The sequence below is a fragment of the Ricinus communis genome, chromosome 7 (assembly GCF_019578655.1).
Source record: "Ricinus communis isolate WT05 ecotype wild-type chromosome 7, ASM1957865v1, whole genome shotgun sequence".
NCBI classification, from domain to species: Eukaryota; Viridiplantae; Streptophyta; class Magnoliopsida; order Malpighiales; family Euphorbiaceae; genus Ricinus; species Ricinus communis.
The window spans coordinates 25,584,017-25,864,152 of record NC_063262.1 but is presented as its reverse complement, the minus strand read 5'-3'; the positions used below and the strand labels follow the sequence as shown (position 1 = coordinate 25,864,152).

The window sequence follows — 280,136 nt, the reverse complement described above, 5'->3', positions numbered from 1 at the left end:
GTATTTCAATTCCTTGGTTAGTCAAATCAGACAACTAAATTTCTGTTTTAGCAAATCTTATATTATGTATTATATTGCCTATCAAAGAGAGTATTACGGTAAAGCTAAGGTGCAGTTAACCTTCTAAATTTTAAAGTAATTCAATTACACCTGTAAAGTTTGGAAAAGAACAATTATATTTTAGAATTAATTTCATTTATTTTACCATTTCCTACGTTCTTAGGGTCATTTCCGACAGGCTTTTACATCATATTTATTATTCATTATAAGAAGTATACTTAAAAATTAAGACTTCAGTACTTTTAACAAGTGAACGGTAACAAACAAACAAAAAACCACTAAAAGAAGAAAAAAATAACACACAAAACACAGCAATTGCCAAACAAATGCATGGACCCTTAAAGACAAGAAGCTGTTCTGAACCCAGTAACAAGTCATTATCTTTGTGCATTATTATTTTGTCTGCATTTCATAAACTTTTGGCCTATTATGGAAATGACATCATGGAGTGCGAAAGCAAATTATGGTGCATCTGTTACAGATATAGATATCGTCTCAAGATTCTCACAATTTATGTCCTTATTGTTTTCCAGTTCGCAATATATGGAGCCACGTCTAGGCTCTCCATGGAACGATGCCAATACTACCTTTTCTTCTTCTTCTTTTTCTTTCTTTCTTTTCTTTGGTCCAACTGCTAAGATGCTTACAGCAGTACAACAAAATACCAAGAAAATTGTACAGTCAAACACAGGTTAAACCAGATAGTAGCCCTAATAAGAACTCTGCTATTTCTTTTGAGCATATATTTGCAGTATCTAACACATGCAGCAAATTCTGTTTAACTCGGAAACAACTATCCCAACATCTACAGTAATAAGTAATACATTAGTCATTCTTAGGGAAGTTATAGTTTGGTACTTGCTAAGTATTTTCTCATCTTTTTGCTAATTTCACTTTTTTTTCCTGAAGTCCAGAGAAAAAATTTATATGTTTTTCTGTAGTATAGAATACATTAATAGCCAATTGCACACAATGATAAATTAAAGATAGTGATTACAAAGAAAAACATGTACCAAAACCTCGACATGCTGTTAAAGAACAAAAAGAAATTGATCTTATATTTTGTAAAGATTGAATAATATTGTAATGGATCATCGATCTATAATCGGTGAGTTGGATATACAGTAAATGATTTTTTATTAGCATTTTATTGATTTGTGTACTTGTGGTTTTTTTTATTTGGGTATTTTAGTGATTCATTTATTGGTAGTTACTGTAGTAGATCTTTATTGGAATTTATTGATTTGTGCAATTCAATTTTTCTTGGTATTTTAATAAATTAATTTGTTGGCAGATTTTTTTTTGACAAATTATTATAATTGTAGTAAAATTAAAAAAAAGTTTGTAACAATATTTATCTTATTGTACCAAAAGTATGATATATATTGAATTGGTGCCGAACTTGAATTGTTTTCCTTTCAGCACTACACGTCAGTAAATATGGAGATAAGTTATGTTAGAGGGACTCAATTACATAAAAAGCTTGAAATTAACAATTAAATTATCTTAAAATTTATTTTAGAGGTATATATACTCCTCGATCCAAATATTAAGAGTCAGAATCAGTTACATTTAATAATTTCTCAACAAATTTGTTAAATTAACAAACATTAATTTTATTTTGTTGTTGGATATGCAGATTTACATCCTTATTAGAAATTTGAGTATTACTTTTACGTTTTAAATGTTTAATTTGCTTGGAATGTTTATAAATTGGAAATCTAGTGGACTATTTAGAAAGACATAAAAACGTCCCCTTTCGACACATCAAATCTGAGTGAGAGAGAGAGAGAGAGAGAGAGCTCCAAAACTCGACCGAGTGAAAATGGAGAAAGCAGCAAATGCCAGTAAAGCTCATGCTGTTATCCTTCCATATCCTTCTCAAGGGCATATAAACCCTATGCTACAGTTTGCTAAACGTTTGGTCTCTAAAGGAGTCAAGGCCACACTAGCAAATACTAAAGCCATTAACAAGTCCATGCATTCAGACCCAAGTTGCCTAATCGATATCGAAACAATATCTGATGGCTTTGATGAAGGTGGCAGTGCGCAGGCAAAGAGCACAGAGGTTTACTTATCAACTTTAAAAGTTGTGGGTGCAAAATCATTAGCAAATGTAATCAAGAGATTTAAGGATTCTGATTGTCCTGTTACTGCAATTATTTACGATGGGTTCTTGCCATGGGCACTTGATGTAGCTAAGCAGTTCGGAATTTTAGCTGTGGCGTTTCTTACTCAAGCTTGTGCTGTTAATAACGCTTACTACCATGTTCAAAGGGGTCTCCTTCGAGTGCCAGGATCTAGTCCAACTGTTTCTCTTCCTGGACTGCCTCTGCTTCAAGTTTCGGAGTTACCATCCTTTATATCAGATTATGTATCATACCCAGGCTTCAGGAATTTGTTGGTGGACCAATTCAGAAACATTGATGGTGCAGATTGGGTTCTTTGCAACACGTTCTACAGATTAGAGGAAGAGGTATTTAACAGTTTACTTTACCAGTTTTTTCTTTAATTTTTGAAGAGAAATGGTACCAAAGACACCGATTGTACTTCAATTTAATCACTAATTCCAGTTCAAACCCAGAAAAAATAAAATCATTCAAAACTCAACTTATTGAATTATATTTTGTGAGTCACAGCAGGGATTTGATCCTTATTTAAACGCATTTGATACTAGAATTTTTTTTTAATTACACCGTTACTGTGGGTATTTCTTATTAGGTGGTGGATTGGATGGCTAAAAAATGGAGATTGAGGACTGTAGGACCTACTCTTCCATCTAAATACTTGGATAAGAGACTTGAATATGACAAAGATTATGGCATCAATCTTTTTAAGCCAGATTCTGGCACGTGCCTGAATTGGCTTAAAACTAAGCCTAGCAGGTCAGTTGTGTACGTATCCTTTGGAAGCGTGGCAGAACTTGGAACGGAGCAAATGGAAGAGCTTGCTTTGGGATTGAAAGGAAGTAACTGCTACTTCTTATGGGTTGTCAGGACATCAGGATGGTCCAAGCTGCCTGAAAACTTCATAGAAGAGACATATGGAAAGGGTTTGGCGGTCTCATGGTGCCCACAGTTGGAGGTTTTAGCAAATGAGGCAATAGGGTGCTTTGTTACACATTGCGGATTCAATTCTGTTCTTGAAGCATTGAGCTTGGGAGTTCCCATTGTGGCAATGCCTCAATGGGCAGACCAACCGACAAATGCCAAGTATGTTGAGGATGTCTGGAAAGTGGGAATTCGAGCTCGGCCTAATGAAAAAGGTATTGTGAGAAGAGAAACGGTGGAGCTTTGTATTAGAGAAGTAATGGAGGGACAGAAAGGAAAAGAGATCAAGGAGAACGCTAACAAATGGAAGAACTTAGCTAAAGAGGCAATTGATGAAAGTGGAACTTCGGACAAGAACATTGATGAACTCGTTGCCAAAATAAGTAGTTCGTAATCCGTTGTATCAAATGAGTTTGCGGATGCCATGCTTGCAACATCATGTTCATTGTTTCTAGTGAGATTTGAGATTTATGTAAGATATTTCATATTTTTAAATCTCACTCAAGGTATGTTATGATAAAAATAATGAAAAAGAAAAAAAAAAGCCTTCTTTTGTAGCTCATTCAACATTCAAAAGTACCAAAATGAAATAAATAATTTGTTTCTTCTCGCATTAATTATCTCAGTAACAAGATTGTATGTTTCAACTGCACGTCAAGAAGTTCTGCAACCTAATATATACAGGTATTTCTGAAGCACTGTCCGGTGCTAGCTTTTATCCTCCACTCTCTAACTAAAAGCCGGTCTAAAAAGTCTATACAAGAGCGCGGCTGTGCGAAATGCACAACAAAAAGGGGGCCAGTCATCCTCTAACAGGGTATGAAATCCTCCCTTCTACGCGCCAGGAAAGATGAGGCTCTGCGAGTTTGAAGTTCGACCGTAGGGTAAGTAAGAACGAGCGAGCACCAATCGATATAGACCTGTTTTCTTTATCAGCATTGGATATTGTTCACTGTATGCATCTTTAGTATTTCAGCCTAGAGGGCTTGCTAGCTTGACACGATCTTTAGTTTTTCAATTCTCTTGTGAGCACCAATACATGTCTAACTGGATTGGCAAGGGCAGTTTAAGATTTCGCTTCTCAAACCTCTCTTTTATCTCTTGTGAAATCAATTTTCGTAAAGTAAAATCTTAAGTGAATCTGCAAAATTTTCTTCTCCCAGACATCTAACATCTAGTAAACATAATTATGGTAAAAATAAATAAAAATAAAGAACAACAACAAAAAGACAAATAGCTTCTCTGACCCTCCACTGGATCATTATTTTTGTGCATCATTATGTTGTCTGAATTGCCAAATAAAAGCATGGACCCGCAAGACAAATAATGTTCTCTCAGCCCTCTATTGGATCATTATCATGTTGTCTGAATTTCATCAACTTTTTTGCTTCTTATGCAATAATGCAAATGACGTCATGGAATGCGAAAGCAAATTGTGGTGCTTCTGTTAGAGATTTAGACAATGTCTCAAAATTCTCACAATTCTTGTCCTTATTGTTTTTCAGTTCGCAATATGCGGAGCCACGTCTAGGCTCTCCATGAAACAGTGGCAATAAAAGGGTACCCTCCTATTGAGTTCTATATTATCCTAATGCCTATTATTTATGGAAATTTTTATCCATATATCTTCACCTATTTAAAGATTGAAATTTTTTAAAAAAATTTAAATAATTAAATATATCAATTATTTTGTTAAATATAAAAAAATTATAATTATCTCGACCTATTTCAAATCCTATTCAGACTATAAATACTATTCAAATTTATCCAAATTTCATTTATATTTTATACATATAAATTTAATGATATTTAACCAAGCAACAGTATCAATTTAAGATATTAAATAAACTGCAAAATCTAAATTCTATGCGGACATGTATATATCTAATTATATATTTTAAAAAGAATTTATTATGATTGGATATTTAAACCTACACAATTTATTATTCTTCCTTAATATTCTACTATTGCTACTTTTATCCATTCCAAACCCCTTTAAAATTACTCGTATATTCCTCATATACTCCAACCCTTTTTATCAACTACTTTTCTTAGAAAATTGAAAAAAATATTTTAATATTACAACATACTAATATAAATACATTGTAATTACTTGAAATTTGAACACATAAGATATTGTTCGACTTCATTAGTTCATAATTTTATCTTTTTAGTGGATTCAAGAACTTCTAAAAAGGTTAATAAGTTTGACAATTGTTTAAACTTGATTTGTTTAACTTTAAAGTTCTTTGAACTCTTAAAATCAAACTACTAAAAAGCATCTAATGTAATTAGTTTCAACCTCCATATATATACTATCAGTCATTTTCTATCCCATTTCGATATGTAATTTAATTCATTTATGTATTTTTGCATCCAGAGGCTTTCCATTCTAAAAGCTGACTAGAACTAACTCCTTATCAAAGCATCTTGTCTTTTCTCTATTCTCGTCGGATTGGTTTTCTAGGCCATATGTTGTCACATACCCACCAATCTTCATATGCTTTTCTCTACTTTAATGCCAATTGTAATGATTTAGAACCAAATTACATAAATTATTATCAATTTTAGCCTCTAGTCTCGTAATTTTGTTCCTTTAATGAATGCAATAGCTTTTAAGAAAGTCACTCAATGAGAATTTCTTTAAACTCAAAACAGTTAAATTTGGACTTTCTATAACTCCTAAGCCAAATTATCAAGTTGCATCTCATATGATTGATTCCAACTTTTTATATATTGCACTATTAGTCATTTTCTATCTCATTTCAATTTGCAAGTCAATTTATTTATACACCCACATACTTTAGAATTTTATCGTCCTAGAAATCTGCCAATAATTGCTCCTAGCACTTGCCCTTGCACTAGTATCCGCTCCTGCTCTCATCAAATTGCTTCTCTAAGACCGAATATCACATACATACCACATAAAAACACACAAATAACTCATAAATCAAAATCTATTTTAAATAAGTTATAATAAAAGAAATTAAAAACTAGAAATTTAGAAATTTATAGTAATGATATGAGCACAGTTTATTTTTATATAAGAGTTCGAATAGTGAGGTATTTGAGTATGTCTGCTCCTGTACGTCATGAAAGTTCAAATTTTTTGTACCTCTATCTACTGCCTTGAAGCATTCTACTTGTTGTCATCCTTATGCCTAGACATCGACCGAATCGAATTTAGCACCAACTATTTATACATGGAGCACGGGAATGGAAATGGCAAGAAGGGGAAACATGCAAATGATACGGAGTAAGAAATTAGAAACAAAAAATGTAGTTAGGAATGTATATATTAACTATTTATAAATATCATTTATGTAAATATAGTTTACATCCGTAAATATTAAATAATAATTAAGTATTTAAGAACAGACAAAAATAAATATTTTAATAAATAATTACTACTATTTTCTTATAAAATAATAGCTTTTTATTCCTGGCTTGATATTGTGTTTTGTTCAAGATTTGATGAGTTTTATATTTCTGTTTTGACCTTCCTTTTATTTTTATTTTCCTTAATGTTCAAAAAATGAATTTCCAATTGTAAAAAATAATCCCAAATCTTTTGGGGACTTTAGTCAGAATTTCTATTCTCAAAATATCTTCAAAACGCCGGAACATAGTCTAAATGGATTTTTGAGTTTAGTAGGAATTTTATGCATAATAGGCCGCTATAACTAGAGAATTTTATATAAAAGATTAAGTATTTTATGTACATAGATAATAAATTAAACTCGACCTTTAGAAATATTACTAAAACAATATGAATAACGAAAGTAAAGATCCACAATATATACAAAAAATTGCACAAATATGTATTAACAAGTCTATTTTAACTTTTTAAAGCATATAAATTAGTCTTAATATTTATAAAATTGAAAATAAATTTTAAAATAAAATTAAAATAGTCCAAGTGTGATATAATAAAGTAGCTAAAAATTGCTCATAATAATATATTAACTTATATAAATTACAATCTTGATTAATTTTAGTTTAGTTTTCAATTTGATTACCATTTATAAATATAAATTTTTAAATTTAGTCTAAATTTTTAATTCAACTAAAATTTTCTGAAAGAAATCATATGATCCAACACCGACACTCCACTCTATCAAATATTGAATATCTAAGAACTGAGGAGCATAAGATCGAAAAGAAAATACTTTATATTAAAGGTTAAGATATTTTGCAATAATGACAGTACCACTGACTATATTTATATAAATACAATATTTAAATTTTTTTCGTTTCACGCTAATGCTTAGTTAGTCATGACCTATTAGTTACTAATTAAGATTTTAATATTAAATTTTTTTTATTAAATTAACACAATTAGAAGATGCATTTAGTTTTCTTGTTGTAAAAATGCAATTAAATTTTATAATATACAATAGTTTATAAGTAGAATAAAAGCTGTAATAATAAGACAACTTTATTTTATCTAATTTGAAAGATTTTATTAAATTATTATAGAATATATTTATTTAATATTTATTATTTTTATTGTAGTTCTTACTAATAGTAATAGCTTCATTTAAATTCATAGTTATAATAATAACAATAATAATAAATGAACCAGATTATGAGTTTGTTCACGACCTTTATAAACGAATCTTTGTTCACGACCCAATAAACAAGCAACTTCACAAGCTAAGAAATTAAATTTTGTATACTCAAACTCAACTTGTTTAAATTAATGAACAATCTTGAACGAATTTTTTGTCGATATGAATTCCAAATAACTCGCAAGACCATTTATAATGCTAATTGCGAGTGTTTATTACTTAAGGCGGGCAAGGGATAACATCTGTGATCCGAGGCAAAAGTTCTGATTAAGAGAGTGTTTTGAAGGAAAACTCTGCAGAGTGACATCCACACTGCAAAGTAAGGAAAACCTTTCTTAAATTTTGTATCTAAAGTTAGACCTCTAGTTGTCGATAAATCGAAACCTAAATCTACTTATCCATTAAATGTACGTAATTCTTGAAATTAATACATACTAACATAGATATTGAACTTTTCACTCTTTTTTACAAAGGAAAGAGAGAGAGAGAGATGTTGGGTCTTAAGTTCCCGACTTTAACTTCAAGTATTACAAAATAAATATTCAATCACCAGTTAATAATAGGAGCAAGGGAAAAAAAAGAAAGCAAACCTTCTCTTGTGCATATCATGGCTATCTAATGCTAAGAGTGATGGAGAAAACATTGGGTTTTTGAGGAGCAAGAAATGAACTTAAAGATAACTTGTTTCTTGGACATTAAGAACACTTAATGGGAAAGAAATACTTGGTCTTCTGGAGATGTCTATTAAATGGTACACCCTGCATGATATTTATAACATACAGGACACTATGAGATGCAAATGCAATGGCCACAGTCCAACTAAGACATATTAGCACATCATCATTACCGTCCACAGTTACTGTTTCTGCTTCTAAACTGCTCGAAATTCCATTCAATAAAAACTTATTCAAGTTTATTTAGTATATCAAAATAGTTGAGCTCAAACTTATTAGTAATGGGCTCTCCTTAAAGATTGCGAGTATCATTTATAAGCTCGAGATCTAGCTCCTTTTTAAGGACGTTATCATGAGCTCTAGCACATATGCACGAAATAAAATAGCAACTCAACCAAAGCCATGCAGATATTGAAGTTTCATATAAGTAAGCTTCTAGGTAGCCATTATGGCAGATTTTGGATCCAACACGAGGTTTAGAAAAATATCAACTACCACAGAAAAATGCTAATTTTTGTGAAAAATCAGTTATGGAATTATGAACATTTACAAGAGAGTACACATAGAAATATATAACATATGTGTAATTAAGAAATAGAAGTCGACTGTCACTACATAAATAAAAGAACTTGACTAGAATAACAAAATAAATAAAAAGTTTTATTAAGAGTTAAATGTTTCAGATAATAAGATATGTAATTGAAGAATAAAATCGGATTGTATCTGCAGAAATCTCAAAGATAAAACCAAAAGAAAGTTTGTTATGGTTGCGTAATGCATGTGCATAATAAATAAAATTAATATATATTTATGATCCTTATTTTATATAATAATTTGAGGCAGTAACTCATTTGATAAAGTACTTTTTAAAAAACAAAATTTTAAACATTTTAAACTACGTCTGAAATATTTATAAATTTAATTTTTGTTATTAGTTAATTTACTTGTTTTGTTTTATTATAATCAATGTTCACTTGCTTGTTGTCTTGTAAATATAAGTTATGCTAAATTTATGCTTGTTGAATTTTAGTTATTTAGTTAGTTTTATCCTTTAATTTTTATTTTAATCTAATAGACATTTGAACTTATTTTTTATAATATCTTAATACTTTTTAACATGTGTCTTCAACTAATACATCTATATATATTATATAAAGGTATTTAAATATTACTAAAAAATAAAATTCAGTTGTCTGTTAGGTTAAATCAGAAATTAAAGTGTTCAACTGACTTATCGATACAAGTTTAGTGGCATAAATATATATTTAGCCTATAAATTATTTTATTTATAGTTTAAGTAGTGAGAATTAAATAGTAAAATCAGTATAAAGATATAAAAATGGATAAATCCAAAAAAAAAAAGTTGATTAGGTGTTAATAAGAGAATAACAAATATGTAATTAAGAAGTAAAAGTCGTTGTTCACTATATAAATAAAAGAACTTGACTAGAATAACAAAACAAAAAGAAAGCTTGTTAGGAGTTGAATTTGTTGGATAATAAAATATGTATTTGAAAAATAAAACCGGTTGAAGCTACAGAAATCTCAAGATAAAACCAAAAGACAGTTTGTTAGGGATTGAATTTATGAGATAATAAAATATATAATCCATTAATGAGGAAATGGGTCGCTGTTAGTACTAATATTATGCTATGCACACCTCTCTAACCTCAAATTACATCCCTACCAGATTGTATTCTCGCAGTATTGGGAGGAGTTGTGTTGTGATTGCCATGGCAGATAATTGGTAGGGAATGGTAGAAGGCGGTAGCATGGATACCATGGCGTTTGACAAGGTGGAATCTGTGGTAGTAAGCTCTGATACCATCATAAAAACTCTGAATTTTGAGTAATTCTTACACACTTTGTATTCAGTGATATACATATAGAACAAGACAACACAAATTGTTTGCAACAGAGAATATCCCATCTACATTTTAAAGACTAGATACTAATCTAAACATTCAAAATCAGATGCACTTAGAGCTTATATTTCGATGGAGGATACGGGGTTACAGTTATGAGGGGGCCATGCAAATCATCTTGCTAGCCTTATTCCAATTTTGAGCCTAAGGGGCCATTCCATAGGCTGCTTACTCTCATCTACAGTATGTAAATTATCATAAAGGGTTCCGTTTGGCATATACGTATAACCCAAAAGCCTTTCCTTATGAGCCATGCAGAAGCCTAAAGAGGAACGAGGTTACGATGTTTCACACTCCCCAAAGTAGCCATGTCAGATAGAAATTCTTTTTCAGAGTGCTGTGAATCCTGCAATCTCTTAACCATTAGCGGCGTGCCATCCAAGAGTCTTGCTTTATACATAGTCCCTGTTCTTCCAGAACCAGTTATATTCTCTTTGTTGAAGCAGCCTTCATAAGATCACTCAATTTAATTTTAGAAATTGATTTCTCAAACATAGAAACCTGGGACAGCAAAAATCTTCTCAAACATAGAAACCTGGAACACCAAAAATCTTCTTCATCAATCCTAGAAGAATAAATCAATTTCTAAACACAGTAATTAGTTCATTCGATCACTTGTTTTTATTGGCACACACGACATGAAAGGACTTAATAATCCAAATATGCTGAATTCAGGACTTCTTTTTTTGTAATTCAAAAGCTCATCTTTGTCCTATTTGATATGTTTTGCACAAATTCAGTGGGCAGAACGACCCTTTGTCTAAAAATAAAAGGCTTTATTGTTTCTTCCTTTCCTTTCTTTTCTTTCTTATAAGCAAAAGTAAGACATGCATGCACCTGAAAGGAACACATAATCAGAAAGAGGATTAGTGTGTGTATATATATAAATGCCGGTTGTCTTGTAACCATAAATTATTAGGTTAATGGTTTTGAGCGGTGCAAATTAAATAGTAAAATCGGTGAAATAAAAAATTTAAGATAAATCCAAAAAAAAATTCGTTAGGTGTTAATAAGATAATAACACATACATAATTAATATATAATTAAGAAGTAAAAGTCGATTGTCACTATATAAATAAAAGAACTTTACTAGATTTTTCTAAAAAAAAAGAAGTTTGTTGGGAGTTGAATTTGTGAGACAGTAACATATGTATTTGAAAAATAAAATCTGATTGAAGCTACAGAAGATTTTCAAGGTAAAACTAAAAAGAAAGTTTGTTAGACATTGAATGAAATGTGTCGTTGTTAGTACTAATTTATGGTATACAAACCAGATTGTATCCTCGCAGTATTGGGAGGAGTTTTGTTGTGTCTGCCATGGCAGATAATTTGTATACATAGAAATTGTTTGCAACAGAAAACAGCTCATGAGATACTAATCTAAACATTCAAAATCAGATATCCTTGATTTGTGGCTATTATCTTATCACTATCACTAGTAAGGGATACTCTTGAAAGTTATACAACAATAGAGTCGTTCATTTTTAAAAAGAATTTTATTATACAACTATAATTTTTTTTTTAGAAAAAATATGGATAATAAATTAATAAAGATTAATAATTACATCTTGATATAAAATATAAATATATATTGAATAAAAAAATATATTTCTAACAACCATCAATCTGATTGACTACGATCCATTCCACAATGCTAAGTTATAGATACTATCTTTTAATGAATTCTATTATTTGTTTTTAAACGTAATTGTGTGATTTTCTTCACCACTCGCATAGAATTTAATACCCATATTATAATTTTCATAGAATACATAAGAAATCATATAATTTTTTGAATAGTAAAGTAATATTTATTTATGAAAATAAAAATAAAAGATATAATTGACAATTTAAAAAATAATTGACAGTGAATCAATAATTGAAACTTTAATAAAGAAATAAAAATAAAGGAGAGAGGAGAGGTGGTTAGTCATACAACTAGAGTCTAATTAATGGAACCTCATGTCTAATTAAATGCAGCATCATGGATAGCAGTTGTGCCTAAGGATATGTTAAACCAGTGCTTTATATTATCAAGTTCTGATGGGTTTTCAAGAAAATAACATTCTATTTGCTGGTATTTTAGGTGCACCAGACTTCATTTTTATCTGCCCTGAGCTTGGATGTTATTGATTCTTGATCGAGTTATAATATTGCCTTATCTTCTAATAGAAAAGAGATAATAAACAGGCTGTTGAAATAGAGACTCATTTTAAATTAATAATTGCCATAGATTTTCTTTGAAATCTATTAGTTCACATTTTTCCCATTTCCCATGACACATTCAGCCGATTTAGTTGAAATAGAGCTACATTTAAGCCCGGTCCAATCTAAAACTTGCACTTAATTAATCTTCATTTATTAAATTCAATGATACATTCTAAATCTATTAAACTCTATAGGAAAGATAAATTAATAAATTAAGATCACAATTTCTACATTAGATTTTCTATTAATTGGAAGCCATAAAAACGGATGAGTGATAGACTGACGAGTAAATCCACTGACTACTTAACACTTATTTATGTGGTCGGACATTTTATCAACTTTTGCGAGTACATTTCTATGCATTAGTTAAATGAATTAAGAAATGTATTTCCCAGAGTGCTTTTACTGAAGATCAAACCTTACAATGACAAAGAAATTCCTTACCAAATGAACTATTTTATTTGCATGATTAGTTGTATAGTTTATTAGTTTACACACGTTAACAATATAAGATTTGGTTATAATTACTCTCATTTTAGACAACTTGTAATCCATCCCATAACGTAGATATCCTAAACAAACATTCACAAATATTTCTAATCAAGAGAATGATGAAAGAAATTCTGAAAGCTGCTCTTGCCTACTTTGAAATTGGCAGCCATGAATTTAGGACTGCTACATTACGCTTTCTCCAAATGCTAGACCAGTGTACGGATGGCACCATAGGCCAATTTGATGAGTTCCTGAGAGAAAGGGGTCATGAGCCTCTGTCACCAAGCATCCTTAAGGCGCTAGGCAAGAAGCCTGATGACCATATTGGGTTCAACGATTTCTTGATTTTGATGTATATTGTTAAGACCAGGAGGCCATGCTGTGATCTTTGTCAAACATTTCTCCAAGGTCTGTATTTCACTTGTGCTATATGCTTTGAGACAGAGGAAAAACCCTTCAATTTATGCTTAAGCTGCATAAGCAAGCAAAAGAATTGTCTTCACGGCCATGGTTTGTTGGTTGACAATTTTGCTATGCTCCACTCTAAATCCAAAGCTCTTAAACTCCAGCTGGTAAGATCATCATCTTTGATATAATATATATATAATATCCTTTATTTTTTTTTTATTTTGTGTTTCATGTCTTCTCTTTTTCTTTTCCTTTTCTAAGGAGAAAAAACCTCTGCAACGACGGGTTCCAATGATAACCAACCATCCTCCAACTTCGCAGGAGGTCAGATTAATTTATTTCGACATGTTCTTCATAAAAAAGTTATGATCAATATACAAGGGTCTATTGTTTGGTAAAGGGAACTATGATTAATATTGTATCTGTAGAAAAAGGAAAAGAAATAGCTTTGCAGGCTTTATTAATTTTATACTATTGTTATATACATATGACTTATTTTTTACAAAAGCATAATATTGTCCTATATCTCAATATTATCAATTATTTCTCATATTAAATTGTTTTTAAATTTATTACTAGTAAAATTTTATATAAATTAAGAATTTTATAATTAAAATAATAATAGCCGTCATTCGTTATTGTTATGATTGATTTTTTAGTAATGAAATTCTATGAACTGAATTATGTTATTCTATTGCATTTTCTCATCTACCTTAATACATAATTAAGATTAAGTGATATTAATGGAAATAAAATTAGAGAATGACCAATTTTTTTGGTCACTTTTTACAAAGTTTTACAAGCTGAATCATACTGTTCTATTGCTTATTTTAGTCTAACCGATACATATAGATCATATCTTTTATGTATACGTATCAATTGGATGATATTAGAAAAAAATTCATTATGGTTTTTTTGACCAAAATGATCAGATTCAGCTCCATGATTTATTCCAACATTTGGAAGATAGTTATGTTTCGAAAGAAACACACATCAAACCAGTCCTTTTTGGCTCTTCTGATTCCTCCGGAGATAACACAAGCAAAGTGTGCAACATTGGTTGAAAAGGGTCGTGGTTAGCTTGGACCAGAGCCACCATTGCAGTGGTGGTCGCCGTTATCTAGAGTTCTGTGTGCTCAAATTATGTTCTATTGTAATATAAATAAAAACGGAACATGGTGTGTTGGATTGTCATGTACGCATGGCTAAATCTGTAGCTTTTTTTCCTTTCCTGCATAATGTGTGTCTGATCCTCTTGAATGGGATGTTATTTATATGCTATAAATGAAAGACTCGTGTTGTGATGTTTGCTCAAAGTTATGGTTCAAAATATATATCCTAAGACCTTAGGCGTAATTATGATGCACTTTGAATTGGATTTTAGAGTCCAAACTTTCATGAAAAATACTCATTTCACTTGACGTCTACACAAATAAATATACCTATGTTATTAAATAACATTACTTAACAATATCATTTAAAATTAATATCATAAATAAACCATATTAACGAATTAAGAAATATAATTTTAAAAAAAATTGCAATTGCCTCTCTTCTTTATCTTTATTGTAATGTTTTACATTAAATAAGACGGGAATGACCCATATTCCATCCCTTGTAATTTTATTTTTTTCAGATTAAGTTCTAGCACTTTCATTTAGTGACATTGAATTTGTATACTTTTATTTGTGTAAAATTTAAATCATTTTCTAATAAAAGGTGTATACGGTGTTAATCTAGTGTGCAAATATGTTATTTGGTCTGTATAGTTTTTTAATCTTACCTATCAAATTCTTATATCTTAATTTTTAACCAATTAAGTCATTAATTATTCTTTTAAAGAAGCTTTTCTTAATACACTAAAATTATTTAAATTAATTTAAAGCTTAGTACAATAATTTAGAAATATGATAAAATTATGTAGTTTACTAAAAAAATAAAAATAAAAAAAATCCCTTTTGAGTTATGTAATAATGAAAGATTTTAAAAATTTATCTTTATTATATATATATATATATATATATATATATATATATATATATATATATATATATATATATATATATATATATCTTATTTGGTCATTATTATGTATATACTGAATTAATAAATATGTGATTTGACTAACATTCTAATTGAATAATTATTTATTAAAATATATATAGAGAGAGAGAGAGGGAGAGAGAGAGAAAGAGAGAGTTTGTCTTAGTTTTTATTATTTATTAAAAATTAAATTTTTTAATAATTATCTCTTTATAAACGGCTTATGTCTTTCTTTATATTAGTTAATTAATTAATGTAACTGATTTAATCTAATGAATTAGAATTTTAATGTAAAGAAATTAAAATCAAGTGGTATCATTCCAATTAAATTAATAGCTTATTATTAAAATAAAAAGATAAATTAAATATAAATTATAATAAACTAAAATTTAAATAATAACTCTTAGGGGTTAATGTCAACAAAAGAAAAGTATAGAGATTTAATATTATATAAATAAAGGTTTAGGGACTCAAACTCACAAAATAAAAATACAAGAGTTTAATACATAAAATATAAAAATTATTTCTATATATATTAACAGTGCGTGTAATATATGCTTCTAACTACTATTTAAAAATAGCTTAAATTTTATAAAAATAAAAATACAAAAACTCAATATTACCGAATAAAAGTACAAGAATATAATCCGAAAGAAAAATAAAAATATAATAGGCCAAATATGGATTATTAGATATTTATGTAACATAGATTTAGTGCACAAAGTCTTAATATTGTATTTCAGAATTAGATGAACATTGGGTTAATAATAATAATAATAATAATCTATTTCATTATACAACTTGAGACTTTTAGCAACAATTTCAGATTCATTCACTTCGAATTTAGGAATGGAAATAGAAATGAAGACGAGAAAATAAAAATAAAAATGAGTGTCTTTCATATATTATTTAGCTTAATATGGAAATAGAAATTGAACTTTTATATTTTATTTTTTAATTATTCCTAAAAATAATAAAATATTTAATTAGTTGCACTCTATGCAATAAATACATAAATACACTTTATTATTTCACTTGTTTGACTATTTTTATAATTGGTTTAATTTGCTTCTAAATTGGAGGAGAAATATGTGATTTCCATTGATGAAAAATATTCTACTTCAATTCTCTAATTATTTTTGACGAGTCAAACACTAATAATTAAATATTATTTTTGATAATGAACCAAAACCCCTTAATTTATAAGAATTAAAAACTTCAACTGTGGTTTTAATTTAACAACTTTTTTTCTTTCTAACTACTAACATTCTTATCTTTCATTAGCTAAAGAATGAATTAATATCTTCATTTTGATTTTTATTAATAAATTTACTAGAATTGCAAAAAAAAAAAAAAAAAAAAAAAAAGAGTGTTAGTAAAGAGTTTTGTAATCATAAAACGACTTTTAATTGATAACAAATAACAATCAACTCAGTTAGCAAAAGGAAGCAAACCTTCCCTTGTGCATATCGTGGCTATCTAATGCTAAGAGTGATGAAGAAAAACATTGGCTTTTCAGGAGCAAGAAATGAGGTTAAAGATAACTTGTTTCTCGGACATTAAGAACACTTAACGGGACATAACATACTTGGTCTTTGGGAGATGTCTATTAAAGGGTCCACCCTGACATACAGGACACCATGAGATGCAATGGCCATAATCCAACTAAGAGATCCTAGCACATCATCGTTGCCGTCTACAGCTGTAAATCAGTCTTTCTGCTTCTGAGCTGCTCCAAATTCCATTCAATAAAAACTTGTTCAAGTTTGTTTAATATATTAAATAGTTGAGTTTAAACTTATTAGTACTCGTTATGAGTCTCATTATAAGCTCGAGATTAAGCTCCTTTATAGGAACGTCTGTGAGATCGTGAGCTCATCTTTTATATCACTAGAACATATGAATGAAATAAGATTGCAACTCAAAGTAGAGAAAGAATTACTACAAATATTTTAACTGCGAACCCACCAACTTAAGCAAGCTTTAAACAAGCTTCCCAACCAAAGTCGTGCAGATATTGAAGTTTCATAGGAATAAGCTTCCAGGTAGCCATTGTGAGTTTTTCTGCTTGTGAGCTGCTGTTTAATAATAGTTGAGCTCAAACTCATTAGTGCCCGGCTCCTTTATAAGCTCGAGATCTAGCTCCTTTATAGGGCGTATGTTCATTTCCTATAGCAGATTTTGCTCAAAGTAGAGAAAGAAAGATTAATCCACTTCTTCAAACAAGAACTCCTTCAAACCAACGGCCAGACTGAGATGTTTTTGGAAAGGTTACTACAAATAGTTTAACTGCGAACCCACCAACTTAAGCAATCTTTAAACAAGCTTCCCAACCAAAGTCATGCAGATATTGAAGCTTCATAGGAATAAGCTTTCAGGTAGCCATTATGGCAGATTTTGGGAAAATATCAACTACCACAGAAAAATGCTATTATTTGTAAGAAATTAGTTACGAATTACATATATTTACAAGAGAATTACCACATTCATATAGAAATTCATTAGCCATTGGAGTATATATTATACACAGCAGAAATTTAGATAAATCCAAAAATAAGTTTGTTAGGCGGTAATCAGATAATAACATTTATGCAATTAAGAAGTAAAAGTCGATTGTCATTATATAAATAAAAGAACTTGACTAGAATAACAAAAAGAAGAATTTGTGAGATAATGAGATATTTATCCTTGATTTTGTGGCCATTATCTTATCACTATCTCTACTAAGGGATACTTTTGAAAAGTATACAACAATAGAGTTGTTTTTTTTTTTTTTTTAAATATTATTTTATTATTTTTATTAATATATTAATAAAGATTAATAAATACTAGGTCTCAAGTATTTATAAATCTAATTTTTGTCAGTACATAATTTACTTGTTTTGTTTTATTGTCATTAATTCATTCGTTCACTTGCTTTCATTGGCATGTGTTACACACACGTCATGAAGGATTTGATCATCCAAATATGCTGAACTCAAGACTTCTTTTTAAAATTCAAAAGCTCATCACTGTCTTATTCGATATTAAGAGAATTAGTATGTATGTATATATATAAATATTTGTTGTCTTGTAAAATTAAATTATTTCATTTATGATTTTGAAAATTAAATACTAAAATCGGTTTAGAAATAATAAAAAATGGATACATCCAAAAAGAAGTTTGTTAGCATTAATCAGATAATAACATATATGTAATTAAAAGATAAAAGTTGGTCGTCATGCATGAATAAAAGAACTTGACGAGTATTAGAAAAATAAAAGCTTATTAGGAATTGAATTTGTCAAATAATAAAATATGTATAAAAGTCTTTATTCTGAATTGTACCAATTTTTTTATCATGCAGTAGAAACTCACGCATTATTGTACATTTTATAAATTTAATAGATATTTGAATGTCAAATAAATTAATAATATATTATAATAGCAATAAATACAAAAATTAATATATAAAATTAAGACTAATAAGGATATTTTAATTAATTTAAAAACGTTCCCCCTTTGTGTGGGGGTGGGTGAGAGTGGTTGTATGTGCGCGCATTTGTGTTTATTTTTGTATAATTTCTAATTATAATTTTATTCTGTTAGAAGAAAAAGTCAACAAAAAAATACTATTTTTAATTGCTATTATTGTTCATTTTTTTAACATTTTAATAAAATTGTATCTTATAATCAATATTGAAAAGCTTAATAAAATTAGACTCTAGAGTTAGACTTGTGTTTAATAAATTATTAATATTATCTATTAATAAATTTAAACATAATAGGAGATGGATATATTTACTTAAAGGGCATTACTAATTAATCAATTAATTATTTAATTATTAATTTAATCTAATAATATAAATATTTACAATTAGTAATTCATTTAGTATAAATTTAATTCTAAAAATTCAATTATATTAAAATTTGAATTCGAAACTTATTTTAATTGTAGAAGATAACATTTATCTATATTTTTAATATTAAATTGACAATATTATTTTTATCAAATGATATAATTAATTAAAGAATACCATAATCATGCTTTATGCTTATAAAATAATAAATTTAGGGATAAGGAGGCGAAGAGTGCATTCTTTGCAAGAAAACCTCTGATCTGAATGTCTCACAGTGAATTTGTCTTGAGAAACAATTATTTGCCATGGCAATGGCACTGTTCCTTTTTCTTGTAAACTACCCAAATGGCCCTTCTATCTTCTTTGACCTCATGGCTCATGCAGCCAACCATCAAATCAATAATTTTGTTATTGTAGTTAATGGTTATTAAATATCATTTAGTTTTATAAATTAATATTAATGAGTTAATTTTATAGATATTTTTTGCCTTTTAATTTATTATGATTTAAATATAAATATCAGTATTTGTTATAATCTATCTGCAATATTTTAAAAATTTATTTCTATACATTTATATTATTATTTATTAATTTCTATATTTAATTTATTGAATTAATAAATTACTAAATTAACTAATATTTATAAAATAATAAATAGGATTTATCGATAAATCTACTGGTTTCTTTTCGCACCTTTATCAGTAGGTCTCGAATATTGATAATTTTGATGTTTACTATTACATAATTTATTTGTTTTATTTTATTATAATTAATTAATTAATTCAGTTGCTTTCACTATCGTGTGTTACACATACTTCATGAAACACTAAATAATCCAAAGACCGGATAATCCAAACACATACTTCTGAATTTTGGGTAATTGTCACATACTTGTATTCTGTGATTTAGAAGTTGTTTGCAACAGAAAATACCTCATTTACATTGGACAGACTGGATACTAATCTAAACATTCAAAGTGTTCTATTTATGGGCTATTATCTTATCACTGATAAGGGATACTCTTCAAAAGCATATAAAAAGAAATTCATTGAAGATCAACAAGTACATTAATGATTAGCGTTATTTTCTTTTTAATCATACAATTACAATATTTTTATTCCACCATTCAAGATTAATAAGTATATTAGTGAGTTTCATACTCAATCTCATAAATACATATAGAATTCTATAAATCCATTGATTTCTGCCGCTTCTGTTATTCCTGCGGGTTTGGTCGTTGAGCTTGCTTCTATTGGATCCGGGGTTGGTCAAGGTACTGCCGTGGGCCAAGCTATAGAGAATACAAAAATGATAATAAATCTTGTCGTTAATTTTTCATCATAAGAGGTCTATTTTTTAAAGCTAAAACAGATTTTCCTTGATATTTCTTATTGACCCTTTGGCTTTTGCAGCGATCCGGATGTATTTAAGTAATTATGGTTCTGTAAGACTATAATGAAAATGTAATTTTTTTTTTCTAAACGAATATAATATTGAGATTTTTTATCGGAACGTGATTGATTTCTAAGATCACTTCCAGCTCTAGGCCTTTTACTATTAAGTTCCAGTAAAACCCTCAGATGGTGTTTCAGAAACAGGAAAAAAAAGGAAAAGTGAGAAAGAAATAAATGTAGAAATGGAAACAACTTTCAAAAAACGAAGGGGACTAAATAGGAACCCAACGAAAAAGATCATTCTTTTTCTCTTTTTGACATAAAAAATAAAAATACATGTTAATATCAAATAATAATAGAAAAATATTTATTTCTAATAATCATTAATCGTATTACTAGAATAGTCAATTCTATTTCTACGAAAAATACGTTTCACTTAGTGACACTAAACTATTTATCAATTTCATATTATCTGACTATCAAATTTAATTACTTCAGTTTTTTGCCACTTCTAGAAGAACTTAATACTCCACGTCACCACTCTCACAATAGAAGAATTCATTACTTCATAAAGAAAGAATCTTATAACTTTATAACTTTAAAAAATAATAATATATATTTAAAAATTAATAGATATAAAATAAGAAAAAATAAATAAATTATTATCGACCTAAAAAATAAACAGGAATGGACCGGGAATATAAAACTTCCATACAGGAAAGGTCGCTGGTTATACTAAATATGGTATCAATTGTGGCTAAGGATATGGTATTACTATATATGCTTTATATTATCAAGTTCAGATGGGTTTTCAAGAAAGAATAGAAAAACATTTTTTTTTCTTGATATTATATGTTCACAAGATAATGAATGGAGGGTCGAATATATACATTTTAAATTAATTGTTATGATATACTAAACCAATTTTAGTTGTGAAAATTCAAAGTTTTGTTCGAATTTAACTAAATCTCATTTTCTAAGGATGAGTTGAATTCAATAACCTACTCAATATATTATAACTCCATTAGATAACTCTATAAGAAAAAGATTAAATAATAAGTAATTTCTATAGTTGGATATTCATTACTCCATTACATTTTTATGCATTATTTAAATGAATTAAAAATTATATATCCTAGAGCTTTTGATGAAGATCAAACCTTACAATGACAAAGAAATTCCTTACCAACTGGATTAATTTATTTGCATTATTAGTTGTATAGTTTATTAGTTTACACTATAAGGTTTGGCTATAAATACTCTTACTTTGGACAACTTGTAATGCATCCCATAACATAAATATCCTAAACAAACATTCACAAATATTTCTGATCAAGAGAGCCATGGAAGAAATTCTGAAAGCTGCTCTTGCCTACTTTGAACTTGGCAGCCATGAATTTAAGACTGGCACATTACGCTTCCTCCAAATGCTAGACCAGTGTACGAATGGCACCATAGGCCAATTTGATGAGTTCCTGAGAGAAAGGGGTCATGAACCTCTGTCACCAAGCATCCTTACGGCGTTAGGCAAGAAGCCTGATGACCATATTGGGTTCAACGATTTCTTGATTTTGATGTATATTATTAAGACCAGGAGGCCATGCTGTGATCTTTGTCAGGCATTTCTCAAAGGTCTGTATTTCACCTGCGCTGTATGCTTTGAGACAGAGGAAAAAACATTCAATTTATGCTTATGCTGCATAAGCAAGCAAAAGAATTGTCTTCACGGCCATGGTTTGTTGGTCGACAATTTTGCTATGCTCCACTCTAAATCCAAAGCTCTTGAACTGCAGCTGGTAAGATCATCACTTCCGATATATATATATATATATATATTTGCTTTATTTTTTGACATATGTTTCATTTTATATCTTTTCATCTTTTTTTTTTTTTATGAAGGAGAAAAACCCTAAACAACGTCAATTCCAATGATGGCCAACTATCCTCCAACTTCGGAGAAGGTCAGGTTAATTTATCCCATCATATTCTTGGTGGAAGACATTATAATCAATATGCAATGGTCTGTCATCTTCAACGTACAAGGGTCTATTGTTTGGCAAAATAAATTATGACTAATACAATATCTGTAAAAAAAGAAAAGAAAGGAGAAAAAGCTTTGCAGGCTTTATTAATTTTACACAATTGCTTTATATATAAATATATAAATATATATACATATATATATATATATATATATATATATATATATATATATATATAAAACTTATTTTAACATGTAAGCATAGTATTATTGTATAATTTGTAAACTTATTTAATTATTTTCAATAGAAATTTATATATTAATTAGTTAATATGTTAATTTCTTAATTAATTAAATAATAATTATAATTCTAAAAAATAATATATAGCCAATAAATTACTTTTCAATTAAGCAACGTTTTTCAATCCTAGAAAAATAATATATTAATTTTATTTTAATATTAAATTATATAAATTAATGTATTAATCAATAAATTAAATAAAAAATTGTCTTACATATTATCAATAAAATCTTATATTGAATTGTTATTCAACCTAGTACTAGTCAGATTTTATATAAACCGAAAATATATATATATATAATAAAAATAATAATAATAGTAGCAGTACATCATTAGTTTTGATAATTTTAGTTGATTTTGTTGGTAAATTCTTATTGTAATCTATCTGAAACATACATCGCAAACTCCAAAATATTGATTATGGTTTTGTTGCAGATTCAGCTCCATGATCTATTCCAGCATCTGGAAGGGAGTTATATCTCCAAAGAAACACAGCACAAACCAGTAGTTTTTGGTTCTTCCCGACAGCTCCGGAGATAACACCAGCAAAGTGTGCAATATCGGGTGAAAATGGGTCGTGGTTAGCTCGGACCAAAGCCACCATTGCGGTGGTCATCGCCGATATCTAAAGTTTAATGTGATCAAAATTCCGTTCCGTTTATATAATAATAAATAAAAGGTGTGCATGTGTGTGTGGTTTGCCATGAAGGCATGGCTAAATCTGTGGCTGTTTTCTTTCTTTTGAATAATGCGTGTGTCTCATCCCCTTCCATGGGATGTTATTTAAATAAAAGATTTGTGTTGTGGTGCTTGCTTAAAGTATATAACTTGCCGTATGCGATTACGCCTACAACTGTTTTATTACCTAGCAATCTCATTTAGAATTATTGTCATAAATAAAGCATATTAAAAAATTAAAAAACAATATAGAAATGTAGAATCATATAAGGAAATATTGAAAATGAAAAATAAAAGGTTAATTACCTCTCTCTTTTATCTTTGCATTATACATAAATATTAACGATTGACTCGTTATCACTCAAAATATAAAATAATATATATTTTTAAATTTAGCATTATAAATATTTCTAATGTTAAGATAATGATAAAATCTTTTATCATATAATAAATTTATCTATAAGTAGATCATTTTATAGCTTATAAAATTTATTCTAATTATTTTTATAGCTAGTAATAAATAAATTTAATATATTATTAAAAAACACTGAAAATTCACATCTATTATAAAAGTATATTTATTTCAATAAAATAGTATGATAGTATTGACATTAATATTCCTAATAAAGATAATATAATAGGACTAATTCTATTTTAACTTTTCTTTCATCAAACATTTCTTCTATTAAAACTCTAATCTAGCACTAATATATGTTAAACCTTGACCTATCATATTTTCTTTTATTTTCTATTTTATCATGATTTTTATTTGATATATGTTTTTGTAAAAATAGTTATCATTATCGTTACAAATTTTATATATTGTTGACCATAACATAAAGTTATAATAAAATAATTCAATTATTAATAATATTAACTTTAGATAATGATATTACATAAGTATTAATTTATTTTAAAAATTTTCAATTTTATTCTAAATTATTTTTTATATTTTTTATTTTATATCTTCATTAAATATTTAGAAAATTTTCAGAAACAGGAAAAAAAGGAAAAGTGAGAAAGAAATAAATGTAGAAATGGAAACAACTTTCAAAAAACGAAGGGGACTAAATAGGAACCCAACGAAAAGATCATTCTTTTTCTCTTTTGACATAAAAAATAAAAATACATGTTAATATCAAATAATAATAGAAAAATATTTATTTCTAATAATCATTAATCGTATTACTAGAATAGTCAATTCTATTTCTACTGAAAATACGTTTCACTTAGTGACACTAAACTATTTATCAATTTCATATTATCCCGACTATCAAATTTAATTACTTCAGTTTTTTGCCACTTCTAGAAGAACTTAATACTCCACGTCACCACTCTCACAATAGAAGAATTCATTACTTCATAAAGAAAGAATCTTATAACTTTATAACTTTAAAAAATAATAATATATATTTAAAAATTAATAGATATAAAATAAGAAAAAAATAAATAAATTATTATCGACCTAAAAAATAAACAGGAATGGACCAGAATATAAAACTTCCATACAGGAAAGGTCGCTGGTTATACTAAATATGGTATCAATTGTGGCTAAGGATATGGTATTACTATATATGCTTTATATTATCAAGTTCAGATGGGTTTTCAAGAAAGAATAGAAAAACATTTTTTTTTCTTGATATTATATGTTCACAAGATAATGAATGGAGGGTCGAATATATACATTTTAAATTAATTGTTATGATATACTAAACCAATTTTAGTTGTGAAAATTCAAAGTTTTGTTCGAATTTAACTAAATCTCATTTTCTAAGGATGAGTTGAATTCAATAACCTACTCAATATATTATAACTCCATTAGATAACTCTATAAGAAAAAGATTAAATAATAAGTAATTTCTATAGTTGGATATTCATTACTCCATTACATTTTTATGCATTATTTAAATGAATTAAAAATTATATATCCTAGAGCTTTTGATGAAGATCAAACCTTACAATGACAAAGAAATTCCTTACCAACTGGATTAATTTATTTGCATTATTAGTTGTATAGTTTATTAGTTTACACTATAAGGTTTGGCTATAAATACTCTTACTTTGGACAACTTGTAATGCATCCCATAACATAAATATCCTAAACAAACATTCACAAATATTTCTGATCAAGAGAGCCATGGAAGAAATTCTGAAAGCTGCTCTTGCCTACTTTGAACTTGGCAGCCATGAATTTAAGACTGGCACATTACGCTTCCTCCAAATGCTAGACCAGTGTACGAATGGCACCATAGGCCAATTTGATGAGTTCCTGAGAGAAAGGGGTCATGAACCTCTGTCACCAAGCATCCTTACGGCGTTAGGCAAGAAGCCTGATGACCATATTGGGTTCAACGATTTCTTGATTTTGATGTATATTATTAAGACCAGGAGGCCATGCTGTGATCTTTGTCAGGCATTTCTCAAAGGTCTGTATTTCACCTGCGCTGTATGCTTTGAGACAGAGGAAAAAACATTCAATTTATGCTTATGCTGCATAAGCAAGCAAAAGAATTGTCTTCACGGCCATGGTTTGTTGGTCGACAATTTTGCTATGCTCCACTCTAAATCCAAAGCTCTTGAACTGCAGCTGGTAAGATCATCACTTCCGATATATATATATATATATATATTTGCTTTATTTTTTGACATATGTTTCATTTTATATCTTTTCATCTTTTTTTTTTTTATGAAGGAGAAAAACCCTAAACAACGTCGAATTCCAATGATGGCCAACTATCCTCCAACTTCAGAGAAGGTCAGGTTAATTTATCCCATCATATTCTTGGTGGAAGACATTATAATCAATATGCAATGGTCTGTCATCTTCAACGTACAAGGGTCTATTGTTTGGCAAAATAAATTATGACTAATACAATATCTGTAAAAAAAGAAAAGAAAGGAGAAAAAGCTTTGCAGGCTTTATTAATTTTACACAATTGCTTTATATATAAATATATAAATATATATACATATATATATATATATATATATATATATATATATATATATAAAACTTATTTTAACATGTAAGCATAGTATTATTGTATAATTTGTAAACTTATTTAATTATTTTCAATAGAAATTTATATATTAATTAGTTAATATGTTAATTTCTTAATTAATTAAATAATAATTATAATTCTAAAAAATAATATATAGCCAATAAATTACTTTTTCAATTAAGCAACGTTTTTCAATCCTAGAAAAATAATATATTAATTTTATTTTAATATTAAATTATATAAATTAATGTATTAATCAATAAATTAAATAAAAAAATTGTCTTACATATTATCAATAAAATCTTATATTGAATTGTTATTCAACCTAGTACTAGTCAGATTTTATATAAACCGAAAATATATATATATATAATAAAAATAATAATAATAGTAGCAGTACATCATTAGTTTTGATAATTTTAGTTGATTTTGTTGGTAAATTCTTATTGTAATCTATCTGAAACATACATCGCAAACTCCAAAATATTGATTATGGTTTTGTTGCAGATTCAGCTCCATGATCTATTCCAGCATCTGGAAGGGAGTTATATCTCCAAAGAAACACAGCACAAACCGGTAGTTTTTGGTTCTTGACGACTCGGAGATAACACCGGCAAAGTGTGCAATATCGGGTGAAAATGGGTCGTGGTTAGCTCGGACCAAAGCCACCATTGCGGTGGTCATCGCCGATATCTAAAGTTTAATGTGATCAAAATTCCGTTCCGTTTATATAATAATAAATAAAAGGTGTGCATGTGTGTGTGGTTTGCCATGAAGGCATGGCTAAATCTGTGGCTGTTTTCTTTCTTTTGAATAATGCGTGTGTCTCATCCCCTTCCATGGGATGTTATTTAAATAAAAGATTTGTGTTGTGGTGCTTGCTTAAAGTATATAACTTGCCGTATGCGATTACGCCTACACTGTTTTATTACCTAGCAATCTCATTTAGAATTATTGTCATAAATAAAGCATATTAAAAAATTAAAAAAACAATATAGAAATGTAGAATCATATAAGGAAATATTGAAAAATGAAAAATAAAAGGTTAATTACCTCTCTCTTTTATCTTTGCATTATACATAAATATTAACTGATTGACTCGTTATCACTCAAAATATAAAATAATATATATTTTTAAATTTAGCATTATAAATATTTCTAATGTTAAGATAATGATAAAATCTTTTATCATATAATAAATTTATCTATAAGTAGATCATTTTATAGCTTATAAAATTTATTCTAATTATTTTTATAGCTAGTAATAAATAAATTTAATATATTATTAAAAAAACACTGAAAATTCACATCTATTATAAAAGTATATTTATTTCAATAAAATAGTATGATAGTATTGACATTAATATTCCTAATAAAGATAATATAATAGGACTAATTCTATTTTAACTTTTCTTTCATCAAACATTTCTTCTATTAAAACTCTAATCTAGCACTAATATATGTTAAACCTTGACCTATCATATTTTCTTTTATTTTCTATTTTATCATGATTTTTATTTGATATATGTTTTTGTAAAAATAGTTATCATTATCGTTACAAATTTTATATATTGTTGACCATAACATAAAGTTATAATAAAATAATTCAATTATTAATAATATTAACTTTAGATAATGATATTACATAAGTATTAATTTATTTTAAAAATTTTCAATTTTATTCTAAATTATTTTTTATATTTTTTATTTTATATCTTCATTAAATATTTAGAAAATTTTCAATTTTTCATAAAGGATGTTAATTTGTAAGTTGGTGATTTATTTCAATTTTCTCATGTCAGTTATAAATATATGTGTAATTAATTAGTTAATAGATTCAAATCTCAGTACTGATAAATTTTAATAATTATTTGAATTATCCTAATAAATAAAATATCAAATTATTTTTTTTATTATAATTAAATTCAACTTCTTTCTCATTTTGATAAATAAATCTTTATAAATTATTTATAATTAAAAGTAGCTACTCAAGCCAAAAGATTTATTCAAATAGACTCAAGAAAAATCTTTAGCTTCTCAATTATAAGTGAAAAGAAAACCAAGTTTAGATACATCTCAATACAACTGAAGTTTAAATACATTTTTATAACCTTAATTAATGTCATAGCTAATACACTGTAAAAACTTATTTAACAGTTGCCTATAATATATTATTGGATGATAATAAAAATAAACTTTCTGCAAAACTGACTCAGTATTTACCAAAGTAGGTAATAATTATACTAAAGTCTAAAAATTATATTTATAATAAATCAGTAAGTCGATATATTAAAAAATATTTCCAAACTGTAATGGTTTTTATTTTTTAATTGACAATAAGGACTGAAGAAAAATAGGCATAAAATCATTGGAAATTTTTTTAAAAAGAAATTATTAGTCATAGAAAATTATTATTCACAAAAAATATTTATATATTTATATACATGTAATTGTTTTTATTTAGTAAATTAGTATTAACTATTTAACTTGTTATTACTTAAAAAATAAAAAGTATATATATTTTTTTAATAATTCTTATGATTTATAAAATTTAAACTGATTAATGTAGCTATCATTAAATAAATTTAATATATTGTCAAAGAAAAATTAAGATTCACATATGTTGTAAAAGTATCTTAATACAATTTAAATAATAATATAATAATATTAATACTTTATTTTACTAAGATAGAATATAGCAAACACTTTTCAATATGAATTTTGCTTTTTTTTTTTTTCTTACTTTAAAAAATTATAAAATTAAATCTTTAATTCTAGTATTATATGTAGATATAGATATCTAAAATATATTTAAGCTATTATCACTATTTATGATAAATATAATTAAATAAAAACTTGCCAATTTATTTTTTAAGAATATTTAAAATGTAAAGAGATTATCCAAATTATTATAAAAAATTTATAATATGTTTAAATTATGTCAAAGCTTAATGGTGAGTTAATAATTTAGTATTTTGGATAATACCATTGCTCATGGCACTACTAAATAAATAAATCTCAATTGTGGTTTTTTTTTTTCAAATATTTTATTTTGTTGTTCATCATTATCAAATTAAATAGAAAAATAAATAATTTTTCATGAAAGTACGATGCACGTGAATATTAATAATTGAACTCATTAATGCACTCTTTTATTAGCCTAAGTCTAGAGTAGATATTATATTTTATTTTAATTCAAGATCCAATTGAAGATAATATTTGTCATAATTTCCTATATAGTTGAAATTCTACTTCAGAAAATGCGTATTCTCATTTTCTAAGGAAATATTTCATTAGTAAATTTAACAACATTATAAAAGATTTTGACTAAAACTTATATGAATATTTCTAAATAATAAATACTCAGTAAATAATAAATTATTTTTAAAACTAATTAAAATTTTGATAGGGAAATTAAATATTAGTTAAAAAAGTTCACAATAAATAATTCTTAATAATAATTGCCAATAGACTTTATTAGTAGCAATTTTAAAAATGTTTTTAAAATTTTTTATTATTATTATCAGTCGTCGTTGTTGTCATTGTTGGAAACGGCCGGAACGACGCCAACAGCCACAGCGCTCCCCTTTTTTTTTTTGTTGCTCCCTAACGTTGACGCCGGCAGCACCCTCGGCTGGCTTCACCGTCGACCGTGAACTCACGGTCGACGCCGCCGCTGCTGCGCCTACTTCTCTCTCCCCACAATGTCTTCTTCTCCCCCTTCCTTCTTCCTTCTTTCTTTCCTTCCATGCCGACTTTTGGTCCCTCAAATTTTTTTTCTTACCTTTCGGTCCCTCAACTTTTCTAATTACTAACAATTTCATCCAGCAGATATTTCAATTAACCATTAAAATTTTCTTTAGCCTTTCAATTAAGCCCCTAACTATTTAATTTGGGCCAAATTAGATTTATTGAAAAATATATAATTACATATACACCCTTACTTTTAAATGTAAAATTATCAAAAAACCCTTGCCGACATATTTAATTACAAAAATAACAAACCTACAAATTTTTATTAAAACCTTATATTAATAAAATTATACTTTTAATCCTAAATTTCCAATTTAATCCTAACAAATTGATTAATTTAACTAATTAATTTGCTAACTATTTTCTAACTTAAAGTCTTGAGAGAGTAATGTTCCTTTTCCTTGTAAACTACCCAAATGGCCCTTCTAACTTCTTTGACCTCATGGCACATGCAGCCAATCATCACATCAATAATCAATAATGTACTAGAAGAGCAGATGTTAGCTTAGGTAAGAAATATATATAAAAAAAAAATACGGATGAACATTTTGATTTATTTGAAAAATAAATTATAGAAGAAAAAAGATAATTTTGTTATTGTAGAAATTTATATTAAATATCATTTAGTTTTATAAATTAATATTGATGAGTTAATTTTATAGATATCTTTTGCCTTTTAATTTATTATAATTTAAATATAAATATCAGTATTTGTTATAATCTATCTGCAATATTTTAAAAATTTATTCCTATACATTTATATTATTATTATCTATTTTTTATTAAATTTAATAAATTAATAATATTAAATCAATTACTAAATTAACTAATATTTATAGAATAATAAATAATTTATTGATAAATTTACTGGTTTTTTTTTTTTTTTTGCACCTTTATCAGTAGGTCTCAAATATTACATAATTTATTTGTTTTATTTTATTATAATTAATTAATTCATTTACTTGCTTTCACTGTCGTGTGTTGCACATACTTCACGAAACACTTGATAATCCAAAGACCGGATATCCACACGTCATGTGTTACGCACAGCACTTAATAATCCACACGTCACGAAGAGATTTTTTTTAATTCAAAAGTTCGTTTCTGTCCTATTTGACTTAAAACAAAAATTGGTTTGTTGGGCACTCAATTTGTCAAATAACAAAATATGTATTTAAAATTTGAAGATAAAAGCAAAAAAAAATTGACTGCAAAATAACCTCATATTTTTTTCTTTTTCTTAAATATATTTACATGTCTTATTTTAAATAGTAAATTAATTTAAATATTTTTGTGTAAGATAATCTCATACTTTTTTTTTCTTTTTCTTTCCTTTTTTTTTTTTTTTATCTGGTTTCACCACTTTTTATTATTTATTTGCATTATTAGTTGTATAGTTTATTAGTTTACACTATAAGGTTTGGCTATAAATACTCTTACTTTGGACAACTTGTAATGCATCCCATAACATAAATATCCTAAACAAACATTCACAAATATTTCTGATCAAGAGAGCCATGGAAGAAATTCTGAAAGCTGCTCTTGCCTACTTTGAACTTGGCAGCCATGAATTTAAGACTGGCACATTACGCTTCCTCCAAATGCTAGACCAGTGTACGAATGGCACCATAGGCCAATTTGATGAGTTCCTGAGAGAAAGGGGTCATGAACCTCTGTCACCAAGCATCCTTACGGCGTTAGGCAAGAAGCCTGATGACCATATTGGGTTCAACGATTTCTTGATTTTGATGTATATTATTAAGACCAGGAGGCCATGCTGTGATCTTTGTCAGGCATTTCTCAAAGGTCTGTATTTCACCTGCGCTGTATGCTTTGAGACAGAGGAAAAAACATTCAATTTATGCTTATGCTGCATAAGCAAGCAAAAGAATTGTCTTCACGGCCATGGTTTGTTGGTCGACAATTTTGCTATGCTCCACTCTAAATCCAAAGCTCTTGAACTGCAGCTGGTAAGATCATCACTTCCGATATATATATATATATATATATTTGCTTTATTTTTTGACATATGTTTCATTTTATATCTTTTCATCTTTTTTTTTTTTTATGAAGGAGAAAAACCCTAAACAACGTCGAATTCCAAATGATGGCCAACTATCCTCCAACTTCGGAGAAGGTCAGGTTAATTTATCCCATCATATTCTTGGTGGAAGACATTATAATCAATATGCAATGGTCTGTCATCTTCAACGTACAAGGGTCTATTGTTTGGCAAAATAAATTATGACTAATACAATATCTGTAAAAAAAGAAAAGAAAGGAGAAAAAGCTTTGCAGGCTTTATTAATTTTACACAATTGCTTTATATATAAATATATAAATATATATACATATATATATATATATATATATATATATATATATATATATATATATATAACTTATTTTAACATGTAAGCATAGTATTATTGTATAATTTGTAAACTTATTTAATTATTTTCAATAGAAATTTATATATTAATTAGTTAATATGTTAATTTCTTAATTAATTAAATAATAATTATAATTCTAAAAAATAATATATAGCCAATAAATTACTTTTTCAATTAAGCAACGTTTTTCAATCCTAGAAAAATAATATATTAATTTTATTTTAATATTAAATTATATAAATTAATGTATTAATCAATAAATTAAATAAAAAAATTGTCTTACATATTATCAATAAAATCTTATATTGAATTGTTATTCAACCTAGTACTAGTCAGATTTTATATAAACCGAAAATATATATATATATAATAAAAATAATAATAATAGTAGCAGTACATCATTAGTTTTGATAATTTTAGTTGATTTTGTTGGTAAATTCTTATTGTAATCTATCTGAAACATACATCGCAAACTCCAAAATATTGATTATGGTTTTGTTGCAGATTCAGCTCCATGATCTATTCCAGCATCTGGAAGGGAGTTATATCTCCAAAGAAACACAGCACAAACCAGTAGTTTTTGGTTCTTCCGGCGACTCGGAGATAACACCAGCAAAGTGTGCAATATCGGGTGAAAATGGGTCGTGGTTAGCTCGGACCAAAGCCACCATTGCGGTGGTCATCGCCGATATCTAAAGTTTAATGTGATCAAAATTCCGTTCCGTTTATATAATAATAAATAAAAGGTGTGCATGTGTGTGTGGTTTGCCATGAAGGCATGGCTAAATCTGTGGCTGTTTTCTTTCTTTTGAATAATGCGTGTGTCTCATCCCCTTCCATGGGATGTTATTTAAATAAAAGATTTGTGTTGTGGTGCTTGCTTAAAGTATATAACTTGCCGTATGCGATTACGCCTACAACTGTTTTATTACCTAGCAATCTCATTTAGAATTATTGTCATAAATAAAGCATATTAAAAAATTAAAAAAACAATATAGAAATGTAGAATCATATAAGGAAATATTGAAAAATGAAAAATAAAAGGTTAATTACCTCTCTCTTTTATCTTTGCATTATACATAAATATTAACTGATTGACTCGTTATCACTCAAAATATAAAATAATATATATTTTTAAATTTAGCATTATAAATATTTCTAATGTTAAGATAATGATAAAATCTTTTTATCATATAATAAATTTATCTATAAGTAGATCATTTTATAGCTTATAAAATTTATTCTAATTATTTTTATAGCTAGTAATAAATAAATTTAATATATTATTAAAAAAACACTGAAAATTCACATCTATTATAAAAGTATATTTATTTCAATAAAATAGTATGATAGTATTGACATTAATATTCCTAATAAAGATAATATAATAGGACTAATTCTATTTTAACTTTTCTTTCATCAAACATTTCTTCTATTAAAACTCTAATCTAGCACTAATATATGTTAAACCTTGACCTATCATATTTTCTTTTATTTTCTATTTTATCATGATTTTTATTTGATATATGTTTTTGTAAAAATAGTTATCATTATCGTTACAAATTTTATATATTGTTGACCATAACATAAAGTTATAATAAAATAATTCAATTATTAATAATATTAACTTTAGATAATGATATTACATAAGTATTAATTTATTTTAAAAATTTTCAATTTTATTCTAAATTATTTTTTATATTTTTTATTTTATATCTTCATTAAATATTTAGAAAATTTTCAGAAACAGGAAAAAAAAGGAAAAGTGAGAAAGAAATAAATGTAGAAATGGAAACAACTTTCAAAAAACGAAGGGGACTAAATAGGAACCCAACGAAAAAGATCATTCTTTTTCTCTTTTTGACATAAAAAATAAAAATACATGTTAATATCAAATAATAATAGAAAAATATTTATTTCTAATAATCATTAATCGTATTACTAGAATAGTCAATTCTATTTCTACGAAAAATACGTTTCACTTAGTGACACTAAACTATTTATCAATTTCATATTATCTGACTATCAAATTTAATTACTTCAGTTTTTTTGCCACTTCTAGAAGAACTTAATACTCCACGTCACCACTCTCACAATAGAAGAATTCATTACTTCATAAAGAAAGAATCTTATAACTTTATAACTTTAAAAAATAATAATATATATTTAAAAATTAATAGATATAAAATAAGAAAAAAATAAATAAATTATTATCGACCTAAAAAATAAACAGGAATGGACCAGAATATAAAACTTCCATACAGGAAAGGTCGCTGGTTATACTAAATATGGTATCAATTGTGGCTAAGGATATGGTATTACTATATATGCTTTATATTATCAAGTTCAGATGGGTTTTCAAGAAAGAATAGAAAAACATTTTTTTTTCTTGATATTATATGTTCACAAGATAATGAATGGAGGGTCGAATATATACATTTTAAATTAATTGTTATGATATACTAAACCAATTTTAGTTGTGAAAATTCAAAGTTTTGTTCGAATTTAACTAAATCTCATTTTCTAAGGATGAGTTGAATTCAATAACCTACTCAATATATTATAACTCCATTAGATAACTCTATAAGAAAAAGATTAAATAATAAGTAATTTCTATAGTTGGATATTCATTACTCCATTACATTTTTATGCATTATTTAAATGAATTAAAAATTATATATCCTAGAGCTTTTGATGAAGATCAAACCTTACAATGACAAAGAAATTCCTTACCAACTGGATTAATTTATTTGCATTATTAGTTGTATAGTTTATTAGTTTACACTATAAGGTTTGGCTATAAATACTCTTACTTTGGACAACTTGTAATGCATCCCATAACATAAATATCCTAAACAAACATTCACAAATATTTCTGATCAAGAGAGCCATGGAAGAAATTCTGAAAGCTGCTCTTGCCTACTTTGAACTTGGCAGCCATGAATTTAAGACTGGCACATTACGCTTCCTCCAAATGCTAGACCAGTGTACGAATGGCACCATAGGCCAATTTGATGAGTTCCTGAGAGAAAGGGGTCATGAACCTCTGTCACCAAGCATCCTTACGGCGTTAGGCAAGAAGCCTGATGACCATATTGGGTTCAACGATTTCTTGATTTTGATGTATATTATTAAGACCAGGAGGCCATGCTGTGATCTTTGTCAGGCATTTCTCAAAGGTCTGTATTTCACCTGCGCTGTATGCTTTGAGACAGAGGAAAAAACATTCAATTTATGCTTATGCTGCATAAGCAAGCAAAAGAATTGTCTTCACGGCCATGGTTTGTTGGTCGACAATTTTGCTATGCTCCACTCTAAATCCAAAGCTCTTGAACTGCAGCTGGTAAGATCATCACTTCCGATATATATATATATATATATATTTGCTTTATTTTTTGACATATGTTTCATTTTATATCTTTTCATCTTTTTTTTTTTTTATGAAGGAGAAAAACCCTAAACAACGTCGAATTCCAATGATGGCCAACTATCCTCCAACTTCAGGAGAAGGTCAGGTTAATTTATCCCATCATATTCTTGGTGGAAGACATTATAATCAATATGCAATGGTCTGTCATCTTCAACGTACAAGGGTCTATTGTTTGGCAAAATAAATTATGACTAATACAATATCTGTAAAAAAAGAAAAGAAAGGAGAAAAAGCTTTGCAGGCTTTATTAATTTTACACAATTGCTTTATATATAAATATATAAATATATATATACATATATATATATATATATATATATATATATATATATATATAACTTATTTTAACATGTAAGCATAGTATTATTGTATAATTTGTAAACTTATTTAATTATTTTCAATAGAAATTTATATATTAATTAGTTAATATGTTAATTTCTTAATTAATTAAATAATAATTATAATTCTAAAAAATAATATATAGCCAATAAATTACTTTTCAATTAAGCAACGTTTTTCAATCCTAGAAAAATAATATATTAATTTTATTTTAATATTAAATTATATAAATTAATGTATTAATCAATAAATTAAATAAAAAATTGTCTTACATATTATCAATAAAATCTTATATTGAATTGTTATTCAACCTAGTACTAGTCAGATTTTATATAAACCGAAAATATATATATATATAATAAAAATAATAATAATAGTAGCAGTACATCATTAGTTTTGATAATTTTAGTTGATTTTGTTGGTAAATTCTTATTGTAATCTATCTGAAACATACATCGCAAACTCCAAAATATTGATTATGGTTTTGTTGCAGATTCAGCTCCATGATCTATTCCAGCATCTGGAAGGGAGTTATATCTCCAAAGAAACACAGCACAAACCGGTAGTTTTTGGTTCTTCCGAGCTCCGGAGATAACACCGGCAAAGTGTGCAATATCGGGTGAAAATGGGTCGTGGTTAGCTCGGACCAAAGCCACCATTCGCGGTGGTCATCGCCGATATCTAAAGTTTAATGTGATCAAAATTCCGTTCCGTTTATATAATAATAAATAAAAGGTGTGCATGTGTGTGTGGTTTGCCATGAAGGCATGGCTAAATCTGTGGCTGTTTTCTTTCTTTTGAATAATGCGTGTGTCTCATCCCCTTCCATGGGATGTTATTTAAATAAAAGATTTGTGTTGTGGTGCTTGCTTAAAGTATATAACTTGCCGTATGCGATTACGCCTACAACTGTTTTATTACCTAGCAATCTCATTTAGAATTATTGTCATAAATAAAGCATATTAAAAAATTAAAAAAACAATATAGAAATGTAGAATCATATAAGGAAATATTGAAAAATGAAAAATAAAAGGTTAATTACCTCTCTCTTTTATCTTTGCATTATACATAAATATTAACTGATTGACTCGTTATCACTCAAAATATAAAATAATATATATTTTTAAATTTAGCATTATAAATATTTCTAATGTTAAGATAATGATAAAATCTTTTATCATATAATAAATTTATCTATAAGTAGATCATTTTATAGCTTATAAAATTTATTCTAATTATTTTTATAGCTAGTAATAAATAAATTTAATATATTATTAAAAAAACACTGAAAATTCACATCTATTATAAAAGTATATTTATTTCAATAAAATAGTATGATAGTATTGACATTAATATTCCTAATAAAGATAATATAATAGGACTAATTCTATTTTAACTTTTCTTTCATCAAACATTTCTTCTATTAAAACTCTAATCTAGCACTAATATATGTTAAACCTTGACCTATCATATTTTCTTTTATTTTCTATTTTATCATGATTTTTATTTGATATATGTTTTTGTAAAAATAGTTATCATTATCGTTACAAATTTTATATATTGTTGACCATAACATAAAGTTATAATAAAATAATTCAATTATTAATAATATTAACTTTAGATAATGATATTACATAAGTATTAATTTATTTTAAAAATTTTCAATTTTATTCTAAATTATTTTTTATATTTTTTATTTTATATCTTCATTAAATATTTAGAAAATTTTCAGAAACAGGAAAAAAAAGGAAAAGTGAGAAAGAAATAAATGTAGAAATGGAAACAACTTTCAAAAAACGAAGGGGACTAAATAGGAACCCAACGAAAAAGATCATTCTTTTTCTCTTTTTGACATAAAAAATAAAAATACATGTTAATATCAAATAATAATAGAAAAATATTTATTTCTAATAATCATTAATCGTATTACTAGAATAGTCAATTCTATTTCTCTGAAAATACGTTTCACTTAGTGACACTAAACTATTTATCAATTTCATATTATCCCGACTATCAAATTTAATTACTTCAGTTTTTTTGCCACTTCTAGAAGAACTTAATACTCCACGTCACCACTCTCACAATAGAAGAATTCATTACTTCATAAAGAAAGAATCTTATAACTTTATAACTTTAAAAAATAATAATATATATTTAAAAATTAATAGATATAAAATAAGAAAAAATAAATAAATTATTATCGACCTAAAAAATAAACAGGAATGGACCGGAATATAAAACTTCCATACAGGAAAGGTCGCTGGTTATACTAAATATGGTATCAATTGTGGCTAAGGATATGGTATTACTATATATGCTTTATATTATCAAGTTCGGATGGGTTTTCAAGAAAGAATAGAAAAACATTTTTTTTCTTGATATTATATGTTCACAAGATAATGAATGGAGGGTCGAATATATACATTTTAAATTAATTGTTATGATATACTAAACCAATTTTAGTTGTGAAAATTCAAAGTTTTGTTCGAATTTAACTAAATCTCATTTTCTAAGGATGAGTTGAATTCAATAACCTACTCAATATATTATAACTCCATTAGATAACTCTATAAGAAAAGATTAAATAATAAGTAATTTCTATAGTTGGATATTCATTACTCCATTACATTTTTATGCATTATTTAAATGAATTAAAAATTATATATCCTAGAGCTTTTGATGAAGATCAAACCTTACAATGACAAAGAAATTCCTTACCAACTGGATTAATTTATTTGCATTATTAGTTGTATAGTTTATTAGTTTACACTATAAGGTTTGGCTATAAATACTCTTACTTTGGACAACTTGTAATGCATCCCATAACATAAATATCCTAAACAAACATTCACAAATATTTCTGATCAAGAGAGCCATGGAAGAAATTCTGAAAGCTGCTCTTGCCTACTTTGAACTTGGCAGCCATGAATTTAAGACTGGCACATTACGCTTCCTCCAAATGCTAGACCAGTGTACGAATGGCACCATAGGCCAATTTGATGAGTTCCTGAGAGAAAGGGGTCATGAACCTCTGTCACCAAGCATCCTTACGGCGTTAGGCAAGAAGCCTGATGACCATATTGGGTTCAACGATTTCTTGATTTTGATGTATATTATTAAGACCAGGAGGCCATGCTGTGATCTTTGTCAGGCATTTCTCAAAGGTCTGTATTTCACCTGCGCTGTATGCTTTGAGACAGAGGAAAAAACATTCAATTTATGCTTATGCTGCATAAGCAAGCAAAAGAATTGTCTTCACGGCCATGGTTTGTTGGTCGACAATTTTGCTATGCTCCACTCTAAATCCAAAGCTCTTGAACTGCAGCTGGTAAGATCATCACTTCCGATATATATATATATATATATATTTGCTTTATTTTTTGACATATGTTTCATTTTATATCTTTTCATCTTTTTTTTTTTTTATGAAGGAGAAAAACCCTAAACAACGTCGAATTCCAATGATGGCCAACTATCCTCCAACTTGAGGAGAAGGTCAGGTTAATTTATCCCATCATATTCTTGGTGGAAGACATTATAATCAATATGCAATGGTCATCATCTTCAACGTACAAGGGTCTATTGTTTGGCAAAATAAATTATGACTAATACAATATCTGTAAAAAAAGAAAAGAAAGGAGAAAAAGCTTTGCAGGCTTTATTAATTTTACACAATTGCTTTATATATAAATATATAAATATATATATACATATATATATATATATATATATATATATATATATATATAACTTATTTTAACATGTAAGCATAGTATTATTGTATAATTTGTAAACTTATTTAATTATTTTCAATAGAAATTTATATATTAATTAGTTAATATGTTAATTTCTTAATTAATTAAATAATAATTATAATTCTAAAAAATAATATATAGCCAATAAATTACTTTTTCAATTAAGCAACGTTTTCAATCCTAGAAAAATAATATATTAATTTTATTTTAATATTAAATTATATAAATTAATGTATTAATCAATAAATTAAATAAAAAATTGTCTTACATATTATCAATAAAATCTTATATTGAATTGTTATTCAACCTAGTACTAGTCAGATTTTATATAAACCGAAAATATATATATATATAATAAAAATAATAATAATAGTAGCAGTACATCATTAGTTTTGATAATTTTAGTTGATTTTGTTGGTAAATTCTTATTGTAATCTATCTGAAACATACATCGCAAACTCCAAAATATTGATTATGGTTTTGTTGCAGATTCAGCTCCATGATCTATTCCAGCATCTGGAAGGGAGTTATATCTCCAAAGAAACACAGCACAAACCAGGTAGTTTTTGGTTCTTGTGACTCCGGAGATAACACCAGCAAAGTGTGCAATATCGGGTGAAAATGGGTCGTGGTTAGCTCGGACCAAAGCCACCATTGCGGTGGTCATCGCCGATATCTAAAGTTTAATGTGATCAAAATTCCGTTCCGTTTATATAATAATAAATAAAAGGTGTGCATGTGTGTGTGGTTTGCCATGAAGGCATGGCTAAATCTGTGGCTGTTTTCTTTCTTTTGAATAATGCGTGTGTCTCATCCCCTTCCATGGGATGTTATTTAAATAAAAGATTTGTGTTGTGGTGCTTGCTTAAAGTATATAACTTGCCGTATGCGATTACGCCTACATTTTATTACCTAGCAATCTCATTTAGAATTATTGTCATAAATAAAGCATATTAAAAAATTAAAAAAACAATATAGAAATGTAGAATCATATAAGGAAATATTGAAAAATGAAAAATAAAAGGTTAATTACCTCTCTCTTTTATCTTTGCATTATACATAAATATTAACTGATTGACTCGTTATCACTCAAAATATAAAATAATATATATTTTTAAATTTAGCATTATAAATATTTCTAATGTTAAGATAATGATAAAATCTTTTTATCATATAATAAATTTATCTATAAGTAGATCATTTTATAGCTTATAAAATTTATTCTAATTATTTTTATAGCTAGTAATAAATAAATTTAATATATTATTAAAAAAACACTGAAAATTCACATCTATTATAAAAGTATATTTATTTCAATAAAATAGTATGATAGTATTGACATTAATATTCCTAATAAAGATAATATAATAGGACTAATTCTATTTTAACTTTTCTTTCATCAAACATTTCTTCTATTAAAACTCTAATCTAGCACTAATATATGTTAAACCTTGACCTATCATATTTTCTTTTATTTTCTATTTTATCATGATTTTTATTTGATATATGTTTTTGTAAAAATAGTTATCATTATCGTTACAAATTTTATATATTGTTGACCATAACATAAAGTTATAATAAAATAATTCAATTATTAATAATATTAACTTTAGATAATGATATTACATAAGTATTAATTTATTTTAAAAATTTTCAATTTTATTCTAAATTATTTTTTATATTTTTTATTTTATATCTTCATTAAATATTTAGAAAATTTTCAGAAACAGGAAAAAAAAGGAAAAGTGAGAAAGAAATAAATGTAGAAATGGAAACAACTTTCAAAAAACGAAGGGGACTAAATAGGAACCCAACGAAAAGATCATTCTTTTTCTCTTTTGACATAAAAAATAAAAATACATGTTAATATCAAATAATAATAGAAAAATATTTATTTCTAATAATCATTAATCGTATTACTAGAATAGTCAATTCTATTTCTACGAAAATACGTTTCACTTAGTGACACTAAACTATTTATCAATTTCATATTATCCGACTATCAAATTTAATTACTTCAGTTTTTTGCCACTTCTAGAAGAACTTAATACTCCACGTCACCACTCTCACAATAGAAGAATTCATTACTTCATAAAGAAAGAATCTTATAACTTTATAACTTTAAAAAATAATAATATATATTTAAAAATTAATAGATATAAAATAAGAAAAAATAAATAAATTATTATCGACCTAAAAAATAAACAGGAATGGACCAGAATATAAAACTTCCATACAGGAAAGGTCGCTGGTTATACTAAATATGGTATCAATTGTGGCTAAGGATATGGTATTACTATATATGCTTTATATTATCAAGTTCAGATGGGTTTTCAAGAAAGAATAGAAAAACATTTTTTTTTCTTGATATTATATGTTCACAAGATAATGAATGGAGGGTCGAATATATACATTTTAAATTAATTGTTATGATATACTAAACCAATTTTAGTTGTGAAAATTCAAAGTTTTGTTCGAATTTAACTAAATCTCATTTTCTAAGGATGAGTTGAATTCAATAACCTACTCAATATATTATAACTCCATTAGATAACTCTATAAGAAAAGATTAAATAATAAGTAATTTCTATAGTTGGATATTCATTACTCCATTACATTTTTATGCATTATTTAAATGAATTAAAAATTATATATCCTAGAGCTTTTGATGAAGATCAAACCTTACAATGACAAAGAAATTCCTTACCAACTGGATTAATTTATTTGCATTATTAGTTGTATAGTTTATTAGTTTACACTATAAGGTTTGGCTATAAATACTCTTACTTTGGACAACTTGTAATGCATCCCATAACATAAATATCCTAAACAAACATTCACAAATATTTCTGATCAAGAGAGCCATGGAAGAAATTCTGAAAGCTGCTCTTGCCTACTTTGAACTTGGCAGCCATGAATTTAAGACTGGCACATTACGCTTCCTCCAAATGCTAGACCAGTGTACGAATGGCACCATAGGCCAATTTGATGAGTTCCTGAGAGAAAGGGGTCATGAACCTCTGTCACCAAGCATCCTTACGGCGTTAGGCAAGAAGCCTGATGACCATATTGGGTTCAACGATTTCTTGATTTTGATGTATATTATTAAGACCAGGAGGCCATGCTGTGATCTTTGTCAGGCATTTCTCAAAGGTCTGTATTTCACCTGCGCTGTATGCTTTGAGACAGAGGAAAAAACATTCAATTTATGCTTATGCTGCATAAGCAAGCAAAAGAATTGTCTTCACGGCCATGGTTTGTTGGTCGACAATTTTGCTATGCTCCACTCTAAATCCAAAGCTCTTGAACTGCAGCTGGTAAGATCATCACTTCCGATATATATATATATATATATATTTGCTTTATTTTTTGACATATGTTTCATTTTATATCTTTTCATCTTTTTTTTTTTTTATGAAGGAGAAAAACCCTAAACAACGTCGAATTCCAATGATGGCCAACTATCCTCCAACTTCAGGAGAAGGTCAGGTTAATTTATCCCATCATATTCTTGGTGGAAGACATTATAATCAATATGCAATGGTCTGTCATCTTCAACGTACAAGGGTCTATTGTTTGGCAAAATAAATTATGACTAATACAATATCTGTAAAAAAAGAAAAGAAAGGAGAAAAAGCTTTGCAGGCTTTATTAATTTTACACAATTGCTTTATATATAAATATATAAATATATATACATATATATATATATATATATATATATATATATATATATATATATATATATATAACTTATTTTAACATGTAAGCATAGTATTATTGTATAATTTGTAAACTTATTTAATTATTTTCAATAGAAATTTATATATTAATTAGTTAATATGTTAATTTCTTAATTAATTAAATAATAATTATAATTCTAAAAAATAATATATAGCCAATAAATTACTTTTCAATTAAGCAACGTTTTTCAATCCTAGAAAAATAATATATTAATTTTATTTTAATATTAAATTATATAAATTAATGTATTAATCAATAAATTAAATAAAAAAATTGTCTTACATATTATCAATAAAATCTTATATTGAATTGTTATTCAACCTAGTACTAGTCAGATTTTATATAAACCGAAAATATATATATATATAATAAAAATAATAATAATAGTAGCAGTACATCATTAGTTTTGATAATTTTAGTTGATTTTGTTGGTAAATTCTTATTGTAATCTATCTGAAACATACATCGCAAACTCCAAAATATTGATTATGGTTTTGTTGCAGATTCAGCTCCATGATCTATTCCAGCATCTGGAAGGGAGTTATATCTCCAAAGAAACACAGCACAAACCAGTAGTTTTTGGTTCTTCTGACAGCTCCGGAGATAACACCAGCAAAGTGTGCAATATCGGGTGAAAATGGGTCGTGGTTAGCTCGGACCAAAGCCACCATTGCGGTGGTCATCGCCGATATCTAAAGTTTAATGTGATCAAAATTCCGTTCCGTTTATATAATAATAAATAAAAGGTGTGCATGTGTGTGTGGTTTGCCATGAAGGCATGGCTAAATCTGTGGCTGTTTTCTTTCTTTTGAATAATGCGTGTGTCTCATCCCCTTCCATGGGATGTTATTTAAATAAAAGATTTGTGTTGTGGTGCTTGCTTAAAGTATATAACTTGCCGTATGCGATTACGCCTACACTGTTTTATTACCTAGCAATCTCATTTAGAATTATTGTCATAAATAAAGCATATTAAAAAATTAAAAAAACAATATAGAAATGTAGAATCATATAAGGAAATATTGAAAAATGAAAAATAAAAGGTTAATTACCTCTCTCTTTTATCTTTGCATTATACATAAATATTAACTGATTGACTCGTTATCACTCAAAATATAAAATAATATATATTTTTAAATTTAGCATTATAAATATTTCTAATGTTAAGATAATGATAAAATCTTTTTATCATATAATAAATTTATCTATAAGTAGATCATTTTATAGCTTATAAAATTTATTCTAATTATTTTTATAGCTAGTAATAAATAAATTTAATATATTATTAAAAAAACACTGAAAATTCACATCTATTATAAAAGTATATTTATTTCAATAAAATAGTATGATAGTATTGACATTAATATTCCTAATAAAGATAATATAATAGGACTAATTCTATTTTAACTTTTCTTTCATCAAACATTTCTTCTATTAAAACTCTAATCTAGCACTAATATATGTTAAACCTTGACCTATCATATTTTCTTTTATTTTCTATTTTATCATGATTTTTATTTGATATATGTTTTTGTAAAAATAGTTATCATTATCGTTACAAATTTTATATATTGTTGACCATAACATAAAGTTATAATAAAATAATTCAATTATTAATAATATTAACTTTAGATAATGATATTACATAAGTATTAATTTATTTTAAAAATTTTCAATTTTATTCTAAATTATTTTTTATATTTTTTATTTTATATCTTCATTAAATATTTAGAAAATTTTCAATTTTTCATAAAGGATGTTAATTTGTAAGTTGGTGATTTATTTCAATTTTCTCATGTCAGTTATAAATATATGTGTAATTAATTAGTTAATAGATTCAAATCTCAGTACTGATAAATTTTAATAATTATTTGAATTATCCTAATAAATAAAATATCAAATTATTTTTTTTATTATAATTAAATTCAACTTCTTTCTCATTTTGATAAATAAATCTTTATAAATTATTTATAATTAAAAGTAGCTACTCAAGCCAAAAGATTTATTCAAATAGACTCAAGAAAAATCTTTAGCTTCTCAATTATAAGTGAAAAAGAAAACCAAGTTTAGATACATCTCAATACAACTGAAGTTTAAATACATTTTTATAACCTTAATTAATGTCATAGCTAATACACTGTAAAAACTTATTTAACAGTTGCCTATAATATATTATTGGATGATAATAAAAATAAACTTTCTGCAAAACTGACTCAGTATTTACCAAAGTAGGTAATAATTATACTAAAGTCTAAAAATTATATTTATAATAAATCAGTAAGTCGATATATTAAAAAAATATTTCCAAACTGTAATGGTTTTTTATTTTTTTAATTGACAATAAGGACTGAAGAAAAATAGGCATAAAATCATTGGAAATTTTTTTAAAAAAGAAATTATTAGTCATAGAAAAATTATTATTCACAAAAAAATATTTATATATTTATATACATGTAATTGTTTTTATTTAGTAAATTAGTATTAACTATTTAACTTGTTATTACTTAAAAAATAAAAAGTATATATATTTTTTTAATAATTCTTATGATTTATAAAATTTAAACTGATTAATGTAGCTATCATTAAATAAATTTAATATATTGTCAAAGAAAAATTAAGATTCACATATGTTGTAAAAGTATCTTAATACAATTTAAATAATAATATAATAATAGTAATACTTTATTTTACTAAGATAGAATATAGCAAACACTTTTCAATATGAATTTTGCTTTTTTTTTTCTTACTTTAAAAAATTATAAAATTAAATCTTTAATTCTAGTATTATATGTAGATATAGATATCTAAAATATATTTAAGCTATTATCACTATTTATGATAAATATAATTAAATAAAAACTTGCCAATTTATTTTTTAAGAATATTTAAAATGTAAAGAGATTATCCAAATTATTATAAAAAATTTATAATATGTTTAAATTATGTCAATTATTTCGAAATTAATGTCAAAGCTTAATGATGAGTTAATAATTTATTATTTTGGATAATACCATTGCTCATGGCACTACTAAATAAATAAATTTCAATTGTGGTTTTTCTTCAAATATTTTATTTTATTGTTCATCATTATGAAATAAAATAGAAAAATGAATAATTTTTCATGAAAGTACGATGCACATGAATATTAATAATTGAACTCATTAATGCACTCTTTTATTAGCCTAAGTCTAGAGTAGATATTATATTTTATTTTAATTCAAGATTCAATTGAAGATAATATTTGTCATAATTTCCTATATAGTTGAAGTTCTACTTCAAAAAATGTATATTCTCATTTTCTAAGGAAATTTTTCATTAGTAAATTTAACAAAATTATATAAGATTTTAACTAAAAGACTAAAAGTTATATAAATATTTCTAAATAATAAATATTCAGTAAATAATAAATTATTCTTAAAACTAATTAAAATTTTGATAGGGAGATTAAATATTAGTTAAAAAGGTTTACAATAAATAATTCTTAATAATAATTGCCAATAGACTTTATTAGTAACAATTTTAAAAATATTTTTAAAATTTTTATTTATTATTATCAGTCGTCGTTGTTGTCATTGTTAATCATTATTTTCTTGAATATGTTTATTATAATTAATTGTACAATATCACTTTAAATAAAAGAGAAATATTTATATTTATCTAAGACTTTTAATAGAATGATTTGAAAGAGTTTACAATACAATTAAATGATCTAATATCTAATTTTATACATATATATATATATATATATATATATATATATATATATATATATAAAATAAAATCTCATTTATATTTATGCATATAACATAAGTAAAATCAACAGATAAGGAATTTATCTTCATCTCACTTATAAATTTTTCTAAATAATATAATTTTAGTTTATTACATTATAGGATTGATAATAAAATATACTATGTTAATAATTTTATATTAACTCTTTCGTATTGATAATTAATTAATTTATTTAAATTTAATAATATATTAATACTTTCTTATCTAATAAGATAATATATCTTTTTAACTTAAGGTACAAATTTTTTTTAATTAAAATTCGTTATAAAATAAATTATAGTCTGTGTTTATATTTTATTGTTATTCTTCATAATTAGATCTCATATTCACAGAAAATTATGGTTGAAACTAATTATTTTTAATTTTGTTTAAGTAGATAGATTTCTATAATACAAAATACACCTTATCCACTAAGAAGTGTCAATACTCCTAATTGTTTATTTTGAATTGCTTGCCTCTCACATTCCTCTTTCCAACCTCACTTTCTTCTTTTAACAATTTTTTCTTTTTTCTTATTTTAAATTTGTTCTCTTTCTTAAAATCTATTTTTTAACCAATATTAAAAAATTCTAGATGTAAATTTGATATATAATTAATGAATTATTTCAATTTTAGTTAACCTAAATAATTAAATAATTAGTAGAATTTGGAATCTTCGAATTCCATACTTAGCCCTAATTAGTAGTATATTTTATAATATATCTCTTTAATATTTTAATATAATTTATAATATATAAAAGCACGAAGATAAACTGACTAAAATACTCTTAGAATTAATCAGTTGTTATTAATATTATTTTACCCTAATTCTATTTGTAATTAATTTAATTTTCTAATTTTAATATAATTGATTAGTTTTTAATCTAATTCAATCCTAATTCTATAAAAAATTCATTAATTACTATATCATTAAATATATATATATATATATTTATATATATATATATATATATATATATATATATATATATATATATGTATGATGAAATTCAAATAACTGAACATTAATTTTTTCAAAAATTGCAAGTTAATTACTTCAGTATAATCAACATATTCTTATATACTAAACCAATTATCCATTAAAATTTTATAAATGTTTTGCTCCTTGATCATGAAAATTTAAAATTCATCTCTTCTAATAATTTTTTTATTACTATTTTTAAAAAAAATAAAGATTCTATTTTTATTCAATTATAATAAAATTACTATCAAAAGTATTATATTATAAAATTTTGTAAGAAATTATTAAAATTAAAATATTGAACTTTTTTCATATTTATTTCTCTATTAACATAAAAAAATTATTTCAATATTTTTATTAAATAATTACTAAAATAAAATAATTAAATCATGTTAAGAAAATAAATAAAATAATTATTCAACTATAATAAATTATTTTTTATAAATAATAATTTTAATAAAAAATATAATTAGATAAACTAAACACATAAAGCTTAATATCGATAATGAGTTATTAAATCAAAGCAAAAGAAAAAATTTAAGTATTTTATAATTTTATTTGAAGTCTATTTATTCATTAAATTTGTGAAATATATAATAACATATAGGAAAATGCTCGTGCAATAGTAAAATATATTTAATAAAATGATGTTATATACTAATTTATCAAATGTAATTAATTCGGGCCTCAGCATTCATTAGTGGTTGTAAATCATTAAAACTGAGTCATCAGTCTTCGCAGATTATCAGTTTCTATTTTGCGGAGGTGATTAATAATTGTGTTCTACTTGATCCTGTGGATGATTAGACATTGGCAGCAGAGGAATATATTCAACAGCATTGTGCAGTAACTACAGTTCATGAGAGTTGCAGTGATAGAATTCAGTGGAAGCACAATGCAGCAGGTATGCTTACTGTTTCTGATTCTTGCCAGAATTTGCATTTTACTTTTAACGGGAGATGCTCAGCTTCTTAGTTAACGCTAGATAAATAGCAATAAAATGCTTCTTTTAAAACTTTCAAAACCACCTGAAACTTATTTCTTCTCCTCATTACAGTATGTTTTATTACAAGGAAAACATAACTTTTTTTTCTGATTTGGAAAATATTATTTTCCCACTAAAACTAAGAAAACTTGTATTCTTTTTCCAGGTTTTCAGCTTGAGGCATTCAAAGAAGAGGATTGATTTGGATCAGAGAAATCAACTCTCTGGTTTAGCAGGTAAAGGTAAAGGCAAAAGGAAGAACTTGAGTAATAAGGTAAAAGCGTACTGGGCAAAAGTTCTGATTAAGAGAGTGCTTTCAAGAAACCCAAAGTTCTGATTAGACCTCTAGCAGTCAATAAATGGACACCTAAATCTACTTATCCATTAAATGTACATTAATAGATACTAAAATAGAAATTGAAATTTTCTATGGGAACGAAAACTAATACATACTTGGTCTTTGGGAGGTGTCTATTAAATGGTCCAACCATAAAGGAGACCATACATGAGTTTTTCTGCTTGTGAGCTGCTGGAAATTCCACTCAAATAAAAATTGTTTAATAATAGTTGAGCTCAAACTTATTGGTGGCCGGCTGCTTTACAAATCGTTTAACTGCGAACCCACCAACTTAAGCAAGCTTTAAATAAGCTTCCCAACCAAAGTCGTGCAGATATTGAAGTTTCATAGGAATAAGCTTCCAGGTAGCCATTATGGCAGATTTTGGAAAAATATCAACTACCACAGAAAAATGCTAATATTTGTAAGAAATTAGTCACGAATTACATACATTTACAAGAGATACTATAGTTACCACATTCACATAGAAATTCATCAGCCATTGGAGCATATACTACACACGGCAAAAATTCCAAGAAAGAAAATATAGCACTGATCTAAATAAAAGAAAGCTTTAATGCTGACTAGAGCGAGAGAACCAAGATTGGTGCTGGAAGATTGTAAAGATGATTATAACAACTTCTCCAAACGGCCGTGAATGATTAAAGTATACATATATGATAATATGAACATTTATTTAAACTGCGCACAACAACAGATACTTACATATAAATTCTGCTAAAATACTTTACCTAGCTCACGCCTTATCAATTAGCCTCGGTTACTTCTCGAGCAACAATGAGTTCCTCTAGAAAATCAGCACTACCATTGTCTGAAGGCATCATAATCTCATCCTCGGCAGTAAAATGGTATCTCTCTCCAATAGCTCTTAGAAGCTGGTATACTTCAAACATCGTGGGCCTTTCCTTGGGATTTGGCACTACACAAGTACATGCAATTTTAAGGAACTGGAAAATTTCATTATCAACACCCTTCCCTACCAAATTTACGTCCAAGGCTTCATGAAGTTCAGTGTTACTTGACAGCTGAGTGATCCATTCAACTAAATTGCCCTTGAAGCTTTCAGGAGCTTTAGCCACATGGGTAGGTTTCTCACCAGTCACCAGCTCCAGAAGTACTGTTCCAAAGCTATAAACATCACCCTTTGGAGTAGCCACCAGAGTTCTTGTATACTCAGGAGCAACATAACCCAAATCCCCAAATTCTCCATTCACAAAGGTACTCAAATGTGTATCAATTGGATTCATTAGCCTGGCAAGGCCAAAATCAGATATTTTAGGTTCAAAATCTGCATCCAACAAGATGCACTTAGAGCTTATATTTCGGTGAAGGATACGGGGGTTACAGTTATGATGGAGCCATGCAAATCCTTTTGCTGCCCTTATTCCAATTTTGAGCCTCAGGGGCCATTCCATAGGCTTCTTACCCTCATCTACAATGTGTAAATTATCATAAAGGGTTCCATTTGGCATAAATGTATAAACCAAAAGCCTTTCCTTATGAGCCATGCAGAAACCTAAAAGAGGCACGAGGTTAGAATGTTTCACACTCCCCAAAGTAGCCATTTCAGATAGAAATTCTTTTTCAGAGTGCTGTGAATCCTGCAATCTCTTAACCATTAGTGAAGTGCCATCCTCAAGTTCTGCTTTATACATAGTCCCTGTTCTTCCAGACCCAATTATATTCTCTTTGTTGAAACTATTAGTAGCCTTCATAAGATCATTCAATTTCATTTTAGAAATTGATTTCTCAAACATAGAAACCTGGAACAGCAAAAATCTTCTTCATCAATCCTAGAAGAATAAGCAATTTCTAAACACAGTAAACAACAAAATTTGCAAGATTTTAAAAGAGATGCATAAGTAACTTGCCTTAATGCCTTTTGTTCCCTTTAAACTCTTTGCCCATTTATTCCCTTCGGGATCATCATCCTTCTTCTTCCTCAACCTAGATACCTTACGGTAGTAGAAGAATAGACCAATACCCACACCTATTGCAGCAGCAGTCACCCCAGCAACTGCTGCCCCAGCAATAATGCCAGTCGAGCTCTTTGAACTTGCAGTGCAGGCATACAAAGGCGCCCCACACAATGCTAGATTATTTGCATAACTATCTGCTGGAAAGGTAACATTGATGAACCGTGGCACTGGTCCACTCAGAAGATTGTTTGCTACGCTAAATGTCTTAATTCGAGCAAGCAAGCCAAGTTGTGGTGGAATTTGACCTGTCAAGCGGTTATGGTCAAGTTTAAGAACATTCAAATAGCTACAATTCGCAAGGGCCACCGGTATTTCCCCAGAGAAATTGTTGGATGAGAGTTCAAGAGATGTCACATACTTAATTATATGAGATATATCAGCTGGAATAGATCCCGAGAGCTCATTGCTTGAAAGATCTACACCTGTTATACTTGTGCAATTCTGGAGGCCTATAGGAAACCTACCCTTGAGCCCCATACCTGAAAGCCGGAGATTCAAGACCTTGTTTTCATCAGGATGCCAACATTCAACCCCAACAAATTTACAAATGTATCCTTCAGTTTTGTTGTTAAAATCCCAGGAAGAATTCAAGTTATTCAAAGGATCTTCAAGTGAGGCTTTTATACTCTTCAAGCAAGCAATATCAGTCTCAGTAGCATAGCTCAAACTACAGCTCAGCAACAACCAGAGACTGCTGCTAATTAAAAGCATAGAAACTCGTCTACCCAACATCATTTGCACAAAGAAATCCATCAACGTTTATTAAAAGAACCCCCTTAAACTGCTATCTTTGCACATTCGAGCTCGAAAATAACTGTAACCACAATAATTCAGCTTCATAACATCATACCTGGAAGGAATTCGAAGTCAACAAATAAAAGAAGCAAAATTCAGCATCCTAAACAAAGATTCAGAATATATCCACATAAATACTCAAATTCATATACATATACAGCAACAGTTAAAGATACATAAGCAACAATAACACTAGTAATTCAAGTACAGTAGCTGCAAATTTTCACCTATAAAAACAAGCACAAAAACAAAACTCAAAAACCAAGAATCACCCAGTTGACCAGGTAAGAGCTTGATCAAAACTAAAAATCACATGAACACAAGTAAAATCTAGAAATCGAGAATTACCCACCTGAGATTTTCAAGAACCCAAAACTGAAGAGATCGAAGCCAAGCAACAGCAGTGAAAAAGCATCAAGCTTTACTTTCCTTTCTTCGCAGAAATAAGAAAGAAAGAGCCTTCAAAGAGAAAAGAAAAAAAAGGGTCTACGTTAATGGTTTGAATATTCAAAGCTATAAATAACAATAATAATAATTAAAGCACAAACCAACCCAATTAAACAAGAATAGTAACAGAAAGAGAAGAAATGGGAAACAAAAGTTAAAGATTGGGTGTGAAACTGAGAAGTTGAGAAAGAGAGAAAAAGATGAGTTTTTTTTTTTTTTTCTCTTCTTTGTGATGGTTTTTTTGTTTGGTCTGTTGGTTCGTCGGGTCAAAGACGCAATGCCATTTTCTTTCTAAAGCAGAGCGACGACCAGACTTGCAAGAAAGAGAAAGAGAGAGAAAGAGTGAGCAATGACATTTCAGTGCTTTTTCTTGACTTGCTTGTTTTTTTTTGTCTCCTCTATTTTTTAACAAATATCAAAATTTAAATATTTATTACTATATTATATTATAGAAGAGAAAAGGAAACAAGCAATTAAATTTGAAGACTTTCTGCCGTTCCTTATGGTCTTTATCTCTTATACATATAAGATTGTAATAATTAATAACTTTAATGATGATGATAATCTTTATTTAATTATGCCAAAACTCATGGTCATCCCACTTGAATAGGAACATGAGAACACTCCATTAAGGTTTTTCCATAAGAATGTTATGGGCTCTAGAGAGTAATGCTATTTATTTAGTGATACTTTAAAATTAATTTATTATACTATTTAACATAGTATTATAATATTAGTAGACAATTTCTATAATTAATAAATGAAATAATACCTAATCAATTGATATAATAAGTTAGTACAAATATATTGAATTAAATAGTAATTTTATTCCACTTAAAATTTAGCTTAAATGGCAATGATATTAAGTAAATATCTTGAGTTTGAATTTCATTTTCTTACTAAATGAGATTTTATTTTTACGATGAATATAAAAAAATAAATACTTCAGCCTGTATAATTAATGGCTCATCAGATTTCTATAAATTAAAAGAATAATTTTTTTTTTGTATTGACTTTTTAAAAAAATTAACTTTTATATATTTAGTCAGATGATAAATATATATTAATTTAAAAAAATTATATTTAAGTTATTTTCTTCCAATTTATAGTACGAAAAATAATGAGTATAACAATGAAAATGAAGATTGTGTATTAATTAAGTCAAAAGTGATGGTCATCCCACTTGAAAAATGGGAACACCCGGTAAAGGTTCTTTCAAGGGAATGTTATTGGCTAAATTTTATCAAGAGGCTATTTGATGACAACAATGCTTAAAAAGTTAAAATTTTATTTGTCAGCAAAACGGTAAAAACTTTTATTTATATGCTATTTTAAATTTATATGAAATTTTATTAAGATATAAATAAAATGTGTTTTTTTTGAAAAATATTAATTAAAATTATTTATTTTATTTATCCTATTATTTTTCAGAATAATTTCATACTTTAATATAGTGTTATAAATTTTTGTTTAAATAAAAGTATATTATCTGAAGCATCATTTTTAATATATTTATACAATTTAAAAAATTTGTTTAGAAAAACTAGAAATGAGAGATATTAGCTAGAAAACTGCAACGTTTAAAGAAAGAGTGACAGAAGAAACTTCAAATAAGTTCTTAAACATTAAAATTTACTAAGTTTAATTCTATTTTACTTTTACATATGAAATCTTAGACTTTGAAACTTTACCGGATACATTTGATACATAATTTTAATTAGAATCTAAATAAATTAATCTATTACAAAATCAGTTTAATGGAAAACATAGAAATTAAATACGTTAGCTCTATTTAATTGTTTAATTTTTTGGAAATTTTTCAGAAATATTATAAAATCAATAAAAAAATATTTTTACTGTGTAAATCTTTTAAAAAAAATACTTTTTTTCTATTTTTTTTAAAAATAAAGTGTGATTGTTTTTCATTTTTTTTCTTTGATTATTTTATCAAAAAGCAATTAAATAAAAAAAAAAAAAACCAAAACTGTAATTTTGAAAAAAGAAGTTAAAAACCTGTATTTTTGATATTTTCACACGGTAAAAATAAAATGAAAAAATTTAATACTGTATTTTTGATATAAAAAATAAAAAATATATATTAGATATTTTTGTTATTTTTTCTAATTTTTAATCAATTATAAGAGAAAGATATTTTTAAGTTTTAGTGAAGCAACAAAATAATTTAATTTGAATGAAAGTTTGGTAATCAAAGGAGCAATAAGTAGTTCTGATTAAAGGGTATGGACGTAAGGATTTGGGGCAAAGAATATGGAGCCACGTCCCTGGTTGTGGGAGTCAATACCAAGTAATTTCATTCACATTTGGCTTGAAAACTTTTTCTTTTATATATATAAGATAAAAGGGTTTAGACACAAGCTCAATGATTTGTTTATAATTAATTTTATTAAGAAAAGATTAAGAATTTTAGGACTATTGAAAGAGTTTTAATAAATTTCATACATTTCAAAATATAATTTCTTATTTTTTAATTTTGACTAATATTTATTACTTTATTAATTTAACTCTAACTCATTACATTTACAATAATGTCAACTCATTCATTTTGAAGAATGTATTTGATTTAATTAGATTTGAGTTATGAAAAATTCAGAATTAAATGGGAATTTTCTTTTTTTATAAGTTAGCATAGTGTCACGCCCCGTGAATGAAGCTGTGCATTATTGCCGCACCATGATCGATATTGCGGCAAAACAATCTTCATTGGTGAAATAACCTTTGTCTGTTAGATTAAATTAAAAATTAAAATGGTTAAAAAATTATAAATATTTCATTCTCAACCACTAGCTCAATAGCTCATCGGTTAAGTATGAACCGAGTTTGGCTAGAAAAAATTGGTTCTCATGTGAAAATAAATTATTTTTCTACAGTCGAATGATAAGTATATTAAATATGAACATTTATGCTAAATTTTATTTACAAAAATAATTTCTTTTTATTATTTTTATGAATTAAACCTGTTGAAATAAAAAATAGAGACGGATTTATTTGGCTTGGAGATTTTGAGCCCAGTCTAAATAATTAGAGTTAACACTGTATATTTAATAAAAATAACATGGATATTTTTATTATTTGTCCAAAAAAAAGAAGCAAGCTCAAACTCTTCAAGGCAATGGCCTACAAACTGAGATATTTATTTCCTTCTGCATAAAACCTCAACCGCTAATAGCTCCATCAACGTCTGTTGCATGAGGCAGAGGAGTTACATCTATCAGTATCACCACATGGAATGGAACAAACATGTAACAGCCAAACACATCAACAATCATTGCCCTCAAAATTGGAAAGTTTTCCTTTGCAGGCGTATGATTGACAAACAATAAGCAAGCTTAATCGATCTCTCCTGATCAACTATCTCCAAACACTTGTAAATTTTCTGCTTTTTTTTTTTTTTTTTTTGGTGATGAAGAAGAAAGTGGTATAACAAAATACTGTTGTTTCCCCTTTTGGATCTCCATAACTACCGTTAGTATCTTCTTTTTCTTCTTCGTCACCAAAACCATCGGTAGACAATGCTTAAAAGATCGAGAGACTATTGAAAGAGTCGGACATTGTCGTAGACATCCAATTATGACTTATTTATTTTTCAGATGAACAACCGATTGTCGTTTTAATTCTTCTATATATTTTTTGCTTTTCACAACTAACAAAAACACTGCAAGACATCATAAACACTAAAAAAATAAATACGCCGTAAATTAAAATACTAAAAAAATACTATTTTTAAAATATTTACACGGTAAAAACAGTCTTTTTAATTAATTTTAGAATATTTTTGAGAAATTTTCTAATAATTTTATTTAAGAACTTAGAAGACAGAAAAAGAAAATACAATACAAAACGAACTGGGCTCATCACAGCCACTCTCTCTCCTTTTTCTAGAAAGCCCACGTTCTACAACTTTAGAAGCACTCCTAATATCACTATAATCCCTCTCTATTAAGCGAATCCAACAACGCAAGTCACATGCAGTTGGAAATGTGGAAATAGGAAAAGAAGAGAGTGCTCAAAGAAAAAGCAAAAGCAAAGACAGGGCTGCGAGCGATATCAACAAACAACACTCTCGTATAGTCAATTTGCCTTTGTTCTCAACTTTCCCTTTTCTCTTATCTCTTTCACTAGGGATTGCAGAGCAGTAGCAGCAGCCACAACTTTAACACAATCCAAATCAGACCATCAACCATGGATTGATTCTATTCCCTAATCCTTTCGCTGCTTAATTTCTCACACTTTTTCTCGTTTTAATCACTCAGGTAATTCCTCCCTTTTTCCCTCATTCCGTTAGGGTTTTTTTTTTAGATCGGCTTTGCTATTTTGCTCCGGAATTAGCCTCATTTTGCTAGAAACTTTGTAATTTTTACTCCTTCAGTTTGGATGCAGCTACTGATAGTTCTTTACTACAGATTTTCTTTTTTATAGTTCTCCTGAATTTGAATTTGAATTTTCTGATGGTGTAGCTTTATTTCTTAATCGTTACAGTGTTGTTGCTTACTGTTACCATGCGCGATCTCTTAGTCGTGCCTTGGTTTTGGATCCTTTTAGTGATTTGAAACTAGTGAAGTGAGTGGTAAGCTATTTTGAGTTGTTGCTGAAGTGTTCAATTTCATTCTCATGCACTTTCGTATGTTTAATAGTGTGTGCTTGTGTTTGTTATTTGTATAATTCTTTTGATGCATTTGTTCGCGTGATAGTTTTGCTCACAAGGAGGTCGTGATATAGTTGATTGTTGGTAGATAACTTAATGGTGCCTGAGAGCAAAGTTTAAGTTAAGGATAAATCATTACTTCAACTATTATGTGGCAACTGCCAAGGGACTAGAACTGAAACTAGAGGAGCTTGTAGTTGATAGTTCTTTTGTGCCTCGCTCCTTTGCTGGCAATATATAATCCAGGCCCAGTTTTTATCTCTCTCTCACGTGCCAAAAAATATTTGAAACATGCTAATAGAAAGTTAATTTGGAGCCACTAACCAGTAGATGAGAAAAGCTGTACTACTGTACATGGTTGATTAAATCCATTGCAGCTGTGACATTGATTATGCTTCACCTTATAAGCTCTTTGTCGGACCTATGAATAGGTCAATCTCTAGTCGAACATTTCTCTTTTCTTCTTTTTTAATTTGTTTTTTGTATCTCAAAGTCATAATAGCATTTGCAAAGTATTTTGGTCATTTAGTGTAAAGTTGATATGTACCCTTAGCTATTGGAGTTTTACCTAAGCTAGGATCAAGGAGGATAATCAGGTTTTATCTGACACTTGTGTTCAACAATATGACTATGTTGCTTAGATTGTGTTAAAAGATCATGGCTAGGTATTTGTTTCCATGCCAATTATGCAAATAGTGGCTTGGGAGTGCACTATGCTCGATTGCTAGTTATTTGGCCAGCTGTGAGCCATTACCTTGTCAAGTTGTTCTTGATCTTGGGTTGGAGAAAAAGGTCAAACATTTTTGTCAAGTGTTTTTATTTCTTTGTGAATTAAGCCACGGACTTCATTGTTCATGTTATTGAATCAGTACTTTTAGCCCTAGCATGAAATTGATAATCCCCAAGCTTTTAATTTCTGATGAAAAATGTGATTTTGTTCTGTGAAGTGCTGCAATGAAATGTTCTTGTATGGTTCTGTTGCACCTTAATTTGTTAATTCTTTTTTTTCCACATTGAAGCAATGTGCATTGCAGAAAGTCACATTAATCATCTAATGCATGTTGTAGGTGCAAATATTTGTACTTTCTGTTGTTTTTTAATTACATTTATCTTCCTTTTCTCTCCAGACTTGCTGTCATGGAAGATACAGAGTCGGTTTCGACACTCATAGACTCCACGACCTCCAAGATACAGCAACTTCAGAAAGCATTTGCGGAACTTGAAAGTCACAGGGCTGTAACTCTCAATTTGAAATGGAAAGAACTTGAAGAACATTTCCATGGGCTTGAAAGGTCCTTGAAGAGGCGTTTTCATGAGTTGGAAGATCAGGAAAAGGAGTACGCAACCAAAACAAGAAGAGCCCAAGAAATGTTGGAGAAGCGGGAAGCTGCCGTTTTAGCCAAGGAACATGCTTCATTGGAGAGGCTCCAAGAGAAAAGAGATGCTGCTGTGTTTGCCATTGCTCATGCACTACAGAAGAATGGGCAAGGATCATCTGCAGAACCTGTTGTTGTGACCAGTGATGTTCAATTTGAGCTCCCATCTATTGAATACCAGCCACATGATACCATGGCTGCTGTGGCTAATAATTCTTCTGAAAATGGAATTATGGAGGTGATGTCTTATCCAGAGTTAACCAAACTATGTGGGGCAATGGACTCAGAAGGGCTGCATAAGTTTATCTCGGACAATCGAAAGAACCTTGCTGTCCTGAGGGAGGAAATTCCTCTTGCTTTAAAAGCTGCAGAAAACCCAGGCCAATTGGTTTTGAACTCTTTGGAAGATTTCTATCCCATGGAGGTGCCAAATGTTGATGTAAAGAAAGATTCAGGCCTATTGGGTCTTCGGCGGACCTGTATCATGTTGATGGAGTGCCTTAGCATTTTGCTTACATATAGAGATCTTGTTTCTATTTCTGATGTAATCTCAGAAGACGTTAAAGAGCAGGCGAAGGCAATTGCTGAAGAGTGGAAACCCAAGTTGGATGCCCTAGATGTGGATGATAGCAATGGGAACTCCTTGGAGGCACATGCTTTCTTGCAACTTCTAGCCACCTTTGGCATTGCTTCTGATTTTGATGAGGAAGAACTATCCAGGCTAATTCCAATGGTATCTCGTCGTCGTCAAGCTGCTGAACTCTACCGTTTTCTTGGATTGTCAGAGAAAATGCCAGGTGTGCCTTTATTTGCTGCATTCTTGAGTCTTTGAAGTCTTTTCTGATTTTATCATATGGGTTGTCTATGCAGCATGGAAACAGAAAAGGCAAAATGTGGAAATGGATACAGCAAGACATGTTTTTTGAATAAACAGGAAATGGAAATGTGAGAAGAATATGAAAATATTAAAATATAGGGGTATTATACATATTCATTTATTAAAATATAATTTACCATAAATAAATTTTAAAGGAACAATATTAAGAAAGGCAGTAATTCAAGTCTCTAAAGCGAAAAGTGTTTACATGTTCCTTTTTCTTATTTACTAAAAGTTGATGAGACACATCTCCAATTTTTGTATATTACAGAAATGGGCCTGAAACATTTCTGTGATGTTTCTTGGAATTCTATGTTTCTGAAATGTGGAAACGATGATTTGGGTGGGGTTTCCATGCATTATTATGGGCTAGGAGTTGACTCATTGGAAAATGTAATTGAGCATCATCTGTTAGATTATTATGTAATCATTTGTGTCAAGTCAAAGTCGAAGAATATAACTACTCTTCCCTTGCTTCTTCTTTCATCAATCCCAAGTTGTCCTATGATGCTTGTTCATTCTGAATAATGGCTGCTAGTGAGTTATCTTGATAGCAGATTTTTGTCTAATACAAAAGACTTGCTGTTAGTTTTGCAACTTTCTGTCTCTAATTGTGTTTCCTTTCTTTTCCATATGTCAATTGTGGATCCTTCAGGTGTAATTGAAGTACTGATAAATAGTGGAAGGCAAATTGATGCAGTTAACTTGGCTTTTGCTTTTGAGTTGACAGAGCAGTTCTCGCCTGTGCCTCTATTAAAATCATACTTGAAGGAAGTAAGAAAAACTTCTCCACCTGTGAAGCCTGGAAATGCATCACCAATTGCTGTTCAGGTATGTACTCTTGTCTCAACTGCATTACTGTGAATTGTTTTTTCTTCTTGCAATTTGGTTCATTTTGTAGGTTTATTTTTTGCTCTCAACTGTCATCAATAATATGATGAATTGCTGGTTACTTGTAATTTGCTCTCTGATATTTCTTACTCAGAAATTATGCTATTGAAATGTGCAGAACTGTGATGCTCATTGAGATACTTGGTAATTGCATGTGAAATACGTGAAAAAATGAATGTGTTTACATATATTTAAGAACATTTTTAGCTAACATGACATTCTATCTTGATATATAAATATGGCATGCATGTTAGCATGTTCTCGAAGAGAGATAAAGACTGGCGGACTTGATAAGTTCTTTTACAGGAGTTCTCTTGAGCATTTTTTTCCTGTATGAAATTTATACATTTAGTTCCTGATCAAGAATTTGTTGTTGGTGAATGCATTTGCACATCCATTTCTAAGTTTTATTTTGTTTCAGAATGATGTCAATGAACGGGAGCTGACTGCTCTTAAGGCTGTGATAAAGTGCATTGAAGAGCATAAGCTTGAAGAGCAGTATCCTGTCGACCCACTTCAAAAGCGTCTTGTTCAGCTGGAGAAGGCCAAGGCAGACAAGAAAAGAGCAACTGAAGCTGCCAAGCCTCAACCCAAGCGACCACGTGCTAATGGTGTTGGCTGTGGGCCCCGTGTCACTAACATTGCTGCTGAAAAGACATTCTATCCTAGAGTCGCGGATAGGTACCCGCAGTACATGTATGACAGACCATATGTTTACCCCAGCCACACTGACAATCACGGCCCACCTCTTATGGGTTCTGCTACTTACAACTTCTCTCACAGTCATGGCAACTACTTTGGAAATGGCTACCAGTACCAGGCCCCGTATCTTCACTAGTTAATAAAGATGGCGAGAAAAGGTGACTGATGCTGATTTTAACTGTTAGCCTTAACCCTCCAGTCCGATGATGTTGTATGAATGAATTTAGTTATCTAAAAAACTAAACGAAAACTATTCTGTTAATTTTAATCTGCTGTACAAGAGTTAATTTGATCTTCTAATATATGCACTCTGTTTTGTGTATGCGCTGCTTATTAAATCTTTTTTCTTTTGTTTTTAATATCTTATTTTATTTTTCATGAAACTTGAAATATTCTTTTACCCTCTTATTGGGATTGAGTTAAATGAAAAGCAGTCTGGCGGATACATATGAGTTCATCTGAAAAATATATTTCAAACTGATTCAAGCCTTGGTTCGGACCAGCAGGGGAGTTGTGCTGTCAGGATGGAGATGATTTTGAGAAAATAACGGTGAAACAGCAGCATGGCCTTTCGTTGAAATCAGCTTCGTTTTAATATCTTGGATGTGTCTCTTTCTGCTGCTCAAATATGAAGCCATTGTTAACTTACGACTTATTTATCTGTAATGATGCAAGTTACTCCATACAATTTGCAAAACTAAGTCCTCATTGAATTTGAAGATGCAAAGTGGAGTCACAAGTGCCAACCTCTTACGACCAATCGTACCTGCTACAAATATGTATTTAGGTCAAAAAAATAATAATTAGAATGGTTTGTTTATTTCCAGTTAGGGGCTGGCTGAGTAAAGAAAACTAGAAAACAATTCAATTACCGGACATATATCGGTTTCTCTTTTTCTTTTTCTCTTTTTCAAATACAATTTGGGTATAGTCATCTTGTATTGTATTTTTAAGTCTGAATCGAATGGATATCATGGCTTGCCTGGAAAGATGGATGCAGATCTTCAGGAGGAAATTTATATTTTAGTGGCTCAACAAAAAATCAAAATTTATTTTTGTTCTAGCAAATTGCCTCAATTTTTCTTTAATCTCACTTGACTTTTTAATTTAATTTTAAATTCGAGCTTAATTTAATAGTCATGATGGCCTTACTTCTTTTAGTTGCTTCTTTTATCTTGGCTTGGTAAATAAATTAAATATCTCATGAACTATTCGGATCTCGATTTAGCAAAAAGATCGTTTGAGATTATTTAGTAAGTTAATCGAGTTGAGATCGAGTTCAGTTTTGAGTTTAATAATTTTATCAAGCCGAACTCAAGTTTGAAAGAGTTTGATTTGTTAGCTCGTCATCTTGTTGATTTATTGGTTCACGAGCTAGAACTCAAGCTTAGTTTCTTTAGAAGCCTCACGATTAAACTTGAGATCTAGCTAATGAGCATGGTTATCTATAGACTCGTTTAATAAAAATTTATATATATTATATTATATATATTTATTTTATAGCTATAATAGTAATTAATGTTAAAAAATATTCAGCAAGCTAAATAAATCGTTGCTATTCGCAAGTTCAATAGTTTTAATACAACTCGAGATTGAATCTGAATATAAGAACTCGAACTGAGCTAAGCTTTTGCCAGATTCAAATGAACTGATTTCAAGCTCGTTAAACTTCGGTTTGACTCGGTTTATGCAAGGCCCTAATTTTTATTTACGAAGCTTATAGATTTTAAATACGGAAGGATGGGGATGTTGTAGTTGGGCCTGGGGGCCCATATCTAAACAATAAATATTTACCGCCAAATATTTTCCCTCCAATAAAAGAAAAACATACATAATTCATAATTCACCTTCTCCAAATTCAAAATTTCAAATCTCGCAGAACCTCAACAATGAGAATCTCGGAAATCTCTTCACCGGATCTCTGGCGACCGAACCAAAACCCTCAATCTCCAAACGATCAAAATCAGTACCATCATCTCCTCTCTCAGATCGATTCTCTAATAAAACAAACAGAAACCATTTCTCCTTCCAACAACGACATCAACATCAGCTCCTTATCCACACACCTCCGTCAAATCCTAACTGACCTCTCTCAACTCCAACAACAACATCCTTTCTCTAATTCCGTCAACCTCCATATCTGGAAACTTAGTTACCGTTTATGGAACTCCTGCGTCGACATTTCAAATTATTCCTCCTCCTCCTCCTCCACTGTCACTCTTCGGCACATTGCTTCCGACATGCTCTTTCTCGCCGTAAACGTTACCGGCGTTCCTTCTCCAGTCATCAAATCCGCTTCCTTCTACTATAAAACTGGCCTTATCTATCATGACCTTAAAAACTTCGACCTCGCTTCCACTTGCTTCGAAAAAGCAACCGATATTCTCTCAAAAATCGATTTAATGAAAATTTCCGATCCAGGAGAGAGGAAACTGATCTTAGATTTAAATCTCTCGAGATCCCGTTCTGCTTGGGAAGTATCCGACAAAAATCTTGCGATCACTTTACTAAACCGGGCTAAAAACATGCTTTTCGGGACGTTTGATCACTACAAGAATCTCTCACTCCAATACTTAGCATTTAGCAAGAGTTTATTATCCAAAAGGGAGACCAATGATGATAATAGTAGTAATAATGCTTTAAACGATGCGTTTAAGCTACTAACCGAAGCTCTTGATTTATGTCAGAAAGGATCCACTGTATCAAGAACACGAGAACAAACATTGGAACTCAACGAATTAAGATCCAAGACGCTGCGTTTTATCTCGGCCGTACATTTACAAAAGGAAGAGTATGAAAGTGTGTTAAAATGCGTTAGGGTTTTAAGAGGAGGAGAAGGTGAAGGCGGGGACCACCATGCTAGTTTAGCTGTTTTGGCTATGAAGGCGTGGTTAGGGCTAGAGAGATATGAAGAAGCGGAGAAAGAGCTGAGGGGTATGGTTGTAAATAAGGGAGTTCCTGAGGGTGTTTGGGTATCTGCTGTGGAAGCTTATTTTGAAGCAGCTGGAACAGCTGCTGCCGAGACTATTAAGGGATTGTTTTTGGGGCTTTTAGGAAGGTGCCACGTAAGCGCTAGTGCTGCAGTCAAGATTGCTCATAGGGTAATTGGGAGTGGTGGTGAAGAGTCTAGTATTAGGGCTAAGGTTGTAGCTGAGTTGGTTTCTGATGAGAGAGTGGTGGCGCTTTTTGTGGGAGAGGGAGTTGTTAAAGAGAGGAAAGCTATGCATGCTGTTCTTTGGAATTGGTAAGTTTTACGAAAATATTATAAAAGACTGTTTTCTTTCTGTTGCTTTAATGTGGTTTTTATTTTTTGTTTTTTCCTGTGAACATGTTGACATTGTATTGATTAAGGTGTGTGTCGCACCAGGCTCGCTAGGCGTTTTTGCAATGCAAGCATGCGTCAAATTTTATGAATTGAAAATGCGACATGCGTAATTTAAGCTAAAGAGGGCGTGCCGTTGCATATTACTTCATAACATAATACATTGGTATCCTGTGATTCTATACAAGTGGGAGAAATATCCCAAATGAAAGAATTATAACAGAGTTCAGGTTTTGACAATTGCTAAAATTGTATTAGTGCTATAAAGTCAACTATGCTTTCTATTAAATAAATCTTTAGACTCTTCTTGAGCGAGTATTAGACCATAAATTTTCTTTACTTTGTGACATCAAAATGATGAATATTAGACCATAAATATTCTGTACTTGGTGACATCAAAATGATCTGGGATTGTAAGATTGTAGGCAATCCAGCTTAGCATGAATTCTGAATGCCTATGCCTTGATAGAGGTTTCATGTGCAATTTTCATGAATTTTCCATGATCTGCATCTTCATTTATTGATTAACCTTGAGGGTTGGCTTGTTTAATGGTCAGCAAGTGGCATTGCTTCTCACTTTGTTGACTAGGATTTGATTCATAGCCTGAGGCCTGTGAATTCTCTAGTTTCAGTGTGGTATTGCCTTTTTCAGGACTCAGAGATTGACTTAATATAATGCAGAAGCTGTCCTGTAGGACCACGATTGTTTTCTTTCCCATGAGCCATAAGTCCTGCACGCTTCTCTTAGTAACCTCACTTGTAAGAAGAGCAACCCTACTGAAACGTGGACTTATTGGTTGACTCCTGTATTTTGTTGGAGTCCTAAAACACAATATTTGGATTATTTTTCTATAAATCTCTGCCTTGTGACATCATATGCTAGTTTAGCCAAGTAAATTAATATCTTAAGGTCTCTATTAATATATTGAAAGTAGCATCATGAATTGAATAATTTTGCTTCAGTCCACCAGGCTAATAAACCCATTATAGTTGGTCCTCACTTCTTTTGACTTTTTAGCTTTAGTTTCTTCAGACTTCTGCTTGATTAAGACTGCTCATGCCTAAATGTCAACTGCTGCTTGGGGTGAGAACTAACGGTGTCCTGCTTGTTGATTTATGATGCTGAATGATGGATTTTTGTTGGTATATCTGTTCAGAAGTTTCTGTTATTTTAGTTGTATAGTATGACTGAATACCATTTACTCGGGGAACTTTCTTGTTGAAATCATCTTTTTAACCATTTTGATTTGTCTTTACAGTGCTTCAGATCATTTCAGATCAAAAGAATACAAGACTAGCGCAGAGTTGTTTGAAAAATCACTGCTTTATATTCCATATGACATCGAGAATAGAATCCTCCGAGCAAAGGGCTTTAGAGTTTTGAGTCTATGCTACCTTGCTCTCAATCAGCACGACAGAGCAGAAGAATACATCAATGAGGCTGAAAAGGTACCTAAGCAATTTCAAGCTGGAGATTTTGGTCTCTAATATCATAAAGATAACTCACAAAATTGAGTAACATTTCATGTTCTTAATGCTTTCCATTTTGCAGCTTGAACCCAACACTGCCTCTGCTTTTCTTAAGGTGCTCTCTCTCTCTCTCTCTCTCCACAGGCACATACAGGTGCAAAAATGTATTGATTTTTGGAGGCAACTTGATATTTCCTTTGGTTTGTGCAGTTCAAGATCTATCTCCAGAAAAACAACCATAGTGGTGCCTTAAATCAGATCCAAGCAATGAAAGCTTGCATTGATTTCATTCCAGACTTCCTTTCCCTCGCAGCCCATGAAGCTATTGCTTGCCATTCTCTTTCCATAGCTGCTGCCTCCTTGTCAAATCTCTTAAACTTCTACACCTTAGGAAAACCAATGCCAACAACTGAAGTTGAAGTGCTACGAACTATAATTACGATTCTCAGTAAGGACATTGGTAATGAATCAGAAGTCCTGAAGTTTATGAAACGTGCTCATACAAGAGCATCTGAGCTTGGGACAGAGCGCTTTTATGGGAAAGGTGAAGTTGGAAAACGGGAACAAAATTGGTTTGCAGTGACTTCATGGAATTTTGGGACAAAATGTGGGAAAGAAAAGAACTATGAATTATGTTCAGAATTTTTAAGATTAATCTCAGAATTCTGTGCTGCTCCTATTGAGGGGCAAATAGAGGAACACGATATTATGGTTTGTAAATCATTAATATTGACTGTATCTGCCATGATAGCTTCAGAGAATCAAAAGAAGGTTGCATTGATAGAATCTGAAGTGAAACAAGCTGTTGAACTGCTAGATAAAGCGGGGAAGGTATGTCTTCTCAGTATGATTTCTCAAATGCATTGCATATATGATCTACAAAAGCAAATCCCTTTGCTTGTTCTAAATGAAAGATGCTTAGAATATGTGGTTTATGGTGTGCTTTTGAAATCTGAAGCTATCACTCTACCCCTTTGTAATGCTGTAACGCATGGATGCAGATGCTTAATTTAATTTCAACGGAAGCTCGATTTCTTGATGATAAAATAACGACAATTGAGCCAGAGTTTTTCTTCATGTACACCCTCAATGCCTCTGATATACACGGACGACTTGATAACCTAGGGTTGCAACAGCAGCTCTACCTCGTAAAGAGTTTTGCCAGCTCAAAGGCTTGCAATCCGAAGTATCTTCTCCAAATAGGCCTCCATGCCTCCCGTGGTCCACGGGCTAACCCTGAGGTAGCCACCTTTGCTCTAAATGAGTGTCTTTCAGCCCTTCTTTCATCACCCTCACCAGACTATCAAGACATTGCTCTTATAGTTCGAGCACTGATTTTAGTAGCAAGCCTTCACAAGGGTGATTCAGATGACGATTTTGTGTATAATATGTACAAACAAGCATACCGGATAATGGTTGGGCTGAAGGAAGGAGAGTATCCCATTGAGGAAGGAAAATGGCTTGCAATGACTGCGTGGAACCGGGCAGGACTGCCAGTGAGGCTGGGACTGGTTGATGCTGCAAGGAAATGGATGGACATTGGGTTGGAGCTTGCTAGGAAGGTTTTAGGGATGGAGACTTACAGGGCATGTATGGAGGATTTTGTTGCTGCTTCTGGAAAGAAACTACAATTGCAGAATAATGGTTAAAGCAAGCACTTGCCTAGTAGTATTATATGCACATCTTCTAAAGACTATCAACTAGAACATATTACCTGAAGAATATAATCCCGCAGACATAAAAACTGCAGTGTTTGTATAGAAAGTAGAAATTGCATAATACGATCAGTTGACTGAAAACAGGTTGTGAAGCAAACTGCCAACGCCGGTGAACGTCAAATTGCTCACAAACATGACTGGTTTTCCTGCAATTATGATAATGGTTTGGATTATAAGGTCCAGATCAGCCCACCCCAGCCCGGGCCAACTCAATTGCCAAACATTACCTTTATTCGCCCAGGCCCAAAGCCAATTGTCATTAACCTCGACCATCCTCTTTCTCACTCTCTCTCATGGCTATAATGGAGTCTCTTTCCATCATCTTTTCTTCTTCTCCACCCATCCAAAACCACCCTAAGACCTTCGAATTCCCCACCTATAAGCTCAATTCGCATCAAAATAATTTACCTCTTCCCAAAACCTTGTCACTCCAAAACCATCTCTCACAACTCAAAAACTCTCTCTTAACCAAAACCTCAGTTTCTTTCACTACAATTCAGCTCCTCACTTCTCTTCCTTCACTAGCTTCTGAAACTTTAACCTCCCAAGCTGAACAAGTCTCCGACAAAATAAGCTTGGAATCAATCTTAGTCTCAATTGATGATTTCAACAACCGAAACCCATTTTTTGTTGCTGGCTGTACCTTCATTTGGCTGGTTGTTATACCTCTTACTCAACGGTACTTGAGGAAATACAAATTTATATCTGCCATTAATGCATTCAGAAAACTTAAAGAGGATAAGGATGCTCAACTTTTGGATATTAGGGACAAGAAGAGCGTGAAGGCTTTGGGGTCTCCTAATTTAAAGATTTTGGATAAGAGTGTGGTTCAGGTAATGTTCTCTGAAGAAGATGAAGATGGGTTTGTAAAGAATGTGTTGGAGAAGTTTCCAGACCCAGCAAACACTACCATGTGCATTCTGGATAAGTAAGTTCCATGATCATTTTATGGGTAGTTCTAGTTTCACTGAACTCAAGCTTAAAGGTGGCAATTTGATAGCATTTGATATTTAGACTTCATGTTCCAGCTAAAATAATGCTTATACAAATGTTTAGGAAAAGATAAATCTTCGATCGAACTATTTAGATTTTTGGTTAAGAACATGAGCAAAACAGGTATTGGCTTTGGTTTGTATCATTTCGGTGAAATGGGTATTTTCTGTTATGGGACAAATGAAGGATCACTCTCAAGCAATCCGTTGGCTGATTTCTATGTCATTTTGCTGATCTTATCTGTCTTTAATTTCTTCCTTGTTCCCTTCTTTTGTGTGTAAGGTAGTTTTGATGGTAATTCAATAAGAGTAGCAGAGTTGTTGGTCAAGAATGGATTCAAAGAGGCTTATGCAATAAAGGGCGGGGTCAGAGGCAAAAAGGGGTGGTTGGTATGATTATTTTCTTTATGCTTTTATTTCTTTTCTTTTATTTTTATTTTAGTTCTTACTTGCTTCACGACTCTATTTAATATAAAGGATATATGACTAATGGGAAAGTTTACTCCTTGGAAGCAGACTAGCCTTGACAAAGCTGTATATTTCAGTTTATAATCTGAGAAGGGAAATTTCTGCTAAACTGGCAATTTGGGCACAGTTTTTAGAAGTTCTTACCAGTTTGGCATCTTAAATCTACTATTTTGTTGATTGCTGATAATTTGTTGGAAATGGGACAATAAGCATTCAACCCTTTGAGATGGGAGATAATATTCTTGATACTATTTTGTTGGTTGCTGATAATATTCTTGATATATGATGAGTTTGTTCTCTGCAAGTTTCATCCTATCTGAAATGGAAACTTCGAACATGTAAATTCACATACATGTTGCCAATGGTTGTTTGTCCCATTAATATATAGATTCTACATGGATGGAATTCCAATAGGAAACCCACAAATTAATATAAATCATTACTTTGTGAGGTCGTGAAAGGGGATTACTAAAAACAATAATTCTTTCACCATGAATTGTTAGTGAAAAGATTCAATCTTTCATGTGATAAATTATAATAGGAATTCAGAGGCTATTCTGGTAATATTTTTCTTGAAAAGAGCTCCAAAATGTCATAATCAATCTATGCCCAGTTGCAGGTGTTAAGGGTATTTCTATGGCTAAGTTTTTCTTAAATTGCAATTGATCCATTCTTATGTGTTCTTTCCCCAAATGTGTGTTGGTAACAGTTGTTGCAATTTTTGATTTGTAAATTATGTTTGCTATCTTGCAGGAAATACAAGAAACCCTTTTGCCACCTTCTGTCCATATGTACCCCAAGAAGAAGAAGGCTAAAATCTTACAACTCGGAATTAATGGAGGAGTTAGTCGGCAGATGGAAGAAAAGAATGGCACTCCCTCTTCTGCAACTCTCTCAACAGCAGAAAGCCAGAGAGTGGATAATGGACATGTAAACAAGTTGGTGAAATCCACAGCTCATATGAAGATTGATTGCAGATCTCCTTATCCTAATGTAAACTCTCTTTCATCTCTCTCCCCTCCTTCTCATGTTTGTGTGTGTTTGTCTGTGTTTCTATCCAATACTCATATTAATTCATGTCTGGGATAAAAAAAGTTAGTGTCTCTGCTAGTCAAATGTTTTGTAGGCTTGCAGAGCTTGGTATAAATATTCTAGCTGTTTTCACGAGTTCATACATTTGATCCAATTTCAAGTGGATTTAAAAATATCTTGGCCTCAAATGGTTAAAAACTTGGGTGGGGGTAATTTTAACGACCAAATTTTGTGAAAAGCACCTTCGCAAAGCAGGTTAGATTGACAATATATCTTTACATCTAGATTAGTAGAATAGTAATTGCTGCTGTTCTGATTAGCATTGTCTCTGAACTTAATGAAGGTGTCATTTGCTTATAATACAGTCAGAAATATCATGTTAATTGCTGCAATTTGTGCATAGATAAACGACACATTTGAAACAGAGCACTAACCTCTTGCTCCTGATGCAGTACCCGGATTTGAAACCTCCCTCTTCTCCTACCCCATCAAAGCCATGAAGTTGCTGCAACTCAACTGCTTGGAATCATCTTGTTTCTGCCTTGAAGCTCCTTCTTTTCCACAGGGCAGCTTTTGTGTGTGGTTATTAATATGTTTGATTGATTTCCAAATTTTGACATTCATTGGTTGTGTAGATCATGCGGAGAATGTAGAAAATGACATTTTGTTCCCTCTCAAGTGGGAATCATCTGTAATTTAGTGCATTAGCCATTATTAGTTCTGGAGAATATAATCCTATTATGCAAAATAAGTCTTGGGCTTATTTTGTTCATACATTCTTACTCCATTAGTTGTGAAATTGGCATGCTAAAGAAATACTAGGTGATTGGTATGTATGAAAGTGACATAGAAATGATTGCGTGGCCTCATCGTAGGGATGACAGTCGGACAGCAATAAATGGATTTAGGACTAGTTTGGAATTTAATTTAATTATTCACGTCGGATTCGGGTTTGAACACACGAATACCCGGTACCCGTTTATTTAAACGGGTATTTTGAAGGATACTTGCAGGTATCCTACCCTATTAAATTAAATCCGTTAAGATTTTTTTTTTTTTTTTTTATCATTTTATTTTTTATGAGTATTGGACCTTAAACCTTTTATAAAAAGAATGTCATTCTATCATTAAGCCATTTAATAATTTTTTTTAAAATGATAAATAATTTATATGAAATAAAGTAATAAAAAATTAAAATTATTAATTTTATTACTCGTGAAAATTAAATTTTACGTATTGAAAAAATAATATATATTATTTAGAAAATATTATTATTAGTATTCAATCTATAAACATTGTTAGCTTATAATTATGTAGTGCTAATATGATATTAATTATATATAAATTATATAATTATATTTATTAAATAATATTTATTAGTATTGTACTTTTTAACTAATTAATATGATTTCTATTGTTAATATCTTTTAATAAAACCAACACTCCGTCATCAATTATTAGTAGTTAACAGTTTATTGTTATTCACATAGTACTTTTGTACTAAAATATAAAAGAATATTATAAGATCTTTTTGTTAGCAAATCCAGTATTACTTATTGGAAAAAATAAAAATAAAAATTAAATTACGTTAAAAAATTATTATAATGTCCAATCTAATATATTAGTATTATTAATTATGATTATGTATTACTAATATGATATTAGTAATGTTTATTAAATAACTTTGACTAGTTTATATCTTTTAATTAATTAGAATGATATAAAATCATTTTTTATCATATTATTATGTAGTAGAATTTGAGTTTTAATTTTAAATTTTAAATTTTAAATTTTAATTATATATATTATGTTTAAAAATATAAGATAATTTTTTTAAACTTTAATATATTATATAATTTAATTTTTATTTTTATAATATTAAATATGAAAATAAAAACATTATATATGAATTTAACAAAATTTTTAATTAAAAAATATGTTATATATAAATATAAAAAAATTATGTAGTTTTAATATATCAAACTAAACCCATGCAAATTCTAATTCTATTCTTGTCCCATCTCATCTCAAACTCACATTAACCCTCTCTAAGCCTCCACCACCCTCACAAACCCTCATCTCATCGCCAACCTTACTGACGTTCCCGTCGTTACTGCTGTCATTCCCGTCGTTGCTGCTGCTGTTCCTGTTGTTACTGCCATTGTCGTCGCCCTTGCTGCAGTCGTCGTCGCCCTAGCTGCAGTCGCCTTAACCCTTGCTGCCGTCGTTGTCAGCCGCTGCTCCAGTCTTCTCAGCCGTTGCTGCCGTATTCTCAAGTATTGTTGTTGTTATATACTTTTTATTGGATAAGCTCGTACTCTAGAAGTTCTATTTTCAGCAATGTGTTTTCTTTAGCTAATAGGTGTTAGTTACTTTTTGACCTAGTCTTTAGGAATTTGCTAATTAATTGAATAGTGCCATGCACGTAGGAAGAAGAACGTGGTCATGAGTTCTTATTTGTAGCTTTCTTTTCAATATAAATAAAAGGCAAAAACTATGAGAAAAGCAGTAAGTTACTGCACCAAATACTTGCATTCTCTAGCTTTCCTTTTTGTGCTAAGTTTTTCTTCTAAAGTCCAGCAACAGCAAGTGGTATTAGAGCGTGTGGTGTTCGATCCAAACCTCTGCAGTCGATCGGTGTTTGATCCGCTTCAGCAAATGGCAACAGAAGGAAAAAAAGTAGTCGACAAGAACAAGAGGGAGAGTCCAACACCACCGCTGGGACAGCTTAACAGCGGTGGCGGCAGTGTGCTACGCATAATGGAACGGATCATCAGGAAGAGCAATGGCGCAACACACTTTCCTGTTCTCACGCGAACCAACTACGCGGATTGGGTGATCCTCATGAAGGTACAATTACAAGCGCAAGGCTTGTGGGATGTCATCGAAGGTGGTCCTGGCGATCAACGCGAGGACTGGAGAGCAATGTTGGCACTGCTACGGGTAGTTCCGCCGGAACTAATCCGTGCGCTTGGCATAAAAGCGACAGCTAAGGAGGCTTAGGACACACTCAAGATTATGCGGGTCGGCGTCGAGCGCGTCTGGGAGGCCAAGGCGCAGACACGCTGGATTGATTTCGAGAATCTCGCGTTCAAGGATGGCGAGGGAGTGGAGTCTTTCGGCATTCGATTCACGGCTATCGTCAATGACCTCGAGGTGTTGGGCGATCCAGTGACTAAGCACAAGGCAGTGCTCAAATTCCTTCGGAGTGTACCACACAAGTACAAGCAGATGGCTATAGCGATTGAGTCACTAGTGGATCTCAAAAACCTGTCCATCGAAGAACTCACCGGCCGGCTCCTAGTCGTAGAGGAGCGCGGCGAGCTTGATGACCCCGCACCTACCGGAGGTTGTTTACTCCTCACAGAGGAAGAGTGGCAGTCTCGGCAGCGTCATCGTGAGGGGTCATCCGGTGGCGGTGACAAGAAAAGCAAGACTGTAGCTAAACTAGAGTCACCAGCGCGGTACAAAGCAAAGTCATCATCAAGCAGCGGTGGCAACTGCCAACGAAAAAAGGGCAATTGTCGCTACTGTGGGATTCCAGGGCATTAGGTGAAGGAGTGTCGCAAAGCAAAGCGTGACCAGGAGCAGCAAGAGCAGGCGAATCTTGCTCGTACTGAGGCAGAGGTAGATGATGAACCAGCGCTGCTCATGGTGCAGATCGGGACATTGGCACAAGGTGTCGACGACACACCTCTAGCAGTGTACCTGAACGAAGAGAAGGTGATGCCTATGGCTGCAACTGAAGGCGTATGGTATCTCGACACCGGCGCCAGCAGTCACATGACCGGCGAAAAGAAAACATTCAGGACCCTCGATGAAACAGTGCATGGCACAACACGACTCGACGATGGCTCAGTGGTGAACATATGTGGCAGAGGCACGGTCATGTTTCAGTGTCTCACCGGCGACCACCGTGTTCTCTCCGATGTATATTATATCCTGAGCCTGCGGAGCAACATCATCTCACTTGGGCAGCTTGATGGAAATGGTTGCAAAATCATCATCGAAGGTGGAGTGCTTTGAATTCTTGATCAGACACGCAAAGTACTCGCACAGGTATCACACGCACGCAACCGACTCTACACGCTGAGTCTGAACCTTACAACACCTGTGAGTCTACTGATGCAGAAGGATGACGTAGCTTGGCTTTGGCATGCCTATTTCAGGCATCTCCACTTTCGAGCGCTGCACAATCTTTCGCGTAAAGACATGGTATGTGGCATTCCCTACATCGAACACATGGAGGAACTCTGTGACGGATGTGCAATTGGGAAGCAACACAGGACGTCGTTTCCTCAGGCTTCGAAGTTCCGTGCACGGGGTCCATTGGAACTAGTCCACAGCGACTTGTGCGGCCCAATCACTCCAACAACCGTAGGCGGTAAAAGGTACTTTCTGCTTATAGTCGATTTATGTGGATTGAGTTGCTCAGGACGAAAGATGAGGCATTCCGATGTTTCAAAAAGATCAAGGCAGTAGAGGCAGAACGTGAGTGCAAATTGCTCGCGTTCCGCTCTGATCGCGGCAGAGAGTTCAACTCCGGCGAATTTATGGAGTTCTGCAAGGAGAATGGCATTAAGCACAATACCACAACACCTTACTTGCCGCAACAAAACGGCGTTGTGGAAAGGCGAAATCAAACTGTGGTTGAAACAGCTCGATGTCTTATGAAGTCGATGGTTGTGCCCAGAATGTTTTGGGGAGAGGCTGTGAGAACTGCATCGTACCTTCTCAACCGCGCACCGACGAGGAGTTTAGACGGCATGACGCCCTACGAAGCATGGCACAAGAAGAAGCCGAGCGTGCACCATCTGAAAACCTTCGGATGCGTCGCACTTGTCAAGAGAGCCGGACCAGGAATGCACAAACTTGCAGATCGCTCGACGTTGGGGGTGTTCATAGGCTATGAGGATGGTGCAAAGGCTTATCGGGTTTACGACCTGGTAGAGAAGCGGCTGTATGTGACAAGAGACGCTGTCTTTGAGGAGGGCCGCACCTGGAATTGGGAAACATCGAGCTCGAAGACAACAGCAGCGCCAACCATGTTCACAGTGGTTTACTCAACGGAGACCAGCGTGGCAACAACAGGTGCACCACGCACACTGGCAACTGAGCTAACCACACCGGAAGTCGAGCTGCAAACACCCATGCCCGTTCAGATGCAGGTTCAGTGGGCTACGCCACCCACACATGATGACAATCTCGACACCAACTCAGGACCTCGGCGATATCAGCGAATCTTAGACTTCTACAACACCACCAATGAGATAACAAATGTCGAAGAAAACAGTCACTGTCTCTTGTCAGCGGAGGATCCGGTGAGCGTAGAAGTTGCACTTGTAGATGCGTCTTAGAGGAGTTCCATGGAGGACGAGATTTAAAGTAAAAAAAGATCCCGCCGATAACATCGTGAAGCCCAAGGCAAGACTCGTTGCCAAGGGGTATGCTCAGCGTCAGGGAGTGGACTTCGAGGAAGTTTTTGCTCCCGTGGCAAGGATGGAGACAGTGCGACTGTTGCTAGCACTCGCCGTACACGGAAAATGGCAGGTGCATCACATGGACGTGAAGTCAGCGTTCTTGAACGACGACCTTGCTAAAGAAGTCTACGTCCAGCAACCACCAGGATTCATCGACAACGCCAACAATGGAAAAGTACTCAAGCTAAGCAAGGCATTGTACGGGCTTCGATAAGCACTGAGAGCATGGAACTCAAAGCTGGAAGCCTCCCTCATCTCACTTGGGTTCACGAAAAGCCACCTCGAGCACGCTGTCTATAGGAAAGGTACAACTCCATCTTTGCTGCTTGTGGGTGTTTATGTGGATGATTTAATCATTACGGGGACAAGTGTTCAAGAAATCGTCAAGTTCAAACACAGATGCAGCAGGTGTTTAAGATGAGCGATCTCGGTCTTCTTAGTTATTACTTGGGAATCAAGGTGCGTCAAGGCGATGGTGAAATCACGATGTGCCAAGGAGCATACGCGACAAGGATTTTGGAGTTCGCCGGCATGGGTGGCTGTAACCCGTGTCACACGCCAATGGAGAATCGACTCCGTCTAAGCAAGAAGGATGGGAGTGCTGCAGTGGACGCAACGAAGTATCGGAGTGTAATCGGAAGCCTCCGTTACTTGGTCAACACGCGGCCTGACATTGCTCACGCATTAGGGATTGCTAGCCGATAAATGGAAGCGCCAAGCACACAACACTGGGCGGCTATCAAGCAGATACTTAGGTACATACAAGGTACACTAAGCTACGGGTGTTGTTACAAGACAGGTGGAGAAAAAGTGGCATTGATTGGCTACAACGATGGTGACCTCGCCGGCGATATCGACAACCGGAAGAGCACCTCCGGGATAGCTTTCTTCGTCGGGAACAACATAGTGACATGGACTTCTCAGAAGCAGAAGATTGTTGCCCTATCATCCTGTGAGGTAGAGTATGTTGCAGCGGCAACCGCGGCATGGCAAGGCGTTTGGCTCAGTCGTCTCATCGGCGAGCTAGTCGGGCACGAAGCACTGAGCTTCAAACTACTGGTGGATAATAAGTCGGCTATTGCGCTTTGCAAGAACCCGGTGTATCATGTGAGGAACAAGCACATTGACACAAAATTTCATTTTATCCAAGAGTGTATCGAGACCGGGAAAATGGATGTTGATCATGTCGGCACCGATCGGTAGCTAGCGGATATTCTGACAAAGGCATTGGCTCGGAACAAGTTCATCGAGATGCGTCAGTAGCTCAACGTAGTTCGAATCAACAGTGTAGCGAGCTTAAGGGGGTGATTTGTTGGATAAGCTCGTACTCTAGAAGTTCTATTTTCAGTAATGTGTTTTTTTTAGTTAATAGGTGTTAGTTACTTTTTGACCTAGTCTTTAGGAATTTGCTAATTAATTGAATAGTGCCATGCCCTGCACCAAATACTTGCATTCTCTATCTTTCCTTCTTGTGCTAAGTTTTTCTTCTAAAGTCCAGCAACAACACTTTTATGGTGTTTTTGCAGAATTTCCGACCTTGGCTTCTATGGTGTTTTATGGTAATTTTTATTGGATTGAGTTCCTGGAAATATGTTCACTTGATGCTAATTAACCCTGTAGTTTAGAATCTATTGGTTTGCAATGATTATCATTTATTAATGAGATTGCAGGACTTTGAACATGCAATTTTTTCAGAATATTTTGAGCTAGTTGGCCTTTGAAGGCTCTTGTGATTTTATTATTATGAATTTTTTTGGTTCTTGTGAGATTGAGTTACAGAGAAAGAAATGAATATAAATGTTAAGAAAATACATAAAGAATGGCCGGACCATACTTTGTTTGCATAAGAGTTTCTCGGTTAACATCATTAATTGATACTGCTATGTTCCAGCTTTATTTTTATCTTGTTTTTGAGGTGGTTATTAGGTTCTGTCTTTCTTGATAATGCTTTTGGAGTTGTCGAATTAGGGTAGTCTGGTTATTTTGGTTGATAAAAAGGAAGCTTATCATGGTCCGAGTGGAGATGGAATTTATATAATTATTAAATGCGCTAGGAAAATATAATGTCTTAGTTCTTTAGATTTGAGGCAAAAATCATTGCCTTCTGTGTTTAGGTGGAGCAACTCTAGTTTTATTTGTATTTTAATGCCATTTAGTGATTATAGAGATGATTGGGATGAATTTTGGATAGCAGCTTATTGGTGTTTTTTCTTTTTTTATAATATGAAAGCCTATTTGAGCATGGTCGATAAGTATATATATATATATATATATATATATATATATATATATATATATATATATATATATATATATATTATATTTCTTTAAATTAAGTTTTGCAACATATTTTATATACTCTCACCCTTGTATCTTTTATTTTTTAGGGTATTCTTTAACGGTGGAAGCAAGTTGTTTATGTTTATTTGAAAAAGATGTTGAATTATAATGTATATTTCTATGAGTTGTGGCAGAATAAGTGTTATTTAAATATTTCTTATAATAATAGTTATAGATATATATATATATTTTTTTTTGTATTCAATATGCTAATTGTGTTTTTTTTTTTAAAGTGGTAGATAAACACTCTTAAATATGGAGTTTTGGAAGATGTACAAGTTGTAATAGATATTTCATCTTATTCGGTTTTTTATTATCTAAAATATTATTTTCAATTTATTGAATTTATGTTTAGTTGTATTAATATATTGAATATTTAATGTTGGATATTTAGATTTAATTAATTTATATTGTAATTTTTTGTTTTTATTAATTTTATTAATATATGTCGGAATTGAATTATTATAAACAGATTTAATAAATGAGTATCTATATAATTATCCGAATGTTTATATAAATGAGTTTTTAACAGATAGAGTATCAGTTATTTATTTAAATATCCATAATATTTATTTAATAGAGTATCTGCTACCTGTTTAAATACTCATAAAATTTGTTTAATAATCATTCAATTTAAATGAGTTTTAAACGGATTCGGATAGTATGCAGTTATTTTTATTCAGATTTTGAATGTATTCGGATAATAAAAAAAAATTAAATAAATTTGGGACGAATTTATGTATGTGATATTTAAACGGATTTGAGTTCAAATATTAATAAATGGACAGACACTGTCATCATTACTCATCGAGTTTGATCTCTTGCAGGAATTAAAATTTCAATTCAACCAATCCACATAATTGATTCATCAATTAACTATTTAGACGTGTTAGAGAAAAAGGATTTATATGGATAATTCTAATTAATCTAAATTAAAATTTAATTAAAAAAGCTCTATAATTATGCAATTAACTAGTTATCTCTTTTAATCTCTTTTTTATTTTTCTTATTTCTTAAAAATAATATAAACGTAAGAAAATCATAATATATTAATTACTATTTTGTTCTAAAATTTTGACCTCAGCATTCTTTTATCACTTGATATTATTATGTTATTACTAAAAAGAAAGCATATAAAATATGTAATCTTAAAATTTGATTATGCTTTTACAGCACCTTACTTGTAAATATAATTAATCTTATTAATTTTAATATATTTTAAAATATTCTAATTCTATTAACGTTTCATATTATTTGATAATATTCAATTCGGATTCGACCCGATTAAAGCTTGGAGCTTGTACTTGATTTGGCGGGTATGAAAACCTTCGTAACAACAATAACCGAATTTGAAAAGGAGTCTGATTGATTGAGCTGATCAAAAGAATTTGCTGGCTTTTTTGCTTTTAGTTTTTATTTTGTGATTTAGCTTTCTGTTTGGTTATGATATTGACTTTGTAAGTCTTTCTTAATATCTTTGAAACCCTAATATTAACAGATTCCGAGTGAGGGAACCATGGAAGTAGATTCATATTGGGATGGAACACTCTCATTGAAACAGTTTATTGCTGCTGCCCATACTTTTGCAGAGAAATGGAAAAGGATCAACTCTGCTTCCCCACCTTGGTCATGGATTAATGCACCAAAACGACCTTATGTTGCTTCTCAACAAGTTATCTTCTTACAACCCTTCAATTCAATTGAATACTCTATCTATCTCTGTCTCATGGCTGCTCTGTCTTAGGTAGAAGGATTCTTGTCGCTGGAGAAGATGTGTCTTCCTGTTCTTGAGAATTATTATGTAATAATATCAGCGATGTTCTTAATTACTCCTCAGCACCACAGGGTGTTGTCACATAGATTGTTAATGTGAATTTTAATTATGTTTTGTCAGGATAATAGTGATTGCACCAGGGAAGAAGAGGTCAATTTCTCTGGGAAGGAAGAGGCAATTGACGATGATGCCACTTTGGTATTTTTTTTTGTCTATATTTCTTTCTTTCATATGTATCATTTTTATGCAAAGACATAATTGTGGAAGTTCTGTAATAATTGATTATTCATAACTTTTGTTCACTGTTGCAAGGTATACAGCAGTCATCATCAAGTGCATTACTATGATTTCCATATAGTCTATAGTAATTCTTACAGGGTTCCAGTGCTCTATTTCCGAGGATATTGTAGTGGTATGTTCACCTCTATATACATATGATTTGCAGTTTTGAAGATTCCGAACTATTAGATTTGCATCTGCTACCTGATTGACATTCCAATCTTACTGCTGCTGTTGATATTAAAATTTCTTACATTATGTAACTAAAGATAACTCTGCTATTAGATAAAATTTACTGGCTGTGTTGTTTTGTTGTTTGGAGCATTTTCCATACATTATATAATTTGATTTTAATTTGTTGTACAGATGGACGGCCTCTGCAGTTGAACGAAATCGAAAAGGACCTTCCTACTTGCTCTGCAAAGGTGTTGCTGGAATCAAAATGGACTTTTATAACTCAGGAGGCATGTTTTTCCTTCTTTCTTTTTCATTACTTTACTGTGGCATAGTCCATAATTCCTCCTATGTCATTTTCAGCTCATGATTTCTGTAATTTCTTACACATGTTATCGAGCAGTCTACGTGCTAGTTTGTTTTGTTTTTTCGTTGCACATGATGCTAGGAAATAGACAACTGGATATCATGTTCTTATCACATACCATTTGATGATATTATATCTGTATTTTTGGTTAAGAGTAAAGTGGGTTAGTTGTGACATGAAAGATACTGCAGGTGGTTTATGTTATGGCATTTATATGTTTTAGGTTTTGTTTGACATTAGCAAGGTGTGTGGCTACTGAAATAGGCCTCAAATTCGGATGCATGCCAATTAATCCTTGTTTATGCAATTGAGATTAATAAGGCACTGGCCGTCGCATTTTTGTTTTACTTATGAAAGACACTCCTTTAGTTACTGAGATCATGTTTATAATTTGGCAGTACTGATTCATTTCGAATACAGGAGCACCCATACTTAAACAGGCCATGGCACAAGTTACATCCCTGTGGGACCAGCGAATGGATGAGGCTGCTTTTCCTTGGCGATGCTGTGTCTGCTGAAAAGAGAGTGGCAATTGAACTATATCTAGTGTCATGGTTCTCCGTTGCTGGCCAGGTGATTAGCCTTAGGATTCCTATAGAAATGGTAAATGATCATACTGTAAGTGATGGCTAGTCTATGCCTTGTACAAAAGAATAGAGACGGTTAAAGAATTTGACTCTTTTGCAGAGACATTTGGTGCAAAAATTTCTATTTAAGAACTATCATCGCACAAAATAGACCAGGAGGCTTGTGTCTTGTTGAGAAAAGAGGCGGGAAATATCATGTTAAAAGGGTGGCCGACTTATCAAAATCGCTAAATTGCATGCATGGTGCAGCCATCAGTGTGCACACCTGACAATCAAATGTTTTACAAGTACAGAACCCTACTGAATGCTGCACTCCATATAGAAGGGCACTAAACTTGGTTTTTCTTTTTTTTTTTTCTCATTTCCTGCACTTTCAGCTCTAGATCAAAAAAACGCTCACCAAAATTTACAGTATCAAGACTTGGAGGAATCAAGCTTTTTTCTGTTGTGGATTTACGTCAAACTCCATTTAGCATGTAATCACTCTGTGCGGGCCTGAGTGAAACTTTTACATCCGAGCTAATGTAGAGCATCTTCTTCCACATGAAAACACATTATTCTGTACATTTCTCAGGTGTTCGACTAAAGTAAACTAGAAATTCTGTATTGCCCTCAGCGCCCTTTAAAGGTGACTCGATCCACCCATTCTTGCAGAATCCAAAGTTCTCCACACCCTTTATAATCTTCTCAAGAACCTGCAGCAAACTTAGGCCTATCAAGTTGTGTTTATTAAGAATCTCAATTATCAGTGAAAATCCGGAAGATAAATTCATTGCATTGTTCACAAAAGTTGATTAATGATATACATATAACATTAACAAACATACTGGGTACAAAGGTTAGCTTAATGTATGTGGTGCACTTGGCTTCTCTCTTCCATAACTAATAAAATCAGCATACCACAGATATTACATTCATAACAGAGCTCATATTTGTTAGGTCAAATTTCAAATATGATTGTGAATTTTAAAGACTCCATAATATTCTGGAATAGCATAGAGCTCGGTCAGAGTTGTCCAAAATTGCATGGTGTTATTGGAAAGAGGGGAGAAAAATCCATACCTCTTTGTGGACTTCCGGATCTCTTACTATTCCACCACTTCCTACCTGCAAAGATTACCAATAAACCATATTTGTAATTTAGATGGTGACAATAATTATGTTACACTATTATGTGATTGTGCACAAGCAATGACCACCTAGCTTCAAATCGTTAGGTTAAGCAGCATCTCCCAAGAGGCACAATAGCTAATTTGCAAGTTACATAGAAAAGACAGCGCTAACCATGGCAACACTTGAGCATTATAAACCCACAACACATACCTAGCAACAAAAGCAAAAAAAGATTTTGGAAAATGTTTCAGCATCAAATGTACCTTTTTGGTGCATTTTCTTTTACCAATAATACAATGGCAGCCTTACCACAAGTGATAAACCTGGCGTAACTTCAATAGTTGTTTTTTATAATTACAAACAGAATGTAGCAAACATACAAAAGGCTGCTATTTATTTTAAATGACATAAAGTTTTATATGACCACATCCGACAACGTGAATAGGGGATTTTTGGACAGAATTTATGAAACTGCAGACAGTTCCCAAAAATTAAGAAGGTAGCTTCACTTTCAGTTTTATAGAAACAATCTGCTAAACTTCAGTCTCTCAGTTTTCAATAACTAAATACATCACTTATCATGGTTGCAAGAGAAAAACATACTAAAGAATTTCTCCTAATAAAAGTAATGAAGAAGAAAACTGGTTTCTTACTTGTGATCTCCGAGCTTCAAATTGGGGTTTTACCAGGGTGATTAATGCTGCGTCTTCCTTCATGACATTAACTACAGCAGGCATGACCTGCATAAAATACATAAATACTTTTAATGCACCACAAAGTGCATAATTTAGGAAATTACAAGAGGGCACGACCATGAGATTAAGCGGAATCTATCTGCAGAGGAAGATAAGGCCACAAGTCGATGTAACCACCCAAAAGTTTGTAATGTGGCAACATAATGCTTTACCTATTTTTGAAGCCTTACCAGCAAAATAGAGATGAATGAGAGGTCTAGAGTCACCAAATCAACTTTTTGGGGGAGTCCAGAGAGGTATCTTAAGTTTGTCCTTTCTACCACAGATACACGTTCATCTCGGCGAATTTTGTCTGCCACCTATGAAGAAGTCAGTCTAAATTCCATCAACGACCACTAAGGAACCATCAACTTAACAGGTCATGTCTGATCTTTACACTCTAATTTATTGAGCAACTGATAATCATGATTATGACTTCGGCAAACAGGCAGAGCAAAACAAGAAACAGAGATTATCTATACCTGTCCATAACCTACATCAACTCCATATACAAATGATGCACCATACTGAAGCAAGCAATCAGTAAATCCTCCAGTTGACAACCCCGAATCAAGAGCTACTTTGCCAGCAACATCAACACCCAACTGTTCAATGGCAGCTTCTAACTTATGTCCTGCTCTGAATAGAAGGAAAAAGCATATACTCAGCATTTTAGCTCACTAAGGTTACTGCAGAAAGATTAAAGTTTCATATGGTGACAGGTCCTTTAAGGGGGAGTAATCACCTACATACATATTTTGGAACTTCAGCCATTATCTCCACAACAGCTTTGTCAGAGACAGGTGTGCCAGCTTTATTCACCATCTTCCCATCCACAAATACTTTGCCTACAGAAAAAGAAGCAACCGAAAAAATTTCAAACATAAAAAATGATTATGCTCATGCATATGATGAGCGAAAACTCAGGAGTTTACAGGACAAGCTTGTTCAAGTAGATACTATTGCACTAAATCGCGTAGGCATACATAAAAATGGAGTAGCGAAAGAAAGAAATTTTTCAGACATGTAGACACCCAGAGCACTAGTGAAGTGTCGCAATGACACAACAAGCTAGGCACATGCACTTTTTCTTAAAGCTACAGTCAAAGGAATAAACACAAGCTTTCGTCATATCCTTATCAGAATGAAGATTTTCAACATGTGATTGTTGGCTCTGAAATCGTCAACCATTTTCACTACCAACCCATTTTATTTATGTAAATTTTAAAATAACCAAGTAACGGAATCCAAAATGGCTAACCTTGTAAAATCCACGATTGTATAAACGTTCGGCTGTATTGCTGGAACCTTTCGAGGCATATTTCATCCAGCCTCCTTTTCCTAAACGTTTAACATCAGTAAGAAATGACAAAAGGAATGTATAAAACTGCTAAATGTGCTTTGGATATGAATCTCAGATGATATAATTGCAACAAAAGGATCCAATATTTATCAAATCTTTTTATGATTCAGAAAAGCCTTCAGATTTAGTGAACAACTGTTATATCTTTTCTTTGAACAACACCAACTGTTATATCAAAGTATGAAGTCTAAATATTTTATAACATGAGAAACTGGTGAACAAGATGAAGAAACAAACTTGAACCAAAATTGACAAGCGATATGGAGTAAGCTTACTTTTTAGGTATTTGAATCTTTCCCGTCTTTGCAACAGCAAAGCTTCTAAAGGAAAACTGCATCTCTGGCTTGACCCACTTAACTGAAAAAAAAAATGATTAGAACCCAATAATAGATAATGCAAAAAGGTAGGCAATTACATGGAACCATTTCATTGTATCACCAAGTGTTTGTCAAAACTACTGAGAGAAAATAAAGCAAGAAGTCAAAGCAAAATGAGAGGCTGTACCAGTAAGACGAGTTGGGTAGAATTTGGATAAGGAGACGAAGCTTGAACTACTAGAAGAGTTATAATTATTACAATAGCGCGAAATTAATGGAAGCTTAAGAAATCGCATTGCCATTTTCAGGGCTTGCTTTCTGAGTGTGTATAGATATCAAAGTAAGACATACAGACTGCTGGTACCTATCAAAAGAACTCTTCGATAGTTAACGGAGAGCGATGTCCTCTAAACGCCCGCGTTTTACGAGCTCTAATTTCCTTTTTCTTTTTCCTCCGCAATTATGGTCAATTTATAATTTTACTAATTTGTGTTGAAAAATGGTAATTAGTATAGCAAATCATTTATTAATCTTATTTCATTAATACATTCTTACATTTCATGATAAATAAAAATTATTTGCAAATCATGTTAAATCTTATACGAAATGAAACGTATTTAATTAAATAATATGTTTTAAAACAGAAATAGTCCATAATAATTTATCTTTTGAGCATAATATAATATACACGTGTATATTTATTATAAAATCTTACAAGTCAATAAGAAGGGTGGTAAATAGGGTTGTTTGGAGTATAATTATATTATTACTATGCCTAATAATAAGAGTTGGGGGCATTTAAATGGAGGCTAGACTCAATGTTGTGGGTTCACCTCTGGCATTTGGAAAATGGTAAATGGTTGGGTGAAGAAGAAGGTATTAAATAAGTTCATATTATAGCCTCACAGATACCATGTTAAAATATTGTGGATAAGCTAAGGATAAGGTATCAACATACAAAACAAATACTCATCCAATGAAAATCACACAACTTTGACACATCATCAATCACAACCACAAGTTTGTAAGCAATAGATACTCCTTGAGCTTCAGCACACCAAAATCCTATATCCTCCTCCTCCTCCCCTTTCCCTTTGGTACATATTTGTATCTCAAGTTTACTTTTAACAAAAAAAAGAAAGGAAGTAATTCAGATCATGGCTACCACTGCTTCCCCAATGGCTAGCCAGCTCAAAAGTAGCTTTGCCTCTTCTGTGACAAGGGGATTGGGTGTTCCTAGAGGTATTTCTGGTAATCCATTTAGAGTCTCACCCGCTAAGAGGGCTACTTCCTTCACTGTCAAGGCCATTCAGTCAGAAAAGGTAAACTTTCTTGCCTTTCAGCACCGTGCAAATTTGAACATGCAGTTGGGTTTTGATTGAATTATTTATCCCAGTTTGATTCGTCAAATGATTATGGATGTGAAGACTCTTAACATAGTTTTAACTGATTGCTAACCTGACATTGTTAGAAGAAACAAAGTTTCACAGAATCTGTATAATGTTTGCGTCTTATACATCAAAGCCAATTTCTATGTGGCTGCTAGTAATAATTTGGTTCACTATGCAGCCAACTTTCCAAGTAATTCAACCAATCAATGGAGACCCCTTCATCGGAAGCCTTGAAACTCCAGTAACATCAAGCCCATTGATCGCCTGGTACCTCTCCAACTTACCTGCGTACAGGACAGCAGTCAGCCCTCTCCTCCGTGGAATCGAGGTCGGTTTGGCCCACGGGTTCCTCCTCGTTGGTCCATTTGTTAAGGCCGGCCCATTAAGGAACACAGAGTTTGCAGGAGCAGCAGGGTCATTGGCAGCAGGAGGACTAGTTGCTATCCTAAGCATTTGCTTGACAATGTATGGAGTAGCATCATTCAATGAAGGAGAACCATCCACTGCACCAAGTTTAACATTGACAGGAAGGAAAAAGGAGCCTGACCAGCTTCAAACTGCCGATGGATGGGCCAAGTTTACTGGAGGATTCTTCTTCGGTGGAATTTCTGGTGTCATTTGGGCTTACTTCCTTCTCTATGTCCTTAACCTTCCTTACTTTGTAAAGTAGAGAATCTGTTACTTTCTCTCTGCCAAATGTATATCTTTGCCTATTTGGAATTAGATATTTGCAAATGAAAACTGCATATTTATTTCTCCATGGCTACAATATATATAAATATGCATGATTTTTATTTTCCATGTTTTGCTTTCTTAAAATTCTAGTATTTTATTTGTGTTTTCTTTATCAAGAATTACTTTTATCGTTGAAGAAATATGATGCAAAGTTTTCTGTGGTTTATTCATTTTATTGTAGGTGACAATAACATATGAAATCACTTATCACCATTTACACCTCTTATCAAAAATATATAACAGCAGACCCAAACAACTAGATTAACGAACTGTAGTTTTTCATGAATCACACTTCTATGAGTGCCCAGGCCCCACTTGCTGCATTATGAGACTCGGACAACCAATTTCAAGGTGAAGCATAATCCAGGGGTCCGTAAGGCTCAAATAATTCAGCAAAGAATCCTTTCTTTCTCTTGGGGTTCCATCCCATGTCCTTGCAAAGTTGATCGTTGTACCAAATATGAAGACCCCCAATGCATGATTTATGGTAATATGGTCCTGCATATCTCTTCTTGAATTTGTTCCAATTTTCCAAATCTTTTTCCACTTCTTTTATGCTGGGCATCTTGAATTTTCCATCAAGAAGCTCTGCCAGCCATCTGCATCTTATCTCTGAAGTAAACATGTTTGAAAGACTTTCTGAATATCCAATTACTGCTAGTTGTGGAATCCGGGGATTAATGCACTCCCTGAGCAACACAAACAAAACAAAACATAATCCACCGGATCTTGAATAAACATAGCTGAAAGGACAAAAACAGTACTAACCTGTAGAGGGGAAGTGCTGCATTAGGGGACCCAACTATGCGGTGTTGAAAGAATTTGGACGTAAAAATGTTTTGGAGCTTTTTATCACCTCTGAATCCTGTAGCTAATATGACTATATCAGTTTCTAGAGGTTCGGTTTGACCATCAAGAGTAATGCCTTCTTCACAGAAGCTGAATCTTGGAGCGTTTGTCAGTACGATGCTTCCTTCTTCAACTTTATCATAAAATTTTTCTGGTAACGTTGTGAGCAAACAAGAATTAATTTGTTCAAGAAAACCATGGTTGGGTACCACTCCATATTTTTCCAAGGGATGCTTATGCTTGATATGGCTTTCAACAAATTTAGCACTCGCCCATCTCTGTTAAATTTATTGGATCTAAATTATTACTTCTGAAAAATCATTTTCTGTGATAAAAAAGAACCAAAAAACTGAAAAAGAAACTCAAAAAATAATCCTATATACCAAAGGAGCAAGGATTGTTGCCAATAGACTGAGAAGAAAACCTTCACCGGGCTTATGAACCAGGAGTTCTGAGAAACGATTAAGGTATAGTAATGGTAAAGGCACTCCCCATGGAAATTCGTCAGAGATATGCCAATGTGCTGTCTTGTATAAAACTCTGCACGGATGTTCAATCCCTGCACGTAGTCAAAATATAATAATAAGACATTATTAGAGTTCTAATCAAATTGTTTTCCTAACAAAGCAAAAAATGTGGTTAGAATTTACCATTTTCTGTAGCGCACTCCATTGCGATGTCGAGTGCAGATTTTTGGAAGCCAACGACTGTTACTCGCTTCCCTTTCAGGAAGTTACGAGCAATTTCATGATCCATGTCATAGTAATCCATGGAGTGTATCACTTTACCATGAAATACTTCAGGGCCCTTCCCACATGGAAATTCTGGAACATTTGGAACATCACTGGCCCATCCTGTGCAAAGGATCACAAAATCCACTTGGTATACCTGTTCTTTCTTTACTATAACAAAAAAAGAAAAATTAAGCCATTACATAATAATAAATATTTAAAAATCATTCATATTAAAATTCTCAAATTTGTTTTCCTCTTCCGAAATATGTGTAACAAATCATACAATTATAATGATAAAATAAAATAAAACAAAAATGCTTGCACCTACCTGACTGTAAAGGTTTTGGTTATCTTGGACTCTAACATTCCATTTGCCTCTAGAGCTAAAGGCCTCACCATTGCCACCCCATAACGTCCATGACTCCAATTCTTCATCTGAAGGACCTTTATAGTCAATGCCTGTAACTTTAGAATTGAATTTGATGTGCTTGAGCAGGTCAAAGTGTTTTGCATATGAGTGGAGATAATCCATGACCTGCTGTTGGGTAGGGAACTCTTCTTTTACTGAATCTGGCCATGGAAAATCTGAAAATTGGTAGTCTTGTTTGGGAGTTTGGAGACAACAAGTCTTAATAGTTTTAGCCCATACTCCTCCAATGCTGCTTCTTGCTTCAAAAACTATGGGTTTGAAACCCTTTGAAAGTGTGTATTTACAGGCAGCAAGTCCACTGATGCCTGCTCCTATGATTGCTATTTGTTTCTCCATTGTTGCTTGCTTCCTTCAGTTTTCAGAAGCTACCAATTTCATACACATATATATTATAAATGCAATGCAGGTTTCTTGTGTTTATAAAAAATAATTAAAAAAATGGATCATTTCTTTAGTCAGTTGGATTTGGTTCCATGAAATAAAAAATGGATCTGATAGCTGGCAAATCTGAAAACCTGTTCTACTAATGGTTATAAATGGCCATGAGACAGCAATATTAATTTTTAAGAAAAGGTAAAACCTTTCCATTGCTTGCATTTCTTAATCTCTTCACAGTACCAAATTGGGAAAAATAAGCTGTCTCCACTGTGCAACTTAATTGGCAAATAAACTAATAAGAAATCGTAATGTATTCTACCAATAAATAAAAACAGTTGCATTATTTTTGTTCTTTACTTCTTCCTTCTTTCTTTTCAGCTATCTTACACTCAGCTTTACCTTCTAATGGCTTCACAACTTCACATTATTAAATGATCAAATGAACTCAAAATTTAATGTTTAAAAAAACAGGTAATTACTCAAAAGCTCATAGAATTATATATAATTTTAAGTTTTATATGCTAAAAATAAATTTATATTAAAATAAAAATTATTAAAATAATGACACATGTCAAAAAAATTCTGTTTTAAAATTTAATATATATAAATTGTTGCCCTTAGACAAAATGAGTTTTCCCTTTCTAATGCTTTCCGTGATTATCTCGACAGTAATGTCTTTCTTAGATTTTTTAGTCGAAATACGGAAAAACTTAATTCAATTTTCGATGGAAATGAAATTTTACGAATTATTCCTAAAACTTGAAAATTATTTTGAGATCCTCAAAAGAAAAAGTACCGATGTATATATATAGTGAATTCTAAAATATTGTAGTTTCAGTAACTTTTAAATATATTTATGTTTATTGATTACAAATTATAAAATTTTAAATTAATTTACATAAAAGTAATTTTCTTTAAGAAATTTAAGTAAAAATATTTTAATATATAATTTTATATAAAAATGATAGACTGACGTATTTTATATAAACTTGACTCAAATTTTATATTTTTTTAAAAATAAAGATATCTATAACTCTGAAATTTTAAAATATATATTGCTTTGATTTTGGACATAAAGAGGCCGCTTGTGCTTGATTGACAAGTGTTAATTCAACATTCCTACAGAGAGGCTAATTGTGCTGCAGATTGGTTCCCCATCTATTTGAATCTTTACCTTTAGGACTTCACTTTCTGTCTGATCCTCCTTTTATTTTGCAATAGTGGCTGTTTCACGATAGGATTGGTGTTTCCTATCCTAGATTGGCATGTAATTTGTGGTTTTTTTCCAGCATTTTGAATTAAAATAAAGTTATTGTAGTTATATATATATATATTGATCACAGTTTGATTAACTGATTCATTGGCCATTCTTAAAAACTTAACCATATATAGGTTTTAAATTCATTAATTTTAAACTTAAATTTTGGTATCGGTTAGCCGGTATTTACGGTACAGTTAATTAAATTTTTTAATTCTTAACCATATTAAATTTTTTAAATATTTTTGATATATTTTTTTCTTCAATTAGTCAATAGATTAATAATAATAATGATAATATAATTAATATATTTTTTAAAATTATACTTATTTTTAAATAAGAGATTTTTTTATTAATTAATATATTAAATATGTTTGTACAAATTATACTAAAGTAATTTATTAATTAATATATTAATTAAATTTATATAAGTTAATACTAGATATATAATGAATATAAACATTACACATAAAATTAATTTTTTAATTTTATATCAATTTTTCAATTTGATCGGTTTTTTCATTACATCTATATAAATGTATTACTTGCAGTTATAAGGCTTACAAGTTTAAGTAAAATCTCAAATCAAATTTTGTATTTAAAAAGGAATGGGAAAAAAATTTGTTTAGATTTGATGATTAAAAGATGGATTTGATAGCTACCAATCGGATATGATAACGTGTTACCTCATCAATTTGAGATTTGGAGTACTATTTAAGCCAAATTAGCCTATACTTCTGCCATGTCTATTATTAACTAACCAATCATTTTTTTAAAAATTAATTAAATAAATAATTAGTTAATAAATGAGTTTACTTGGCCTTGTGAATAATGCATATATAAATTTAGTATATATAGAATTTTTTTTTTAATAAAGTATATAGAAATTTAGTAGTTGATATTGCGTGTGTGGATATACATATAAAGTATTACCATTTACAATATGAAAAGCCATTAATAGTTGACCATGTGAATCATGTACATCTCCAAAAATTCCAAAATATGTAATACTACCACTTAAAAAAGAATATGTAATATAAAATATATCTAATAATGCACTTTTTAATTATTTATTTAACAGATATGGTTAGATTGATAGTGGATCAAAAGCTTTATTTATTTATTATTAGCCTTATTATGTAAATAAGCCCCTAAACAACAGGGAAAAATTCAAATAAGCCCCCAAGCCTGTACTTTTTTTCTTTTAGAAACCTCCATCATTTTGAACTTCATCATTTAAACCCAATAACTAAGATCCTTAGCATTTAATATTAATTTAATAAAATTAATTGCTTATCAAAACTACATCTAAGATAATAGTCTATGTCAAAGTTACTTTACCTTGACCATTAATTGTCATTTGCTCTACAAACAATATTAATATACTTCAGGGTCATTAACATCAGATATCAATTGTTATCCTAAGCATTTGCTTGAGAATGCTCGAAGTAGCATTTTTCAGTGAAGGAGAACTATCGTTTGCTTCAAGTTTAACATTGAGAGGAAAGAAAGTGGCCAGTTTACCAGTTTCAAACTGTCAAAATATGTGAACTTGCAAGAAAATACAGTAGGTCTATAATGTATGTGCAAACTTATCATTACCACAAGAAAAAAAAGAAAAGAAAAGATGTCTATAAAGGGTCGCTACAAGGCTCATATATGGATATTTTCTAAAAGGACAATTTAAATCATGATAATAAATAGGCTTAACTCAAGAATAAGTTAAGCCCCACTTGCAACTTTTTCTATATTTCATCTAATTTACTTTATTTAAGATCTATTCTATTGAATTTTACCATGCCATAAAATTGAATTTATATTTAGAGAATTGTTAAACTTATTTGATTTTTATGTGAATTTAACCGATCTATATCGGTTATTTGTAAAATAATATTGGTTATCTATAATGCACATAAAAATTTATTTATGGTATACTGATATTTAGATGCCAAACTGTTCTAATTTGTTATTGTCATTTGTTTCTCTATGGATATATATGTGCATAAGATTTTTATTTTGCACATTTGTTTTTTGCTTGTAAGTATAAGAAAGAGGCAGTCAAGCTACCTTGTAATTTAAATTGGATTATTCTTCATATGTGTATATTAAACTTCTTATTAGTAAAAGAAGAAAAGAACCCAACAAACAGACTCCATAAACCTGAACTTGCAACATGAAAACACACACATATAGTAGCAGACCCAAACAACAGACACTTTCTACGTATGATCATAGGCCATACTTGTAGCATGGTGAAACTCACTTCACTCGAGTATTGATCCATATGAACCTAATATAGGTACACATATCTGGACAAGCTATCTTTAAAGTGAAGCATAATCCAAAGGTCCATAAGGCTCAAATAGTTCAGCAAGGAATCCTTTCTTTCTCTTAGGGTTCCACCCCATGTCTTTGCAAAGTTGATCATTGTACCAAATATGAATGCCGCCAATGCATGCTTTCTGGTAATACGGTCCTGCATATCTCTTCATGAATTTGTCCCAATTTGCCACATCTTTTTCAACCTCTTTAATGCTAGGTATCTTGAATTTTCCATCAAGAAGCTCTGCTAGCCATCGGCTTCTTATCTCTGAAGTGAACATGTTTGAAAGACTTGTTGAATATCCAAGTACTGCTAGTTGTGGGATTCGAGGGTTAATACATTCCCTGAATAATACAAACATAACAAGCATTTAAATTTCAATAACTAAAGTATTTCACAACATATATAATCAGGCCTGGAATATAATTATATATAATGTTTCAGAAAACAAACTAAAGGCAAATTTTAAACATCATATGAATATAATAAAAATATCTTATTTTCATAAGGATTAGAAGTGTAAAGTTGTTTCTTTTTCTTATCAAATCTCAAGGACTGAATCTACTAACCTGTAGAGGGGAAACGCTGCATTAGGAGATCCAACAATATATTTTTGAAAGGCTTTGGAAACAAAAATATTTTGGAGCTTTTTATCACCTCTAAACCCTGTAGCTAATATGACTATATCAGTTTCTAGAGGTTGGGTCTGACCATCAACAATAATGCCTTCTTTACAGAAGCTAAAGCTTGGAGCTTTTGTCAATATGATGCTTCCTTCTTCAACTTTATCATAAAATTTGTCTGGCAATGTTGTAAGCAAACAGGAATTGATTTGTTCAAGAAAACCATGCTTTGGTACCATTCCATATTTCGCCAAATGATGCTTATGCTTGATATGACTTTCAACAAATTTAGCACATGCCCATCTCTGTAAATTTATTAGATAAAAATTTATTAGCTTTTTAATTCTGAAAATTACTATCTAAGGGATAAAAGAAAATTAAAAAATATTGAAGAAAAGGATTTTATACCAAAGGAGTAAGTACTGTTGCCAAGAGACTCAGAAGTAAACTTTCACCAGGCTTATGAACCAGAAGTTCGGAGAAGCGATTAAGGTACAGATATGTTATAGGAACTCCCCATGGAAATTCGTCAGAAATATGCCAGTGCTCGGTCTTGTACAAAACTCTACATGGATGTTCAATCCCTGCAGTGTAGATAAAACAAGAAAAAAAAAAAAAACTTAAAGTAAAGTTGAATGTATGCAGCAGAAGGGTGATAAAGAAAGAAACCTAAAACTTTCATTTTTTAGTTTCAAATAAAAGATGAAGCTTGTGCAAATGTTACATATAGTAGAAAAATCCTCACTAACTCTTTTATTAAATTAAAAAACTAGAGATTTCCAAATTAAAATATAGGATATATGATAATCAGCTATTCAGGGTATTACCGTTGGCTATAGAGCATTCTGTTGCAATGTCCAATGCAGATTTTTGGAAACCCACAACTGTTACTCTCTTTCCTTTTATGAAGTTATGAGCAATGTCATGATCCATGTCATAAAACTCCATCGAATGTACCACTTTACCATGAAATGCTTCAGGGCCTTTTCCAGGAGGAAATTCTGGGATATTTGGAACATCACTGGCCCGCCCTATGCAAAGGATCACAAAATCCACTTTGTATACCTTTGTTTTTGTTGCATTTCACCATAACAAATATAAGCCACCACATGTTCCAAAAAAAGAAAAAAAAAGAAAAAGCCATCACATGTTAAATGATATTTCCCTATAACTATATCAAATGAATTCTAAAGAAAAATAATGCCACTGTAAAGAACTGAAATTACTGTGAAGACGTCCATGCATCAATTGAAATTATGTAATAAAACACGTAATGGTTAAAGATAAAAAAATGCTTACGCCTACCTCAGTGGAAAGGGTTTGGTTATCCTGTACTTCGATATTCCATTTGCCCCTAGAACTGAAGGCCTCACCATTGCCACCCCACAAGCTCCAGGACTCCATTTCTTCATCTAAAGGACCTTCATAATCGATGCCGATAACTCTAGTGTTGAACTTGATGTGCTTCAGCAAATCAAAATGCTTTGCGTATGAGTGAAGATAATCCATGACTTGTTGTTGGGTAGGGAAATCGTCTGTTACTGAATCTGGCCATGGAAAATCTGAAAACTGATACTCTTGTTTTGGAGTTTGGAGACAACAAGTCTTAATAGTTTTAGCCCATACTCCTCCGATGCTGCTTCTTGCTTCGAAAACTATGGGCTTGAAACCCTTTGAGAGAGTGTATTTACAGGCAGCAAGTCCACTGATACCTGCTCCAATGATTGCTATTTGTTTCTCCATTGTTGCTTCTTTCAGGTTTCAGGAGCAATTAACTCTATGCACACACACGTACATACATGAAAAATTCTTAACAATATATAGTATGTATACATGTATCTCGTGTCTATTAAAATATAGTTAAAAATGGATAATGTCTTTAGTCAATTACATTTGGTTCCAATATAGATTTGGATCTGATAGCTGGAAAATCTCAGAAACTGATTTAATATGGTTCTGGACTCGTACACATAAATTGCCATTAAAACACAACAACAATATCAAGGTAGGATTGAGCTTTTGGATTATAAAAAAATACCCCACGACTTCTCCATTTTGGATCATTCAACTTCACTCTATGACTCATAATATAAAAATATTTAATTAACTTGCTGTATTTTGTATTATTTTTATTAAACACGTTTGATGTTCTGCTCAAATAATCTTATTGAATTTTTTGAGATTCTAAATTGTTAAATAATAAAAACTATGAACATCTTATAAATGCTAACTTTTATTTATTCAGTTTACTTCTATTTTCATCAACCTAATTACTCAAACTGTATTCTGCATATTACTGCATTGCATATATTAATCACTGGCACAATCATCTAAAAATCTGACTTCCAGTTATTAATTGAGCATTTGAATTTAACTATATACGCAAAGGGGTCATATATAGCTGGATTTTGCAGTATTTTAAAGGCTTCAAAATTGTTAAATTACTGCAATTATTGAGACATTAAGTTCAAAAGTATAATTTTAGTCCACTATTTTTTATCTCATCTTTCATTTGTATCAATTTGTACTATACAATAGTTTTATAAAACTTATCTTAATATTTAGATATATCATTTTTTATTAACAATGTGATTTTGTAAACATATTATATGCTATATAAAAAATAAAAAATTGGTACAAATTATAAAATTTTAATTTAATTTACATAAAAATATTTTTCTTTGAGAAATTTACGTAATTTTAATATGTAAGAAATATTTTATAAAAACTTGACTAACTGAGTCTCAACTACATAAAAAAAATCAACAATTTGTGACGTTGGGAAGATTTGATTCTGACTTATCAGATTACTCAAATTTTTCTTAAGGGACACTTTTTTTGTTTCAAGCCTCAATTCATGGCCTGTTTATAAGCGAAATTAAAAATTTGGAGGTGGCATATGCCATCTTGTCGGCATTTCTGGGATATCTTTTCTTATTTTTGATTTTGTACTCATTGGTTCTTTCTGGACTAATTATGAATACTTTCTGAAATTTAGTTTAATTTAAAAATTAATTTTATATTTTTCTATTACATTCTATTTTTTTTTAAATTTTAATAAAATTAATAGAAGAGTATAAAAAAGATTAAGGAAAAAAGAGATTAATATATAATGTTTTTAATTATTTACAGATTGATAGAGAAAAAACATACTAAAACATAGATGTGCCAATACATAATTTTTGGCAGTATGGTCCCCATATCTCTTTTTGAATTTGTCCTAATTTGACAAATATTTTTCTAAACTTTTATTTTAAAATATTTTTGACTGGGATATGATAATATGAAATACTGTGTGGATTGCGGACCGCATAATTTTATTATGAGCTCGGCATATATATATATATATGTAGGACCAGCTTTCTGAGGGAGTAGATTGCAATTTTTTTAAGAAAGTAAAATAAAATATTAGAAAAATGTTCTAACCAAATATGCATTCTTTATTAATATTTATCGATATAAATATATGACATGAGTATTAATTTTAAAAATATTTTATTATAATATGACATAATCGATAAAAATTGATTATTATAAAATTAATGATAAAATTTTTTGATAAAAATAAAAATTACTTATTATAAATTAAAATATAAAATTAGAAATATTAACCTCTATATCTATGTAGGAAAAGAAAAATAAATGTAAAAGTTGGAAAGTATTTATCTATCTATATATATATATATATATGTGTGTGTGTTTTTCTTAAGTATTTAACTTTTTAATTTACACTTTGTTTTTAATATTTTCAACTATTTATTTTTCTTTTAAAAAGAATAAATATATCAAACTTTTATTTGTAGATTTTTAAAAGGTAAAAAAATGTTTCTGAAAAGATTTGGGTGTTTAAAACGCATCCACACAAAACTGTTGCTTTTATAATGAATTCCGACCACTTATTTAGAAGCTCCCGCAGCCATATGCTTTTCATGTCTAAAGTAAACAAGTCTGAAAGCTTACTGAATATCTTATTACTTTGTGGGAAATTAAATGACCCCGTTATTTTTTAAGCTTATTATTCAAGTTATTAAATATTAAGTCTTTATATTTCAAATATAAACGGTTAGGATTTTAAGTTAAAAAGTTATTACTAATCTTATAAACATTATTGATTAAAGAAAAGTAACATTTAGTTTAATTGGAATAGAATTCTTTTCTATTATTCTAATTCTTAATTTAGTTCTAATTAATAAACTGAGAAAATCAATTCATTTTAATAAAACAATCAATAAATTTCATTATTAAATAATTAATTTTTAATCAATGAATAACTATAACTTATTAATTTTTTTATGTACATCTATTTTAATAATTGAATGTATGGGTACAAAACCATCGGAATTGTTTGAGTTCGATTTGATTTTAAGTTATTAAAAAAATATAGCTATTCAAATTTAATTTTATAATACTGATTTCATCTATTTTCAACTTACGCCAATAATAATGTTCCTTGACAGCTATAATAATTTTATTACTATAAAGAACCATGCTCTTGGTGCAGTTCTAGCTCAAGATCATGTGTTTGGTCTTTCAATTCTGTAAATAAAAAAAAAAAACTTGTTAGGTGACTCATATGGTGGCCGAACAAGCCCTTTCCATTGATCACTATGATGACCCTTTATTTTGGATTGTTTGCTTAATTCAGGCCAAAATATTTATTACAGATTCAAATTCATGGTCCACCTTACAGAAAAGCAAATTGAAGGGCATGGAATAATATATATGAGAAATCAATTAGAAAATGTGAAATCGCCAACGACTGTTTCAAGGAGAAACATAATCCATGGGTCCATAAGGCTCGAGCAGTTCAGCAAGAAATCCTTTCTTTCTCTTGGGGTTCCATCCCATGTCTTTGCAAAGTTGATCATTGTACCAAATATGAAGAGCAGCAATGCTTGATTTCCTGTAATAAGGTCCTGCATATCTCTTCTTGTATTTGTCCCAATTTGCCACATCCTTTTCCATCTCTGTTATGCTAGGCACTTCGAATTTTCCATCAAGAAGCCCTGCCAGCCATCTGCATCTTATCTCTGAAGTAAACATGTTTGAAAGACTTTCTGAAAATCCAATTACTGCTAGCTGTGGAATTCGCGGATTAATGCATTCTCTGAGCAACAAACAAACAGAGACAAAACATTAATCCATCTAATAATCTTAAAGACATAGTCTTTGATTATAAGAATTCCATTAATAATAGTGCATTTGCATGTATTTATATGCATGTTTTGAGAATTACCACCATTTATGCTTCATTTTACTAGCGAAATAAAATGAGGCTTAAATGTATATTAGTTCTTCCCCTGTAGTTGCATAAAGAAGTTATACGATTCTTTTTTAGTTGAATCTGATAAGCAATTGAACTAGTAAATTCAATTATATTTAGACAAGTACCTCAAACTTCGTAGCCATCCGAGTCTGTCTTAATCATTTAGGTGTCTTTAAGGATTAATTTATAATTTTAGGAACCAAAAACAATAACAATAATGCTAACCTGTAAAGGGGAAGTGCTGCATCAGGAGACCCAGCAAACCATTCTCGTAAGGTTTTGGAGACAAAGATGTCTTTGAGCTTCTTTTCACCTTTAAATCCTGTAGCTAATATCACCAGATCAGTTTCTAGAGGTTGGTTGTGACCATCAATAATAATGCCAACTTTGGAGAAGCTAAAGCTTGGAGCTTTTGTCAGTGTGATGCTTCCTTCTTCAACTTTATCATAAAACTTTTCTGGCACTATTGCAATCGTACAGGAATTGAAATCTTGAAGAAAACTGTGCTTGGGTACCATGCCAAATTTTTTCAATGGAAACTTATTCTTGACATAGCTTTCAACAAATCTAGAGAAAGCCCATCTCTGTATATTTATTAATCAATTAGATACCTTTGTATGTAATTAAGAAAAAAAAAAAAAACTGAAAAAGGTGTTCAATGAAAAGGAGAAAATAAATTTACCAAAGGAGCAAGAATTGTTGCCAAGAGGCTGAACAGAAAACCTTCACCAGGCTTATGAAGTAGGAGCTCTGCGAGTCGGTTAAGATAAAGATAGGTTAAAGGAACTCCCCATGGAAGGTAGTCGGGAAGATTCCAATGCGCAGTCTTGTATAAAACTCTGCATGGATGTTCGATCCCTGCAATATAGACAACTTTAAATCAGGAAAACACATGCCTTAATGGATGTTCATGGCCTCATAGAAAAGATGTTAAACAATTTGGAGGTATATACTAGAAGTAATTTGTTTTTGTTGACAAATCCTTGCATAAAAATTGATGAATTTAAACCACCAAAGTTTGTGATGAAAACTGGAATGGAAATTCATTTAGCCTTCACAAAACATAAAACAGAAATTTGAAATATTAACATGACAAAACACAAGTTGCAAAAGAGAGAAATAACATGAATCTATTACTGCAAATTTATGAATTGCAGACTTACAAACTTAAAACATGAAACAAAGACAACAGCTTTTTCTTTTTCTTTTTCTTAGTCATTTTCGTCACTATTTTTCTTCATCCTTTTTCTTTCTTGCAGCATGCCTCTTCTTATAGGAAGAGAAAGCTTCCTACTCCACAACTACAGATTTACTTGCTCTTCTCCTTAGCAATGAAGAGGGAAGGGGAGGTAAAGGTATTTTAAAGTGAAGGGAATGGAAGAAAATATTTTTATTCTATTGTGTTTGGTTATAGGAAAATAATCATTAAAGAGGATGGAGGAGAATTAACTAATTTTAAATCTTTTTATTACAATAATAGAGATAAAAATGATAATTAATTCGATATTAATTTTTTTTTATAAATTAAATTTTTTTATAGCTTAAATTAGCGTGTAATCAATTTTAACTTTTAAAAGAAAAATAAAAAAAGAATCATTTCCATTAAATTCTCTTGCCCTCCTAAAAAATTTTATTAGCCAAACACGATCCATACTCTTTCTTTCCTTTTAAAGGATTTCTGTTTCTTTTTAACTAAAATAGATTTTGAGAATGAAATATCTCTATTTAATGTCATATTTCCAATAGTTTGTTAGCTAATGGGTGATAGAATATAGGTATATCAATTTGGTATCATTTTTTTTGTTTTTCTGTCTTTTACCAACTATTTGCTTTTTTATTTATTTTTTAATTTTGTAAAATAACATAATTGAAAGAAAAAAGTAATTAAATAATATATGGGTAAAGAATTAGACAAAAATAAGAATGAAAGAAATTAATAAACCACCAAGATAACATGAGGAGAAAAAAAAAATAAATAAAAAATATGAAAACAACACTTAGTAAATTATTAGAAACAAATACCGATTATAAAACACTACCTCAATAGTTTTACCGCGACTCGAACTTAAAATCTTAGTTAGTTTAAATATATTTTAATCATCTTATTTACATGTTTTAAAATTTTATACAAATAGTAAAAACCAGATTTATAAATGTATAAACTGAAAAGAAAGGCAGATTAGTTAAGGTAGCATATGTAAAATGAAAAATGTTAAACATCTCCTTAATATTTATTTAAATTTTAGTTTATTTAATATGATATATAATATTTTTACAAAATCACTTCTTTTTAACTTCAAAATATTACTGGATAATAAATATTGATAGGTGTTGTAGGATTACTCATGTAAAACTCTGATTGAACACTACTTTATATCTATCTTATGGTTAGTTTGTTTCTACGTAAAACTGAGTTTTTCTTTCCTTTTTTTTGTTTATAGTAGCAACCCAGTCAGCTACTGTGTTTGTTGTCCTAGAAACAAAATTAACACATAGCATAATATGTTACAGTGGCACCATACTATAAGATGGATCCCACATCTGTCTAACGCCCAAAAGAAATCATTAGATATGACAAAATCTGTACCTGGGACCAGAGCAATTATTTTGGAAAATAGATTGAAGTTGGTTGGGTAAATTTCTCACCTTCAGATGGGCATCAGAACCCAAGCAAAATCAAAATAGACTTAAAACGGTATGATAATTAACTATATAGAACAGCTTTTTACCATTTACTGCAGAACACTCCATGGCAATGTCCAGTGCAAACTTCTGGAACCCAACGACTGCCACTCGCTTCCCTTTGAGAAAGTTACGAGCAGTTTCAGGATCCATGTTCATATAGTCCATGGCGTGAATCACTTCCCCATGAAATGCTTCTGGGCCCTTCCCAATGGGAAATTCTGGTATATTTGGAACATCACTGAACCTCCCTATGCATAGGATCACAAAGTCCACTTGGTATATCTGTGTTTTTTTTGGTTACATTTTAGGATAATCCATCACATGGTCAGTTAATAATTCAATGATAGTTTAATTTGATAAGGCTTTTGTGATGTAATTATTTTATCAATTATAGAGTCAAGCTGTTATTCGGCAGTTCAAATTATTTTTTCAATTAGTTTTATTCTCTTTTTAATTATTTATTTTTCTCAAACACAATAAAAAAAATAAAAACAAAAATTCTCTCCCCCTATCCATTGCCCTTATCCTTTTATTCCCAGACCAACAAATGGACAATTAGTATAGAAAATGTTTTTGCTTTTTAATTAATTACTTTCGCTTACCTTGTTTATAAGATAAAAGGAGATTCACCATTATGCTTTATTTTTATTACCCAGAAAAATTCATTATCCAATAATGATTATTTATGAAGTAAAGTTTACTTATCTCTCTAAATAATACACTGTTTTTATTCCCTTAAGATTGGACATCAAATATAGAATTAATATAAAATGTTCATACTAATAAAGTTTAATCCCTTTAATTTTTTGGAAAGTGAAGAAAAAGATATGAGAATTCCTGTTTATATCCTTGATTAGATTATAGTTTGTCAGTTATTTATATTCTGCTGGAGGATAAAAGGGTTAAAAATATATACCTCATTGAAAAGGGTTTGAGTGTCTTGCACTTCAACTTTCCATTTCCCTCTTGAGCTGAAGGCCTCGCCATTGCCACCCCACAAACTCCATGACTTCATTTCTTCATCGGACGGACCTTCGTAGCTGATGCCGATAACTTTAGTACTGAACTTTATGTGCTTAAGCAAATCAAAATGGCTCGCATAGGATTGAAGATAATCGAGAACTTGAGATTGGTCAGGGAAGACTTCTGTTACTGAATCTGGCCATGGAAAATCTGAAAACTGATATATTGGTTTTGGAGTTTGGAGCTTTGTGGTCTCAACAGTTTTAGTCCATACTCCTCCGAGACTGCTTTTTGCTTCAAAAACAATGGGCTGGAAGCCCTTTGAGAGTGTGTATTTGCAGGCAAGAAGTCCACTCACACCTGCTCCTATAATTGCTATCTGTTTCTCCATAGCTTTCGACTTTCAGAAGCAATCAGTAACACAATCGCAGACACACATATATATGGTTACTACAGTATTACCCATCCATGAATATTGAATTTTTAATTGTTCGATAAAAATATGATGGTTCTAATTAATTTCGTATTTTTCCAATGATATGTATGCCAATTCGTTACCAGTTATAAATTTTATTAAATATTCCATCCACCCTAAAAAAATCGTCTTTTATTTATTAATATAAATATCATCTAAAATAAAATTTCAATTTTCTTTTTTTTGAAATTATAATTTTTTATTGTATTTATTTTTTCAATTTAATAAATAGATAACAATAGATGAGTTGACAATTCAAATAAAATTAATGATAATACATATAATTTCTAATTAGGTTTTTTTTTTTAACGGATGTGTCTTTTAATATTCACAAGTACACAAACTGTTTCTATAGTAATGATAAGTTCACCACGAGGTCGATCTCTCAATGAACTATGAGGCCAATTATTATAAAGACTAATTATCAACACAAAACAATAAAAGTAAATCTAAACACTCTGAATCAGTATGTTGAGAGAGTAATATTCATAAAGTAAAGTAACTAAATAATAAATAAATATGCAATGCAAATGTAAATGATTTTGATCTAAAATTATATGTTAAAAACAGTATTTGATCTAGCCATTTACTTAGTAATTTTCTTATTTTACTTTAAGTCTAAATCTAATGAATGAGATAGTTATGTGTCTTTTTTCCTAAATCACTGAAGCTAATGATGCAACTTAGGTTTCTTATACTAACATAGATTAAAGAAAATATGATGTTTATAATACTTTTAACCTAAAGATTTTCATAAGAATTACTATTGCTAAATTAATATGATGATTAACTAACAATAATAACTGAAACTAATAAAGAAATCATTCATAAATAAATAAATAATAAGGTTCATACAAAAGTGAAAAGGGTAAACTAAACACTTATAAAAATTAGTATAACATATTTAACCCAATGATCACGGTATTAATAAAAAGATAAAAAATAATAAAGTAAAAACTCCCTCTATATAAAGAATTTTTTTCAAATAGGAAGAAGATTGGTCATCACTCTTCACTTCTTGAAAAACTACTTAAATCCTAAAAAGAGTAATGAAAATTAAAATGATATATTAATGGAAAACTGTAAAGAAGTATAAAGAGAATAATGGTGGAAGGTGTAGAGAGCATGAAGGAAAAAACTCTCCTCCTTTTGAATTAGGTTTTGCGGAAATTTATATAGAAAAAGTCATCCTTAATCTCTTTAGAGGTAAATATATTTATATAAGTCTATCTAATAGATAAGACTTTAAATATCTTTTATCTCTATCAAATATACTATTCTATAAACAAATCTTAATATATATTTTAATAATTATTTAATTATATTTATATAACCTGTCCGGTAAAGACAAAATATATGGCTTTCCATCATTTACAAACTTTTGTCTTCACCCTTTAAATGATATGGTGCCATGTGCTCATTCTGCTGGTATTTGCACCCAAAGGGAACCCGAGATATATTGGGTCGGTAAGGAAGAGGTTGTGAGCTTATATGATTCATTCCGGAATACATTATAAATATAATCCTGTTAGATTTGCAACTTGTACTTTTTCTAAATCGATATTTAATAATTTAGTATTGAGTATTTTATTAAATATTTTATTATTTATTTATTTTATTTTATTAAAAGATTTTTATACTATAATATAAATATTTATAAGATATCTTTAGTTTAATTTTTTTTATTAACTATAAAAACGATTTATATATGTCTATATTATATATATTTATTTTAATAAACTAACGAATATAATATTATTAATAATAAATATTTATTAATAAACTAATGAATATTATGCATATAAATGATACTACTTATATCAGTTATAAAAATATTTAATATGCATTATAAAAATAATAAATCTAACTTTCATAAAAATTAATATTATTTTTATTTAAAAATAAATATTTTTAATAATTTAAAAAATATATAACAAAATTATAACTACTTAATTATAATAATAAATTAATAAATATATAGATTATAAATAATGAATATTTTTTATTTATATGTATGCTGTCTCTGGACCATACTGCAGGGTAGACCGAGGAACAGGACAGAATTTGCCAATATTTCCTCATATGCTTTTTTTTTTTGCCATGCGGTACGGTGAAAGAAACCAACAACATAAGGTCGACAATATGACCGTCCACCTTGGCTAAGCTGTCTTTAACAAAATAACTGTTTGAAGGTCGCCACTCAGTATAGTGACCTTCAATAAAATTTCCAACTTCTGCTTTGAAATCTTTTTAAATTCTTTATTTTATAATTTTACATTTATATTAATAACTATCTCAAAATGTATTCAAAATTTTTATTTTATAATTTAAATATTAATATAATTTAATGATATTATAAAACTAATGCTAGAAATTTTATTATATTATTATAGTGATAATGTTTATGAAAAGTGGAATTTTTTTAACAATTTGTTGTTAAATTTTAATATTAATACATTTTTTAAATTTTCAGTATGAAATTTAGTTAATTTATTATTATTTATCATGCTCAAGTTCACTAAAATACTACTTTTGTAAGTAACCTGAATTATAAAATAAAAAATAAAAAATAAAAATAATAATTATAATTGAAATAGTGCTGTAATTTTTATAGAAAGAATCATGCATGGAATTTTCTGAAATTTTTTATTTATATTTTAATGTTATCCTTATTCACTATTTTCAAAATAAGATTTATTTAAATTAGAATTATTTTAATATTATGAAACTTAAATTTAAAAAGAAATAACGGGTCATGCATGTCTACAAGCAACATGCATGGCACTTTTGTGTTCCAATTTTTTTATTTTGTATATTGATGTCAGTTTTATAATTTATAATTATGAACGAATTATAATAATTATAAAATAAAAGATTTAAATATATTTTTAGATAATTATTAATATTAATATGAAATTATAAAATATAAAAATTAACAAAAAGCCAAGCATGGTAATATACATGCCGCGGCTGTATCGTTCAAATTATATTCAGTAATAATCATTACCAATTGTCATTTAATTTATAATAAGTTTTATTTTGATCTTATAATTTTTTTTTTTTTATTAAAGTCATTTAACTTTAAATTAGGTATAAACTGATCGCTTGTTTAAATTTGGTGGTTTATTTATCAAAAAAGATAAAAGCTCTAAATTTGCTAAGTCTACAATATATAATTTTTAAAATCAATTTCAATGGACTAGCATGTAGAAAACTAGGAAAAAATACTTTCATATACTGTAAGATTTAATTAATTTGATATAAAGCATTTTAGAAACATAAAGAAAATGATAGCTTAAATACAATTAAATGTAAAAATATTACTAATTTAATGGTTGGACAGTTTTTTATTTTTTATCTTTTACTTTTATTTATTTATTGTTATTATTATTATATTTTTTACTTTAGAAATAATATCTTGATAAAAATAATAATAAAATAATTAATATCGATTAATTAAGATGAAAAAAAAGAAAATATTATTGTAATAATAAATAAAAAAAGAATCAAAAATAAGAAAATAAAGAAAAAAACTGCAGCTAAAATTTATTATCAAAGCCTAGAGAATTTCTAAAGTCTAAATGTGTATTTGATTTTAGATTAAGTTAATAGTTTGGTTAAATAGTTTAACCAATGCGACAGTGAATTGTCAATTTTCTAATTCACGTATTAAGTAAAAACCCAGAGGTTTTGCACTTGAGGCAATTTGTTGCATCTAAAAGCCAGCTGCATTCCACGTTTATGCCAACCAACAAGCTTTTGTCAAAATCGATCTTTAAGCCCGAGAGCAACTCAAGCATCTTAATAGTTTCTTCAGGTTTTGTAGTATTGAGATATCTGCTGTACAGAAAACAACAGTATCATCGACAAATTACAGGAATAGAATAGATAACTCACCATGCTTTATATCGATTCGATGGCATATGCTAGCATTTTCAGCATTGCATATCATTCTGCTCACGCCTTCAGCTGTAACCAGAAAAATAAATGGCTAAAGAGGGTCGCCTTGTCTGATCCCTCACTGCATTTTGATCAACTGGGTAATTGAACCATTGATTAGGACAAATGCTTCAGTAGAACCTAAGCGTTCTTTCAGCTAAGATATCCATATGCTACCGAAACCCGTACATTTTATAACTTTTAGAATGTAGGACCATGATACAGTGTCAAAGGCCTTCTCGAAGTCTAACTTGAACAACACTCCTTTATATTTATTCTTCTTCATCGAATCAATCACTTAATTGGCCATCAACATATCATCAAGGATCTGTCTTCCACTCAAGAAGGTTGATTATTTTTTGTCAATAGCCCTGCTTAATACTAATCTCAGGTGAAATGATAAAAGTTATGCTATAATCTTGTCAGACTTTCTATCAAGCTGATGGGTCTGAAGTCTTTGTCTCATATCAGTCTTGGGGATGAGAGCTATGAACAACGAACTAATTACTCTAGGTAGCCTGCCCGATTTATGAAAATTATTTACGAAGTCCATAATTTCTCCCCAAGCAAATTCTAGAAAGCTTTGTAACTGGCCCGGCCTAAAGCTTTACTACCTTCACAGCGCCAAATGGCAGCTTTTACGTCTGTTACAGTGAAAGGGGATCTAATGGAGAGAGCTTCAGCAATTGAAATTTTCTTGAAGTTCAATATGATTGGGGAAGATCATTGGAAGTCTATTTCGTAGTAGAGGCTTTTGTAGTACTGAAGAACTGCAAGATTTAACCAAGGAAGGTTCATAAGACAAGACGGACGGTTATCCGATTTCTTCATATTAAGGCTGATATATGGAAGCAATTGCTGTTGTGATCTCCCTCTTTAAGATACTTTACTCTACAAAGTTGCCTCCAGTATACCTATCTATCCTTGTGTTTTTTCCACGGTGATGACTTCAAAGAATATCTTTTAGAGACATCAAATCTGACACAACCAAATTTTCCTCCTTAAGGTCTACTGCATCAAGTTTGTCTTCAATCTTAGAGATCTCAGAGTCAATATTCCCATACGATTCGACGTTCCAAGTTTTGAACTTGTGCTTTAGGAGTTTCAATTTCCTGATGATGCGATTAAGACCCGAAGCTTCATTATTTAACTCCGCCCACTATTTAGCGACTAAATCCTTAAATCTAGAGGATGATAATTAACACTTAAGGGACTTGAAATGTAGAAATCCATATGCCAAAAAATTAGAAATGAGAGGAGTGTGAATGAATCAATAACAATTAATTTTAAGTTAGGTCTAACTATTAGTATGATAAGTTAATGAGTTTACTCTTTCATATCCTTGGAAAAACAATTATTTCAATTCTTAGTTGGTTCCACGTTCCAACATAAGAGGGTATATTAGAAATTAAGGTTAGGCAGAAATAAGGTATGAACATGCCTAATATAGTTGTATGATGCAAAGAGAGCAAGTTTGATAAAAAAAATTTGTATAAATAAGATGTGAACATGCCTACTAGAGTTGTACGGGGCAAATAGATTAAGTTTAATAAAAAGACTTGTAGAAATCATATGTGGGCACACTAAAATTAAATTTAATATGTATATCCATTGATTGATGGGATTACATAGAACTTTTATATTATTTCAATCTCTTTAATTGTTACCATTAGATAGAACTCTTATATTATGTAAATTTATTTAATTGTTAGAATTAGATAGAATTCTTATATTATGTAAATTTCTTTAATTGTTAGGATTAAATAGAACTTTTGTATTATATAATCTCTTTTCATCAATGACAAAAACATAAGATTCATACAAAATTTAATATAAAATGCTCTTGCATATATTGTTCATCCATGTAAACTTTCTATATCAACCAATCCATCGATACTAATGAAATCATTAAATAAATTCATGCTATTCAAAGACCCATTCTCAGTACCACTATCATGAAGGTACCTAACCTCGTTGAAATCTCCGATTACAAGCCATGGGAAAGAAAGATACGTCCCAGAGCTGATTTCTTTTGCTTTCTGAATATAGACTTTTGATTATGTTCTAATTATTTATATTTTTAATATTAGCTTATATAAATATATTTAATATATTAATAAATAAATTAATAAGATTTTCTCCTATCATACAACATAGTATCAATTATATATTTTATTACATTGTTATTATATAATTTTAGTGTTAGTCATATTTTAGAATATAAGGGCAGACAAATAATTTATATTATTATCAATATTTTAAATTCATTTAGGTGATAAGCTCGATTGTTTTTTAAAAGTGATCTCAGTTTTATATTAGGTGAGATTTTGCTGTTATAGTAAACCCTAGTAAGTATATTGGATATTTTATGAATAAAAAGAAACATTTCAAATTCATTAGAAATGGAGTGGAAATATAAATTGGTGGAATATAATTTGGAACCGGCAAATAGGGATATGGAAACATGCTACTCCGATTAATTCTCTTTTTTTGGGTGAGTGCTATATAACGTAAGCCTAAGCCATAAATATTAGCTTAAAAGATTCAAATATATTGATGAAGTGGGTTTAGTCGAGGGAAAAAGATCGGTACAACTAGCTACTCATTACACAATGAGTAATGTAATGAGTATATAAGAAAATAAAGGGAAAAGTATGTGATTTAATCTTTTTTGATATGAGAATTTCTGTATCTTTTTGTCACATCTTATTATTTCAAAAATTTTTGTTAGCAATTTATATCTAAACTCGTTAACACCGTTAATAATTTTGAAAATTAAATTTTAAACGTAATCCAATCGCTATAAAATCAATCTTGTCGGATAAATGACGAAATATAGAGTTCTCTAGTCTTATTAGATCATTCCAAACTCGTCGAAATTGACTAGAATTAAAAAATAATAATAATTGAATTATGAGACTATTTTTTCTTTCTTTAACTTTTCTCTCCAAGCTCTATAAAAATTGACATTGCTAGTCTTGAATCAAAGTTAAGTTGGTAAGGAGTAGAATGGCAGTAGAAAGCGCAACCAATTAATACTACATAAATGAACTACAACTATTTAATTAAAGGTTTTAGTGAATTTGGATGCAAATTGTTAATGTTTTAATTCTTAGGGTATTAAAGTGTCACCAAAAGAATCACATGATCAAATTTTGTACTTTCTCCAAGAATGAAAGAGTAATTATTGTTTACCTTCTATATTCATTCATATTATACTGGTTATCTTCATAATATTTAAAAATTATTTTTTTTATTGTATGCTAAAACTCCTTTCTTCAAAATTTTCGTTAAATTATCGGTAACAAAATTTAGTTTTATACTATTTGCCCTTTGATTTTTATAGTATACAAATTGATTTTTATACTTTGTTTATTCCACTAGAACCCTCTTATTTAATTTCTATGCAAGAATCAATTTATGTATTAAAAATAATTATCTTTTATTAAATCTTAATACAATTCAAATATTTTAAAACTTTTTATATTTATTAAAATATTAAAAATTCATATAATTTAATTTTAAATTATTAAAATATAATTGATATTATTAATTTTGTTATACTGGAATATTAACTTTGATAAGAAGTTTGCTGATTAAATTATATTTTCTTATTAATTTAATTTTTCATAGTGTATTGATGTGTCTTTTTTAGTACTCGCAAGTGCACGAACCGTTCCTATAGTAAGGGTAAGTTCACCACGAGGTCGATCTCTTGAGGAACAATGATGCCACTTATTATAAAGACTAATTATCAACACAAAACAATAAAAGTAAATCTAAACATTCTAAATCAGTATGTTGAGAGGGTAATATTCATAAAGTAAAATAACTAAACAATAAATAAATATGCAATGCAAATGCAAATGCTTATAATCTAAAACTATATGCTAAAAATAGTATTTAATCTAGCCATTTACTTAGTAATCTCTTTGTTTTACTTTAAGCTTATATTTAATGAATGAGATGGTGATATGCCTTTTCTCTAAATCACTCAAGCTAATGATGCAACTTAGGTTTCTTATACTAACATAGATTAAAGTAAAGATGATATTTCTAATACATACAACATAAATATGTTCATAACAATTACTATTGTTAAATTAATATGATGATTAACTAACAATAATAACTAAAATTAATAAAGATATGAAGATAAAGAAAACATTCATTAAATAAATAAATAAATAATAAGATTCATACAAAAGTAAAAATGTTAAAATTAAACACTTATGAAAACTAGCATAACATATTTAACCCAATGATTATGGTATTAAATATAAAAATATAAAACAATAAAGTAAAAGATCCCACTAGATCCAGAATTTCTTCAAGTAAGATGATGATTGATCCTCACTCTTCACTTCTTGAAAAACTTCTTAAATCTTAAAAAAAGTAATGAAAACTAAACTAAAGTGTTTATGGAAGAAATTTAGAGAAAATAATGGTGGACAGATATAGAGAGCAAATATGAGAGAGTTATCTTTCCAGAATTAAATTTGCAGAGATATATATAGAAAATAGTCTTCCTCTAAATAAGTTTTCCTAGATATGTATGCCTAATATAAATCTATATAATAAATAAGGCTATAAGTATCTTTATCTCCACCAAATACTCCATAAATAGTTCTTCATATAAATCTTAACAATTATAAATCTTAACAATTATATAAAATGAATAAAATGTTCATTGGGCCTTGTAATTTTTGGCCAGGCTTTGCAAATAACAATTATAAATCTAAATCTTGGGTATTGATATAAACATGTCCAATTAAGCTTTTTTTTGAGTATTTAGCTCCATATTTTCCTCTCCTGGCTAATATTATCTAAAAATAAACAATTAAGCCTAAGTGAGGTAAAAACACATATTTTCAACTATATTATATATAGATATCATATAATTAAAGCTCTAAAATACTCTAAATATCTATATATAATTTGGACCTATCAAATGATTTTAGTATAAAACAATAAAATATAAAATGAAGGAAATAAATTTCTTAAATATTAAAAAGTAAATAGTATAATATAAAAAATATTAATGAAAGATAAATAAATAAATAAATAAAAGAATGCATCTCTAGCTTTTACTTTAATTAAAAAAAAAACCATCGTTTTACTTATAAAGATAAAATGATAATGTAGCAAAAAAGAGATAAAATCAGTGATAAAAAGAAGTGAGTGGCCTATTAATGCTAAGAATATTTGAAGAATTGTTCAATCATTTATAATTGATCCCTTTGATGGTTACGTATGTACTTGCTTGTTACATCCAAATGATAAACACATACATTTAGATAAAGATAACTTCAAATCTTTTCAATAGAATTCATTACTGGGTAAAATGCATATCAGCGTATCTTCATAGTGTATATTGGGGATATACAATTAAACAAGAGATTAGAAATAAAACAATCATAAGAGATTGTCTGAAAACAAACTGAAATTTAAAGTATCTATAAAATCCATCAAATTGTAAATCTATTGTTATATAATTGATAGTAGACGAAACCCTTTAGACTTGATGACCATAGCCTTTAGGAATCAACTAATGACTAAGCTATAAGTTTAGATTTCATCACAGGACCCTGAAATAGTATGAAACTTTACTCCAAATGGAGATCCTTCATTCCTTAGATAAAATTAAGTATCAGCACAACAGAAGTGGGTGGAAAACGATATTCAAGGCTGGATCTGGAAGCATCAAACCAACCATAGTTTGTCTTACAAAAACTGAAAAAACGAAGCAGCCAAAAACTTGGTAAAGATATCGTATCTGATCATTATGATGACCCTTTATCCTGAAAAGTTTAGCTTTCAAGATATAAGCTTAAAACTGTGCTAAAATATTTATTACAAAACCAAATTCATTGTCCAAATCTTGAAACCAAAACACAACATAAGAATTCTACAGAAAAGCAAATTGAAGGAGATGGAAGAGAATATGAAATCGCCAACGATTGTTTCAAGGAGAAACATAATCCATGGGTCCATAAGGCTCGAACAACTCAGCAAGAAATCCTTTCTTTCTCCTGGAGTTCCATCCCATGTCTTTGCAGAGTTGATCATTGTACCAAATATGAAGACCACCGATGCATGATCTCTTGTAATACGGTCCTGCATATCTCTTCTTAAATTTGTCCCATTTTTCAACATCCTTTTCCATCTCTTTTATGCTAGGTATCTTGAATCTTCCATCAAGAAGCTCTGCTAGCCATCGACATCTTATCTCCGAAGTGTACAAATTCGAAATACTTTCTGAAAATCCAATTACTGCTAGCTGGGGAATTCGTGGGTTAATGCATTCTCTGAGCAAAAAAAAAATAATAATAATAATCAAACATTAATCATTCTAATCCTGAAGAAGTAGTTTTCATTAACTATAGTGCATATGCATGTTTTGAGAATTACCATCGTTTATGCTTCATAATCATTTTCGTAGCGAAATAAAATGAGGCTTAAATGTATATTAATTCTTCCCTGTACTTATACAGAAAAAGTTATTTAACTTTTGAGTTGAATCTGATAAGCAATTGAACTTGCAAATTCAATTATATTTAGACACATACATCATCTTTAAACTGAACTTCACAGGCATCTGAGTTTGCCTTAATAGTGTAGGTGCCTTTAAGGATTAATATAATATTAAGTTATGCAAAAATAAATTTGAATATACAAGTTAATGTGTATTGAAATTCAGAAGTTTTAGGTGTTCAGAATGGGTTAAAACCTCATCAAATTGAAAAAAAAAAAAAGGAATCAAAATGTTTAGGGGAGAAATGATTTCTCCATATGAGAGAAAAAATATTATTTTAAGGGCATTAAAATATAGGAAAATACAAATAAGAAATCCTGTGTTTATGTATTTCCTCACTTAATGATATATATATATATATATATATATATATATATATATATATATATATATATATATATATATATATATATATATATATATATATATATATATAGCTTTTCTTATTATTTTGGGTTTTGGTTTCTAGAGTCATTTCTCTAAGTTATTCACTAATCAAACTAACAAGATTTTTCTAAAAAATATTGTAAATTTATTTATAATTTATTTCATCTTAATCCTTATAAGATATTATATATTGATTCTATTTAGTTAGTTGTATAAGAAATTATTTGATAAATAACTCTATTTTTAAAATTTCATCTTCTATTAACATAAGATCATAAAATATTAATAATATTAGTGAGAGAATATTAAAGTAGAAAAGTAAAATAAAATTATGGACTCTAAATTTAAAAAAAAAAAAAACATACCTCTAAAGGAAAAAGTGCGTAACTATAAGGTTTCTTTTATATAACCTTTCCTATAATATAAATAAATAAATGAAATAATTATTTTATGCATATGGAATGACTATATACATGTTAGTAGTAAACAGAACAATTCTACGCTTCAAATTTGGATCAAAGTGAAAGAGGGTAATTCGAGTGAGTTACCTACATATTCTATTCTATCATTACTCCATTTATAATTTTAGGAACCAAAAACAATAAAAATAATGCTAACCTGTAAAGGGGAAGTGCTGCATTAGGAGACCCAACAAAGCATTCTTGAAAGGTTTTGGAGACAAAAATATCTTTGAGCTTCTTTTCACCTTTAAATCCTGTAGCTAATATCACCAGATCAGTTTCTAGAGGTTGGTTATGACCATCAATGATAATGCCAACTTTGGTGAAGCTAAAGCTTGGAGCTTTTGTCAGGATTATGCTTCCTTCTTCAACTTTATCATAAAATTTTTCTGGTACTGTTGCGATCAGACAAGAATTCAGTTCTTGAAGAAAACTGTGTTTCGGTACCATCCCAAATTTTTTCAGTGGAAACTTATGCTTGACATGGCTCTCAACAAATTTAGAGAATGCCCATCTCTGTATATTTATTAATCAATTAGATACATATTTAGGCGATTAAAAAAACTGAAAAAGCTATTTGATAAATGGAGAAAAAGAAGTTACCAAAGGAGTAAGAATTGTTGCCAAGAGGCTGAACAGAAAACCTTCACCAGGCTTATGAAGTAGGAGCTCTGCAAGTCGGTTAAGATAAAGATAGGTTAAAGGAACTCCCCATGGAAGGTAGTCCGGAAGATTCCAATGCGCAGTCTTGTATAAAACTCTGCATGGATGTTCGATCCCTGCAGAATACACAACTTTAAATCAGGAAAACTTATGCCTTTATCCTATATTTAGTGGAAATTTATAAGAAAATTTATTTTATTTAGAAAAAAAAAATATAAGAAAAAAAAATAAAATTGATAAAATTAAAACAAATATTTTAGTGTTATAAAATATATTGATTTATTAATGTAAAATTCATTGGAAATTCTACTTATTTTATTAGAACTTCGTATAACTATAATCAATTCCATACAAATTTAATTATATGGAATACTAAATTAACTTTCACTTTATTTAATGTGAATAAATTTTAGATTCATAAATAAATTTTATAAATTTTATTAATTTCAACCAAACACTATATTATAGATGTTCATAATCATGTCCTCTTAACGATGATGTTAAACAACTAGAGATTACTAAGTAATTTATTTTGTTTGACAAATCCTTACACAATGACTACACCTATAGAAGAAGTCCATTAAATTTACGATGAATTGCAAAGTATCATACTTCCTAATGACTTTCAATATTTTTATTTGTTCAATCAAAAAAATTTATAAAATTCAGATTAATTATGTAAAAAAACTTCAAAAATTTGTATAAAAAGTTTTAATATATATAATTTATAGAAATTATATAAATCTAATACAAATATAAATATATAAATATATATATATATATATATATATATATATATATATATGTTGAAGATAATAATATTTAAATAATAATAATAGTAGTAATAATATTCAACCTAATACTATAAAGAAATAAAAGACTTTTTATGCTCGAGTGTATTATCATCATTTTCTAGAATGATATAGGAGAAGGAAGTTTTGATTTCATTATAGTCCTGTTTTAATTATTTAAAGAAAAAAACCTGTCAAGCCTGTATGATCTGAACGCCTCAATTATTGGATCACTAGTTCACTCGACTAGGTCAATAGTTTTGGCAGGTATAATAAAAAAATAATTTTAAAGGTTTTTGACTTAAACTACAGCTGATTTATGATTCAACCGACTCAGTCGGGCCAAGTTTACCAACCATGAAACTGATTGGATACTACACTTTCAATGAAAAAAAAAAAAAAGACATAGCAAATAGATTGAGGTGTTTTTAGATAGGAAAATGACCATTAGTTATCAGTGCTAGTGAAAAAAGTGTAAATTATATTAGACTAATTCTGGATGCCAAATTATTATAAAAAAGAAAATGATAACTAAATAGTTATAAATTAAAATTTAATACCAAATTATTGCAAAAGTGTAAGGTTAGCTGACCCCCAGTGTGATTTACCTCTACAATTTCACCTCCAGATGGGCATCAGAACCCAAGCATAATCAAAATAGACTTAAAATGGTATGATAATTAAACTATGTAGAACAGCTTTTTACCATTTACTGCAGAACACTCCATGGCAATGTCCAGTGCAAACTTCTGGAACCCAACGACTGCCACTCGCTTCCCTTTTAGAAAGTTACGTGCAGTTTCATAATCCATGTTCGTATAGTCCATGGCGTGTATCACTTCTCCATGAAATGCTTCTGGGCCCTTCCCAATGGGAAATTCTGGTACATTTGGAACATCGCTGAACCTCCCCACACAGAGGATCGCAAACTCCACTTGGTATATCTGTGATTTTTATTTTTTTTGGGTTACATTTTAGGATAAGCCATAATAATTCAATGGTAATTCAATGATGAGATCTTATGAATCTTTCTTCTATTCATTCAAACAAAATAACTAGAGTTTTTATCTTTTTATCTTTTTACCTTTAATATTACATTTAGTTGAAATCAATAAATGAATTTGTTTTATTTAAAAAGTAGACATAAGAAATAAGATAAAATCAAAATGACAAAGTCGGAAAAGATATTTTAGTATTATAAAATGTATTGCCTTACTAATATGAAATTCATTTAGTTTAATGATAATTAATTTCATATAAATTTGATTATATAGAATACTAAATTAACTTTTATCCCATTTAAAGCATATTAATTTTATATTTATAAATAAATTCTGTAAATTTTTTGAATTTCAACAAAACGCTATGTAAGTGTTTTTTTCTTATTTTCAAATACATTAAAAATCATTTCTTTTCCTATTCATATATCTATAGTTAATCAACAGCCTACATGATAAAACCTTTACGGATAACAAAATACTACATCAAGAGTTTTAACGTAGTTGTATATTTAAAATTTCAATCTAAAATTTTAATTAAACTAGAAAAAAATTTTACCATCTTATCTACACGCTCTTTGGTACTCCGATCTATATTTCCCTCCCATTAGAAAACCAATCTTTCTTCTAAATGGATTAATTATTTTTCTTTCACCTTGTTTATGAAATGAAATAAGATGAACCACATAAATGCGAGGTTAGATTAGGTACTGATTCAACACAATTGAGACCTATATATATTTCTTTTTATGTCTTCTATAGTTGTTATGTTCTTTTCATTTTTTATTTTCTTTGTTTCTATCACCGTAAATTGAGATTGTTAGTTATTGTCCAATGTGGGTATTTACATAGTAAAATTAATTTTATGGCTAGTCTTTATATCCAGCTCACGAACTACTATCATTGCCAGTTCAGAAAACACTGTCATAGTCATCATCATCCATAGGTTGAGAATCTTGCATAATGGCATCCTTTTGTTCAGTGGTCAAATTCGAATCATCTAGTGGGGTTGGTAGTATAGGAAAAGTGGAATGCTCAATAATGGAGTGTTCAGTCCCTAGATGTCCATTATAAGTGCAGACTAGTGGTGTAGAAACATTAGTCGTTCCTAAGTCATTTCTTAGTTGTAGAGTGTGCTTTAAATCCCTTGTTATTGTTGGAAGAGCAAGATGTAAAGGCATTTCAATCGTTCTCCAATAATGACAGATGTTTTGGGTTGCATAAGTGTCTTCTGAGAGCTGTAGGTAAGGCCTATGAAGAATGTAGATGGCATGATATCCTGAAGCCTTGAAGTTATTGTCTGTGAACAATTTGTTTTCATGAATAACTCTGAGGAGATCCTTTTTCCATTGGAATAGGGTTTTGAACCAAGTGAGGTATTTCCATAGATATGTTCCTGTATTTGTCTCACTATTGAAGAAGTATAGGAGATCCATGACCGGTATTTCAATAGCATGATAACAAACTGTGGAAAGGCACCATAAAAACTATAATTCACTTTCAATTTGTGGATGGGTAGGAAAAAGGTGATAAATTAGGCACTAAGGGTAATCTGGATAAAAGAAATTGGGTTGAATGGGTAGCGAGAAAGTTTGTTGGATAGTTGCCAAATAATGAAACATCATATTTCTGGCAAAATCGTTGACCTGTCTCGTTGTGAGATTTGTGGGAAGGTCTGGTGGTAAGGGAGGTTGCAGAGGGTTTTTTAAAGAGGCCATGAAGATTATAGGGAGGTTAACTGTTGAGGTGAGGAGGACAATATGTTGGTGTTTTGGTTGTGGCTTTGACAGTCTGGATAAGAAATCTGGGATGAGATTTCTCGTCCCTTTTATATGCTGAACTTCAAAATCATATCTGCTGAACCATGATTTTAACCTCAATAATTGAGGTTCTGGTAAGGTCTTTTGGTTGGACTCAAGGATTTTTGGAAATGAAGAATTATCCATCCGAACCAGGAAGTGTTGACCAATCAGGAAAAACTCAAACTTTTTTATCTCGTATTTGACTGCCAAGATCTCTTTGTAAGTTGAGTGGTAATACTTTTCTGATGGAGAAAATTGTCCTGATGCATAACCACACAGTTGTTCCTTGTTGTTGAGATTTTCAAGGAGGATGGCCCCCCACGCATGATCAGATGCATCCGTCTGAAGGATAAGATTTCCTGTAGATAGAATGGTGAGAGGTGGAGGATTGTAAGCCAATTCTTTTAGTCTCCGGACAGTTGTAGTTTGTTCTGTTCCCAAAGGAGGCGGGTCTTTTTTGAGCATTTTAGAATAATGACATGTGTAACTGGACAGGTATGGTATGACTTCCCTGACATAGTTGAGTATTCCAAGAAACTGTTGTATTTTCTTTATAGAGAGATTTTCATTTGAAAAGTAATCAAGCTCTTTTGTCAAGTGTGGACCATACGTGTATTGGCCGTCTTTGAAATGCATGCCAAGAAACTCTATCTCTTGTTGGCTAATGATACTCTTTTTCTCTGACAGCATGATGTCATACTTTTGGATGATAGCAAGGAATTGTTTCAGGAGTTGATGATGTTCCTCGGCTGTCTCCGAGAATAGGAGAATGTCATCAATGTAGATCAGTGAGGAGTAAAGGATAGGCTCAAAGATTTCTATCATTGTTTTTTGAAATTGTGAAGGAGTTATTTTGAGCCCAAAAGGCATGACTGTCCATTGGTATTGGGCGTTTGGGATACAAAAGGTTGTTTTGTATCTTTCTGACGGATGGATACCCAATCGCCAAAATCCAGCCTTAAGGTTAAATTTTGAATAGAACTAGGCCTTTTGGATATGGACTTTTAGGTTCGAAATTCGAGGAAGAGAAAATTTGTTATCTTGCAGGAAATGGTTTAAAGGCTTGTAATCAATAACAAGTCTCTTTTTCCCTCTTAACTTCTCAGACCTCTTTTCCACATAAAAGGCTTGACAGGCCCATTATGAGGTTGTGGGCTCAATGAGGCCCTGTTGTAACAGAGTCAAGCATTCTGATCTAGCAAGGGCTAGATCTGTAAGAGACATTCCTAGATGAGTGGCCTTTGTATTGTAAGAATGGTGGTTCTGTATCTGCTATAGTGAACAGATTAGAGGTATCTGTGTATGGATGAAATTGCCTCTTGAATTTTATTCCATTGGGAAGAATTTGAAGCCTTTGAGCTTGATGATAAACATCAAACACTATTAAGAGGTCTTTGTTTGGGAGATTTGAGCCAATGATGTGCTTCCATACCACGCAATCAGGGAAAATATGGTTGTGCATCTTCCGTGCCATCTTCAGGTTCCACTACTTCTGGACTGGGTTCAGTAGTAGAGGTATTCATGAGAATTTCTGTGATATCAGCCATTTCAGAGATATTTGAGGAAGAATCAAAATCATACGGGTTGATGAGTGATTAGTCTGGCAATTTATTTTCTTTAGAAACTGGAGGAGATATTTTCTTTTGTTGGGTTATGGAGCCTTTTGGGTATAGATGTGAGAAAGTGCCAAAGGGTTGGTAAAGAGTTCCTTCTTGTTCTGGTTGTGGGAGGAAAGGAAATGAAGAATAATATGAGGGAGCAATGGCAGAAGATGTAGAGACTGCTGATGTGAAAGAAGGGATTGTAGAAGACTGATCTTTTCTAAGATCATGTTCAATCTGATCAATCTGTCTTTTGAGCCTTGTAATTTCTTTTTCTTTCTGGATGAAAGCTGGTGTAATCGGATATGGAACTCGAAGCTCTCTATCCAAGACTTGATATTTGGCAGTAAGAGAAGAATATAGTTGGAGTACTTCTTGAGAGAAGGTGTCCAACTTCTGATCCAACTTGTGAGCCAAATGAAGAGCCTGATCCAATTTTCCATCTATCTTCTTTAGATAAGAATTCTAAACTATGGAATTTAAGGTCTGCCAATTTAGGACCTCATCTGGTGGAGTGAGAAACTCTATGGATCCTGAGGGAGTAATCCTTGAGGGGAGGATCTCCGATCTTTTATTTTCGGACTTCCCCATAGGAGGGAAATCTTCAGGCTGGAACATGAAACAGCTTTGGATTGCATGGGGTGGTTGAACTCCTGATAAATCAGAATGAGTCTCTTCTCTGCAAGTAGTAGAAGGCTTTTTCCTAAACACAACTCCCATTTGGGCCAAAAGTACCTTCATCTCGTCAAAGGTGATGTCAATGACAGTCTTTCCTTCTTTTGCAAGAAGTTCTAAGGCTTCCTTATACATAGGAAGAGGAGCTTTACTCTAATTTTCTTTTTATTTTCTGTGGATGCCAATCCAAGGACCATCTGGATCCCGGTCATCTGATGTTGGTTTCATGCTGAACATGGAGTTTCTGGAGCCATGTCTCTTGGATTTTGCTTAGAGTGTTGAAAACTTGGTTCAGCAAAATCGAGATCATCTCCGTAGGTGCATCCTGATCTGCACATTCCTGGGTCAACATCCCAGATAAAGTGTTCCTTTATTTTGGCAGCATAAATATGATGTCCAGAGGACTGGAATGAGTGGATATGGATCTTCTACAATCCCTTCCTTCACATCAGCAGTCTCTACATCTTCTGTCATTGCTCCCTCATATTATTCTTCATTTCCTTTCCTCCCACAGCCAGAACAAGAAGAAACTCTCTACCAACACTTTGGCACTTTCTCACATCTATACCCAAAAGGCTCCATAACCCAACAAAAGAAAATATCTCCTCCTCCAGTTTCTAAAGAAAATAAATTGCCAGACCAATCACTCATCAGCCCGTATGATTCTGATTCTTCCTCAAATATCTCTGAGATGGCTGATATCACATAAATTCTCATGAATACCTCTACTACTGAACCCAGTCCAGAAGTAGTGGAACCTAAAGATGGCACCGAAGATGCACAATCATATTTTGCTCCTACTAGAGCTTCATACCCAAGGTTAAAATCGACAACTGGCACAGGACCTTGGTTCTCCTTTGATGATCTGCCTCCATCAAAATGGAATGATAAGCTTTCTGAATTTTTGGCATGAATTGATCTCCAAATGACTTTTGATGGTGCCACACTTAAAAAGGTTCTTGCTGAATTTGTTACGAGATTTACAGGAAGTTTAAGAGATTGGTTTAGGTCACAGCCTGAGTATACCAGGCTCCAATTTGTGACGCTACCAACTCCATCAGCTGCGGTCACAGTCCTCCATAATCAGTTCCTTGAAAGTTATGATCTTGTTATACGATAACAAAAACAAGAATACTTTGATTGAAAATGTTGTTCGTTGAAAATAAAGGATCTGGAAAGACATTATTCTGCTATGTCCAAACTATATTATGTCATTGGAGGGCATGACAGTGATGATACATTGAAATATACTTTCATCACCTCATTACGAGACGAGATACAACCAGAAGTCAACAACATGATCGCCGCAACAAAGAAACCAGTCACCTCCATCACTCTTGGAGAAATTTGTCAATTCACTCTCTCTTCCATAAAGAGATTATGTGACCAGTAAGAATTGTTTAGAAGGTTATCCCAGCGAGATTTGATTGTTCAAAAGGCCTGTAACAAAAGCCACCTCAAGATTAAATGCAAGGCCTCAAACTGCGTCTGCTCCAGTCATAAAAAGAAGATCGGACATCATTTCTAAAAATACCCGCGCAGAAACAAAGAATTCAGAGAAAGAAAGTTGCGTTCAAAAGGATTCAGATATTTCCGGAAAAAAGAGGAATCAAGGCCACAAATCAGACAGATGCTATATCTGCCGAAAGAAGGGACATTATGCTAAGAACTGTCCCCAGAATCCAGAAAAATCAGCAAAGATGATACAACAAGTCAGCATGTATATTTCTCTCCCAGATTCATTTGAAGAGGATATAGAGTCACTCTTATCCGAACAAGACAATCTTACTCTAAGAAGTCTCTTTGGAATAGAGGCAGAATATTCAGACTCCACTAAATCCTCAGAAGAGTCCTCTTTAGACTCTGATGATAGTGAGATTCCAATTCTGATGATCAGTCTCCTTTCAAAAGAAGAGGAAGATATCCTGACAAATGTGATACAGTACCCTTTCTCTCCATATCCATTTCCTGAGTTATCTCAGCTTGCAACCAAAATTCCTCATGTTCCTTATGTTCCTATACAAGTCTTGCCTTCAAAGTATGCAAAACCCGTTCCAGTTATGGCTTTCTTTAACACTGGAGCTCAAAAAAGCATGATGAATCCCGAAGTCCTTCCATCTGAATACTGGAAGTCTCATGTTTAGTTTTTCAAAGCAGCAAATGGTCAAACTTTCAAGACTACTCTGATCACAAAGCAAAAAATCAGGATACAGTTTTTCCCTGATTGCGTGGTATGGACGCACATCATTAACTCAAATCTCCCAAACAAAGACCTCTTAATAGGGTTTGATGTTTATCATCAAGCTCAAAGGCTTCAAATTCTTCCCAATGGAATAAAATTCAAGAGGCAATTTCATCCATACACAGATACCTCTAATCTGTTCACTATAGCAGATACAGAACCACCATTCTTACAATACAAAGGCCACTCATCTAGGAATGTCTCTTACAGATCTAGCCCTTGCTAGATCAGAATGCTTGACTCTGTTACAACAGGGCCTCATTGAGCCCACAACCTCATAATGGGCCTGTCAAGCCTTTTATGTGGAAAAGAGGTCTGAGAAGTTAAGAGGGAAAAGAGACTTGTTATTGATTACAAGCCTTTAAACCATTTCCTGCAAGATAACAAATTTTCTCTTCCTCGAATTTCGAACCTAAAAGTCCATATCCAAAAGGCCTAGTTCTATTCAAAATTTAACCTTAAGGCTGGATTTTGGCGATTGGGTATCCATCCGTCAGAAAGATACAAAATAGCCTTTTGTATCCCAAACGCCCAATACCAATGGACAGTCATGCCTTTTGGGCTCAAAATAACTCCTTCACAATTTCAAAAAACAATGATAGAAATCTTTGAGCCTATCCTTTACTCCTCCCTGATCTACATTGATGACATTCTCCTATTCTCGGAGACAGCCGAGGAACATCATCAACTCCTGAAACAATTCCTTGCTATCATCCAAAAGTATGGCATCATGCTGTCAGAGAAAAAGAGTATCATTGGCCAACAAGAGATAGAGTTTCTTGGCATGCATTTCAAAGACGGCCAATACACGTATGGTCCACACTTGACAAAAGAGCTTGATTACTTTCCAGATGAGAATCTCTTTATAAAGTAAATACAACAGTTTTTTGGAATACTCAACTATGTCAGGGAAGCCATATCACACATGTCCAGTTACACATGTCATCTTTCTAAAATGCTAAAAAAAGATCTGCTTCCTTGGGGAACAGAACAAACTACAGCTGTCCGGAGACTAAAAGAATTGGCTCACAATCCTCCACCTCTCACCATTCCATCTACAGGAAATCTTATCCTTCAGACGGATGCATCTGATCATGCGTGGGGGGCCATCCTCCTTGAAAATCTCAACAACAAGGAACAATTGTGTGGTTATGCATCAGGACAATTTTCTCCATCAGAAAAGCATTACCACTCAACTTACAAAGAGATCTTGGTAGTCAAATACGGGATAAAAAAGTTTGAGTTTTTCCTGATTGGTCAACATTTCCTGGTTCGGATGGATAATTCTTCATTTCCAAAAATCCTTGAGTCCAACCAAAAGACCTTACCAGAACCTCAATTATTAAGGTTAAAATCATGGTTCAGCAGATATGATTTTGAAATTCAGCATATAAAAGGGACGAAAAATCTCATCCCACCTTATCTTTTACACATGTCTTCCTTAGAAGACAATATGAGATTTCCTACTTACAAAAGTATAAGTCCTATCTAATAATAAGTGTGGCACCATCAAAAGTCATTTGGAGATCAATCCATGCCAAAAATTCAGAAAGCTTATCCTTCCATTTTGGTGGAGGCAGATCATCAAAGGATGGGGCCGAGAGTTGTTCATTCTATAATCCTCGTGCTGTAAACTCAAGGCAGGAGGGATCCTCAAGCTAGGACCGTATAGAGGCACCTTGCCAAGAGAGGTCTTTCTGCTCTTTTAGATTCTTATAGCCGAGTTAGCCCTTTTGGATCATAGAAGAACAGATCGTGCAACAATTAGCTCATAGCCAATGGATCGAGAAGAAGAGATGAAGAATTTAGAAAGCCATGAGAGAGAAGAATATTATATTCATAGATGAAAGGAATGAAAACTTGCTTGCACTCTTTTATTCCCTTGATCAAGCAATATAAAATCCCCATACAAATAAAATTCAGTCCCTTTAATTTGGAAAAGACAAAAAAAAAAAATATTATTATTATACTTGTTTATATCCTTCATTCTTATATAATTTATCCTCCAAAACTTCAACATCAAAATTTTAAGTTATAAAATTGCTTCCTTTCTTACACAAAATTTCTCATATTCCATCCAATCAAAAGAGATGGAGCAAACAATTCTTTGTTTCTCTACTTGCATCCTCAAATATAATGTAAAAATAATCATTTTCTGACGAAAGATAAAATGGTTAAGCATATATATACCTCGCTGGAAAGGGTTTGAGTATCTTGTACTTCAACTTTCCATTTCCCTCTCGAGCTGAAGGCCTCGCCATTTCCACCCCACAAACTCCATGACTCCATCTCTTCATCGGACGGGCCTTCGTAGCTGATGCCGATAACTTTAGCATTGAACTTTATGTGCCTAAGCAAATCAAAATGGCTTGCATAGGATTGAAGATAATCGAAGACTTGAGATTGGTCAGGGAAGGCTTCTGTTACTGAATCCGGCCATGGAAAATCTGAAAACTGATACAGTGGTTTTGGAGTTTGGAGCTTTGTGGTCTCAACAGTTTTAGTCCACACTCCTCCGAGACTGCTTTTTGCTTCAAAAACAATGGGTTGTAAGCCCTTTGAGAGTGTGTATTTGCAGGCAAGAAGTCCACTCACACCTGCTCCTATAATTGCTATCTGTTTCTTCATGTTGCTTTTGGATTTCAGAAGCAATCAATTACTTTCATATTTATGTATTTATGATGCCATACACTTTGAACTATAAATTCTATTTTTAGTCAGTACGTTGTCATAATGTTATAAATAAATAAGGAAATATGAAATTGATAGCTGGCAGATGGGATATGGTAAGATCCTTCTTCATTAATTCTCTTATTGAATCGAGTGCTTCTCCATTTTGGAAATTGCAACATAAACTAATTAAGCCATTTCCACCTAAATTGGAATGCCTCATAGTTTAATTGATGAAGTGGGTTTCGTTTACTTGAAATTATTGGAAATGGAAGAATGATAGTACGTGCGTGTAGTATTATTTATTCTCAAATTAAATAATAATATCCTATTTTTTTTAATTTTTTTACATTAATTATATCAATAATTTGTCATTTTTATTTTTTATTTTATAAATTATAAATGTCTTATTTATGCTCTTCTATTTAAATATCTAATAAATTAGTAATTCTATTAATTATTTTTTAAAATTTAGTTTAATTTTTTATTGAAGACTTAATAATTTTATTATTCAGTAATTTTTTCTACAAAATCATTCGATTCATTGTTTATTAGAATAAATATCTAGAAGAAATATGATCATTATCTATACATCAATTTTTTAGTATTTCTTATTTTGTGGCTTATAATTAGTAGCAAGTATGTATCAAATAAAAAAAAATTTAGAAATTATTAAATATAAAATTTTTTCAGATGAAAGAAAAAAATAAATTAAAAGTTATATTATTTATTTAAAAAATATCAGTCATTATAAAATTATTTTAGAGTATAATTTTTCTCTAGCGATTTTTTATTAGTAAATTTCTATTTCGTCAAAAATTAATTCAAAATTGTAGTGAAATTTATCGAATTTATCTGTTATCTCTTCTATTACTTTAATTTAAATCTTGAATTTCTCATTTTTATAAAAATAAATTAATTAACTATAAATAATCAAATAAATAAAATATTTATTTATTATTTATATTTAAATTATTTTATATATAATAATAATAAATAAATAAATAAATACTAATTTTATGATAATTAAATAATATTATTAAAGATCAAGTAAAATCTAATTTTATTTCAAATTGAAACGATCATATATTAAATAATAATTATTTTTTTTACTGTTAATTAGATAAATCTATAAATGTTTTATTTATATTTTTAATTTTTACAATATTAGTAATTTATTAATGTAAATTTATATATGTAATCTATTTTGAATTTGTTACTTTTACATTACTTTATACTGACCGATCTCCGTAAACTCAATGAAAGTACATCTTCCATACTAATAATTTTATTAAATAAATTAATTATAAAGAGTATAATGTGGACTACCGAAGAATTTAATTATTTATCTGAATATAATATAAGAATTATTACCTTTAGCTACCACGTGATAGATGTCAATAGGGTTGGCAATGGATCATAACTTTATTTTAAATTGTTATTGTCATTAAACTGGCGACCTCCATTCCTCAAACTCCACGTGGTTTTCAATCATTCAGAACTCCGATGAAAAAGAAAAGCCAAAAAGGATGACCTTCATAGTGCTCAATTATGTAGGCCTCCTCAATTATTACGGAAGTGTCTAGACATGACAACGGCCGGGTGGAATTAATATGTTAAAAGACTAATTTCTATGAATATTTAGTTTAATTTTTATTTATATGTGAATTTTATTTATTTATAAGTTTAATAAATAATTTATTTTTTTTATAATTTTATTAATTTTATTTGTTATTATTGATTGACCATCATATCAATTTAATAATAATATTTATTATAAAAAAATTTAGATTAAATATATTAGAAACACTATATTTACTTTAATTTATATTAATATAAGAAATTTAGATTGTATCATTAGTTTGAGTGATTTAAAAAGAAGACACATTACTATCTCATTCATTAAATGTGAATTTAAGAAAAAATAAAGAGACTATTAAGTATTTACTAGACTAAATATTATTTTATTATATATAATTTATATTAATAATTTCATTTGCATATTTATTTTCTAATTTACTGTATTTTTTTTATAAATCTTAAACTATTTTTAAAAAATTGGCTTAAAGTGTTTAGATTTATTTTTAGTATTTTTGTGCGCTAATTGGTCTTTTATAATATATGTTCGCGAATTTATTGTGAGATTGATCTCATGGTGAATTTACCTGCTATCGTTCAATTCGTACACTTGCGAATATTAAATCTAAAATGTTTAGACGACTATAATAATAATAATTATTATTTTAATTATAATTAATAATATAAAATAGATTTATTGATAAAATTTGATAATTTTTTAAATATTTTTTAATTACCTTAATTTGAATTTGAATTTAAATGAAAGCCTAGTCAATTCGTGGTCCTAAAAGCTTGGATATCAAATTACATATAAAAGCTTAATTATATATAATTTATCATTAGCTCGTTTTCTTTGACAAAAACATGAGAATAAAAATTAAAATTATTTTTAGCTAATAACAGGTCTAATTCAAGTGACAAAAACGCTTACTCTCGTAATCGAGTGATGTTGATTTCCCCAATTTCAAATTCCTTACTCCGCACTAAGTTTGGCGAGTGATTATTACCGTCCAGCTGAAGGCTCGCGAGTATTTTAATGATTTTCACTAAACAGTCTCTGCTTTAAATTCAACTATGAAGCTCAAGCTCCCTTAACTTAAAAAAGATGACATTTTTTTTTAATGGGTCAAGCTTTAAGCAGTCTCATCATTTGCAGTCCCTGCTGAATACTGTTTGACGGGCCTGGCCCATTTTTCTGAAATTCATCGTGGAAATGATTGAGAACCAGAGAATGGCTATCCTCGCACAAAAGCATATTAACGGTTAACGGTTTCATTTGTTTGCCCAAATCCCAAACGGACAACTCCTTCTCTCTTCCTTAGGCATGGCAATTCAAGCTAAAACCCCTTTCTCTCTCCACTCTCATCATTTCCATCTCCCTCCTCTTCGAACGCCACTCAGATCACCGGCCAAAAGCTCCCCTAGAAAATCTCTCAAGCTCATTTGCAAATCCAGCGGTGAAGATGTATGTGTGCTTGTCATTTTGTTTTTTAATCGATTGATTTATACATTTGAATTATGAATAACAGTTTTCCCTTTTTATATATTTGTGAAATAATTTGTTTTCTTGTAATTTAATCAGGATTATTTGATTGATGCTCCAGTTTCTGCTGGAGATGGCTTTTCTTTTAGTGGAGGTACCCCTTTGAATTCTTTATTCTTTTTAATGAATATTGAACTTATTGGAAGTCAAATTTTTTTCTGTGGTTGATTTGGACAGGTAAATATTCAGATGAGCCTAGCCCAGCTGATGAATGGTTTAAGGAAGGAAAGATAGTAAGTTTCAAATCTTAAATTAATCGTGTTTCTACTTGTTTAATGTTGCCTTAATTATTTGTTTAACAACTTATGTTTTTACAGTAAGTTTTACATCTTAGTTTTTTTCGTTTTCTTAGTTAATTGGACTCCTATTGAATTTTGAACTACTAAGGCCAAGTTCATCTTTTGTGTTCGTACTTGTATAAGGCTTCAACCATCATGGCTTGAAGGACCATAAGTAGAAGAGGGAATGATAGATATTTATTTCTTTTAAAAGCAAAGAGGACCGGTTAATAGTTATGGTAATGTGGAGTTTTGGTTGTTTGGAAATAGTTTTTGATGTTAAGATTTTTCTTTCTTCTAGGTGAAAGCTCATCTTGTTGGTTCTGGTGAGAAGGCAAAAGATCCTATATTTGGACTTAAGATGGGTTCTGGTTCTCAGGCCTCAGATGATCTTTTCAGGTACTCTTTTAGTTTCATTTTGCAGAGAACTGCTAGTTAACAGGTGATGTTTATGATAGTTTCTTTAAGTTCTGTAATATGCAGGGATTGAGATTGGATTATTTGCAGGGATTCCGATTGAAACATGCTCTATCTATTTGATTTTGTGCAATAGATGGTTTTGTGTCGAAAGTGGAAATTCCAACAACCCCATGGTTGTACTAATTCATGGCTTCCCTTCACAGGTTAGTTCTTTCTTCAATTGTGTACAATCTTTTTAGAAGAAACAGTCTCTCTAATAGCTAAATGGATGAGCATGCTTGTAATGCATAATTGTATAATCATGAAGTTCAATATGTGCACATCTCCAGTTATCATTCATTGATTCTTAGAATAGATGTCATTGCCCAGGTATCAAGTCAGTTATGGAGCTATAACAGCTTGTAGTATGTAGCAATGTTCTCCCAATTAATGTACAAGATACATTTTTTTTTGAAATGTGGGGTAGATAAACTCAGGTTATGATTTTAATTATTTTTTATTTCTTAAGAATTTAGTTCTATGATGTTCATGAAAGGGTTTTATGTGATGCTATCAGATATCATTGTTAAAAATTGACTTGCATTATGCAGTTATTTGCTGTCTACCTGTCAACTGCATTCATTAGTTAATTTTCTACATTCTATTTGGACGAAAATTAGCACACTGTTCTTGAGTTTTATATGCAGGCTTGATATATCAAAGAAATTTTATTCTGTCACAGGCATACTCGTATCGCAAAGTTCTTCCTGTACTATCTAAAAACTATCGTGCAATTGCTTTCGATTGGCTAGGTAACATAGTCACCTCATCACAAATTAGTTGTTTTTAGTTATACATGAGTTTCTGCTTCTGATATTATATTCTGGGACCATTTTGGATGTGTCCCATCACCTGATTATAAAACAATGAAATGAGTTTAATTAGGTGAATTTAAATGTATGAATATGAGAACCTGAAGGAATAGCAAAGTGGTTAAATGGTTAATGAGACAGAGAGGTGAGGCTTCTGAAATGATTGGAGGAGGAGGAGGAGGGTTACTTCTTATTGTATAGAAAGGTGAAATGGGCCTGTTAACGAATATGACAACGTTAAAACTTGATATAGGCCAATCGGTATTTAAATTACGATACTCTCAACTATTTCAGTATTAGTATTAGTGATTGAACTTTAAAGTAACAGTTCAAAATGCATTATCTTTTCTCCTATCAGAGTTAATTGGGAAATAAAACTGTGACTAGATGAATAATCTACATCTTAGATAAATAAGCTTACTTTTACTTTACTCCCACAATAAGTAGCCGAGTATTCATTAGCAGGAGTTTGTTTTAGTTATGTACTCGGTAAGAGGTGATGGATTTGGTTTAAAAAATGCCTTTCATTAATTCTTTTGAAAAGCCCGGTTCTCTTTGTCTTCGAGCTTTCATTCCTCAATCCACTGTTTCGTTCCTTCATATACCCCCCCATCTACATCTTAGATAAATAAGCTTACTTTTACTTTACTCCCACAATAAGTAGCCGAGTATTCATTAGCAGGAGTTTGTTTTAGTTATGTACTCGGTAAGAGGTGATCTATATGTTCTGAGTTTAAGCTTCCTTTATTTTTGAAGCGAACTATGGTTTGTCAACTTTTAAACAATACTGTAGCTGTAAAATTTCCATACTTTGATCATGGATAATTTTCTGCCTCTTTTCACCTTCTACAGGCTTTGGATTTTCAGATAGGCCTCAACCTGGATATGGGTTTGACTATACTTTAAATGGTAATGGTTATATCAGCCTTAACGGTGGCATGGAAAGGTTTATAATTGTCTTCTGCTTTACAATTGCTTACTTTCACAGAGGTCATGTGAAAAAAAATAAACAGTTGTTATCTTTGGCACTGGTTTGCAGAATATGTTTCATCCTTAGAGTCTTTGATTAATGAAATATCCAAGGATAAGGTCTCACTTGTTGTGCAGGTATTTTGCCATCTCTTTATCTACAAAAACATGAACCTACCTGTTTATGCTATTTCATATGACATTAATTAAAAAAGCTTCTATTCTTTGATTTACTTCTCAGGGATACTTCTCACCAGTCGCTGTCCAATTTGCTAGCAAACATCAGGAAAAGCTGACTGATCTGATACTCCTTAATCCTCCTGTATGGATCTTTCAACCTCTACTTAGTTCTTGACTTGCTCTTCACCATCACATTTTCTATAATTTCTCTAAGCCTTACAGATCAACTTACTTTTTGTCCAAACGTATTATCTGTTTGAAGTTTAAGATACTGGGGATCTCCCTTGTGGTTTAAAATAGCTCTGACGTTCATAGTAATAAAAGCAAAGAAAAGGTAGCTTGAGATATTTTTTCTTTTATTTTTTTTTTTGTGCAAATAGTTGAGCTATACAAATAATTAGCTAAGTATCAACTTCTTTCTTCACTGAAAGAATGCTCCTTTTTTGTGTGAAAGAGGCTCATTCATTTTTACTTGAAGACTAGGACTGCATGCACATCATAACGACAGCTTGATTAAAAAGATATTGTTTTCTCAGCTGATAATAACTTGCACTTTTTTCTTTCCCTGCATTACTGAAGCTAACAGCCAAACATGCCAACCTCCCGTCAACCTTGTCTATATTCAGCAACTTTTTACTGGGTGAAATTTTTTCTCAGGTAGGATAGCTTCATTCTAAATATTGCTTATGACGTAGGGTGTGTGCTTCTGTTCTCGAGTCTTTATGTGGTTATAGCATGTACATATTTGTGTCTGGTTCTCACACTTTTCTCAGTTTGGCTCCAATTAACAAATAGGATCCTTTGAGGGCCAGCGACAAAGCCTTGACAAGCTGTGGTCCTTATCAAATGAAGGAAGATGATGCAATGGTGTATAGAAGACCCTATTTGACATCTGGTTCTGCAGGCTTTGCACTTAACGCAATTAGTAGGGCCATGAAGAAGGACCTAAAGGTGAAGCCAGTTGTTCATTCTTCTATATTTCCTATTTATCAAGTAGTTTCTAAAAAAAAAAAATGATGCACGCGGCTCTTTCTTCTTTGAATATTGCCCCTTTCACTTGAAGCAGCTCTGGGCTATTTCCTTGATCCAGAGACTAATTGGTAGATACTTCTTCCAAGTGCATCTAATCTCATTAATTTCTCCTATCGATATACTTGGAAAAGCCTTATCTTTAACTTAATCTGTTGAAATAAATAGCATTTCTGTTTGCAAGTCTCAACTCAACTAAACAAAGGCTTTAATGAGTGTCAACCAAACAAGCATTTAAGCTGTTTTCACATTTTCTAGTTGTTTAAGATTATTGTGGGCTGTGCTTTATTTTTCTCTTATCCCACATGGTATTCCTTATCAGAGGCAACCATCTTTATGAAGAATCAATGGTAATGACCTCACTGCTTAATCTTCAAATTCTTCGTACCACTTCAATTATTCTATCTAAGGTTGAAATGTGAGATTATTCTGGATAAAAATTTGTTCTATAATACCCAGTACGACTTCAACACATGAAATTTCAGTGACAGAAAAGAAAGTTTTGGTGTATGATTCAGAGTTTAAACTTACACGTATAGTATCTGTATGCCCTAAATAATAAACCTGTGGCAATTTAGGCCATGCTTAATTTCCCCTTTTGATGACTGATCTGTACAGAATTTTCTCGAATCTCCTTTGGCAAATTTATCCAGTGATTCTGTCATGAGAAGAGCTTTTAAGTTTCTAACACCTTTCGTCATATTTCTTGATTTTTCCTTTTCTTTTTTTCTTTTTGAATTGAAGTGTTTCCTGGTGTTTTCTTGTTCTTTTACTTGATAGAATTATGTGGAGGAAATGAGGTCAATACTTCTGGACAGAACTTGGAAAGTTAGAACCACGATATGCTGGGGCCAAAGAGATCGTTGGTTAGGCTATGATGGAGTTGAAGATTTCTGCAAGGATTCAAAGCACCGCCTGATTGAACTTCCCATGGTATCTATTTTTCTCTTGAAATTTCAGATGTATCTAACCTTTAAAAGAGTTTTTTTTTTTTTTTTTTTTTTTTAATTTTGAATAAGTGGGAGACAGATTTTTACTGATTCTCAAATTTGATTGCATACTCCTTGATATTCCCACCTTTATCGCTAGGCTCTTACTAGTTAGAAGAAGATTTTATAACCCAAATTCCACCTTGCACATGCACATCAAAAAGCAACATTCTGGTTTCTGCAGTAGGCTTGAGTCTCTTGATGGCATGCATCACACACTTCAGTTTCCTATATAAGGAAAAAAAGAAATTTCTTCTCATTTTATTTCAATTTCCATTCATCTATTCTGTTAACTGAACATACTAAATTGGTTCATATGAAAACTCTAGAGTATACTAAGTTGGTTGGAAAGGGATATTGACCTTCTCCTGATTGCATTTTTGCCTACTCTCTGTGATTATGCTGGTTAAAATTGTAGTAATCCTGTTGCATATTGAAGGCAGGGCATCATGTACAAGAGGATTGCGGTGAAGAACTTGGAGGGATCATTTCTGGAGTTATTAGCAAAAGGAGCTGAACTAGATGATGCCATGCAATTATATATGATAGCTGATATTCCAAAAACTAATGTCATATCCTGGGAAAAAAGGCATCCTGGAGTTCTATGCATCTTATGTTTTGAGAGCGTATCAGGTGGATTCACCCTTATAATTATGTGTTGTGCTTTTTCTATTCATTTTGAGAACTGTTGTGACTTCATACTCGTACCAGTCTAATGAACTAAGTTTGTTTACCTTAAAATGTATGTTATTACCTGTGGCACTACTCTAAATTGTACTTCTGCTTGAGCAGATGAATCAAATAACCATTTATATTAGCATTGTGAAATGAATTGATTGTAACATTCTTTCTTTAAAAATAATAATAACAATAATAATCGATAGTATAGTCTAAATATTTTATAATTAGAAGCATCTATACAGCAATCTGGAACTAGGATTGTCGAATATGGTATTTTTCAGCACTCATCTCTGACACTTTATTATGTTTGTCTGTGAAATGTTTGTGGTGTAAATAGACAAATTCCACAACAAGAACTAGCCTGTCTTCTGATTTGGTTTGTACATATCAGTCCAACAATCATCACTCTTAGCCGCATTTCTCCACCTATTTTTGAATATGTCTAGCTCCACAAATGACCACTTTTTCACCTGCTAAAGAGTGACAAAAGCAGCAAACAATATGAGATTCTGAACAAATTCCTGAAACAGGAAAACTTGTAAATTCATGTAGCATGAGAGTTCGGAGTCACTTAAGAGTGTACCGTTCTTGTAGTTTGAGGTTGCTTGGACAGTAGCTGTGCCTGCAAATTCAAAAGAAAGGAACTATGAGAAGTTTGAGACTTGGTTACACAATCACAGACAACAGTTGCACGCATATGTGCGTGTTTAGTCCCCCTGACAGTGGCAGGACTCATCAGTTGGCTTGCCTACTGCAATTTTAATGAAGACAAATCACTAACATTTAAACTGATATTATTAGGTGCAACAATGTGACCCCAAGGCGGGCTTGACGAATTGCTGTAGACAACTGTGTACAGGCAGAACAAGACGAATTGCTGTAGACAACTGTGTACAAGCAGAAGAAGAGTGTCTGCAAATTAATTGTTTCTCACCTTGTCTGTTGCAGAACCTCCCAATGTAGGAAGACCATAATGAATTATGTATTCAGAGTCGACAATCCCTACGTTTTTTGTTGGATCTCCCTGTCAAACAATACCCACATCACCATCTTAAAAAACTACATAAATGTTGATCAGAAAAAGAGGCATAATTATGATAATAGATTAATTGCCTGTGCACAGTAACCGAGTTGAAAATCTACACCCCATCCATGAACCAAGTCATTCTGACAAACAATAGGGAAAAAAAGGTTGAAGAATGGGTTAATTACTGTTAAACTCATTCAAGCAATACAGGCATTACAAACAAATACTACTCGACTAACTGATGCAAGAACCTAATTCATTAGGCAAATGCATACTGCAGGGAAGATGTTATACCTGAATCATATACCATGTGCAGCGCCAAGATGCTTTTGAGAAAACGGGAGCCATCATTTCTACAAACCTGTATGCAGCAATATATTCACATATATAAATAGAACTAACGTGTAAATGAACTGAGAAGCCATCTAGTCTAGTTTTCTATACCCTGAGCATGGCGGACCTGTGACGTTTTTATCACACCTTGAAATCCCAATTTGCTTGTTTATCCTCCTGTTTGTTCAAACAGACAGACTACCATTAGAAATAATTATATTAACCCCCAAGAAACATTGGCACTATTCATATTCAATTTGATGTGTAGCTAACAGAGAACCTGTGTACTCTTGATCCATTGCATCTCTTTGTAAGTTGATGATGAACCTCTGACTTTTTGGGATCAAGCGCTGGCTGCGATATTTCAAGCCCTTCTTCTTTAATAATTGAAAGGTATCTGCATTTCAGTCAATCATTAAAGTAAGAACAGAATTTTAGAACATATAAAGACTCGCCATTACAGAATTTCAGTATGCTTTTCTTTTTAGTCATAGAAAACTGATTCAGGTAACATATTTTTACCTTCCAGGATGAAAGTTGTCAATTCCAAGGTCTTCATCCCACAAGAAGATATAATCATACTCTGAAACAATATCCGGGTGTAGGAATCGCTTCGCAAACCACCTAAATCATGAAGAAGCTACATCATTCAAACTTTATCAAGAACAAGAATTGAATCCCACATTTGAAGTGTAAAAATCTGCCTAGAAAGTTGAATGTATAGTAACAATCAACGGTCAGTACTACCACTTGGTTTGATTCACAGCAGCAATGTGTATGGCACGACTACTCCATTCTAAATCTCTCCATTCATCCACAACTCCATCGTAATGGAAAAGCATTAGGACGAAATCATTATCACTTGACAGGAACTGTAATGTGAAGTTTAAAAGGAAGGGAAATCATAAATACAGGGCACTGAAGGGGGAAAAAGAAAAGAAAGAAAGAATATATGCAGGAATAGAAAAATTGGCTATTTCACCTTCTTGATAATTTTGTCAACATTCTTTTTCTGTTTTATTCCAACAGCCATGGCCAATATGTTACTTGGTTTCTTCAAATTCTGAAATAATAGCAACATCAAGCAAAAACCACAGAAGCATATAATCATAACAACAAAGGAAAATATGATTTTCTTTTTTCCTTTTATGTACCTTCTCATGATGGCCAAATAATTGTCTCCTTTCCAAGTCAGATGTTGCTGAAACAATACCTCTAGGCAGTGTTTCACTTCCATAAGGCCTATGTTGAATCTAAACACATATCAAACAAAGAAAAAAGAAAACATCTTAAACATTGCTAGAGCTAATAAATATACAGGACAAAAAGAAAAAATCTTTTCATTTTCATATCGACAAACCTGACAAGCATTCAAGCTTTTCTCCTTCACAACATCGACTGATGTCCATCCCAGAAACTTCTGCAAACAGAAGAATTCTGATGAACATATACTTCAAAGTTTTTATTATTCTTGCATCAAGAGTTCAAAAATCCCATGTATAAAAAGTTAAGTGCACTTACGTCTTTGTAATCTGTGATTAGAAGTGCACTCCCAATAAATAAAGCTGGAGAAAGCAAAAGAACTGCACGCAGGAACCAGCTAAGACATAATTTCTTCTTGGGTTCAAATTCGACCTTATAACATAACAGAATTAATAAAAAGGAAAACAGTGATAATGCATTAGTAGTAGCTAGTACTCTTACAAAGATGTAAGAATATGTTTTAAAAGAAATTAATGGAGAAAGAGATGGGGCTTACAGTTGCAGGAAGTGACATGTTTATGTTTTTTCTTTGCTTTTCATGGAATGCAACAAGATGTTATTAGGGTTATAATATATATATAACTAAGCATATATAAGAAATCATAGACATATATTATATATATATATATATATGGGGCATGTGCAAGTTGAGTTTGTTTTAAATTACGTAGTTACATGAGTTCTACTAGGAAACGTATACAAAAGTAATTATATTAATATGTGAGGTGCATGCTTTTTAAGTTTTAAGCAACCACTGATTCTAATTAATTAATAAATAAATGCTGTAAACATGAGTCCTTTGCGTACATATTGGAAAATATATATATATATGAACTGCATGAAGAAGAAAAGTAACTCAATTAATATATACATGTATTTATTTAATGATTTTCTGTACAGTAGATTTAGTTCAGCAACGACAATGGCGTCGGAGCATAGCATCTATTTTACACTACTTAAGTAGCAAATAAACAAAACTTTAATTTCACCTGAAAGAAGAAAACACAGATCTTCGAAGCTGGGAAAAGGATCCTTTAAGGCCAAACAAGACTGCTGGACACCTGAAGTTAAGTTTAAGAGAAAAAGAAAAAGAAATTATATATATTTTCAATGAATTGACACTTAACACAGTTTTCTTTTTTCCTATCAACCTGGTAGTTTGTAGTTATTTCTGTTAGTTAGTCCATTGTTGTTCAAACTAGGCTACTGGATTTTAACTAGTTTTTTTACTGGGTATTAAGATTTTTTTTTTTCTTTTTTACATAAATGCAAAGATATAGTAATAAATCTATGTCTATATCTTTATCAGTATAAATCTTAAAATATAGAAGTTTTGACATATAGAAAAAAGTATTAATACGTATATTTATTTATTTTTTACATATTGATATTATGCTAATTTGTAATTTTTGTATTTCGGATTTAAATTATTATATTTACATATTAAGTAATATTTTATTTTTTTAATTAGATAATATATCTAATAAATTATTTTTAGTAAATAATAATTTTTATTTTCAATATTATTTTGTGTAAATCTAATTAATAAATTAATAAAAATTTAACTTCATATGATCTATTATCAATAATATTTATTAAGTTGTTATTTTATATATATTCAATTTGATATAGGTTAACTTTTATATATATCTAACTTAAATAATAATAACAACAGCGTAATTGACATATAGACAACTAGTTATTATAACTTGATCGACCCTTGTACTCTCTTTTATATATTTTCTCAAATTATAACTTATAAAATTTTTTTAAAAATATAAATATAAGAATTTTAATGATATGACTGAAGACTTCTTCTTATAATCCAATATAAAAATTTTAATTATTCATATTTCTAACATTTTATTACTGTTAATATTGTTATTTATATTTTTTAAATAGAATTTTTATTAAATTTAAGTGAAAACTTTAAAATAAATAATTAAGAATACTCTTATCGCCATTACTTTATATTGTTTAAAGAAGCCTGTTGAATTAATAAAATTAGTCATGACCGTTATTATTATTTTAATTATAAAAATAAATGGATAGATACAATTGAAATTATCCATAAATTTAAATTTAATGTGTTAAAAATAAGTATACATGTCAAAATAAATAAGTACACATATTAAAACAAAAAATTATATGTGTCAAAAATTAAGCACACATGTCAAAAAATTTAGATTTCAGAAATTAATATATATATATATTAATTTATCATTTTATATACAAAATCTAAAAAAAAGATTACTATTATGCACATTAACAAATATTTATTTTTATTTATTCTTTCCAATTATATTTATAAATAAAATAAATTTCCTTTTTTTCTCCAATACAATTTAAGTTGAATAATTGTTATGCAATGCAAACATACTAGTAGGCATGGATTCCTTTGACATTAACTGAATATACTTGAACGTTAGCTCGAATATTTTTGCTTATCTTTTTTAGGGATAATTTTGAATGCACTTTCTAATTTTAGGGGTACTTTTAATTGCAAATCTTAATTTAAGAATTTTTATCTAGATTCTCAGAAAATGTTTATTACGAACTATAGGTTATATAAATTTAATATTATTATGAGATTACATCATATTTTAATAAAATTTCTATCGGAAATAATTTTTAAGATAGTTTAATAATACAATAAATTAAAATATAAAAAATTATGATATAATTTTAAAATTTAAATATTCAGCTTAAAGAGTCAGAAACTTACTCCATTTTTATAGTTGAAAAAGCAAAAAGCTTAATATTTAAATTTAAAATTATTTTTTAAATCAAAATCATTTTTAATATAAACAAAAATTAAAATATTTCAATTACAAGCTCTTAAAAAAAATATTTTATAAAATCAAATCAAATTGAAATAAATTTTAGCTAATTTGAATTTGAACTGTTTATTATTATTTGAAGCTCAAATAGCGTCAATTTAAAAAAAAATTAATCTAAGCTGAATGAATTTGAAAAGATATAAATTAAAAATTAAATTATTTATTATTTTATTAAAAATAAAATACATATATAAAAATTACAATATTATTAATAACATTTTATAGCTTTACATATATATTTAAATAGATTTTTGTATTACAATATAAGCAAAAATATAAAAAAAAAAAAAGAGATTGTAGAATTAAATTATAAATTACTATCACATTATTTTACAAGCTGACGAACAAGATTATATATGAAAGAATAAAATTACACCCAATTTTGGTGAAGCAAAATAATGACGGAGAGTACTAACGGCGGCAGCTATAAGGACACTGTGTCGCCCTTATTTATGCAAAATCCAGCTGTCGTATTACCATCTTATTACCATATAATTCAGAGGCAGCTATAAGGACAGCTGCCTTTTTATTATTATTATTATTATTAGGACAGTAATATAAGGGAATAACTGTAATTTTATACGGATATATAAATATGATAATTTATCTATTTTAATATATTGTTTTATGAGACTATATAGTTACATATAAGAGTGGGACACTCCTCTCATTTATTAATTAAAATGTTACATTTACATTTAAGCTTTATTGATTACAAGCATTAAATGCATGATAAATAGAATATATATCCCAAAATTATATATCACATAAGTATAAGAATTGCCTGTCCGGAATAGGAATTCTCAACAATATGCTTAGCTAACAACTCATCTAAGTTTATATTTTCATAGAAATTATATATCCCAAAATTATACACACAAATAAATATAAAAATTAAAAACAAAAATTTAATAATTAATATAGAAAATACTACCATTTATTCAATTTTTCTAAAAATTATACTGTTAGAATGACCTATAGAAAATTAGATATTTCATTATTATACTAGATGAAGTGGATTTTATGTTAAAGGAGAAATCAAATAAAATACAATTTTTGTCTTGTTTAATCTAAATAATCCAAAAATATTTTATCTAATATAAATTTTAAATTTAACAATTTTAAGAATTAGTTAAAAGTTTTACCCATTTAATCAGTATATAAAATTATATATATGTATATATAGAATTGAAATTAATTTTAAGAAATGAAATTAGATATTATTTAAAAATTCAAATCAGATTAAAATTAATATAAAATTTTATTCAATTTGAAAATTTAAAATATTAAAAAATAAGATCATATAATATATAGATAAATTTCTAAAACCTAAATTTTTGTTGAAACTTGTGCTTAATTTTTGACACATAAATTTATTTTTTAACATGTGCATTTATTTTGACATATGAAATTCAAACTTATCTGTAATTTTATGATTTTTTTATTAATTTATTGATTAATAAATTATATTTCTAATAAAATAACATATTAATAAGATCAGATTAATAAATTAATAAAATAATCAGATGCATCATTTATAGCTAAATCGCTTTACAACCCCGTTAATGGTAGATTAGAGCGAGTTGAAAAGTCGTACATAAGAGATTTTGCTGTTATTTGTACTCCTACAAAACTCAACAACTTTTTTTCTCCTTTATCTACATCCATTAATAACATATTAAAAGATCATAATAAATAAATTTCTAAAATGCATATTTATGCCACAACAGCAAAAGCATAGACCTAAAAAAATTTAAATAAATTTGATAAAAAATATAAAGATAATGAATTAAAATATTAAAATTTAAAAATAAAAATATATTTACAAAAATGATGAAAGATTGTTATTTTTAAGCGAAAGACACAGGAAATTTAATAAATCAGGTTGGAAGCTTAAAATACAGTCGTCACCAAGGTCTACAATTAAAGAAAAAATGCCAACTGGTCCCTGGCTTAACCATTTGTCACAAAAAAAAGTCATCATCTTTTTCAAAAGCTCTAACGACAATAACATAAGTCAAAGACTTCCATATTCAACTTTCTAAAGTATCAAAACTCGACTATGTCTTTAGTTTTTGAATCTCAACACTAAAAACACAAATTTTACAACGATAAAACACAACAAAAAAAGAAGTCATGTAACAATAAAGATAGTCAGACGCATCTAAACCACCTTACAACCCCATTAATGATGGATTAGAGCGAGTTGAAAAGTTGTACATAAGAGAGTTTGCTGATATTTTGTATTAATTTTTAGATTAGTGCTATTTATAAATATATAATAGTAACGGATCATGTAATATACCAGTAGAAAATTAGTATTAATAAATATATAATACATTATTAGTGAAAATAAAAGGTATACAACTAGTTTAAAAGGAAAAGAAATGGCAATAAGACAATAAATAATATTATTTTTAGATAAAAAACAATTATTGTATACCCTACTTCACTTGAAGAAGAAATTTCTTTTCTGTCAATCATAAATCTAAAATTATATTTTATAAAATAAAAGAATATTGTTTGAAATTTCTTTTTTGTTTTTGAAAGATAAATTCTTGGAAATTTCAGAAAGCAAAAGAGAAGACGGGAAGGGAGGGCCCCACTAAGCAGTAAAGTTAACTTGTCCTTTATCTTCTTATTTTGTGTTCAGCAATCGTATTTCTGGTTTTATTTCTCTATATATGACTAGTTTCTCAACTTAAAAATGTAAAACTCATCGCAACCTTTTGATTTCTTAAAGGTTGAATGTCAACAAGGTCTGAAATTCTCCAATTTTTTTCATAGTTTTCCCTTATTATTATGCAGAAATGTTCTTTTTGATGCAGTTTGTTTTCAAGACTGGATATACTTCACTCCACTTGCTGTTTCTTTTATTGTTAGGGCACTGTTTTTTTTTCCCTTTTTATGGGCTTTTTTTCGTTTGGGTTTTTATTGGTTTGGAATTTGAATCTGGTTATTGAAGCTTGTGTTCAATTCACTATTATATTAAAACTGCATGGATAAAACTGATTTAGTACATTTTTCATGCAGGTTATCATATTAAGGTTATAGATCCTTGCAAAAGAATTTCTTTACTTCTTATGGATAATTAATCAGTTCTAGGGTTTTCAATATAGTTCCTGAGTTGTATTTAGGGTGAAAATATGGCAGGTTTAGTAGTTTGGGTTATAGGATAGAGGAGAAGAAAAGAAAAAGAATTGTATAGAACTGCATGTTGAAAAAGGAAAATACTTTTGGGAAACGGATGGGTAAATAAGGCATGTGAAATAAGGAATATGTTTTATAGATCTCAAATGATGTGTCTTGGTTGGGATATGAAGCTGGTTTTCTTTATTTTCAAACAAATGAAGAGTGTGTTTTAAGTCTTTGTTTGTCAATTCTTGTTTATGATTTCTTAGGTGGTTAAGATTTTCTTGAATTTTTCAACTGATTTAAGGTTTCTTTTCTTTCTTTGCTCTTGTTTCTTAGCTTTTTATGCTTGGAGGGTTCTGAAGTTTATTGGTGTTTTGACTTCTTGCTGATTTGTTACTGGTTCAAGTGATTTTGTTTAAACAACCTGTGATATATTTTTCTGAGTTGCTAAATTCTGCATGAGAGAGACTCTAACTTTTGTTGTTTTTGAAATATAGGATAACAAGTGCTATATTCACACATATGTAAGTCTATAATTGTTTAGTGAAGGTGCAGTTGATTGGTTTTTCTTTTTATGTTTGGATCAGGTGGGGAAAGCCCAAAATTGAGTTGCTTGAGTACAAAATTCCTGGTTAACTAATGCTTTTCAACTCGAGCTTTTTCAATTTTATGTTTGTTGTTGCACTTGATTACTACTGACTTTTATTTTATTTTGTTTTTTTGTTTTTTTCTCTTGGTTATTTTGTTTTGCTGTTAATTACACTTTTCTTTTTTCTGAAAAATTATAATTTATGCTATGGTTCTAGGATTTCTTCTTTTGCATTATGAGTAACGCCTTCATGACTTTTATCCTTGGAAAATCTCTTTATGGTCTATGTCCTTATTTCTGTAAGCACTTTAATCATTTGATACTGAGCAAAGGATTAGTATGCAGGCTAGTTTATACATGTGCAAGATGTTTCATCAATTTTTCTATTTATGAAATCTGGAAGGCATTTATGTAGAGGTTTTTGGTTTTTCTATTTAGTGAAATTGCCTTTTGGTTTACTAATGGTTTCTAATTGGAGACTGCTGGTTACTAATGTTATAATGGTGTTACTGTTACTGTTTCAGGTAGTCTTGCAAGATTCCAGGAAATGAATTTTTAGGAACTCTTTGTTTCTAGTTCCATTGGAGACTAACATTGTGCACGTATTTTGGTGAGAGAAGCAAGACATTTGGAATGACTTTCCTCTTAAACAATTGTTTTATTGCATTGTTTTCTTATTTTGAATGTATGTCCCTATTTTTACAGAATACTTCAAACTTTAACATCATTTGTTGACAACGAGAGAGAGCACGCTTGTTAGCCTTCATGTAAGGAACATGGTTGCACACCAGCGTGCTCCCTATCGTTGTCAATGAGATAGAGAGAGCATGCTGCTTAACATTCCTGTGAGGGACATGGCTGTCTACCAGCGCGCTCTCTATTGTTGTCATAAGATGCGCTCGAAGCAAGTTCCATTCGCTTTTTACATGATTATTTGCCAAGTGGTAAGCAGGTGATGTACTTATAGTGCAATTGGAGTTTGAAATTGATGATTACACTTATTTATTATGGAACATGCACAACCCAAGATCACATTATATTTTGGTAATTGAGATGTGTAGCTCAAAGCCAACTTCAAGCATTATGCTATTGACCTTTTACTTATCCTGTGGTTCAAAAGCTGTTGGAGCAGCTCTTTCCTAGCTAATACTAAATTCATGTTTTAGAAATAAATCTTTTGGGATTTCCGACATACAGTAGTCTACTTTTTAGGAATAAATCTTTTTGCCCTAATTTTTCATCCTGTTTCTTTCTTTGTTTTTGCATTGTGTTCCTCTTTCATTTTATATGTTTTTGCATTATTTTCGTCTAATTAAAACTTTGTATAGGTATTCTTTTTAAAGAAAGTGAAGGCTTTATTTGTGGATGTGTCGGATAGCTATTCCAATCAATCACTTAAACAAGCAAAAACTTTGAATTATTCCATAGCATTTACAACTTCAATTATTTTATAAAGACAGTATAGTAGTAACATTACTTATTGTTCAGCTTTAGAGATTTTAATATTTATTAGTTTAATACCTCTGCAGATTAGGTTTTAATTTAGCACAATTAGGCTTCTAAATATTGCCCTTAGATTTAGGGAGTTTTACTTGCTGAAAATTCATGATTTCTTTTCCACCATCATTTTGTGTATTTAAGGATTTGTCATAAGGTAATTAGAATGACTTAAATATGTAAGTACTTCATTTTGCATTTACATGGGAAATTTGATATTCAAGGACTTTAAAATGCCCTAGAAGTGCCTAGAATAAGATGTCCTGATGCACCAATCGCACTTGCGGAAGAAATGTTTTTATGCTTTTAAAGGATTTTATTTTCTCTCCACCGTGCTTCAAATATGAAAGAATCTATTTCATCATTCAAATTGTTTTTGTATATGTTGCCTATTCTTTTACTAGTTGTGCATTTGGGATATTTTTCTGATACTCTCTTGTTTTAGTATTTCTGCTATTATTGTCAAGTTAAACATCTTTTCTTCTTGTGCACCAGGATCACAATTAATTTATTGGCTAGGCGTTTACACTTGATTTGATTGACCTGAGCTGTGATATTGTTTTAGTTTAACTTGCTTGTATCATCAGCACTATCCTATCAGGTGTGCTGGGACTAGTTACCACTTCTTTAAAAATAAATGCGTCACTGATTATATCTGTACCTAGATCGAAGCAAAGATAGGAATAAGTTTTCCCTTGTTGGGTGAATGAGCTCAATGAAGTCATATTCTTTGCTTCGTTCAATTATTTTATCTGTTTTATATGTTATATTACCAACTTAAAAAGCATCAGATTTTGCTTACTATTGTAGAGTGTTTTTACCGCTTTGGTGGCATGAGAGTGGCATTAAAACCATTTTCATCTACTGCATCATTTGGCCAAGACTAGAAAGAAACTTTTATTTTTCATCGTAATCGACTTGCCAAGGAGTTTCCTCGGATCACACCGTAAAGAAAGGTAAATCTTGGTTTCAGGATACATATAGCTTTCTCTATATATTTCATCTCTTTTCAACTTACGCAAATGATGTTTTAATTATGTAGTCTTTTTATACCTCAAAATTGTTTTGGCTTTTTTTAAAATTTTTTTTTTAATCATTGATTGACTCGATCCTCATTCGTTCAGTTGCCTGATGTCTTGGCAAGTGGCTTCAAATTCTAAATTCTTTTGCTGGTTATATGAGCAAGGAACCCTATCCTTCTTTTTCTAACCTGCAGAAGGACCTTTTTGACAACATTCTTGAGATTGAATAGACTGAAGATGGAATTACTGATGATTTCATTCAGTTTAATACCCTTTCATTAGTTTTCTCTACTTCTGTAGTAGCTTTGTGAATAGGATTCTTGTGAACAGACCCCAAGAAAAGCACTTGACATCTGTAAATTGAACATTTTAAGTTTATTATGTTCTTACTATTCGATTAGTTTGACAATTTATAGGGTTGTCCACAAATTGTTTACCCCATCATCATGATCTTGCTTTATGCCTAACTGAGATGTATTGCATATAGTTTAGTAGTGGTGATGTATAAAACTTTTGAAGTTAATTTATGATTCATCACCTTTTAGCTAATATATACCTAAATAATTTATTTTAGTATTTATTTATTTATTTTTTGTTAAATGTTTTAAGTATCTTATTTAGCTAAAACATGATGAAATGCTGAAATTACTTTTTGTTAAGAGCTGTGAAGGAAAGGAAGAGAAGGAAATAAATGAAAAATAATTTCTTTGAATTGCTTGGATGTTTAATTAAAAGGAAGAAACTTAAATTATGAATTATGCTCCTTGTACAAAAATTATGAGATCATATGAGCAAACAATCTTCTAATTAAATTTTCTTTTCAATTCTACTTAAAAGAATGGCATCTACAAATATAATCAAGGAAGTATTTCTTTCAATTTACCATGTTACTTTGGACTCAATTATTATGGAATGAGAAAAAAATTATTGAAATTCTTTTATATGCATAAAAAGATTACGAGCTGATATAAATAATTAATTTTTTAATTAAAATTTTTTCTGCTCTTCTTTGATTTGGTAATTTGGTATTCATATATTTACTATTGAAAGAATGACATCTACAAATATAACCAAAAAAAAAAAAAAAAGTCAAGTATTTCTCAAAATCACATAATAAGGTAAATTTCTTTTAACAAAAAACTAGAAAAATATTTCAATGAAATTAAATTTACAAAATAGACATTCCATTAATTAATCAATACCAAATTTATATCACAAATAAATCAATGAATTTACTAAGAAATTAATTTTTCTGTCACATCAAAAACAATAAAAATAAAATAACTCTTTAAAAACCTCATTCCTAATTATCTTTTATTATCTTATTCAATAGAAGAACGTAATGAATTAAGAAATAACACTATGAATGATAATTTTCATGAATTATTCAGATATAGTGAAGAGTATTAAGAAGATGAACACTTTAAATAGAACAAATTAACATTTTAAATTTTTTATTAAAGAAAAAATTAAAAAGGAAAAAAAAAAACTTAAAATAAATATGTGGAGATTACTTACCAATTTGATCATTTCTCTTAAAAGTATTTCAAGGTTTCTTTGGGGCTAATAGTTTACCTTTTCTACACCTGAAAGAGTCAGGCTTCAATATAAAGATTCGAAATAACCCGTACCTGAAGATCAGACGTCGAAATGAACCCGACGGAGTTCTATGTGCCTAGCAGCAGGCTAGTGTCACATAGAATAACTCCCTTGCTACAACATTATGGCATGGGAGGCCTGTGCTGCGACATGGCCTCCCATGCTGCATAGCACAAACTTTTAACCTACTCTCGTTGCACCCCCCTAAAAAGTGTTGCCATAATACAGGTCTTGTGGTACCATATACCCTAGTTGCTAAGGGACAGTTTCTCAGGCATTTCATGACGAAAAATGTGAAGGATTTTGCCTCCCCCTCTTTCACACTATAAAAGGATTTTGCCTGTTTTAAAACTAAAACTTAGTCTAAATATCCATCGGCTTCGAGACTAGTGTTTTTTAAGCAGTGATAACTAATGGAGTCAAAATAAGATATACTACTAGAATGTATTTACAGGCATTCTTTTTAACTAACATTTACACATTAAATATATGATAAAAATATGGCATCACATCATAATTATTAATTTAAAATTATTAAATACAATTTAAAGGAACAACAAAATCTTTCTCCATTTAGATTTTCACTCCTGCCGTAAACCTCGAAAGTTCCCAAATTGGGACAAGGAAGGGACGGCCACCGCTTCTTCTTTTTTGGGTACTTTATCCGTATTATTAAAGGTTGGAGAATTACCAAATTTGTCGATTAATAGTAATAACATTAATTAAAAGAAAATTAAAGGACATCCAAATATTATTTTTTTGAGAAAGACCCTTTTAGAGTTTTAACACTAACGACTAATAGTTTATTTTATATCAATTTAAAACCTTAAAAATTCTTCTAGTATGATTAATATTTGTGATCTAAAATTAATTTTTAAAACAATAATATACTTATCATAAAAATATTTGCAAGACCAGCATCAAAGAGAAAATTACTTAAAATTATCAAAGTAGTATAATTATTTATGTGAAATATAATTACCACTCATAGAAATTTTAATTGAAAAGCTACCAACTCTATGATGGACCGTAGTACTACATTTTCATTGACGATTACTCAATTCCAGCCACCTTAATTCTCATAAATAATCATATTAAAGAGCTAGCAAAAGAATAATCCCAACTCATTAAGCTTAATTTAATCTATTATTAGGAACTCAAAATAATATGAGTCAGCCGCTGTATCAGAAAACCTCAGGTATTGAATTGAATTAAAAAAAAAAATTTCTTTTGGTACGACGGAATATATAACAACCGGTTTATTTATTTTTAATTTTTTTGGGAATCATTATCCTCAAACGACGGGTACGCTTGAAGCATAACTGTTATCTGGTACACTCCTTGATCATCTCACTCTAATCACCATTTCTGTTTTCTTTTATTGGGGGCTCTTTGATCTTCTTTCTTACTTCTCAGTTTTTCTATATCTCGCTTCAACTGTTTCTTTCTCATTATTTATTTTTTTGATGATTCTGTGGTTATTGATTATCTTCAAAAGAAAAACCTTGTTTTGTTAGCTCTTATATTCAGATCTCTATCTTCTTTTTCTTGTCGAGAAATGTAACGAAAAATGCTTGAGAAAAATCTATTTTAGATGTTTTCTCTTTTGGTGAAATTTTCTTTTCAGGTTAATGTTTTTGATTGAATTTATGTGGAAAGTTTGTTGGCTGAGAGTAAGATGAAGAAGCATGTTAGCAGAAACTTTGTGGTTCCAGATGCTCAATCAAAAGGTATGTTAGGGTTTTATTTTAATTCTTAATTATTTATTTATTTGTTTCCTTGGTGTGAGTTTGAATTGCGATATAGGATGTAGATGAAGCTTGCTTTTTGAATCTTTTAATTTTTTGGATTTGCTTTCTATGGCTTTATAATGTTTTGGAAATTTGGTAACATGCTTAAGCAATTAACTGGTGATTAGTTTATGAGATTTACGTATATGATTTTGCAATTTTCGCTGCTTATCACATTAATTTGGAATATGATGATTTTGCTTTGCTTTTTTGTTTTTTTCTTGAATAGACATTTAGAATATGAATGGATGAGAAAATTTGGCATGTGATAATAGAAAGGTGTCTTTGTTGTTTCTAATGTGCTGTTCATATGGCCTCAGGTTACTTTACAAGAACACAGTTATGGATGATTTCAAACTTCTTGTAGGTAAGCAAATCAATATTTCCCAAAGGTTACTCTTCTTGATATTTTCTTATCATAGGCCTTCTTGCAGGTTGCCTTCTGCTTTGACTTAGTTGGTTGACGACGAGAGAGAGCACGTTTGTCAGCAGTCATGCAATGGACATGTCTGTCTACATGCGTGCTCTCTTTTGCCGTCATACAATTTTCTCAAGGAAGGTTCCTTTGCATTGGCTTATTGGTAAGCAAGGGACTGTAGCTGGAACTGATCAGGTATTAATTTTCTTCCAACTTATACTCCTGGTAGCTTTAGCAGACTAAATTATTCATTACTTATGATATGGAGGATGTTACAAGGTGTCAAAATATGTTTTATATAATCTTGGAATGCTTAGGGGACTAGTATCATGTAATAAAATGTTTTTAGTTGCTTCTAGATGTAGAAATTAATTAATATTTTTAATTTTGTAGCTTAAGTAAGTTCTTCACTAGGAGATTTTTTTGCTTTGCATGTCTATTTCATGCTTCATTGTTAGTGAAGAGAGATTGTCCTAAGTTTTTGTGATGCTAAGGTGGACTTTAAATAATAAAAGCAAATAATTTTTATGTTTTATTGATTGGGAGAGCATATGGGTTTGAGGTTATTGATCATGTAACATAGCTCACAAATAGATGTGCAATGATTAATATGTTTCCCTTTGGATTCATCCACCAGTAACTTATTTTGATTGGGCTTCTATTTTGGTTATCAAATTGCATGCTAATCAAAGTTTTGCAATTGGCTAGTTCATAGAAAATAGAAATGCAAGCTAAATCTAGATTCAAGCATTTGCTTGCAAAGTAGAAGTATAACATCTCTTATTTTCTATCATAATTTTTTACTAGAGACCTTAAACTCTTAGCCATCAAATGGATATGTTAGGTATCACAAACAATATCATTAAGTACAAAAGTCTAATATTAAGCTATACATTACCTATTCATAAGATGTACGTTTAATATTTGATAGAACCTCTAATATGCAAGAAAATTGAAGGTCTAAGTTTAATATTTATATATATCACCTACTATTGAGATGTACACTTAATATTTGATAGAACATCTAATATAAAAGAAAGTCGAAGCATATATAGTAAAATTGGGAATTTGCTAGATGCATGGATTTTTCCCTTTTCTGCCCTTTTGTTTTTTGTTTTTTAATTTCTCAATTCAACAAACGTGCTATGAGGAACTTTATATGATATACGATTATAGTAAAGGAACAGATAAATAAGATACGAATTTCCTAATATTTGTGCTTATGAATATTTTAAATTATTCGTTAGTGTTTGAATTTCCTAATTAAAATTCCAATGCTTTCAACAAACTTTTTTTTAAGTACAAGCGGGTTCAGTAAGACTAGTTCTTTTGAGTCAGAAGTGATTAAATTATCTAAAATAATATATGCTCGATAAGAAGTTGATAAGTAAATCAAACAAATAATAAGCACACCTTATAGGAAAAAGAGTTAAATTCCCATACAATGAAATGCTCATTTTTTTTAGTAGTAAATTTAAACTCAAAGAACAATTTCTTGGTAAATTTAACATTTCAGCAAATGGCATTATTTGAAAAGTAATGTTTTCATATTAGTCTCATGTTTTTAACAATTTTCCCATATATTCAATACTACTCGGAAACAGTAAATTCAAATCCTAAGTTTCTGAAACTGAACTTAGAAGAAATAATAGCAGCGAATTTTCTTTTTCACTAAAATAATCATACTTGTTTGGTTGGAGAAAAACATTATCTTAAGTATTACTATTAAGAACTAAGTATGTTGCTGAACAACTCCTCCCGCCCCTATGACTTTGAGAATACTATGCTAATATTTGAGTATGTAGAAATGCAGTCATTTACCTAATTTCCTATAGTTAAATGTCCACTTAAAGTAGTTTACTTTTTTGGCTGGAATTCTGGAAGTTAATGTGCCTACTTGATTACTAGAAGCTTGATATAAATGTAAATTTGATTTCCATTTATCATTTGAAATGCAATTAAAGCTTGCAAAAGAGGAATATATAAACCATAAACACCAAGTTTGTGTAGGTTCTTTCACTTGGCTCAACTACTGATTTGGCGGGTCTAGATTGGTTGCACCAGTAACTAAAGATGAAACATCAATGTTTTTATGTAGAATGTTATCACAATTTCATGATGTTTAAACTAAATGTGGCAGAATCCCAACTTTGACAACATAAAAGTATTGGTAGCAACTAACAAGACATCGAATCCTAAAATAATGAAAATTAGATATGCAATATTTGGTTTTCTTTCCCCTTTTAGAAAGTAGTTTATCTATATGTTCTTGTGGTCATTAGGATTATTTGTCACCTCTCTTTATGGTTGTGGTGGTGAATAGCTGACATTAATGGTTTCAAGTGCCTATTTGCTGAAATATCTTTTAGTGCTGAAGTATATGAGTGAATATCTTCTTGGATTCCTCTCATTATTTTGTCTATTTTCATATTAAATTAGATAAGAATTATGTATGTTATGTAACTGCTATGTGATCTGATGAACAATCAGGGCACTCATGTGGTTTCGCTGTACATTTTTCTTTAAGTACATAAGACATTTATGTTACTTGTTCCCAATGAGGATTCTCTTTTGGTAAAGAGTGGCATTTGGGTTTGGTTCAGCATAGTTGCAGACTTTCTTCTCTTCTTCTCTCTTTCCCTTGCTTTCAGCCTATTAGAATTGTTCAAAGGCCTTAAAACTAGGGTTTGAAACAAACTTTGAGCCTTAGGTTTTGATTCCAGGAGTTCTCACATAACGTGGTTCCCTGATGCAGCTTTGCTTGCAAAATAAATTGGTATTGTGCATATTTTTAGGTATCCTCAAGTCTTAATATGTAAATATTTTTACTTTAGAAAGATGTTGATATATGGGCCTTGTTTGTTAATATCAGTGCATGCTACCTGCTTTTCTTCTTACATATGTTCTGTTGCACTCCTTTCCAATCGGATTTTTCTTCTTCAACTACAGGATCAGAACCCATAGCTGGGCATTTGCACCTGGACTGCCGATACACGAAGAGAAGTCTATCTTGTTTTAACATTAGCTAATCCTTCAACCCTAATTTCTGTCATGTCATCTATCAAATAAAAAGCCAAGGTAACTGTGCAACTTGATTGAGTAATTAGTATGATTTGCTGCTGTACTGTGGTAGTTGTTACTGTTTTGATGGTCTGCGGACCGTAGTTCACATTTAGTTGGCATCGACGACTATGATAGAGACAGACCACAAAGTTACTCACATTTTGGGTGCAAAGGCTGTTTATGTGTTTTTTTTGGCTGGCTTCAGTGGGAGGTAATTGTTAATTTTTTGGTGAATTTGTTTAATGTTAGAAGATTGCCATCTCTTTGAGAATCAGATTATCATAAAGTTTTCCTCAGTTTCCTTTTCTTGTTTTTTTTCTTATCTGGTTATTTTTGGAACAGTGGAACTCTTAACTTCATAGTTCATGCATGTGCAAAGTCCACTCTAGATTCATATAGATAAATAGCAATGATGATGAGAAAAGTGACTTCCATTTGTCATAACTCAATGGGGAACTGAAAGATTAGGCAAGCTGATTAAGCTCTAATTTGGATAGAACCATTCTGTACTTATTTGTTGTTGCCAACTTATCAAGTTACCTAATGTTTCCCTCATTATTTTGTTTGTTCATCTTCTGTTTTTCTGATCGTTGTGTGCATTTCTCTGAGCAACAGCGCAGTGGTAATTGCTGAGGAAGCACGTTAGATTCTAAAGGTGAGCAACATAGATTTTTCTTTTTCCGTTTTCTGATTCCATGGAGTCCCATTTCATGCTTTTGGGTGCCCTGATGGTCTGTGGTGTCTTTTATTTTTGTTTTTTCAATTAGGTTAAAGATCTAAGTACTTGGTCAATTTTTGCATTTATGGCCAATTTCTTTTTCCATTGCCCACAGTAATTTGATATTTCTATCAGCTGTGGTCAGTTTGAAGGAGCTCTAGGTTGGGCGTTTGCCAATATAATATGAAGTGCGATTACAACGTATGTTTTTGCATTTATAGAAGTCATATAAGTAGAACTTTCGGGAGAGGTAGAGGTGGTGACATCGCAATGATAGGACTGCTACAAGCAGTTATGGAGAAGTAAGTTCACAAAGGCGATTTGCGGTTGATGCTACAAAAGATGCAAGTTTCAAGTATGTTTTTGCTATTTGGTACTAATTAACTCATTCAACCTGAAATTTCTTAAGTGCTGCAGTTGATACAAATTTTGAAGATAGTAAATATTAGTGATGCAAATGAAATACATGGCAAATTTAACTAAATGTTTGGCTTTACTTTGTCATTGATCCTCATTTTATTGTGTTCCTTGACGATCCAAGGACTCATTATATCTGCAGGGTCAGAGAGTTGTTTATCTGTAATGCTGTTCCCTTAACTATTATGGAGAATTTCCTGACCTACAGTGCTTCTATGGATTTTAATTTTGCTATTACTTCCATATTTCAAGGGATTACATGCATAATATGTAATTAAGTGTATATGAAGCTTGATGGGTATTAATTTTTGTAGTTTCTCCTTGCTTCAGTTGCTGAGTCTCTTCATCTATATTCCGTGTTATGTTCCTTTAGGCCCTCAAACATGCAAATTGGAGGGAGGTAAATTTTGAAGAAGCATAGCCAATGGTGATCACTATCTTCTCATCAGCTGAGCAAGTCTTAGCCCTTGCATCATGCTTCTTTAATGAACGCAAAGCTAGATGGGGGTAATTTCTTACCTGTTCTCTCCTTGTGTTGATTTGGATGAGGATGATGTTATGTCATATCTAGACCCAGCTTTATGTTCATTTTGGTCCTTCAGCATGCAATCGTCTTCTTCAGCTGAGTGAGTCTTTGCCCTTTTTGTCATGCTTCGTATCATGAGGTTTTTAGTTCCTGATAGTCTTGCATTGTTCATGTAGGTCGTCCAAAGCCGGCATTATCATCCTTCGCTCCAATGTTTGGTCAATTCTTAGTTCCTGATCAGAGTGCGCGTGTTCTTAGTGTCACAGATGGATTATTACATTAAGGAAAGCTATTTATCATGATCTATCTCATACTTATCTCAATGGTGCTTCTGGTAAAAGGTTAAATTGCGGGGGAGTTGTTCATTTTGTTCCTGGAATTGCAAATCTTTACTGCTTTCTTGGGAGGCCTCCCAAAGGTGAATTCAGAAGCTTGGTATTACTGATAATCCTTGACTAGAGTCACGAGACAGATGTGATTGCATGTAGCATATAATAGATGAGCAAAATGGAGTGCTTCGAACATAAGTACTGTTATCACATAACCTCTCGAGTGTATAAAGACATCTGTGTGGTTTTAAGATCGCAACCGTTTTTAGGTTTACATGTGGTACTTTCCTTGTTTAAATATTTGCTGAAAAGTAAGGAAAATGTACCGAGGATATCAGTTTATTACTCGCTATGACAGAAGATGAAATGGTTCATTCAAGTCAGGACTCTGAAGCTCAGGTGCTCGGGCTCAGTGCATAGATAAAAAAACACATACATATGAACCAGAGATACAGATGTTATCCTAGCATCACCAAAGTGGGATAGATCATAGACTCACATTTTCATCTTTCTCTACTTATTTAAACCGGAAAAGCAGGGAAAAAAAAGAAGAAGAAAACTCTCCGTTTATAACCTTTTAAAACCATCGAGTGCACAATCCGTCGTCATCAGTAATTTGTCTTAAAAGTTATGTTTTAGCCAATTATATTGGTAACTCTTATAACGGGGAAGAGTTACAGAAAATATTTGTGGTTTGATTTTTATTTTTTTTTTTTCAAATTTCACCTGTGTAATTTTATTTTATTTTTCTGTAGGCTCTAGTATTTCATGACAAATAAAAACTCTTTTGTAGTCCCGGATGGTAGTAGGCTCTTTGCCATTTGCCTCTGATAACTAGAAATCAACTTGAATTAATGACTCATTCTCTACCCATTACAGCAAACATAGCTTTACCGCCAATTTTAATCCCAAATTCCAAAAACCCTCCAAATAGAAAACAGTTAATCTCTCTGCTGCAAAGTTGCAGACACAGTAATCAAATCACACCAATACATGCTAAAATCATAAGAAACAATTATCACAATGACGCCTTTGTTGTCTTTGAGCTACTTCGTGTTTGTTCCAATCTCAGCTCTATTAACTACGCATCCAAAATCTTCTCTTTCACTGAAAACCCAAATGTATATCTCTACACTGCCCTCATTGATGGATTTGTGCTTTCGGGAAGTTTCATTAGTGGGATTCACTTATATTATCAGATGATCAATTTGTCAATTGTACCTGATAACTATGTTATCACTTCTGTTTTAGAAGCTTGTGGGTTTCAATTAGCGTTGAAACAAGGTATACAGGTTCATTGCCAGGTCTTGAAACTTGGGTTGAGTTCTAAAAGGTTAATGAGATTGAAATTGATGAAGTTTTACGGCAAATGTGGATCCCTGAAAGATGCGGAGAGGCTATTCGATGAAATGCCTGAACGAGATGTTGTTGCATCAACAATTATGATAAATTCTTACTTCGAGCATGGATTGATTCAAGAGGCTATTCGTGTTTTTAATCTGAATAAGAGTAAAGATACGGTGTGTTGGACTGCGGTGATTGATGGGTTGGTTAGGAATGGAGAGATGAATAGAGCTTTAGAGGTGTTTAGAGAAATGCAAAGAGAGGATGTGCGGCCTAATGAAGTTACTATTGTTTGTGTTTTGTCTGCTTGTTCACAGCTCGGGACTTTGGAGCTCGGAAGATGGGTGCATTCTTATATGGGGAAGTATGGAATTGGGATCAATCATTTTGTTGGCGGTGCTTTGATTAATATGTATTCTAGGTGTGGTGATATTGATGAAGCATGGCGAGTATTTGAGGAGATGAAAGAGAGAAATGTTATCACCTACAATTCTATGATTGTGGGGTTTTCCTTGCATGGGAAGAGCAGTGAAGCCATTGAATTATTCAGGGGAATGACAAAACAAGGACTTGAACCTACTAGTGTCACTTTTGTTGGTGTGTTGAATGCTTGTAGTCATGGGGGTTTGGCAGATCTAGGATTTGAAATCTTTAACTCTATGGCTAGGGATTACAAGGTTGAACCACAAATTGAGCACTATGGATGCATGGTTGATCTTCTAGGTCGGCTAGGTCGGGTTGAAGAGGGATATGATTTTATTAAAACAATGAGAGTAGCACCGGATCATGTTATGCTGGGAGCTTTACTAAGTGCTTGTAAGATTCATGGAAACGTGGAATTAGGAGAAGAGATTGCAAGAAGTTTGGTGGATTGTGGAAATGCAGATTCAGGAACTTATGTTTTGCTATCAAATGTGTATTCTTCATCAGGGAAATGGAAAGAAGCAGCACAAGTGAGAGCAGAGATGAAACAGGGGGGAATGGAAAAGGAACCAGGTTGCAGTTCCATTGAAGTCAACAATAAGATTCATGAGTTCCTTTTGGGAGATATCAGACACCCTCAAAAGGAAGCAATCTATAAAAAGCTAGAAGAGTTGAACCAAAGATTAACATTGGAAGGGTATACTCCTGAAACAGAAGTAGTGCTGCATGATATTGAGAACTGGGAGAAAGAACGGGCTTTGGCAATACATAGTGAGAGGCTTGCAATATGCTATGGACTAATCTCGAGTGAAGCATTTACTACAATAAGGGTTGTAAAAAATTTGAGGGTATGCAATGACTGCCACTCAATGATCAAGCTCATTTCTAAGATTACCAAGAGAAAAATAGTGGTCAGGGATCGCAATAGGTTTCACCATTTCGAACATGGCACTTGTTCGTGTGGGGACTACTGGTGAAATGAAACTGTAAATTTTCCTATGCTCTCTGTATAAAGAATCCATATACATTCCCCCTTTCACAACTTTCTTCAAAAATGGTCCAAGGAATTCTTCTTCAAGTGGTTTTTCTCAAAAATATTTGTAGAGCAATATGCATGTCATTTTTAATCCTTTGATTGGCAGGTTTAGTCCTTTATCCACATCAATTCACCTGCTCCAAATTTGCTAATGTGGCGTGAGGATTTAAATATTACTAATTAGTTAATGCTACAATGCCCTTTAGTAGACATCAGGTTTTAATAATTTTTGTCCAAAATGTTTTTTTTTTTATTATTTTACTTTTTAGATAAGCTGGAGAAACTTCATTCCAAATCAAAGGATAAACTATTTCAGATAAAAGGCGGGAAAACCTCCCTTGTCCAAAATGACTTGGTGAACCACGAAACCATCTAATTGTATCATTTTTCTCAAGGGGTAATTACAAATGCCCTGTGATGTTGAGCATAATTACGTTATCTAATTTTTAAAAATATATATTTTTATTCCTTTCTTTTATATATCATTCATCGTAACAATTTTTCTATTAGTAGTCTTTTCATTTAATGAATTTTGAGTTGATTAAGATATTAAAGTCTCACATTTTACTAATTTAGAAAGAAATTTTATCCTTATGTGAGTTTATATTAAACTGAAATTTATTTTAGAATGAAATAAATATATTTTTTATTTAAATTATAGTAAAAAAATATAATATTTTATTTTTTTCATCTAAAAAAGTAAAATTGTATATTTAAAAATGTAATAAAAATGCAGAACTAGACAAACCTTTTACAGTAATTTCACACGATACTAATACTTAAATAGACGGTAGTTAATACGAGAAATGAACATTTATATTATTAAGAAATACAGAATGTAAATACAGATTATACAAAATCGAATTGTCTAAAATGGCAAGTGTACTATGTGGATTAGCAAGAGTAAAGTTTAAGTCATTCCCATTGAAAGTGAAAATCTATTGACAAGTAAAAAAAATATATATATATATATATATTTACAATCTAAACCTAAAATTTGAATTTTGCCAAAGGTGTTACCTGATGATTAATTCAACTAATCTTTGAAGTTAAACTTACTACTTTTACAAAAGTGCTTTAAATTTAAAATAAAATACTTTTCTCATACGTAAATGCTAAAGTATTCTAGCTTTAAAAGTTAAAATCAAATTCAGACCAAATTTTAGATTAGAAGTTCAAGAAAGGGTATCATGAATGATAGTAACAATTGGAAATTTGGATAATCAAAGCATTAGGGAACTTTCGACTCTGAAATACATTTATGAGTAATGATGAGCCCCTTGGAGGAAAAGATTGAAAAGCAGCTGATTATAGCTATTTACAAAAGTTTTAAATTAAAATTTCTTGAAATATTAGATTTTAGCTTATAAAATTATTTCGCTAAAATTATTTCTTATCATCAAACACAAACATATCCAATCTAGATTTTAATCCAAAAGACCGATGCAAATATTTGCTGATAGTGTCGCCAAATGCGCATTAAACTTCTTTTTCTTTTTAAAACTCGAATTCAACTAGAATTTAAAAATTAAGAGTTTTTTTTTTTTGAGACAACTTACTAAGTTATAGATGTCCAAAAAGAAATTTAAAACTAATTATAAATTCAAAATATGCATAGAAATTGTGACTCTGAAGTTTGAAAAAATTGGTTTAAACTAAATTATGATGTTGGCTTTACAGGAGTTGCTCCTATATGTCATTACAATGGAGAGGGCAGTGGACAAGGCAAAAGGGCATACATTGGAGATAGAAGGAGGGTGTTTTTCACAAAATAATTTTAACCTGAGAGAAAGGCTACTAGGTCCTCTTCTTTTTTTGGCAATAAAAAAGAAGCCCTAAGTTATTAAAACATCACATAATATAGTTGATTAATCAAATGAATGGACTAAAATTACTATCTTTTAAAAACTCTTTTGCCATTCATCTAAAAAATTGGCTTTACCACTTTTATAATAATAATAAAAGAAAAGAAAATTCAATATAAAATGCTTAACAGCAAAAAGGCAGAAACTCACAGCAAGTTAAAAAGAACATCCTCAAGAGACTCTTATCTTTCTTCATTCCTAAAAATAGGGAGCCAAAATCATTTAATGCCCTCTTAAACTAAACTCCTTCCTCATCACTTGTCAAATCCAAAAAGTCAGAATATGATTCCTAACTAATATTTTTATTTTCTTTCCTTCTTTCTTTATTATTCTTTTTTTCTAAAAAAATAGTTGCATTAATAAAAAAAGTAAAATAAGGAGTGAAATAGAAAATGCAGTTGAAGTTTATATACTGTTGGATGCTCTAATTAGTTTTCTAAAATCTATTTTTTTTGTTATTTTTGAACTGAATATCCTTCATTAATGTATATTTTGGTAGAGGATTTGGTAAGATGATGAGCTCAGAATCAGTTTGATAGTGTATGGGCTAAAGAAGGATTTTTTCTTACAAACCAAAAGTTAGTGTGTACAAAAGAAAACTTAGAATCTTGGACAAACAGTTAATTTCAATGTCTAACTAAAAGTACAAAAAGAAGAAAAAGACATGTATCCTTTTTTTATTTTAAACAAACTCCACCTGTTTCCTGCACTTTTAACCCATTCAAATTCTCTTTTATTTTTGTAAGGAAAAACAGAAAAGCAAATCACAGTAAGGCAAAGCATCTCTTATTCTCTCTCTTTCTCCCAGAAAACAAACCTGATCCCCACAGGCAAATATACACAACTATACAAGCAAGCAAGCAAGCAAGCAAAGAAAGATAAGGGAAGAAAGAAAGAAAGAAAGAAGGAAAGAAAGGAAAAGGAAAGGAAACTTCTTTTCATTAACTGAGTAAAGAGGCTCCTTCAAGAAGCTATAACTACCCCTCTCTCTCTCTCTCTCATTATTACAGGGAACAACATAAACCCTACAAGCTACTACAATCAAGAATCAAGTTTCATTTTTAAAGATTAAAAGAATAATGGATCAGTAAGTCTCTCCCTCTCATTTCTTGCTTTTATATATGGCTTCTTTCCCTATATTCGTCTCTCTCTTTCTATCTTCGTTGCATTCTCAGTTCTTTAATGTTTGATTCTTCCTTTCTTTTCTTTATCAGATCTCCTAAAGATGCATATTACAGTCCTGGAGGAAACGCCGCGAGAAGAACAACCTCCGCTTCCTCCTCCTCCTCCGCCTCCACCACCAGCGTCCATGTCACCGCCCTTGACGGTCTTGTAAACGTCAACTCTCTTTTTACCATTGCCGTCTTTGTGGGTCTTTCTTTGACGACACCAGGACAACGCAGCCTTGAAAATCGCTCTGCTTGCGATGCTGATATTGATGTTGCCAAGAAACTCCTTGTTTTTGAAGTTGTTTCTTTCAGCTTCTTTCTCTTTTCTTCACTAGTCGCTCAAGGTCTGAAACTTGCAATCAATTTATTGAACAGCAAAGATGTCGATGAGGCTTTCAAGGCTCACATTAATTTGAAAGTTTTGAGATTTGGAATGATGGGTTCTGCTATTGGGTCGGTGATGGGTTGCATTTTCTTGGTTTTATCAATGGTTAATGTGATCGAGATTCGATTGGGGATGTTGTCTTGCGGGAGTAAGAATGCTGTTCATGCTGTTACTTCTTTGGTTCTTCTGGTTTCTTCTGCTCTCTTGATTTATATTTCTACTGCTGTTTATGCTTTTCTGCATTGATTATGTTTACCTCTGATTTCTTCAATGTGAGCTCAATTTATATGTACAACAGTGCAAGCTTTATGGAAATGAGATTGTTGGGTACTTGCTCACTTTTAATTTCACCTGCTTTGCTTATAATTTTTTTGGTTCTGATTTTTCAATGAGTTGGTGTATGCTGTTTGTCATGGGAAATCTTTATATCTGACTTTGAGATTATGTATTTAGCTGATAATGGCTTGTCTAAGTTGGAAGTTTTGAACTTTATCCGACTTTGGTCGAGGTAATGTCAGTTCAAAGCATCTCATTGTTTTTAGGTTCCTGCGCCTGAAGTTGGAAACCTTGTTTTTAGGGTAAATTTTATTAGTAATCTGGTTAGTTTGGTAGGATTCAGCTTGTATTACTAATTTGGCAAGATCCTAATAGCTCTTTTTAAATGAATCTCATTAGCTGGGGGCAACAAATAAAAAAAAGAGAACGGAAATAGATGAGCTTGGTTAGTTAAGTACCAGTTCAAGTTCAGGTTGTTATATATATGGTTGCTATGTAATTCTGTTTTTCTAAATCTATCCAGACTATACTAGAAATACTTGCTAATTTCTGTCCACTCACATCTGGTCTAAGATCATCAAATTTGCATTCTAGATGAAGGAAATGCTTTTATTTAATGTTGGGAAACTAGTCCTGCTTTGGAACTTCTGTTTGTTGTCCTCAAGAAGCATATGTTTAGTTAGGCCATCCCGCTGAATTGCTAAAAGCAATTTTTTCTTTTTCCTGTTAGTCTGTTCCTCGGTTAAATCTCTGTGCTCATTTCATGCATTGCACTTATGCATCAAGTGCCTTTGGGACTGTTATCCAGCTAGTGGGTTGCAGGATGGCAATGTCCTCTTTTTGTGCATGAGAAACAGCCTTGCAATTTTGTCAGCACTAGGCATGATGAGTCGGATGCTGTTTCTTTTTCCCACAAGATATGTGATTTACTAAATTTATGTTCAAAACTCAAGTTGTGGCAGTATCTGCCGTTAGGAATTTCCTGAACTGGTTCGATTCAATAGACCTTGTTTTAACATGCATCAGCAAAAATGCTTGTTCCTCTATGGTCTTTATTCTCTACACCCCACCTCTGTCTGGTTTCTTCCTACCTTGTTTTAACATGCATCAGCAAAAATGCTTGTTCCTCTATGGTCTTTATTCTCTACACCCCACCTCTGTCTGGTTTCTTCCTTTCATTTCATAGAGCTAGTCTGAAGCTTACTACGAGTTTTACTATGAGCTTTCAACTGCCGTTTAAGGCAGCAACATCTTTGTCATCTTCGATTTATTTCAGATATACCCGAGTCAATGAAGATAGAAGAAGGGCACCTCAACTTTAATCATTTGTATGCATTAACATCTTAGCTGTTACTATAATTTGATAGTCACTTCAATTCTTTCTTAAATAATACTAAATACTTTTTAAATATGTATGTTTCATTCAACATGTTCAAACATACTGCATATAGATATTTAAATGTTATTAAAAAATGAATTTCAGGTATTTGTTATAAATAAATTAAATTGAAAATTAAGTGTATGAAAAGTGTTAAAAAAATAGTTTGAATAATTATTAGATTAAATTAAAAATTAAAGTGTTAAAATAATTAAATAATTAAAATTTTAAGTGTTGAAGTATACATTATGTCAATTTTGAATTTTAGCAAGGTATAGCTTAAAAGGGATGGTTTCTTGTCTTCGTCTCAGGTTTTTGCTTAACTTTGCTATGTAATCTCTATGATGACTTGGCTGTGGGCCATAAACAGCAATTTCCATTGTCAATGCTCTATTGTTCTGTTGCAACTTGCAATATTAAGCATTTAATTTAATAGACTTCTGTTGATCACTCTTGCCTCAAGATGGGTGTTCTCTTGATCATTAACAATGGGATGTGGATGGACTGGTCGTTGCCAGTGTTGCATATATATGGTCATTGTGGCCTCTCTTTTGTGGTCTTACCTTCGAGTTTATTTATGTAGAGGCTCATGAGATTGGACCATAAAAAACGTTTTTCTTTTCTGGGTTAGTTTAAAATTGGTAACCCATTGTTGGACCTAACCTGTCTTATTGAACCTGTTAGGCCTGCGAAAGTAAACATGCCCCTTTGTAAGTCCTAACCCAAGTTCTAATATTTACCAATAACCAGGACCTGTAGGAACCTTTAGTCCTTCGTCCGTTGCATATTGAGACCTCCTTCCCCCGTGATTTCTGTTATTTTGCTTTGTCCTCCTCTGAACTAAGACTAAGACTAAGTGAGCAACAGTGGGTTCAATTTTTGTTATGCTTTTACTAAAAATCGAATAATTGAATTCCTTAAATTTGTTCACCTAATTAAACTAGTGTGAATAGTGAGCCGAACCAAATTTAAAAAGAAAAAAATCATTAGATTGATAAGTTTAGGCATCTTCCCCTTTCTTGTTTTTCTATAATTTCAACTACAAATACATAAATATGTGAAACAAGTATTTGTTCAACAATGATGAAAAGAATCCCAAAAGAAGTAATCATTATCTTCATGATTTCATGTATTTCTCAGTATTTAGGGTACTAAGTGAATAGTGTGGCGTAGCAATTATGTAGTATTTGAGATGATATCCAAAATAATAATGGAGCTGGTCCACTCACACCAACCTTGAGTTATGTTTCCAACCTCAGAAGAATTTGTTTCCCTTTTACCTCTGTCTCTAAAATGGCAACTGTAAGTCAATGACCAACAACACATCTCTTAAAGCAACTAACCTAATAAACTTAATACCCTCCTTAGAGACTCCAGTACCAGTCAATCTCACTCTTCTCTTATAGCAATTGGGGGAGGGGATGATTCTCTCTTCTTCTTCCTCATTTTTCATCTTCTTTTCCAACACACTAGTACTCTCTTCTTCCTATATTTTTGCTATGCAAAATAAACCTTTTGCACCATTAGAGCTCACTCATACGTTATCACATTGAAGTGAGCCATCTGCCTTGACCTAGACTTCCTTTTCTTGTGCATTTCTCGGACTGTGGAAGCAACAGTAGAAGAACTCAAGTGTTTATCAATTCAGACCCCAAAGTGCAAAAGATGCAGGACACGAATATCACCGGTTATTATTAGCAACAACCTCTACAAAATCATCCCTAGACAAAACCAATTCCGTAATAACATGTGGCATTATTTATTAGTTGTTTTATTTGTATTAATTGGTTTATAGTCATGGGTGGTTAGTAGTAATATATAAACTAACCAATATAAATACAACACTTAATAAATAATATCATATATCAATATTTAATGTAATTTATTTAAAAATAACATGATAAACTAAATTTATATAAAATTTTTTATTTATAGTCAAATATTTTTTATATATAAATAACGATGTTAATATGAATAGATGTGTGTTAATTAATTGTGATCAGAATGTACCATCCAATAATAGAAAAAGTAATTGCATATTAAAAAGTTTAAAAACTATAATAATCTGATAATGTAATTAATCCACATTCACCTAATGAAATTCCTCCAAGTTTGGGCTTGTCTGAATAAGGGTCGCCCTAAAAGCTAATAAATCGGCGACACAAACAAGTAATTAAAATATTACAACTCCTGATCTTTCTTTGACAATTGTTGTAGTCGTATGTCATGTTTTTTACTTTCTAAAATGTAAGAAAACCTTATCCCTCCACTTTGGACATTAGTGATGTGATTCTCTAGGAATTTGGAGCTTAAGATGACCATTACAAATACCTTATGAATAAAGAAATGCCATTTCAACCTTTTTTAAATACTTCACTTTTATAAATATTTTGTTGTCATTATCGTGGAAGTGTTTCTCCAATATCGTTTGAGCCCTATAATTAATTCTTTTACAAGTTAAGTTAATTTGAATGATTTGAGATTAGATTTTAATCACTCGCATAAAAGTAATAATGAATCGGATAAATTCAATTGATTGAGAAAAACTAATTATAGCATTATTAATTATTACAGCAAATTTTATTAATTTACATTATTAAGAATTAAACCTTTTCACAATAATATACTAGTAATTTTATTGAATGATTTAATTCATCAGATATCAAATGTTAAATATTAATTATAAATTATATTGATTAAATATGTAGAATTTGATATGAAAAAGTACCAACTTACTGAAATTTTTTTAAGAAGCATGTGCATAACTCACACAAAATTGAGCCTAAACCCATCAATTATAGCAGCTGTTTTTTATTTATTACTACCAGAAATTCATAAACACAATAGACACACACATAAATATATGTGGAGGATTTACACAGTGGATATTATTATGGATACTAAATATAATTAGGTTGTTTTATGACTCTATTACACAATAAAACAAGGCAGCCGACACTGAAGGTATATAAACAACCAAAGCTAAAGGCACAAGTACGCATAACGCAATCACTGCAGTCCGAGTCTCACGAATGTCGCAAGAAAACCTCCCCACCTTCATCTCCACTACGTAAGCCATCGATATTGTCAGAAACACAACCCCAACAATTGATGCCAGTATGGACAGTGAATACAGGAATCCTCTCCCCGCATGGAAAATTGGATCTTTCTTTTCTTCTATATCCTGTGTCTCACCATCACACTTACCGCACTTCGTCGTTTTGGAGTAGAAAAGGCTGAGGAAAAGCTTCAGTGATTTTGCAACCAGGCTTGAAAGCAGGAAGCTAGAAAATGAGACGACTTCGTACACCACCAGTTGTTTCCCCATCTTCTCGTCTGGATCGCATTCGGGTCTGTTAACTTCCAGGCTTTTTAACTGGTCTGGAGATGCAAAAGATAAGCCCAAGAATACTGCTACTGTGAAGAGTGAGTTTACGCTAACAAGATCATCCAGTGCTTTCAAAAGTATGTCCTTAATATCCTCAGGGTTCTTGAGGCGCTTCCTGCAAATGACAGTGAAAAATAACAGAAACTTAGAAATAGCTTGATTTCTATATGCAAACATATATATATATATAGACACCTAGAGAGAGATGCTACCTGCCCATTGCAGATTTTTGTTAATATCTTTTTTAAGAAAAATGAACTCGCTAGCTAGATATGCTGAAAATAGATTATATTCTTGTTCAAGTAGTTGAGTAATATATTCAGGTTTTGTTTGTGGATATATGCTTTATTTAAGTGCAAGTCTTCTTTGACTATTTGTTATCCCATATTACTTTTCTTTTTGAATTGTTGGTGAGGTTAATGGGTTTTTGTTCAAGATCTAGATCCTCGTATGGCTGGCATTGATTTGATTATTTTACTCCATTTTTTTTAAATATAGTACAGATTTAATAGCTTTGGAATCTATTAATTATATAAATCTTAATTAATTAATAAATAAATAATTTATTGATAAATTAATTTATAATTTTACTAAGTTTTCAAGAAATAAATACGTACATAATTAGGATTTGTTTAGTTCAAAATCGAAAATAGAAATAAGAATAATTGTATTTTATATTATTTAGTCATTGTTGATACAATAATATACTTAATTATAATTAAAAATAATAATATTAATTTATAATTATTATATGTAATTAATATACAATATAAGTTTTATATAAATCATAATTTTTTTTTCACTTATTTGACTATTTATAATCATTTCACTTGATTTTTATGTGAATAAATTATTTATTTTTTAAAAGAAAAGAAAAAATGAGTGATTTTTTATAAACCAAAGGAATCATTCATTTCCATCCTATTTTTGTACGAACCAAATTATTTTAGCAAATTAATGGTTTGGTGTATTTATTTAAAAATTAAGATTTATTATCCTAACTTAATAAAATTATGAAATTATTTTACTTATCAATATAGATACAATGCATATACTCGTAATTAATTTGCTTATGAATTTTTAACTAAATAAAATACTCTAATAATTAAGATGAGCAGATCCGGACATGAATCAACCTGTTAATGATGTCACCTATATAGGTTGGTTGCTAAAAACATTCTTGAACTTTTGTTGGCCATTGCTACTTCGTCTCACAAGCTTACATGTCTCCTCATGGCAGAGAAGACCTCAAGAAATCATCAACACACACGAACTACAAACAGTCATCTTGGATCATAGAAGGGAATAGCAACATGGTCATAGAGTTGATTCCCTCAATCAAGTGTGGAACCTACTGAGAATTTGAAAGCTGTTTCATAGGGACAAAGGGAGCTGCCACTGCAACTGCTGTAACTTCTTACATCTACTCAGGTTGTCAGGTGATGGTGATGGTGATGGTGATGGGCTTGAAATAAACTGAATGGAGAAAGAATTCCACGAGATGGACAGAAGACATGATGTAGATTTTTTTGTACTTGTTTGTGCATCTGCCAATTTCCAATAAGATTATCTCACTGGCTTTTTTTGTTTTCTTTTGGGTTCCTTTCATTTGCTACGCATCTTGTTCTCATTTTGTTATGTTAGGTTAGAACTTACGTTAGAAATATAAAAGAAATTCTATTAGGGTAAAAAGTCTTTTCATCGATCTATTTTAAATTGTTATTATTTCCTAAAATAAGGCAAAAAAATTCTAAAAGTATTAAGTTTAAAAAGTTTTTTGCTGTTAACCTATGGTTATTATTTTCTATATAGACATTCATCTATATAAGTCGAACTTAAATAATTCACATGAATCAGAGAAAATTTTCAACTATATTAAAAAATATTTATAAGGACAGTAATAAAAATATTCCCAAAAAGCTAGTAAGTGGTAGGAATAGTAAGCCTGAGAAAATTGGGTTTTTATTGAAAAAGAAAAACTAAACCTAATTAGGATTAACGTTTATATTTTGGTTAAGAATTATTTAACCTATATAAACTAGGATTTTTTATTTTAGGTGTTATCCTTGTAATTTTAGGATTAGTCCGTGTCTATATAAATATAAGGTTAAGGAGAGTATTAAACAAAACATATTTATAAGGTTCAGGAGAGCATTGAATAAAACACACACATAACAAAGAGTGCATTACTGCGAGAAACTTGGTTCAAAATTTCAGCAGCTGCAATTCGATTCCTTTGGTTCCTGTGGAATTGACAAGAATTTTAAAGTTCCTCTCTTGAGTTGACTGCGCACAATATAACTTGTGCATAAATTTGTGCGATTAGTGTTCAGGCTTATTTTTGTGAGCTGCGAGTGGTAAATTCCAGCTTTAAGAAAATTTAATCTTTCTCATATTATTATACAACCCATTACATTGTCGTCAATGGCGAAAGTAAAGGTAGCAGCGATATGGGTTGGTGTAGTGGAGGTAGAATTGGAGAATGACAGTTAGTATATGTTGAGAGAGGAGTTTCAAAGCCATCAAATACAGGTACTGATTCGATCAAGTTAATATGTAGCGGCGAAGTCCTGAAAGATGGCGATGGCAGTGAGAAACTTAGCCAATTGGGTATTCGAAACAACTCCAAGATTCTTGCTACTCGTGCTTCTATTGAGGAGGGCAAGTCTTTGAAGCAGGAATTGATGGATGATGAAGAACGTAGTCACAGACTCGCCCGAGTTAAGGTAGCTCCCACTACACTGTCTAGGAGACATGGAGAAGAATCATTATCGATTGAGGACTTCAATATAGAACTTGAAGATCAAATGGGTGCAGATTGCACTTTTCTGAAACTGATAGACAGGCAATAATGATGGGTCTATTGCTACATGCAAATGGAAAGGAACTGATCAGGAGGCAAATGTTTAAAGATGCACTAGAAGTGCTCACCATGGGAGAGGAGGCTTTCTCTCTTTGCAATCCTAAGTCTATTGAACTTGTTGACAATGTCTCTATTTTGCAGATAGACATCGTGTGGTGTTATTTCATGCTTCGTGATATTGCATGGCTATCTGCGGCAGGAGTGCGCCTTAATAAGGCTAGAGAAGGACTTGAATGCGCTCATGGCAAGGACTCTACCCATTTCAGACTCCTTCAAGAAGGCCGCTCTTCAGAGCTTGCATTATATCTGAGAAGAGTTGTTGGAAGGAGTGATTGCATACCATGATGGTGAGTTTGATAAATGTGGGCAGTTATTGAACTCTGCAAATGCAAGATTCATAAAGTTACAAGTTTCAGATGAAGCCTTGTCAAAGAAAAGGATGCAAAAAGGGCATTAAGAATGAGAGTGCCATTAATTTTCTTATTGAAGAGAAGGAAAAGAGAGCAAAGAAACTGGCGGATGACCTTCGTCACAGAGCTGAGATTAGAGAGCAGAAATAGTACAGAGTAACACCCTTGAAGAAAGCTGTTAATCTCCAGAGATTGAAAGAGTTGGTCTCTATAGGGTTTGAGAAGGAGATTGCGGCTGAACCGCTATGGAGAAATGAAAATGATGATGATAAGGCGTTGGATGACTTGACAAATTCAGAAACTATTACAGCCATTCACTCTGATGTAGAATCAAGGAAAATAACAAGATTTGAATCGAGAAATCCAGAGCTTGTATCCATGGGCATTGAAAGATCAAGAGTGATTGACGCTGTTCGTGCTTTTTGAGCTGGTGGCTCTGTAGAGCAAGCAATGCAGCAGTTGCTCTTACAATCAAGAACTGACCGCACAGGTGCTCCTAACAGCAGTAGTCATGATACCCCAGTGATGCTGTTGGGGGTAAGAACCAAGAAAATCTCAGCAACAATAACGATGATATTGAAGGTCCATCCGGCATCTCAACTGAAGAGAGGGACGTCGAGATGGAGGATGAAATTGCAGAGCAAATAGCGAAAGCAGATGCCTTGTCTGACTATGACATAGATGTAACAAAAGAAGGTGAAGCCATAACCGAATATCTAGCTTTGCTGGATTCTGTGCGCAGCAGCAAGAGAGCTTCTTCATCACAGTGAGACTAAATAAAAATTCATCAGTCTCGGTATGAGATAAATATCAATGGCGTACTGTGTGTGTTGTGTGAGTTACATGCTCATTGTGTTTGTGAGTTGTGTAGGGAGTTGCACAATATGATACGTTTTAATTTTTTTATTAATCTGAAAATTTACAAGTTGAGCCTTTTCACATTTTCTAAGATTGGATAAGCCAGAACTTTTGTTAAAACAAAATGAATAAGGGAAACAACCTGTATTTTGCATTTGGAGCAAACTATATCTTAGCCATTAGGCTATTGCAATTATGCCCCCAAGCTAAAGCTCACCAATATGAGAGGAAAACCCATTAAAGTGCATCAGCACCAACATTATCAGCCATTTTACGTAAAACCAGTTTGTACTTTAAATAAATTTCCATGACATTTCTCAACAGACGGTATGCCTAGTTTTGCAGTTTACAATTTATAATAGCTCCTATGATAGATAGTCTGACTCACGTATACTTGTTATCCACATGGAATAAATCCCATATACTACTAAACTTGGGACTGATTTTCCTTACCTATATAATGGGACTAATATATCCTGTGAAATCCAATATCCACTCAAGAATTAAGGATGAATTGCATTGCTAAACTAAGAGAAACCATCTGACTGTAAGGGTTTACAGAAAAAGAAGAGTTGGTATTTATTTTAGACAAACTGATGAAGCACTTTTCAATATTAATATATTAAAAGAAGCTGTCCCAGTGGTTATACTCCTGATATAAAGCGTATGAATTGCAGTTGCTTCGTAGGCAACAACAGGAACTTTTCCCTGAAAGGAATTTACTTTGATTTCCTAGATAATTCTGAGCATAACGAGTATAGTTTTGAAGAAGCATGATGAATAAGATTGATATTATGGAACAAGAAGAAAATTCTTCCATTATGCTGCATTCCCTATATGACCTTCATCTTACTCCTACACAATCTACTCAACATACTCTCCCAATTGTGGTTTTACTTTTGATAGGATATTTGTGACATTAGTGAAAGAATCTTAAGCAATTAATCATAGTAGCTTCACATACTTTCTGGATCCGATACAAGCAATGAGGTGAGTATAGCTTGGAGTACAAGGTATCTGAAAGTTGATTCTAACTCCCAGCATTAGAAAATCCCACTCATAATTGGAAAAATAGTAGAAGTAAAAGGTTCATGATCCAAAAATAGAACTAGTTACAACTTGTACTGCTTTCTTATAGAGGAGGAGCTATTAGGGGATGCAATTGGAATGACACTGAAAATTCTTCCACTCTTTTTCGAACAAAATTAGCTTTTAATTCAGTTTTAATCTGCCTTGTCTTTGGTGATAAAGGACAGACGAATTAAAGAAATATTAAAAGATCAGAAAGAAAAGTAAAACCTACCAGTTTTACTTATAGATTAGGAAATCAACTAATTTCAAGAAAATTTTATGCTAAGTACAGGATAAAATTCTGCCAACCTACAAGTTCAGACTAGATTCCTAAACAAACAAGGATATTGTAGAGACCAGCCAATATATGTAATGAAGCTACTGCCTACCTCTTTGATTCGATTTCTCTAACACTTTGAACTACATCTTCAATGTTTCTTGATAGGTGATTTGAATGCTCCTCCATATCTCTCAAAACCGTGTAAAGTTGTTCTTGATAAGCTGCAGATCGTTTTCGCTCTCGCTGTAGCTCTGCAGTCAATTCCCGAATCTTTACATCTTTCTCATCCTACAAAATATAGAAGAATTATACACATGGTAAACATTATAATATTTAGAAAATCAAAATTAACTTTTTCTCCACTTCAAGAACCAAGAATAAATATGCCATAATGAATCCAAACAAATGCCATATTGGTTCCAATAATAAGCACAAGAAGATAAAAATAAATTAATTGGAGTCCACGAGCATTTCTAACATTATGTAAGAAACTAATTGATATGTCCAGAACAAGTAGTTTCTCTAAATTGACAACTCCTAGGCTACCGGGGCACCTTGTCCATAGAATTGTACTTCTTATTTGCTGGTGGATATAGTCTTATGGTTGCAATTCCATCTGTTAAATCTGTACTTGCTCAAAAGACCATGAAATGAGTGCACAATATTTCATATTCTAACCACTTCAAATTCTAACCATGTGCAAGAAGAGAATTAGTACAATCAACCAGAATAAAACTTAACCTTAATGTCCCAATCTTATGTGAATAAAAGATAGGCATGACTAGCATCTAAAAAATGTTTCAACAAATCCAAGGGAAAAAAAGGACATTAACAGGGTACTTAACTTCATTTGATGGTTAACAGAATACACTAACAAGAAGAAAAATGACAGGCAGGCAACAGGGAAGAAGAATCATCTGAACAACCTAATTACATGATAATGTTCATCTAAAATTTGACTACAAACCTCAAATTCTCACATTCAGATATGAAGTATGTTATGAAACTCACAACATTTAAAAAAAAACTTTAACGTCATAAAATTTCAATCTAGTAAATTTCTAAATGAATCATCATATATTTAGACACCAGACGAATCAATGATTTATCAGAATTTTTCTTATCTCATTGACCTAGTGCAATGAAATAAGTTTCTAATAGCTGTGGATGGATCATCAGAGTCCATATAACTTTTTGGAAGTAAATCTAAGGGTAAGCAATGTGTTCTAACTAGCATGATGTTTTGCCAGAGGTAATGACCAAAAAAAGACTAGGCACAGAGACAAAGAAAACTTTCTGACATACAGATGGAAAACAGACCGTTTACCCAGTTGAGAATAAAGCATTCAAGTAAATTAACACATCCAGGAGGAAAAACAAGAAACCAAAATTATATAGCAGGTTTTATTATGATAATGTAGAGAAGATACGCGCATTTGAAAATCTTAACCAACAATATTAAACCTCCTAATTCATTTGCATTATGCATACAGATGTTTCAAGTTAGTGAAGAATGACTAAATGAAAACTTGATAAACAAAAATAGCATGATCATTAGAAGGTATAGCTAATTTAAACTTTATATAAAATAAGCAGATAGCACTTGTAAAAGGAATTATTTTTCCTTTTTAGTTATTTTATATTCCAAAGGCACTCACTGGAGTTTGAGATAAAAGCACACTTCTACGACCATTAGAAGGTATAGCTACCAGTGGATGATTATGCTCCTTTACAAATCTTGTTACAACCCATTTTCCTGTTTTCTCTTTCTTTACCACAATCATGGCCTTACAGCCTTCTCGTGTTATTGCTCGAGGCTTCCTATTTTCACTTCTTCTAGGCCTTAGCTTACGGAAGCCTTCTTTATTGCACACAAGCCGACGCCACACAACCTTCCCATCACGCATTGATCGCCGAAATGCATCAACACGCATAATGAATCCCAAGCGTGTAGCATATGCGTCATAGAACACCTTTGCAGCCTCTTCAGATTCAAACTCCATACCTACATATGGTTCCATATCAGAACTTTCTTCAGCTGTAGTTACTTCTTTACCATTAGAACTGTCTACAGTCTGATCCATGTCCTCGCCATCCTCGCTCATAGAAGGCTGTTCATCCACTACCAGAAAACATAGTACACACTTTAATAAGTTCAAACATAACGCTATACACTATATAGACTATTATAGGATTTAGGATCCACTTAATCCTATCATCTACTCTTTTCTTTTAGCATGTTACAATAACCAACCATTCGATACTCTAAATTATACAAACTATCCTTCTAGTTCAAGTAATTACAGAGATCGCCTTGAAATGGACCTCAGGAGATTAATCAGCTATTCTGCTTAAAATATCCATATTATTATGTGTTTCGCTGTTTTAACAGCAACAGGTAGTTTGCTGCTGCTACAATACAAACTAGAAGGTTTTGCGATAAACTATCTCCCAAAAATTTAATACTAAGAATGTTTCAAGTACTTACTAAATTGACCTGTAGCAACTACGAGCTTTCCAAACACAAGAATTGACTAAATATGCATTGAATGAATCGAAATGAAATGAATTCTTGTCCTTTAGACTATTCCAAACACGGTGTTACCGTTCCAGGAACTAAACATACGAGTGTAGCCCCTGGATCACTTCAATTCCCCAGTGTGCAAATTCGAAATTTAAAGCTACTAATGACTATAATTTACATTGATTCTGAATTAAAAAATAGGCATAAACAATAAGTGAAAGTTCAAGAACCATACAACACAAGCATACCAAAAATCAATATACGATAACAGCAAAATATAAAAATGATCCAAAGAAAGAAAGAAAAAAGTATGAAATTGCAAGAAAAAGTTAAAAGATACTCACTTTGAACAAATTGAAGTCCAAAACAGCTGCTTCTTTTTTAATTATTATTATTGTTATGATAATTTATGGGTTGGAGACTTCTTTTTAACTTTAGTTTTGATTTTAATTTTTTATTCTTCTTTTTTCGGTTTTGCGAGATTGAGAGAGTAGATTGGAGAGAGAAAGAGAGCAAATGGTTCGGTGAGAGAAAGATAGTGGACGGATCCTCTACTCGCCAAGAACAAAATAATCTCTATTTTAGACCATTCGTAATAATGCCACCTGTTCATTTAAAAACCTGTTCTTGCGCTACATATATAAAAAAATAATTATTATGCATGATAAATTTATATAAATCTGAAAAGAATAATTTTTCCACATATAAATAAATTTTTTATTTTTTTCTCAACATTATGATACATCATCACATCAATTATGTGAGTCAAACAATTGCAACTTACTTTTATAATTTTCTTCGAATGATTAAAGTATCCTTTGTTATTTGCTTTATTTTCTTGACAATTTTATTATTTTAAAGGTAAAACATGATGGTTTGTTTTGCAAATTTACAATTTTATTATCAGAATAAATTAAAAATATTGATGTTGGTATAAAGGATTTTTTAACTATTAACTGAGGTTATAAAGAGAATTAGTTGTTTATCGGTGCAACGCTGTTATTATAATTTTGATATAAAATTAAATTTATATATATAATTTAATAAAATTAGTAATATTTAATATTAATTTATAATATATTTTTAAAAATAAAATAAAATAAATTATTTTTTAATATCTTTCTTAATTTTTCTAAAATTTTAGAATATTAATATAATAATATAAAAATTATTTTTAAAATATTTATTAATTAATTTTTATATTATATAAAAATTAATATTATTATTTTTAGAATTAAAATGTTTTCTAGTATAATTAAAAATTTACTTTAATCTTAAATATAATATTAAAAATATAATTTAAGACGATATTTTTAAAATTAAAATTATTATCCAATTCAAAAATTAATTTATTAATTAATATAATATTAAATATATTTAATATCTATTTTTCTGATTAAAAATTATTTTTTAATTAATATAATATTAAAATATAATTAATATACTATTTTTAATATAATTATTTATTAATTAAATATAATATTAAAATATAATTAATATATTATTTCTAAGAATTAGATTCAATATTAAAAATATAATTTATTAATTAAAAAATTAAAAAATATAATATATAAAATTATACATAAACCTTGTCAAAAATAACTACTATAATCAAAATAAAATTTTATATGTCAAGAATTTAAGCACGCAATAAAATTTTAAGTCTTAATATATATATATATATATATATATATATATATATATATAATGCATTAATACACAACCTCTTTTTATATATTATAAAAACCATTTTTACACATAATTTTATCAATTGTAATAGAACTCAATTTGATATTTAATATTTATATTTATAAAAATAAAATATTTTTTGTTCATATATTTTATTATCATATAAATTAAAACTCATACATTAATTAGTTTTTTTTAGTGATTACATTTAAATTATTACATCTCCAAAATTGATAATTTAAAATAATGGGCAAGTAGATATTTATATTTTTAAATTTATATTGAGTAGTCAGTTTAATATTTTAAATTTTAATTTAATCTAATAAATATCTGAATTTTATTTTTTTAATATATAAACACATTTAACCTTCAATTTAATCTAACATATATTTAAATTTATTTTTTTGATAATATTTAAATATTTTAATATAATATATATAAATATATTAAATGAAATAAAATATAAAATGTCTACAATTTTACTTTAAGAATTAAAATATTAAATTAATTATCATAAATATGGATTCGGCTAGAAATAATTGATAATTTTTGTCTGTAAGGGAGTCTCCAGGGTTGCAAGACAATCGATGGTAATAATGGAAATGTTGGCGAGGGGACCGATGCAACCATTTTGACGCTAAAGTCAGTAGAAAATAGAAGAAAATAGAAAAAAAGATAAGGGTTTAAGTATTTTTAGGATTTTGAGTTTTACTCCATCGGCTTATTACTTAGATATGGAGGAATAAGTGGTGTATCCATGCATCTCTCTCCTGATTGATTGATGATGTCCTGCTTCTTTATTGGCTCTCTATCTGTTTTCAGGCGTCTCCCATTGTCACGTGCCCGCCTCGCAACCAGGCCAGGAAGGCTACCGATGCGCCGAAAACTGCCCAACGAATGCCCGTATGGACGGACACGGCCGTGTTGGCTTTAACACTGCCCGTGTTGACCAACACGCCCGTGTTGGTTGAATACAAATGCGAAAGGCCTAGAAGCTTCGGGAAACACGGCCACAGTAGGTAACACGGCCACAGTAGGTAACACGGCCAATTACCCCAAACCGTGTTCCCAACACGGCCTTGAGCACGGCCATGTTCCCAAACCGTGTTCCCGAAATGGCCAGGAACACGGCCATGTTGGCGGACAGGGGGAAAAGACTATAAATACCCCTTCCTTGTATCATTTGGAAAGAAGAGGAAGAGAAAGAGAGAGGAAAAGGAGAGAAAGGGGGCTGGAGAGTGAGAGTCCATAAAAGGGAACAAGGGCAGAAATAAAAGAAGAGTGTGGGCACAAGGGGTGCCAAAATGTAGCTATATAGAGGGAAAGAGTGTTGCTCTACATAGAGCAAAGAGAGATGTTCTATGTAGAGATAATTGTAGGAGTAGTTATGTAAATTAATACATGTTATGATATGAAGGAAGAGAGCTTGTAGAGAGAGAAAGTGTGCTCATTGTAAGTAGCTTTAGTGTGAATTAATCAATACAAGTATACACTTCCACAACTCTTGTGTCTCTTTGTGCCACTTTCGTGAATTCTATCTTGACTTTGGAAAATCAGCAAGACGCAAGAAAGTTTTGGAGATAAAACAAAACTCACGTGACACCATTGGCTGTGAAGTCTAGAGGGCTTTGTGCCAGCCATGCGCGTCTTCGCCCTTTCGACTTGCTGGCTAAGTCGGATTGGAAGGACAGCCCAATGAGTCTCCGGATATTGGCAACAACTCTTTCTTTGATTGAGCCTGCTGCTACCATGTGTTCCTTTTCGGGGCCTTTAGACTTTAGCTTGTTTATCTAGTTACTTTTGGGAGCGATCAGTTCCATCTTTTGGAAAATCGAGACATATTTCTACAGTGATATGTTATCAATAATACTTGTAAAAATCCAATACTAAAAATTTCATATTTGAGAATTACAATTTTATATAGAAAATGTAGCACGAAAAGAAAGTTATATTTTACTGCTACTCTAAAAGAATTGTTTAAGTTTCAAACACACTATTATTTAAGCTCCAAAAACAAATCACTACTATTCCTATCTAGGGGACTATTTCTACTTAAACAGTTGCATTGTATAAAAGAAATTGTTATAGCCAATGGGATATTTGTATTTCAAATTTTAGTTATTTAATCAATTTAATTCTTTAATTTTTAGTTTCATCTATAAAATAGACATATATTTTTATTTAAATATTATTAAATAATAAAATTTTATATAAAAATATTTAGATATTATTAAAAATAAAATCTAAATTTAAATTAAAAATTATAAGTATTTGGATAGTAAAATAAAGTAAAATTTAAGTATTTATTATATTAATTCAAAAATTAAAATATTTAACTGACTAATCGATAATATACATAAATATGTATTTAGTCAATCATTATTAATAAAAATAATAATAAGTGCCATACATTTTGGTTATTTAAAAAAAGTAAATAAATAAAAAGAATAAAAAATCAAGTTTTTTTGAAAAAAAGAAAAAGGGCCAAGAACGCAAAATACCAAAAGTTACGGTGCGAGCGATGACAGAGAAAACAAAACCAGCAAACTGATATCACTCTCTCAATCCGTGATAATTAAATCCAACGGCGGTGAATCATCCAATTACATAATTTTAGACTAGTCGCGCATCGACGCTAAGATCTCCTCTTCCAAAATTTGGATGTCTCTCACCCTACTTTTTTGATTCAGTAAGTTCGCTTCCACTTTCGCGCTCCGATCTATTTTCTTTTTATTTTTTCTTTAAATTGTTTTTTTAATAGAACAAAGAAAAGAAGAAAAAGAAAAAAAAGAAATTAGCTGTTCTTCAGCTGCTATTTCTTCCTCTATCTAAAGCTGTATGATTTATGTATTTCCATTAATTTATTGGAAATTTAATGTAATTTTTTGTTTTTTTCTTCTCATGCCCTTTATAAACGCATTCTTACATCTAATCAATTTGCTTCGCATTTGTGTGTGTACTCAGTTTATATTCAATTCATCATGTGAACTTGTTCTATTATTAACTTCCAATTGTTTTGCTAGTTCTTTCAAGTTCAAGAATCTCTTATACTGCTTTGATGTTACCTGAATTGCTATTTCGGCTTTTGATGTGTGTGTGAGTGAGTGTGTTTGTAATTGGGGGCCCAATTCATCTGGGATTTTCTTTTTATTTGCTAATTAATTTTTTTTTTCTTCCACCTCTGAAAGAAAAAGGAATGAATTGCATGGAAAATTATACTTACAAAATGAAGAAATTACAAATGATATGCAATATTTAATTGGTCTTATTGAATGATCTCATGACAGTGGATTTGGACAAGGAAGTTGGGGCAGTGGACAGCTCTCTTGGTGTTGGAGAAAGAATTGAGTCTGTGCAAGGAGATGGAATTCTTGAACCTTATGTGGGTATGGAATTTGATTCTGAAGATGATGCGAGGAAATTTTACGTTGACTATGCTAGAAGGGTAGGATTTGTTGTGCGCATAATGCAACGTCGTCGTTCTGGCATTGATGGGAAGACTCTGGCTCGTCGACTTGGATGTAATAAGCAGGGTTTCTCTCCTAATCACAGGAACGCAATGAGACCAGATAAGAAGCCACGATCCAGTGCACGAGAAGGTTGCAAGGCTACAATCTTGGTTAAAATGGAAAAGTCTGGAAAATGGGTTGTTACAAGATTTGAGAAGGATCATAATCATCCTTTAGTTATTACTGCCAATGGATTCAGTACGGTGGTTAGTATCTTCACCCCTACATTTTTGTTTTCTTTGTTCTGGTAAAGTATGTCAACCCTTGTAGAGTATCATGTGCATAATCATTATCCCTTTTGTTCAATTTTAATGGTATGTTCCGCACTGCGAATTTGATCTTTGATTGATTTAATTACTTCCTCATATGCATGCCTTTAGCGCCGTGGAAGGCACGGCCTGCTTTTACTTTATTAAGCAGAATTTTAGATGAATAATGTACAAGATCAGCCAGGTCAAATTTCAGCAGTTTCCTGAACAGTGTGTGCAGAATTGTATAATGATTTAGGAAGCCTGAATAACATGTTGGTACTTATGCATGCTCTAAAAGATACATTAAATATGATTTAGTGCATTTGACAAATTGGGTTGACTCATTGAGTAAAGGTTGGTTGGGAGGGTTATTTCGTCACCTTAAGCTTGCCATGATTTCAGTTCACTATATTAAGATCACACTCACAGAACCTATAAGATCTCCTATTAACTAAAGCTTTAAATTTCTCTCCATTTTGCATGCACTGTTCTTTTTTATTGTATGTTGATTTCTTTGGATAAATGTAGTTCCCTGCTTGTGCAATTCAATGACTATTTCCTCAGTGGCAATAGTATGTTGTTAGTCTGATTCATATTTTCTTGAAACATTGCATCAAACGAATTAAAAATGTTATACATACTTCCAAGGAATTTAATCAGGATTAACATTGTATTACTTCTCTTTGCTGTGATGTCTCTGTTTGGTGTCAATGACTATTTCCTCAGTGGCAATAGTATGTTGTTAGTCTGATTCATATTTTCTTGAAACATTGCATCAAACGAATTAAAAATGTTATACATACTTCCAAGGAATTTAATCAGGATTAACATTGTATTACTTCTCTTTGCTGTGATGTCTCTGTTTGGTGTCCCTACTGTAATGTGGGTGAGTAGTTTATGGTTCTTTATCTGTTTGCTGCCTAGGACAGATAACCAGAGACTATATTGGCAGCTTATTGATTTTAGGGTGATGTTTATAGCTACATGTGTCTGAGCAAACTGGTTTGGTCTTGGTACTTGTAGGGAGACAAAGATAAGAAAATTGAAGAACTAAGTAGGGAGTTGGAGCATCAGGAGCAATTATGTGCAGTTTACAGAGAAAGGCTGCTTACTTTTATGAATGATGTTGCAGAACAAACAGAAGAACTTTCCTCAAAAATTCAAGTTATCGTTGACAATGTGAGGAAAGTTGAATCTGAAGTGAAAAAGTTTTCCCACCGTAGATAGCCCTGGCATTGAACATAAGGATTTAGTTATGGTCATGCACACTGTATGTATTAGAATCAGTTTCTTTTTTATAGCATTCAGTTGCTGTGTAACTGTACTCATTAGATGCAATAGAAATTTCCCAGGATTGGCCCTCTTATCTCAAATTTATATGTTCATTCGACCATGTCTCTTGGCACAAAACAAGAACATGTTAAAGGCGTCCGATAAGCCCTTCAGCAGAACGAGCATAGCCTGAAAAGGGTGGAAAATGATTTTGGTGCAACTGCATGTGGAGGGACATTTAGTGCTTGTCCAGAGGGCAAAAGCTGAAACACCTGCTTATGTACAAGGCTATCTTGTGCAATGTAACCTCCATTGAAGAGCACAAGTTGGACCTCAGTTTTCTTCCAAAATGCTTCGAACAATATTGTCTCATTGAGATGATAGATTCATGTCTGCTAAGCCTCATGTTTCAGGATTCGGAAGTCAGTTGATAAAATGAACACAGAGATTATGCTGTGGCAGCTGCAGCCTGCAGGCTGGCGCAGAAAAATCTGGGGATGATTAACATTATAGAGCACGAGTGTGACAATTAATATGTATGTTCTGTTTAAAATCTTTGCTGTTGAAAGGCCAGCACACTAGCCTATTGTTATGTGGTTAAAGCACAAAAGGAAACTTGATACGACTTGAGTTCTCTGTCAACGATGCATCTCAGTTTTATTACGTCAGGAGTATTTTGCAATTGTTGGGTTTGCTGACTAATTAGTGCTTGCAATTCGCGGAAGATGTCATTCATTCTCACGCTCTTGCTACACATAAGCAAGTTTCATCTGAATATTTCAGATTTAGCATTTAATTTTTGTTCATTTTCATACTATTAATTAAATATTTCAGATTAAATTCGATCCGTTGACACTTCAAATCTAATATATAATTATTCTTTCTTTTTTTTTTTTTTTTTTTCCTTTCGGCTTTTACTGTTGCAAAGCGCAGGCATACCTAATAATTAATAACACCTATGACTTATGGAAGCATGTCAAATTAGCAATAAACTAGCCATCTTCTTAACTTGAAAATAAAAACTGTAAGGGTTGTACCACGATGCTACTAGCAAAAATCCACTTTATTATCGATACAAAATGGAATACTTAGTGTGCCATGATGCTACTACTAAATATCAACTTTTTTATTGATACAAAATACAATAGTTAATTTTCTTTTTACATTCCATATATAAATGATAAATTCAATCTAATGTATTGATATATAATGGTAAAATATTCAGAATCCGATATTTTTTTTGGTTTAATTGCTAAAAAATTATATATTTTATACTTGTTATCAAATTTAGTATATATTGTTCAAATTTTTAATTTTAGTATTAAATTTTAATATTAATTTTAATTTTAACTTTTAGTAAAATTATCTATCAAATTTATTGACGTGACGTGAATCCGATAATAACAATAAGAAAAAAAATTGAGTCAGCACCTTCACTATTAAAACATTATCGTTTAAATACATAAGATTAATGAAACTTTAAAGTTAAGAAAATTTTAAAAAAAATTATGTAGTTAAATGATAATATTTTAGTAATTTTATGAATCAACAACTATAATGTTGAGTCGATTATTTATTGTTATTACCAGAGTTCACGTCAAACTACCGGATTTGATAGATAATTTTATTAAATTTTAAAATTAAAATTAATATTAAAATAAAAATTTAAAAATTATATACTAGATTTGATAATAAGTGTAAAATTTAGAATTTTTTTTATAATTAAGTTTTTTTTTTCAATTTTCTCATAACTTTTTCTTTTATTTTAAAAAGGATTCTTTGATGACTACAGACGTCATGTTTTAAGAACCGTAAATGACTTATAGGAGTTCCTTTCTAAAAGGAAAGAAAGACAAAAGGTTAAGATGAATTTTAAACTTTAAATAAAACAATTAAATTTTAAAATTTTAAAATAATTCAAGTATATTTTCTAAAATTTAAAAAGGAAAATAATTACATTATTGAAGTTAATTCTATCTATTTTATAGTATAATTATACGGGAAGCAATTAGTTTTAGACGCTAAATTTTTTTTAAATTCTTTTTAATTTATATTTTTTACGTGTGAAAAAATATCACATCTAATTTTTTAATAAATAAAAATTATAAAATAATAATTGCTCCTTCACTTCAACTAAGAAAATCTATATCTTCATCATTAGTTTCAAGAACATAGTTATTAAGTTTCTCGTTTAAGAATGTAATTTAGTTTTTATAAAGTTTAGAAATTTAATTGGATTTGGGCTGAAAATTTGAAAAATTTAACTTTTGGAAAAAAGAAAAACAGAAAGAAAGAAAGGTTGAAACTACAAGGAGACGAGCCGTTTTAGGACATTAAAGACAAAAAGAAAAAGAGTGGGTCCAAACAAGGAAAAATAAAGAGGTGATCGCATACATGTCCGCTCTATCATGTCAGCGCTGCCGCTTCAAAACACTCTGCAATCCTAGGGTTTTCACTGCTTCTGGTACGCTCATCATAACACGTTCTGTTCTTCTTTTTGTCTTTCTTTTTGTTTGACCTCTGCTCTCTTCTTATAAGACTATTTGTCAAACAAGTCAGACATCAGTCTTTGAATTGCAACTGCAGATATGTGTTCCTTTAAGCTATAGTGTGATCATATTTATATCTGCCTGCTTACTCACTCTACATATCTTGACTGCTGATATGAAATTTTTTCTTCTTAAATGGTGGACTTCAGAATTTAGGATCAGATTTTACTTCATTTGGGAAGTCTGCAAATGCAAGATTTCAGTCAATCCTCATGTTTGGGGAGTATCTAGGTGCTAATATTCAATTCTTTCGACTTAAGGAAGCAATGAGATGGTATCAGAATTGATATGACTTTGCAAGAATTCAATTGAATTGAACTCTTGCACGCCATTCATTCTACACAATGCCTACCAGTTTTAAAGAAGTAATGTATAGTTGTAAAGGCTATGTCACGGAAATTGGATGAATCTTGGGATCATTTCTAAGTTAGGCTAACTAGGACTTCAATTACTAGGACTCCGAAAAATACCTTATTATTGCCTTTGTGGGTTGTTTTAATCCCAACGATATGCTGGTTTTACATTTCATATGGAGGTTCGTATTGCTGCACATAGTGCATGACGTATGTTGTCTTTGCTTTCTGTTTTATGCTCAAAACCCCACGGTTTATGCAAATAATTTGGCCAAATTTGACTTTCCTTTCCTATGTGCAGTTGTTGGATGGATGGTTGGTACAGCATGTATGAATCTTCTGCGGGAGGACTGAGGCTCTGAAGGCTTTCCAACTTGCTTCAATTAGGGAACAGCTTAGATGGAGAGCTCATCTAATCAAGCATTTGATTCAGATGATAGTGAAAGGTGTTTTAGAGTTGATAATTATGATGGGCATGAATTTGAAGATGATGAGCTCTCAGAAAATATTGATTTATGTCTGGGTGAAGTGGATAAGATTATAGAGCAATCTAATGAAAATTTAGCTTCCATATGTGATGTTATAGAACCATATATTGGCATGGAATTCAAGTCAAGAGATGATGCTCGAGAATATTATATTGCTTATGGCAGGCATACGGGATTTACAGTGCGCATTCATCATAACCGGCGCTCTAGAGTAAATAATATGGTTATTGGTCAGGATTTTGTTTGCTCCAAAGAAGGATTTCGTGAAAAGAAATACATATACAGGAAAGATAGAGTTCTTCCTCCCCCACCTATAACACGAGAAGGCTGTCCTGCAATGTTGAGGCTCGCTTTTAGGGATGGAGTTAAGTGGGTCGTCACCAAATTTATAAAAGAACATAACCACACATTAATGTCTCCTAGTAAAGTACCATGGCGAGGATCTGCAAAAAGTTCGGTCAGTGAGGTAGGTTGTCTTTCTTTCTTGTAGGTGTAGACGTACTTTTTAATATTGCTCATTATTCGTCTATGATATTGTGCAACTGTGCCTGCATATCGGGAACTCTGCCTCATCTCAAAGGTATCTTGAAAGACTACATGTATATCTAAGTTTAATATAGTTCGACTTATTAAATGGCTGTGTCAAGCTATTTGTTGCCAGTGCTAAATTCTTATTTTCAAGAATAAACTTAGATTCTAACCAAGCCAAGTAGAGCCTCCCGCAAGCAATGTGATTCAGTGTCCAGCTCGGATGTATACTGGTTGTAGTTTGCATATCAACTATCAAGTCCATTCCCAGCCGTTCAAAAGACTTTGGGCTAGCTCTATTCTAGGCTCTTTTAGGCACAGTCGTTAGAATACTAAATTATGTGTGGATGTATTACTGGGAAAATTAACCAGCAAATCCCTACATCTAATTATGAATCATGGACAAACCTATCTAAGGCCAGATTTACTAAAATAATGCTTGATGCGAGGGCCTTTCCAAAGATGGTGAACCCAACTGTTTCTGCTTTTTATTCATAACTTTTAGGTGGAGAATGATCATCATGCTTAAGCATCTGACTTTGACTTTAGTCTTGTTTTGAATTCTCCCCTTTAAATTTGAACTTTTCAGGACGAGAAGGACGGGAGAATACGAGAACTTACCATTGAGCTTAACAATGAGAGACAACGATGTAAACGTCGGTGTGCAGCTTACCAAGAACAATTACATATGGTGTTGGCATATATTGAGGAACATACTAATCACTTGTCAAGTAAGGTTCAGGAAATTGTTAACAATGTAAAAGAACTTGAAAATGAGCATCTGGAGGAATCAGATTGCTAACATGTCTAGAGCAGTTTGTAAATTTTTTCTTTCCCACTTTGTCATCTGATTGCAATGTTACTAATTTCTTTTACTGAAATATAACTTGTATCCCGCGGCCAGCATGTTGATTGCCTTCTACGTCTACTGATTGGCTCGTCATAATGCAATGTTCTTGTGGATAATGGGCTACTCAGTATGAGCATTTTCCAAGGTTTGAAGCATATAAATATGAATACTCACTTCTTTACAAATTCAATCAATTTTAGTAAGTCAAAATTCAAAAGGTTCTTGAATTCTCGTCCATATTTGAACAGCCATGCCTATTCATATATAAGTACCCCCAACAATACTTTTATACGTCTCTGTTAAATTATAAAAATGATGTGTTTTTATTCCTTGCTATTCAATTTTTAATCAATACAGAACAAAAGAAAATGAATAAGAAGACAAAATCTGGCTTTTAAACAAAAATGAGGAGAAAAATCTAAAGAGAAAAATAAAAACTTATTTTCTCCTTCCTTACCTTTAAAGAGAGACAAGATATTCTTTTAAAAGACTTTAGAGAAAAAAGAATAAATTAGGAGTCTCTTAGAGTTATAAGAGCTTGTTGGCATAATAGCACCTCAATGCTAATCATATGAATAGCAAAGAAAATAGAAATTGAAAAAATGTCTATTCAACATTTTAACTTTTTTTACATCTCCTATCTCTTCTTTTTCTTTAAAAGAGAAGCAGCACGAAGAAACAAGCGGTCAACCTCGTCGAAGGAGGGTATGTCAGAATCTTTTTCAGATGACTCAACTTTTCTTGAGTCCACAGATAGTTGGCGCAAGTGCTCCTCAAAGTCTTCAGGTTCTTCATTACCTTGAATAGGAAACTTCTTGAACTCTTCCAAATAAAGAGGACGTTTTACTTTATCCTCAGTTTCTGTATCAGAGTCCGTCTCAAAAATGTCTGATAGATCTTCTGAATCGGATAGCATTCCCAAATCCATAGGAGATTCCTCCTCAGAGCATTCTTCTTGCCCATCTGTAATTTTTTTTAACTTTTCTGAATTCTCCAAAGGAGTGCTTGGCACGCCCCCGGATTCTGCACCATCATCAGTATACAAAGTTTCTTCAGCAGAAGCAGAACCACATTCAGCTTTCCCCATGCTCTGTACTTTAAGCAGCTCAAGGTCCTGTTCCAGTCTAGGAATATAGTTCCTGACTGCCCTAAGACCATCCCTGTACTTTGATTTATCCAAAGCCTGCAAAAGATGGAATTGGAGGAAATAAAAAAATCAGCAGGCGGATAAAAGTTCAAGGAGTTAAGGTCCTTTGAAGTGCAAGTGATACTGCATGCTGTCTGTGTGCTCCATATGCAAGTATTTTATGAATGATTTAAGTATTGATCAAATGATGGCAATGCTGAATAAGGGATGCTTCGGCACCAAATTTAAGTAAAATGATTAAACATTGTTTTCCAACTAGATCCTAATTCAGTTCAGATTCGTGATGCTTGCTCAATCTAAAATGCTGAGACCTAGATATCCAAGAATAATCATTTCAAATAATCATCCATGAAGTAATCAGAAAGAGAATAGAGAAAAATAAAAAAATAACCTTCTTTCTAGAAAGAGTTATCCTGGGTGACATTATCTCTGTTGGTGGCTGGGAATAATTCTTCCCTCTGTACATGATTATCGTGTTCTCTTCATGAATGTCTAGCACGATTCCTCCAGTTAAACGTGCTAGCTCAGCAGCAATCTCCTTGACCTCCTCTGGTGAGAATGTCTTCACCACCACCTGTACAGTTTGATGTTTCTTCCAGTGCAGGTGCATGTTAAGAATTACACCTTGGTATATTCCCCGCCTTCCAACTGGCACATAATTCTTGCACTTGAGGCCCATCTTTAAGAAGAAGAAGTGCTCTTCTGGAGTCAATATCTCTGGATCATGAGTTGTTTCTGATGAATCCACAGGTTCAATCTTCTTTAAAGCTTGAACATACCTTTCCTCTTTCTTTTGAGCCTGCAGGAACAAGAAGCTGGTGAATTAATTACTGAAAGTAGATGAAGAAATGCATACCATAATCTGAACATACTTAAAAGTTTAATTTCATAGTTAACCTCATCAACACCAATCAGCCCCAAAAAACAAATTACAATATATGTTGGCAAAAATTAGAATGACAAAAAGCATCCGTATTTTAAAGGTCTCAAGCAATCTTTTATTCCATTTGAGGCAACTCAAACAGAAAGAAAAAGTAAGGTCAATAATCCTAATCCATTACAAACCAAACTGATTGTACCTTCTTCAACTTGTATAAAAGTTTTTCTTCTGCTGTCATTCTTTCATATTCTTTCTTCTTTTTCCATCTGAAGAATTTTAGCCACCTTACAACTGCCCGTTTTCCTTTTAACTTTTTCCTCTTCACTTTAGCACAGCCAGAACCTTCGACCATGGTACTTTGTCCAGAAAGGGGGGGTGGCTCCCCATCTTTGTCAATGTCAGTCAGAGTTGGACCAAAGTGAATCCACCGGTGTCCACCTATGTGAGGCCCTTCGAGAACATAGACTGGCCTAAATGCAGGTGCCTGAGAAAATACCTTGCATATGATATGGAACAAACTAATAAAGTGTCAATTGATCCTCAACAAAATTAATGTCCACATAAATGTTGTCTAAACTGTATATTTTGAGCATATATGAAAGTAAAAGTGGTTCTGTAATCCACACTCAAAGTAATTAACTTCTCTGTCAGTTGTATATTCTTTGGGAATTATATCATTTAAGAACTCATTTCATATTAAATATGATATTATAGCTTTACATTTAGCACAAAGATCACAATAAGCGCTGTAATATATAATCTGCAAACCACCAGTGAAAAGGGTATTTGAGAAACCAGATGAACAACCATTATGAGTACATATCCGCAAAAAAGTAATTCATCTGGAAGTAATATTCCATTGTTCTTAGCAGTAAGAGGAATCAAATCCAACAAGGCTTCATCAGGAAAGAAACACAGGCGGAACTACCAAAAGACCTTTCATAAAGAGCAAGTTTAGTAATGAAGTTCAAGATCACCAACCAAACAACAAAGCCAAAATTACAACAGATTCTTTAAGAATTAGAAACTTGGGCGTTTAAACCTTCAAACCATCTCAAAGAAAGGTGATGAAAACATTATTTTGGAATAAACCATATGCAAGAACTCGAATGATTTTATTTCTTTCAAAGTGACTTCCATATGCATTGAATTTTTTTTCAAGTTAGAAAGAATTGAATTCTAGCCCACTATGAGCTTCCCGGAAGCGAGAATTAATGAAATTAACTTCTTTCATTTTATTTTAGACTGGATTGCTAACTATCAGAATCAGAAAGAGGAACCAAAAGCAACTGAATTTCCAAGGGAAGGAAGCTTAGCATACGAATTAAAGAAGAAGAGAGGTACCTGGTGGTTCTGTAAGTAAGTGAATCGGAAAAGAAAGGAGTAAATAAATATCTGAGCTGGTGAGCTTTGCAGAGCGTAGATGCTAAAACCCTCTGTACCACCATTTTTCTTTTCCTTATTATTATTATTATCATGCAAAAGACTGAAGGCAGCTTGCTTTCAATCTGGAGCCGGTTCTTCTCGGATTATGTGCTGCACGCCACATGGATTTGGGCTTGGGGCTTGGGACTCGGCCGGGGATTGTCCATCAAGAGCACGGTTTAACATAGAGGAAAGTACACAGTGTGACCTTTTTTCTTTACATTTTTTATCTTTGCATCTCACAGTTTAAAATTTTAATTTCTTTTAATCTATTTCTTTTACTCTTTGAACATTTTTTTTACTTTCATACGTTTTTAGATAATTATTTTTAATTTTATATTCTAATTTATATTATATATTTTAAGTATATAATATATTTGATATATATTCATAAAATATTTCGATAATATTTTTTATGTATTCAAAAGAAATTCGATGGAAATTATATATTCATAATATAGCTCAAAGTCTACTACATAGTGTTTAATTATAAAATTTAAAAAATTATTATCTTTCAATACAAAAATGTTCGTTAGATAAAAAATTACATACTTTTTTTTTCTAATGTTCAATATGGTAAAGAAAATAGATATTATCTCTATATTTATAAAGAAAAAAAATATAAAAAAATTTATTTTAAATTGAAACAAAAATTAATTTTAAATCAAAATATTATATACCTAAAATAAACTCATTATATATTTAATATATTTGATAATGACTTTATATACTCTAAATAAACTTTTTATACTATATTATTAACTATGAGATTTAGAAAGTAGTTGTCCTTTGATATGAAAATGCATGTTACATCAAAATTTTATATATATCGTATTTTTTTCCCAATGTCTATTACAGTGAAAAAAGATAGATATTATATCTATATCTATATAGAAAATAAAATAAAAATAATAATTTAAAATTTAAATAAATAAATTCAGTACTAATCAAAAGTAATATATACCTAAAATAAATTCTCTATATGCTTTAAAAATTGTTTTTTTATTTCTTTAACTATATATAGTACAAATTCAATATTTCTTTTGGTTATATTGACTTGAAGGATAGGAATTCAATATTTTCATATGAATTGCATGTTATAGTAGCATATCCTTTTCTTTAAGGAAACTCTATTTCTCAATATTGTTGTTTTATATCATTGTAAAATAAAATCTAATTTATGGAATTCTTTTTTTGAATTATGATTTATGGAAGTTAATTATAATTTGCATAAAATACTTTTTTATGTCGCAATCTATTTCTAACTTGCATAGCTAAGAAATAGATTATTTTTATTTTTATCTTTTTTTATTTCTAGGGAAAAGTTGCAGAGTGAGGGAAAATAAAAGGGAAATTGGAAAGAATTTGACAACTTTACACTTAGACAAATAGACAAGAAAAATCCATAATATATACGACCATGATAAATACTATTTTGAGGTCAAGTTCTTATGGAAACAAGAGAAGATGCCAAAGTCTCTCAGTAAGTGGCATTAATTATCATCTTCTTCAAAGTAACAAGGCTGAGTATCCCTGGCTTGAATGGATTATTAATACTATTTTGATGTTTGATACAAGGGCTCATGGATATTGCACCCAAATGGCTATCCACTAGTTGAGTTAGAGATTTGAAATGAATTTATCAGAGCAACAATAATATTATTATCAAAAAAGAATAATATAACAGTAACGTCTAAAGTAAAAGCTTGATTAATACATAGAAGGTAGACATATTCCTAACTATAGAGAGTAATGACTAATAGATATAAACAAAAAAAAAAAAATTATTTTTTCATAATACACATACGAGCTATTTTATTATTAGAAAAAGTACAAAATTGAATAATGTAGTTTAATTTTTTGATATAAACATTTGTATGATCTTTTTTTTGACACTTTATTATTCTGAAAGTTTAAATCATTAATATTTTACTGACATTATTAATTTAATAGTTGTAGCTTATTTATTTGATGTCAATTACTTATGATTTCATCACCATTTTACTCGTTACTAACTCAATTTTCATCCAAGACTGACCGACCATATATAATTTTCCATAAAGTTTAGAGAGAAAATCGAAGACAGAGAAAATATATATATTTTTTTTAATTTGAATAATCTCTAACGAGTTTTGAATAATCTGACAAAACTAGAGAAAAGTCTATGCTTTGTAATCTGGATACAAGGCTAGTTTTGCAATAAATGGATTTTGTTTAAAATTCAATTGCCAGAACTATTAATGATATTAATAAATTCGGACACAAATTGCTAATGATATAATTCTCAAGGTACTAAAATATAACAAAAGAAAGTACAATATCTCTTATGTCAAAAGATTAAACCACATGTTCAAATTTTATATCTTTTCATTTATTATAATTTTATTAGAATCTAATAGTTTAGCGACGGATCAGTAAATTCATCGCTAGAAAAAAATCAAACAACGGATAATATTTGCTGCTAATTTTTTTCTTGCAAAAAAATAACGATAGACTTTTTTCAGTCGCTAAAAATAGGGATGGAATAGCAAAGAAAAGTCCATCAGCTAATTGTTGAGCAATGATAACCATCAGTAGGTATAACGACAGCTTCAACGACAAAAATGACATTGCTGATTTAGCGACATATTTCATCCATCGCTGATTTCATTGCTAATATAGGCGACGAAATTATAACCACTTGGTAGCTTAAGGACATATAGCTAGTTTAGATTTTTAAGCACAAAAAGAAGATACTGCAATATTTATTCTTCAAGACAAGAGTTAATCTTTTGGTTTTTATTTTTCAAAACAAGAGTAAAACTTTGACCTCTCTTATGATTCTATCCTATTTGGTAGCTTTATGATCTAAATTATTTTAAGTTATATGGATATAATTAATTTATCAGTTTTTTAAATTTGAATGTTTTAAGCTATAAGGCTTTCTTAGCAAATCAGCATTTCTTTTCTTCTCAATTTAATTTGTCAAAAGTAGTTCATTGAACAAACTAAAAGATAAAAATTAAGAAAAAAAGACTAAATGGGTATTTATATTCATAAATTGATATTAATTAATTAATTTAATACTTTAAATTTAATTTAACATATGCATTAATTTTACTTTTTAATATTCAAACACTTTTAATTTTAAATTTAACATAATATACCATTTAAATTTTTAACTTTAAATTTAACATAATATACTATTTTAATCTTTTTGTAATATATAAATCCTTTTGTCCAATTCATAGACAATATTAAAAAGTGATAAAATATATAAAAAAATAAATTCAGGTATTCTAGCCTACATCAAAAGATAAAATATTAAATTAACTAAATAACCAAAATTGATTGGCATAAATACGCATCTAGCTTTCAAAATTCTAAATCTATTATCTTCTAAAACCCTTCAACAATCTTTAATGGACCATGCCTCCATAACATTAGAGCATTAGTTTCTCTTCGATCGACACAGGCATTCACTTACATGAGAATCTTTAATGTCAAATAGTTGATACGAATTTAACCGAGAAGATCTGCAAATGCAAATGCCATGAAGAAGAAGAAGAAAACAAACACAGAGATTGAAGAAAAAGTTTTCCCTTTTGCCTATGAAACCATAAAAACAGAATACATAAGCTAAATTAAATCGCAAACAAGGTTCTTAATAACAACTAATTGATAAACATAAGCCCTTAGAAATGAGACATTGTATATATATTTCATGATACAAAGAGGTTTCCTGCAAGAGGCACCCCTCCAAAAAATATATATATCAACCATGCATAAAACTTTCCTCTCTATATGTGTGTGTGTGTGTGTGTGTGATTATGAGTTAACTTGAACCAAGAGCAGCAAATCCACCACCTTTCATCATCTGTTTAAACTCTTTATAGTTAACCATGCCATCTCCATCCACATCAACTTTCTTTATCATTCTTTTGCAATCCTCTACAGTTCTTCCTTGCTTCAGCCCCAGCGATGCCAAGACCGACCTCAACTCGTCGACTGTGATAAACCCATCTCCGTTTTGATCGAAAACGTTAAATGCTTCTCTCATGTCTTCCTCTTCGTCTCTCTCGTCCATTATTGTTTGATATAATCCTCCAAACTCTTCAATATCAACAAACCCGTCTCCATTTGCATCTATCTTTTCGATCATTTGAATTAAGTCCTTGTCAGGTATATAAATGCCCAAGTTTTGTAGCGAATCACTAAGTTCCTTTCTTGTTATCTTTCCATCTCCATTTCTATCAAACATTTGAAACACCCGACGTAGTTCTGCCGGATCCATGGACTTATAACTAAATTCACCCCACAAGAAGAAAAATAATATCAGGAAACACAATATTTTATATGCCAAAACACCAAGCTACAGGATTTGAGAAAGTTTTAAATGGCAAAAGGAAATAACTTTTTTTCAGAAAAAGTATGCAATCAAAGTTCTTGTGGATGCAAGAAAAGGGAAGATATGCAAAGAAGAAAGGTTTGTAAATAAGGAAATCTCTTAAAAAAAAGGGTGTAGCAAAGCAAAGAGTATGACGAGAAAGGGTATTAGTGGTGGTTTGAATGAGTAAATTGGAAAAAGAGGACGAGAAAGCAATGGTCTATAGTTTACAAGGCAAAAGATTCCTTTGACAAACTATAAAATCAGTGCTCTGTTTGATGTATGGTATGTATATATAGAAGGCTAATACTCTTTTATTTTTATAATGTTATTGCTATTCTTTTTGTTATTGGGCGTATACAGGGTGTTAAGCAGTTGGTTGAAAGAGTCCAAGTAAATGTGTATTGGCACTACTAATCATGGCGTGGAGCTGTTATTTTAGATTAAAATAAGAAAAAAATGGTTGGTGTTGAATGAACAGATGCTTGCCTTGCCGGCCTTATTTGGAGGCTAGAGATAGTTATTATAGTTTTTGATGGGCGGTCAGGAGGATGACAAGTGGAGGAGACAGTTGACAGTTGACAAACAATATGGTTAAGGGATTTATAGATAGGGCAGAGTAAACTAGGAATGCAAAGGCTAGTTAACAAGAATATTTTAGATTCAGAAAGCTGTATATGAACAAGGTGCGGATGCGTCCGTGGGTATCATTTTTTGAGCACCCATTTGATCCTATGTTAAACTCGATGCCATCGAAGGTTCATGTCACTGAAAATTTCTTACTTTAGTTATGGGTCTTTTCTTTTCTTACTTCAATTATAAATTTTCCTGAATTTAAAAAGGAAAATTTACCAAAAATATTGTAGTTTCTAAGACAAGTCTAGCATATTGAAAATTATGCAATCTCTTTTGAATATGGCCGGCCGGCCTGTCTCTTTAGCTTATACAAGGTCATCCTTATATTGTAGCCTGTCTCTTAGGTCATCCTTATGGCTGCAAATAGCCGAATAATCAGAAGGGTCATTAAGATCCATTGATCGAAGACTGGAACTATTTTCCAAAGCATTAGATTACTTACCAAATTCCACAGTCCAAAACCTCATTCCATTGCCACTCATATTTAATTCAACCTCATTTGAACGATTAATTTGACAAATATTTCTCTAATTTTTGTTGACTGTTCTCCTGTTTCATTTGGGTTCAACAGTCCGCAGTTAAATAGATAGACGAGTAATGTGTATATAGTAAATAATAAAAGAAAACTTAAAAAGAATGTAATCCAACCATGTGCCCAGTAAGATCAGAGAAATAAAGGATCATAAGGGCGAGTAAGTTGGAAGTTTTATAACTGATGTCGCAAACGAAGAAATTGCCTCAAAACAACTTCGTTTTTTATATCAAACGGTTTTGGGACAGAGTGCGTTTGCTTCTATTCAAATAAAATATAACATTAGAACCCAATTCCAAAGAGAAAAAGAAAAGAAAAGAATATGCCAGCATTAAAAGGGCCTGAAAACTTCAGGTAGAGAAATCAGATTCAGGCGAGTGATACTGGACTTGTAATTTCAATTTCGCAAGTTTTCTGATATTAAATTGAACGGACCGTACAAGTTTCAAGATCCGATCAAGAAGCTGACTTGCTTTGCTTTGCTAATAAAACCGACACTGTTATTCAAATGGTAAAACAAAGAAGATTCACGACTCAACACCATAACAGTTGAAACTGGAAACAGTGTGTCGTGTGAAATAAATTGAAGAAAGACCAAGGGGCGCGGTTAGCTGAGCGAAGAATGATTGTAAGAGGAGAAGAATTTATAGCGATGCGAATTAGGGTTTTGACGATAAGAAAAATAAGATAGATGGGTTTTCTAACCTTCCTCTGTCTGCCAGCCACAGTTTTGGGCCAAGTACTGATGGGCTTTACTCTTACTGGCGAAGCTACAAATACACAAAATAACGCCATCCGGTAAAGTAAAATTAATTTTTTCTTTTTTTCTTTTTGAAAAAAAAAGAGTACTAGGTTTTAAAGAACAGTGCAACCATTTGAAATTGGCATATTGCCTTTTTTAATAAATTCGATTATTTTTTTAAAAAGATTTCATAAATTTGAAGTTTGCAACAGTGTGACTAGCTTGTAGAAAACCATGCGAACATGCAGGAACTATGTGGTTTCTACAGTAGAATAGAATTTGAAATAAAATCCTTGAATTTTATGCCTTTTTTTCATATTCAATATTTTGTTGCAATGAAATTCAGTTCATTTAATAAATAACACTGGTATCTTTTCAATTATTCTATTGCATCTCATACACACATAAGCACATAATGCAATGAAGGACACTCCAAAGTAGAATTCGTGTTTGATTTTCTCATTAAGAAAAAACCAGACATTCTGATAAGTGGACAAAATTTACTTGTTACCTTACTGCTGTTTACAGAATGCAATGGAATTGAATACCCAGTAATAACAGGAAACCACTTTGATATTAGCGACACTCAGTTACTCAGAAGGTAGCCAACAGAAACACATCAAGCAGTTTAGAAAATGCCGATGACAGTGACATTCAATTACCATTATAGATTTTGAGATGCTAAAAAGGATATTTGATGAGGTGGATAAAGAAAACCCCTGAGAAAAGGTTTGATTAAGGAGTATAAAAAAAGTCTCCAATTCAAGATTTACAACTATATGCAATTCAGGAAAGCAGGTGGGACTAGGGAACCAATTCGGAAGAGACAGGGCAAAACTCTAACCATTCCAAGTCTACAGGCCATTAGATGCTGCGAATGAATGGTTTCATCAACTTCCAATTAGGCAATGCTTTAGGGCAGCCTGTCTTGTGCCCTTTTCACATTCTAAACCAATTGTCAAATAATCACCATGTCCAAAATCAGTTATACTATAACCAATATGTTTATATCAAAATACCATCAACAGCAGTGTAATCCTTGGTCATATCTTGACAAATTTGAACAATAAAATCTTACAAAACCATGCATTCTATGCACTATAGGCAATTGCAAAGGCGCCTGCTTTAGCACCTATGCAACCAAGAGGTCTCCAGGCTGACATGCCTTGGTGTATCTTGATAACCATGCATTGAATATGAGGTGCCAATCCTGAATAGTTAGGAGAATATCTGCTCAGGCTTGAAACTTCAGATTTTTTCTTTCTACCTCAAGTTCAGCAAGGAACAACCTATTGATGTTGATCTCATTAAGTAATCTATGAAAATGGTAGCTAACGCACCAGGTTCCAGAAAAAGAACACCAGGATGAATTACTAACAACTAGAATTGCTAACTGCTATACTAGACAGATCAACATAAGAACTGTATATTGATCACCAAATACGTAATAACTCCCCAGAGTTACCGATACTGGTGGAATCTCCTATACTTTTAGTGAACCTTCAAATTCCGTTCGTCTCAAAGATACCGCACTTCTACTTGCGAAACCTTAACTATTACATTTCAAATCCTCCTTGCTAGTTGCTCACTAGTCATCATCAAGGGATTATTAAAAAATGATGACAAGAAATCAAAGGTGGTCAAGGGATTATTATAACTCAAAGGTCAACCATCAGATTCTAACAGCATTTGTCCATGTATAGTTATTCTATCTCAACTCTTGTGCCCTTATTTTTTTCAAAGTGATCCTCCAGAGCAGGGTCATTCCAAATCATTTTCACCCTATTTCTGGACTTTTATAACTGACTAACCACATAATCTGACATCACAAGGAAAACTTGCATTACAATTGTGATTACTATACAATTGCCCCTTTTCAAACATCCAATATCTGCAATTGTCTGGAAGGGGAACACAACAAAGATAAACCACCTAGACAACCAAACTCCACGTTCTAATGGGGCACAAACGAAAGTTATTTTTGAAACTAAAAAATACTGAGTGAAATTTCACATTTAAAACCAATTGCGAAACTCATTTCAATCATCTGAAATAAATTCTATATTTATCAAATGAAATGAATTTCACTTTGGATTAAAACCAAACACAGCTTAAAAAGCCAGAAAGCATCGATAATAAAACCAAGAAAATCCATATAATCATAAAATTACACAATGTAGATAGCATTGAACAAATAGTTCCGCAGAAAATTCAAATTAACATTAGATTCCAGCGAGCAAAGCCAAATTCTTTCATTTGTTGACATTATTGAAAACGGAAACATAATGATAAGCCAAAACCCTAAAGACGACATTGTTTTTACAATTAGGGAATATCCCAAGGTTTAGGCTCAGGGACAGCAACGACCATACCTTGAAGATCCTTCTGAAGAACAACCTGACATCCCAACCTCGAATGCTTATTCAAGACCCTAGCTCTCGAGTTCCTCTTCAGAACATACTCCTCGTCATAAGATCGTGGCGGCAGCCTTTCAAACCATTCTTGGGCGATACTGACTTCGCATTCGGCGGAACAAGCGTCGATCTCTTCGAGGCGGTGAGACGCAGGATCGATTAAGCCACTATTAGTTAAGGCTTTGAGGAGAGTTTGACCTGAGAGACCTATGATCTCCCGTTTTTTCCCTTCTAGATCGATGGCAAAGAGCTTCACGATTCTGTCCGCGACTTTTACGGAGGTCGTGGTTGATCGGACAAGCGGAGAGAGAGAAGGGAGACGGTGGTGGAGCTGAGAGGTGAGTTTTTGGAGGGTTGATATCGCCATTTTCACTTTTTTTTCTTGTGTGTGAAACAATTATGTTGGGGAGTCACAAGTGTTTTGTGCTTGTTTTGGTGCGTTTCAGGAAAGGGATTTTCTTTTACGTTGCCGTTTTCTGATACATTGTTTCTTTTTTCTTCAATAGTATGTTCTTTAAAAACTTATTTATTTTTTTAAAATTCATAATACGTTTCAGATTTAATGTATATGAAAACTTATTTAATCTAATTTTTTTAAAAATTTTGTATTTAAATATCCTTTTTATTATAAAAAGTTACTCTTAATTTAATTTTTTTCTTAATAATATATTTTGATAGTAATTTTAATTGTAATCCAACAAAGATAAATAAAAGAAAAATGATAATGAACTAGCATTAAAAATATAACTTCTTTTAATAATTTTTATTCATTTTTCCTCTATCGTTTTTAGATATTCAAACATAAATGATAAATGAAAATTTCTCTAATGTGTTTAAAAATAAATTAATAACTTTAATATTAATTTAATTTAATTTCTTTTTAATAATATCAATAAATTTAGACTGATAAATTTAAAAATTAATGTTGAAATACAATGCTAATACTAAAATAACTTTATGCTATTTTTTAAAAACAATACAAAGCATAAGATTGAAATTTATTAATATCCAACAGTATTTTACTATTTTCTCAATTTTAGTTGTCTTATATGTAAATTTTATTTTACTTAAAGAAAATGACACATTATTGTTTGAAATACAAAATTAAAAAATAAGTTTTATGAAAGGTACCAAGCACAAAACTTTTATTTATAATTCAGTTAGAAATTCACAACATAAGTGCAACAAATTTGACATCAACTTTAAACCAACCACTTACCTAAGACATTTTGTAGACATGGTTTCTTGGGAGATGTTAATGCCACACTGCAATTTGATATGGCCACAAAGAATCAAAATCTTTTTAGTTTTAAAAGACAATTATACCCATTTCTTTATTCCACCTTCATTTTCAAAATTACACTTCAATATTTTCACATTCTAAAGCAACAGAAAGAAAGAAAAAAAAAAAACCCTTAGTCCTTAGCTTTTCTTTTTTCTCAAAATTTTTACTATTTTAAACTTATTATTATTCTATACAAATTATCCAAGATATATAGTTATAAAATTATTAGTATACGAAGACAACCTATTAAACTAGAATTGAAATTTTTAATATTTAAACAATATTCATATGACATAAAATATACAATAAGACAATCTGATGTTAATGTAATAACACAATAGATATTTTAATTTAAAATTAATTTTTAGCATATTAAAAACTTGATAGATAATAATATAATACTAACTATTTGTATTAGGACAAATTTTATAGACAATAATATTAATATAATTATTAAGTGCCGAAAATTATATATTTCCTTAAAATAAGAGGCTACTATTTATCTTTCTAAATATGTATTTTCAATAAATTTTGTATCGAATAATAAGAAATAAAAAAATTAATTTTAAATTTAATAGTTGTAATTAAAAAAGTTTTGGAATGAAAATATAATTGAAAAGAAAAGTTAAGGACCAAAAAGAATTTTTATCTGTGCATATTGCAGATAGAGAAAAAGATCTAAAAATTTGAAAATAAAAGTATATATTTTAATAGAAGATTAATGTGATTTTGAAAAGTGGATATAATTATCTTTTAAAGTTAAAATGAATTGATTTTTGCCTGGCTTAACAAATTATAGTGTGGCCTTAACATCTCCTTGGTTTCTTATGGTAATTGTTTCTTAATCAATGATAAAGCAGAAGTAACAAAATTGATTTTTTTTTCTCCAACATACACCACCTTCAGGGTTCGGAATCAAATGCATACCAATTGTATAATCAAATGATATTACAAGACATAATATGCACTCGGAGGCCAGAGCTATGAGCCATCACAAGCTTATCTGAAGTAAATGCAGGACACATACATCTTGAATGGACCTACAAGCAAATAGGATCAAATGCAATGCTCGAGAAGAATCTGGCCGAACTCAACCAACCAAAACAATGGTATTTTGCAGCAAGTATTCCTGATAAAAAGGCCTTGACATGTTTCCATTTTCCCACAAATCCTTGTTAGAGCACAAAAACTGGGCATCAACAAGTTCAGTTAAATACAATGAAGAAAGTCCCAACTGGATTTAGTCCAGAAGCAAGAAAAGAAGAGAATAAAACCAGAAGTACGTCGGGTAACAGCCTTGCAGGTTATCACACAGCTCCGCCTGCACGACTCAATATTTTGTCAGTGGGGTAATTTTCCTGCAGCTGTAACCAAATTAAAAAATGAGTGTTATACACATGCCAAAAAGAAGTGATATGCAAGTAAAGCATACAGGAAAGCAATGGATCAGATGCATAGCTAACATCCCAAGTTAGGAACATAACTTTTTACTGTAGATTATGTCAATGTTACATCATATCATTCTTGAAACGCCAAACATTCCCCAGATAAACCAATCAGAAATAGCTAATGACTAAAGGCAAGCACATACAATCGAAATCCTCAAGTTATCAACACCAATTACCAAAATTCCACACAGCCAAATTCCTCCGGGTTTTCTTACAAAAATCTTCTCTGTGAACAAAGATTGAGCATATCAAAGAAAACTATAGAGAAATAGGCATGGAATCCCATAAGCCACGCTCTGGCATCCAAGCATGCATGGGAACCATCCACAGCAAGCCTACTCATTCCATTAGGAAATATGTTATCAGGGGAAAATTTGTTGTTCTACAAAGTCGAGGGAAATCAGGTCCTGGGAAATCAGCATCCATACAGATTTATAGCAGCACAGTCCTGGATCCAAGTAAGTTCAGAATAATGGAGTATATCATATCTCAGATGATTATATTTTCTATTTATAAATATAATGGTAGAAAGATGGTATTGAACTTTGTCTAGCAGAAAAAGAATATCTAAGCTTCTCTGACCCCTTTCTAACTAAATAATCAATTCACGTTTTAAGATATTAAGCTATTATAGTATAGTTTGTCTAGCTTAATCTTTTTGCAATCTCAAACCAACATGATGCAATTTGATTCCAGGGGAACATGAAGAAATATGCTTCCTAGTTAAAAGAAAATTACATTTAACACAAAGTTGTTACAGCATAGCAACTATAAATCCTTTAAGCTCCAAGAGATTTGTCTTTTTGCCACCGTGCATTTCATATCAATGCTTATGACCCTCAAACATACACAACTTAAATATTAAGTAGTAATTAATAATATGAGGTCATAAAATTATGGTGCCACAGCATCAATTTTAAGATAAAATATATCTGTGAAAGAACAATAAACATAGCATCAACCTGTTGCTAATCTTTTACTTCATATGTTTCCTGATAGGCACAGGCAGAGGAAAGTTGAGTAAAAAAGCCTACCTCAAGTATGGAAAGAGTAAGAAACATAGTGGCACAAAAACAATAACATATCAGATAAAGCTCCGTATGGACCCAGAGTTTGGAATTCCAGGGGCATTTGTCATAGTCAATCAACACAAACACGAATTTTTCCTTGAAACTGCAACTCTAGAATTTCTAGACAATCAGATAATTCACTTTGACTGTAGGTCTTGGGTATACCCAATCCAAAAGACAAAATCAGAGCGCTTGTTCTTCTCAAATACAGTAAGTCTCGAACAAAACAAATTTTGCATTTGTAAATTTTAATGCAGCTAATTTCCGTACCTTTTGTTGCATTCATAGAGTTATCTGCCAAACCAAACACCTAGTCCTTTGGAGGAGTTAAGGAAGTCAGAACTTATAAGCTTGAGAGGAGATGGAACTGGAGAGAGGAATGAATGGGATCGAATTTATGATTATGATTATTACAATGATCTTGGTCGGCCAGATAAAGGTCCAAAACACACTAGGCCAATCTTGGGTGGTTCAGAAAAACATCCATATCCTCGCAGGGGAAGAACAGGTCACTCTCCCAGCAGCACTGATGTCCAACTGCATCTTTCAGATCTCTGGGAAGGTGAAAATATTTTACACCCGTTTTCTTTTTGCTGCTACTCATTATAAGATTTTTACATTTTTATTTGCTATCACTCGAGTATAGATCCTTCAAGGGGGTGCCCACCAGAAGCATTCAACTTTGATGTATATGTTCCTCCAGATGAACGACTTAGCCCCAAAAAACTAGCAGAGTTCATATCTAATTCAGTACAGGCTAGTGCACATTTTCTTATCCCTGAGGCAAAATCCTTATTCAAACAAGATTCAAACACTTTTAAGTCATTTGATGAGATACGTGACATATTCACTAGCAAGAGAAATCAAGTAATCAGGGGAAAGGTCACAGAGAAATTGAAGAAATTGGTACCAGCTGGAATTTTCGAAGAAATTATCCATGCCAGTAAAGAAGACTCAAAAAATTTCCCGTTGCCCCAAATTATAGCAGGTGATGACCTGCTAAAATTTATGAAGTCTGAATAATAGATATTTTGTTTATCTGCTTAAGCAATCATAAATATATTTGAAATTATTCTCCAGAGAATCAATTAGCCTGGAGGGACGACGAGGAGTTTGGACATCAAATGCTTGCAGGAATTAACCCCACAAGAATTCGATGTTTGCAGGTTTTCCCAATATTCATTTACTTTCATTAGAAATTTGAAATTGATATGACAAGCCAAACCAGCACCATTTATTCAATTCTCCCATTTCCCTAGCAGGAAAAGGAAATCATGGATAATGCCTCTGTATATTTGTCCATAAGGCACGCCTTACTACAAGGAATAATGGACAAAAGAGCTCATATACAAATCTTTATGTGCCACCCACACAAACACATAAGAGACATATATGTCTAGCACATTGATAAAACAGTTTTTTTTTTTTTAATTCTTTTCAGTGATCTCTGCTGTTTTACATCATCTTGTTAAAATGTCAAATTACAATTAAGAATTCTTAGTACAATTTAACACCACCTGATAAAGTTAACTATACGTTACAATTAACGGGTCATGTTAAATCAATATTATGCACTGTTCATTCTAATCTGACTATACCTTGCAGCGATTCCCACCAGAAGGCAAACATGGTCAGAGTACAATAAAGGTGTCAGACATAGAGCCAAACTTGGATGGTTTGAATATTTTTCAGGTACCCAAATAACTTCAACTCTTTGCCCACTACCACACACAAACCCCCTCCCTCTTTCCTTTTTCCTTCTTCCCTTCTTCCTCCTCTCTCTCTCTCACCCTCCCTCTCTGAGAAATCAACAATGCAAAGCAAAAGCATCTCATCGCTTGTGATCTTAATGATAAATTAGAATCACAGAGCCAGAGTTTAGAGTCCAAAAGTTGTAGAGAAAGTAGGACTTAAAACAGTAAGCAAGAAATTGAAAGTTAATAATATAGAGACAAGATCTAGCTTAAAAACTAAGAAGCAACTTTTAAGTCATTTACCAAATCTTGGATTTTTAATCCATTTGATAGCAGAGGGGTTAAAAAAAAATAACTATGACCAAGCAGGGAAAATGCACTTGCAATATTATTTTATTGCACAAATACTGATAAGTTGACTGGAAAATCTTATTAAAAGAAAAGGACAACCGTGTTTCATAACATAGAATTTTATGTGACTATGTAGACACTACAGAGGGCTTTTGAATTTTATTTACAAATTGTAAAAGAATCAGAATTGATCGCTATATTTCTCGAAATAAAGGAAAAGGAAGCGAAAGATGAAACATAAATCATGGATCAATTAAGCCCTCGGGGACTTGCTTAAGAATAAGAAAGAGGTAAATGCCATGAAATAAGGTTTGATCATCCTATTTAGGGGATTCTGTAAATATTCCATTCCAAAAAAAATAAGTTCGAAACAATTGGGATTGCTCCTATTTCGAGTTAAGAGATAGATAAAAAGAGGCATCCCATTGCACTGATCGGGGGCGTTCGTAGTGACTGAGGGGGTCGAAGACCAAGAAGTGAGTTATTTATCAGCCAAGCACTAGTTGAGCCTATTAATCAATAATTTTTGGTATATAATCATTTCTATTAAAGGTAGATGAAAAATATTCACATCTCAACTGCAACTCTTTAAGGATAATATCTTAGGGTTAGTATGTCAATCTACATCCAATGGATAACAAATCATGCATACAAAGATACACACAACAAATATTAGAAACTTTGTATTCGCTATAGCATCAGCATTTCAGATTTCAAATTGGTTAGGAAAACTAGTCTTTGGCTATGAAGCATGGACAGGGATACGGATATGGACACGGACACGGGTACGGGACAGGGACACAACATCTTTTAAAATAGTGAGATACATATATGGTGGGGACACGACGAATTTAATCTATATATATATATATATAGAAGATGATAATTATTGTAATGCAAACTCATTTAAATAACATTCAAATTAAACTACTAGTCTAGAACATTTTCCAACTCTTCATTTTCTCCCACTTCATCTACAAACAACAATGACTCAAATTCTGGTCCATCAAAGGCGAAGGAGAAGTAAAGAACGACTAGGATTGTGTGGCTGGGGATTTATGTTTTATGCTTTTTATGTGTTTATGTTTTATATTTTTCCAAATTGACTTACTAGATTAAAAGTTATTTTTACCTTGCGTTTTTCAAATTTGCCCCATAATTTTGCAAAGTTTAATATTTTCCGTGTCCCCACCTGAAATATAAAAAAACTAAGGACACGTTTTTTGGCATGTCCCCAAGTCTAGGTGTCCTTGGAGTGTCCGACACCATACGGCAACCCCCTAGGAGGGTCGGCGCTTCATAGGTCTTTGGCATTTTTATATAAATTGAGTCCAACACAGGAATTTTCACAAGGAAAATTAAATATATCTAATACGAGCTAGACATCAAGACTAACAACTGTGGCTGATTAGACACCAATTTCCTATACTTAAAATCACATTGTAAATCATTGTCATATTCTAACAAATACAAACCATGACCATTGATTCAAAGTGTAAGCCTGAAAGTGCATGAATAATTAAATTCATAATTTGTGGAATCTGCTTAAGAGTAAATCCCACATAAATTTTGAACTAGCAAATTAAAATTCAACTAGGAACTTACTAGGAATACTTCGTTATTGGATTTTGTGGACTATTTACATCCAACTCACTAAATATATGGATGAGCCAAAGTTTCTTCTATCAAACTAGAAATGAATTACCACAATGGCTCAGGTTTACTAATGATTTGGACTTATCTCAATAAGAAATCTCTAACACGATGAGAGAATCTGAAATTTTGACAGTAAAAGGTTCATGACTTCAACGTGTAAATTCAATATTCATGCTTCAACTTGGATCTCTTTGTTTCTAACTTTGTTTGGACTTGAGATAAGAAAAAATATTTAATAGGAATAAGGAAACAAATAAACTTGAAGAAAAGGAAGAAACGACAGATGCAACAGCTTAAGTCACCCTAATAATAATTGATTTTCTATTCCATATTTCAAATGCAAATTTCACAATGAGATATTTTATTCCTACTTGCTTCTATTTTGGACTTCCAAACATACATCACAGGCAATGTATCAATGGAGGATATTCATCTTGGACCACCATGACTATCTCATGCCCTTCTTAGACAAAATAAACACAAAAGGTGTTTGTGCTTATGCATCAAGAACACTGTTTTTCTTACGAAACGATGCCACCCTAAAACCAGTAGCAATAGAACTGAGCTTGCCTGGGCCTCTTAAGGACAAAGAGATCAGCAGGGTGTTCCGACCAGCAAGTGAAGGTACTGAAGCAGCACTTTGGCAACTTGCTAAAGCTCATGTTGCAGCCAACGACTCAGCATACCATCAACTAATCAGCCATTGGTGAGTTAAAATGCTTCCGTTAATATTGGTGCTAAAATGTTTTCCATTATTTCTGGACTTTTACCCACTGTATTGATGCAGGAGTTTCAGCTACTTACTTGCCATAAAACAATTATTAAACTGAGAATCCAAGCTATACCAAATATCATGTATGCTATCACCAATAATTGAACAAACAAAAAAAGCACATGCTTATTTGTTAGATTATCAATATTTTCTTCCTTGTGTTGTTTGCATTTTGAAGGTTGCACACTCATGCAGTTGTTGAGCCATTCATCATTGCAACTAGAAGGCAATTGAGTGTTATGCACCCAATTCACCGGCTATTAGATCCTCATTTTAAAGACACCATGCATGTAAATGCATTGGCTAGGAAAATCCTTATTAATTCTGGAGGAATCCTTGAGAAGACATTATTTACTGGTGAAATATCCATGGAATTGTCTGCTGAACTCTATAAAGAGTGGAGATTTGATGAACAAGCTCTTCCTGCTGATCTTCTCAAAAGGTATTTCATTCTAAATAAAATTTATTCTATTTCCTTCTGTTATTAACACAATGGAGAGAAAATTAAATTGACCCCATTGATTGAATCATTCACACATACAAAATTATCTGTAATGTGGAATTGATGGTCTATGAGACAAGGTTAAACAAGAGAATCAGGGAGTCATACCAAAAGAATTCACTTAATTTGTTGATTACTCTATTGTACAGAGCTAAAGTTTTAAGTTGAATCCAGAACAAAGCCCATAAAAGCATATCATCTATTGATTGGCATTCTATGTCTAATAGAAAGCAGTACTCATGGAATATTTTCATCCATGGCACGTACACAATCACCTGCATAAGTATCATATGTGCAATGGAAATACACAAGAATGTGACATGGATTATAGAAGAAGTGCAAACTAAAATAATGTTTAATCACTATACTGACAAGACCAAAATAGAAACAAACATTTTCATGAAATAAAATTGGTGAAATATGAAACTCTTGCACTACCATCTACTTCTACTATTCCCTTAACATGAATGTTTTCTTCAGACGACTGGCACTAGAAGACCCAGATAGTCCCACTGGGGTTCAGCTCCTCTTCGAGGATTATCCCTATGGTGCAGATGGACTTGATATATGGCATGCCATTAAGACATGGGTCACAGACTACTGCTCCGTCTTTTACAAAGACGATAATCTTGTTAGGTCTGACATAGAAATCCAAGGATGGTGGTTAGAAATTAAAAACGTGGGCCACACTGACAAGCAGAGTGAGACGTGGTGGTATGAAATGACAACTGTCTCCAACCTAATAGAGGCTCTAACAACTCTCATATGGATTACATCAGCATTTCATGCTTCACTGAACTTTGGGCAATATGCATATGCTAGCTACCCTCCTAATCGTCCCATGCTATGCCGAAAATTCATCCCAAAAGAAGGGGAAAAAGAATATGCTGAGTTCCTAATGGATCCAGATAAATACTATCTTAATATGTTGCCTGAAAGATTTCAAACAACCCTTGGCATTGTATTGACGGAGGTCCTCTCACAACACAGCTCCGATGAAGTGTACTTGGGACAGCGGCCATTACAGTGGATTGACAATAAAGAAGTTCAGCAAAGATTTGAGAAATTCAATGAAGATCTTAAAGAGATAGAGAATAAAATCTCTGAGAGGAATGCAAATCCAATGTTTAGGAATAGACGGGGCAATGCCAAGATACCATACAACCTTCTTCACCCAGATACATCAAATAGTGGATCCAAAGGAGGCATCACTGGTAAAGGGATCCCTAACAGTATATCCATTTAAACATATTCATTGTACTGTAAACTTTAAATGATAATTATATCTTCATCATGAAATGACTCTCCAACATACTTCAGAACTCAGATAGAATTGCATGTGCATCTTAAGCTTTTCATTTTGTAGTCTAATTGTATCTATTATTAGATTCTTCAACTAAGTAATCCCCTTTTCCCAACGTGAGTGTGACTCTGGAAATAATATAAGAAACAAATTACAATTAAACTGCAAACAGCAACAGCAACAACTGAATATATTATTCTAAGAGTAGATAAACCTTTATATACAAAATGATAGCTGACTGGTCCTAGATAAAACTAACTAACTAATAGCTTTTTAGTCTTTAGAATAAATAGAAAAGTTTCCTTACAGCTAAGACTAATCTAAACTAGGAAGCTACTAATTAACAAGAGAGTAAAATCAGATCTCGAAGATCTAATCTGATCACCTACACACTCATATGTATTCTAACAACTTGCTAGAGTTTTTATGGAAACACAAAAAAAAAAAAAAAAAAAAAAAAAAAAAAAAACAGAAACAGAAACAGAGGATATCGGTTATGCATCTTTAGTCTTAAAGAGATAGAACATTCTACTAACCTCTTGCTTATCTAGTAAAAGAATAGACAGCAAAAGAAGAATCAAAATCTAAACTGAAACATCTTAGTTCATCCTCCAGAGATGTCCGAGAAAGGTTGACATAAGAAAGATGAAAAAAGGAATAAGCAAGAAGAATCTAAATGTGTGCCTGTGAAAAAAAAAGATGTCAAAGCAACAACATACATAGGAAAAACTACAGGTCAAGACAGAGAAAAATATATGCAACAAAAATAATTCCTTGTTACCTAGCCTAAGAACCAGCAGCCCTGAACAATAATTAGTCTGCCAATTTGTCAACCTTCATGTTTCTCTTATGATACGTTGTATCAACAACATCTCCCCTGAACAGAAAATGGAGCATAATTGACAGTGCCAGGGTTGCCCAACACCATATCAGCAACCATTTCAGCAGTACCCAAAGCCTGGAAATTATACCAAAATAATGAATCTCATACTGACAAGCTTGGGTAGGACTACATCTCTGTCTTTTGTTTGTACACAAAACTGAATCTTTAGGATTCAGACGAGATAATAAGAATCATCATGTCCCATTTAGCTTAAAAACTGGAATAATAAAGCCAGATTAACAACCTCAATACACAGGACAAACCCATATAAACCAAGTACTAAATTCTAGGGAAAGAGAACACAAGTTCAGAAATATTACCAGTGAAAGTCCTCCACCTTCATGCCCAGTTGCAATGAGCACATTTGGAAAATCAGGAATAGACCCAATGACCGGCTTCCCATCTGGCACTGAAACCAGCAAAATGTGATTTTTTAATTTACAAGGGTTCGAAGTATACGTGTCAAATTCTTAATTCTAGTTATTTAGAATTCATTTGTCATATTTTCCACAAATTTCATATTATATGCACTTACTGTAAGGGCGTAATCCTATTCTCAGTTTTCTGCTTGCAGTTAAATCCCCAAGGTACACCTCTTTTAATTTGGGAAAGAATTCTCCAGCCCGGTTCCATATATGACCAACAATAGATTCATCTGCTTGAGTGCTAAACCCAGAAAACTCACGGCTGCTACCTAAAAGACAGAGAGGAGATGGTGGTCATTGGTAACACTAGCACATACAGATATGTCAATATGTGTTACAAAACCAGGCATTATGAAGAAAAAGGTATTGGAGGGAGACAAAAGAAAAATAATAAAGATCAGCAAAGGGACAAGTTGTAAACGGTCCAGGTAAAAAGTAAGTCAATTACAATGAAACCTTTATTTCCAAACCATAAGAATCTAGGGCGTAAACTTTCTCACATTTATACCAGGGACAGCTTCTAATATGTATGTTTGTTAGTATACTTGGAACAAATAGATTTAAACCACAAGTACATGAAAATAGTACCAGGGCTTCAGTAAAATACATGGGAAGGGGCTTTGCTATAACAAAGAAGAACTAAGACTAAATGTATAAAGCATTAGGAACAAGACTGGTCATGCAGATTAAATGCAAAGGATTAATATAGTTTTTACTGTTATATTTTAATGAAAAAGATCAGGGATTTTTTCTCCAACAAAGTTCAAGAAAGGATCAATTAAAAGTAAAACCTTACAAGCAAGGATAACAACAATTTACCAAGAACAAGGTTTCCCATTACATCCATGGTGGCTGTCATTGAGACAGACAAGTTTTTCTTATGATCAAACAGTCCTGATACTGCACTGGTGCAATTCACTCCTGCACCTTGATGATCAACATAACCCGCCTCCATCACGCCATGATTCAGTGTAAGAGAGCCAAAGCTCTCAAGCACAAGCAAGTGACCCTGGCAGAAGATCAGGACAAAAACAGATATTATGTACTGAACTGAACATTATCTACACAAACTCGAACTAGATTAACTAGGCATTGCAAGAAAAGAACCACTTAAGTAAATCTACAAATAATCCCTCTATTACCACAAATTCCTTCCTAGGAAATTTGATGACACTGTGTCACTAACACTGTCACACAACCACCAAATTATTTTCTTACTAAAATGTTTATCTCCCATAAACAGTTTCTTCAGATGAGCATGAATGAGCATGCTTAGGTGTCATTTTGTTTCTTTCATTCAGTGTCATAGATCACAGAAGCATATGCACATAGAATATCTCATAATGTCTAAATTCTGGTATAAAGACCACTAACATGTTAAACATGGTTCATCCATTAGAGAGTAACCCAAGTCAGGTTAGGGGAAAAGGTTATTGGTCATAAAACTGACTTTTCCCCTAGAATAACTCAATTATTACACAACCAACCCTTTCAACTTGACCATGTCTGAAAGTACAAGAAAAATTTAAAAACCCATATAGGAAGGGGCAAAAAGGAGTAAAACAAAACAAAATAAAGAAGCTGAGAACCTTAGTTGAAATTATATTCTGAAGAGAGGAAGGGGAAAAAAGGGAAAAATGACAGAGTTGGGTTTCGCGTCATAATCCCAACCTTTCGAGGCTTAACAGGGATGTTAAACACAATATCATACTCTCTAAATAGGTCATGCATCAAAGACCCACTCCAACAACCAGCTGCAACTACAATAGCCTTCTTACTATACAAGGTATTCTTGGAAGTCTGAACAGCTTCAATCTCCCCACTGCTAGAAGATCTGGATAAAAGTAGTATCTCATAAACCATATCACCTCCCAATAAAAATCAACTTACAAAATATGATTGAGATTCAAGCAATCAAAACAAAATGACAACAAACAAACCTCAATAAACTTATCACTGGATCATGGTAGAACTCTGCATATCGCCCTTTTGTCGCAAAATATCTATTAGCCTACATACAACATAAACCATGCAACAGAACTTAAACGTTTGAAACAATTACTTAAAATAAAATAAATTTGAAGTAAAGACTAAGAGACCTTTTCAATAAATGCAACAGTACGATGAGCATCCAATTGACAATCATCCGGAAGAAAGGCAGCCCCGCCACTTTCCCCAACCTGTATTGCAGGTTCTTGCAAATGCAAATCATGACTAGACAAATACTCCACTCTTAATCCAGCTTCAGATAGCTGTTGCACCCTCTTTTTCAACACCTCTGACTCTTCAGGTGTTCTGCCTACTAACAAACTTCCTGAAAATTGGATGACCATAAAACTAATTTTTTCAATCAAACAACTTCAATAGTGAAAAGAAGAAGACTTCTTTTATAGAAAAAGTGAAAGAAGATTTAAATTAGATACCAGTCATCTTCCAGCCCAGAACCTCAAGTGGATTCAAACCTTGATCATGGATACTATCCGCAAGCATTTTCCACAACTTGTGGCTTCGCATTGTGAGCTCCCATGTATCACTCTCCGGTGACTTGTGTGCCATCCATATGTAGCCTTGCCCTGTAACCATATTAAAATGCCAAGAAAGCGAATACATTGTTGGAAATAAATCTTTTGCAAGAGTACAATTGAGTTGAATTCATGCAAATCATATCAAGTTTTGGCATGATTTCATTTCTTTTAGAATTTCCTTTCTCTTTCTAGTTGAAATAATTGAGTTCTAGCAACTATGACCTTTCCAAACATGAGAATTGACTAAATAGAATCCATAATTGACTTCTTATATTTTAAGACTTTCCACACACTATGATTAATGTTGATATGGTTTTATTTCTTTCAAAATGCCTTGTTCTTTTCAGTTGGAAGAATCCAATTCTAGCAATATGAATGGACTAAAGGCGATGCTTGAGTAAATTACTTGGAGGAAATTTAATTCAAATCAGATACTTGGCATAATTTCATTTCTTTCAGGAAGTACCGAATATAGAAATTCAATTGAATCACATTCTTGCATATTTACACTTTCCAACACGGTGTAAATAAAAATCAGTTCAAATTGAATACTTGCATTTTTACCTGCACCAGTGGCACCGGAGCACGGGACGGCTTTATCGACTACAGCAACGGATAAATTCGACCCGATTAGGAACTGCCGGGCAATAGCTAACCCTATAATTCCAGCACCAACAATGACAACATCGAAAGTATGAGTAGAAGCTGTGATAAGAGGTTCGCGCCGGAGTTTCGGGGCATTGTAATGAGACAATGAAATTGAAATAGGTTTCGCGGGCAATTTAGAGCCAAAGAAGGTAGTTTTGATATTAGTACATAAATGTCTACTACTACTTGGAAGTGAAACGACGTCTCTGTTGTGGAGATTGGAACGCGGAGAATAAACCGACATTGAAGCCATTTTTTTCCGGTGTATCAGTATTGAAGTAGCTTCTGCAGTGAGATCATTACAGTACGGATACTAGTCGAGAAGATGGCAGTCAACTTAAGTTGCTGACAGGTCTGTGAAGATTCAACATCACAGACCTTTTCTATTGGCGATATCTGTATTATGGTAAATTAGATTTTATTTGTTTTTGAACCATGTAAATTAGATTTTCATTCTTAGGTTTAGTTAATGGTTAATGGCATTGGTAAAAGAAGACTATTTTTATACCTGTGATGCTGCTTAATCAATATAATGATAATTGCAGAAGTTGATAATAAAGACATTTTTTGGGTGTTAATGCAAATTGTAATTATATTATAAATTTTAGAACATAATTATCAGAAAGAATTATTATTTTCCACATGAACCAAAATTTATTTACATTTGGAGATAATTACATTGAAAGCTGAAATATAATTTGTGAATCCCTTTTTTCTATTATTTTCTTTAAAGAAATGAATTTTAATTTCAATATTTCAGCTATACTAAACTATAATAATCAGAGAATTAACCTAGCCATAGCACCCAATCATTATCTTGTAAAATTGAAGTGAATATAAGTAATATGTAATACCACTAGGCACAAGCAACAGAATTTTTTTAGAGAAGACAGAAAGTTGCAGGTTAAACATGGATTTTATATATTTCTTGTTTTTTTTTTTTTTAATCTTTTTCTGAAGCATATATATTTCTTGTCGACAAGGCTTTAAATACAAATACGGAGCAGGCCCGTACGAAGACAACATGGATATAACAAAGGGCCTACACTTCAACACTTGGAGTTCCCAACACATCAAAGCATTCCATGCAGCAAGCAGAGAGAAGTGCCAGATTGTTGTTCATTTCTACTGAAAAAAAAAATAAAAAAATCAGTCTCTGCCACTTGGTGAATCAAAGCAACATTGGTTTCTTAGTCAAAAATTAGTACATGAGGCCTCACAGTTCATCCAGGTTAATCATCCATTCATGGCACCAGTAAGTGTTTGATGAACTTGTCACAGAATCAGAATCTGAAGGATGGTCAGTATCTGCCAAGGCTTTATCCAAAGAATCCGCTAGATTTTCATGCCATAAACCCAACCTGCAAACTCTGTTGTAAGTATCATAGCTTGCAGCTCTTACACCTTCTGATACCATCTCCCTTAAAGGTCCAACTATCTCTGAACTACCTTTCAGGACATCCAGAAGAGTATTTGACAAGCCAGGTTCCCAGAAAACCACAATGGCACAACTCTTATCCACAAACCTAACATCAAATTCTTCAGAGAAAACCTTATGAGATTGCTGAAGCAGGCTTTTAAGCATGCCAGCTGACATCCTATACCTAAATCCCCACAAGAAAACCAAATCCTGACAGCTCACTTTTCTTGTGTTGTTAGTCCAAATTCTGACATCTTCATCAGTTGGTTCTTGGGGGCCAGGGAAGTACGGACTGAAAATGTTTACATATGCTTCGATCGCTGAAGCCAGATTTTTTTCATTGGATTGGATAGAATTGGGAGCGAGTTTGAGTATATAGCACAGCTTTGCAAACAATTGACAAATCCTCACGACATTATGCCCATGAATCTTGCCTTCATTTACCATAGCTGAAAAGATGCAAATAAGATGGACATCAATTAGGTCCATGATTATGCAGAGCACCATGCGCCACAAGCTGCATTACATGGGCACAACTCATATCAAAATAGATTAACTACTAATCTACCAAAAGGAAGTCAAAATTCACCTATCCTAGCATTATTTGGAGACTGGCAAGTGAACAATAGCTAGCTATAACTAGGATGCTATAGATATATAACAAATTCACACATCTATAAGTATTTGAAACTGGAGAGAGCCGCTGACCTGGGAATGGAATTTCCATATCAACTGGTGCAAAGAACCAATTCTTTAAATAAGATGTAGCCATAGGAATGTTAGTCGCTTTTTTCAGAGGGCTAATCTCCTTCATTAGATGATTGACATCAATCACCTGAGGGAAAACTAAGCGCAAGGAACATGTGAACTCCTCCATGCTAGGAGGTAGGGGAGCTAGAAATTTTGAATGAATGAATGCCAAATCTGCATGCAAGAATAACATGTTTTGAATTTCATCATTAAATGAAAAGACAAGACAAATGTAGTTGACTAAAAATCATCCAGAACGTCATTATAAGAAGATGCACCATTAAGGGAATTGTGGGAGACAACAGGCTTCTCTGAACCAGAAATCAGATCGATCACCTCTCGAAAGCCACGAATTTTCTTGTTCTGTTCATCTTCCAGATTTTGGAGCTCCATCTGTCAGTCGAAACATTCATGATATCATTCAGATGACAGTCAAGAGAAGGCTCATAACCAAGGATTTAGATTTACTTGCTACCTGAAGAAGGTCCCTATCTTCTTTAGAACTTGTTAAGACGACACGGACTGCTTGAGTCCCCCCACCCTTAGCAGGAACTATTAGAGGAACAAGATCATCAGCGAATTCTTGCAACATCTGTAGACGGCATACATAATTGAAGACATTATCACAGAGTGGAAATCGTAATAAAACCCTAATTGAGTCAATAAAGAAATAAGAGAGAGAGAGAGAGAGAGAAAGAGAGAGTACTTAAAGTATCACTACTAATTAAGGAACAAACTTCACAGCACCAATCTACCTCAATTACAAGGTGCACTTGCCGTTCACTGCAAACATCTATATTTATGCATGGTCTTGAATTATACTCTTCAAGTCCTAATACAAGTTTTCTCAGGGATTTGACCAGAGCCTCTGAGAAACAGGTAAATATATCAAGAAGTTGAAAGTATAAGAAAACATGAATTGAAGGCTGAATATTCTTACCATCCGTACTACTCGTATCTGTACATGCGTTTTTCCAATTCTTAACGCGTGATCTAGTCCTTTGAACAAAAACTGAATCAGCAACACCAGGGGTGGAAGTAGATTCTACTATATCCTTAGCAAGAAACGGATTCTTCATCCGAACTCTTGCTGCAGATTCTTGTGCTCTGGACAAATAAGATATGCCTACGAGCGAAAAGAACCCCCCTTTAAGCATAGACTTCTGAAATACAAGCTGAAGAAATGTAGGCCACAAATCAGCCTCACTAATAATGTGTGAGATTTCGAATTCTCGCAAAAGCCATGCCATTTATGGAATGATTTCATTTCTTGCAAAATCTCTTCTTTATTAAGTTGAAAAAAAATTTTGGGAACTTGTACCTTTCCGAACATAAGAATTGACAAAATACATCACAAGAACGAAGTCCTTTACAATTATAGACTTTCCAAACACTACCTAATTGTTATTTCTACAACAGATAAATTAGTGATCCTTACAATTATTAAAAAAAAAAATGCCGCTTGTAACTCACCATCATTAACACAAGCATTAAAATCAAAACCTTCTTGAACCATTTTAGTCAAGTAAGAAGTATGACAAGAAAAACTATAAGATGGCATTCCACTATTTAGTTCATCCCTAGGAAACAAATGGAAGTTATACCTGCACCCAAAACAAAAAGGAAAGAAAACTTATTTCATTTTATCAGCAACCAAACAGAGCATAACAAAGTATGTTAGTGAGTTAGCTACTGACGGGTAAGCAGTAACTTTAGAAGCAGAGACAGTAAAAGGACAAACAGCCAACTGAAGAATCTGGAATTTTTCAGCGGCATGTTTGGATTTCAAGTAAGCGACGTCGGGAGTGTCGAAAGGGGAAACGCGGTGCCATGGAGAAGAGAAAGAGCCGGTTGTCTTTAGAGAAATGGATATGAAATCAGAACACATGATGTGAGAATTGATTTCGGGTAAAGAATCTGCGAAATTTGATTTGGTGATCTGTTTGACGTTCCATTGATTGTGAGTGTGAGCTCTGTGGTGGTGGATTTTGGTGCAAAAGAGGCGTCTTTGCAGGCGAAGAGGGAGAGAAATGGCAGCCATTTTTTGCAGCAGAATTTGGATATTCGGCGGAGCATGGGCTGCTATTATACTAAAAAATTGACCATTTGAAATTGCAAGAGAGACTATGGTCCATGGGCCTGGTTTTCGGACGGGCTTAGGCGACTTGATTCATCAACCCTGCAATGCAATTTTTTGTTTCTTTTATAAAATTCTTTATGAAACTTCACCATTCACCCACAGAGTTGATCCTAAATTTTATTGAGATAGTATTGGAAATACATCTAAAAATAAAAATATGTCACAATAGTAATTTAATATATTAATAGTCTGCTCTGAAGCTTTTGTTAATGGTTTAACTTTAGAGCGAAGTTTAACACTTTCTGTATTTGTCCAATGTAGAGAACAGCGCACCTTCAATTAGAACTAATCACCGTTCAAGAAATACTGATTCACGATTTCAGTTACAATTCTGCTTACTGAACTATCAGTAAACAGTTTCGTAGCTCTTAGAATCAGCCTGAAAACCCCTTATTATTTTTTTCTTTTATATTGAAACCGGAACCGCCAGCCAAAATCGACAATTCTGATTCTAGCATAGTGCAAGGTCGGTTAGAACCCATTTTCAAATTTTAAACGGTTTTCATATGATTTTAACTAGTATTATTACAAACCTAAATCAACCTGCTCCCAGACTACATTCAGTTATCCAACATATATCTTTTTTATTAGAGTTTTAAGTACTTGAATTTTCTAAATTAGAGTGTTTAAGCGCTACATTAGCCAGACCTATATCCATCAACCATCAGATTAAGTCTTTGATATAACTAGAGTTTCCATATTAAATTTAATAGAATGTGGGCTAATTTAAATAAAAAGCCCTATAATGCAAGGAATAAGACTTACATCACGATATCTTTTTCTTTCTGATTTTGGTTTTCGTATTATGGATCTTAGTTCGCGCTTTATGGCATTTCCACTATCAAAAAACTTTCATGAAGCAAAGAGCCCATACATTTACTCAGAAAGTGTTTGCTTAATCAGAAAACTGTTCTCTGTCAGATGCATTCAGTTTATTACTTGTATAATCAAGTCTTTTGTTATATTCTTCACTAATAAATATAAACGGAAGAAGGGATCAGATTAAGCAAGAGTCATCTTCTTATGTTTTAACACGTAAATAATCAGAGTCGTGTCTGATATAGTTCTTTCATGTTACATATTTTTCCTTTTATATTCGTTTTCCAGCAAGGAATCGACTGTAAAAATCAAACGCCTCCTGTGGTTTGTATTCTGGAACAGTATGTCCAGCCCCCTGCTCCAATAGAAATCATCAAAACATGGAATAATTAGTCTTCGCTTTGTATTTGCAATTGAAACACAGACAAGCTATAAATGATATACCTTTATGGTTAAAAAAGTGAGGTTGTTCTCATACCCTTGTGTATACCTGCAACCATTAAACAAACACAGCTATCTTTTAGGTTTGCTCCATGAAGAGCATCATAATTGTAAAGAGCATTGAAATGCAAAAAGAAAAATGTCTTGTTAATAGAATGGATCGAGCAATTTTTGGTTAAAGACGATAATGGAAGTACCCAGCAACTTGTCCTTTCGAAATCCATGGCCTCCATTCATCCACAATTTTATACCCCATTGATCTTGTCCATGCTTGACTACCAGTGTATGGAACACACATATCATGATCACCACTGCCAAAAAATTTATAGCATTTTGCATGAGTCATCAAATCACAAAACCAAGGGATAAGCAATACAAGTCAAATTTTAACAAATGATAAGTCATATGTGAAAAAGTTAACCCCTGCTTGACACTTATGGTCAAGAACCCACTGCTTGACAGCTGTGTACTAAGGTTGATCAACTACTATGATTTTTTATTTTTTCTGTTTTTTTTTTCCAAGTAGTTCTTGCATGTGCCAATGACAGCTTCAGGGGATTGCTGCTGCGTTTATTGGTTTCCTTATACACAGTTTCAAGTCCATCTTGTTATCCTAACTTTTTCTGGTTCGCCCATGAGAAGCACATTTTAATCAATATCCAAGTTTATATGATGACTAATGTGTAACGAATGCTGTCAGGAACTCAGGGTGTCCCAACAGTTTTCTAAGGTAAAAAGCATAATGCATTAAGTTATTTGATCAATGATCACATTAATTATTATAGAAGTAACTAGAAGTAAAGAAAATGTTTTACCCCATTTTCAGGAAAGGCTGCAGAGAAATTATTTTCTTATACTTACAACATACTATCATCCCAAGCAGTTAAAATTAGTGTCAGAAATACTGCCCTGCTCAGTCTCTCTGTCTCTCTCAGAAATATAAAAGAGCATTAAGTTTTCACATAAATTACTGAACACAACATATATATCTTCTTTTTGTGCTTTAGTTCTCTTTATTTTCCCATATAATCCAAAACACTATTAAAATCTCAAAACTTACTCTTTTCTTTTTTGCTCTCGTTCTATCTGACTAATTTTCTTTTTGACATACTGTTATAATGAAAAATTAAGTTTGGAATTACACCTGAATATGAGTGCTCGAAATCCCCTCATAGTAAGGTTCCTGTGGTACTTGATCATGCTTCCAGCATCATGGCTAAAGAAAATCCTATCTGTACATAACTCCCAAGTACCAGCTATGCTTTCCTGTTTGGTTGCAGTTGCATGAGGTAACCGCTTTCAAAATGTTGCATGAACAATAAAATTGACTAAGCTTACCTCATCAGCGTGTATTGCTTTCCTAACTGCTGCATTATTCAGCCATAAGGTGGCAACTTCATCATCCTAATATTGCAAAGAAAACCCAACAACATAAGGTAAATGAAAAATGAGAAGCTACCACCATACTAAAGATAAAAGTCTTTATGCATAATGTGATGGAATAACATGATTAATAATGACAAACTTAAGTGGTTATAGGAGTTGATGGGTAACAGCTGTAAGAAACAGAGTTTCCTTTCTTATTCTTTTCCCTTTTGGCTTTCTGGTTAAACAGAAGATTGGTTCCACAAATGGTTGATTTTAATTTTAACAGAAAAGCAGAAGGATAATGTTTTAGATATACCTCACATTTCATAATGCTCAAAGAAAATTATATAGTGAATGTATTGAAATCTGCAGATTGAGCTTTTGAATAAAGTACACCATAGCACAAAAATTCATAATGCTTATTTTCAATGGAAACTGATAAGAATCACTAGTTCATAATTTTATCCATCTCCATTTCCAACTTAAATAAAACTTGATGGATCATTCTGCTCTACAGTATTTCCCAGCATCCCCAGCACCATCTATTAAGGACTACATCTTTTTCCACATCAGAAGTCATCAGATTGTTTTCTTCTCTCAAAGCATCTCTTGTTTTACATCCTCTGGCTACATTAGCTACAAATTCAGTTTTTCATAGTGGCACAGTCATTCTCCTTTTAGCAGTGCATCTAAGTTTTATGTTTGTATTTGTTCTGTTCATTAATCTTGATTTCAGCTAGAATTTTTCTATCACAATGCCAATCGGACTTTACTTTTCATCAGAAAAATGCAGAGCCATTTTTAGAAAGGCCTCATTGTATTTGTCGCACAATGAGAACTTATCACAGTTATTCTTAAGAACAATTGTGCAGAATTCATAAGCAGCTAGATATTGAAGTACATAAGAATATACGTACAAGTAATATATGATAAAGAAGTGAAAGATCAGAAATTCTCTCAAAAAATAAAGGTCAAAGGTTTGAATATTTTTAACTTACAGTGCATGGGACACTTTCACTATTAAGGAGTTGCGGCCAAGTTGGAACAATACCATCTCTAACAGGAGCTCTAAGTGGCCAGGCACGACCAAACATCCTTTTTCTCACAGGAAGAGGCCTATCGGTCTTACCTAATTGCCGAAAGCTGGAAGGTAACCTTATTTTAATGTCTTTAACCTCACTTGGATCGGTTCCATGATAGCAGGGTTCTAGAATGTCGTATATGTTTAAACCTTCAATATCCTGGGATTAAAAGAAAATTGTTTAGTAAATGAAAGAGCGAAGACCATATCATTCAAACCTCTCTTGAAACCACAGTAAAGCTGATCCATTACCTCATCGACCTTGTCAAGCTTGGTCTCACAAGTGTCACTAAGTGGATTGTAGAAGTTGTCGCTGCATGCATCCTTTACCTCCTGCAATTTGCAACTTACAATATGCATAAGAATGTATCAAATTGTAGAAAAAAAAATTAAAAGAAAAAACTCTACATTTGAATCATATTAAACAAAAGAACTTAACTTTTGAAATTATTCCCTAAGTCTCTAAAACTAAGAACCTATGGACATTTTATGTTTTTGCTATCGAAGCACAAGAAGGTAAAATTATCATGAGCATGCCATTTATCTGACTGACATGCTCCACCCACCTCATAGAGATCATCTGAGATCAGGCCCATTCCATGTGCAAATGGTACAAGGGCATTGCCATCAAACAGTTCATCTGTAACTCCATTTCCCACCAAATATCCCTACATAAAATGATATAAGATCACATCACAGCCATAAATTTTGACTTACAAGAGGTAGCTTCCTAGAATACACACCTTGAGATTAAGGATAGGCTTTACACTAGCATCAATTCCTGTCAATACACAAAAATAGATCTTAGGCTTGAACCTGCATATGCAACTTAATAAATAATGAGAATTTACCTTTCATTACTTCATAAGCAAGGGTTGGCACATAGACTCCAGCATATGACTCCCCAGCAATGAAAAATGGGTTGGAGAGAAACTCTGGGTATAGCTCAAACCACTAGTTGCAGAATAGCAAAATAATAGCACTCAAGGACAATGGAAATAAGAAACAGTTATAAAAAAATATCAAATTCTCATTTTTCTACTATTTTCATTTATACCTTGAGGAGAAATGTATGTGAATCCAAGGCAGTCTTTATATCACCAGTTATGTAATCGGTTGTATTTTTAGAATAAGACAGCCCAACACCAGCAGGGGAATCTAAATATAAGATGTTGGAAACCTGAAAAGAGCCATAAACATGTCTTGATTTTAAATGGAGAAAATCTAACTAATCAAAAGCTGCAATTACAATATTTTAACGTCGATAGCACAAAACAAAAATGTAACTTTTTAGAACAAAATATAGTCAACCTTGGACCAACTGTATGGATTAAGATGCAGTTTGGGCAGATCTGCTGATGCATTTGCTGCTTCAAAATTGAAAGGACCTGCATAATACATTGAAAGGAATCATTTTAAATTGATCAAGATTTATCAAAACAAAACCCATTTGGTAAGAGAAATTAGAGCTAAGTCTTTTAAAATAAATAAATAAAAATAAGCTACAACCAACAGATGGAAGAATCATTATGGGAAATCATAATTTGGTAGAAAACATAAATCCAATGCCTTTCTGATTAAAATGAAATGGTTGCCTATGATTGATGGATATTCATTGTTCAGTTGAATAAGTTATCTTTGATCTTGGATGATTTTTGAACAATGAAATAGGCCTTGTTAAAAAGGTAAAAATGGAATAAACAGACAGATAAATTCAGATAAGCTGTAAGAATAACAATCAAACAACAAGCACACTTCAGCCAATGAACTTTCTACCTAATGTAAGGAGTAATAGACTAGGAAATATTGAAGAAGAAAAGTTAATCAGATTGATACCATGCTCATATACAAAACCATCAAAGCTAGAGCATCCAGGTCCACCATTAAGCCAAAGGACAACAGGATCTTGTGATGGGTTCCCTTCAGATTCAACAAAGTAGTAAAACAATTTCTTGCCATGACTTTCATCAATAGTTACATACCTTCAAATTCAATAAAAAAATAAATTAATGAATAGCCCCATAAAACTATCATTTTCAATGAAATAACTTTTCAACAAATTACACGACTTTTTAGCTCCAAACATTTGGGAGATACCAAAACAGTGAAAATATCCTTTTGGATCTTGAATCTTGAACCAACCATCAATAGATAGGGATAACGCAAATTGCATGTAAAACAACCACTGTGACTAAGCAAATCAAGAAACAAAAACATACCCAGAATAGTGTTTAGAAGGAAGAGCACCAGAGAAACCAGGAATTTCAATAACAAGTGCATCTTGAGGAGCTGAGTGAGTGATAAGTACAAAGCTAAACAAGAAGCAAGCAATACAGCATAAGATTAAACTTGTTGTCTTAGGCTTATCCATGGCTACTTTTTTGCCTACAATCTATGCAACAAAATGGGTTTAAAACATCTATCCACAAACAACACGACAAAACTTGTGATTGTTATTTATGAGTAGAAAAGATTGCAACTGGCAACTTTTTCTCCTTTTTTTGTTGGGACTTTTATTTGCTTAGAAGTGAAGACCTTTTAATGACAAAGAGGACAAAAATGAAAGTATATGATTGCCTGGAGAAACGTATTTTTAGCCACCGGATCAGGTGAGGAATTAATGATACATAACTGCTGGGAATTGGGTTTGTTGAATAAGTACGTCACGTTATCAGAAGTAGAAGAAGAAGAAGCAGGAAAATGGGGAGATGAAATGGACAAACATAAAAAGGACAAAGGAATTAATAAAAATTGGTCTAACCAAAAATATCAGGCGAAGTGAAGGGGGTCTAGGCTACCTCACTTCCTTGCTACTTAATACCTCACTTCCTTGCTACTTAACTTCATTTACTTTACATTACTTTACTTGCAAACATTTTTACACTAATAAGACTGGAATGAGTAGTTAATTGACCAGTTATTATTACACCCATTAGTTTACCCTGCAATTTAAGCATACTCTTGAGTTACTTAACCTCTGGCTTGAAAAACAAATAATTTTCATAGACTCAAACTCAAATTTAAATAATTTAAGTACTGAGTTAATTAAAATTTACAAAATTTGAATTTAATAAGTTCTTACTTGAATCAAATTAAGCCAAACTTAAGTATTTTCAACATTGAATCAAATTGAGTGTGAATATATAAAACTAAAGTTAAGTTCTTGAGGGTCGAATTTTTAAATAAAGTCAAATTTGTACTAATTTAACTCAAGTCATTTGCACCCTTAATCACTCAGCAATTGCATTTGACAGTTGAAATCTAATCCTAATAAAAACTATTACTCTGCTAAAAATGTGAATGACTGAATGGATATGAAAATTATAAGATGAAGTTTCCATAGGCACTGATTTACTTATTTAAAAATTACATAGAAAAATCTTTATAATTTGTTTGTGGCTTTTTTATTCAATGTTAATGGAAATATTCTTCATGTGATTGTGTTTCAAAATCTCTATTTATGGCAGTTGCCATTGAGATGACATCTTTGATTAGCTGTTGTATAATTTTGAGCAAACATTTTTTAACCACCCTCCTTCATTAATGATCAATCTGCATTTTTCTTTTTCAAGTTGCCATTATTAAAATTTAGTCAAAATTACCTGCCCTTAAAATTCCATTAATTTCTTTTTTTGATAGTTAGGCCTTCTTTTGTTTTTTACTTAACATACCTAAACTTATTAGTTTGTCAAAGGACTAGTGTATCTTTGACTAATCATCTAATCATGTTTTGTATGCACCTTTACTATTATTTTAATTAAAAATAATAATTTAAATAGAGTAGTAAAAAAGACTTGATAAAATTTTAAATATTTTAAAATTCTTCTCGCGAAATCTTGATAATTTTTAATTAATACATTAATTATATTGATATAAATTAATATTAAAAGTATAATTACTAATTAAATTTTGAACTGTACACTTTTTAATAATTTTATATAATTATTTTAATTTTTAAAATAAATACATGTATTTTTAATTTATTTTCAAAAAAAAAATTTAGCAATAATTCTTGAGATTCTATAATTAGAAAAATAATATGGCAAGTCGATTTTACTTACTAAAAAAATTAGTAAATCAACAATAAACTTATTGTGTTTAGATGTAAGATATATGAAAAAATGCATGTATGTGAGACTTTTAATAGTCATATTGTTATGTCCAAAATAAATTATTTTTGCTGATTCATAATTATTATTGTATCAGCAAGCATAATTAATTTCTCACATTATTTTTTTTAATATGAAATTCTAAAATTTGTAACTCAAAAATATTTTTGAAAAAAATTAAAAATATATCAATTTATTTTAAAATTTTAAAATAATCAGATAAAATTGTTAAAAAACATAAAATTTAAAAAGTTAATTGATAATTAAGTCTTATAAATATATATCCTTAGAATTAAAATTATTATTTAATTAAAAATAAATTTTATAAATTATGAAAAATCCACCAGCAGGTGCATCGCATATCCCTGATAGAAAGGAAAGTAATACATTAATTGCTATATTAATTAAATTTAAAAATTCATATTAAAAATATAATTTATATAATAGTTTTGAAATTAAAAACATTATTTAATTTAAATAAAATATTAAAATAATAATAATAATACATTTTTTAAGAATTATTTGGTTTTAGAATGAAAAGCCGAGGCTTAATTTATAATACATCATTTTGTAGAGTTATAAATATACATATAAAATATATGTATTAACTAAAGAAAATTAAGAAATTAAAAATTGAATGAAAATATAAAATTTAAGCATGGTGCTGGCAATAATAGCATTGACTAAATTTGAAATTTGGAGTGCACATTCGTTTATAAAAATAATGTTGGGCAGTGGAGAGTGCCTCCTCATCATTCCTTTGACCTAACTTAAAACCACAGTTTCTTTTTTTTAAGAATTCATTTGTGCTTGTCTTTACGTGTCAGTTAAGAACTCAAGGGACTTTTCCAGTGATCCAAACACATGGAACCTGTGAACATGTGATTCGTACAACTGTCCAATCATCCTCATTTACAGAAACGAAAACAAAAACAAAAACAAAAACCAAACCATTACTTATTTTGCAAAATATCACTTAATCCATTCTATAATTGGATGTGGAATGCTTTTTATCTTCTTCATCTCTGAAATCACCATTCCTTGCTCTCTTTCTTTTAAAGGGAATTTTTTGTTTTAATTGTAAACATACCGTAAACATAGAAGTTGAGAGATTAAAACAAGAAATTTAATTCTGCTGAATCGTAAAATTCAAGATATGGGGTGCAATATTTGTTTGTTTCATATGTGTCCATCATCTGTTATAATATAAGATGCATGCTGAATGCAGAAGAGAGTCGAATGATGGATATTTGATAAGAAAATCACTATGAGGTTTAATTATAGTTTTGGGAACAAATTCTAGTGATTCAGTGGGCTGAGAACCGGGAATCCTCAATCACCGCTATGCAAGGCAACCCTCTTGAATAACAAAAATGCACTGAATACAATACAATCTTACAAATATACAAGTTAGTCAGTTACTATGATACAAGCCTTGCATCCAACAATGTTACTTACCCTGGATAAATTATTCCCCATGAGAAGATTCGATTCGTTTCGCGTTTTTTCCAATTTCCAGAATCTGTTACCTGACAGAACTTGCATGCAATGCTACGATTAATGCAACAAAAATCGTTCTACCTGCAATTGGAATTGATGGTGCATTGGAAAACCTGAATCTTTGAGCCTGGTCCCTGCAAAAGAGAAAAGAAAAAAAAATTGAAATGTCAAGTAGCAGCGTTAGCAAAATTGATTCAAATGGAAGGCTATGATAATTTCCTTCAGCAGATGACTTTTCATTTTTAAAGTTCAAAGGTAGAAAAAGGAACTTGTCAAAAAGATTTTGTTTAGCAGTTCAAATCCAGTAGTTATGCACAATGCCATTTACCACGAAAGGTCATATACCATAAGATATCCTGGAGATTTTAATCGAAATATGAGTAAATGCGAGTCATTTTTGTTTCTCCATGTAACTTTGTATTTTGACAAAAGCCATCAACTCTGCTTCAGAGATCTTACTTCTGTAAGGATGATAATAGCCCACAGAATATGGCATTATCAGGCAAAGCAATCTCAGATGCATCAATTTCTGGATTTACAACGCTGACATAAACCTCCTGCCCCAGATACCAGGAGTTGAGATTCTGTGCACGGATATTCCACATGCCTGCATTATCGAGAGAAACTAGAATAGCAGTCCAAGCTCCAGGAAAGACCTGTAATCAAGCGAGAAATGAGAAGTTGTTCTACTTAGGACTACACTTTTTTATATGAATCATGAGACATGCTCATATAACTCCCTTAGCCAGTCCATAATATCATTTTATCCATTGCGAGCAACAGTGGTTCTACAACCCACAGCATGGTTCTTTTCCTTTTCTTTTATTTGTTTAAAATCCCATTTCCTTTACACTTCCATTTATTGGCATTAATAGTGGTCTTCTTATTCTGGAATGATAATGCTTTCCATTCTGATCTCTTTCAGAACACTCCCAAAATAAGAACTTGATATTGCAATAGAATATAATATATCTACCTGGCAACAAAAACAATGTCCCTTATTACTGAACAGCCTATAATTGTTCCAACACACTATGCGGTGTTTCTTTCATGGAGTTTAGTATTCGTAAAGCATATAGTCCTCACTGGTAAATTTCTAAGGCATTAAGTTCAATTTTCTTTTTCCACAATGATGTTTTAGGAGTATTCTCCAGTTTTCTTTTCGGCAACATATATTCAGATACCATTTTCTTTCTCTTTCAGTCTGTTTCGGCCTTCTTATGCCTTTTCAGAAAATGCCTTCATGTAAAGCCTTTGGAATGGGGATTACAGGTCAATTTACCTGTATAGTGGAGCGAGCAACACCATCCCATTTGTTGTATGTGCCTCTGCTATTCTCTGTCCACACTCCAAAATCCATTCTACAACAAAAAAGTTGCAAAATTACATTTTTTGTTCCAGCATTAACATTACTCAGGAATAAAAATGAGAAGCATATCCAAACCCAAAACTCACCCTACAACAAAGAATGCATAACCATCAACATGGTAGCTTTGGACAGTGGTATCATTGTTCTGAAAGATTATTTCCATAAAACCTTTGAAAGTGCCATTAATTAGAGATGCATCAACTTTAGGAGGTCTGTTCATTATTCTGTTAGGGAAGTCAAGCTTGTAGACACCCGAAATGTTATATTGCTGAGCAAGTTTCAGGGGTGTTGAAGGTGCTAAGTATGAAATGCCGTTAAGGGCAGTGCGCCATTTCCCATCTATAAGCTCAGCACGTCTATTGAGAAGTACGTATACATCTGTCACAGTAATTTCGCCATATTTGAAAGATCCCTGTGGATTTGGACGAGCAGCACCAGCTGAGACATTCCATCTGAAAAATGTACGAGATTAAATTAACAATCAGTCCAAAATCCATGAAAATCAAAAGTAGTTGTTTTCGTATGAAAGTTCAACTAGAAGTAAAAGTAAACAATAAGCCTTCTGGTTTTAGTGTTGCACTGGTTCCCCCTTTCTGAAAATTCAATTTTAGAGACAAAATCATCCAGCTTACAATAGGGAGGTAAATCAATTTTTTCAACTGCTTAAAAGGGTATAAGTTAACAATTAATTCAAACAGGCATGTACATGATTACAACCTTATGGATCTTGCTTGATTCATTGAGAAAAATGTATCGTATTCATTAGGAGGATCAGGAAGAGGACCTGATGCAGGTCCCTGTGAATTGGAATAGTGCAAAATAGCAACTCCTGCAGCTTTATTCCATGCAGATGATGTATATCGAGGACTGGCAACAATGTAATAATCACTGCTAGCATTTTGATCCATTGTAACCAAGAACGAATACGATTGACCCACATGAATATCCATGTTTTCATAGTTCTGCTGAACAGTATATGATCCTTCAGTCTCCACAAGAAGCAAATTGTGGTTTTGTATTCTGAAATTCAAGCTAGTTGAGATACCAACATTGTGCACCCGGAGACGATATGTCTTTCCTGTTTAAGATGAAATATTAAGCATCTGAAATGTTAAGAAGAGCAGCAACAAGTAGTTGTGGTGCAAAATGCTGTTAGCATGACCAAAATGTGAACAAAAAGAAAAAGAAAAGAAAAAGGCATTTTCTCAGCTGAGTCAAAATTATATCTAGGATTTGAGAACAGAAAAAGCTAAAATAGTAAACTGGGTTTTCCTCGCCGTAGAACTAATCTCCTGCGGGCTTTAAATTTATTTTCACCATCACTCCAAGTAACTAAGACATTGCTAGTTATCAATTTTGCACAGGTTTCAAGTGAGAAATACGGCAACTCAAATATCTGACTAATGGTCTAGTTATGCATGGACATCTCAGGTAATCGGAATTATTTTCACTTGTCCTCCATATTACTGGAAGGCATAAGCCAATTTTGCTGGAAGAAACCAGTGCAAAAAGAGAACATAAAACAACTAAGGAGCTCAAATGACATAATTGTTATAAGTTAATTTTCAATAATATTTTGAGTGAAGAACTCAAATCAAAGGAACAGAAACTCAATGCAAAAGCTACAACAATCAAGACACACTTGTATCAAACAGTACAATGAAAGACAGGTCAAATGACTAAGACCACCAATAACAGATTGAAATGTCTGTATCCATCTTTGACAATCACATGCCAATGAAGCCTATCTTCTGGAACGCAAACAATAAAAAGAAATTGAAGGGTGAAACTTGCATAAAATTGACAATTTCACTTTCAGATTTTGAAAATTACTCTGGGAAGATGGATTGCTACCAATAAATGTAAATATTATCAGAGCCCTATGTGACAATCAAACCTGCTCTAACATATGAGTATAATTTAGAAATTTTTGGGAGACAGTTCAATTTAATATTTATATTGTTATTTCATCCAAGCAATATTTAAGTCCTAAAAGCAGTAATTAATAGCAAACTGAGCATGGGATACACATCTAGATCCTTACCAGGTTCAACATTTATTATCTGATAAGTAATGCCTTCTCGAACAAGTGCTTCATCATATCTGTAAGGACCAAATCCATTAATGAGGATACCATCAGGAACTCCTAGGTCATCTCCTTTTTCGACATGTTTCCTCAGTTCCTGTTTCCCCATAAACATTGGCCAACCACGTAAGCCAACTCAACCAGCCATTTGTTCACCTTAAGCAATAAGCAAAACGCCATTTGTACTGACCTTATGACTCTCTGTGAACCAGTCACTGATAAAAAGAGCAATATCTCCATCAGGCACAGCAAATGGCAATGGAATGACATCTCTATTATTTATTATGATTCCTCCATATCCACCTGCTGCTCGCTGGAAGTTAAGGGAAGGGAAGTAAAAGAAACTTCCTATCTGATCTTTGACCTGAAACTGATATGTCCAATTCCACCCAGCAGGAATTGGACAATTAGTCCCTGAAACACCATCTTGCCAGGAATTCTTCCTATGCTGTATGCCATTCCTACATCATGTGAAGCAACATAAGCACTCTTTTACGAGATTTTTGTTCTAATGTTTTTAAATTGTAAGCATATATTATACCACGTAATAAGCAATGGCTCGTCGAGTTCATTCTTGACATTGACAACAACGTTCCAATTTGTAGTAACATTAAGAATTGGTCCAGGAAATATCCCATTAATACCTATCACCTGGAATGTTGATTCAAGTAATAAGAACAGGCAACCGACATTATTTTGGCATCATATGGCATAAATCATCAAGCTAAACGCAAAAAAACTGAAATATAAAGAAAAACATAATCATTAGTGCACTGTGGATGTGACTAGTTTCAAAGAACCCTTCAACCCAAAAGCTTGAGCATTTTAGTGAACTCTCATGTTTGGAAAGCTCATAATTTATAGAATTTGATTATTTCAACTTAAAAACAAAGTATTTTGAAAAAAAAAAATTTGTCAAAAGTAGTATGTTTTTGGAAGAATACAATTCGATTGAACTCGTGCGCATGAAGACAACTTGAACAGTACTGAAAAGCTCCTAATTATATTTAAGACATAACTATGCAATTCAAACTCCAAACCAGCTCAAGAAAAAGAATTAACTCCTATGTAATTACCAGAACTCATCAATAATTGTCTCAATATTTAGTAAAACAATTAAAACTACAGCCAGGATGACTTTCCTGGAAACTGAAATTTCATAAAGAAAAGAGAACCGAAAAAAAAGTAATAAAGAAAAATCAAATAAAATTATATAAAAGAAATAGAATTGCAGTGAAGGAAAGAGAAAGGAACCTGTTGTTTAACACCAAGAGGATATCCAGTAAGGTAAGAAACAGTCCAATCAAAGAACACATAAGGGTCACCAGCTAAAGACCCAGTAACCACACATCCAAGTACAATAAAGAAGAAGAACGACAAGCAAACACCAGAGTGCATTGTATCCCTTATCTCTCTTGCCAGTTATATCTTAGCTTTGTTTTGTATAGAAAGAAACAATGAGTAGAATGTGTTGCTTTAACAAGTGGAAGTGAGAAAGTATAATGTTAAAAGACCACATGGGATTCTGAAGATGGCCATGTTTAATTTTTTTGCAGACAGCTAACAGCTTGCAGATGGCTTGCCACTGTTTTTAGCAAGGGAAACTTATAAATAACACCCTATTGATTAGTTTTCTAACACTTCTGTCCCTACTGTTTTAAACTAGTATGTCTGGTCCTTATTAAAAATTATATTGATAAATCTATTATATTCAACTTACACAAATATCCATTTAACAACGGATACCGTGAGAAATCCTACGTCTCCAACTCTTTTTCCTATTTTGATCTCTTTTCTAATTCTTAGTCTTTTTTTTATCTTTAAACATAAATATTTAAATCTATTTAGATCGTTATAAATTTTATTATTTAAAATTTATATTTTTAAACTGTTATCTTTATCAAATTTTATATTTAAACTCGTTATAATTATTAAAATTTGATCCTCTCAACTTAGAAAATATATAACATTTTGAAATATATGCTTTTTTATTTCTTATTTTCTTTCAAGGTATGTTCTATTTTCTTTTAGACTCTTAAGTGGATTTATTTTTTTATTTCAATTAATAAAAATGGATGGCGTTTTTATTTGAATATTGATTTTGATTCAAATTTTTACCGCTGATCTTGAATAGTAATTAATAAACTAACAAAAGGAGTGAACTGAAGTGTTAAGTCTCAACTCAAACAAATTTTAAAGTTAAAAATTAGTATTAAAAGAAGACGGATCAAAGCACCAAAATGAGCTAAAATGCCATGGATTAGTTGTAATTTTCACTTTCAGCAAAGAAGGGGGACCCAGTGTAGAGATAACTGGAGCCACACTTCAATCTTTATCAGTCAGTGCAGCTTCTTTAGAACAATTTTCTAACTGTGGGTCCAAAAGTTGAGATCAATCTTCGACCGACAGCTCAGTACCTTTGATATTTGGGATCCCCAGAAAATAAGAAACAAAAGATTGCATACACATTTATATTTGTAAGCAAAATCACGAATTTATTACATACACATTGAATATTTCCTGAAACATCGAGTGGCTCTCATAAAAAAGATTCTTTCAATAATATCCGAAGATATCATATCGAATAGTATGAAATGGCGACTAGAATTTAGTGTGAAATGGTGATTTCACAGGGCATTCTGTCACCTCAATAATTTATTGTATAACCATCGTAAATTGTGAAATTACTTTCTCAAGAAGAATTGAGATATTCGGACCGTTTCGTTTAAAAGTCTGAAATAGGGATGACAACAACAATATGAATGGAAAATAATGAAAACGTAAATAAGTGTTTTTTTTAGTTGGTTTTACTATTGGGTCAAATTTGTATTTCAGCTAATCGTCATAATGCCTGATAGCATTTTGAATCAACTTTTTATATATGTATTTATCTTAAAATGATAATATAATATAAAATAAATAGTCAATTTGCCTCTCTATAAATTAAGAGCGAAACTTTATTATCTATCATATATTTAATATTTTATAAATTTTTATATAATTGATATTTGTAATTTTTATCTTTCTATTGAAAAAATTGAAAAGAAAAATAGAGAGATATTAAAACTATCAATTCTTACAAAAATAAAAGTAAAATTAAAATTAAAATATAAAGAGTTGATATTGAATTTAAATGAAATATTTATTTTTTATATTTAAATATTCTTTAAGATGTTTTCATATGGGAATGCTCTAGATTATTGAAAAATTTTAGGATTTGACTTTCAAGAACATTGAGAACTATTTTTCAACTGGCCGTTTACCCGTGCGTATTATAAAGTATATTATAAAATAATTAGATAGCATATTATAAAGCAACAAATAAAAAGATATCCAACTTTTCATTTTCTTTCTATAATACAACTAATTAAGATATAAAATAGTATTTTGTAGATGATAAAACTATGAAAATCAAATTATATAAGTTTTAAGTTGTTATTATTAAACAATATAAATTAGATAATAAAAAATGTTAATGAATTAGTGGAAAATATACGTATTTAAACTGTAGAGTACAAGATGGAGTGATAGATAACAGAAGTTTAAATTTTTAGTTTTGAAATTTTATATTTCAATTCGTTTTTATTGATAGAGAGACAAAAGATTGTATTGAGTTAGAATTAAGTGTTTTAATTTAATTGAGTAATATAATTTTTTTTTTACAAAGTTGCTTCATGACCTATCTCATTAGTCTCCGCCGGAATGACTATTTCGACCTAATCTTAATCGTTGCAGTATGAGATGGCCGAGATTTTAATCGAGATGAAACAAAAAGTGTTTTGTTGTGTTTCTTTTTAATAAAATTAAACATTTCGGCTATTCCGGCCACATCGGAATAGAACCAATAATCTTCACTCTTAGACCTGCGGGCCAGAATTCCGCAAGATATATTCTTAGAGACCCATATAAACATACCCAGGCTGTCCCAGTCTCCTTGCCTTGCCCAAATTAATATGCTTCCATCTCACAGCCTGACAGAAACTTTTTATGATAAAACATACAAATATTGAGCATCTACAACAAACCAATAAAAGACGGTCAACAAAATATGAAAAAACCAAATAAATTCACCATTTTAAGTAATTGCAATATCTACTGAAAACTCTAAAGGTTTTTATAATGCTGATCTTTTTATTCTGTTGATCATGTGCAGATGTATTAACTCAACTTCTGTTTTTGTCTACTAACTCTGGCCAATTTGATTTTCTAGAGAGAAACAGAGACTCGGGAGCACCAAGTTTGGTTTCTGTAGAAGTAAATCTATATCTGTTGGGTTAGCTGAATTGATACAGCTGCAGGAAATTGTAGCCGGGAATCGCGGATCAAACGCCAATTTATAGCCTATTTTATGCAATATAGAACCAGAACGAAGAACTCATACCTGAAGAACCAAAACTACTGAAGGCAATGGTAAAGAATTTGCAGCAGCTCCAGTATTCGTGAGTGCATGAGCCGCCGTCCCAAGTTCACTGCAGTCTGTTTCATCAGTTCATTCTCAAAGCCAGCTAAGATACCTGTGTAGTTGAGATTCAAATAATTGTAAATATAAGCCACAACAGTTCAACGCAATGAGGCATTGTTAATTTCCTTCTAAGTCCAAATGGATAAAGAAAATGCAAACGTAATCTTCTGAAAAGTGAAATTAGACCACAATGAGCCAAAAAGTGGTTCTCCAATTAGTCTGTTAACATAATCACCGAAAGAAAAAAGGTTCCCTACGATTCTCTAATACAGCGCCGATATCAGACCTTGGTGTGACGAAGGCGACGGTGCAACAGCGGCGGCGGTGGAGCAACAGAGGCAGGAGCATCTTACAGGCGAAGAAGAAAGCATCCATTCGTTTATCATTTGACTTTTTCTAAATTGAATTGAATCGTGACATATGTTTTCTTTACAGTTCTAAATTTCAGATATTCCTTCCCGTATTTTTACCAGACCAAAAAACTAAAACCAAACCAATTTAAGAATTTTTTTTATTTTATTATAAAAAAATAATTATAACCAAGAAATATCATTAAAAATTCTTGCCATGAATGATTGCATTATTTGCAGTTGCCTTGTGTGAGATTTTCAAAGTTTGTGATTATTAGAGCGACGAATAATTGGCAAGAGTTATATAGCGACTGATTCGGTTGATTCGGCAATGTCAGGAAGTGTCCATAGGCACTCTTCTTACTAGATGGTATCTTTCACAAAATACCAAACGTCTTGTATGCATTACATTAAAAATAAAATAATAAAATAATTATTTTTGTTTCGTTTCGCTTTAAATTATAATTAGTTGAGATCTATAAAATTTAATATTTATATATTTTAAATGAAGTAAAATTAATTAAATTTATATGAAATTAATTATAACTAAACTAAATTTTAATAAAATAGATAAAAGTTTTAAATAAATAGCAAGTCTATATACTATAACATTAAAAATCTTAAAATTTTATTATTTTTATTTTACTTTTTATATTTTTTATTAAATAATTAGAGATTTTGTATTTTATAATGTCAAAATATTTTGTATATCTTTTTGTTAAATGATTAGAGGAAAGATACTTGAGGAAAATAAAACACATAAAAAGAAAGTGTTCCTTAAAATGAGGAGAGAGTCTGTAATTTCTCTTTTTCTTTTTGAATGAAAGACTACAATATCCTGAGACATATAATAGTGCATCATTGTCGGCCTGCTCTCGGATTCAGTCTCCAATTCTTTGGTTCTCGGGTCGTTCACATAATAATTCTTATACTGCGATGATTTATTTTGACCTACATTTGGAATGGTTCTTGTTTAAGATTTTTAAATTGGATCCATATCCAAACACCTTCAGTATTGGAACTCCTAAATTTAAAAGGTAATAAATTTAATTATCAAATTCATCCACCTTTTTACATTTTTAGTGGTAGTCTAACGATCGAAGTGTTTTTACAATGCTACAAAGATTTGAGTTCAAATTTTAGATGAAGGGTTTTTAAAGCATTTTTATTTCTCTGTAAGATCATTTAGGTCATGCTTTTGATGGAGTCTTTTTCATTTAGTGTTGCAGTAAAGAATTTAGACCCCATCCTAAGCTAGTTGCAGCTATGTGCACATTCTATATCAAAGACAATTTATACAGTTACGCCCAACGATAATTGCTACCACTATTTGACATTTTCCTTTTTTTTCTTTTTTTAATTATTTAACAATAATATCTAATTTTATAATAATTTGATCTATAAGCTAGTGAGTTATGTTAGCGAGCAGATAGGCGTAAAACCATTGAAACCAATAGCAAGTTTAATCTTAACAATAAATTCGAAACGTAAAACTATAATCTCAATCATAATATTCATAATAACAACTATTGCTCAAGATCATATACTTAATCTATATATCGAATTTTATTTATAATATAATACTTAAAAAAAAGAATTATTGCATCATATAAACTAAATGTAATCTTAATATAAATATAATACTCTACGAAGTATCTAAAAGACACACATAATAGATATTGAAAATATGACACGACAAAATCTTATAGGTGAAAGAAATAGAATTGATAAAAAGTTAAAAATGCGGATGAAATTATCCATACAAATATCATTTATATAAATAAAAATCAATTAAACAATCACATTACATAAATGCACCACAGATCGTCAAATAAGTAAATAGTGGGAAGAGACCTCGTAATTGAACTTTATCTCTCAATCTATAACATTATACTCTCTTATTCCAATAAGACTTACGCCTATATGAAACAATTCTTCAATCAAGGATCTTAATTTCGATCTTGTCTCTTATTTAAAATGTTAGCCGCAAGATCAGATAACTCTTCAATAAGGAACCTTACCTCTAATAATGTCAAAAAAAGACTCAAGAATCAGTGTAGAGAGCTATGCTCGAATCAAAGCAACAATCACATTATAATATATCTCCATTTAAGACTTACTGCATACATTATAATATATTTCTCTTTAATACTTACCGTATATTAACAGTCTTGATGCCATCCATTAGATAGCACTTTTTGCTATGGTCTCGATCCAATCACTTCATATCACAATATCAACTATAAAAAAAAAAAAAAAAAAAAACTTATAATTAAATACTAATAACAATTACTATAAATCATGGTAATAAATTATAATGATGACAGCTACAATAATAAAAAAATAATAATAATATTAAATTTATTTTAATGTTATTAGCTATAAATATTATATATTTTCACTAAAAGAGATACGATATAACTTAGCATATATTAAAAATTATATAACATTAATTCTTAGATATATAATTTTTTATTCACTATTCACATATTTAATACAACTGATGGGACAAAAGATCTAAAAATTTACAAATGTCGATTAATATTTATTAATAATTAGGGAATTATACAAAAGAAAATTCCGCCAACACTCGTATGACTGTGAAGCAAAACTTTAGCGGGAAACAATCAGTAAACTTCTGCTAAAAATATATTTTAAAAAAATAAAAATAAAAATATTGTGAAAGGGCGACGGGCGGAACTGAAAAACCATGTTGGGCCGGGTGGGGAATAGAGAGCAACCTAGGCTCGAGACTGCAACCCACGCTTCATCTAGGTCCAGGTTAGGTTAAAAGAAGTCCTTATGCATGCCTGACATGGCCTCCAATTTTTTTAACCTTTAATTAATTATAAACAATTTTCTTTTTAATCACTTCTGGTAAGAAAAATAAAAATCATATACGTAATTATAACAAATTGGTCATGTTCGCCTTATGCCGTATGATTATTATTATTATTTTTTTTTTATTTTTGAGATAAAGGGTGTTAATAAATTCAGGCTTTGGTGGAGAGTAGGAATATGATATTATTGAATGGCAATCTCACATGGTTCAGTTCCATCAAGTATGAAAAAATAAAAAATAAAAAATATTTGAAAAAAGGGTTTTATATTTGTATTGACTGCCTATTTATAAAGTGTAGAGAAAAAAAAGAAAAAGAAGGAGAAATGATACTTAATGTTGTAAGCACAAAAATACAAATAATAATTAATGGAAACATGCTTAGTAGTAAACTGTCTATAATTGATAGTATTAGAAATTATGGGTTGTTATTTATGTGAAGACAAAATTATAATCATACTCACGCCCTCACATCCCTATCTTGCACATGCTATGTCTCCCTCTCTCTCTCCCTCTTTCTTGAATAATTCTTCTTTTTATATAATAAGCTTAGTAAATTTTTTATGTGAAAAAAATAAAATAAAACAATTGTGGGTGGCTTCCGGTAATTTTTTTTATATAAATAAATAAAATAAAATTAATTTAAAATTCTATATATTTAGATTTATATAGAATTTGTTACAGTTAAATTAAATTTTACTAAAATAGATAATTTTTTAAATAAATTATATATTAATTTATTAGTATATTTTATGATATTAAATATTTTTTTAATTTTATTATTTTTATTTTATTTATTCTCTTATTATTTTTATCAAATAAAATAAATTTTCTAATAGGTTTCGTAACATTAGTAACATTATTTTTGATCCCAACTCAAATGGCTCCTCGTCTTTGAAATTTTTCTTTCTTCCAACTAGACCAGGCCACGGCCAGATTCAAGTGTAAAATTGGATCGGACAAGACAATATTAGAATAGGTCAAATCTAAAATTAGATTTAAACTGGTCCCAAATCGAAAAAAGAACTGATTAAAAGTCGGCTTCTTCAGTTGAAATTGAATTCCATAAAAAAACTAATTAACTCTTTTACACTGGTTCAGCCTTACCGAAACTAAAATCATGGACTATAACCTGTCGACACTAAAGACTACGAAATCGTGAATTAGAACTGCCGGTTCATGAACAACGGCTAGGTCTACGCCCCACCGGCGCATGTCATCCGCTGCCCTCCTTTTTCTTTTAATTTTTTAATTTTTTTTATCTCCACTATTGCCATGTGTATAATAATCTATCTTATATTACAAAAATGTTACTCTGCCTACTTGCATGTAATTCACCTACTGGGTATAATTACATACTATAATGAATATTTCTTTTTTCTGAAAACATAGTGTAGTAAAATTAAGAGGTAAAGAATTACACTTCAAAAACAAATAAATTTTAGGGTAAATTATAAACATTTTATGATCAAAGATTTAATGTAACGATAAATAAATATATATTTTAACTTAAATAAATATTCGAATTTGAATTACTTTTCTTATATTTATAATTCAGAAAAAAATTCCATAAAATTTATTTTATATTTTTAAAAAAAACATTTCTATGCATCATCAAAACTTCTTGATTCAATAAATTATAAAATAATACAAAAACACATAGCATATTTTTTTTTCCCATCTAATCTCCAGTTTTCTTATTTTATATAATAAAATAGCTCATAATATTTTATATTATAAAATATTTCAATTCTCAATCAATTTAAAAATAGTTTAAACTAACAGCCTATTAACAAAGAAAAACAATTTTATGGAATAATGAAATGCAAATATAGAAGGTAAAAATTACTATGTTTAGGAACATAAAAGCAAAACGGCAAAGTTTAAGAAGGCCTTCCTAATTTTTCCATAGATTTATGTAATAAGAAAGGTCTGGCATAACATATGAAGAAGGCGATTCTCTAATTCTCTTATAGGTATGATTCAATGTTGAGACTTGCCTTTGAGCCTCTTATTAAAATATTAAAGAAAAGAAAAGGACCCCACAATACCCACCAATAATTGATCATGCTTATAATCCTATCTGTACTCAAGCTGGCATCACTGTCCCCATCTTTTTTTTTTTTTAATTTTTTTAATTTTTTTTCCTTCTTCTTCTTCCAACTCCATCATTTATTTTCTCCATTTCTCTACAATGATCTTCTTCAAAATGTCATCATTCTCCAACAATCCTTAAAAATTTCCCCTCCACTGTAAATAAAATCATCACCCATAACAAACTTATACTGTCCTCACTTTGCACTCCAATAAATTCATTACCTATAACACAAACCATCCACGAGAAAAAAAGAAACAAAAAGGAAAGAAAACCTCACATTCCTCGAGAAACAAAAATCAAACTAAAGATGCTTCTTTTATTGCATTTGCTTATTCTTTTCTCTCTCGCAATCTCAATAACGGGTGATCATCACCAGCGGCAGCAACACGAAATATCTTTCTACGATGTTCTTAAAGACCATGGGCTACCCATGGGCCTATTACCTAAAGGAGTTAAAGATTTTAAAATCAATGAAACAGGTGCTTTTGAGGTACACTTAGATCAAGCTTGTAATGCAAAGTTTGAGAGTGAATTACATTATGATATGAATGTTTCGGGCACTTTGAGTTATGGACAGATCGGGGCGTTGTCCGGTATTTCGGCCCAAGAGTTGTTTTTGTGGTTTCCGGTTAAGGGTATTCGGGTTGATGTGCCCAGTTCGGGTCTTATATATTTTGATGTTGGTGTTGTTTCTAAACAGTTTTCACTTTCTTTGTTTGAAACTCCAAGGGATTGTACGGCTGTTCGTGATGGTCAATTTGAAGATATTCAGCATGGGAAGCTAATTGCTGATGCTGTTTCTAAGGTTTAGTTTAATTTCTTGAATCCTTAGTTTACGTTTTTCTTTAGAAACAAAAGTTTTATATATAAGTTTGTTTACTTGAATCAAATTGAATTATTAATAGGGAATTTTAATTCTTGATGAAGTTTCAAGAGATGAAACTTTTGTCTTCATAAAGATTCAAGAATTTGAACTTTGGTATGATACTATACAGGTTCAATCTGTAGAATGATCATTGGCAGTTGAAATGTGTGTTAAGGAGAAACAAATGTTTTTTGAAGTGGCTAGTTTTCTTGAATTATGTCAGTCTTTTAATGTCTAATAGCGGATTTCTTTTCTTTTTATGTGCAGAGTCAGAATGGGGAGTTAAGATATCAACTTGACCAAGGGAATTTTGGGAGGGGAGTTCTGTAGAATGCATAGAAGAGAAGTTGGTTTAAGACGTGCAATAGCTCAATCAAATTAATCAAGTCAAGGGTTCATCATTTCACTTTATAAAAATTTCACGGATGATTCTGCTTCAGCAGGTCAAAGGCTTCGATTCAGTGTGTTTGCTTTATGTTCCTTTCTTTTTCTCCCCATATAGTGCAGAATATATGACTTAGCAGAGTCAGCTCTTGTTATCTATGCGTGTATGCGCATTGTATGTATGTATTTGAGAGGAAAATTTTATTGAGGCGGCAGCATGATCATCAAAAGCATCGTACCTGCAGAAACATAAAGTGAGACAGGAGCTTTTGGCTGAGGTAATGTTCAGGTGATAATTCAGAGAAAAAAGTTAAATTTATATGTTAAATTTGTTTTATTATGAATGTTAAACCCGGGTGCAATATCGAATCAGTTTTTGTAGAATAAGTTTTCTTAGATTGATGAGAGACATATACATTCACCAGAAAAAATAAAATATCAATAATAAATGGCTTCTAGCGTCAATTTTCCCTCCTATGACTGTAGGGATTTTGTTTTTCCCTTTTTCTTGCTTCAACATTGTCACCATTTTGCCTTTTTACTTTGTTCTTTTCTTATTCTGTTTTAAATTGTGCAGCATGGGCTTTCAGTGATGAGTGAATGGAATATTGAGAATCCATCACTTAATTGTCATGTACCATTTTGTTTAAAGGGTCAAGGGACTTGTATTTATCTTGCTATGCTCTGGTATAATCCCCAACACTGCCAGAGAATCTAAGCAGAGGAATTGAGTAGTGATATTTATTGAAATTGATCTCTGCAGTGAGATTAGCTGTTTTCTTCCCTCCTAGACTCCACCCTTCTTTTCTATTTCTTTCTATCTTCTTCATCTTGTAAGGGGGGATGGGTTGCGGGATTGGAGGAAACTTAGTTAGGCAAGTTCATTGATTATTACTTTAGGAATCTGAATTTGATTCAGGAATTGGCGAATTCATGGTAAGCTATGCTACTATATTGTGCATCACTGGAGCCTGGTGAGAGTTTTTATAGACGTTAAATTTCAGGTGCAACTTCCCACTTTCTTCATACACAAATCATGGTGTTTTGCCCTTGCTTCGTCATTTTTAATAATTTTGTTAAATGTTTTATCCTCTGGGCCTCGACTACATGAGCAGAGGTGGTTCTCTATCACTAATTCCCTTGCGGCTAATGAATCTTTGCATTCATGACGAGTTATTTGCTTGAGGGTTCAATATCAGGATGTCAACCTACCAAGCACTTCCAGGCTTGAGTATTGGAACTGCTAGGCCTATCGCCACCTCCTCCTCATGATATGAAAATGCTTATTTTCTGTTCTGAAAATATTAGTTATTCCTTAGCTTAGGACATGATCATGTGGCCTGGTAGAATAAATTACTACATGAGCATAAACTGGATCCCAATCTTGCCACATAAAATATGATAAGTCTGTCTGTCTTTGTTCTAATTTGTCTATTCAAATTACCCTACACAATATGCTGTACATAATTCAATCAAACCTTCAGCCCTTATTTCATGTGGCATGATATTGTTAAGAAATTTCCAGGTAAGTAATCCTGAAGTTGCATGTTTGTCTCTGTTAACATTTCTAGCTGGAGTTTCTAGTCCCGAAACATTTTATATAAAACAATTTTGAGAGACAAATTTTTGGGCGAACCAGATGGATCATGGATGTAGGTCCTGTTCTTGTCTCTCTGCTTTCTGGTATGGTTTCCAAACACTGGTTGCATAATTTGAAACTATTACCCCCATTTGTTCCTATCATGTGCTTTACTGATGTCATGAAATTGGAGGAGAGTTCAAAAGAATGTAGTCCCATCACCTAGAAGGTTCAGACAGGAATCTGCTGGCTGGGTTTCCTCCTTTCTTAGTTTTGTACATTAAAAGACATGTAGTCATTATCCAGAATGATATCAAATGGTTACTTCCTATATTGGTATGATGGAGCGGACAGGAGTATATGATTCCCAAACATTCCACATGCACTAATAGCAGGGATGTTTTGACCTGCATGCAAGTGGGTAGTGGTCCTGTTTATGGACTTTTGTTTGGTAGGCACGGTCACGTATTTCATGTTATATCATGTAGGCTATTGAAGCAGATTTTTGTCAGAACTCTTTGTGGTAGGAGGGAAAACTAGCCACCATGACCCACCTCTTTGTAATGGGAATTATGGCAATTGGTTTTGGTTACATGTGTACTATGTCACTAGTCTTCTTACAATGCAATTATTGGTTAATCATTCTACTCCTTTGTTCCATATAATCATTCATATATATATATGACGGTGTCGTGAATTAAGTTTTTTATCGCGTGTGTGTTTGTTTATGCTTAGGTGAAATCTACTTGTGATTTAACTAGACAGGTGGTATATCATAAAAGGAATTTCCTCCACATTGGATATCAAAGTTGAAATTTGCATGTTCATACACATGGTTATGTCCTTGCATTGAGAAGGTTGAGACTTTGTAATATAATCTTCTCATTAATTGGTTTTCTGGTAGTAATCACAATATTGGAGCAAAGTTTTTGCTGTCTGTGAACTTCCAACCAAGTCTTCAAGGAAGATGAAGTTAAACCTAATAACTGTTTTGGATCTGCAATCCATATACATGTTATAATCATCAATCTACTATTTGACTGTTCGTCACTAAATAGTTGTCCGAGTCTGCAATTAGAAAATTTAAGAACAGAGATATTATTCAAAGTGAAAATTTAGAGAGTTTCCTTTCTTCTGTTTTTCTTTGTTAAAGGAGAATAATACTGGCATTACTAATAGGGCCAGGCTCAGAACAGTACGACTTTTACATGAATCACAGGCCTAGTACACCATAGATGGAACACCCCTAAACCAACCAGTAGAGCCTCCTTCTCTTCACCACGGTGGCGTCCCACAGCTTGGAAGCGTGCCGGATAAGTGCCAACCATGATCGCGGTTGATTTAGAGCAAAAAACCATAAGATCAGTAGGTTTCGTTTCATTACCCAAAATACTTGCAAACAAAAGCACACCTATAAAGTTAAATAAGATCCAATCAACCAAATCAAAAGAAATGCAAAACGGGTTTTGCCTCCGGTTATACTTTTCCTTGTGCACTTTTAGTCGGTCGAATAAAATTATGAAGGAGGCTCAAATCAGGAGCTGCCCAATTATGAAGCCCAAAGGCTTGGCTTGCATCACCTTTTCCCCAATCCAGTTTCCATCCATGCCTGCCAGGAGTCGTCTCTTCACGCTCATAGGCACAGCCTAATATAAGATGCCAATCGCACAATTTCCTTTTTCTTTTTTTCTCATCGCTGGATTTTTAATAAGATATGGAAATTAAAGTTCGGCCCATGTTCCCACATGTGCTGTATATCTATTAGTAATCCACACGATATTTTTGAAATTATGCCTACAAATTCATTTTTCAATTTCACAATAATTATTTTAATGGAATTAATTATTGCTTAGGCTAAAAATTAATCAAAGTTTTGCAAACAAGTCCTAAGAACAACAAAGTTACGAACAAGTAAAGATTATTAATCAAAATATATTTCATAATTAGTAGGGGAGAAATATAAAATGTAAGAAATGCATTATTTTATTTTACGAAGTTAAAATGAGTGTTTTTTTTCGAAAAAAAAAAAAAGAGTCAAATCATCTGATTGTCTAAATTTCGTTCACAAAAGTCGCCTCTACATTTTACAGTCTGGAAACCCATGAGATTGGATATCAAACGATATGAACGATGAACAGAAAGGAAGGAAAATGGGCATTTGTACAAAGGAAAGAAGCACGCGGCGAAGTCAGTTAACATGCATTGTTCCCCACTACAATACAATACACGAAATAGCTCCCTGTCTTCTACTGCTGAGACAGTCTTGGGCTGTATATTATTTTAGTTTCTTGGTCATATCATTTGTAAAATGCGACTGATAATTAAAAAAAATGATATGCTATTAAATCCATAAGTATAATTAAAGTGGATGTAATAGTGAGAAGGACAAAGTGACCATAAAATACGTACCTGTCAAAATGGGACTCTTTGCTTAATCAAATTTTTGAGTTTAATAATTGTCCTTTGGATGTCTATTAAAACTATTTGAATTTCTGTGGCATGTAATATATATAAGATTCCAAAGCACAAGTCAATTAGCACTCTTAAAGTTCATTCTGAATCTTCCAAGTTCTTCGCAATGAATTAGACGATGTAATTTACTAGATTGATATCATCATTTCTCTTTTAAAGTCTCTTAATTATAGAGAGTAAGACTAATTAGTCTATTTAACATTGTCGACTACGAAATTTAAAAGAAAAACTAACGAAGGTAAAATGTATATTAGAAAAGTTGGATAAGATAAAAAAAAAAATAACATAAAAAGTTTACAATTTTCAAATTTCATAAACTCACAGGGATTGACTACATATGTATAGTCAAAACTTCTTCTGTTCACCATCTCACTATCATCCTAACCGTCCATTTTGCCCATCTTACCATACAAGAGACCACCTGGCCACCCGCTTCCCTTTTTTTTTCCCAATTTTCCTTTTTCTTAAAATTCGCATTATTTAAAAAAAGAAATAGTTGTATCTTCACTTTGTTACAGAGGAAACAATCTCTAATTCTATCTCCTCATCTCTTGCCCAAACTGCCACCACCACCTCTCTTTCCCTCCCTTTTCTTCTCACCGGGATCCACCACTCTCCGCCGCCCAAACCACTGTCGAGAACCCAAAACAAACCAAGATCACAGCTCTACCGTTCGATTGTTATCTCTCTCTTTCAAGTGCAATGGCCACAACAATTCCTTTTATTTCTCCTACTACACTACCAATGACAACATCGCAGAAACTCTCTATCGTTACAAAAACAGTACCAAACTTTGTTTCTTTACCTTCTTCTTATTCTTCATTCGTTTCTTGTTCACTTTCCAAGAGACAAAAAGAATCATCATCGTCGTCAAGAAGAAGAGTGTGGGTATATAGCAACAAGAATGGAGCAGTATTTACATTTGCTTGCTCTACGTCACCGTTTATAGGAAGAGTTGGGTGGCAAATGAGAGAAGGCAATGCTTCTCTTTTGTATTTTGGGATTAATAATTCAAATGCTGAAGTAGCTGCAATTACAAAGACAAAGACAAAGACTTCTGATTCTTCTCAACTTCTTTCTGCTATGCTTCCTTTTGTTGTTGCTATCACTGCTGTTGCTGCTCTTGCTCAACCTTCTACTTTTACTTGGTGGGTTTGTAAAATATTTAATCTTTATTGATTTTGATTCAAAGTGGTTTGTTTTTAAGTTGGAATTTTTGGTTTTGGGATTGTTTTGTTTCAGCTGTTTCTCTGGGTTGTGTTTTGGTCCGAGGTTTGGTTGTAATATTATTTAATTATCACCATAATATTTTTAAATACCACTTATTAAACTATTGATTTTAAACTATATTTGGTAAACTTCGAGACTGTTCTTAAACTATACTTTATTGTTTTATTGTCTCTTTTGAATCATATGCTCCTGTCTGTTGATCCGTTTATTATTTTCTTCTCTTATTTGTACCTGTTTTTGTGATTCTTCGAGTTTTCTGAAAAGAATTACATTTCCGTTTGCTCTTTTACATGCTTCTTTGTAAAGCTTGTATGATGCTTCTACTTTTTAATACATAAACTACCTATTACATTTAATAGGCAAAGGTTGTTCCTTTCTGGTAACTTTTTGAGTCATTTGTTTTTATTTTGTCTTTTTCGGAAAAGGGGATTGAAGAGGGTACTTATGAAATGGGGTTCTATGGTTGTTCCTTACTGCTGACAAGTGTTTGCTTTAAGTCTCAAGAGAATGCATGTCTATTGCTTTCTGTTCAAGACAGACATCATAGCAAAGGGGGAATTTCTGATTTTGATACTTGTGCAGGGTATCTAAGGATATGTATGCTCCAGCTCTTGGTGGGATCATGCTGTCAATTGGAATTAAACTTTCCATTGCTGATTTTGCCCTTGCGCTTAAAAGGTATCATCATATCTTTTCTTAGTATCTTAGTATTGTCATAGCCAATTTAAGACATTATGAATATGCTACCAAGTCTCTTTATGTTTCAATCTGTTGCAGGCCTATACCACTGTCTGTTGGATATCTTGCGCAATATGTGATGAAACCGGTCCTTGGGGTACTACTTGCAAAGGCATGTGGGCTGTCTGAGATGTTTTATGCAGGTTTCGTCCTCACATCTTGTGTTGCAGGCGCTCAACTATCGAGCTATGCCAGTTTCTTGAGCAAAGGGGATGTAGCCATGAGCATTCTCCTCACCAGCACAACAACAATTACATCAGTGCTTGTCACACCTCTTTTAACTGGCCTTCTCATTGGCTCTGTTGTTCCAGTTGATGCCATTGCCATGTCAAAGTCAATATTGCAGGTAATGACTCTGCTTGACAAGGTGATAGATGTCTTAAAGTGGATTTAGTGATGTTTTCCTCACTTAAAATTAATTCTTAGATCTTATGTTGTTAGGTTGTTCTTGCTCCAGTCACCCTTGGCCTGATGCTCAATACCTACGCAAAGCCGGTTGTAAATATAATCCAGCCTTTGATGCCATTTGTTGCTATGATATGTACCTCAATTTGTATTGGCAGCCCCCTAGCTATAAACAGGAGTCAGATTCTTTCTGCACAGGGTTTCAGATTGGTTTTTCCAGTATTGGCATTTCATACAGTGGCATTCACTTTGGGATATTGGATCTCTAGGATTCCATTCTTAAGGTAATTTTATATATACTTCATATACTGTATGGTTTGCAATTTTTCATCATGAGGAAGTGTCTCTCAACATAGTATGACACACAGCGGCCTTGCCATTGCCTTGTTTTACAGACTCGGGCTCATGAGAAAGTGTTTCTCAATAGTTGTTTGCAGTTCTTTTTTTTTTTGTTTTTTGCTTTAAAATCACTGATTGTAAACCCTTTTTCTGCTACCATATCACTAGTCATTTATAAATTAGTAATCCCCCTGCAGACTGCATATCAATCATTTCAAAGTGATGATCCCTTAAGGGATACAATTTTTATATGGACCTAGGCAATTAACGACTGTCAGACGAAGCATGATATCCTTCTGTTGCTGTGTCCTATACTTGCCCATGGATGGGGTACTGGGCAGGTCAAACCAGATTTCAATGCGGGATTGTTCTCATGTTCTACAATTATTTAGAAAATATTGTTTTTTTGGTGAATAAAATGTTGCTTTTTCCTCTATATGTTACTTTTTCTTTCCAGAATTAGGGAGATGCTAGTAAAAATGCTAGGCTTAGGCATTATACTCTAAAAGTATGTATTTAGAGGGCCTAATTGTTTGACTATAAATATGGTAGGGTAAAATTATGTTGCATATAACCTGCTATTTCTGCTGCTTATTAGCTTTCAAGTAACTGTACAGCAAATTTATGTCCTGCACTTGACCACCTGCTTCTTTCTACAGAAGCTTTATCCTTATTGATTGCCCATGCAATAATGCACTATGGAGATTCTTTCACTCATTGTTGAAACCACTCTTATCTAACCTGGGCCTTCTTTCCACTTTTCCATGGAATAGAATTTTTGTTCTATGAATATCTCTTGAAATGAATTGTCATAAGACTCCTGCTTCTGTGATGAACTAATATTCAATCACAAGCATGAGCTTTTCATTCATAAACCAGAATTAAAATGCAGGGGAATATGACGTGATTTTACATGGTTATTTTCACAGGCTAGATGAAGAAGTTAGCAGGACAATTTCATTATGCACAGGCATGCAAAGCTCCACCTTGGCAGGGCTTCTTGCAACTCAGTTCCTTGGGACTACTCAGGCCGTCCCACCAGCATGCTCAGTAGTTGCCATGGCTATTATGGGTCTTAGTCTTGCATCGTTCTGGGGCAATGGATACCGGATAAGAGACCTACCTTCCCTCCTCACCCCGCAATTTGGTTCTACTGTCAAGGCTTAGGACAGCAACATCGGAGAGCATCTTGAGGACTAGATGAGATAAGCCTAGGTTAGTACACAAACTGAAGGTGTCTAGTTACATCAGAAAAAATAAAAAGAAAAAACGCCATCAGAAATGAAGGTTGAACCAACATAACCGGTCAATAGAATAACAGTAAAATATAGGAGCAGGAGAAAAAAATATAGATAGTTGGAACCATGGCTGTGGCTGGTGTTGTATAGTTAGAAGAGCTGTTTTCACCAGTTATGCCTTAAAAAAAGGTTACTACTGTATATATTATGTGCATATTAAGTACAGAGTTCAGTGAATAAAGAGTATCTGTGCTTGCCTTCAAGTTTTGCTCCTCTCTCTCTCTCTCTCCATCTCTTTATTCTTCTCTGCGGCGTGCTGCAATTTATGTTGTACCATTTTCATGTCTTTTAAGTGGACATTGTAGTGAAAATAGGAACTTGGGGGCCATATTGAGATAACATTATTGGGCATCATTACGAAATTTCTTTGTTAAGAAAGGTTCATCCATAGAATTCTCTTAGGTGGGAAGCCAGAATCTAAAATTAGAAGGGAAAAGTATAATTAATCTTATACGCAACATTGTATATTTAAGGGGGTTAGGGTGTTCATTAACATACTTTTTGAAGGGTGCAAGTAAATCATAATGCATGGAGATTTTCACAAAGGCAATCCAACTGCCTTCGCCCTGCATATTCCATTATCTTAATACAAATATATAAGTGTAACTAAAAGAATATTGTAATTTCTTACAAGACTTTCATTTTTTTCATCCTTTTACTCGCGTCCACACGATCAATTTTATGCATTTAGTTTTTCTTTTCAATCAATTTTTATTACATAAATCAATATTTCTTCAATCAATATTTTTATTGTAACCTTGTCCATGATTGAAATTCATTAAAAAATTTATTTTATTTGAAAAGAAAACATAAAAAAAAAAAGTAAAATAAAAGTGATAGAAATTGAAAATATATTTTAGTATTAAAAAATATATAAATTTACTAATATAATTTTTTTTAAAATTAATTTAATTATAACTATATTAGAATTTAGAAATTATACCTATATTTTCAAATAATTATAGTTGAGCATTCTGGAAATAATGTCAGATAGGTTGGTTTCCTTTGTTTATGCCTGCAATCATGGCTTAGTCGTAGGTTTCAATAGAAGACACAGCTTAGGAACCAAAACTTCAACCATCTTTTTTCTTTCTAAACATGCGATGGCTCAGCAAATGTCAGAATATTTTTGAATATACATAAAAAGAATACGTACATAATTAATTTGTTTAAGACAAACTAATAATAAAAATAATTAAACTTTCGACATTGTTGGCAATTTTGATAATTCTTTTAGCATTGAGATTTTTAGCTAATTCCGTAAGATTAGTTAAAATTTTAGCGTAATACATTTAACAAGTTCAAAATTGCATGTTGCATTTGGATTAAAATGCCTTTTAGAGGTAACCAATTGGTACATATGAAGTGCAACCCTTTTGTCTTTTGGCTATTCTACCTAATAGACTATATTTGCTACTATGTAATGAAGCATTTAATAGAATTTAGTACACTGTAATAAAGCATGTAATAGAATCACCGTTACATTACATATTTTATTATTTTATTTAGTTACTAAATTTCTTTTGAAGTAATATAATAACAATTATCCAATATAATCAATCTAATATATATATATATATCTGAGACATAATATTATTTTGATACATGTGTTTAATTTTTTATTTAGAATTTTTATTTTGATATGTGTACTATTTTTATCACGTAATATTTAAGTTCATGTGTAACTTTATAGTCTTTTAATTAATTAATAAATTACATTCCTAATTAAAACCGACTCTAATCCTAAAAAATAATATATTTATTATATTTTAATATTATATTAATTAATATATAATTTTTTAAATTTATTATATAAATTAATAAATATTTTTCTGATCATATAATGATATTAATCTTATTATAAAAAATAGTATTTTAATTATATTTTAATATTATACTAATTAATAAATTAATTTTTGATTAAATAATAATTTTAATTTTAGAAAATAACATCTTAACTTATTTTGTCAATATTATATTTAGTTCTTAAAAATAAAAAATATTTAAAAATAGTTAGTTTACTATTATTTTCTAAAATATTATAAAGTAATATTAAATATTAAAAAATTATTAAATTGTATCTATCAACTTAATTTTATAATCGAAATGATATTAATAACGCGGATAAATGACTAGTATATATTAATTTCTGAAATCTAAATTTTTTTAATATGTGTGCTTAATCTTTAACACATATGATTTTTATTTTGACATTTATACTATTTTTGATACATGGGATTCAAGCTTATGTATAATTTTATAATTTTTTTATTAATTTATTAATTAATAAGTTATATTCCTAATTAAACACTCATTCTAATCTTAAAAACTAACATATTAATAATAAATTAATTTTCTAATTAGATAATGATTAGTTTTCTAATTAGATAATAATTATTCTAAAAGATATTATACTAATTATATTTTTATATTATATTAACTAATAAATTAATCTTTGATTATATAATAAATTATAATTCTAAAAGAAAGTAATATCAATTATACTGATAATTTAATAAATAATTATTTAAAAATAATTTTATATTACTTCACTAATAATATTTTAAAGAAAATTAAGGATATTTAAAATAGTTAGTTTGCTATTATTTTTTAAAGTATTATAAATCAATATTAAATATTAAAAGAATTATTAGATTATATCTATTAACTTAATTTTATAATCAAAATAATAATAACGGGCGTGCAACGCACGGCTAAACGACTGGTATATATTTTGATTTTTAAATCTCAATTTTTTTTTGATAAGTGTGATTAATTTTAACATATAGGATTTTTATTTTGACATGTATACTACTTTTGACACGTGAGATTCAAGCTTATATATAATTTTTTTTTTATTAATTTATTGATTAAAAAACTATATTCCTAATTAAACACCGACTCTAATCCTAAAAGATATGATATTAATTATATTTTAATTATATTAACTAATAAATAATTTTCTAATCAGATAATGATACTAATTCTATCCTAAAAAATAATAGCATATTAATTATATTATAATATTATATTAACTAATAAATAGTTTTCTAATCGGATAATGATATTAAATATATCTTAAAATATAATATATTAATTATATTTAAAATTATATTAACTAATAAATTAGTTTTATAATTAGATAATAACTCTAATATAAAAAATAACATCTTAAATTATATTTCTAATATTAAAATTAATAATAATTTAAATTTTTAATTAAATTTTTAATTCTAAACAATAGTAATTGTTATGTTAATTTATAATATTAAAATTAACTAATAAATAATTTTTATATTATTATATTAATAAAATTTTAAATTTTTCTTAAAATTGTTAGTTTGTTATTATTTCTTAAAATTTTACAAAGCAATATTAAATACTAAAAATTTTATTACATTGTATCTATTAACTTGATTTTATAATTAAAATAATAATAACGGTCGTGCAGTATACAATAAACAATTAGTTATTTTTAATTTAATATAATGCTCAATATATATAAAATTTATGTAATCATAACTATTTACAATATATTTATATTTATTTTATTTTTATCAATATAATTTAAACACCTACAACCACTACTGTTCGGCGACCGAAGACTAAATTCTAGCTATTGGTGACCTGATTTCGTTGACTAATAATATTTTTAAGAAATAGAAATTATATTATATTATATATTATTTTTTGTTATAACCAAATATAATAATGAAATAATGAATATACTATATTTTATTACTTTTATTTTATTTTATTATTTAATTACATTATATTTTATTATGCTCTACCAAACATAGCTTTATAGTTTTTTTTTGAAATTAAGATACTCGTATTCGAATGAATTCATGCATTAATAGATTATGCATGGGTCATCCCAAATCATAAAAACATAATAAAATGACTTTCATATTTAAGATTAAGGGAACTTTTCATAAATATTGTAAAATTAATAAAAAATATTATTTTTATTGTGTAAATATTTTTTTTAAAACTATTGTTTCTTAATTTTTTATATAAAATAAAAAAATTAAATTTTTTATATTTTCACACAGTAGAAATGAAAAAAATTTACATAATACTTTCTATAAAAAAAGATATTCTTGTTATTTTTCTAAATATTTTTAAAAAATTATATTTATGATATATTTACACAGTAAAAATAAATAAAAAAATAAATTTACACAATAATTTATAAAAAAATAAAAAAAATAAATATTTTTTATTATTTCCAAAAAATGAATGAAGAGAGGAATATAAATAGGCGTAAGCCCATTTAGATACGAATACGACGTTATCCTATCCATATACCCCACCGCTGCCGTCCTAATTCAAAGACATGTAAAATTAAGCCGAAAAGGAAGAAGAAAAAAGAAGGAATGTGATTGGTCGGAAATATATGATACAGGAAAGCGAAATATGTATGTTAAAGACAAGGATTAGAGTCGGCAATTGACAGTGTAAAGCGGGCTCACTGTATGGGAACGTGTGGAGCATATATACGGTGATAGGAAAATTGGTCCCCTGGAATCGGATTCCCAATTAATTGGAGCGCCATTATGTCCTAACAGTGTGCCTTCAACTCTCAAATATTATTATTTTCCCATTCTGATTCTACTGTCAAAGCTGAATCTGTTGCTCCTCTCTTAATTCCTTGTATTTATTTGATTGCTTTTTATGTTACATCTATCTAAAATGTATAATATATACTGTAGCTACTTAATGTTTTCACTAATATGAAGGGCTTGATCAGTTTCTGCATGCCATTTTTAAGAGGAAGATTATTCATCAGCACTGAACTGATTATGCTTCCTTGGCCTTACTGCACTTCATGCTTGGAAAACCTGCAAGTATTTTCCCAAATTAATGTTTCTTTGCTTTTCTCGTTTAGAGTTTTTATTCATCTGAATATCTATGTTTTCATATTCCACTATTTAGCTGGATTGTTGATTTGAATCAGTAAATCTATATTCGTTTTTCAATATGTATATATTTATTTTGGAGCTAAACTAACTTTAAATTTATAAAAGAATTCTAAATGTTAGACTAACAGAGATTGTCTCATGTATATTCTATATATAATTTAAAATATTATTTTATCAAATTCAGATATACATTTTTATTTATATATCAAACTGATAAATAATTGATACATAATTAAATATTCGCATATATATATAATTAATGCATTCATTTAAAACATAATTGTGAAAAGGGTGCCTTTCTAGTTAGCTAGCATCTCTGTTGCCCTATAACACTGGACCAAATATTACTAGTTTGGTACTGCTGCTCAAGTTGCTTGCATTTGTAGAGCCATATGAGCAGAAAGAGGGACGGCAAGAACTTGAAGTAGGATGAACAGACAAAAAAGGAAAAAAGAACAGAACTACTTATTAAGCCGGTTACATTTAAAATATAAAACTATTTTCACGAGACTCCATCATCTAACAACTTAACATTATTTTTCTTTAAAAAAATAAAACTTAACATTTTTTAGTTACTATATACTCTTTACATCTTTTTACGTTTTGTCACTTTAATGGTCCAGCTTTGTTTTGATAATTCAGTTTAATGGTACTATGCACACGTATCAAGCAAAAAAAATAAATAAAAAACATATGCTAGAGAGTACAAATATTAAGAATTTTGTTCTAGAATATTCCATACATAACCAAATAATTTAACATCCCCAAACATTACCTTCAGAATCTATGTCAACAATAATTCTAATCACTCTGTTGCCAAATTAAATTAATTTCACCTATGCAGGAAAATTTCTTGGGTACCTTTTTATTTATTTATTTTTGGGATAATAAAACAGCCATTTCAATGTTGTAAAAGCTATAGGTGAAACAATTCTATACACTATGTGATGCATCAAAGCAAAAAATAAAAAGCTAAAATTCAATTTAAAATACATATACACGTAGCTCAATTCTGATTTGGAGTCTTAATGAGGATGAAATTTATTATTTTAATTGAGAAATAATAATATAAATAATTATTTAAATTTTATTTTTAATTTTAGATTTGATTGTAATTAAATTACATTGTCAATGAAAGATTAACATATTATATTTCTATTTTCAAATTACTTATTTTTTATCGATTATTTATATGACGTATTAATTTTTTATTTTTAAAAGCGATCAATATAATTAAAGTAAAATGGTTAAATAAAAAATATATATTAAAAAGTACATCGCCGGAATAAAATTAAGTAATTAATTATATAATTATCCCTTTAATTGAATAAGCAGGGCAAAAGCATAATGCATTAAAAATGAGCTGGTTAGAGTATTTGATTAATTAACATAACAAACCTGTTTGAGACATGATGTGCCAGCTACCATGTATATTGTAAAAAGGGCTTTTTCTCTTTTTCAAAATTTTCCGTCACTGGAGGTCCCTGGCATTAATCTCGATGTTCCAACTTATATATGTTATAACTATTTGTATATTGTTGTGTTGTTTTGCTCTCCTGCTATGACACACGTAAACAAGATAAGAAACCTATCTGGCAAGGAAAGGAAATTGAACTATGTGGGATGATTTTGGATATGCCATTTTGTCTATAGATGAAGGGAGAAATTACCTTTTCTATTCTGTATTTTGAATTTAAGAATTTGCATGGAATTGATTCGATTGAGTTTACTTTTGTGGTGCAATTTGGATATTTTAAGTTGGAGATGACTGTGGTTTTGGAAGAATGCATGGCAGTTCAAAGTTGTAAAGACATTAGCTGTCTAGTGATCCTACTTTTAGAATTAAGGTGCATACTTTTGGTGCTAGATAACAGCATTAGAGTATTTTGTAGCTGTTTGAAGGGATTTTTGGAGAGGAGAAAAATCACAGGGCTACTTTACAACTTGAATATTGAGTACACATGAGAAACTGTCAGTCAAAAATAGGAAGTGATCTATCGTAGGAAAATGAAGAGGAGAAAGGGTTCTTGGAAATCAAATTGGTTGAGAAGAATAGATAGGCTTCAGGGTTACTTTCTCCAAGTAGTATAGATGAATGTATGTACAAACAGTGAGGCAAATTAAGTCACTGTTCATGAAAATACTGCATTAGTAATCATGAAACATACTATGAATTTTAGCTAAGACTTTCTTGCCATTTATATCTATTAGAGGGTTTGATTTCAAATTACCCTTACCCAAATTCCCTAGTCTAGGATTTGTTTCACATCCTACACATCACTGAAATAGCCATTGATTACATTAACTAGAAGGGAAGTAGGTACAAGAAAATCTTTTTTAGTATCTCAGTTTTGCAGGTTTATCATTTCCCACATCCCTGATTCAGCCCCACTCAGCAGAAGGCAGGAAAGAAAGCAAATAGAGATTCGAATGGTGAGTTACAGAAAGAAGAAGAGAATTAAATATAGAACGGTGGTTTAGTTTATTTTCTAAGAAGATTAAGAGATTCAACTGATCTTTCCAAGCAATAGATAGAATGAGGAACACACCCTAAAGAAAAGAATTTAAAAGTGATGACAATTAGAACCTGCAGGTATTTCTGTATATAATTGAAAAGAAAAAAAAAAAAAAACTTTGAGTGAAGTTAAGACACAAGAAAAATTTGGGATTATTTATTAACCCATACTTTTGACAGTTACTCAAATCACAATAGTATTAAGAGTTATGTTTTGAGATATCATTATATAGTATAACTGGATTATTAAAAGATTTATGTGACTTCCCACTTTGGATCACTCATTTACCTGTCTAACTTTTGTTCTTTTAACTATATAGTCATGTGCATTGCTTTGTATAGTTCTGGCAATGCATCCCTAAATTTTCTTAGAGTTAGAATTAAGACCAATTATAAAAAAAAAAATTAAAAACAAAGCTTTGCTGATGTTATAAATTTTGGCCAAGACTTTTGTCATTTATATCAATTAGAGGATTTAATTTCAGAGTACCCCTACCTAAATTTCCTAGTCTGGGGCTTCTGTCACATCCTACACAGCAATGAAGTGATCATTAATTTCACATTGATTACGAGGGAATTAAGTGCAGGAAAAGAACTTTTGGTATCTAATTTTTGTTGGTTTGTCATTCCTTCACATCCTAATTCAACCAAATTAATTGAGCAGAAGGCAGGGACAAAAAGAGAAAATAGAGATTATGAGGAGTTCTAGAGATAAGAATATGAGTTAGAGATAAATAAAGAGAATTATATGTATAAGGAATGGAAAATGGGGAGCATACCCTAGATTAATGAGTTTAGGGAAAATAAAAATTAAAACCTGCACAACCCTTAATTATGTATGTGACAAACAAAAAGCAATAATTGTTGACAAAAGTTAAAAAAAGAAAAAGCAAAATGTGGGATTGTTTTGTCATTAACCCATAATTTTGACATTTACTCAAATCACAATAGTATGGAGGGTTATGAGAATAAGAATAAAAAAATAGTATGGAGAGTTATGTTGTGAGATATCATTATGTAGTCTAATTGGATTTGAAAGATTTATATGACTTTTGACTTAAAATTACTAATTCACCTCTCTAGTTTATGTTATGTTAATCTTTGGGTTTATCCATCATTCAAGAAGGTTTTTGGACTTTTGGCTAAAGCAAAATATATGATGCAGTTGTAGTTATCACACTCCCTTGATGTATGCATACTATTTAAATTTGTGAAGGTAGTAATGAGCTGTGGCAAGCAAAGCAGAATACTCAATTAATGGGGTAAAACATTACTATATATATATTATCTTGAAAATAATTAAAATTAGGTGGAGAATGCATATTTTGTAATGGGTTAAAACTCAAACCTTTTTTAGTACTAAATGTTTACTTTTCTGAAAATCAATTGGGGAATTGCTCCCCTTCCCTTATGAGTTACTTCTTCTTACATACTCTTAAGTATATTACACTCAATCATCAAATGATTGAAACATAAACATTTGTTATAAATTATAAGATATAGTACAAAATCCTTAGGAGTACTTATTGCTCATAGTTAAATGTAATACACTTGGAGTAAACAAGTCATTTTCTGTAGAAAGTAATTACATGAAAAATTGACTAGAAAATGACAGGACTTCTATTGTCTTAAATCCTTGTCTATGGACACATTAATAATCATGACCATGCATATTTCTAAATCCTTTTTCGGTCAACACTCACGGCAGAGTGCAAAATACTGGTTGTCATTGGGGTCTTTTCAATTCAACAAAGAAAATTTTAAGACATATCTACAGCCTGGGAAACAAAGTTTAAGAATGGTGGGAAGCATGTGCGGGATAAAAGAATCATTTGGTTAGCACTTTTGAAGCATCTGGTTGACTACCCTAAACCATTTAAAGCTGAAGAAACATTAATAGGTCATGGTTTTTCATGAGAAAATGAAGCATCATTATTAGTATCTTGGACCCATTTTCTCTACTAACACATGCCTTTTTTCTAAAGAGAAAAAAAAAAAAAAAGTAGAAGGAAACAGTGCTAGTTTTTTTTTTTTTTTTCCTTATTCTTCCCATCCATACTAGGTAAGAGTTTTTCATTTTTGGTTCATTTAATTAAAAGAATAGCTAAGAGTTTTAGTGTAGAAGGACTTAATTAGTAATATCAATACAAGCTCACCTTCATTAGCACTTGGTATATCCATGCCTGCAACACTATGCTAGAGATCAGCTCATCAGTTATTCTCAATAACTCAAGAAATAGCTAGAAATCAAGAAGATAAACAATCAGTCTGCTATAGCCATTATAAAAGAAAGCATTGGTCACACACCGAATATCCATACAAAACGCAAAACATAAATATATATATAATACCTATTAATTACTTTTTACAACTATCAACCTCCCCTTGTTCAAAGTACATTTTCATACATATAAATGATTTTTTGATGGTTCATTGATACATGTATAGATATTACTAAGGATAGTACTTAAGCAATGGGATAATTTTCACAAAAATACCCAAGATTTCTCTTTCTGAGCCATTCATTTTCTTTTTCTCTTTCATCTCTGTTGATTGGATATTCATTATTTCTGTTCTCTACTTAATTAATATGAATTAAGTGAAGGCAATTCAATTAAGTAGAGCATAGATCAGCAATACTTCTCATCACCTGTACTTGAGTATTAAGGCACTCAATGTAATGTGCAGCCTCATCCAATAAACTGCACAAATCCATACCTTCACTGCCAGGAACTAGCTTTCTTAGCTTGCTAGCTTGATCAAAACCAGCTTCTTCATCATTGATTTGTTCTTTCTTTAAGCAAATAATTTTCTTGGCTTGATGATGGTTGATTCTTTTAACTAAAACACAGTGTTGCCGCCGCCTTCTTCGTGCTCGGTTTCGAATCTTGAAAAGCATTGCCCTACTCCAAGCTCTCCTCCTCCCAACAGCAAAAGCTAGGGATTTATCTGCAGCAGTCTTAACCCTATGGCATCTTTCAAAGAACTCTCCAGGACTAGAACAACTTGGAATGTTATTACGAACTCTTTGCCTGTTGATTTTAAGCAACGATCGCAGGAACCCTTTAGTAAACCTAGATTTTAAGGAATTAGGGTTTAAAGAACACTGGTGAGGATGATTCATGGAGATGGAAAAGTTTAATTGCTCTGCAGGTGAAATTAGGGTTTTTCGTGAGTTGGGTATTTGACGGATATATAAATATATTGATATAAGATATGATAGTACTTGTAACTAACTATGGTGGGCTTTTTTTTTTTCTTTTTTTCTTTTAAGGATTAGATGATCAATCAAAAGACAAAGAACAGTTGCAGATAAGAGATTTTGTTTTCTGACACAAAAAAATAAGGGGGACCTATTACTGATCAGAAATCAGAAAGACAAAAGGAAAAATCTTTAGTTATGTGTACTGTCTCTCTGACACCAGAATCTACAAAATTACCTAACGGAACAAGAAACAAAGAGAAAGAGATGTGGGTAGCTAAGGAACTTTCAGGAAGAGAAACAAGTGAAAGCACAACAAAATAAAAATAGAAAACAAGAAGAAAAATGAGAGACAGACAGAGAGAGAGAAAGACGAGATTGAAAATGGGAGGTGTAAAGAAGAAGGAGAAATGGGAATCAAATGTTTGATGTAATAATTATGATTGAATTATACGTTTTTTTTTTTTTTTTTTTGTGTGTGTGTTTATTTTTTGGGTGGAGAATCATACGTTTCTTCTTTCATTTTCAGTTTTGGGATTTTAGAGATGGAAAGTGAGTTTTGGTGGGCCAGAAAATGGCTAACTACCATATGATCGCACATGGTTCCATTTTACCCACTTGGATTGTGGGTCCTTTTTCTTTTTCTTTTTCTTTTTTTTCCCTGCATTTTCCTGTTTTATATAATACATATACATGTGTGTGTATATATATATCTGGCAAGTCAAGTGAAAACGGCTACCTGTGATATCCTTTTTAACTTTCTTTTCTTTCCTTCAAGAAAAGTAAAAAAAGAAAAAAAAACTATCTATCTTTTCTTAAAATAGATAAATAAATATATGCAAATTGGGATTTTAAATTTGCGACTCCCCCATTGTTCCCTCACCAGATGTTAGTAACCATGGTGTGACTCTGCTCACTGATTGTAATAGCTTGCAGCCCATAACTGGCACTGCTCACAGTCAGTCTGCACATGAAATTACTAATATCTTATGTAAGAGATGAGACAGGTCATCCATTTATTGCCACCTCTTCTCTTCTTTATTAATTCGAAATCTCCTCACTAAATTTATAAGACATAAAAGCTTTTATAAACATAAACTGTTCCTCCTTCTTTGTTAATTATTTAGTATTCACTCATTAATAATCTAATTACAACAAAGAATGAGGGTACTTTTTTTGTTCATCTTTGAGAAAAGACAATGCTTAATTTGTTAAAAGCTACTACATAGCTAAGTTGCTTTCTGATTAATTGTTAAATGAGAAGCTAATTTTTGAAGGGTATATTTCTTCCAAATCCATTGATTTTTTTATATGAGTAGCATCCTTGTATTGGACCTGGAGGTCGTGGATCAAAAAAGGGTTGGCTAGGGTTAGAGAAATTGAAAAGTTATTTGGAATATTATATGAAGGATTTTGTCTAATGTACCCATAAAAGATGTGGTTGAGAGCCAATTAAACCTTCCAATAAACCAACAAAAAAGTGCTATTGTTCTTTTTTTATATATATGAAAACTTGCTTAGAATTAACAATTTTATTATAACAAGATAACTATATGTTACGAGATACAATATTTGTACTGTATATAGGTATAGTATAGGTATATTGTTTGATAGATATATGGTGTACTGTCATATATATTTGTTGTTTTGGCTTCATTGAGGGTTAGGGGAAATAGTATTCTTCTCAACATGGTATCAGAGCCAGGTGAGCGGCGCAGCGGAAGCGTGATGGACGCTTAATCCACAGGTCAAGGGATCGATCCAAAGGAAATACAGTGTATTTCGGGGTCCAAGAAAATATTTTATTTTGTCGAGACGCGTATTCGGAGTGGGACGCGTAACTCTCTCCAAACCCTAAGTTTTTTTTTCTTTCCTCTTTCTTTTCTGCGTTTTTGGGGACATGGCCGACGGCGGCGACAAATCTTCCTCCAATCGTGCCATTGGCAGTGATAGGAAGATCGATGTCTTCTTCTTAGGGTCCTCGGATAATCCGGGTAATCTCATTACTCCGATTCAGTTGAATGGAGACAACTATGACGAATGGGCAAGGGTTGTGCGCACAGCTTTGTGAGCGAAGCACAAGTTCGGGTTCTTAGATGGTAGCATCGAAAAGCCAGCAGACCACGATGTCAAACTGGATGACTGGTATACTGTGCACTCGATGCTGGTGGCTTGGCTTATGAACACAATCGAGCCTTCGATTCAGACGACGCTTTCGTTCTATGAAGATGCTCGTGAGTTGTGGGTTGCTTTAGAGAGGCGGTTCTGTGTCGTTAATGGCACCCGTATTTATCAACTCAAGACGTCTTTGGCTGAGTGCAAGCAAGGCAAAACGGAATCGGTGGCTTCGTATTTTGGGCGGCTGAGTAAGATCTTTGACGAGTTATTATTGTATGTGGCGTTGCCCCGATGTACGTGTAGTGGGTGCACTTGTGGCGACTGCAGGTGTCGTCTGGCCACTCAATACCAGACCCTCTTGCGGGAGGATCAACTTCAGTGGTTCCTTATTGGTTTAGATGGTGCATATGCTTCGGTACGGTCTCAAATCTTGAATCATGATCCTCTGCCTTCTGTGGACCGTGCGTACCAAATTGTGGCTCAAGAAGAGCGTCTGCATGGTGGTCACAAGGACGATCGTGAGACGGTCATGGCTTTTAGGGTTCAATCTGACCCCAGAGGTAAACCAAAACTTACTGCTCATTCCGAAAAATTTTGTGCTAATTGCAATCATAATGGACATGATGAAAGCACGTGTTTTCAAATTCATGGATTTTCGGATTGGTGGGGGGATCGCCCTCGTGGTGGCCGTGAGCTTGGTCGTGGTGGCAGAGGAGGACGTGGTGTCATGGCGGGGAGATGGCGAGGAGGCATTGCTGCCAGGGCAAACAAAGCCACTGCTAGCACCTCGACACAACCGCAAAAGACCCAAGGACACCCGTCTAACACTGCAGAGTAGGCTGGATTGTTGAACATAACTCCGGAACAATGGCAAAACATTCTTGATCTTCTCAATCTGCCGACACCCAAGGATCGACTCTCTGGTGAGTATTCTTGGATTTTTGATACGGGGGCAACACACCATATAACAGGGAGATTATATTGGATGATCGATGTGCGAAAAATTAGTTGCTGCCCTGTAAGCTTGCCAAATGGTAGTAGTTCACAAGCTACTCATGAAGGGAGTGTGGTGTTGCCAGGGATTCTCAAAATTAACAATGTGTTGTTTGTTCCCAAATTTGATTGTAATCTAATTTCGGTTACACAGTTGCTGGATCAAAAGAATTGTACTGTTCAAATAACTAACATATTGTGCGTTATACAGGACCGAACCTCGAGGCGGTTGATTGGAGTGGGTGAACACGAAGATGGACTTTTCTTTTTTCGGGGTGTGCCTCAAGCTCAGACTCTAGCTCTTCGTTGTGGAAGCTCAATGGAGTTGTGGCACCAGCGGTTGGGACATTCGTCGGAAATTGTGCTTAAGAAGGTTCCTAATGTGAGTCTATCTAGTAGGTTGAATAAAGATGGTTGTGATGTCTGTTATCGTGCAAAACAGCCTAGAAAGAGTTTTTCAATTAGTAACAGTAGAGCTGGTAGACTTTTTGAACTCCTACATTGTGATTTATGGGGACCATATAGAACTCCGTCCACTTATGGGGCATATTATTTTTTTACTATTGTTGATGAATGTTCGAGAGCAGTTTGGGTTTATTTGTTGTTTAATAAATTAGAAGTTGAATTATCATTTATGAATTTTGTGGCCTTGGTAGAACGATAGTTTGATCGAAAAATCAAACGAGTTCGTAGTGATAATGGAACCGAGTTTAACTGTCTAAAAAATTACTTTGTGAAGAATGGCATGATTTTTGAGACGTCATGTGTGGGTACCCCGGAACAGAATGGCCGGGTAGAACTTAAACATAAACATATCTTGAGTGTAGCACGTGCTTTACGTTTCCAGGGACACTTGCCGATGAAATTTTGGGGGGAATGTGTGATGACAACATGTCATTTAATTAATCGTACACCTTCCAGTGTATTGGATTTTAAAACTCCTTATGAATGTTTGTTTGGAAAGAAACCCGATTTAAGTGCATTGCGAGTGATGGGATGCTTGTGTTATGCTCATAACCAAAAATCGAAAGGGGATAAATTTGAGAGTAGGAGTCGTAGATGCATCTTTCTAGGTTACCCATTTGCTAAAAATGGATGGTTGTTGTATGATTTAGAAAAAAAAAAGAGTTACTTATTTCACATGATGTTGATTTCTATGAACATGTCTTTCCTTTGGCTGGGAGCAATGTAGCCCAGGATTCTCATACTGTAGGGAGTGATGCGAGCCTGCAATGTGATGAGCTTGATGAAGCAGTGGACTGTGAGGATAACGTGAGTATTGGTGGGGCAGTTCATGATGACCCTGCTGGTAGCAGTGCGGAGATGGGCACAACAGGAGGTGGTGTAACGGGTGGCAAAGCATATGAGGTTAGTGTTCTACCGGATTCTAGCAGTGACAGTACTGGTCTTGAGGCGGTGGCGGTATGTACAGATGAAGTTAGTATAGAGACGGATATGGGAAAAGGGAAGCGAGTTAAGATTCCAAATTCTCGCTACCAAGGTTTCGTTACACATATAATTGTGAAATAGAAAAGTCCGTCTGAACGATCGCTCCCTTCGTCGACTATCTTAGGTACTCCTTATCCTATTTCTCATTATATATCTCGTGAACGGTTTTCAAATAATTACAAAAAATTTGTAGCAGCTGTGAGTGCAGGCACACCACCTAAAACATTTAGAGAAGCAGTGAAACATGAAGGTTGGAGACAAGCTATGGTAGAGGAAATTAAAGCATTAGAAGATCAAGAAACATGGGTGCTGCAAGAGTTACCTCCTAGGAAGAAAGCTCTAGGTAGTCAATGGATATATACGGAGAAACGAGATGCAGACGGAAATTTAGTAAGATTAAAGGCAAGGCTTGTGGTTTTCAGAAACCATCAGGTATAGGGTATTGACTATACCGAGACATTTGCCCCTGTGGCCAAAATGGTGACTATACTGACATTTCTGGCAGTTGCAGCAATCAAGAATTGGGAAGTACATCAGATGGATGTTCACAACGCCTTTCTACACGGTGATCTGAAAGAGGAAGTTTACATGAGGATACCTCCGGGATTTGAAAAAAGTGACAACAAGAATGTAGTGTGTAGAATGAAGAAGTCGTTGTATGGATTAAAACAGGAGCCTAGATATTGGTTTGCTAAACTAGCATTAACAGTCTTATTCAGATTACTCTTTGTTTACGACGACTAAGGGTAAAATCCAGATCAATGTTCTTGTGTATGTAGATAATATGATAATTGCAGTAAATAAAAAAGTGGCATTAGCAGTATTCAAGGATTATCTTGGAAAGTGCTTTAAAATGAAGGATTTGGGACCTTTGAGATATTTTCTGGGGTTGGAGATAGCAAGGAATAAGGAATGTATTTTCATGTGTCAACGGAAGTATGCATTGGATATTATATCTGAGTCAGGTCTGTTGGGGTCAAAGCCAGCAGAATTTCCTATGGAGTTTAATCATAGATTGTCTTTAGCTAGTGGGAAACTGCTCGGAAATGCAGAGCGATACAGGCGGTTGGTGGGTCGACTTATTTATCTCGGCGTGACTAGGCCGGATTTAGCGACTGTACACATTCGCTCCCGGGCTTCGCAGGATCCACAGGAAGAACATTAGGAAGCTGCTTTGAGAGTTGTCCATTATTTGAAGAAGAACCCGGGGCAAGGTGTGTTACTAAGGGCAGATAGTGAGCTAAGTTTGGCAGGATAGTGTGACTCTGATTGGGCTAGTTGCCCGGTGTCCCGCAGATCGCTGAGTGGATGGTTTGTGTTGCTCGGTCATTCACCAATCTCCTGGAAAACCAAAAAGCAGCATACTGTGTCTCGTTCATCGGCAGAGGCAGAGTATCGTTCAATGGTGTATATTACGTGTGAATTAAAATGGTTAAAGCAACTGCTAGGAGATTTAGGAGTGCAGCATAAGAAGGGAATGAGACTCTATCAGGATACGGTCGGCTTTGTATATTGCTCACAATCCAGTTTTTCATGAGCGCACTAAACACATAGAAGCTGATTGCCACTTTGTTAGAGATGCAATTTTAGAGGGCTTGATTGATCCAACATATGTTTCTACGAAGGTTCAGTTAGCGGACATATTCACGAAAGCCTTGGGAAAGTCACAGATTGAATTTTTGTTGGCTAAGTTGGGCGTCCGAGATTTGCACGCTCCAACTTGAGGGGAGGGTGTTACGAGATACAGTATTTATACTGTATATAAGTATAATATAGGTGTACTGTTTGATAGATATACGGTGTACTGTCGTATATATTTGTTGTTTTGGCTTCATTGAGGGTTAGGGGAAATAGTATTCTTCTCAACACTATACCATTAAAAAAAAAAAAAAAACAAACAGATCGTCCACAATTTTTTAAAATTGTTTGAGAAATGCTAGACTGAACAAATAAATCTGCACAAATGTTTTGCATGAAATAGTTAGATAACATTTGACTTAATATTAATAAATTAAGTCAATGAAGAACTCTTTTTTTGTTACACTAATATTTTGAAATTAACCTTCCAATGAAAAACTTAAAGTTTTTATTTTTTATTCTTTCTAATATTATTAATTTTGGTCAATTCTTTTAACTTTGAATAATGAAATCAATTGAGTATTTTATTAAAACTGAGTGACATTGCATTTAAGTTGGCTTATTATTTGAAAGGTGAGAAAGGCTGAACTATAAATTTTATAGATTTTAATAAAATATATATAAAAACAATTTTTGTGTATATGTCATACCAATTCAAAACAATTTTTGTGTGAAAGTCAAATCCGTACTCTTGCATTGGACCACATAATCAAAGTGCCTGTTTTTGCAGGGAAAGTCACCTCACCGTTCTCAAACCAAATTTCAGTTCATTTTTAAAAATGTGTGGCTCTTCTTCTCTAATCTCTACTCCTTCAATCATTTTCTTTTCTAATCTATCCACTTTCTTACATCATGACAACTTCACACTCAACTTCTAATTCCATGCCACCGGATTATATTTTATAATTTCTTATTCGTTCAAAAAAATATTTTATAATTTACTATAAATATTTAAATATATATATTCACTATAAATTAAATTTTAAGCCTATATCTATATTGATAAAAGGAATTAAATATTCCCTCTTAATTTTTATTAATTTTATTTATTTAATGCAATATATAATATTTTATATAAAATTATTTTATTAGTTTAAAAATTAATTTTAAGAAATTAAAAACAGTTTTATAAAAATATTGTATATCATAAACAATAATTAGTACAATTTAAGATAGAATATGTATCGTTACTCCATATTAAGTATTGATAATTCTTATATATATGGGAATCATCTATTTATTTGAATTGATAGAAATATAAAATTATTCTTAAAATTTATCAGTTTAAACTTTCAAATGAAATTGATTTTTAATTTTGTATTAAAACTTTTATGATCAAAATATTTATAATTTGATTCTCGAACATTTCTATAGTATTAATTTAATATATTAGTACAAAATAAATTGAGCCCATACTTAATTTTCAAAGAGCAAGTACATACAGTGATATATTAAAGATATATTGAAAAAGGTTTGAATTTTAGATTGAATGATTTTGTTTTGCATGAAATAGCATAATGCTTATAATCTTATGAACTCATAATTGAACTTCAATTTGCCCAAATGGTTAGCTGATGTATTCCTTAACTTGTTCATCATGTTTATGATTTCAAAATAATAATAATAGAATATATTTTCAGATGAATCCAGGTAATACCTGATCTTGACATTAGATATGAATATGTAATATTAATAGTGTTGTTGGGGTCAGTTTTACGGGCACAACACAACAGCCCAGGAAGAAGAAGAAGAAGAAGAAATCAACTGGAAAGACAGGGTTGCATAATCGAAAGGCATAGCTCCAATATTTGGAGTTTCTTTTATTGTTTGGAGATCAATAGCGAAAGAAGAACATGGGTGGGCCAAACTTTGCCTATCGAATGAGATACAACCATAGCTTTAGAATTAGACTCTTTAACCACCTTTTTATTTTAATTATAATTATGTTTTTTTTAGGGTTTTAGATAATGCCATCCATGTTGCTTCCTTTTTATTTATTTATTTTTTTAAAGGGTTTTTTGGACCACTGCTAATCCATTAATTAATTCTCATCTTACTCTCAGACACGTCTCATTAATATTAATTATATGCTCAACACCAGTTTTAGCAGCCGTTTCAGCTGCGCTACTTACAATTCATTAACATTAACCTTTGTGTTTGAGAAACTGTTCCTTTTACGCTATTTTTGTTTTCATTTTGCCTCCTTTTTTTTTCTTTTACTGTTATCTTGTTTTTAAACAGAAGTTAAGCTAGTTGAACAATTAAATACCTTGTTTTAATGGAAGTTTTTAAAAATATTCTAAAAAAATTTATTTAAATTTATGGTATGATTATTTTATTTATTTATTTTTCGATTTTTTTATTCAAAAACAATTAAAGAAAAAAAACTGTAATTTAAAAAAAATTAAAGAAACCGTACTTTTAACATAATAACACAGTAAAAGTGAAAAATAAAAAAATTCTGTAAATTCGATAAAGATAAAAAGAACATGGGTATTTCTTATATTTTTTCTTATTTTAATGGAAATTTGTTGTTGATTTTTTTTTTTAGTAATTCATTAAAATCTTTAATGGACTGGTGGCTATATAATTTTTCTGTTTTTAATTAATTGTTGGATGTGGGCTAGGCCGGACATGCATTTTTTTCCATAGTTCACATACTGAAAAAAATTGAAAATACTCAAAATTATAAATATTGTTTTTTTTTTTTTTTTAAATAGTATAACAAGTGAAGCCATATCTCACTGCATTATACTTCTTAAGAATTTTAATGACAACTTTGGTGAGAATGAGGAAGTAAAAGTGCAGCGTCTGATAATAACTTCTGAGTAGTAAATATGAATAATAGTAAGTAATCGTTGTGTGAATATTGGTTGAAGGTTGCCTCACTTTTAAAAACTCCCTAACTTCAACTTTGGCAGCTTTCATAGATTGGTTCTATCCAGATTCCATCGTCTTCATGAATTCTTGAATAGCAAACTGCCCTTTGGACGGACCCATAGGAATAAATCCTTCAAACACAACATTGTTTCTGCTTACTCTTAACGATTATAAGTTAATTTGTAGAGGAATTCTGTTAAAGATAATGTAACATTTATTTTTGAATTTGTCAATAACTAGTGACTCTATAAATCTTATTTTTTAGTTTTCTACTAGGACGATATTATTTTCCTATTACTTGTGATTGTGTTTACAGTTTAGACATTATTTATTAAGTATTTTTTTAATGTATTTAAATATTGGTTTAAAGTTTGAATAAAGTTCCATTTGAGAGACAAATGGTCCGGTGTGAACCGAAATAGTTCCATAAAGCCGGTCTACGAATAATGTAAGTAATTTTCTAACTTTTGAAGAGCACCAAAGTAAACCGACTACAGTAGGAAAAAAAAAATGATTTTTATATTACTATTATTATTTTCTATCACTAAAGGTTATTGTTTACTGCTATGTGCCAGAGTCCTTTTTTATCTCGTAATTAAGCAGTATAGAAAGAAAAATACATTCGTCTTGCTTATTTATTTGCTTGATCATTAAATTGATTGCGTCATAAATGCTTTTGACCCAACCTCCCATTGCTCTATCTTCGATTGAAAGAATCCGCAACAGAGAAGAGAATGGGATTGATGCTAAGCTAAGGGCAAAGGAGGGGAGACACAGGAAATAAGAAGCTGCTGCTGAATCAGAAGAAGGGGGCCAACATCTTTCTCCTTATTTTTTTCAACAAATTGAGCTTCTAGCACATTTATGATCGATCTGAAATGCATATTAATCAGCCCTAACTTGGTGCATGTAATTTATAGTTAGCATTCACTGCATTCAAAATCTTTTTTTTTTTAAAAAGAAAGAAAAAGAAAACAAAAACAAGTAATTACATAAACAGAATTTTCTATCTTATTACAACAAATGAAAAGGAAAACCCTACTCGCACATGCATTTACTTAGCAAAATTCGGTTTAAAAACACTCCATCTCCTATATCTCATACATTATAGACATCTTTGCAATCAAGTTTACATAACAAAGAATAAAGAGAGGCCCCAAAAATAATATAAAAAAAAAAAAACTGAAGGAAATTATTATATGTAAGTTTTATAGTGTTTTTATAGATGGCCATTCTCTTCTAAAGATGACTCGGAGGCAGAATCATCCACTGTTGAATTTGAGATGGTCTCACTATCTGAAATTCCAGCTGATGCTTTATCTTCAACTGGTTGTTTCAAGAACCAATACATAATGCTTGCAGTCAATGTCAGTATCATTTTTTGATTCACCTGAAAAAAGAAAAACAGACAATTTTAATCCCATCCTTTTAAAAAGCCATGTCACATTAAAGAACTACCGAGAACATCATCATCTTATAGCTGCAAGAAGTACCTCTGTTATGTCTTCAGGAAGCAAAAATATTGAGCATCCTAGCTTCCTTGCTATACTTATGATGTAGGTGGCATTCATCTTTTTCTCCTCATCTGCATTTGCTCCCAAAATGTAAGACATAGTTGAGAAATTCATTCTAAAATGTGCTGTGGGGAAACTATAACACAAGATGAAAATGTAGGAAACATATACCAGTTATCCCTTTTGTGACAAGACCCCAATTTACTGCTCTAGGCTGAACAGCACTTAGAAGCTCCAGGAAGAAAATGCCATCTGACAAACTCTTATCCTGCAACAATTAGATAAAGTTGAAACTTATCCAAGATTATCATACATTTCTTGCAATCCCAATTATGACGAGTAATAGAGTTAAAACAAAATAAAAAGGAAAGTAATTCCTTATGTTGCTTACAAATAGTTCTCATATAACTATTGGAACACTTTATTGATTAAAAATATTAACAATCGTATGCGGTTGCTGTATTTCAGAGCATGTCAAAATGCTGAAGTCTTGTTACAGAAGAGTGGAGAATGATGTCTTTTATTTACGTTGAAGTCAGCTAGAGAAGCATACCTTAAAGCTGTCCATGCGACTCTGGCTGCCTCCATTGCGAACCTTGGTGTTGGCCCATTGTAAAATATCAGTATCAGTGATTTCTTTTCCATGAGAGTGGAATCTTAAGTTCCTTAGAAGTTGGAGGATGTTATATCTCATCAACTGCCACAGATAAGCTAAAGAGAATTGCCAGCATCAGTGTATATCTTTTAAGACTACTAGAGCAACTAGGATCCACCATTAATTGTTGGGTGGAGAACATACCTAATATCAATTTTTTATTTCCTTGCACGATGTCGTTCCCAGCAATGTTAACCAGGGAAAACTTTAACTGTTTTCCTATTTTTACAACTTGATTACAGTTTTCTACTTTTCTGAACGGCAGCTTGATTGGAGGCTTATTTGCAATCTTCCAATTAACAATCCCTGGTGACACCTTGTCAAGGGTTTCTAGAAGAATCCACCTGGAGGACGACAGGAAAGTTCAATTAGCATCAGATTCAGAATGAATGAAAGTGAAAGAACTAGATGTAGTTTGAGCTTTTATAAAGCCAGTAGTACTCTCTTATCTTTACAAGGTAACTTATCACAAGACCATAGGCAGGACAAGACACGAGATTTTCATGTTAGAAAATGAAAAGGTTCGGATAAAGCACCAAAATAGCAAGTGTTTTAAAAAGAAAAATAGAATTCTATGTAGCTAATACCGACCCATTCCTAAGATCTTCAAAGACATTGTCGATATAGGTTGAATTCCCAAGGCTGTTCATCCACAATCGAAATGCTCTTTCCTCTCTGGAGATCTGTGTGTCATCAGGTAGTGTCTCAAGAAAAGATATCTGTTTAGTTTGAGTTGACAACCCATTTCTGCAGGACAATAACGGTGGTTAGCTTTTATATCTTTAATCTTTAGATGGATTAGCAGGAAAAATTGCAAGCCATCGATGTATTTAAACAAGCTATAAGCATTTGAAATGAAGTCCATTGCATGAGAAAGAATCTATTCTCACCTGTGCTGGAAAATATGCGCAACAAAGGCAAGGTTGAGATTTGGGGAACCTTCAACAATGTCCTTTGCAGTTAAATATCTCTTGCAGCCCATTCTATCTGCATGCTCAAGAACTAACTTTGCTCTTTCTAGATGGTCTTTCACCGTCAATGTTGATGCATTACTATACTCAGGTGCGAGAACATTTAAAAGATGAGCATAAGCTTCTGCATCCTGCAGGTAGCATATCCTATAGTTAAACACCATCACTTTTTTAAGGACAGAAATCAGAAGACAGATGAGTTAGTGAAGTTTGAAGCATGAAGCTGAAGACAAATGCATTGCTAAATTGGATTAAAACTAAGTGCTTACTCGTAAATAACTCACCAGTCAACTCCAAGTCAATATAGAAAATAATTGGCATATAGATATTAAATGTCAGAACTTTTTCAAGTAGTATAAAGAAAAAGAAGGTTATGGATAGATTTTGCAGCCTAGTTCAGATAAGACAGCTGAATTATTAAATTAAATGTCTGATAGAACCAGAATCCAGGTTGAAGTGCACCAGAAACCATGAGCCAAATCAATGGCCATTATAAGAAGATGTTTCTGGCAGCAAAACTATCGTACAAGTTTATACACTTCATTTGTTTTTAGTTTCTGAATCAATTGCAGGGGATTCAGTAATTTATCCTAAGTACTTAGCTCTGTTCTACCTTAACATCAGAAGAGAAGTTGGTGATAATTTTCTTGTATCCAGCTTTCTTCAATTGGAAATTCATCCATCTTAATAAGATCTTCTCTGGTGGTAGATTCATCAACTCTTCCACATCCTGTTTGCATAAGGCAACCACATATAAATAAAAGAAAACAACAGAATTTTGAAGAAAGTAAACGATTAAAGAACACTATGTACCTTACTGTCGTCGACTAGCTCCACCAATTGAGGTGTTTTCTTCAGGTTGAGGTCCGCCAAGAGTTGTATCTACAAAAGCAATAACCATTTAAAAGATTAATGAATATCAAAGCTTTTCTAATGCTCTGTTTTACTAATCATAAGCCATTAATGGGCACATAGAATTTCAAACTCTATAAACCATTATTATGATTCCTTCATCCTTAAAATCTTACCTTAATGATTTGAGAAATCAATCCAAGCATAAGATGGCGCTGAAATTGAGAAGACATACAAGATATTATCATCAATGATACAAAATCATAACTCATAAACAGATTGAACTCAATATGGTCAAAGTGAAAGTAAGAGATTAATTAAAATACAGAAATGACATGTCTACATACCCTGCCTTCAATAAAATCTTGAGTACCAATATTAACTACAGTACATCCAATAGCCTTAGCAGAGTTAAGACATAATGTATGGTTTTCATTTCTTTCCCATGGATTAAGTACTGTCTTTGTATTAATTGCCCTTTCATCAATTGTACCAGGAACTGCCACATTGATAAGTTTGCTGCATCAAAGAAAAATGCTTAAAAAAATCTTACACCCACCATCATGAAAAACACTAGAAAATCAATCAAATGAAAAGGACCCACAACTACAATAGGGACATTAAAGAATAATCAATTACCAAAGTAGGACTCCATCCTTAGCAATTTCGAAGAGATCATTAGTTGAAGGGTCAATTGGCAGGTATTTCTTTAAGAAATCATCTCCTGCTAGGTAGTTATTGATATGAGCAACATAAGATGCCTTTTCAGATTCACTTATTGTGTGAAGTAATGTAGTTGTGGCAGCTTTAAGAAATGCAGATGAGTTCTTTGCAACAGTTCCTGTTCTTGCACTTGCATGTGCATGTAGTTTCAAATATACCTGCAGACATTACAACTCCCACTTTAATCTCCAGCTAAAAGAAGTAAGCTACACTTAGTCCAATTGACCCCACTATTTTCACAGATTCTTTCCAAAAACAAAATTATTAAAAGTAAGATTATTCTGTATTTTGATTGAATAACTAACCGCTAAGTTGATTTCTGTTTGTGTAATATTAATTAATTAAAAGATTCCAAGATTCAATTTTTCTGTTCTTCCTGTCATTTCTGTCAAAATTTTAAATTCAAGATTCCTGTGATTCACCTATCAAGCAGGAAATTATCTGCGATCTATCTATCTCTCTCTCACCCACACAAAATCAAGATTCTGAAAAGGGGACAATGGATCAAAATGAAAAAGAAAATGAAAGCTGATTCACCTTCAAAAAGAACTCAAAATCAACCTCATCATCAAGATTCTGATACAAATCTCGGATACAAGAAGCACGCTCTTCCTCAGTCAGATTCTCTCCCACTACTTTCAATCTTGACATTCTGGAAGGCAAGTCTTTCAGCGTCAGCTTCCCGCTTTCTCTTCTCATGCTCATAAACTTCAGTATTTGATCATTTAAATGACAAGAAAAGAACAAGAAAACAGATCAATAAAAATAACAAACAAACAAACAGTAACAAGGACTTCGGAAGCTTCTTTTGATAATGATCAACTTACATGAGTCTTTAAGCTGCGTAGCTCGACCTGAGTAAACTGGTTTTGAAGCCATGGATCTGATACAAGAATCCCTACATAACCTGACATGTTCAGTTCTTGCACCAAATCTTTTTATAACTTGATTTCTTGAATCTTTCTTTTTCTATTTGCAATAACCAATCCAATCCACTACAAAGAAAAGAAAAGAAAGAGAGAAAGATTGTTCTTTCTTTCTCTCTTTCTTGATGGTTTTCTTAAACTAGCCTGTCTCATACCAGATTTTGAATTTATTTATTTTTTTTCTCCTGCTGTTCTCTGTCTCTGTCTCTCTCTCTTCCCTCTTTTCTTACAGTGAGAGAGAGCTCAGTTCAGTTTGGGGGGGACGGGGTTGGAGCTGTCAGAGATTCAAAGAATTCAAATAATGACCAATTTGTCCCCTTTCTTTTAATTTAATATTTTATTATTTGTTGGATATGATATGTAGTAATATTCTCTCCCCTAAGTAGGAAGTGAGGGCCCTGGCTAAGCATTTCTGGATGGATGGGACTTTGTTGTCGTTTATAAATTCAAATATTTTAAGGACTAATTTATCCCTGATTGGTACTTAGTAAAGTGACCCTTTTTCCTTGCCACTTTATTTTTAATTAGCTTCATTTGTTTAATTAATAAAAGCTGTTTCTATGTATATATTACCTAAATTTAATGCTTCAAAGAAAGAAAGTGTTTATAATAATAACTTAATAATAATTTTTCCCAAAGTATATTAGTGATAATCTTTTTTATGTCATGATGCTATCTGTTCTTAATAACAGAGATTTGTCATAAAAAATTAAACTCATTTTCTAGGATATAGGAATTTGAATATAGATATTTATATATACTATTAAACTCAATGAGAAAAACTGGCTTTTACATCATGTTTGTTTTTAAAAAAATAATATTTTTGTGTTGAATTTAACACCCCTTTTCTAATTTATAATTATTTCACATACTAAAATTTTATTATTATTTATGATTAAATAATTAAGAATCTTTTTCAGTTCAAACCAAAAATTAAATGGTGTTTAATTTAAATTTGTGTATATTTTAATTAATTCACTTCCTTAATCCATATTCGTTGGTATAGTTGAGAACTTACTTCTTTAAGTGTGACTGTAAAAGCAATATTTACATAAATATAATATTGAAAAAATGGTTATAACTTGGGGATAAAATGATAAAATTAAAGGAGAAAATTGCCAAAGTCAATAATGAATGCAAATAATTGACTTATTTTTTAGCCAATAATCCTTTGCAAAAAAAGAATATATATATTTAAGTTAAAAATATCTACAATAGAAAAATTAAAAGAAAAATGACCTTATATATAAAACAAGCGAATAAAAAGGATTGTATAGTCATTTGAAAGAAAGAGGAGGGTTGGCTATTCTTTTCAAGCAGAGACCCACAAGAGAAAGCTTGGCTGCTTTTTGAAAAGCTTGAGTTGATAACAGAACGGTCATCTTAGTTTGAAGTGTGTGTTTTCTTTCCTATTAAGTTGGATGAAGAGTGAATTTGAAACCATTTTCTTTTAATTTGAAAATCCAATGCAAAAGTAATAAATAATAATCTCTCTGTTCTTTTTCTTTTTTGTTATTAAATATGCAATCAATCACCTCTATTTGGTAAGCCATCCACCTCTTTACTTTCAAAGCTCATCCATTCTTCTTCCTTAATAATCTCTCTTTATTTATTTTTTCCTTTTTTTCAAATTAATGGCCCCGTTAACTAATCACTCCTTTTAAGAAGATCAACAATCATTTTGGTTTCACTGAGGGTAATGCATGGATTCGATGAATTCAACAGAAACAATTAATATTAATTAACAGTATTAATGCATCGGATTATATATCTCTAAATCTGTCAGTTGACATACTAGACATAAAGTGGCTCAAAGAACCCACATTTCAAATGGTACTAACAGCCTCAATAAAGTCGTGGGTTTTTTTTATGGAAACCAATTAACTTTCTTTTGTTTTTTTATTCAAACAGAAACTAACCCTTGTAAATTTCAACGCACAATAAAAGTTTTCAAGACATTTATTTGTATATGAGAGAGAGAGAGAGAGAGCCGTTAGAGAGGAGTAATTTGAGTGGTGGCAGTGGCATGTATAATGGAGATGCATGGTGAAGAAGTGTACGAGTTTATGTTGTTTAATTTTATTATTATTTTAATATTCATTCGAGCTAAACTAGGTTATCGAGGCAAAGAAACAGCCATGTGATGGAGGGACCAGTTAGAGAAAGAGAAAGAGATACGAGACCTAAAAAGGCTGATATGCTTCATGTTTGCCATTAAGATAGGAGGTGCCTTTTATATATATAACCCACAATCTTTTCATTTTCATTAACAATAAAATTACTCACTTGTTGTGTTTCAATAATTACTACACTACAAACATCTCTACCTGCCCAACGGTTGATTTACAGATTCAACTACGAACCAGCTTCCACGTACGCACACTCTAGTTTGTGATTTGAGGATTGAACTGTCCAATACCGGTTCACAATTCAGGCTTATTAACGGTTCTGATTCAGCTCCAATTCTACCCCAATTTGAGAATTATTATTTTTTGTAAGATTTTTTAAATTCATCCCACACTTTATTTTATATATTTTATAATATCTATTATAATAAATAGATATTTAATGAGAGTGAAGAATCATGATTTCATTTAGTTAGCTTTTTTAATTACTATCAAAACTTGACTTAATTAAAAAGAAATTTAAAATTTAAAATGAGTTACTTGTGTAAATTTTATATTCTTATATATAAGTGGATCAAAAATTTTAATATAAAACTTAAGTTTAAATTAATATTTTTATTGAACTTTTTTTAAGAATTAAACCAACATGTCCTGCCGGTTATGATTCAGAGTCGGTTTGAATTCAACACCTTCAATTTCATATGATATATGTAATTCTTTGAAATTATTATAAAATAAAATAGTGTCAAAACTTTTAAAATTTACCAACTAAGTTTCTAAATTTTTTAAACATTATAGTTCAGTATGTGAACCTATAAATATTTATTATCGAGTATATATAGCGCTTTTAAGTTATTTATATCATTTTTTTTAAGTTATGATTATAAATATAGTGTACAAATTTATTAAAATTGACAATTAAGTATTTAAACTCTTAAAAATTTACAAATTATTACAAAAAATTAGAAAGTACTAACATTTGAGCCTCTAAATCTAGTTATCATACAAAAAGTTGAAGTGGACAGATTAAATGCTATTATATTTTTAGAGTGAAAAATAATCTTTGGATTTAGAAGACAAATATTTCTTTTAAACTCCGAAAATCATAAAAATAGTATAAAACAAATATATATACATCAAAAATAAAAATACTAATACTCAAAATTGAAATTATCGACCTCAATAGTAATCAATTTTATTTTTAATATTGATAGCTAATAGTTTATGGAAGACAAAATATTGTTTAATAAAAGTAAATAATAATGATCTAATAATGGTTCTGTTTAACTCCATTAGAAGTAAATACTTTTTAAAATATTTCTCACTATATTTTTCTTTTTAACCTACCCAAACAAATATTTCATATTAGCATTTAGTTTTAAACAATATATTATTAATATATATTACATATATATTCAATTGTAAATATTTATTAAATTTATATATTAAATTATAATTTTAAATATTTAAATATTTAATTATCAAATTTTAATAAATTTAAATATCATATTTTTAATAATTTAATTTTTATATAATGACATATTTTATACACTCAAATATTAATAATTTTCAATTTCACAAATTAAATTATCATAATCAAAATTTAAACACTTAATTGCAAATACACTAATTTCATGATGACTCTCAATGCATATCTCTAAATTGATTTTATGCATATATATAATTAAAATATACTTTTTAGCATCATTTTCCTCTGATTTTTAATTTTATTCTTTTGCCTTTTTAAAAAAAATAGACTAATAAAATGTTTGTTGTTTATTATTTAATTTCCTAAAATGGAAAAGAACTTTTTTTTTTCCAGTTAAACAAAAAAAATAAGACAGAAAGATGGGTTCACATTCATTTGGTTCCAGGATTGCATTCCAATTTCCCCTTTCACACGAATGGGTTGCGGATACAAAGATTTGCAATCATCTGTCCAAAATTCACAAATGGAATTAAATTCCAAGAAATCTTGGGAAGATTTCAAAAGCAAATTATAATTATAATAAGGATGATGGCAATTGATGTGAGAAGTTGTAGGGCCTCAATTCTGGAGCAGAGAGCAGTGAATTAAAAGTAATGACCAAATGGGCCAAACTGACAAGAACCGGAAGTGCACACATACGGTTCATCTCTATTAATAAAGTGAACAGCCAAACAGCCCCTTGTTAATTAATTTTAAGATGGACCGACAAGACAAAGAAGATTTGTTGCGTGCAACCCAACAAACTCGTACACAATTTTCTACTTTTCCATATCACTCAAATAGTTCTTTAAATGAAAAATCATGTATGAGAACTGCTCTTTACCTCTGAAATAAATGAACTGCAAAATGATTTCTATGAAGAAATGTGAAATCAGCCATGTAATTATAATACATAAACATTAAACAGATGGGTATGATTAGGGATGGCATTGGCAATACAAATTTGAAAAGACGGCTCACGTGGCTAATTCAGGCTTTCTTTTCAATCAAAAGAGAGAAGTAAATGGAGAACAGAACACCAAGAATGCAATGGGGAAGACAGCAATTAGTAGAGAAAATATGGGCCAAGCAAAACATACAATACCATACACAATAGACAATGCGTGGTGCCAAATCCAAATAGGTAAGGAGTTTTTTATGCATATTACAAATTACTTTAATATCAAGGCAAAAACTTTTTGGTTAAGAAAATAATAATAATACAAAGTGCAGAGGCAAAGGCAATGAAGAGGGCTTGTGTTTGTGGGGAATAGCTGAGAAAATAATTTGGGGAATATATGTAGCAATCCTTGCTGTGTTTGCTTCTACTCCTCACTACATTCAAATCATTACCCAGGTCTACACTGATCCCAATAGATCACTATATATGTTATGCTGTTCATCAAGTGGGTCCATTCCCCACATGGCATTCCACTATACTTAACTGGAATTTGAATCTTCATCATTGTCAGTTGATACGGTATGCAAATAAAAGGTATATGATGTTGAGCTACTATATGGGTTTGATTTCTTTATCATTGAAGATCTCATTAACCAAGTATATTCATTCTTTATCATTGAACATCTCACTAACTAAGTATAAACTATAATTAATCAATGTAATCGCCGTCCTAAACTTCAGCTCATATGCAAAATACATTCTACGAATTTTTCGATACCTGACTATACAGTAAATCTACAAGCTTGTTATTGTCTTAGCTATCTTTGCTACTACCAATTTGGGCCATTTCATTTGTCACTTGCACATGAAAATTGCAAAGCTGCCTGCCCTTTTTCTCTGTGTTCAAGTGACTACCAAGTTTTTCCATCAGGAGTCTGCTACCTTAAGCAGAGTTCGGGCTGCAAAGAATCTTATCTTTTGAAAGTATTTAGAGGATTTCTTTTTCTTTTCTTCTAACAGTGGTACACAAATCTAAAAATTGCTTGTTTCTTGGTGATTTATAAATATGAGATAATTCAGAACTAGGAGACACTTTACACTAAGCTCAACCTTCTTCCAACAGCACAGACAAATTGTCGTTGTACTGTATAGTGTGATGAAGAATCTGTTACCTGCACTGGAAAGACTAGAATGCTATTTCCTGTAGAATTTCGAGTGTATTCTGATGAACCTGGATGGCAAGCAAAGAATTAAATTAGGCGAGTTGCTGGAAAATTAATGTTGTGAATTCCAAATGAAAAGTTATTAGGTACGCAAGCA

General features: G+C 31.3%; 41 protein-coding genes and 1 long non-coding RNA gene across 94 annotated transcripts in view; 23 read left to right on the top strand and 19 right to left on the bottom strand.

Annotated features, from left to right (window-relative positions):
* The first annotated feature begins 1,795 nt into the window (after window positions 1-1,795).
* Window positions 1,796-3,723, top strand: LOC8262325 (mogroside IE synthase). Its single transcript, XM_002532396.4, has 2 exons — window positions 1,796-2,536; window positions 2,782-3,723. Exons 1-2 carry the CDS (start codon window positions 1,886-1,888, stop codon window positions 3,502-3,504), a joined length of 1,374 nt encoding a protein of 457 aa, XP_002532442.1. The 5' UTR covers window positions 1,796-1,885; the 3' UTR covers window positions 3,505-3,723.
* Window positions 3,724-13,050: 9,327 nt separating this feature from the next.
* Window positions 13,051-14,704, top strand: LOC8262341. Its single transcript, XM_025159680.2, has 3 exons — window positions 13,051-13,552; window positions 13,650-13,712; window positions 14,321-14,704. The coding sequence occupies exons 1-3, from the start codon at window positions 13,097-13,099 to the stop codon at window positions 14,450-14,452; spliced, it is 651 nt and encodes a 216-aa protein (XP_025015448.2). The 5' UTR covers window positions 13,051-13,096; the 3' UTR covers window positions 14,453-14,704.
* A 7,236-nt stretch (window positions 14,705-21,940) lies between these two features.
* LOC125370748 lies at window positions 21,941-27,230 on the top strand. 3 transcript variants are annotated; one of them, XM_048377493.1, is made up of 3 exons: window positions 21,941-22,461; window positions 26,318-26,380; window positions 27,135-27,230. In XM_048377493.1, the coding sequence occupies exons 1-3, from the start codon at window positions 22,009-22,011 to the stop codon at window positions 27,219-27,221; spliced, it is 603 nt and encodes a 200-aa protein (XP_048233450.1). In that variant the 5' UTR covers window positions 21,941-22,008; the 3' UTR covers window positions 27,222-27,230. The 3 variants fall into 3 exon arrangements, with proteins under 3 accessions (XP_048233450.1, XP_048233451.1, XP_048233449.1); XM_048377494.1 differs by lacking the exons at window positions 26,318-26,380; window positions 27,135-27,230 and adding exons at window positions 22,565-22,626; window positions 23,383-23,769 and having other exon boundaries at window positions 21,942-22,461; XM_048377492.1 differs by lacking the exon at window positions 21,941-22,461 and adding an exon at window positions 25,697-26,215.
* A 4,599-nt stretch (window positions 27,231-31,829) lies between these two features.
* Window positions 31,830-33,469, top strand: LOC125370651. The gene is made up of 3 exons (XM_048376951.1): window positions 31,830-32,350; window positions 32,454-32,522; window positions 33,278-33,469. The coding sequence occupies exons 1-3, from the start codon at window positions 31,898-31,900 to the stop codon at window positions 33,467-33,469; spliced, it is 714 nt and encodes a 237-aa protein (XP_048232908.1). The 5' UTR covers window positions 31,830-31,897.
* Window positions 33,470-35,597: 2,128 nt separating this feature from the next.
* On the top strand, window positions 35,598-37,137 carry LOC125370650. The gene is made up of 3 exons (XM_048376950.1): window positions 35,598-36,116; window positions 36,220-36,288; window positions 37,036-37,137. The coding sequence occupies exons 1-3, from the start codon at window positions 35,664-35,666 to the stop codon at window positions 37,135-37,137; spliced, it is 624 nt and encodes a 207-aa protein (XP_048232907.1). The 5' UTR covers window positions 35,598-35,663.
* A 2,213-nt stretch (window positions 37,138-39,350) lies between these two features.
* Window positions 39,351-40,037, top strand: LOC125370749. Its single transcript, XM_048377495.1, has 2 exons — window positions 39,351-39,870; window positions 39,974-40,037. The coding sequence occupies exons 1-2, from the start codon at window positions 39,418-39,420 to the stop codon at window positions 40,028-40,030; spliced, it is 510 nt and encodes a 169-aa protein (XP_048233452.1). The 5' UTR covers window positions 39,351-39,417; the 3' UTR covers window positions 40,031-40,037.
* Window positions 40,038-43,095: 3,058 nt separating this feature from the next.
* On the top strand, window positions 43,096-44,930 carry LOC112536187. The gene is made up of 3 exons (XM_025158802.2): window positions 43,096-43,614; window positions 43,718-43,781; window positions 44,545-44,930. Exons 1-3 carry the CDS (start codon window positions 43,162-43,164, stop codon window positions 44,556-44,558), a joined length of 531 nt encoding a protein of 176 aa, XP_025014570.2. The 5' UTR covers window positions 43,096-43,161; the 3' UTR covers window positions 44,559-44,930.
* Window positions 44,931-50,720: 5,790 nt separating this feature from the next.
* On the bottom strand, window positions 50,721-53,739 carry LOC8259729 (probably inactive leucine-rich repeat receptor-like protein kinase At5g48380). 2 transcript variants are annotated; one of them, XM_015724232.2, is made up of 4 exons: window positions 53,464-53,739; window positions 53,264-53,370; window positions 52,009-52,966; window positions 50,721-51,900 (listed from the first exon to the last, which is right to left on the bottom strand). In XM_015724232.2, exons 3-4 carry the CDS (start codon window positions 52,867-52,869, stop codon window positions 50,884-50,886), a joined length of 1,878 nt encoding a protein of 625 aa, XP_015579718.2. In that variant the 5' UTR covers window positions 52,870-52,966; window positions 53,264-53,370; window positions 53,464-53,739; the 3' UTR covers window positions 50,721-50,883. The 2 variants fall into 2 exon arrangements, with proteins under 2 accessions (XP_015579718.2, XP_025014560.2); XM_025158792.2 differs by having other exon boundaries at window positions 53,264-53,739.
* Window positions 53,740-57,396: 3,657 nt separating this feature from the next.
* On the top strand, window positions 57,397-62,189 carry LOC8259728 (FRIGIDA-like protein 3). 2 transcript variants are annotated; one of them, XM_048376719.1, is made up of 5 exons: window positions 57,397-57,629; window positions 57,856-57,943; window positions 59,149-60,194; window positions 60,930-61,105; window positions 61,587-62,189. In XM_048376719.1, exons 3-5 carry the CDS (start codon window positions 59,159-59,161, stop codon window positions 62,001-62,003), a joined length of 1,629 nt encoding a protein of 542 aa, XP_048232676.1. In that variant the 5' UTR covers window positions 57,397-57,629; window positions 57,856-57,943; window positions 59,149-59,158; the 3' UTR covers window positions 62,004-62,189. The 2 variants fall into 2 exon arrangements, with proteins under 2 accessions (XP_048232676.1, XP_002527289.1); XM_002527243.4 differs by lacking the exon at window positions 57,856-57,943 and having other exon boundaries at window positions 57,404-57,629.
* Window positions 62,190-63,621: 1,432 nt separating this feature from the next.
* LOC8259727 (TPR repeat-containing protein ZIP4) lies at window positions 63,622-68,423 on the top strand. 2 transcript variants are annotated; one of them, XM_015724210.2, is made up of 5 exons: window positions 63,622-65,111; window positions 66,449-66,638; window positions 66,742-66,774; window positions 66,870-67,490; window positions 67,661-68,423. In XM_015724210.2, the coding sequence occupies exons 1-5, from the start codon at window positions 63,757-63,759 to the stop codon at window positions 68,306-68,308; spliced, it is 2,847 nt and encodes a 948-aa protein (XP_015579696.2). In that variant the 5' UTR covers window positions 63,622-63,756; the 3' UTR covers window positions 68,309-68,423. The 2 variants fall into 2 exon arrangements, with proteins under 2 accessions (XP_015579696.2, XP_015579697.2); XM_015724211.2 differs by having other exon boundaries at window positions 66,870-67,528; window positions 67,714-68,423.
* Window positions 68,424-68,614: 191 nt separating this feature from the next.
* Window positions 68,615-71,656, top strand: LOC8259726 (rhodanese-like domain-containing protein 4A, chloroplastic). Its single transcript, XM_048377318.1, has 4 exons — window positions 68,615-69,305; window positions 69,657-69,759; window positions 70,591-70,830; window positions 71,322-71,656. The coding sequence occupies exons 1-4, from the start codon at window positions 68,671-68,673 to the stop codon at window positions 71,367-71,369; spliced, it is 1,026 nt and encodes a 341-aa protein (XP_048233275.1). The 5' UTR covers window positions 68,615-68,670; the 3' UTR covers window positions 71,370-71,656.
* A 5,398-nt stretch (window positions 71,657-77,054) lies between these two features.
* On the top strand, window positions 77,055-77,552 carry LOC125370649 (secreted RxLR effector protein 161-like). The gene has a single exon (XM_048376948.1). It carries the CDS (start codon window positions 77,055-77,057, stop codon window positions 77,550-77,552), a length of 498 nt encoding a protein of 165 aa, XP_048232905.1.
* Window positions 77,553-79,874: 2,322 nt separating this feature from the next.
* LOC8259725 (ubiquitin-like-conjugating enzyme ATG10) lies at window positions 79,875-82,420 on the top strand. 4 transcript variants are annotated; one of them, XM_002527240.4, is made up of 8 exons: window positions 79,875-80,005; window positions 80,188-80,361; window positions 80,434-80,490; window positions 80,584-80,661; window positions 80,776-80,875; window positions 81,109-81,206; window positions 81,704-81,886; window positions 81,971-82,420. In XM_002527240.4, exons 2-8 carry the CDS (start codon window positions 80,206-80,208, stop codon window positions 82,019-82,021), a joined length of 723 nt encoding a protein of 240 aa, XP_002527286.2. In that variant the 5' UTR covers window positions 79,875-80,005; window positions 80,188-80,205; the 3' UTR covers window positions 82,022-82,420. The 4 variants fall into 4 exon arrangements, with proteins under 4 accessions (XP_002527286.2, XP_025014559.1, XP_015579739.1 ...); XM_025158791.2 differs by lacking the exon at window positions 79,875-80,005 and having other exon boundaries at window positions 80,012-80,361; window positions 80,438-80,490; window positions 80,784-80,875; XM_015724253.3 differs by lacking the exon at window positions 79,875-80,005 and having other exon boundaries at window positions 80,012-80,361; window positions 81,704-81,856.
* Window positions 82,062-85,911, bottom strand: LOC8259724 (hemolysin A). Its single transcript, XM_002527239.4, has 9 exons — window positions 85,585-85,911; window positions 85,356-85,437; window positions 84,979-85,058; window positions 84,463-84,565; window positions 84,200-84,356; window positions 83,909-84,037; window positions 83,637-83,723; window positions 82,933-82,977; window positions 82,062-82,565 (listed from the first exon to the last, which is right to left on the bottom strand). Exons 1-9 carry the CDS (start codon window positions 85,697-85,699, stop codon window positions 82,425-82,427), a joined length of 939 nt encoding a protein of 312 aa, XP_002527285.1. The 5' UTR covers window positions 85,700-85,911; the 3' UTR covers window positions 82,062-82,424.
* A 539-nt stretch (window positions 85,912-86,450) lies between these two features.
* LOC8259723 (photosystem I reaction center subunit XI, chloroplastic) lies at window positions 86,451-87,589 on the top strand. The gene is made up of 2 exons (XM_002527238.4): window positions 86,451-86,719; window positions 86,967-87,589. Exons 1-2 carry the CDS (start codon window positions 86,555-86,557, stop codon window positions 87,456-87,458), a joined length of 657 nt encoding a protein of 218 aa, XP_002527284.1. The 5' UTR covers window positions 86,451-86,554; the 3' UTR covers window positions 87,459-87,589.
* Window positions 87,590-87,665: 76 nt separating this feature from the next.
* LOC8259722 (probable flavin-containing monooxygenase 1) lies at window positions 87,666-90,034 on the bottom strand. 2 transcript variants are annotated; one of them, XM_025158790.2, is made up of 5 exons: window positions 89,435-90,034; window positions 89,023-89,260; window positions 88,756-88,931; window positions 88,292-88,650; window positions 87,666-88,212 (listed from the first exon to the last, which is right to left on the bottom strand). In XM_025158790.2, the coding sequence occupies exons 1-5, from the start codon at window positions 89,870-89,872 to the stop codon at window positions 87,870-87,872; spliced, it is 1,554 nt and encodes a 517-aa protein (XP_025014558.1). In that variant the 5' UTR covers window positions 89,873-90,034; the 3' UTR covers window positions 87,666-87,869. The 2 variants fall into 2 exon arrangements, with proteins under 2 accessions (XP_025014558.1, XP_015579698.1); XM_015724212.3 differs by having other exon boundaries at window positions 89,023-89,269; window positions 89,435-90,032.
* A 3,176-nt stretch (window positions 90,035-93,210) lies between these two features.
* Window positions 93,211-95,908, bottom strand: LOC8259721 (probable flavin-containing monooxygenase 1). The gene is made up of 5 exons (XM_002527236.3): window positions 95,424-95,908; window positions 94,946-95,183; window positions 94,527-94,702; window positions 94,065-94,423; window positions 93,211-93,839 (listed from the first exon to the last, which is right to left on the bottom strand). Exons 1-5 carry the CDS (start codon window positions 95,859-95,861, stop codon window positions 93,497-93,499), a joined length of 1,554 nt encoding a protein of 517 aa, XP_002527282.1. The 5' UTR covers window positions 95,862-95,908; the 3' UTR covers window positions 93,211-93,496.
* Window positions 95,909-98,683: 2,775 nt separating this feature from the next.
* Window positions 98,684-103,524, bottom strand: LOC8259720 (probable flavin-containing monooxygenase 1). Its single transcript, XM_002527235.4, has 5 exons — window positions 102,986-103,524; window positions 102,114-102,351; window positions 100,067-100,242; window positions 99,610-99,968; window positions 98,684-99,225 (listed from the first exon to the last, which is right to left on the bottom strand). Exons 1-5 carry the CDS (start codon window positions 103,421-103,423, stop codon window positions 98,883-98,885), a joined length of 1,554 nt encoding a protein of 517 aa, XP_002527281.1. The 5' UTR covers window positions 103,424-103,524; the 3' UTR covers window positions 98,684-98,882.
* A 9,516-nt stretch (window positions 103,525-113,040) lies between these two features.
* LOC8259719 (probable flavin-containing monooxygenase 1) lies at window positions 113,041-126,339 on the bottom strand. The gene is made up of 5 exons (XM_002527234.4): window positions 125,792-126,339; window positions 116,990-117,227; window positions 115,433-115,608; window positions 114,987-115,345; window positions 113,041-113,754 (listed from the first exon to the last, which is right to left on the bottom strand). The coding sequence occupies exons 1-5, from the start codon at window positions 126,227-126,229 to the stop codon at window positions 113,412-113,414; spliced, it is 1,554 nt and encodes a 517-aa protein (XP_002527280.1). The 5' UTR covers window positions 126,230-126,339; the 3' UTR covers window positions 113,041-113,411.
* A 2,643-nt stretch (window positions 126,340-128,982) lies between these two features.
* Window positions 128,983-134,950, top strand: LOC8259718 (cis-3-alkyl-4-alkyloxetan-2-one decarboxylase). 2 transcript variants are annotated; one of them, XM_002527233.4, is made up of 13 exons: window positions 128,987-129,314; window positions 129,432-129,486; window positions 129,570-129,625; window positions 129,972-130,069; window positions 130,224-130,293; window positions 130,812-130,881; window positions 131,794-131,850; window positions 131,981-132,048; window positions 132,152-132,232; window positions 132,670-132,747; window positions 132,886-133,041; window positions 133,900-134,052; window positions 134,548-134,950. In XM_002527233.4, exons 1-13 carry the CDS (start codon window positions 129,174-129,176, stop codon window positions 134,623-134,625), a joined length of 1,161 nt encoding a protein of 386 aa, XP_002527279.1. In that variant the 5' UTR covers window positions 128,987-129,173; the 3' UTR covers window positions 134,626-134,950. The 2 variants fall into 2 exon arrangements, with proteins under 2 accessions (XP_015579731.1, XP_002527279.1); XM_015724245.3 differs by lacking the exon at window positions 132,670-132,747 and having other exon boundaries at window positions 128,983-129,314.
* Window positions 134,951-134,987: 37 nt separating this feature from the next.
* LOC8259717 lies at window positions 134,988-137,988 on the bottom strand. Of its 2 annotated transcripts, none has more exons than XM_002527232.2 (14): window positions 137,909-137,988; window positions 137,671-137,784; window positions 137,510-137,569; window positions 137,304-137,402; window positions 137,132-137,212; window positions 136,897-137,021; window positions 136,672-136,773; window positions 136,430-136,546; window positions 136,261-136,326; window positions 136,111-136,177; window positions 135,903-135,956; window positions 135,724-135,813; window positions 135,373-135,411; window positions 134,988-135,262 (listed from the first exon to the last, which is right to left on the bottom strand). In XM_002527232.2, the coding sequence occupies exons 1-14, from the start codon at window positions 137,924-137,926 to the stop codon at window positions 135,146-135,148; spliced, it is 1,149 nt and encodes a 382-aa protein (XP_002527278.1). In that variant the 5' UTR covers window positions 137,927-137,988; the 3' UTR covers window positions 134,988-135,145. The 2 variants fall into 2 exon arrangements, with proteins under 2 accessions (XP_002527278.1, XP_015579732.1); XM_015724246.1 differs by having other exon boundaries at window positions 134,988-135,259.
* A 4,894-nt stretch (window positions 137,989-142,882) lies between these two features.
* On the top strand, window positions 142,883-147,068 carry LOC112536186. Of its 5 annotated transcripts, none has more exons than XR_003080239.2 (4): window positions 142,883-143,011; window positions 144,501-144,586; window positions 144,682-146,429; window positions 146,598-147,068. It is a non-coding gene; the product is annotated as an uncharacterized LOC112536186 (long non-coding RNA). The 5 variants fall into 5 exon arrangements; XR_007216738.1 differs by having other exon boundaries at window positions 142,948-142,995; XR_007216739.1 differs by lacking the exon at window positions 142,883-143,011 and adding an exon at window positions 143,018-143,911.
* Window positions 147,069-149,264: 2,196 nt separating this feature from the next.
* Window positions 149,265-158,200, top strand: LOC8259716 (putative pentatricopeptide repeat-containing protein At5g59200, chloroplastic). 23 transcript variants are annotated; one of them, XM_015724235.3, is made up of 8 exons: window positions 149,265-149,426; window positions 149,689-149,824; window positions 150,205-150,251; window positions 150,319-150,497; window positions 153,252-154,020; window positions 154,305-154,438; window positions 154,874-155,126; window positions 155,203-158,200. In XM_015724235.3, the coding sequence occupies exon 8, from the start codon at window positions 156,210-156,212 to the stop codon at window positions 158,097-158,099; it is 1,890 nt and encodes a 629-aa protein (XP_015579721.2). In that variant the 5' UTR covers window positions 149,265-149,426; window positions 149,689-149,824; window positions 150,205-150,251; window positions 150,319-150,497; window positions 153,252-154,020; window positions 154,305-154,438; window positions 154,874-155,126; window positions 155,203-156,209; the 3' UTR covers window positions 158,100-158,200. The 23 variants fall into 23 exon arrangements, with proteins under 23 accessions (XP_015579721.2, XP_015579722.2, XP_048232673.1 ...); XM_015724236.3 differs by having other exon boundaries at window positions 149,266-149,426; window positions 149,722-149,824; XM_048376716.1 differs by lacking the exon at window positions 149,265-149,426 and having other exon boundaries at window positions 149,433-149,824; window positions 153,252-153,380; window positions 153,981-154,020; window positions 154,305-154,385.
* Window positions 158,201-160,725: 2,525 nt separating this feature from the next.
* LOC125370507 lies at window positions 160,726-161,927 on the top strand. Its single transcript, XM_048376294.1, has 2 exons — window positions 160,726-161,110; window positions 161,238-161,927. The coding sequence occupies exons 1-2, from the start codon at window positions 161,103-161,105 to the stop codon at window positions 161,821-161,823; spliced, it is 594 nt and encodes a 197-aa protein (XP_048232251.1). The 5' UTR covers window positions 160,726-161,102; the 3' UTR covers window positions 161,824-161,927.
* A 4,087-nt stretch (window positions 161,928-166,014) lies between these two features.
* On the bottom strand, window positions 166,015-166,969 carry LOC125370532. Its single transcript, XM_048376391.1, has 2 exons — window positions 166,832-166,969; window positions 166,015-166,734 (listed from the first exon to the last, which is right to left on the bottom strand). The coding sequence occupies exons 1-2, from the start codon at window positions 166,837-166,839 to the stop codon at window positions 166,152-166,154; spliced, it is 591 nt and encodes a 196-aa protein (XP_048232348.1). The 5' UTR covers window positions 166,840-166,969; the 3' UTR covers window positions 166,015-166,151.
* A 2,019-nt stretch (window positions 166,970-168,988) lies between these two features.
* LOC8259710 (protein FAR1-RELATED SEQUENCE 7) lies at window positions 168,989-175,233 on the bottom strand. Of its 3 annotated transcripts, XM_048377236.1 has the most exons (5): window positions 174,970-175,223; window positions 173,760-174,223; window positions 172,211-172,389; window positions 169,551-169,862; window positions 168,989-169,364 (listed from the first exon to the last, which is right to left on the bottom strand). In XM_048377236.1, coding segments are annotated over exons 1-4 (654 nt in total). In that variant the 5' UTR covers window positions 174,971-175,223; the 3' UTR covers window positions 168,989-169,364; window positions 169,551-169,852. The 3 variants fall into 3 exon arrangements, with proteins under 3 accessions (XP_048233193.1, XP_025014568.1, XP_048233192.1); XM_025158800.2 differs by lacking the exons at window positions 168,989-169,364; window positions 169,551-169,862 and adding an exon at window positions 170,153-170,664 and having other exon boundaries at window positions 174,970-175,233; XM_048377235.1 differs by lacking the exons at window positions 168,989-169,364; window positions 169,551-169,862; window positions 174,970-175,223 and adding exons at window positions 170,153-170,664; window positions 174,590-174,895.
* Window positions 169,450-169,827, top strand: LOC125370709 (NEDD8 ultimate buster 1-like). The gene has a single exon (XM_048377237.1). It carries the CDS (start codon window positions 169,471-169,473, stop codon window positions 169,825-169,827), a length of 357 nt encoding a protein of 118 aa, XP_048233194.1. The 5' UTR covers window positions 169,450-169,470.
* A 3,618-nt stretch (window positions 175,234-178,851) lies between the features above and the next one.
* LOC8259709 (protein FAR1-RELATED SEQUENCE 5) lies at window positions 178,852-181,440 on the top strand. Of its 4 annotated transcripts, none has more exons than XM_015724214.3 (3): window positions 178,852-179,003; window positions 179,602-180,029; window positions 181,098-181,440. In XM_015724214.3, coding segments are annotated over exons 1-3 (633 nt in total). In that variant the 5' UTR covers window positions 178,852-179,002; the 3' UTR covers window positions 181,302-181,440. The 4 variants fall into 4 exon arrangements, with proteins under 4 accessions (XP_015579700.1, XP_015579701.1, XP_015579702.1 ...); XM_015724215.3 differs by lacking the exon at window positions 178,852-179,003 and adding an exon at window positions 179,019-179,150; XM_015724216.3 differs by lacking the exon at window positions 178,852-179,003 and adding an exon at window positions 179,072-179,191.
* A 2,212-nt stretch (window positions 181,441-183,652) lies between these two features.
* On the top strand, window positions 183,653-186,181 carry LOC8259708 (protein FAR1-RELATED SEQUENCE 5). Of its 2 annotated transcripts, none has more exons than XM_002527223.4 (3): window positions 183,653-183,810; window positions 184,550-185,202; window positions 185,854-186,181. In XM_002527223.4, exons 2-3 carry the CDS (start codon window positions 184,648-184,650, stop codon window positions 186,064-186,066), a joined length of 768 nt encoding a protein of 255 aa, XP_002527269.1. In that variant the 5' UTR covers window positions 183,653-183,810; window positions 184,550-184,647; the 3' UTR covers window positions 186,067-186,181. The 2 variants fall into 2 exon arrangements, with proteins under 2 accessions (XP_002527269.1, XP_015579708.1); XM_015724222.3 differs by lacking the exon at window positions 183,653-183,810 and adding an exon at window positions 183,836-184,430.
* A 410-nt stretch (window positions 186,182-186,591) lies between these two features.
* Window positions 186,592-189,643, bottom strand: LOC8259707 (uncharacterized CRM domain-containing protein At3g25440, chloroplastic). The gene is made up of 4 exons (XM_002527222.4): window positions 189,486-189,643; window positions 188,341-188,659; window positions 187,653-188,060; window positions 186,592-187,297 (listed from the first exon to the last, which is right to left on the bottom strand). Exons 1-4 carry the CDS (start codon window positions 189,617-189,619, stop codon window positions 186,752-186,754), a joined length of 1,407 nt encoding a protein of 468 aa, XP_002527268.4. The 5' UTR covers window positions 189,620-189,643; the 3' UTR covers window positions 186,592-186,751.
* Window positions 189,644-193,129: 3,486 nt separating this feature from the next.
* LOC8259706 (calmodulin-like protein 3) lies at window positions 193,130-195,775 on the bottom strand. Its single transcript, XM_048377242.1, has 2 exons — window positions 195,011-195,775; window positions 193,130-193,849 (listed from the first exon to the last, which is right to left on the bottom strand). Exon 2 carries the CDS (start codon window positions 193,837-193,839, stop codon window positions 193,381-193,383), a length of 459 nt encoding a protein of 152 aa, XP_048233199.1. The 5' UTR covers window positions 193,840-193,849; window positions 195,011-195,775; the 3' UTR covers window positions 193,130-193,380.
* Window positions 195,776-197,975: 2,200 nt separating this feature from the next.
* On the bottom strand, window positions 197,976-198,706 carry LOC125370710 (adrenodoxin-like protein 2, mitochondrial). The gene has a single exon (XM_048377243.1). The coding sequence runs from the start codon at window positions 198,621-198,623 to the stop codon at window positions 198,168-198,170; it is 456 nt and encodes a 151-aa protein (XP_048233200.1). The 5' UTR covers window positions 198,624-198,706; the 3' UTR covers window positions 197,976-198,167.
* A 1,634-nt stretch (window positions 198,707-200,340) lies between these two features.
* On the bottom strand, window positions 200,341-213,244 carry LOC8259704 (glycine oxidase). 4 transcript variants are annotated; one of them, XM_048376977.1, is made up of 12 exons: window positions 212,735-213,240; window positions 212,069-212,218; window positions 211,745-211,959; window positions 211,586-211,656; window positions 211,317-211,479; window positions 210,465-210,654; window positions 209,756-209,914; window positions 209,541-209,629; window positions 209,119-209,295; window positions 208,874-209,021; window positions 202,330-207,672; window positions 200,341-200,905 (listed from the first exon to the last, which is right to left on the bottom strand). In XM_048376977.1, the coding sequence occupies exons 1-9, from the start codon at window positions 213,069-213,071 to the stop codon at window positions 209,200-209,202; spliced, it is 1,470 nt and encodes a 489-aa protein (XP_048232934.1). In that variant the 5' UTR covers window positions 213,072-213,240; the 3' UTR covers window positions 200,341-200,905; window positions 202,330-207,672; window positions 208,874-209,021; window positions 209,119-209,199. The 4 variants fall into 4 exon arrangements, with proteins under 4 accessions (XP_048232934.1, XP_015579716.1, XP_002527265.1 ...); XM_015724230.3 differs by lacking the exon at window positions 202,330-207,672; XM_002527219.4 differs by lacking the exons at window positions 202,330-207,672; window positions 208,874-209,021.
* LOC8259705 (linoleate 9S-lipoxygenase 6) lies at window positions 201,035-208,499 on the top strand. Its single transcript, XM_015724229.3, has 9 exons — window positions 201,035-201,447; window positions 201,989-202,269; window positions 202,348-202,621; window positions 202,706-203,047; window positions 203,140-203,225; window positions 203,665-203,751; window positions 206,168-206,466; window positions 206,711-206,974; window positions 207,515-208,499. Exons 1-9 carry the CDS (start codon window positions 201,264-201,266, stop codon window positions 208,278-208,280), a joined length of 2,583 nt encoding a protein of 860 aa, XP_015579715.1. The 5' UTR covers window positions 201,035-201,263; the 3' UTR covers window positions 208,281-208,499.
* Window positions 213,245-213,715: 471 nt separating the features above from the next.
* LOC8259703 (poly(A)-specific ribonuclease PARN-like) lies at window positions 213,716-217,070 on the bottom strand. 2 transcript variants are annotated; one of them, XM_025158803.2, is made up of 9 exons: window positions 216,686-217,067; window positions 216,462-216,592; window positions 215,929-216,114; window positions 215,744-215,856; window positions 215,464-215,580; window positions 215,267-215,381; window positions 214,947-215,162; window positions 214,039-214,687; window positions 213,716-213,946 (listed from the first exon to the last, which is right to left on the bottom strand). In XM_025158803.2, exons 1-9 carry the CDS (start codon window positions 217,027-217,029, stop codon window positions 213,892-213,894), a joined length of 1,926 nt encoding a protein of 641 aa, XP_025014571.2. In that variant the 5' UTR covers window positions 217,030-217,067; the 3' UTR covers window positions 213,716-213,891. The 2 variants fall into 2 exon arrangements, with proteins under 2 accessions (XP_025014571.2, XP_048233210.1); XM_048377253.1 differs by having other exon boundaries at window positions 214,027-214,687; window positions 215,744-216,114; window positions 216,686-217,070.
* A 1,060-nt stretch (window positions 217,071-218,130) lies between these two features.
* LOC8259702 (serine carboxypeptidase-like 20) lies at window positions 218,131-223,603 on the bottom strand. Its single transcript, XM_002527217.4, has 14 exons — window positions 223,057-223,603; window positions 222,674-222,819; window positions 222,149-222,225; window positions 221,895-222,017; window positions 221,689-221,791; window positions 221,581-221,618; window positions 221,404-221,505; window positions 221,090-221,170; window positions 220,755-220,997; window positions 219,727-219,792; window positions 219,533-219,654; window positions 218,586-218,699; window positions 218,392-218,437; window positions 218,131-218,302 (listed from the first exon to the last, which is right to left on the bottom strand). The coding sequence occupies exons 1-14, from the start codon at window positions 223,206-223,208 to the stop codon at window positions 218,219-218,221; spliced, it is 1,497 nt and encodes a 498-aa protein (XP_002527263.1). The 5' UTR covers window positions 223,209-223,603; the 3' UTR covers window positions 218,131-218,218.
* Window positions 223,604-226,193: 2,590 nt separating this feature from the next.
* Window positions 226,194-231,478, bottom strand: LOC8259701 (monocopper oxidase-like protein SKU5). Of its 2 annotated transcripts, XM_015724224.3 has the most exons (9): window positions 231,156-231,478; window positions 230,443-230,552; window positions 230,092-230,362; window positions 229,860-229,998; window positions 228,533-228,893; window positions 227,902-228,267; window positions 227,729-227,807; window positions 226,906-227,102; window positions 226,194-226,580 (listed from the first exon to the last, which is right to left on the bottom strand). In XM_015724224.3, the coding sequence occupies exons 1-9, from the start codon at window positions 231,297-231,299 to the stop codon at window positions 226,472-226,474; spliced, it is 1,776 nt and encodes a 591-aa protein (XP_015579710.1). In that variant the 5' UTR covers window positions 231,300-231,478; the 3' UTR covers window positions 226,194-226,471. The 2 variants fall into 2 exon arrangements, with proteins under 2 accessions (XP_015579710.1, XP_015579711.1); XM_015724225.3 differs by lacking the exon at window positions 230,443-230,552.
* Window positions 231,479-239,659: 8,181 nt separating this feature from the next.
* On the top strand, window positions 239,660-241,376 carry LOC8259699. Of its 2 annotated transcripts, XM_048376565.1 has the most exons (3): window positions 240,000-240,140; window positions 240,380-240,455; window positions 240,783-241,376. In XM_048376565.1, the coding sequence occupies exons 1-3, from the start codon at window positions 240,055-240,057 to the stop codon at window positions 240,843-240,845; spliced, it is 225 nt and encodes a 74-aa protein (XP_048232522.1). In that variant the 5' UTR covers window positions 240,000-240,054; the 3' UTR covers window positions 240,846-241,376. The 2 variants fall into 2 exon arrangements, with proteins under 2 accessions (XP_002527260.1, XP_048232522.1); XM_002527214.4 differs by having other exon boundaries at window positions 239,660-240,455.
* A 4,059-nt stretch (window positions 241,377-245,435) lies between these two features.
* On the top strand, window positions 245,436-249,163 carry LOC8259698 (probable sodium/metabolite cotransporter BASS3, chloroplastic). The gene is made up of 5 exons (XM_002527213.4): window positions 245,436-246,098; window positions 246,763-246,858; window positions 246,958-247,264; window positions 247,360-247,607; window positions 248,592-249,163. The coding sequence occupies exons 1-5, from the start codon at window positions 245,653-245,655 to the stop codon at window positions 248,827-248,829; spliced, it is 1,335 nt and encodes a 444-aa protein (XP_002527259.2). The 5' UTR covers window positions 245,436-245,652; the 3' UTR covers window positions 248,830-249,163.
* Window positions 249,164-258,656: 9,493 nt separating this feature from the next.
* LOC8259697 (transcription factor IBH1) lies at window positions 258,657-260,531 on the bottom strand. The gene has a single exon (XM_015724243.3). It carries the CDS (start codon window positions 259,522-259,524, stop codon window positions 259,015-259,017), a length of 510 nt encoding a protein of 169 aa, XP_015579729.1. The 5' UTR covers window positions 259,525-260,531; the 3' UTR covers window positions 258,657-259,014.
* A 9,137-nt stretch (window positions 260,532-269,668) lies between these two features.
* Window positions 269,669-274,612, bottom strand: LOC8259696 (fimbrin-2). Its single transcript, XM_002527211.4, has 14 exons — window positions 274,223-274,612; window positions 273,933-274,103; window positions 273,312-273,553; window positions 273,020-273,191; window positions 272,849-272,887; window positions 272,634-272,702; window positions 272,434-272,550; window positions 271,740-271,951; window positions 271,441-271,596; window positions 270,994-271,193; window positions 270,748-270,905; window positions 270,366-270,462; window positions 270,174-270,265; window positions 269,669-270,070 (listed from the first exon to the last, which is right to left on the bottom strand). Exons 1-14 carry the CDS (start codon window positions 274,307-274,309, stop codon window positions 269,900-269,902), a joined length of 1,983 nt encoding a protein of 660 aa, XP_002527257.2. The 5' UTR covers window positions 274,310-274,612; the 3' UTR covers window positions 269,669-269,899.
* A 3,671-nt stretch (window positions 274,613-278,283) lies between these two features.
* Window positions 278,284-280,136, bottom strand: part of LOC8259695 (protein PEP-RELATED DEVELOPMENT ARRESTED 1, chloroplastic) — a 6,315-nt gene continuing 4,462 nt past the window's right edge. The window contains exons 9-10 of one of the 4 annotated variants that reach the window (XM_025158808.2): window positions 279,989-280,047; window positions 278,284-278,382 (exon numbers count right to left, since the gene is read on the bottom strand). In XM_025158808.2, coding sequence (XP_025014576.1) covers window positions 280,003-280,047 — 45 coding nt within the window. In that variant the 3' untranslated portion in view covers window positions 278,284-278,382; window positions 279,989-280,002. Of the gene's footprint in view, window positions 278,383-278,548; window positions 278,790-279,849; window positions 280,048-280,136 lie in introns of those variants that run through there. The other 3 variants (XM_025158807.2, XM_025158805.2, XM_002527210.4) reach the window with 3 other exon arrangements.

Coding starts and splice junctions, on each gene's coding strand:
- LOC8262325 (XM_002532396.4), top strand. CDS start 1,886: ATGGAGAAAGCAGCAAATGCCAGTAAAGCTCATGCTGTTATCCTTCCA. Junction 2,537..2,781: donor TCTACAGATTAGAGGAAGAG/GTATTTAACAGT, acceptor ATTTCTTATTAG/GTGGTGGATTGGATGGCTAA.
- LOC8262341 (XM_025159680.2), top strand. CDS start 13,097: ATGATGAAAGAAATTCTGAAAGCTGCTCTTGCCTACTTTGAAATTGGC. Junction 13,553..13,649: donor AAGCTCTTAAACTCCAGCTG/GTAAGATCATCA, acceptor TCCTTTTCTAAG/GAGAAAAAACCTCTGCAACG. Junction 13,713..14,320: donor ATCCTCCAACTTCGCAGGAG/GTCAGATTAATT, acceptor CAAAATGATCAG/ATTCAGCTCCATGATTTATT.
- LOC125370748 (XM_048377493.1), top strand. CDS start 22,009: ATGGAAGAAATTCTGAAAGCTGCTCTTGCCTACTTTGAACTTGGCAGC. Junction 22,462..26,317: donor AAGCTCTTGAACTGCAGCTG/GTAAGATCATCA, acceptor TTTTTTATGAAG/GAGAAAAACCCTAAACAACG. Junction 26,381..27,134: donor ATCCTCCAACTTCAGAGAAG/GTCAGGTTAATT, acceptor GTTTTGTTGCAG/ATTCAGCTCCATGATCTATT.
- LOC125370651 (XM_048376951.1), top strand. CDS start 31,898: ATGGAAGAAATTCTGAAAGCTGCTCTTGCCTACTTTGAACTTGGCAGC. Junction 32,351..32,453: donor AAGCTCTTGAACTGCAGCTG/GTAAGATCATCA, acceptor TTTTTTATGAAG/GAGAAAAACCCTAAACAACG. Junction 32,523..33,277: donor CCAACTTCGGAGAAGGTCAG/GTTAATTTATCC, acceptor GTTTTGTTGCAG/ATTCAGCTCCATGATCTATT.
- LOC125370650 (XM_048376950.1), top strand. CDS start 35,664: ATGGAAGAAATTCTGAAAGCTGCTCTTGCCTACTTTGAACTTGGCAGC. Junction 36,117..36,219: donor AAGCTCTTGAACTGCAGCTG/GTAAGATCATCA, acceptor TTTTTTATGAAG/GAGAAAAACCCTAAACAACG. Junction 36,289..37,035: donor CAACTTCAGGAGAAGGTCAG/GTTAATTTATCC, acceptor GTTTTGTTGCAG/ATTCAGCTCCATGATCTATT.
- LOC125370749 (XM_048377495.1), top strand. CDS start 39,418: ATGGAAGAAATTCTGAAAGCTGCTCTTGCCTACTTTGAACTTGGCAGC. Junction 39,871..39,973: donor AAGCTCTTGAACTGCAGCTG/GTAAGATCATCA, acceptor TTTTTTATGAAG/GAGAAAAACCCTAAACAACG.
- LOC112536187 (XM_025158802.2), top strand. CDS start 43,162: ATGGAAGAAATTCTGAAAGCTGCTCTTGCCTACTTTGAACTTGGCAGC. Junction 43,615..43,717: donor AAGCTCTTGAACTGCAGCTG/GTAAGATCATCA, acceptor TTTTTTATGAAG/GAGAAAAACCCTAAACAACG.
- LOC8259729 (XM_025158792.2), bottom strand. CDS start 52,869: ATGGATTTCTTTGTGCAAATGATGTTGGGTAGACGAGTTTCTATGCTT. Junction 51,901..52,008: donor AGGGAACAAAAGGCATTAAG/GCAAGTTACTTA, acceptor TTGCTGTTCCAG/GTTTCTATGTTTGAGAAATC.
- LOC8259728 (XM_048376719.1), top strand. CDS start 59,159: ATGGAAGATACAGAGTCGGTTTCGACACTCATAGACTCCACGACCTCC. Junction 60,195..60,929: donor ATTGTCAGAGAAAATGCCAG/GTGTGCCTTTAT, acceptor TGGATCCTTCAG/GTGTAATTGAAGTACTGATA. Junction 61,106..61,586: donor CATCACCAATTGCTGTTCAG/GTATGTACTCTT, acceptor ATTTTGTTTCAG/AATGATGTCAATGAACGGGA.
- LOC8259727 (XM_015724210.2), top strand. CDS start 63,757: ATGAGAATCTCGGAAATCTCTTCACCGGATCTCTGGCGACCGAACCAA. Junction 66,639..66,741: donor ACATCAATGAGGCTGAAAAG/GTACCTAAGCAA, acceptor TCCATTTTGCAG/CTTGAACCCAACACTGCCTC. Junction 66,775..66,869: donor CTGCCTCTGCTTTTCTTAAG/GTGCTCTCTCTC, acceptor TGGTTTGTGCAG/TTCAAGATCTATCTCCAGAA.
- LOC8259726 (XM_048377318.1), top strand. CDS start 68,671: ATGGCTATAATGGAGTCTCTTTCCATCATCTTTTCTTCTTCTCCACCC. Junction 69,760..70,590: donor GAGGCAAAAAGGGGTGGTTG/GTATGATTATTT, acceptor GCTATCTTGCAG/GAAATACAAGAAACCCTTTT. Junction 70,831..71,321: donor GCAGATCTCCTTATCCTAAT/GTAAACTCTCTT, acceptor CTCCTGATGCAG/TACCCGGATTTGAAACCTCC.
- LOC125370649 (XM_048376948.1), top strand. CDS start 77,055: ATGGAAGCGCCAAGCACACAACACTGGGCGGCTATCAAGCAGATACTT.
- LOC8259725 (XM_002527240.4), top strand. CDS start 80,206: ATGGAAGTAGATTCATATTGGGATGGAACACTCTCATTGAAACAGTTT. Junction 80,362..80,433: donor CTTATGTTGCTTCTCAACAA/GTTATCTTCTTA, acceptor GCTCTGTCTTAG/GTAGAAGGATTCTTGTCGCT. Junction 80,662..80,775: donor TTGACGATGATGCCACTTTG/GTATTTTTTTTT, acceptor CACTGTTGCAAG/GTATACAGCAGTCATCATCA.
- LOC8259724 (XM_002527239.4), bottom strand. CDS start 85,699: ATGGCAATGCGATTTCTTAAGCTTCCATTAATTTCGCGCTATTGTAAT. Junction 83,724..83,908: donor CATTCATCTCTATTTTGCTG/GTAAGGCTTCAA, acceptor TATTTTATGCAG/GTCATGCCTGCTGTAGTTAA. Junction 82,566..82,932: donor ATCCGGAAGTCCACAAAGAG/GTATGGATTTTT, acceptor AGTTTGCTGCAG/GTTCTTGAGAAGATTATAAA.
- LOC8259723 (XM_002527238.4), top strand. CDS start 86,555: ATGGCTACCACTGCTTCCCCAATGGCTAGCCAGCTCAAAAGTAGCTTT. Junction 86,720..86,966: donor AGGCCATTCAGTCAGAAAAG/GTAAACTTTCTT, acceptor TTCACTATGCAG/CCAACTTTCCAAGTAATTCA.
- LOC8259722 (XM_015724212.3), bottom strand. CDS start 89,872: ATGGAGAAACAAATAGCAATCATAGGAGCAGGCATCAGTGGACTTGCT. Junction 88,932..89,022: donor GGAGTGCGCTACAGAAAATG/GTAAATTCTAAC, acceptor GACTACGTGCAG/GGATTGAACATCCGTGCAGA. Junction 88,651..88,755: donor CAACAATCCTTGCTCCTTTG/GTATATAGGATT, acceptor TAAATTTAACAG/AGATGGGCGAGTGCTAAATT.
- LOC8259721 (XM_002527236.3), bottom strand. CDS start 95,861: ATGGAGAAACAAATAGCAATCATTGGAGCAGGTATCAGTGGACTTGCT. Junction 94,703..94,945: donor AGAATGCTCTATAGCCAACG/GTAATACCCTGA, acceptor TCTACACTGCAG/GGATTGAACATCCATGTAGA. Junction 94,424..94,526: donor CAACAGTACTTACTCCTTTG/GTATAAAATCCT, acceptor ATAAATTTACAG/AGATGGGCATGTGCTAAATT.
- LOC8259720 (XM_002527235.4), bottom strand. CDS start 103,423: ATGGAGAAACAGATAGCAATTATAGGAGCAGGTGTGAGTGGACTTCTT. Junction 102,352..102,985: donor CTCAAACCCTTTTCAATGAG/GTATATATTTTT, acceptor AAAAAAACACAG/ATATACCAAGTGGACTTTGT. Junction 99,969..100,066: donor CAACAATTCTTGCTCCTTTG/GTAAATTTATTT, acceptor ATAAATATACAG/AGATGGGCTTTCTCTAGATT.
- LOC8259719 (XM_002527234.4), bottom strand. CDS start 126,229: ATGAAGAAACAGATAGCAATTATAGGAGCAGGTGTGAGTGGACTTCTT. Junction 115,609..116,989: donor GGAGTGTTCTGCAGTAAATG/GTAAAAAGCTGT, acceptor TGTATTCTGCAG/GGATCGAACATCCATGCAGA. Junction 113,755..114,986: donor GCAGCACTTCCCCTTTACAG/GTTAGCATTATT, acceptor TTTTTTGCTCAG/AGAATGCATTAACCCACGAA.
- LOC8259718 (XM_002527233.4), top strand. CDS start 129,174: ATGGCAATTCAAGCTAAAACCCCTTTCTCTCTCCACTCTCATCATTTC. Junction 131,851..131,980: donor GTTTGACTATACTTTAAATG/GTAATGGTTATA, acceptor ACTGGTTTGCAG/AATATGTTTCATCCTTAGAG. Junction 132,233..132,669: donor TGATACTCCTTAATCCTCCT/GTATGGATCTTT, acceptor GCATTACTGAAG/CTAACAGCCAAACATGCCAA.
- LOC8259717 (XM_002527232.2), bottom strand. Junction 136,178..136,260: donor ACAGGTCCGCCATGCTCAGG/GTATAGAAAACT, acceptor TGCTGCATACAG/GTTTGTAGAAATGATGGCTC. Junction 135,957..136,110: donor GCACATGGTATATGATTCAG/GTATAACATCTT, acceptor ATTGTTTGTCAG/AATGACTTGGTTCATGGATG.
- LOC8259716 (XM_015724235.3), top strand. CDS start 156,210: ATGACTCATTCTCTACCCATTACAGCAAACATAGCTTTACCGCCAATT.
- LOC125370709 (XM_048377237.1), top strand. CDS start 169,471: ATGATGGGTCTATTGCTACATGCAAATGGAAAGGAACTGATCAGGAGG.
- LOC8259710 (XM_025158800.2), bottom strand. Junction 172,390..173,759: donor TGCTTTTATCTCAAACTCCA/GTGAGTGCCTTT, acceptor TATATTTTGTAG/GATGAGAAAGATGTAAAGAT. Junction 170,665..172,210: donor AGAGAAATCGAATCAAAGAG/GTAGGCAGTAGC, acceptor ATTTTTATTTAG/TCTCACTGTGATGAAGAAGC.
- LOC8259709 (XM_015724213.3), top strand. CDS start 179,595: ATGACAGTGGATTTGGACAAGGAAGTTGGGGCAGTGGACAGCTCTCTT. Junction 180,030..181,097: donor CCAATGGATTCAGTACGGTG/GTTAGTATCTTC, acceptor TGGTACTTGTAG/GGAGACAAAGATAAGAAAAT.
- LOC8259708 (XM_002527223.4), top strand. CDS start 184,648: ATGGAGAGCTCATCTAATCAAGCATTTGATTCAGATGATAGTGAAAGG. Junction 185,203..185,853: donor CAAAAAGTTCGGTCAGTGAG/GTAGGTTGTCTT, acceptor TGAACTTTTCAG/GACGAGAAGGACGGGAGAAT.
- LOC8259707 (XM_002527222.4), bottom strand. CDS start 189,619: ATGATAATAATAATAATAAGGAAAAGAAAAATGGTGGTACAGAGGGTT. Junction 188,660..189,485: donor CTTACTTACAGAACCACCAG/GTACCTCTCTTC, acceptor ACACTTTATTAG/TTTGTTCCATATCATATGCA. Junction 188,061..188,340: donor TTTTATACAAGTTGAAGAAG/GTACAATCAGTT, acceptor TTGTTCCTGCAG/GCTCAAAAGAAAGAGGAAAG.
- LOC8259706 (XM_048377242.1), bottom strand. CDS start 193,839: ATGGATCCGGCAGAACTACGTCGGGTGTTTCAAATGTTTGATAGAAAT.
- LOC125370710 (XM_048377243.1), bottom strand. CDS start 198,623: ATGGCGATATCAACCCTCCAAAAACTCACCTCTCAGCTCCACCACCGT.
- LOC8259705 (XM_015724229.3), top strand. CDS start 201,264: ATGGAATCCCATAAGCCACGCTCTGGCATCCAAGCATGCATGGGAACC. Junction 203,048..203,139: donor GTTGCCCCAAATTATAGCAG/GTGATGACCTGC, acceptor ATTATTCTCCAG/AGAATCAATTAGCCTGGAGG. Junction 203,226..203,664: donor CAAGAATTCGATGTTTGCAG/GTTTTCCCAATA, acceptor TATACCTTGCAG/CGATTCCCACCAGAAGGCAA.
- LOC8259704 (XM_048376977.1), bottom strand. CDS start 213,071: ATGGCTTCAATGTCGGTTTATTCTCCGCGTTCCAATCTCCACAACAGA. Junction 211,657..211,744: donor CTGTTGCATTTATTGAAAAG/GTCTCTTAGTCT, acceptor TGTTGTATGTAG/GCTAATAGATATTTTGCGAC. Junction 211,480..211,585: donor CCAGTGATAAGTTTATTGAG/GTTTGTTTGTTG, acceptor ACTTTTATCCAG/ATCTTCTAGCAGTGGGGAGA.
- LOC8259703 (XM_048377253.1), bottom strand. CDS start 217,029: ATGGCTGCCATTTCTCTCCCTCTTCGCCTGCAAAGACGCCTCTTTTGC. Junction 215,581..215,743: donor AAGTGCACCTTGTAATTGAG/GTAGATTGGTGC, acceptor TGCCGTCTACAG/ATGTTGCAAGAATTCGCTGA. Junction 215,163..215,266: donor CTCCCACAATTCCCTTAATG/GTGCATCTTCTT, acceptor TCTTGCATGCAG/ATTTGGCATTCATTCATTCA.
- LOC8259702 (XM_002527217.4), bottom strand. CDS start 223,208: ATGGATAAGCCTAAGACAACAAGTTTAATCTTATGCTGTATTGCTTGC. Junction 221,619..221,688: donor TGCTTATGAAGTAATGAAAG/GTAAATTCTCAT, acceptor GTGTATTGACAG/GAATTGATGCTAGTGTAAAG. Junction 218,438..218,585: donor TCGAAAGGACAAGTTGCTGG/GTACTTCCATTA, acceptor TAATGGTTGCAG/GTATACACAAGGGTATGAGA.
- LOC8259701 (XM_015724224.3), bottom strand. CDS start 231,299: ATGCACTCTGGTGTTTGCTTGTCGTTCTTCTTCTTTATTGTACTTGGA. Junction 228,894..229,859: donor GATAATAAATGTTGAACCTG/GTAAGGATCTAG, acceptor CATCTTAAACAG/GAAAGACATATCGTCTCCGG. Junction 226,581..226,905: donor CTATTATCATCCTTACAGAA/GTAAGATCTCTG, acceptor TCTCTTTTGCAG/GGACCAGGCTCAAAGATTCA.
- LOC8259699 (XM_002527214.4), top strand. CDS start 239,958: ATGCTTCTTTTATTGCATTTGCTTATTCTTTTCTCTCTCGCAATCTCA. Junction 240,456..240,782: donor TTGCTGATGCTGTTTCTAAG/GTTTAGTTTAAT, acceptor TTTTATGTGCAG/AGTCAGAATGGGGAGTTAAG.
- LOC8259698 (XM_002527213.4), top strand. CDS start 245,653: ATGGCCACAACAATTCCTTTTATTTCTCCTACTACACTACCAATGACA. Junction 246,099..246,762: donor CAACCTTCTACTTTTACTTG/GTGGGTTTGTAA, acceptor ATACTTGTGCAG/GGTATCTAAGGATATGTATG. Junction 247,608..248,591: donor TCTAGGATTCCATTCTTAAG/GTAATTTTATAT, acceptor TTATTTTCACAG/GCTAGATGAAGAAGTTAGCA.
- LOC8259697 (XM_015724243.3), bottom strand. CDS start 259,524: ATGAATCATCCTCACCAGTGTTCTTTAAACCCTAATTCCTTAAAATCT.
- LOC8259696 (XM_002527211.4), bottom strand. CDS start 274,309: ATGTCAGGTTATGTAGGGATTCTTGTATCAGATCCATGGCTTCAAAAC. Junction 273,554..273,932: donor ATTTTGAGTTCTTTTTGAAG/GTGAATCAGCTT, acceptor TAATGTCTGCAG/GTATATTTGAAACTACATGC. Junction 273,192..273,311: donor AAGGATGGAGTCCTACTTTG/GTAATTGATTAT, acceptor TCTTTGATGCAG/CAAACTTATCAATGTGGCAG.